Source organism: Nuphar pumila, chromosome 2, assembly GCF_984573655.1.
Source record: "Nuphar pumila chromosome 2, dmNupPumi1.hap1.1, whole genome shotgun sequence".
NCBI lineage: Eukaryota > Viridiplantae > Streptophyta > Magnoliopsida > Nymphaeales > Nymphaeaceae > Nuphar > Nuphar pumila.
In genome coordinates, this window is record NC_143250.1 from 10,217,684 (window position 1) to 10,506,041 (window position 288,358).

General features: G+C 36.9%; 5 protein-coding genes and 1 pseudogene across 11 annotated transcripts; 2 read left to right on the forward strand and 4 right to left on the reverse strand.

Annotated features, from left to right (window-relative positions):
• The first annotated feature begins 803 nt into the window (after nt 1-803).
• Nucleotides 804-24,594, forward strand: LOC149844722 (UDP-N-acetylglucosamine diphosphorylase 1-like). Its single transcript, XM_089995202.1, has 16 exons — nt 804-1,011; nt 1,267-1,321; nt 1,491-1,642; nt 6,410-6,449; nt 10,247-10,339; nt 10,409-10,521; nt 10,600-10,674; nt 14,238-14,277; nt 14,373-14,455; nt 14,552-14,629; nt 20,352-20,495; nt 21,436-21,503; nt 23,428-23,542; nt 23,657-23,813; nt 23,917-24,097; nt 24,222-24,594. Exons 1-15 carry the CDS (start codon nt 886-888, stop codon nt 24,012-24,014), a joined length of 1,437 nt encoding a protein of 478 aa, XP_089851328.1. The 5' UTR covers nt 804-885; the 3' UTR covers nt 24,015-24,097; nt 24,222-24,594.
• Nucleotides 24,595-27,436: 2,842 nt separating this feature from the next.
• URED (urease accessory protein D) lies at nt 27,437-33,920 on the reverse strand. Of its 3 annotated transcripts, none has more exons than XM_089997307.1 (8): nt 33,748-33,920; nt 33,595-33,660; nt 33,416-33,490; nt 32,077-32,121; nt 29,908-30,141; nt 28,499-28,581; nt 27,946-28,075; nt 27,437-27,816 (listed from the first exon to the last, which is right to left on the reverse strand). In XM_089997307.1, exons 1-8 carry the CDS (start codon nt 33,892-33,894, stop codon nt 27,703-27,705), a joined length of 894 nt encoding a protein of 297 aa, XP_089853433.1. In that variant the 5' UTR covers nt 33,895-33,920; the 3' UTR covers nt 27,437-27,702. The 3 variants fall into 3 exon arrangements, with proteins under 3 accessions (XP_089853433.1, XP_089853432.1, XP_089853434.1); XM_089997306.1 differs by having other exon boundaries at nt 27,901-28,075; XM_089997308.1 differs by lacking the exon at nt 29,908-30,141 and having other exon boundaries at nt 27,901-28,075.
• Nucleotides 33,921-48,612: 14,692 nt separating this feature from the next.
• On the reverse strand, nt 48,613-49,598 carry LOC149844724 (uncharacterized). The gene has a single exon (XM_089997309.1). It carries the CDS (start codon nt 49,501-49,503, stop codon nt 48,856-48,858), a length of 648 nt encoding a protein of 215 aa, XP_089853435.1. The 5' UTR covers nt 49,504-49,598; the 3' UTR covers nt 48,613-48,855.
• A 15,840-nt stretch (nt 49,599-65,438) lies between these two features.
• NUA (nuclear pore anchor) lies at nt 65,439-231,237 on the reverse strand. Of its 5 annotated transcripts, none has more exons than XM_089995210.1 (50): nt 230,693-231,237; nt 230,432-230,578; nt 226,549-226,647; nt 225,825-225,953; nt 225,611-225,703; nt 225,441-225,506; nt 225,217-225,306; nt 225,060-225,137; nt 224,781-224,893; nt 223,278-223,398; nt 222,689-222,781; nt 198,502-198,550; nt 182,378-182,481; nt 178,340-178,408; nt 178,000-178,137; nt 177,814-177,918; nt 177,466-177,579; nt 175,790-175,874; nt 175,610-175,653; nt 175,370-175,443; nt 150,390-150,492; nt 150,145-150,279; nt 149,936-150,034; nt 149,796-149,837; nt 149,616-149,669; nt 147,064-147,243; nt 146,924-146,971; nt 130,736-130,783; nt 129,578-129,661; nt 129,424-129,498; nt 129,129-129,313; nt 128,912-129,014; nt 122,757-122,873; nt 113,822-113,914; nt 109,939-110,097; nt 109,817-109,870; nt 97,422-97,535; nt 97,184-97,261; nt 96,868-97,017; nt 96,713-96,784; nt 96,158-96,313; nt 95,958-96,011; nt 95,693-95,780; nt 95,497-95,603; nt 95,292-95,420; nt 77,070-77,132; nt 76,333-76,519; nt 74,796-76,081; nt 74,612-74,696; nt 65,439-65,481 (listed from the first exon to the last, which is right to left on the reverse strand). In XM_089995210.1, exons 1-49 carry the CDS (start codon nt 230,996-230,998, stop codon nt 74,646-74,648), a joined length of 6,231 nt encoding a protein of 2,076 aa, XP_089851336.1. In that variant the 5' UTR covers nt 230,999-231,237; the 3' UTR covers nt 65,439-65,481; nt 74,612-74,645. The 5 variants fall into 5 exon arrangements, with proteins under 5 accessions (XP_089851336.1, XP_089851345.1, XP_089851332.1 ...); XM_089995206.1 differs by lacking the exon at nt 65,439-65,481 and adding an exon at nt 69,979-70,111; XM_089995213.1 differs by lacking the exon at nt 65,439-65,481 and having other exon boundaries at nt 74,352-74,693.
• A 6,362-nt stretch (nt 231,238-237,599) lies between these two features.
• Nucleotides 237,600-238,770, reverse strand: LOC149844726 (TOM1-like protein 1 pseudogene; annotated as a pseudogene).
• Nucleotides 238,771-280,145: 41,375 nt separating this feature from the next.
• On the forward strand, nt 280,146-283,715 carry LOC149844727 (galactan beta-1,4-galactosyltransferase GALS2-like). Its single transcript, XM_089995225.1, has 2 exons — nt 280,146-281,454; nt 282,943-283,715. Exons 1-2 carry the CDS (start codon nt 280,340-280,342, stop codon nt 283,286-283,288), a joined length of 1,461 nt encoding a protein of 486 aa, XP_089851351.1. The 5' UTR covers nt 280,146-280,339; the 3' UTR covers nt 283,289-283,715.
• Nucleotides 283,716-288,358: the final 4,643 nt, after the last annotated feature.

Genomic DNA, 288,358 nt, shown 5'->3' on the forward strand with positions numbered 1-288,358 from the left:
TTTGAGTAGTAAAATTTTAGTTCATTTTGAGACGTTGAATTTTGAAACCCTTAAAAAACCTACCTACATGTTACAATCAGGACTCAAATTTCTGATCATATAACATTGATCTAAAAAAATATGAAAACAGGATGACCTAGTTTCTCTTAGGTTAGGTGGGCTCTATAAGGGCTTGGGTGTTGGTGACCCCACTCAAGGTTTACCTCACAAAAAGCAAGCCCATTAAGTAATCTGATTCTCGGCGAGGATTTTTCATTATAAAAAAAAACGGCACCATCTATTTACCCTCGATAAAAATGAAAATATCAAGATATTTATCAATGGTTACCCAATTACGAGTAGGGCTGGTAAACAAGTTGAACGAAATGAACTTGAGTCCTGTTTACCAATGGATTGAGCTCGCGGCTCGGCTAGGCTCTAAGTAAGATGAGTCAAACACGAGCTGGCTCATGTAAAAACATTCTATGCTATTTATACATGGAATATATATTTTTTATATATTAATCTTAAATTATATAATTCTTTTATATATTACACATAATAGTTCATGTTTTATGATTATATTTTTCATTCATCCTTCTCTTTTTATATATTACACTTAAAATATATATTATATGTTTTTATCTATACGGGCTCTCTCGAGTTCAATGTCTGAAGTCATTACTGAAAAAGAACAGGGGTAAATTCGAGATTCCGAGGAAGGGGAAGAGAACGAGATGTCGGTTGCCAACAGACGATATTATTATCCGGTTTGAGTTGGCTTTGCTCACACTCCCTTGCCCCTCTGCTACTTCAGCTTCATTTCATCATCATCATCATCTTCTTCTTCTCCTTCTCCTTCCTCTCTGGTTTGCTTGTGCTTTGCTGAAGGGAATCCTAGAGGCGATGGTGGCGTCGTCTCCCCCACAGTCTCTGGTGGAGAGGCTGAAGGACTACGGCCAAGAAGACGTTTTTGCCCTCTGGGACGACCTCTCCCCTGACGAACGCGACATCCTCGTCAAGGACATCGAGGTTATTCCTCTTTTTTTTTTTAATTTGCATTCTCCACTTTTTTTTCCTGCATTGCACCGTCCTATTGATACTCTGGTTTGTTCTCCTGATCGCTGGATCGTTAAATTTTGGATGCCTTTGAAGGATTTTGTTTGCGTATTAGATGTAGATCTTCTGATTATTGTTACTGAAAAAGTTGGAAATATTAGTTTTTGTTAGATCTATTCGATTTTATCGCGACGAAAATCTGATTTTTTGGTGGTGGTGCTTGTTCAGAGCTTGGATCTTCCGAGGTTGGACCGGATCATTCGCTGCTCTCTCCGTTCTCATGGTAGGAAGGAATTCCCCTGATTCTGATCTTTGGAGATTTGTTTGCGATTTTGTAGAGTCAGATCGCGCATTAACGTTAGTTTTTTTTTTCGTTTTTCAAATTTAACGAGAATGTGAGGGACATCGAAGCAATGTTGATCGGATCGGAACGGTTCGGTGTGTTTTTTTAGGTAACCCTTCGCCGACGTATGAGCCCGTGCCGGAGTCGAGTGTTTCGACTCTGGAGGAAAGGACGATGGAGGAGAGGGAGAGGTGGTGGAAGATGGGCTTGAAGGCTATCTCTGAGGGGAAGTTAGCCGTTTTGCTTTTGTCTGGAGGCCAGGTATAGATGAAAACTTCCCTCTTTCTTTTTGTTTTTCCTACTTCTGTTGCTTCCTTCGTTTTCTTTGCAAAACTTTTTGTATGTATAAACATTTATACGAGTATGATCTAGGCTCTAGCAATGGTGATATATATATATATATATATATATATATATATATATATATATATATATATATATATATATATATATATATATATATATATATACGAGTATGATCTAGCAATTTTGGATCTTGAGACCCGGGATGGAACTTGAAAGGCTTGGATTTTGTCCCACTGAATAGACATGCAAATGAACTTGATGGATAGTATGCAATTTTGGATTTAACTCTCAACGATTGAGTCCGCTATGAAAGTTCGGCCATTTCTTAGTCTTGATTATCTTTGTAATATGGGTGGTTAACTTTTACTCTTTTGAGAAATGATCATTCAAACTATTGCCTATGATGAAGATAGCAAAATGGTAAATGGGCTATGCTGAAGATGTGTTAGGAATTAGATATAGTAATCAAGGATTGAAACTATCCAAACTTAGGGCTATCAATGGGTTGGGTTTGTCTCGGGTACCCGACCCAGCCAAACCCCATTATCTGGTATGAACATACAAATGCCGAACTGAATGTTTTTGGGTCAGCCTGAACTCAACTCTAGTATCATGTGGGTCAGGTTTAGGCTATGATCTTTGTCGGATATCCATCTTAACCTGACTGGCCTAAGTGTTTTCTTATATATTTTTATGTAAGCAATAATTCTAAACATACTTGAATTTATGTGGGTTGGGTTTGTCTCGGGTACCCGACCCAGCCAAACCCCAGTATCTGGTATGAGCATACAAATGCCGAACTGAATGTTTTCGGGTCAGCCTGAACTCAACTCTAGTATAATGTGGGTCAGGTTTAGGCTATGATCTTTGTCGGATATCCATCTTAACCTGACTGGCCTGAGTGTTTTCTTATATATTTTTATGTAAGCAATAATTCTAAACATACTTGAATTTATGTGGGTTGGGTTTGAGAATTGATTTTCTTAACCCGATATAACCTAAACCAGAGTGATTGTTGTTTGAGTGGATTAGGTGCATCATGATTGTCAAGCCTTGGAGTTCATGTCCAGCCTTGGAGATCTTGCCCAAAAAGAGCGTGGAAGAACAGACAGGATAGAAAAAAACAGTGGAACTAGAAGAGAAAGATAAGAAGAATTGCTCAAAAACAGCCACTAAGAGAATTAGGGCCGGTCGACTTCCATTAAGGTGTATATATATATATATATATATATATATATATATCAAACTGCCCTTTGATGCACCTACATAATACAAACTGCACCGACCTATCTTGAAAGAAAATAATGCCCTCAAGGATTCTGATCATACAAGCATATCAACAAGTACATAAAACAACAACAACAACAACTACGCCTTCATCCCAAAACAATTGGGGTCAGCGATATGAACCAACAAAGAAAATCATTCTGGGTCTTCCACATGAATCCTTCTCCTCCAATCATTTTTATCCAATGCCATGTCCTCGGTGAGGTTCAAAGCATTCATATCCTTTCCTATCATCTCCATCCAAGTCTTCCTAGGCCTACCCCGACCTCTTTTAATTAATATATTTCCCCATTTCTCCATCCTTCTAACTGGAGCATCATTAGGCCTTCGCCGAATATGTCCAAACCACCGTAAACGATTCTCTCTCATCTTATTTTCAATGGGTGCAATGCAGGGTTACCGGAAGCGCCTAGCTAAAAGGGGAAGCGCGCTTCCCCGAAGCGCGCTTCGGAAGCGCGGAACGTTGCGCTTCCGAAGCGTGGGGGGAAGCGTCTCCCTTTTTTGGGAAGCGCGCTTCCCTTTAATGGGGGACGCGTTTCCCTTTAATGGGGGACGCGCTTCCCTTTAATGGGAAGCGCGCTTCCCCCACGCTTCCCCTGTTTTTTTCAATTTTTTTGTATTTTTTATTTTTTGTTTTTGTTTTTTTCGCTTCTCCCTCGCTTCCGAGACGCTTCCTATGTCGCTTCCGAGACGCTTCCTAGGTCGCTTCCGAGACACTTCCCGAATCGCTCCTAAGTGGTCCCACGCTTCCCCGCTTCCTAAAATTTTGAAAGTGCCTCGCTTCCCGCTCCCGCTTCTCGTATCGCTTCCCGCTCCCGCTTCCTCAACTGACAACCATGGTGCAATGCCTACCTTCTTACGTATCTCCTCGTTCCGAATCTTATATTTTATTGTATTTCCACACATCCATCTAAGCATACGCATCTCAGCTACACTCATTTTTTGAATATGATGTCTCTTGGCAGCCCAACATTCCGTACCATATAGTAAAGCGGGCCTAATAGCCGTTCTATAAAACTTTCCCTTCAACCGCAATGGCATTCTACGATCACACAACACTCCAGTTGCACTTTTCCATTTCATCCACCTAACCTTTATCCTATGATTTACATCTCCATCAATTTCTCCATACTTTTGAATGATAGATCCCAAATATTTGAAACAATCATCCACCGGTATTTCTTGCTCACCAAGCTTCACTACACTCCCATCACTACTTCGTTGCTTACTAAACCGACATTCCATATATTTTGTCTTACTCTTACTCAACTTAAAACATCTTGCTTCCAATGTCTGTCTCCATAATTCTAACTTAACATTAACCCCAACTCTAGACTCATCAATCAAAACAATATCATCAGCAAACAACATACACCACAACACATTTTCTTGAATTGATCTCATAAGCTCATCCATCACTATAGCAAATAGGAAAGGGCTTAAAGCAGATCCTTGATGTAACCCAACCGTTATAGGAAAATTGGTTGTCACCCCTCCATAAGTGCATAAAGAATTAGTAAAATGCATGTGCATATATTCCAGGAGGACAAAGATCGCAAACGAGAGTATGGTTAAATAATATAAAATAAACCCAAAGAATAAAAGAAAATAGGAAAATAAGTAAAGTCACAATTTCAAGAAATGATTTCAGAAGATAACCCGGACAAATTCAGGATTTAGAAATAGCCTTACCGAGATCTGGATCGGGATCAAAAGAAGAACAAAAAGAAAGAAAAGTTTGGCAAAGACGACAAGAGGAAGAAGAAGTTGGGATGGGAAAAAATGAAAATGAATTACCTTAAGAAAAAAGCAAGAATCTCGATTTTGATGATCATAAAGAAGTCACGATATCAAAGACTGGATTTGCTGCTCTGATACTAACTTCTTACGAACGGGATGATCTACCTCTTTTAGGTTAAGAAATTAGAGTCGTTTAGCTTTTTGGACACGAGTTGACTAAGAAAACTTGAGGAAAGACCAGATTGGGAAGGAAACAAATCCATATTCCAAAGAGAGAGAAAATCGAAATTCAAGAATGAATAAAAACAAAGAAAAAGGGATTTAGAGCAGAATTTTAATTCCAAATAAAATCTACTAGAATTAGAACAAAATTTTAATCTCAAATAATGCTGCATCTCTTCCTTTTTTTTTAATCACTAACAATCTTTAAACCAGAGGCAGTAAACCAAACCTTGCTGTAAAAGTAGACCTGAATAATGTTTAACGAATATTGCGCACGCCACTTTAGATTAAGACGTTGCATCTATGAATCACGATGGGATGGAAGAGATCCAACAAAACGATCAACAAAGAAGAAACTGATCAAGAAGGAAGAAAAGAAAAACTATTCCAGGAGGACAAAGATCGCAAACGAGAGTATGGTTAAATAATATGAAATAAACCCAAAGAAATAACAAAAATAGGAAAAAATGTAAAGTCACGATTTCAAGGAACGATTTCAAGAAATTATTTCAGAAGATAACCTAGACAAATCCGTGATTTAGAAATAGCCTTACCGAGATCTGGATCGGGATCAAAAGAAGAATGAAAAGAAAGAGAAGTTTGGCAAAGACGACAAGAGGAAGAAGTTGGGATGGGAAAGAATGAAAATGAATTACCTTAAGAAAAAAGCAAGAATCTCGATTTTGATGATCATTAAGAAGTCACGATATCAAAGACTGGATCTGCTGCTCTGATACCATGTTAGAATTCAGAGAATCCGATATTCAATCACATGAAGAGAGAAGAGAACGAAAGGGAGAAAGTATGCTGCTATTGAAACCACGATTCCTCACACAGGAATTGGCACACCAATCTTCATATTATATTATGGTTTAATACAAAGATTAGGGTACTAAAATACCCTTTTACAACAGATCCAAATTACAATGTAGCCATTAATGAATATGCGTCAGTCCTGTGTATAATGAACATGGATTGGATCTGGATCTGGATCTGAACCAGATCCAGACCCAAAATATGAAAGACGACTTCTTTTCATACCAATGGCTTTTGTGTCATACCTAATGTCATTCCATTTGACGTGGGCAACCCTGTAAATTGGATTCATATTTGCATTCTCAGATATGTAAATGACTCGATTGTACATTTGGATTCATTTGCACACAAGAACATTGCAAGCAAACTTGCCCATAATACACCTCTATTACGGCAAAATCAAGATGTGGATGAGATATTATTGTAGATGGTAGCCATTCAAAAGTTGTTTCTTTGTATCATATTTATATTATGAATTGCAGTGAGGTAACAATGCTTAGCTGTTGCTGGTTTATCATGTGGATGTCTGATTGCATTTGGTAACATTGTCATTGTGCATCTATCTTTATATTCGAATGGAAGTTCGGATTACTTGAACTTGAGCAATTGGCTTACACTCATTGCCTCTCCAACTGTGTTTTTGAAATATAATTGCAGGGGACCAGACTTGGAAGTTCAGACCCTAAGGGATGTTTTAGTAAGTACTTTTGCATTGTGTGAATCTGTACAGGCTTTTATGTCATTGGAAAAAAGGCACTGCTTATCCATGTATATACTTGGATTATTGTATGCATATAATGAATATCCATACTTTTACTCACTGCATGCTTTTTATTGAAAATTCTGCCAAATTTGTTTTCTTGAATCTTCCAATAGTGACTTTCTTCTTTTTTCAAGAACAAAACAAATTGAAGACTACAACCAGATATTCTAAGGGGTTGGTGGTACAGGATTCACATTAGCTTCCTGGACTTGGGTAGATGAAAAAGTGGATGAAGATTCCCTAGGTCCTGTTGCCTCTGTTGGAGCAGACTGCCCATGCATTTCATGGAAAATACAGTCTGGTGCTGATCATACCTTCTGCTGGGACTTTGACTGAGGAGACTAACCTTGATCTGTAAAAGAATTTTTGCATTTAGTTGTTGTTTTGTATGTTGCAGGGGAATGCTGACCTCTTATTACCTATCCTTTACAGTCATATCCTGCTTCTCTTTCTCTACAAACAAAAAACATGCCTGATTTGGATCTGTACATGAATCAGGATTTATTATTTTTATGTTGGATTTGGATGCAGATCTGGTATGATTGGAACTGTATCCAGTCCATTTGCACAATACCTTTCTCTCTCTCTGTGTCTATATATATATATATATATATATATATATATATATATATATATATATTGGCTACTAATGAAGGTAAGGAGTTAATGATTTGAAATCACTGTTTTCATAATTTTTTTTTTTTTTTTGTAGATCAAGTGTTACTGTTGTGATCTACATGTTTTTTTTAGTAGAAAACTTGTTTTGAATCATGTGATTATGGCACATAATTAGGTTTTTAGAGGGGTCCAAAAATCAACAGCCTACAATGTGCCAAAATTTCTTAACTCAAAAGATCACATTTTTACTTCAGAAAAGCACGATCCAAGGCTTGATCCTTAGTAAACAAACCATGCTGAAAACATGTATGTGGTTATATTGAGTCGATACAACTTGCACCTATGATTTCTAGCTCATTAGTTCATTACCTTCATTAGTAGTAAATATTTTCTCATGTATATGTATATATATATATATATCTTTGTGTGTATGTATGTATGTAAAATTTGTTACAATCTTTTATCTTTTGTATGTTGAACTTAGTAAATCTCAACTTTTATCTTATTTTATTCTATTTTTGCAAATCCAAACCTGTAGACGTGATCTACATGGCCCATTTATTGGAGATCGGTGTTTGGGTCACCAGATTCCTATGCGATGTAAAAATCGACAGTTGTAAATGCACCAAAACTTGTCAACATGATAAATTTATTTTTTCTTTTAATCAAGAGAACACAATTCAAGTTTCATTCTCTATCAAATTGATCATGTTGAACTGACCTACTGGGTCAGATTGAGTCAAAACAACTTGAAACAGGAGATCCTAGATTTTGTGTTGTGTATGTATATACAGAGAGAGAGAGAGAGAGAGAGAGAGAGAGAGAGAGAGAGAGAGAGAGAGAGAGTCATACCAATTGTGTCTGTGCTTACTCTTGTATCTGTGTTCATGTCTATGTGTCATAGCTTTTAGCTGACTCCCATAGGGTGCTTTCAGTCTGTAAGCCCTTGTGTTGGCATCACTCCATATGCATCAAACACCATTGATCTGGTAACCCTAGGGGTTATATGCTTATTGATGCCACCCTAGGGGGTCAGAAGACCAAGGGGTTCCTTAAATGCTATGCCCTTTCCTCTCTTTTCATTCTTTCTATTAAGAAAAATAGCACCACAAATCATCATTGTTATCATTATTGGTTTTCTATTTTTGAGAAGGGATTTTTTTTCATTCCATTAGTAGAAAGAAACAGTACACTTCAACCAAATTATATAGTGTACCAGCAGATTAGGGGCAAAAAATAGGGCTTATTCATGACAAATCAGTACTAGGCCACTTCACTGTTGCACAAAGTAGGACATCAATCTTTGTAAGTCTGAAAAATTAACATGAGAGATGAAAACTTATCATTGGAAGTGCAGTTATTTTTCTCCTTCCATATCACTCACCATGTTGAGCACAACCAGCATTTTCAAATAAACTGTTTGTGCGCTTAAATTTACTAGGTCTAAAAAAGAGCTTCGTAATTCAAGATAGGTTACCGAGCCACACCTCCAAGTTAGGCCATGACATGGTTAGTTATGTTTTTGAAAAAACTATGTTCCAAAAGATGAGAGACAATTTATTCATTCTTACAGCATGGTGCATATCTACTGGGCCTATGAAAATGCTTCTTTCTTAGGTTGGTTTGGTATTTACTTTATCCAATGAAACTAACCATGGAAAGATTTTCACTCTAGGAGAGGGATCAGAATCCCAGATGGTTTTTTTTGGCCATAATTCCACCCCAGGGTCTAAGCTTGACCTGTAAAAAGAGGCTGCCATGAAGAACCTGAATCACCAAAGCACGATTGCACATTGTCCTACCTTTTACATCAAATTTACTTTGGAAAGAAGCTTCATTATATTTAGCCATTCCTCAAATTCACCAAATTTTAAGTTTCTTCTAAATATCACAATCCATCCAGCACCTTGCTGCCAGTGCCCACATTCATTTTCCCAACCACTTGCATTTTTTTTTTGCACCACCATCATCAGCGTTGCTTTTGTCATTGTTATGTTTTTTGTTTATGCTTATGTGGGTGCACTGCAAGTATTTAATCTAGGAAATTTAGGGTGGTGAAGTTGTAAAGAGAAAAGAGTCACAGTCCATGTTATTACCTTTCAGGAAGGCACTTGATAAGTCATGTATCTTGAATTGCAAAGGACACTATGGATAAATGTATTCTTCCACAATTACTCATGGTTTTCCTAATGCATGTAATTTTTTGAAAAAGTCATGATTCTTCCAAAAAAATATCGTATTCTTTCAGATTGACCACTTATTCTCTATAAACATGGTCTGTCATATGTTAAATAAGGATCTTAAATTTTCTTATGGTATTAATCAGAGTGATGAGCTAAAACCTTGACATAGTGGAATAAAGATGGAAGAAAATGCTTTTGGGCATAATATCAACACCTATTCAAAACCTGGCAGCTCTCGTAACATCAAAAGTAAAAGAAGAAGAAGCAAGAATGAAGACAATCAGCAATTAAGGCTGTTCCTTTCCCCTTGTGCATCTATTCTCATTACATCTGTCGCTGGCTGTGTGCAACATATAGGCTTTGTTCAAACCCCTCTATCAGCAGTGTACCTCAGTCATTCCTGTTATGCTACTTCATACCACATTTGTTTTCTCCTTAGGTTCTGGTGCAGCTTGCCCTGAAATTTGGTCTTATACTATCATTATTGTTTTTAATTTTTCTAGCTCTTCTTCCCTATATTGCTTTTGGTACTTTACATTCATGCAGTCATTTTCTCTATGCATTGAAGAAACTACCATTCACTTGCCGTCAAATCCTCATCTTAGTTGTGCCCGTTTAACATTGAATCTATCTTTTGAAGTGATTAGATTATCTTTTGTTGTCAATGCATGCTCACACATTTCACTTAAACTGATTATTTGTTAATTTAGCTAAAAATTCATTGGGTTTTATTTAGTATAAATTCTTTAAGTGGAGCTTTAAGGAATGGCTGTTGTATCTAGTTATATTTAACTTGTTTTAGATACAATTTTAGATATTTTAGCTGTTGAACAATGGTAATCATGTCTATTTACAACCCTGTATTTTCTTGACTTGTGGATTTCCATCTTAGGCCTTTTCTGATTGTGTTTTATGTTGATTCAATTTTAGATATTGGACTTCCCTCAGGCAAGTCACTCTTTCAACTTCAGGCAGAGAGAATATTATGTGTTCAGAGACTTGCAGCTCAATCTGTTACTGATGGTATGATTCCTTCCTCAATACTATTGTATCTACTTATCCTTCATCATATCTAATTGCGTCTGATTGTAGGCTCTGCTAGTTTTGTACCTATACATTGGTACATTATGACTAGCCCCTTTACAGATGATGCGACTCGCAATTTTTTTGAGAGTCATAGATACTTTGGCCTGGAGGTGGACCAAGTATGCATAATTTCCATATCCTTCATCTCAATTACCTAATTTTTCTCTGGTAGTCACGTGTGAATTTTCTGGATCCAGATTAGTTTCTTCCAACAAGGAACTCTTCCTTGTGTAACAAAAGAAGGCAAATTTATCATGGAGACTTCATATAAGGTTGGTTAGTATGTTACATTCTCCTCATTCTTTATCAACCCTATCAGACTGACACATAATTCATTAGACTAGTCAATGTTCATGGATTTTATAAATTCTTTTTATGGCATTATATTTTGTTTAGGATATATTTGAGTGTACAAAACTAGCAGAGCCTGAAAATCCGGTGCCAATCCTGAATCAAGGAGAGAGAGAGAGAGAGAGAGAGAGAGAGAGAGAGAGAGAGAGAGAGAGAGAGAGAGAGAAGCCAGTCCCACATAATCTCATCTGTGGGTTTTCTGTTCTCATTAACATGTATATTAAAATTACATTAGGGTTAGAAAAAAGAGGAGTCTACCCTGATAAATGATGCATAATGTCATTAAGAGAACATACAACAATGGAACATTATGTCCCTGGAGTACACGACTAATGAGAATCAGCATATTCTTTACAGAGCCTATAGCACCTGCCCGGGTCGCCAAAGTGCTAGCGGGCATGGGGAGAATCTGCCGACCCCTTCATCCCAGGTTTGACTCCCACTAGGCGTGCGGGTGCCTTTAGCTGGTGGGCTCTGTAAGGGCTTGGGTGTCGATGATGCCACCCAAGGTTTACATCGCAGGGGGCGGGCCCATTAAGTGACCCGGTTCTTGGTGAGGGTTCCTCATCATAAAAAGGGATATATTTGAGTACATGTTTGCGGAGATGCATGTATTAAGCTTGGATATATTAAGTGAGAAAGTGGGGTAACTAGAAATGGATATATTGGAAGATGTTAGTTGTCTTGCAGATAAAAGAAAGAAAGTTGAGGATCATTGTCTAAGATTTACTTCACTTGGAAGAAAATTTGGCACAATGCAAGTAGAAGGAATTAGGAAAAGAGAAATACCAATGAAGACGTGGAAAGGACCGAAGATGTATCTCTAGAATCTAGATAGGGAAGAACAGAGAAATGAGACTCATAAAGCTGACACCATGTAGTTGTGATAATGCTTGATGATGATAATGAAGATATTACTTTTTAGGATATTGGCATCATGTAGTTAGTTCATTAGCAGTTTCTAATTGGCTTAATTTGTTATAATATAATGCAATCGACCTTCACAAGGAATTCTTCTCTTAAAAATGCACTACTTTTGTTGGGCCAAAGCTTTTAAATTATAAATATGTTTTGTCATAGAAGTCCCATTAATTAACATCCTTGGTATTTACTTTTGATTCTCCATCTAGTTTCAATTTAACATTCTTTTCTTTTATTCCATGAACTTAAATGATCTGATTTGATATTTTGTTTCCTTGAAAGATATTGATTTGTCAAGTTCTGTCAGCTTCTATTGTATTGTTTGTCTGTTACATTTATTCTTTTTAATGCTTCTTATTTTCCTGAACCTGTTTATAGATTTAACCACAAATGCTGAAATTTAATACTTTTCTGTATTGGTCTCGATTTTCGACACTGCTATTGAACGATGTCTAAGATAGTCTTTGGCAATTTTCTATTCAATATTGAAAATTGTTCTATCATTTTTATTGTTCTTGATTGTCTGCTTCTAGTTGCCACTGTATCATGCCCCTTGGGAGATCATCAACATCCATTAAGGAACACTAAAGAAAGGAGCACAATAGACGAGAATAGAAGAAACTTCATTACTTAGCCAAATAGGAAAATAATACATCTTAATGGAGATGTCCCCCCTTACACAAGACAAAAATAGTTAACTATCTAACTTCTTGTTAATATACAAAAATGGCCTTCATAAATAATCCTATGTACAAGCATGAGTGAGGGTAGCACAAAAATACATATGATACATTCACATATTCCATAACTTACACTTCTCAACACTTCTGCTCAAACTTTGGATGATGCTAGAGGAATTATCCCAAGTTTGGAAAGGTACGATTGAATGCAAGGTTATAAGTATCATATCGTTACCCGTATCGGTCGGGCCCAAAGTAACACCATAGTGTATCGTAAAATATCGTAATTTTTTAATAAAATTTTTCCAAAAAATCAAGAAAAAATTAGCAAAAATTCTAAAAAAAATCATAACACATGAAACAAACCATGCAATTGATACAATGTAAATAAAAGGCAACTACATAATTTAAACACGATTAAAAACTTAACAATATTAAATTCACATCCAATTCATACTAAAATGTCATAAGTCATAATTAAGAGAGTTTGCATGTTCAATCTCCCATTCTTTCATGGCTTTCTTATAATTTAAGAGAGTTTTTTTTTCTCTTTTCCTGTAAGGACCTCTTCTTTAGTAGACCCATCCTTTTCGCTAAGAGTCTTTGTGAGAATAGGTTGTGGTTCTATTGAGGAACTATCAATATATTCCCACAAGTCTTTTCCGATTAGGATTCTTTTGATGGTGGTGGCCCATAGGTTGTAATTATTTCCATCAAACTTAATAGAGACCACCGTCACCACTTCCTTGTCAGCCATTTAAGAGAGAAGGGAAACAAAAAAACAAAGTATATAGAACCAAGAAGAGTAGAAGGTACTTGGTTTGGCAATGCTCCACAAATTTGATATGATGGACTCTTTTACTCTTTAAAAATCAGCCACACGAGCATCAATCTTCAAGTTAGGCTATGGGCATGTTTCTCGAGGCTCTATCTAATCTTCTCGATCTCTCACGAGTCTCTTGAGTACCTCAAAAACAATCAAAAGAGCACCAAGGCTCTGATACCATGTAATGAAATACAAAGATGTCTCTTATGCACACAAACAAACACAATGGCTACTAATGGGTCGATTACACAATCACTAATCCACACAAATCACCCACTTAAGGGCACCCAACAAACATAAAAATATGATTTATATTTACCAAAAGCTTTTAGCTAAATATGGGGTTTGAACCCCTTTATATATACACATGGAAACCAAGAAGAAGTCATTGGGGTCTCCCCAACGGCTAGAAATGTAGCTGTTGGGGAGATCCCAACGGCTCTATGGTCAAAAGACCATTAAGCCCAATCCTATTCTAGGATTTACAAAAATACAAAATAAAAGAGAGAATAAAAAATAAGAAAAAGAAAAAATATACAATATGTATAATGACTACAGTACCCTTATATGTACAAATGACTAAAATACCCCTATATACATTAACAATACCAACATAAGTATGAGATTGAATTATTTTTATAGAAATATCATAAAGTAGTTGACACATTTTTTTGCTTAATTATAAATGCCATTCTTGTCTACATGGTTGCATAAATTTTCTCATATAGTGTACTTGACTACTTGTTTATAAATTATGTTCTTGCATGTGTGCGTATCTAGCAGTGCACCTAATGCATTCCACGTCTCCCTAACAGTTACTTGAAAGCTTTGTTGATTCTAATTTTGAAACTAAGTTTGTAATTACTTTAATTATCAAGTTTTCTAAGATTCTGTCTGCAATGAAATGATATCTTAAGCATCTCGTGAGAATCAGACAGCTATCTGAAGGCATTATATTGATCTTGCTAACGGGCGCTAAGTTTCAGATTACTTCAATTTTCTAATACTGATGAATTTCTTTCTATTTTTTAATGCATGATCTTGTTTTCCATACCAGGTGGCAAAAGCACCAGATGGAAATGGAGGAGTTTATGCTGGTCTGACACTATCATTTAATTTTATGAAAGCTTTAATTGTTATCAGTTATGGCTGTTCTGTTTTCTGATGGAAAGTAATTGTTTGCATTTTAAAGCATTGAAGTCTTCAAGGTTGTTGGAGGACATGGCAATGCGAGGGATTAGATATTTGGATTGCTATGGAGTTGATAATGCACTGGTAAGAGGCCTTTCTTATTGAAGACATTGAGTCAGTTTTTTCTGTTTTTTGCTGTTTATATTCCAATGGGAATAGTAACTAACATTTCTAGTACAGGTCCGAGTTGCAGACCCGACGTTCTTGGGCTACTTCATTGATAAAGGTGTCTCTGCAGCTGCAAAAGTTGTTCGTAAGGTAACTGAACATATTATTTTTTCAGTTATTGTGTTATTTTATGATCGGACAGTTTATTGCTTCAAGATCCAGATATTCTTGGAACAGTTCTACCAAGGCAATCTATTATGAAACATTATCCTCATCAACTGTGGTCTAATGTTTATTTTTATGAAGTAAAATGTAAAAACAAGAAAAGAAATGAAAAGTTAACCAGTGGACCAAATCAAAAGCAAGAGTTCCTTTGTGTTTCTAATCTACAATGGTGGATGAAGAACCATGTTTCTTATAGGAATGAGGTGTCTGAAACTGCTATTTGTACATAAGTAGAAGCTCTAAAAGTTAAAGAAAATGATGATTAAAAACAACTTTGTGTGAACTCTTTTGCAAACAATTTTGCTAGTCAAAACTTTTTTGACATTTAAATATAGTTGTTAACTTAAAACAGAACTACAAAAATGTGTAAGACATGTATACAAAGAAGTTGGTCAAGTTCGTTAATATTTAAGATTGATATAAATTAACTTGTATTATTAGCAGTCTCTCTTTGGCTTTTGACGAGGTTTCTGAAACTACTATTTCTACATAAATAGAAGCTCTGAAAGTTATGGAAAATGATGATTAGAAACAACATTTGTGAACTCTTTTCAAACCATTTTGCTAGTCTGAAAACTTTTCCATGATTTAATATATCACTATTAACATAAAGAATAATTACAAAAATGCCTGAGACGGGTATACAAAGAAGCTGGGCAAGTTCTTTAACATTTAAGATTGGTATAAATTAACTTGTATTATTAATTATTAGCAGTCTCTTTTTGGCTTTGTGACCACTAACAACAGAGAACTAAGGACGAGTTTGTTTGTACTTTAGAATATGTAGTAAGCGAGAACTGAGATTGTAGTGGAGTATGAAGGCATTGAAGGGTTATGTTGAGCGCAAAAGGAAGAATATGAAGAGTTGATCATCTGAAGGTAAATACTATTTTAGAGTAGGACACCATAAAAAATGCCTCTCACCACTCACTAGGCATCCAAAACTGATTATTCTTACTTTGGGGTTCCGAGCTCGGTTTAGTGGTTGATTCAACAAATGACCAATATAAAGTTTGTCTCAGAAAAATGTGTGGACTTTCTCAATATATCAGACTTGGATAAGATGTGCTTAGGAGAAAATCAAGATGCATTAATGAGTCACTAGACTAGATGAGTGTAACGACCACAAACTGACCCTCTAAAAATGCAGAATTTTTTTAACGAATAAATGATTTTAAAATAATGCGAAAAGATATCCTAGAGATCCAAGGGCACATTACAGATTTCATATCCACAAACTGACATACATTCCGAACATAGAATTATTCAAACCATAAATTTAAATTAATTGAATAGTCCCCATTTAGGGTTTAACAAGCTCCTCAAAAATGTGTGGACTTTCTCAATATATCAGACTTGGATAAGATGTGCTTAGGAGAAAATCAAGATGCATTAATGAGTCACTAGACTAGATGAGTGTAACAACCACAAACTGACCCTCGAAAAATGCTGATTTTTTTTAACGAATAAATGATTTTAAAATAGTGCGAAAAGATATCCTAGAGATCCAGGGGCACATTACGGATTTCATATCCACAAACTGACATACATTCCAAACATAGAATTATTCAAACCATAAATTTAAATTAATTGAATAGTCCCCATTTAGGGTTTAATAAGCTCCTCAAAAACCATAACTACTAAAACAGTCAGAATCCAGTCCACCAAATCATAAACGGTTGCTCCCTCCAGCAGACCGGTCCCGCGTACCTAAAAAAGGTTTTTAAAAACGGGGTAAGAACCAAAGTTCTCGTAGGAGACCCTCTCAAAATTCAACACTAAGGAAAATAACATAAATTAAATCAAACATAAATTTAAGAGGGCTCTAGCAAACAATTCATATTCAAAACAAGTTTGTAATATAAACAGTTCAATCATAGTCTACCAACAACCACATGTCACAAACATTTAGGGATGCATAAACCAATGCAACTTGCATGAATGACTTTTAAATTTAATTATCAAGTATTGTTTTTGAATGCGTGTTCCTACTTAATGCAACACATTAAGTTTCATCTTGTATAAAACCTGTAGATACTTAAAACAGGCTAAATTTGGAGGTCCAAGGCAGTCCTCAGTAGTATCTTATCATACAATTGTATTTTATTAACTGGGTCCCACACAAGTCCCTCGACCGACGTCGAAAATCATCATCCTCATTAGGAATCATCACGTAATATTGGGACAACAAGAACATCATCACCTATTGACGCCACTTTCTTGGTATATCAATAACTGTAGTTGAGTCAAACAACACCACTCCTAGGCAAAGTGGTGAAAGTTTCCTACAACCGTAGCTAGGAACACAAACCACTCATTGGGTTCTTTGAGACAACAATGCACACGGCATTCAGTATCCGCACGGTCTTCCATAACCGCCATCCAAGGATCCCACAATTTCAAAGCGCTATCAAGGAAGAACAAATTATTACATTGGTCTCTTATACCATTCTTAATTAATTAAGAGTTCTTTACACAAGAACAATTATGTAAATCAAGATGCATTAACTAATTTGGGCATTTGCCTGTTCAATTTCAACAGTATAATGCTACAATTATCTCAGAAGCTTAATGAAACAATATTGCAATGCATTCAAAACTTGTCATTTTAAGAACAATACATGCATCTGACCTCCAATGGCCCATTAGTGGTTCATTCATAATTACTACACAATTTAACATATTTAAACGGCATTGCAAAAATTTAGTGAACAACCATTACACATAAATAGAGTTATACCAACTTGTATTCAGTGTACATTCACCTGATGCATAGCACCGATGCATATTCATGGCTAAAATTGCATGCACATTATAACAAAAATCAGATTTATAATGTCAGCCATAAATCCAATTAATAACTTGACTGAAAACCAATATTTTTATAACCGACTAAAGTTGACTTTGTTCTTCAATAAAAATCAGATTTAACCAAAACAAATCAGACTTAACGATTTCAAATGAAATTCAGATTTCAAATGAAATTCAGATTTCAAATCAATTTCCAAACCAGATTTTTAACACATAATTTGTAGCTTAATAGATTAAGTTCGAGCAAAACAGTTTTAGTTTCGTCATGAAAGTTTGAGTTTTATTTCTTCAAGAATTCCAGATTTCAATACACATTAATAGGTAGCTAAAACAAATCAAATTTATGAATGGATGTAACATGTGATTCTTACTAACAGATTTAGGTTCACATAAACTTGTTTAGATTTAACATAACCAGATTTATCAAAAAAATATCGGATTTGCTTGGTTGATTAAAAAGTATTAGACTCTAGTTCAAGGAATAGAAAATCCGTTTTTTGCTTATTAAATTCAGACTTAAATTATTAACCAAAAACTTAAATTTACTTTTAATAAAAAATCAGATTTATTAGACCCTGACAATCCTTCGTTAATTCAGTTTTAATATGGACCAAAGTTTAACCAACACAATGAAATTTAAAGCCAAGTTTAAAGTTTTAAACATGCTTTAAAACAAGGCATGAACAGGGATCTAAAGCTTGACAACTATGATGAGAGACCCATGTTCGGATGCTGATCCATCAACCCAACACAAGCCCATGCATGCATGAACAACAAAACAAGATCTATATAGACATCCTCAATAAGGAGTTATACATGTTAAAAGAAGAAATTTCCGAATCTAAAATTCCAAAAGAAGAGCAGATTAGGGTCCAGAATTTAAGTTAACCTAGACAGTAAAATTAACACTAAGGTCATGCATACACGTCAATCTAGTTATGCAGCAAAAATCTGTAACGTGTACAGTACCTGTACACTTTTACAAACAGCATATAGGAAATATTATGCAAGATAAACAGTCCATTGGGGTGCGTGAACCCCAAAAATCTCATCGATCTCGACTGCTTACTAACTCAGTTTTATGAATTCAAAACTTAAATATAAGCATGGATCAAACAAAATTTTAAATCCAGCTACCTCGACTTTGAACCCACTAAGAAACAAGTTATTGCTTAAATCTTTAAAATCCTCATGAAAAATATCTAAATCTCTAACCAAAAACCTGTTGAAACAATCAGACTGACTTGATTTGAACAAAACTCTGAATCAGGTATAAGCCCAATAATTCTAATCTAAATAGAAGTAAATCTTGATCAGAAATACATCTTGATCATAACAACAAAAATAAATCTTGATCATACAGTTAATCATAAGCAAAAATATATTTGTTTGATAATGAGGCCTGAAGTTACCTATAAGAGTTATATATTCAGGCTATCTCTAACAGCATAGGCGACAAAAGCTAACATCATACATATTAATCAAACAGAAACTTAGATTGCTGCATGAGCCCAAATGATTCGCTTAATACACAAATTTTAACAGACCATTAAGTCCAAAAAAAAAAGAGACGCATATATCTATGAATCAGATTTATAAAAAAAAAAACTTTTGAACAGGCTATCTCACAGATCCATTCATGTTATAACAAGAATAAATTAGAACAGTTGAGTAACCTAGCCTGCTATCCTAAAACATTCCTTCTTAAACAGATTTTTGGTTTTAAAAATCTCTTTTCTTAAACCCATGAGTGATTCGACCCATGCTAGATACTTCGCCTACCGGACCAAGGGAGAGAGAATCTCGTACCTTAGCGATTTGTGAAGGAGAAGAAGAAGAAAACACTGATGGTGAGCACACTGCAGCCTTCTTCTTCTCTCTCTCTCTCTCTCTCTCTCTCTCTCTCTCTCTCGATACAGCCCTCTCTCTCAATATCGTGATTGAGAGAGAGGGCTCACACCCCTTTTTATAAAACAAATAGGACTCCCCACTAAGGAGGGGACGTCCTTTTCAGAAATAGAAAGAGTTCTATTTATGTAAGGAAGCAGATGTCCTTTCCTTACAACCTCTAAAAAAATATATATAATATATATCTTATATTATTATTATTATAATTTATTTTTGTATCATTGTAATTACTTATTTCTCTTAACGCAGATGGATCATGGATCTCGGCCAATGAGTCGAAGATCCATATCAGGATCCAAAGTGCGTCAGCACCCTATTATGAAATATTATATATTATATTAATCTAAACAGTGAAAATATAATTATTTAATAAAAACTGTATTTATTAAATTTAAAATTAGACACAGATTTTGCGAGATATTACAATGAGAATTGATTTGGAGTTTTAGCTAGGAAGCGGCATGTCATTACTTATGCAACTAGTGCAACTCTTGACTAGGAGGACTTTCATGTATCTTGAAACGTTTTAATCAACATTCATAAAGCTATCTTGGAAGCATTGCCAAAGAAGATGGGTGCTACAAAAAGTATAAGATTATGGAGACAATTCTTGGAACTGACATGGTTGAATTCATTTTAGTGAGTGTATTAAATGGAAGAAGTTTGCCCTTCTTTCTTTTACACACATGAAATCATGTTTTTTTCTTCTGCTTTCTCTTCTTCTCACTGTAACACAAGTAGCGATCAATGTACAATTGCATACAAATATGTGGACACTATTTCTCAGGCATAATCTGATACATAATTATTAATACATATGAAAATATGATTATAAAAAATACATATGTATGTTCTATGTATGTAAATATATGTGGCCATCATTGTTTTGTTCATACATAATGTTTATTCATTTATTGTCTTGGTGCAGGCTTACCCACAAGAGAAGGTTGGCGTGTTTGTTCAGCGGGGTAAAGGTGGTCCTCTTTCTGTTATTGAATATAGTGAAATGGATCAATCAATGGCATGTGACATTAATCAGAGCACGGGGCGTCTTTGGTTTTGTTGGAGTAATGTATGTTCTTCAACTGGTTTTTTGTTGTTCCAATCATTGATCTTTTTCATGTGGTGTGTCTGAGTATTCAAGTTTCTTAGAATTCTATTTGCTAAGGAAACTGTCAGAACATGTTTTTGTGGTTTAGAATGCTTGAGAATATCTCAAAATTGGAAGCCATACCTGCAATGACCTTTGTGAGGGATTATTATTTGCAAGCTGGAATTGTGTTATAAGCTTTTAGGAGATCACTCACTATACCATGTTCTGCTGATATTAGCTACCGATTCTTGTAACAAACTACATCAATATCTATAATAAATTCGCAATGCCAACTTAGAGAAGGCTTAATTTTTCAATTACTTACCTGGTTATTCCTTCTTTATGAAGACAGGTAAGTTCAAATTTTCTAGCTCCTTAAACAACTGTATCAGACCAACATTTTGGAGAACTGAATTTAGCAACTACCAATGTCAAGTTATGTTTCCTTATGTAACATGAAGTATACTCCCAAGCTATGGTTTAAACGTTTAATACGTTACCTACCAAATTACTTATTATATTCGCAGTAACTGTTGGTTTATTTTTCATGGCAACTTATGTGGTGTGAGAACTTTTTTTCTACATATGATCACAGCCAACAATTTTTACTGAAATCTTATGTTAATGTTTCATTTCATAAAACATTTTTATTACTATCTTTTTGCTTTTAAATTTATTTCCTTGTCTTCGACTTATTCAAACAGAAAAATTAGTATGTTCCTATTGTCTCTGGTCTTCAGATTTTTATCTGGTGAATTTGTTGTGCTTATAATTTAGTTAATAGCGACTTCCTGTTTGTCAATAATTGTTGAACCGATAATGATTTAGTGATGCATTTCACTTAGACTATCTTTGTTCCTGATTTGGATATACATTTCACTTAGTTTATCTTCATTCCTCTCCTATTTGTGTTTATCAGGTGTGCTTACATATGTTCACTTTGGATTTCCTGAATCAAGTAGCAAATGGTCTTGAAAAAGACGGCATGTGAGTATCTTATTTTATCATATTTCCTCCTACAGTTCTTGCACTTCGGAGATATTTTTCAGTTAATAAGTAATTTTGAGGTTTACAAACTGATGATTCATGTGATCAAAATCACAATAGTTTGTGCTTGTAATGTCTGCTCTTTCTTGAATTACATCTGTCTCATGTTACTATGCAATTCATCAAACATTCATAGTGATGCTTACTGTTTATGTACTTTTGCAACTGCATTTGGATCTATGGTTTTTTTCCCTTCATATGTTCTTTGATAAATGCATGGCATATCTGATTCCTTAATGCCAGTTTTAAGTAATTAAGATACAATAACAGCTAGGTAAGGGAATGATTTTGTAACTTAGTTGCTCAGATTCCCTACTCAAAAAATGCTGGGTGCATTTATTTAAAGAAAATTGTTTGTTTTAGGAATCTCATAAATCATGAGAAATTTCATCCATTTTATCTTGAGATAAGACTTTGAGTTTGTCAACCATACGTGCCTAAAGCACATGCTAGTAGCCTAAAGTAGTAGTGGATAAAGTATTCTAACAAGAATGTAGAAAAAAACATGACAAATTTATTCCATAGTACAGGACAAAAATTAGCACCAAACTCAGATTAATGAATAATGATCTTTATCCACAGGGTCCCCCTAACCCATATCTCAAGAACATTCCATTTGACTAGTTGTCTTTTGTGTGATTCTGAAGATGAATCATCCCAACATTTGTTTTAGTCATGCACATTTTCTCGGAGATTAAAACATCCAGCTTCTCCAGAATGGAAGCCAAACCTGACAGCAATTACTTCGTGCATCTAGCTTTCTGGACTCTGCGTGAGGAAAAAAGAGGAGAGGTGGAGGCTGATATGGAGATGGTGGCTTACGCCCTCATGGCAGTTTACCTGATGGGAGAGGAATAGAATGCTATTTGAAGAATTGGTGAAAGATGCTATGTTGTCCATAGTTTAACATATATATCTTTGCTAGGGATAAGTGGTCATCTGGATAGGAACCATATTAAGAACATCTTTAGAATTACATTCGAACCCCTCTTATCAAGACAACCTTGGAATATAAGAAGAAAATTATGGGGGCTGATTGAAACATGTTTCTAGAATTAGGCCATGACACTTATTTTAACCTGGAGGATTAGCTTACAAAGATGTAATGTATTATCTTTACTAGGTCTGAGATTATGAACACAGCAAATGCACTCTAAGTCTTAAGGTGGAAGGAGAAACAAGGGTATGGTTGGGCTTAAATCTAGAGAACCTCATATGGCATCCTATTAATTAGATAGGCAGCGGTAAGAGGAGTATTAGACCAAAAAACTAGATAAACAGTAGTAAGAGGAGATTTTTACCCAGAAACTTTGGAGAATGTTTATGTCCAAACTCAGAGTTTGACTTCCATTAGATGACAAATTTTCCTCTTCGTAACTCCATTTTTTTGTGAGAAGTATTTGTGGATTTTTCTCCAAGCGATCGAAAATCATTGAACAGTTGTAAATAATTATGTTTTTAAGAAAAAAACAGGTTAGTGTTTTCATGTCTATCATAATATGTATTTTTCACCTTAATTCCACAGCAAACTGGTCGTAAAGAAGGTTGACTGAGCTTGCCAAACTAGATTGAATTCCAGGCATGTTATGAATGTTAACACCATCTATAGCTACAATTCTTTCATCAACTCTACATTATTCAAAATCAGCATCGAATCTACGGTTGAAATCTATCAAGCATTTTGTGCACAAGTTAGTAACTATCTGTTACTCAGTTTGCCTTTTAGATTTCCACTGTCTAAGGAATGTACTTGAATCTTGTAATGGATTCTTATTCTATCTTTAATACTTGAATCTTGTAATGGATCCTTATTCTATCTTTAAGCATACTATGCTTATACTTAACATGTCAATTGAAACCGCAGTTACCACCTGGCTGAGAAGAAAATTCCCTCAATACATGGGAATACTACTGGGTTGAAGTTAGAACAGTTCATATTTGATGCATTTCTATATGCCCCATCCACCACTCTCTTTGAGGTATGTTATTTACTCATTCCACAGAATTGGAAGATCAAACAGAAACATGTAGCATATTTAGATTTAATTAATTCTTATGCACATTTCAGTTCAAACTCTGTGTTTGTTATTCAGGCTCTGCGTGAAGAAGAATTTGCACCAGTGAAAAATGCTAACGGTTCAAGCTTTGACACCCCTGATAGTGCTCGACTACTTGTGCTTCGTCTCCACACCCGGTGGGTCATTGCAGCAGGTGGCTTTCTCACACACACAGTTCCACTTTATGCAACAGGTGAAGCGGCCATGCTTACTAATCCATACTAATATTTTGTTTGATCTCATCTTCCGAATGGTAACATTTGTTTCGGTTGGTGTTGAATACTTGTGGGAGGCAGGGGTGGAAGTCTCACCTCTTTTATCTTATACTGGAGAAAATCTAGAACCTGTATGTCGTGGAAGAACATTTCATGCACCATGCGAAATCACCATTTAGTTGGAAGTTGCAATTTTCTTGTCCTGCGAGACGTCTGATTCTGTATGTCTGTCTATGATCCGGCATAATGTTTCCCTATTCAGGTATGTCAGCGATTTCGATGAAGTTTTCATCCCTTATTCTAGATTTAGTCTTTACTTTCAGTTTTTCTGCTACATCACCCTCTTATTTTATCTTTTTTCTCTCTCCTTTCATCTTTATGTACAGATACAAATTCATGTGACATCAGGAACTCTGATGAGCAAATTGCTGATTTAATGGAGGATTTGCCAACCAAATCCCTTTTTCCATCCAACACTTCCAAATTGAAGTCTGGAAATTTAATGGTAATATGATATTACAGTTTCTGTTGCTGCCATGTTGCCAAATGGATCTTTCAACCGCTCATTGTGCAAGGGTTTCTTTCTTTCTTTCTTCTGGTATGTGTATTCTTGCTTGGCCTTCTTTATTTTGCCAGAGAATCTGTAAGACTGTAATGTGTGATCCAACAGTTTTCATTGTGTAGCTTTATGTACTATGGTTGAGAAAACAATATAATATGATCAGTGAATGAAAAGAAACTAGAGGTGTCTCGCTGGTTTTAACATGTATAACCGCGATCTTCAGTCTGGACGGTTCTTAAAGAGCAGTGCATATGGAAGGAATAGTGAAGATGGTATGCACAGCAATGAGGGTGCTCGATTGTGTGGTCCTTAAACTGTTTAATTAGTACTTTATCCTTCCCTAAGAGCATATACGGTGACAGCGTAAACGAACTGAACTGAACGAGCTTAGCTCAAGCTCATGACGAGCCTGAGCACGAGATAAACTTGTTTACATTAAAAGAAGAAGAAAAAAACACATTGTTTCAAAGCTAAAAGTAACAGGATTTGAACTCACTTATTGAGCTAAGCTTGAGCCTGGTTCGTTTGTTAAGAGCTAAGATATCCCTCATCAAGCTCTAAAATGGGGCTTCTTTTCATATGTTAACTTTGAGGCCTAAACTTCCATAGGCATGTAAACGGTTTGGATTTGGGTTGGATGTGGCTGATACCGTATTTGACTAATAGGATGTTGACTAAATGGTTTCAAACTTATTTTGTTAAAAGCTCACACCAGAACCGTTTCTTTACATGTAAACAGATTCAGACGTTTTTGGGATTCGGTAGCAAAAAAATAAAATCATATCTGCATCTGATCATAATCTGATATGGTTTTGGCTTACCAAATGCATCGGTAGCAAAAAATTAAAACCATATCTTCCTCCAATTATGATTGGATATGGTTTTGGCTTACCAAATGCATAAAACATAATCCAATTCAGTCAGATAGCTAATAAAATCTAATTAATTGACATCCCTGGGAACGTCAAGACTCCTTGATGTGATGCATTCTTGAACCTTAAGCGCTAGGTCATGTACAATCTCAAGTTTGTTTGTTTTTTTTGACAGGAAGAAACCTCCACTTTGATTTGGGCATCTTGTTATGGGCCAAGAGGTGGCATGTTGTCCAGAACTAGTTTTACACTTGTTTCGGCCTCTCGACAAGGGACACACAATTAGACTTTCAAGCTCACAACGTCCTTCAACTTGAATTTCTTAAGTTAAAGGAAGCCTTTCAATGCCTTGAAATCTTAAGTCTTGAGGTTGGGCACAGGATTTTGGAACCTCATATTTGAGTTCTTCAAGAGGTCCCAAATCCAAAACTTTTAGCTGAACAAGAGTTGTTCTGAAGTTAAATACAAGGCTTAGCTGTTCAGACGTTAAATACAAAGCTTTAAGCTCTGCTGGTCTGGGTTCCTGGATTCAAATCAGTGGTCTCAAAAGTAACAAAAAGAAAGTAACACACTCTTAATAGTTTCATTAGTTTCTGTCATCCTTGTCCTTTCGCGTTCACTTTTTTTTTTCTCTTCAAACTGGTGCCAGCATTCACATACCAGGTGCCACCAAAGCTCAGAAGCCCTGTTTTAATACTTATGTGTGTCAATACCATAGTTGCATTGGTACTCTATACACCCTAGCATATCAAGCATACCAATACCAGATACCTGTACAAAGCTCGTCTCTGAAACTATAAACAGATATCAAATGTTTAAGAATCTCGTTTCAATTACTTGAGAAACGTGTACATCTTACATAGAAGCACATTTTTATTACAGTTCATACAAACTTCATTTTAAAATTGACACTTTTTATCAAGAGTTTTAAATATTATAATTTGTAAAAATTTATCATACAGTAATGATTGATTTACATATCAAGTTTAACCATTTTAATTTATGTGTATCTGTATAAAAATATAAGCTTTGAATAAACTTTTGAGAAACTTGTACCAATTCTTTTAGAAACCATATCAATGTGTATTAGAAACTCGTATTGATATTTTTTATAACTGTTTTAATAAGCGTTCCAAATAAAAACACACCTGAAACTTTTTAAGCCCTCACATACTCATGCCAATACAACGTACCTATACTCATTTCTAGCAACTATGGTCAACACGGTATTTGAAGTAGCAGGAACAACGTCAAGTTCACAAGGGAGAAATTCAACTGAGCATTTTTGAACTTGTCTACATGTCCAGAGCCCCCCTTTGGTGGCATTTTTCAGAAAATTTATTTTATATTAGTCCATATCTTATAGTTGATTTATGATTTGAGAAATTGACGAATAGGTTTTGTACAAACTTATCATATATAAGATTTAAAGCAGAGTTTGTCACCAAAATTATATTATGGCTGAGCCTCTGAATCAGCCAGTATGACAATTCTGAATCAGCCAATCAGATCCAACAGCACCTGGTTTGGGCTCCTAAGCAAATCCAGTGTGACCACCGAGGTGGTATCCCATGTGGTAAGCGGGGTCCTGTGTCAAGCTGAAGGTCCAGGATCGAATCCTTCTGCCACACTGGGCGGCTGTTGTTCTGGTAGGGGCCTGCCTAACCCCAGCTTGCCCTTAAAAAAAAAAGCAAATCCAGTGTGGTGATAAACAGGAATCTTAAGCAGATCTCTGTCTCTCTGTCTCTCTCTCTCTCTCTCTCTCTCTCTCACACACACACACACACACACACACACACACACACACACACACACACACACACACACTAATAACCATAATCAATTCAAAGGTCACACTACCTTTGACCCTGGTTACTAGATCAAAATTTATAAGGTAATACTCCAATATCAGCTGTGACACCGCTACTCTTGAATTATACATTTCATATACCGGATTACTTACCATTATAGAGATGAAAAATCATTTTAAAGTATCAGGTTCATGCACGAATACACACACATAAATAAGAAAAATAAATTCCCAGAGGAAGCTCATATCCATGCACATGAACGCATTGGACTCATATGTGCACATAGTGCAGATGTGCAGGAAGAGACAAATATTGGCGAAATATCCTTTCCACAGGGCATGACAGGTCACGATCGATTGAAAATTAATGCTTCTTTATCAATATCATTAGAACAAAAACATAGAAGCAACAGATTCAGAAAATTCTCACAAGGAATTATTTCACGGAGTTCACTGTCATCCAAGAATGAAACATGAAAGGAGAATATCTGGATACCGGAGAAAGCAGCTAGTGCTGCAGTTGAGGCAGCATTTCCATGCCATCCCAATGGTGCAGCATTGCTCAAACAGCAATAAATGCATTTTACAGGCATAAAGTGAAATTATATGGAGAATAGCAAACTTCAGCAGTATGGGTTTGCTCCAAGAAGGGGTGCTATACATGCCAAATGTTGGTTGAGAAACTTGTAAACAGACTCTGTTGTCATTGCCATGACACGCACAATGAGACCAATGTCCTGAAAAACAACAAAATTACCAGACATTGTACATGAATGACCATATTAAATATCTTCACATGAAAAACAGCAAGGCAGTGAAACCTTATAACCGAAGACACTGCAAGAGGCAAGCAAGTCTGGTTTTACTATTGTGTGCTGTGATTTATGCTTCTTGTTGTCATAGCAACTTCTTGAATGGAAGGGAAGCTGAAATAGCTGCGACATCATTTCTTTTACATTATTTTTCACTTGCTCTTGTAGGTGCTTCAACTTTGGTCTACACCATAAACCAATAGTCAATTCATATCACCGATGTTCATATTTTTCACACGGCACTTAAGAGATTTTAGAAATTAGAAGATAAAAAAATCTAACACTTTTTTTTACTGCAATATTAAAGAAATGATGATTTTACCCATCAGTTGATGAAAGAATCAATGGCCAAAAAGTTCATGTTTGGTCCTTAAAACAGTTTGAATCATTTCAATAATAAAGAGTCTAAAAAAACCCTTCATTTAGAATCATTTCAATATTTTTTTAACATTCTAAAAATAATCATAATCTCTACATATCTATTGTTTTTCAAATATATTGAGAAAGTAATGGAAATATTTCTAACTATGATTTGATACTTGGTAGCTAAAACCAATGGCACAAAATTATGTTAGAAACAGAAGGCCAGAAATGTAACTAAACTTACCCAACAAGGATGAGCATTGCCGTGGCCTGATAATTGTGCATGCGGTCAGCAATACTGGATGCCATGCTTTCTTCTAGTACCACCTGCAAAACATAGGAAGCCGTTTTATTCAATGCATTTTTAAGTTAGAAAGCTAGAAAAAAATGGAAAGGAAAAACACATAACCATGATTTCCTGACAGCCCCTTAAATAATGAGACCAAGCAAAACATCCGACTACATACTCTGCCTTATAATTTAAACTAGACATTTTGCCCATGCAAATGGATGAGCTCTGATAGGTTTCTCTAGTTGCCAAGCAGAGTGATGGAGAGAAACAAAGTTAACATGGATTTGTTTAAGATTAACTTATTTTCAAGAAAGTTACAGTAATTTAGTTTTATTAAGACCAATAGAAGTTGACTTTATACATAGACAGAAGTTAACTTGATCACAATATCTTCAATCTAGTCAACATCAACCTATAATCTTCTTTCCTTTTCCTTTTTGGCATGTGCATGTGTGTTGTGCATGCATTTGAGTTTCCAGTCATATGTGGATGTTAACAGGTTCACTAACAAATTAATATCCTAAAAATTTTAAAATGATAAGGTGGTTTCATGCATTAATGGCAACCACCATGGGCATTTCAGTAATTTTATAAGAAAACACATTAAAAGGCATTATGATAAATGTGCCAATAGGTCATAAATGTATCATTTTACTCTTCATAAAATTACCACAATGTATTGTTTTCAAATTTGTTAAGGATATAACTTCTAGTGAACTTGTTATATGTACAGCCATGGAATTGTTAAGGTCTGCGTGCATGTGTGCGTGTCTATTTTTTACATGTGGAAAGAAATATAACAGGTTTCTACGTAGTCTCTTAATTTGATCAATAATAAGCTCATGTATAAGATTTTAAAAACATTATTCTTTTAAGTGCCATGATGCCAGCGATATATCAATTTTGTTCCAAAACCAAGAAATTTATTGAAACAAACAGAAAAAATAATGGATAAAATGCCAGAGAAGTAGTTCATCTATTGCATTCTTTGTTTTACTTGTAAAAATAAAGAGGAAGATCTTGCGCTGGAACAAAAAATCCCTGAAAATCTTGGAAGTCAGTCTGATAATCTCCATAATGAGAAAGGATCATAATACAGTAGTGAAATTCCCACACAAGAGAACATTTATCTGGGATGACCCATGAGTCTTAAAGGAAGGGCAAATGCAGTAACATAAAATGTTATGGTATTTTTGGGATTCAACTCTTATAAATAAAATTCATAACTGCCTCTTTTTGTATTTATGCACGGATTTGTATCTGCAGTAGAAGTTAGAGAAAGAAGGTAAAAGCCTCAGCTTATTGGACTCTACGATAGATTCATATCTAATCAAGGAAATGTAAAAGCAAAAGGGCATTACAGAATCAAGAAATAAAGGTTGATTTTGTCCCACGAAAATGTTGTTTGTACTCTTGTAAAGATCAAAATCCCACTTTTCCCCACGTTCATGTCTGCCACTGGTGAGCCAATCTACAATGATCAAATTTGAACTGGAGACAATTCTGAATATCTGTTTCTGGGAATATCTTGCACCAGCAAAACAAGTAACTGGATCTGGAAGGACAGCCAGAAGAGCATTGCTCCCAATTTGGGCCTACCGAAAGGCACATATAGTAGCCATACTCAGCATGATAGTCATAAAAGAACACTATTGCACAATCATCAACTATCTAGCAAAGCATAAAGGGAAAGCCACATGCATGTAATGTAACACTGTGTCCTTTATCACAAGTAATTTCACAATATTCAACAAGCATGAAAAGATTAAATCCAAAAACAATAAAAATTTTCACGTTAAGAACCACACAAAAAAGCAAGAATCAGAAATTTCAGTATCATCCAATTTCAAGACCCTATATTATTCCCTAGCTTTGTAATGCACGTGAAGGTTGGCCACTAGCAGAATGGCATAAGTGGCCTTCCAGATGGCACCAAGGAACTCCTTTTCGTCTATTACACAGAAATGCACCTGGAATCAGAGACCTGGCTGGATTGGTCTTAGCCTGTCATACTTACAGTCACATGCCAGTGGCGTAAAACTCTGTAGGCATCCACCTGACTCCCAGGGAGCCTTCTGCTTCTCCTTGCAGAAGTGGGCACCCAATGGCTATTAATTGGATATCACACTATGAATGTTCTTATCTAATCTTCTTTACCCTCTCCCTATCTTGCTTCCATCCAAAGCTTGCTAAGTCTCTAATTCCCGCACATCTCCTGGCCTCTAATATCTTGAGTCAGATGACAGGCATACCAAAAAGTTTATGTTGAAGCATCTATATTTGTCATGACAGCAAGTCTTTCTTCTTCCTGTTTGTCTGGTCCAGCATTGATAGTAGGCCCTACTGTCCAAACTATTCGAGTGAGGGCCTAAATGCTTTCTGATCCAAGATTCCTGTCAATCATGTTCCAAGCATCAAGTTGTTAAATTCTGAGTTATATCCACATGGACTTCATCAAGGTCTATTAATGCAAATCTCTTCCTCCTGCAACCCGTAAGGTCTGTGAAGCTTCACATGCAGAAGCATTAAAACAGAAGTTATCCATAGATCTTTGGGTTTAATTTCGGAAGTTTGGAAGTATAAATAGGTTTATCATATGATTAAAAAGGACAAATATACACACATGGCTTGTGATAAAGACGCATAACAAATTGAAAAGCCCAGCATACACAAATAGCTTGTCATAGAGATGGCTCACAAATTGATAAAGTAGTTGCTATTGAGAGAATTGATAACTCTACAGAACATTGAATAGCAGACGCTCCTTCTCTAGTGACAGGACAAAGAGCTAAGAGATTCATTTCCACAACTTCAAGGTTAAAATTGAAGATATGAACTTACAGGGCCTTGGTAGCTAGTAGAAAAGCAATTACTTTTGGGGAATACATTAAGAGAAGGGATATTCGATCAATCACAACAGAATAAACTGGAGTAGCATCTAGAGTTATGGAATCTCAAACCTAAGTCACATGGATGCTCCATTTTGGCCCCCATATCTTGTCCCCATATATACTAGTCATATTGAAAACTTCATAAAAGTAGCCTTATGCCCATGTCCACAGCCGTATTCATGTGACAGTTTCAAACACATTTGGAATCATCAAATTTTTAGTGCGGCTACAAGTTATGATTTAATAAGGTGATATATTCTCCCAAACTCATTACTTGGGTTTTGACCATTAAGCCCATTTTCAATACTCCAAACCTAAACTTTGCTTATTTATGTTCTTTAAATTCAGATGACTAGATCTACGACAACTCTTAGGTTCAGCTATTAAACCCTAGCACATACTTAGGGGCATCTTAGGATTTGTGATGCATCAAAACTGCATGAAACAGATGCCTCAAACTAGAATACATGGTGCAAAATAGCAAAAATGTCCATGAAAACTTTTCCATCACATACAAATAGAACTGTTGCAAGAATAATCAATGACTAGCCAAAATTTCATGCATATTCATTGATGATGCTCTTTGGCTTCAAAAGGAAGGAATGCAAGAATATGAATAAGGAAACGGAAAGCTACTACCTCCAGCCATTGCTCAGAACACTTTGTCCCAATGGCTTTGTATACCTGCAAAATGCTGAAAGCAAATATTACACACTTATGCAAATAAAAAATAGCTTATGCAGAAAAATTTAGTCATCACAAAATGTTGCTAGTGGCAATAAAGATTGTGGGAAGCCACTCTAATAGGTTTGACCATCTGAGGTCAAATCTGGATTTGTGTGTACTTCTTAGTCTAGTGTGTGTATTTGTGCATGTGTATGTGTATGTGTATTTGTGTGTGTGAATGAAGCTGCGATATTGTGGCTGCTACATGAGCTCTCACTGCTAATTGCAAACACTCCCAACATACATTACCTGAAAAGAAAAAGGGACCCCTACTCATGATAATCATTGTGGTATTGAAGCATATATTATTGCTAACTGGGCTAGTCAATTAGAGACAAGGAGATCAACTGCAAGGTTGTGCCTTAGTTGAAAGTGTCCTTGTGTGAAACATATCTGGTGATGAGTTGGAATAGTGAACTAGAGGATTTTTCATATCCATCAACACCAAATTGTGGACAAAGATGAGCTCCAAAATGAACATGTACCAAACAATAAGAAATGCTGGAGAGAAAATTCAAGGAAAAATATTTCAATATCATATGCAGTCCCAAAATCAACTAGTGGATACTTTCATCGAGTCGACAGACAAGTGAATACCTAAAGACACAACATCAAAGTTGGGAGTGAATGATATCTTTTCTCCAACCAGAAGGGAAGGATCAAGAGATTTGTTCCCCCTCCTTTTCGCATTGAAAATATATCATGTGAAATCGTTCCCGGGCGGGGTTCTTATCTATATCACAAATGCCGCCCATACTTCGAAAATATCGTGATTTTATAGTGATATGTACAAAAAAAAAACATGGCACTCTCCAAATATCGCTTATTTTGAAAATATCACGCTTTTGTCGCGATATTAACGTGATAAAAAACACTTTTCCATAGTTTTCTTTATGCTAGTTATATTTCCATTTACAATTTCACATATTTTACATATGTTTAATACTTTTGTATATATCGATATTTTCCTGAGAAAAACTAGATTTTTCCAAACTATTGCGAGGTTTTTCGTCGCCGGTATCTTCCCGAGAACAAAATTTGTGACATTGGTTCTTATTCTCACAGTATTTTAGAGTTTCTAACTTAATCCTACGGCATCCACAGACTCCAAAACACCCTCTTGTAGCATGTTTGCTGAAGGGAAATGAAGTAAAACCCCACAGAGGAAAATGGTTCCAAAGTAAGAAAAAGAAAGCGATAAGGGCGGCATCCAACCTTGGTAAAAAAGAAAGAGATAAGGGGGCCATCCAACCTTGGTGGAAGCCTGAGTCTTGATGACAGCAGTGCAATCATCTCCCACCCTCACATCAAAACTGATACGGTCTCCCTAAACATCACCAACATCAAAAAAGAGCAGAAGGGTACGTACATAAAGCAGCAAAGAAGAGAAAAGCAGGAAGATCAAAATGAGAGAGAGAGAGAGAGGCATACCGAGACGATGCCTCCGCCAAAAGAGACGGTGTAAACCCACACAGCATCAGAATTTGCATGACCAGCCTGACCAAATAGCAGAAAAATCAAACACCCCATTTTCACAGAGAGAGAGAGAGAGAGAGAGAGAGAGAGAGAGAGAGAGAGAGAGACCTTAGAGGGTATGATGAGTTTGAGAGGGTATTGGGCAAAGCAGCGGGTGGCCGTCGATTTTCCGGCGACTTTCTCCACCACCACCAAACCGTTCGCCGCCACCGCATCACCACCACCACCACCTCCGCCGTCCTCCTCCACCTCCATGGCTGTCGCCGAAGTTTGTCACACAAACTGCCGCCTTCGTTCCGTCAGTCAACCTGCCTTGCCAATTCCCAAAGGGCTCGGGTTTACCGAATCGGGTCTGGATCCAATCGGGTCAGATTTCAGTATCAAAATGAATCCGACCCTGAGAAAGGTGGTCTGGGCCCGAGCCTGGCCTGACCTACTTATTGGACCCTGTACATTTTGCACATAGGCCTAGCCCGAGTTTAATCAGATTCGGACTGCAAAATGCAGCCTGAGCCTGACCAGAAACGGGCCAAGTAACTGAAAGCCCGTCGAGCACCTGGCCGGATGGCCACCCCTACTTAGGTGCTTGGCTTACAACATATTTTTTTTAGGGTTTTCTCAAAATCATTCCTATCTTATAGGCTAATGAAAAGTGTGGTTGGGCTCGTGTTATGTTTTTCTTGTGTTAATGGGGTTGATTGCTCGCCTCTCTAACTTAGTGTACTCTCGGCATGACAGTGTACTCTCTAACTTAAAATTTTGCTCTTCATCTCTACACAGATTTTGATTTTCACTTTCATCTTCTATTCATTCTTCGTTTCATGTCCTCCCCCTCCCCAAATAAGATGAGTTAGGATGGATCCCCGTTTTCTCCTGTCCACTGCCATTCCTATGCCACTAGTTAGAAGGAGGGAAAAGACAGAGAGGAGAGAAAGGGATCGTGAAACTTAAAGTTAGGAAAAGAATATATATATATATATATATATATATATATATATATATATATATATATATATATATATATATATATATATATATATAAGTTTTAAATATTATTTTATAAAATATTAAGAGTATATTAGTGATTTTAATAACAAGGATAGAAGGTGGGGCAAGAGAAAGAGTAAAGAGAAAGAGTAAGTCCACCTCCGCCTTCATTCCCACATGGGTTTTGATTTTCACCTCCATCCCTGGTTCATTTCCCATTTTATGATCTTCATCCCCACCACAAATGGGTCGGGTTCGGGCGGATTCTTGTTTCCCCCGGTCCATTGCCATCCCTAGGGTATTCTCCATGTTTTTATTACATTTTTTAATAAAAATTTTCTTATATCGACCAAAAATATCAAAACAATTAGAGGCTTTTTTGAAAGTTTGAGCAAAAATCTCTTGATCTTGTAAATTTCAAGGTTTTTTTAATGAACCAAAGTTGCAGAAAAACTTGTGTGCAACATCTCTTTCCTTATGTTCAGTTGGTTGAGGTTGTATGTCAGCTGCTCTATGTCCCTACTCCTGCTCTTTTTTTCCTTTGTTTGGTAGAACCATTTTATAGAATCTCTTGAGGGCAATAAGGAATATAAGGTTCTCTTTGAAAACTAGACAGTTCCCAAAAGTGGCAGCTGACAATTCCTTGATTTGACTGTTGCCACCTTAACATGGTAGTTACCAAATCCAGAAATACAAAGAGAAGAAGGTTACTCTTTTCTTTAAATGCATAAACTACCTTCTCAACGTCATTATCAAACAACCACCATGAAAATAGCTTTACCAAGCGATCAGATCCCAAAGAAAGCCTTACATTCTGTACTGTGCCCACTAAGGGCATAGTGGTGCATACGTTCAGCAAAGCATTCATAATCATCACTTGGGCTGCCAACAACTGATCCCCAGTGGTGATGGCCCAGGCCAGCATCAAACCTGTCTACACAGACCACTATATCTCTTGATGTTGGGCTGCACCAATTGGATACTTTTAGAACCTTCATGTCTGGCAACACTCATACTGATTTGCCTTGGCTCATTAGTGGAGACTGGAATGCTAGTCTTTATGTCAGTAAAAGGAGTAGTGTGCATCATGATTCCCTAGTAATGCTTGAGTTTAAAGACTTCATGTCTGATTGCCAGTTAAGGGAGGTCCAAAATGATGTTACTCAGTTCATTTGGAACAATAATCAAAAGGGTCGTAATTCTAAAGCTTCTATGATTGACCATGCTTTTGTTAGTGAGCAATGGGCGTTAAAATTTTCAGATTGTTACTTGGATTTTATATCACGTTCGATTTCTCAGATCACTGGGGCTGTTTATTACTTCTTCTCATTGCAGATGCAAGATCCCATTCAATTTTTTTTTAAGATGTAGTCCTTGTTGTTAGGTGTAAGATGGAAGGGAGAGAAAATTCAAAGGAGAAACTGGGTTGTTTAGAGAATGTGGTCTTGATGAGGTGGAATAGTCCCACATTGCTTATGCTTGAGTTTTATGTGGGCTTTATAAGCCACTTGTAAATTCATACACTTGTTCCTGAGAACAAGAGAGTGGGATGACCACCACACACACGCACGCGCCCGCCCATCGTGCTGTGCCGGTTCGGTTCGTCGTGGCTATTGTATCCTGGGGGAAGGACGCCGGACTCTGATTTGCACTGTATTGTGGGGTCGAATCTTCTCTAAGGGGAGTATTTTCGTACGTCTTAGCCTGTTACATAATCTAAACATGGTTCTATTGTTTTCTTTATGTTCTCTGCTTCTGTTTGCTCTTATGCTGTCGTCTGGATTTTGGTCTGATGCGGAAAATGCCATGCTTGCTCCCTGTTTTTGTTTCGATTGTCTGTTGATCATGCTGTATACAATGTTGTATTTACTGTTTTCTATCGTGTATTATATCATGATGACGATTGTGAAACTGTGTGATATGAAAAAATGATCCAACACTTGTTGCCTGAATGGGATGATCTAATCAAGCAGGCTTGGAGTGTGCGCGTCTCAGGTGTGCCGATGTTCATGGTCGCACACAAAGGTGTGGAATGCAGACCATGTTGGCGATATTGAAGCATGCAAGAATCATCTAGAGGCTATGTTGGTTGATAATCAAAAGTTGGTAGATGTCGAGGATTTGTCTGCTATGGATAGGTGGATCTCTCTGAGAGATGAGTTCATCGGATGTTTACAGATGGAAGAATGCTTCTGGAGAGAGAAACCTCGAGCTTTTTGGTAACTGTATTTTCATGCCAAGTTCAAGATTAATAATCAGAAAAATTGCATCGAAAACATTGTTAGAGATGATGGGACTACTATTTTCTCACAAAAGGAGATGAATTGCGAAGCTAAAGATTGTTTCTCTTCCCTTCTCACAAAAACCTAGATCAGTACTGATAACTGTGGAGGATTGTCCAACCCACAAGTTTCTTCTCTTGAGAATAAAATGTTGGATTTTTTGGTCTCTTTTTTATTACCCAGAGAAACCGCCCCAGGAACATATACCTAGCTATGCTGGTTCAGCCTGCCATGCTTACTATCGTTGTTCTGTAAGCATAAAACTCCGAGGGCTTACCCCTCGACCTCAGGGAGTTGCCAAGTTTTGGCTTATGCAGGAGCTGACACCCATGGGATTTGAACCTAGACTGCCCGTCAAACGGCCTACGCTCTATCCCACTACGCCAAACCCCTTGGGTATGATTCTTCGGTCTCTTTTGATGAGATTAAACATGTAATGCCCTAAAATTTATCCAATTTTCAAGCAATTTTTCCCCTTTTAAAAGGAAATACACAGTGAAAATAGTTGAAAAAACTTTGGGCAATTAGAGATCAGTTTGCATTTGACAAAGGTCCTAAAACAAATACTAATCAATTGAAGTTTTAAAGAGTTATTACACCAAGTTAACTAAAACTAAATAAAAATGTTTAACAATTAAAAATCAAGCGTAGAACGGGAAGAAAAATGTGATCTTTCACAACTTCAATCGAAACATCTCGCAACAGTTCCTGCTCAATCATCTTGACTTATAAATTGTTAATATCGGGGTCAGAATTCATAAGTCTGAGTTGGAAATCTCTTCTCAAGACACACAAGTAAAATGCCAAACACACCAGAGCATATTGAAATTTGGCAAATAGATAACATACTTATAAATGACAAATGATATCTAGCACAAGCATAACAGAAATTATATTCAAGCATTTATGTATATCTATGTGCAGAAAGTAAAGATGTAGAGATAAAATTATGTTTCACTTATTTAACCTCATGTAGATACGTGCAGTTCAAATATGTCGAGACAGATGAGATCAATCGAGTCTATTATTCATGGATAATTTAATATTCCAATTGACTATCTGAATCAGATTCCCAAATAGACAGTATAATAACCGAGAGATAACACCTAAAGGTCAAGATAAACAGAATGAATTCAACTTATGTAGAATTTATTAGACCTACTCACCTAGGACAAAGTTTGGTAGTCTAGGTCCCCTAATTCTATGGGTAGAGGATTATCAAGTCATTACCGCTCGTATCATAGTATCAACATTATATATTTCAACAACAACAACACATCAAAGTTTATACCGTCTATCCTCTCTAAGCCAGTCCGACATCGGATGGGTATCCATTTATTTATTTATTTTAGTTTGATTCATTGAATTCATCTATACCTACCTTTTTTGGGCAAACCATGGTTTTAAGAACCCAAGTACCACTTTGGGTACATAGTATACCAGCCTGGCCAGAATGCAAACTACACGAAAAAGGTTGTCAAAAATATTTATATTTTTATTTGGTATGTTCGGATCACCCATCAAGTGAACTCGTGGTGAATTAAAACCAACAAATGTTGAAAGAAATCCTTAGTACATTTAAATCAGCAAGACATTTTATTAAAATTGTGTACATGCAACTTATCAATTTAGCTACCTTGGGTGTACACATGGTACCCAATAGGTAAGTTTAAACCACATGCTCAATCACGGGGCAACAGAGGTGTACAAAGTATACCACTAAACCATATACAAAATTTATAATATACACACAAAATATCGTAAGTGCTGGCACCACAAAAGGTTCTGCAGAACCTCATGTGTGCAATTCATTAAAATCATGTATTTAGTAGAATGTGGTCCATGAACGAGACTTGGTCATATCATTCTAATGTGAAGCACATTTCATTTGTAAGCGAAATAGATAATATAGTGACCATTTTATGTGTTTCGCAACACTTAGCAAAGGAATCAATTATTAATTTTGAATACCATATACAGTTGACTAAATGTATATATAGATTATCACGGTGGGGTTAGGCAGACCCCATACTAGTTATGGCAGGACCCTTTAGGTCCAGTGTGCAGCGTCCCCACTCAAGGTGACACACACACACGCTGCTCTAATGGTGAGACATGCCACAACTGGGGTTAACTAGGGGTGGCAATCGGGTCGGGTTGGAGGGTCGACCCGGCGGGTTGGCGGGTCAGCATACCTCAACCCGAACCCAACCCGTTTAATAAGCGGGTCGGCTGTGGCAAACACGAACCCGACCCGTTTATTAAACAGGTAACCCGACACGACCCACCACTCATTTAATAAATGGGTTGGGTCAGGTAAACAGGTTGGCAGGTTAGCGGGTCGGGTTGGGCAAACGGGTTGGCGGGTCGGGTTCGGGTAAACGAGTTGATCCGCCTGCCTAACCTGTTTATTAAACGGGTCAGCCAGGTTGGCGAGTTGGCATACCCCCTAACACGAATTTGACCCGTTTAATAAACGGGTTAGGCGGGTCGACCCATTTATTAAACGGGTTAGTTTAAGCCAAACCCGAACCCGCCTAAGAGGCGGGTCGGGTTGGCGGGTCATGTCAGGTTTTGCCACCCCTAGGGTTAACTAACTGACCCAACTGACCATGCCAGCAGAGTGTTGTGCGTGGTGGGCGACAACCACACACCCAATAGGTCCGGTCGGGTGTTACAGACCCCAGTCTGCAGTGCCCCATAGGTGTGGTGGGCTGCAACAACGCCGGCAGTGGTGCGATGCACCCTAAAGCACTAGTTGTGCCCAAACCTAGTTTGGTTGGTCTTGATTAGACCAACTCAGGCTGACCAGATGGTCAGGTCTGACCAGTTGTGCCTCAAGAACACCTGAAAATGAAATGAAATGGTCTCGGGTCGGACAGACCCCAACCCATTCTTATCCATACCCACATACGTATGTGTGTGCCCATTATGCATACAAGATGTGTCACACGAAATAGGCTTATCATGCACAAATACATATATCTATATTTGAATATCATCACCATCCCATCAAACATGCAATAATAACATATTCATAAAGTAATAAATCTTTGTTTTTCTCTCTCTTTTTCTTGAATCATACACGCATGTGAGAATGGTTTTGATTCACACATAGTATGATCTCGATCCCACCATCGAAGGTGGTTTGATTCACATCTTGTAGTGTGGTCCAACATGATCCTACATGTTGACCCATCACTCACACACCTTAGTTAAAGAACCCAACCTTGTATCGATCGATTGGCAATGGTGGAACAAGGTTTGATCAAACCTTAGACACTTGTACACTCTTTCAATCAACACAAGCTCTGCTAAAGGAATTCCTTCTTCAATAGTGTGAAAAAAGATGAGATGGAAGAGCAAAGAGAAGAGATAGAAAGAGGGAGAGAGATAAAGAGTTATGGAGAGAGAGAGGGTTGGCATGTGATGAGGCTTCTTATTTTAAGGGGCCTCATTTAATATGAAAAGGGTTCCAATCAAGTGAGCTTTATTTATTTTTTATTATTTTCTTAGAGAAGAGGGGGGGGGGGGGTCACCTTTACTCTCCCCTCATGATTACATAAAAATAAAAAATGGGTGGGTGACCCACACTTGCCGACTTATTTTTTATTATTATTTGGTTTAGTTTTTTCTTAATGAATTATATTAAATTTTAGGAAAAACATTAAGATGGTTTTCAGTTTTAAGTAATATATTAAGTAGATAAAATATTAAAATATTAATTAAAACCTTAATCTAAGTTTCCTATTTGATCCTAGATCCAATTTTATTTGGATCAAACCTAATCCATATCCAATTAATTCTAACATGAATTTTGGATCCTCCTGAGATTCAGATCCAAATACCAATTTAACCACTTTCACTAATGAATTTTGGATCTTTTCGAGATCCAGATCCAAATTATAAACCCAAATAGTTTTTTAATTGTGAAATTCAATTTCAAGTTTTAAATTTCTCGAAACTTTTAATTTCACTCAAATTGATAATTTGAACTCCCATTTGCTTATGATCAAATTAAATAGGAATTAAAATTCAAAAATTGAATTAAAATCCTTTTTTATTTATTTAAATATTTTACAAAATTCACAGTTTTTACAAAACATGTTTTTGAGATAAAACTGCATAGCATCCCAGGCCTAGATGGCTTTCCAGCTTTTATCTTCCAAAAGTATTAGAATATTGTTCAGGTTGACGTGTGTCGTGAAGTGAAAATTTTCTTTGATACAAGGTTGATTTTGCGTAGAATCAATGCAACTCATATTTTGCTCATTCCAAAGGTGATGAGAGCTTTGCACGCTTAAAAACTTTCTAAGGTCTTTGCAACTCATATTTTGCTGATATCCTATAAGTCTTTGCAATGTTATCTACAAAATGATTTCTAAGGTCATGATCAGTCGAACAAGAGGTATTTTGCAGAGAATAATCTCTGAGAATAAACGAGTTTTCCTACATAGTAGATCGATTCAAGAAAGTACTTTGATTGCACATGAGATGGTGCATTCATTAGAAGCTAGCCAAAACAAGTTTGTCCTCTTCAAATATGACTTAGCTAAAGCCTATGATAATGTTGATTGAGATTTCCTTCGTAGCTCCTTGGTATTTTTTGGCTTTAGTGAAAAAATGGATTGAAATTATTATGACTTGTGTAATGACTACCGCTTTTGCTGTGTGCTTTGTTTTGTTTTCTAACCTAAAAACATATGGAGGGGGATGATTATTTGTCCAAATGGTTCTTCGAACTTGTAACTATTTATTTGGAGCTAATATTAAGGGTTTTAGTTGGAGTTAATTCATTCTATGCTATGCTGATGATGCTTTGTTTTTTATTTGGGATGTTTGAAGGTCAATAAAAAACTTCAAATATATTTTGGATCATTTTGAGCATGTATCTGGCGTCATCATCAACATAGAAAAGTCATTTTTTATATCCTTCAATTTTGCCTTTTTTCTAGAGTCATTCATATCAGGACTTTTGGTTGGTAGATTGATCAGTTGCCTTTTAAATACCTTGGTGTTCCTCTCTTTGTGGGCAAACACACATTGGATCTTTGTGGGCCATTAGTTACTAAGATTTTTAACTCTTTGGAATCATGTTGTGGCCATTTACTCTCGCTGGCCAGGTAAGACTGGTTCTTATTAAATCCGTTTTATCCTTATGTCTAATCTATTGGATGATAAGCTTTAAGCTATCCAAGAAAACTGTATAGAGGATTGAACATAACATTTATAATTTTCAATGGGGTGGTGTACATCAGTGGAAACATCCCCATCTTTTAGCTTGTGTATGTTTGTCACCACTCCATAGTATAAAAACAGTCACCAAAACACACAGAATCGGACGTGCCAGCACGTCCTACGATTGGGCGTCCACTGTTACTCTCAATCATATATATATATATATATATATATATATATATATATATATATATATATATATATATATATATATATATATATATATGTGTGTGTGTGTGTGTGGGGGGGGGGGTAAATATTTGGTGCTCTATTGAGTATAAATTATATTTTTTATATATTTTTTGTAGATTGATGCTTACATATGTAATCTACAAGGTTTTCTTAGAAGAAAATAAGTTTTGAATCATGTAACTGTGACATGTAATCAAGTTTTCCTAGGAACTCAAAAAACAACAGCCACAATGCACTAAAATTTTATGAGCTGAAAATTTATAGTTTTAGATCGAAATGACATAACCCAAGGTTTGATCCTAAGTAAATAAATCAAGCTCAACATGTCTATGTGGTCAGATTGAGTTGATAAAGCTTGAACCTATGATTTTCAGCTCAATAGTTTCATGATGCCAATAGCATCAGATATTAACTCTTTCTCTCTCTCTCTCATATATATATATATCATGATACCATGTTTGTATAGATCTAGCCACCAAAGGTAAATTTAACATGGTTTATTTATTATATTAGAAGGTTTTATCATGTCTAATACACCTTAAGATTTTATTTTTAAAATGGTGAAAATCAATGGCGCACAATTCATGAAGATAAGAGTGGTTTAAAAATGATATAAAGCATCATTTTGAGTAAACTTTAACACATGAAAACAATAAAAACAATAATGGTTAAATTTTGCATTCGGTGCTTAGATCTGTGTAAATCAAGTGTGTACCACCATAAAAGTGCTTATATATACATGTATCTAGATAGATAGAGAGAGCTCAATAACTCCGTGATCAACATGGTGGTGGTCATTGCATCCAACATAATGGCATATTAAAGATAAACAAACTGGCATGCAAGACGCGAACCTTGCCTGATACAGTTCAAGGTTGTTTTCCATGCATTAGTGACCTTAGGGCTTTTATATGAGATGCTAACATTTGGCAATTGGGCAACTGTTTTTGTTATAAGTTTGAAGGACCTTGATTTTGGGAATCAACTTAATCGTTTGCATGTTGGTAGGATAGTTGATAATGACAGTCAAAACAAAATACAGAGAATGATGGTATTGTATGACAAAAATGATGTGTTTTCAAAATACTATATAATTTTCAAAATTTCTCCGTTGTCAGAATTTATAAATTTTTTTACTTTAAAAGGACCTTTTTATCATTCCCACAAGCGAATTTTCTTTAGATACGTGAACTTTCTCTCAAATATCTAAATATATGAATTTTCTTTCAAATATGCGAATTTTTTTTTAAATATGTGAATTTTCTCCCACACATTTGCGAATGTCCTTTTGTCTGTGACCCTTATGTGATTTCATTAAAAAGAGGCTCTTACATTTTAAGAACATTCACAATCATGAATTGCTAAGGATTCTAAAATGTGCGTACATTTTTTAACTAAATATTCTCATATTTGCAAATGTTTTGACCTTCGTATGTGAATGACCTCACATATTTGCGAGCATCCTCTTGCTTGTGACCCTTATGCGATTTTAGTAAAAGGAGTTCACACATTTTTGGGACCTTTCACTACAAGAAAAACATGAATTGGCGACAGACGATATCTGACGCTAATACATCGCTAAACATTTTAGCGATGGATTGATGACAGATTAGCATTGGATATCGTTCATCACAATTTTCTGGTCACTAATTAGCGACAAAATTTGTTTGTCTCTATTTTCATCGCTAATTAGCGACAGATTAACGAATGTCATATTCCGTTGCGAGTTCATCGCTAAATAAGCACTGATTTGGTTTTGTGATGGATTATATTTTGCCGCTAATTTCATCGCTATTTTAGCGATGAATTACATTTTGTCACAAAACATCAAAAATCCATCGTTGAATATTAGCGACGGATAATATCCATTGCAAAATAAATAAAAAATAAAAAAAATGAATTCAAACGGACCTGAAATGCTATCTGTCTACTAAGAAATAGCAGCTTTTGGAGAATCAATTATAGATGTAGTGGTGCTGGCACCAAAAAAAATGAACTCAGAGTGCTAATGGGCATGACTTCTATCCAAGATGACACTCATTACCAAAAAGTGAAACTCATACAAAAACTGCACCTGCGTTGTCTTATTATAGATGCTTATGCACATGCCTCACTGTTTTCCTCACATGAAAATATTTATTTAACACATCCGTTTGAAATTAAAGAATTTGACTATCTACTGTCGGTGGAAAAGTTAGGATAAGAAAATCAAAGACTATAAATGTCACATAATAGCTGGAAGTCTATGTCACACTGATAGATTTTTCGCCCCCCCCCCCCCCCCATCATGTCTCCTTAAATACCAGTCATATTGAAAACGTCACAAGAATGGATGTATCCCTATATCTGAAGCCTTATCCATGTGACAGCTGGTAGCATTTGCATTAGTGGCAAGACCACCTAAGTTGGCAATTCCAAGTCTATTACATATACGAAATGCAGAAAGCAAATATGACCCATGTCAAGAGGAGAATCAGGCTAACATGTACTCTTTTATGTGCCAATAGAGAACCATGTGCAACAAAACAAAGCAATAGAAGGGCTTTTAGAAGCATCCAATATTTATTTAACAGGAATCATTTTTGAACTGCCAGAAAATTCTCAGGAAAATGCTCATCCCTTGTCGACCCACCGAAAGAACTCAGTCGACAGGGGCTCAGCCCCTGCCGATCTTTCAGAGAGCGAGTGGCAGGGGCAAAGCCCTCTGCCAGAAGGGGGTGCATGGCAGGGGTCGATGGGTACCAAGGTCGTCGAGGGTGCATGGAGGTCGGCGGCGGCTTCGATTGCCGGCAACTACTCAGAAGAGGAAGAAGACGGGAGGCAAAGAGGAGATCGAAAGTGGCCGATTGTTACACAGAGGGGGAGCTCACCAAAGGTGGCCGAATGGGAGTCGGTCGCCCGACAAGGAGGCTCCGGTGAAGCTTCCTGAGCAGCGATAGCGGCGGTCGGGGCGACAAGAGGATGATAATTAGCGACAGAAAAAATTATGTCACGAAGTTGCGATGGAGTTTACGACGAAATATTTTCGTCGCTAATTAGCGATGGATTTTGAGACAGAAATTTTTCATCGCTAATTCCGCAACTAATTTCAATTTTAAGGACGACTAGTTTTCTCTAGATAATCCGTCGTAAATTTGCGACGAAAATAATTCATCGCAAATTGTCGTCGCTAATTAATATTTTTCTTATAGTGTTTGCAACTCATAGTTGTGAATGCCGTAATGTATTTGTGAATGTATGAACATGTTAGGCAAAGGGTGACAACCTGGTATTTGCAAAAGTAGTGTTAAAGGTAAAAAAAAAACTTTTAGTGATGCTTCAAAATTGCAAAGGGCCTCTTGCTTAGTATTTATAAAAGTGCCACTAAAAGTTATTAGCGACGCTTCAAAAAACCCATTAAAAGCACTTTGTCTTTTAGCATTTACGAGTCCACTAGCATCTCACCAGGTAAATGGTAGGCAACTACTACTCTCTCCCTCTACCTATATATATACACACAAAAAAAGATCATACTTTCTGGTTGCAAATGTCTTTTTACTAAATATTCTCGCATTTGTTAAAGTCCTCTCACACTTACGAATCTTTGAAAAAAAAAGTAGATGTAGAGGACATTCACAAATAGACAATCATTTGTTTAGGAAAAAAATCACATATTTAGGAGAAACTTCACATATTTAAGAGAAAATTTATATGCTTTAAAAAATAATTTGCATATTTTTGTATTTAAAAAAATGCATATTTTAGAAAGAAACTTGTATATTTATAAAAAAAATGCATATTTAAAAAGAAATTCACTTGGAAAGGAAGTTCACATATATGGTTGGAATTTTTCTAAGTGAAAAGTAAAATATCCTTTTATAGCAAAAATTTGCAAATTTAGACATTGTATGGATTTTGAAAATTGTAAGACATTTCAAAAAAAAACACATCATTATTTACTTATAGTACGGTCATTTCTGAACGAAATAACGCATCACAACCATAAAAGGAGGCTTGGCGTTTATCCCTAAAATTCTCATGTAGAAAAGGAAAGCAATGTTATGATGACCACGGGTAGAACCCAATTAAAGGTAAACTTTCGTCATGTGACGCCATACTTTTGACTGGAATTAAGACTTAATTCTAGACTTAATGCCACATGGCTTAGGAAAGAAATCTTAAAGAAAATAAGCTTTTTATCCTTCAAGTAACTTTTATCTTGAATGATAAACCTTTCACTTGACGCCATCCAATCAGTAAGGCTGCCTTTCTTCTTCTCGATGGGTAAGTCTTGCACTTACGTTTCATTTTGCATTTGCATTTAAGGGTTACTCTTCCTTCTACTCAAGGAAACCTTTTCATGCTTCCATTATCTATTGATAGGCTTACGGCTGTAGAAAAAAATTCTCTATGTTATTTTAGCCCATTAGGATATATATATATATATATATATATATATATATATATATATATATATATATATATATATATATATATATATTAGAGAGAGAGAGAGAGAGAGTTTTTGGTATTTTTTCTCACACACATCTAACACCATAGATGTGATCTATAGGTTTTGTTTAGTGGGAACCGGCTTTTGGATCACCGGAATCTGACCTGTATATAGGTTTTTTCAGTGATCCAAAATCAATGGCTACAAAGGCATCAAATTTTTCTGTAAACATAACTAACTGTTCAGATCTATCATAAAACACTTCAAACTATAGGGCCTAACGGGCAGAATAAGAAAAGAGGGCCTAAGAACATATTAGGCCCCATTTCTCGTTCTGCCCTGATGTAACCCATAGGTTTTAAGTGTCTTATAATAGATTTAAACCATTAAATGTGTTTAGCATGCTTGATTCAGTGAGAATCAACTCTTGAATCATGTTTTTTTTATGAAATACACCGAAAAAAAACTGATACCTTGGTAGCTATTGATTTTGGATCACTGGAAAAACTGTATAGAGGTCAAATTCTGGCGATCCAAAAGTCGGTTTTCACTAAACAAAACCTATGGATCACATCTACTGTGTTGGACTTGAGAAAAAATACTTAGAACTACGATTTTTAAAGAGGCCTAACAAGACATAACAAAAAGGGAGCTAAGGAACACACACACACACACACATATATATATATATATATGTTTGCCTGTTTCCATTTTTGCCTTTTGACAATCTTAATTGACAACATGCGGTCTAATAAATTCAGCATATTAATGGTTTTTCTTTTCATGGACCGGGAAACCACTCTTGGAATCAGAGACCTTGAACCTCACACACTTTAGCACAACAATCTGAATGTTGCTTGTTTATTCTTATACTGCCGAGGCCTGTAGAAGGTGAGTCATACGTTACGAATATGATATCTTTCTCATATGGTATATGCAATATATGACAAAGACAGAGTGCTGAAGTATTTTAATGGATTGGTTGTGTCATATGCCTCCAATTAGCACATCAAATTTCATCGATTTGAATCATCTAAAAGATTGTATATATAAAACCGGAGAATATGGGAAGGTAAGTAAACTACTCAATAATTTATTGAGTCCAGATAACATCGAGTATGTTTCCCAATCAGGTGTGTCAATCATTCTTATCTGTTCCCCTCAAACTTTTGCTTTTTCCATCGCCACCCATCCCCTGTTCCTTATTAATTATTATGAGGGCAGGTTTAGGTGAGGATACCCAGCATTTGTGGGTCTACGTCAACAATATATTCCATTGAACAAACTTTTATTCAATATGAACATCAAAAAAAAAAAAATCAAGGATCACATGCTTGATAGACCACCCTTCTAAAAACGAAAAAAAAAATCTTCTTGGGTTTACTTTCCTGTGGATAGGAAAATTATAAGGGTTTTACCAACCAAAGAGGTCTTTTTTTTGGATTTATAACCCGAAAAAACTGCACCAGCATGAAGACCTGATCGCGCTGGGTCAGCCTGCCATACCTACGGTCATTGTGTTGGCAGCGTAAAACTTCCAGACTAGGATCCCTGCCCCTGGGAACTATTCTATGTGTTGGCTTACGCAGAGGGGTGAAACCCATGAGAATCTAACCTTAATTACCCTTCTAGCAGCCAAGGCCCCGCCCCCATTAGGGCTACCAATCGGAGGTCTGTCAATGGCAATGACGATTAAGTTGTGGGGTGCATCGTTGGACTAGCAAAAAGGAAAAAACAAAAGTTGTAAAAAGTTCAGCAAAATAATACCAAACTAAAACCAAAGCTGCTGTAATTTTACATCTCCATGGCTACCCATAGATCTCAAATCCACAACCAAGACAATTCTCCAATAAAAAACAGGTACCATAGTGTGGAATAACAAGGAAACCTAGACATCAATCAGAGATGATGCGAAAGGAATAAAGGCAAAACAAACAGTATGCGATCAACTAAGCCGAAATGACTAGCACCTAAAAAAGCATGCCTCTACTACTTGCTTTGGATATATACAAAGTCAGTCAGTGTAATGGTAGGTCAAATTTTCCGGCTTGCCTTCCCAAAATCACGGTATGAAATCACCTCAGCCTACCATGGCTGGAAGTTGGAAGCACTCCGAGGCTGCATGTTTGAAGAGACACCATCAAACAAGAAGCCGTCCAAGTTAGGCCTGGGATTGGTAAAGGCCTGCTGAAAAACTTCACTGCTGCTGCTGTTGCGGTTGTTGTTGCCATTGCCGACAGCAGCAGCAGCAGCAGCAGCAGCATAAGCGTCCCCACTGTCTCTAGACAAAAACACCAACTCTTCATGCTGGTGTTGCATGTTTGATTGCATAGCTAATGGATTCATTTGGTGGTGTTTGGCACCGTACCCACCAAAACCGAGATCGGCCCTTCCTTGAAACCCAGTGAAGAAATGTGCAGAGGGTGCGCCGGTGAACTGCTGGACCATGTCTCTGAAATTGTGTGTGTCCGTGTTGAGAAGTGTGGTGGGGGCTCGCTTGGACACTCTGGTCCTCTTCCTCGTTGCTTTTCCTACGCGTCCTTCTGCACCAAGGTGGGAATTGGTGCCGGTGGTAGTGGTATCATACCCTTTCGGGGATACATGATTTGACATTGTGGTGGTCACCACGGTACTGGCCTCTGACACCGAAACGCGGCCAGTTGGTGGTGGTGGTGGTTGGTTAAGGCCGAGAGCTCGGTGGTAGAACTCTACCCAGTCTCTCCTGCTCCCCATAACTGAAACCCTGCAAGGAAGAAAAAGAGTGAGGCTTTTTTGTCTTCCCTCTGTGTTGTGTTTTCTTGCTCTCTCTTTTTTCCAAAGTGGAAGTTCTGTGCCGAATATATGGTGATGACTTGACTGAGTTTTTAGTGCACTCGTACACACACAAAAGGGCAAAAAACAAAAAAAAAAAGAAGTGGGGGAGCCTTGACCGTCCATCAAGGGTGAAGGCCCGGGTTATCTGTTTCTTACGTGTGTGAGGGGGAGTTTGGCAGCCGCAGGGGCTTCCGCGAAGCCACGGTGGGCCGATCGACGTTATCCGCTGACGTCAGCTCCACGTCATCCGGCGTGGAGGACGGGTCGAGCTCTCTGGCGTCTTTTGCTCAGATCGCCCTGAAACTAAGGGTGTCAACGGGTCGGGTTTATTCGGACTCGACCCGGACCAAACCTTATATGAATCGGGACCTGAATTTTGATTAAGACTTGCAATTTTCCAATGTAAAAATGATAAAAAAAATATTATTTTATCATTTTTAATCCAGGTTCATGTAGTTTTTGTCAGGTCTGGGTATGGTTTTTCTTATAGTGGATCTGATTAGACCCGGGTCTGAACCCGATACCATACCCAAAAATCAGGTCCAAGTCTGGTTCTACCTGGGTCTGAACCAAACCCCAATAGTTGACACCCTTACCTGAAAGCCTTAATCGGATATTTTTTAATAATTATAAAAAAAAATATCAAAAAGTGCTTTTTCAATATTATTTTAAATTTATTTTAATGGTTTTAACATGTGTCACTTTTTATTTTTTTGGGCTGATACAGAACGATTCAGTTGAGTATGGGTATCGCCCCGATACAGATGAATAGGTGGCCCAATGATTCAGGATCTAAGTAGAGATTTCAGGATCTTGGCTGCAATTCAGGTAGATCGATGTTGGCTACAGTAGGTTGGTCAAAAATGGTCGTTCCTGCTGAGGTGTGGGCGAACCAAGTCGTCGGTTCATGAGTGCCTGATGGGAAGAGAAGACACGGCCTGGTTGACTAGGCAGCCAGACTCGACTCGGTCCTGTTCGTCCGTGTTTTGTGGTCCTCGGTTCGTTCTTGAAGAACGCATTCGGGTGGTTCACCGTGCGTAAGAACGGATCCTGAAATCAGAATGATTTATTAATTAGGTCATTAGCATCACAACTTATCTATGTCACAAAGACACGTGGACATAAGGACGCATGACACGGACTCGATGCAAAGTTAGAATTTTTTTTTTTTTTTTTTTTGAAAAAAAATAGGACACAAGGACACAGATTTTTTTATTTTATTTCATGTTCTTGTCTCCTATATTCGGAAAAGAATTTCAAACTTGCGAGTCGAACCCACGTCACGTGTCCTTGTGTCCACCAATCTTCGTGACCAAACAGTGGAAGGGTTCATTTTCATTCTCAATTGCTTAAGAACTGACCGGCTGTCTTGAATTCAACCTAACTTTCTTGGGCAATCAGCAAAGTCAGATGCGTCCAATATTAGACGTTTTGGGTCATATTGATCCTTGAAAAATCAAAAGTGTTCACATTATATGCAGCAGCGCGGATACATGGTGGGCATGCAGCAACCTACCTGACAGCCATCTATCTTGGCATTTTTCGAGATGGGTGTGGTTTTCATCTCGAGAAAAATTGAGATGGATGGCCAGCAGTAATGGAGCTGCATGCTAAGCAACCAACCCCGGTGCATACAAATTAAATGACCTCAAAATTTCAAGCTGAGTTTGGTTGGGACTGGGCCTCTTTTTCCAACTTTGTCCTCCAATCACATGGGAAATCAATATACCTTAAATGAAAATCACATTTCTCATGCATTTTCTGTGTTTCTCTTAGATAATCCTCTTTATGCAAAAAAAAAAAAAAGTTGAGACGTTATTTAAAATTTCTCATTACTTGTTTTTAAAATATCTTATATTTTTACATTTTTTAACATTAAAAGGAATGCAATATGCCAGATGAAACAGGAAAATCTCACAATTTAGTGTGATCACACTATTTTTAACCTTGTTCTTCCATCAATCTATCATATCTAAACCCTAGAGCCTTATGTTATATTTAATTTTACTAGTGACATTTGATACTTTATTAGATGTAGCTAGATCTACACTCTTTTACGTGAAGTATAAATTTCTACGATCATTCTACAGTCGTAGCCAACTGTTTGGCGAGGACATATATATATATATATATATATATATATATATATATATATATATATATATATATATATATATATATATATATATAGAGAGAGAGAGAGAGAGAGAGAGAGAGAGAGAGATGTGTGTGTGTGTGCGCGCTAAATGAAACATGTTAAATGAGTTTGTGGGCTTTTCTGGTATTTTCTTCAAGTGATTCCAACCTCAGATTTGTTTAGCATTTCACATGAGACTAAGGGCACGTTCTTTTGGGTCATTCTGATTTACTTTCTCATTTGAATGAGAAAGTGAATCCGATTTGTATAAGCAGCCGAACATAAAAAGTTAAGCTGTGAGAAAGTGAATCTCATTTGCCTTTGCAAATGAGTCACTTTCTAATTTGCTTGAGATTCAAAACCACATGAAACCCCATAATGTGATTATGAATCTGAAGCAAATTAGAAAGTGATTCTGAATCATGTTTTTTGAAAAGAGAAGCCCAACTTAGCTTAAAAGAGTTTTGTTTCTGCTTCCATTTCGCTTTTTGGCAACCTTGAGCTAGGCATTATTACTTTTTTTTGTTTTTACCACACCGCGGCAGGAGCAGTTAGTGCACGTCACCTTGTGTTGGGACGGTGCAAGTTCGAACCCCAAATGGTACGGTTGTATAACTGGTAGGGGCCTGCCTAACCCCAGCTTTCTGTGTAAAAATAAAAGGTTTTCAAATTCTGCTAGTAATATAGCTACAAAGATCAATGTAGTCAATTATGTCTCATTTTGCTTGCTAAAGTGCTGTGGGTATGTGATGCAGCCAATCACATGACAGCATTCAATGTGGGGCCTAATTGAATGTTGTCATGTGATTGGCTGCTTCACATACCCGCGGCACTTAGCGCGCCCTGGATCCCCTCTCCAAGTAAGAATCTGTAGTTCCATCTATCTCATTGCCTCCTATGAAGCTGGTGCTGAAAAGTTCAAAGAAACAACATAAACCTGAGAAAAGAGAAGCAAAGATGTTAAATGCCAATTCTAAATAAGTTGCTTGGATGGGTCTTAGGTTAATGCGGCGATTGGCCGCCTCCTGATTGGCGTATTTTACTTCTGTTTTGAAGGAATTATCAGTGTAATTACTATGATTATTTATTTAAATTTTTATTTATCTAAAATTTTCTTTAATTAACAAAATGCAACAACTAATAGGAGGGTAATAAGAAGTGAACCAGAGGAAGGAAGGAACAAGTTGCTTAGATCATGGAATGACTACTTTTTCACCAACAAAGAACACACAAGTTGTCAAGAAGTAAGCAAGTGGAACATCACTTGGCTGTTTGCAGACCAAGGGGAACTACTGGCTCATTAATTAGTTGAACGTCCAGAAAAGGCACACCATGAGCTCACTTTGAGGGATGTGACATTGACCGAACCGAGTACCTTACAAAGTATACAGCCCAGTCACTGACAGCGACACCGGCCTCCCCCTCCTCTTTAAGGCCGGTGTTGCTGTCAGTGACCGGACTGTATACTTTTTTTGAAAGGCAAGTTGGGCTTAGGCAGACCCCTACCAGTTATACAACTATACCATTGGATTTTGAACCTTCAACATCCCAACACAAGGTGACATGCACTAGTTGCTCCTACCAGACAAGCGGAGCTGCCCCGCTTGGTAGGAAAAGCTTGACTTTTGCCTTGAAATAACTACTCTAAAAGATGTCTTTGTCTCATATGCCTATTTTTCATGAAAGGCCAAAAAAAAGGGAGGAGGGTAAAGCTGGGAAGGTGGACAAGCTGATCGTGGTTGGGCTTGTGTTTAACTCGTGGAGAACCTGTTTGAACTCATGAAATAGGCTCTACAAGCTGATATATGAATAACACATGTTTGGCTTGGATTGTATAAACTCTTTAACTTGTAATAGATATACTTTACATATATCTTATGTCATAAGGTATAAATGGTTGAAGTGTTTGACTTGCAAGAAATAAGTTTAGAGTTCACATCCTTTTGCTTACAACCTTGAAACAATGTATTTGTTTTCTAAATTAGTCAGTCTAAATACTATTAACTTTTATTTTAAAAAATGTATTTTGTTGTAAACAAGCTAGTTCAAACTCTGCTTGTTTAACTCGGACTTGCTATGAGCTCAAGCTCAGGTTGGCTCGCCACAAGAACAAGCCAAGCTTGAACATGCTTTGTCCAGTTATTTCATTTGGTTCACAATTTTACTGTTGTAACCTAGATGCTTTAGGTTGCTTCCTCTTGGTTTGTTATGGAATGCCATATTGGAACCCATGTTGAGGTTGGCCAGCCAAACTTGAGCTTGATTTGGCCTGATCATGAACTTGATATCAAACCCAAGCTTCATTTTTGAGCAGACCTATCAATTAGAACTCAATGAAGTAAATCTTGAACAACTTATATCACCTCCAACATAAATATACACTTAATAATCAATACTTGAAAAAACATAGCAGCATTATATGGGACTCAGACCAGAGGAACAGTCTTAAAATGGCCACTCAAAATCGCCCCCCCCCCCAAGACTTACCACTGAAAGAGGAGGTTGTCCTGTTGATTTTGGGGCTCTCTTTCCACGAAGAAAGAGATCGGTTAAATCATTTTAAGAAAATGATTTGACATCTTCACCATCCATTGCTTCATCCATGAGAACCCCACAGTCTTTATGCAATTTGTGGACGGTGAGGATGTAAAGTGATTTGGTCATCTGCTCTCGTTGGGGACTACACCTAACTTCAACCTTGCGGCAAGGAAAATCCTCTTCCTTTGGTAAAGGGGCTTCAGACTGCAGTTGGAATGTGATGGAACTCATGTATTTTATGGATCCTTGTTCTAGTGTTTCTGTTTTGCCTTTGGACAAAAAATTCTTACATTTAGTGTTTATCAAGTTATAATAGACTAAAGCAGAGCAGATCAGCTGATCTGCCAAATCACAAACATTTAGTGTTATGAGATGGCCATCATTCATCAAGAGATCAATGGCTGTTAGTGGAGCTGATGATGATGATGTCATGTAGGGCCATCAACGTGGGTCCCAATTGTTTGCACAACAAACGGCAGTGATGAAGAAAATGGACGGTGATGATCTTAGAACACCAACGATCTGTGATTTGGCAGATACATGATCCGCTGGTTTGCCGTGCCACATGTGACTCCAAATCAAATTTGATTTTTGAGACATATGAATCAGAATCGTAAGTGGACCCTTGTGATTCTGGTTTTCACTTAAATGAGAACTCTCATTTGCAAAGACAATGAGAATCCATTTCTCACCACTCATATTTCCGATGTTTGATTAGCCATGCCAATGAGATTCACTATCTTCTCACGCGATGTTTCCAAACATTCTATAGAACCTGGTCTCAGTAAACCATGGTTCCATCTAGGGGTGTCAATGGGTCGTGTTTGACCTGGACCTGACCCATACCAAACCGTACAGGTTCAGGGTTTGGTGATAGATAAGAAAGTTTGAATAGAATCCAGGTCAAACCAAAGGGTTTGATTAATATATGGAGCCGGGTATGGTTTGTGAACTTTCATACCAGACCTGCCCCCCACCCGAGTTTCAACTAAGTACCACAAATTTTCAATGTAAAAAGGATAAAAATATAAATTTACCGGGTATGGTTCGGGTCTGGTTCATGTAATCGATCCTTATAGGATCCGGGTATGGTTTCTCTTATGGTGGGGTCTGGTTGGACCAGGTACCAGCATCTCAAATCAGGTCTGGGTCTAGTTTCACCTAGGTCCGAACCAAACCCGACCTACCCCTAGTTCCATAGGCACCCTTGCTTTTTATTGGGTTCAATGGGAAAAGTCTCATCTTTCATTTTCACGACAAATCAGACTTTTTGGCCCTTCCTCTAACTAGCCTCTATCCATGACCAAGGTTAGGTAATTCAAACCTTCCAACTAACCAGCAAGACCACCATTATAACTTAAAGGCAATCTTGCCTTCCTTTGCCAAATCAGAATCTTTATTTTTTTTGGATTATATCTAAAGGTAAAGAAAATTAATTATTGGAGTAGCGAGTAAGTGCAATAATTCTCATTTACCGGATGCTGTCAATAGATCTCAAGTGCAATAATGACATTAATATGGGAAAAGGATTGCAGATAAACTTAAGAAGATAAAATTGTTAGAAGGAAAATTTGTAGAATTTACCAAAAAAAAAAAGAATCTTCTTTATGTAATAAAATGTCATGAATTTAAACAAGTTTCTTGAACAAACTAACAAGAGATCTGCAAAATCATTAATAAATTTGAAATATTGAAATTACAGACTTGTTTGTTTTTATGATAAAAAACAGGAGAAATTCAAAAATTCAAATGGTGGCTGCAATTGATTGATGCTTAATGAGGACAATGGCATGGTTATTACCTGATTTATGGCAACAAGGAAATTCCAAATGGATTTCTTTTTCCTTTTCTTTTTCTTTTTCTTTCTATTTTTAATAGGCAAGTTGGGTTTGGGGGATAAAACTAGGGGTGTCGACAGGTCAGTTACCCGACCCGAATCAAACCTTATAAGGTCCAGGTATGGTGATAAATAAGAAGACCCGATTAAGAACTGGGTCCAGACCCGAAGGTCTAATTAATACATGGGCCCAGGTATAGTTTGTACAATTTTATACCAGACCTGGACCCAACCCGAGTTCCAATTAAGACCCACAATTTTTCAATGTAAAACTGATAAAAATATGGTTTTACTGGGTATGGTCCGGGTCTGGTTCATGTAGTTCTTATTGGGTCTGGGTATGGTTTTTTTTATAGTGGATTTGATTAGACCTGGGTCCAAACCCGAAAATCAGGTTCAAATTCTGGTTCCACCTGGGTCCTAACCAAACTCAACGAGTTGACACCCCTAGATAAAACCCCTTGAGGTCCAAACACAAGAACCCTCGATTAATTATAGAGAAACCAAACCATCCAGCTATTTCATTCAACCCTGAATCGGAATCAATTCTCATATGTTCATTAGAACATTCTTCCTGCTCATAATGACAATGACAAAAAGGCACAAAAAAAGTTGTTCTGATCACATTTTTATTGGCAAAATATCAACAAACACAAATAAATTATAAATAAGAAAAAATAATGCAAAAGGAAAAAAAGAAAAATATATAAAATGAAACATACCTTTTTTTTCAAAATATACCCAATAAAAGCAATACTCTGACTGCTGGGTTAATTAAGCAGGTCATTTATCATCACAAAAATAAAGAATGGAGCACATCACATCTCCAACTTATTATAAATGGAATATGGTTTGTAAGTGATATCAATCCTTAGCAGGAAACGGATTACAGTAAGATGTTGGATCATGTAATATCTATCTCGATAAAAAATGATGTATGAGCAAAAATATTGTGTTTTTTTTTCACGATATTTTCAAACTATCAAAGATGAAGGTCATGACATATGGATGATGGTGTTTATGAACCGTTCTTATTATTAACACACAACGCAAGCCACAAATTCACATTTTTCAGGCCTTTTAACAGTGACCCATTTTATGTATAAAAGTCAAGGGGTAACTTCTCGCTTATACTCAAATCCATGTAATTTAAGGAGTTTGCTTTTAGTAAAAGTACATATAAAACACTCAGATCAAGCCAGGTCCGGTCTGATATCCGGCGAAAATCTTAACCTAAATTGGCCGGCATATATACTGCTCAGGTCAGATTTGAGTAAACTCAAATAATATTCAGGTCGCCACACAAATTGGGCTTCAGTCGAGTTGAGCATAGATTCTTTTATTCTGTTCATTAACATTTCAACCACCACGTATCCATTGCAAATCAGCTAGACCCATTGAACCAGTGTTATATCGCCAGAAAATCGATACAATACTGACCTGAATCGTTGATTTTTTAATTAATATAAAAACAACCTAAAATTAATTTTGTAATATTATTTTTAATGGCTTTTACATGTGTTACGTTCTGATTGACACATAATATTTTTTAATTACTTTTTGGCCGGTTCAGAATGATTCACTTGAAAATGGGTTTCGTCCGATTCGCCAGAATAGTTGGCCAAACGATACAGGTCCAATCCCGATACTGACAACATTGTATTGAACACTTCTTCAAACAAATCACCATCATTGTCTACGCAGCGTCACGGCTGACACACAGCCAAGAACAAAAGGCCAAAGCTCAAGTCAAACTCCTCTGTAAACGACAATAAAAAAAAGAAAGAAACAGGAGGGGAAGGACTGACCTTCATTTTTTTTTTAATCAAAAAATATCTTTTTTTTTCACAGAGAAAGCTAGGGTTAGGTCATCGGAACACAAGGTACTGCTCCTGCCAGACAAGGGAAGTCCCCGTTGGGTTACTTTTTCTCTTTATGTTATATATATATATATATATATATATATATATATATATATATATATATATATATATATATATATATATATATATATATATATATATATATATATATACTTGTCTACCAATGAAAATAACATATGTTGTTGCCATGCATCAAATATTAGAATAAAAAAATATTGGCTAGACTCGTGGGTGCCAAATCCCTGATTGGAACTCATAGGGTGCGGATGTTTTTGACCAAATCTAACATAATGGACAAGTTGAGCAGGGTCAAAATAGTAGAAATCCATGCTTCCATGGTATTTTTTCAATGTAAAAAATATGATTTTTTGAGGGTTGAAACTTTAGATTACTGTAAAACGTTGTTTTTTCAACTCAAAAAATCCGCCCTAAACCTTTTTTTTTTTACATTTAACCCTCTCTACCTGTTTGGTTTAGTAGAAAACCAAAGGTTTGAAACTTCCAAGTGTAGCCAATAATTATTTAGTAATTTGCAAGGTTAAATATTTGGTACTAACAATCTACAGAACTATTGGGTAGAAATCATCTTCATTTCATTTTTTTTTGGTTTTTTTTTTTCAGTAGATTGGACTCTACAGATGTGAACGAACTCTACAGATGTGAACTACATGATTTGTTTAGTAAGAAATACATATTGAATTATGTGATTGTAACATATATAAGATGGTACTTCATGGGACTTCAAAAATCAACGGCCCACATGTACCAAAAATGTACGACTTACGAAATGGTATTCTTACATCAAAAAGACAATCCAAAGTCCTATCTTAGCAACCAAACCCCGCTGAACCCATTTTTGTGGTGGAATGAATAGATACAGTTTGCACCATGGGCGTAGCTAGGATTTATGTGAGGGGGGGGGGCAAACAGTGGTGTAGAAAAAAAAATTATTTGTGTGATAGTCGGGGGTTCGGGGGCAGCGCCCCCGATTTTTTTTTTTGAGATAAAATAAAAAATGGCTACAATTATTAATAAAAATCTATTTCATATGGACAAATCAAACTATTTGCTGCAGTAAGGGCTGGGCTAAAAAATGGATAAAAATCTATTTCATATGGAATCAAGGCAGGGCTAGGACTGGGCTTTTAAAAAAAATATTTTTTTTTTTAACTGTTTGGGGAGGCAAGACTGGGCTACAGCCCAGTCCTGCCCCCCCCTTAGCTACGCCCCTGGTTTGCACCTATGATTTTCAACTCAATAGTTACGTACCTTCGTTTTCGTTAGTACCAAACATTATCCCGAAAAACATATAGGCACCTTACTTATGGTGAATTTATATTTAGCTTCCTTAGGTTTCAAATATTTAAGATAACCACCTAGCCTTTAAAAAAATTGACCAAATGGCTGTCTAGGTTACTTTTTTCACATATCTTAAAATTAACAGTTATATACAACAACAACAACTACAACTACGCCTTCATCCCAAAACAATTGGGATCGGCGATATGAACCAACAAAGAAAATCATTCTGGGTCTTCCACATGAATCCTTCTCCTCAAATCATTTCTATCCAATGCCATGTCCTCGGTGAGGTTCAAAGCATTCATATCCTTTCCTATCATCTCCATCCAAGTCTTCTTAGGCCTACCTCAACCTCTTTTAACTAATATATTTTTTCATTTCTCCATCCTTCTAATTGGAGCATCATTAGGCCTTCGCCGAATATGTCCAAACCACCGTAAACGATTTTCTCTCATCTTATTTTCAATGGGTGCAATGCCTACCTTCTTATGTGTATCCTCATTCCGAATCTTATCTTTTATTGTATTTTCACACATCCATCTAAGCATACGCATTTCAGCTACACTCATTTTTTGAATATGATGTCTCTTGGTTACTACTCCAAAATTAACAGTTATATATATATATATATATATATATATATATATATATATAGAGAGAGAGAGAGAGAGAGAGAGAGATTCAATTAAATAAAAATAAAATATTGCAAAGGGTAAACTTGTAATTTTATGTTAGAAATTAGACCAATGTTAACTCAGATAGCCATCCAATCAATTTCTTAAAAAGTTAAGAATTTATCTTAAATATTTGAAATACAAAGCTGTTAAACATGAATGCTTGTAGGCTAGGCATCTGTATGTAATTTACCTTAGAGCTTGCTTTCACTTTCCATAATCTTTACCATAGTTAGCAAAAGTGCCTATGGGGAATTGCACATCCTTAATTAAAATCATGCTTCGGAAGTGCTAAGTGCCATACTTCTCCTTGCCAGAGAAGTGTGGGGGAAGATTGCTTCTCATTTGGGGAAAGTGTGCTCCCCAATCGCTTTCTTATAGCATTCTTTTAGTTTCTCACTTATTTTTCTTTTGTTTCCCACTCACTTTTTCCTTGTTTTTTGTGTTTTTCATGTTATTGTTTATTTTTTGTTGCTTCACCCTCGCTTTCCACATGATTCCCCTTTACATCCCACTTGTTTTTCCTCGTTTCCTTCACATTTGTTTCACTTTTCATATGCTTTCACAATAGCTTTTAAAACGAGTCTTGCTTCATACTACTTTTTTAACACTGGTTATCGCTTCCCGTATCCGTTTCGAGCCAAGCTGAAGGCCTAGGTTCGAGTCCCTCTGCCACATGGGGCTTAAGAGATATCTGGTAAGGGTCTGCCTAACCCAATCTTGCCTTTCCAACAAAAAAAAAAACAGCTTTAGTTATTTCCATGAGGGTGCTTGGCCATGTTTTCCCACAAATTTAATGACAGCTTCTTGATTTGCTTAAGCCGAAAGAATTTAGCTAATAATTCTATTATGAGGAAAGGTTTGGTGGCCATGTGAAAAATTCGGGTTGAACCAACACAAGAGGAAAGGTTTGGTGGCCAAAGTAATTCCGTCGCTAATTCCCTATTTTCTTGTAGTGGAGATTACATCACACCGATGCTGCCGAGTTGCAGCCGCTTGCATGCGGGCATCCATGGGGCCCACAATGCCGAGCCCTGCACAGCTGTCAATGGTTGCTTGTGCTGCCCTCCACGGCTGGCTTGATTGGTGGCATGATAGCACATTCCCCTGGCTGGCCCCCAACGCCAATGGATGGAACAGCACTAGCAGCCAACACATGAGCTTATATGTATTAACTAATTAAGGGTAGGGGTGTCAACTTCTCGGGTTTAACCCGGACTCAACCCGAACCAAACCCTATAAGGACCGGGTATGATGATAAATAATAAGACCCAAGTCTGGACCCGAAGGTCCGATTAATACATGGACCTGGGTATAAATTATGAAATTGTATACCAGACCCGGATCCAACCCGAGTTTCGATTAAGGCCTGCAAATTTTCAATGTAAAAATGATAAAAAAATATGGTTTTACCAGGTTTCGTTCAGGTCTGGTTCATGTAGTTCTTATCAGGTCCAGGTATGGTTTTTCTTATAATAAACCCCATTAGACCCGGATCCAACCCGATATCATACCCAAAAATGGGTCCAAGTCTGAACCAAACCCGACGGTTGACACCCCTCACTCGGGGTTTACTATTTAGGGGGGGGGGGCTAAGTGACCTTTGTTCCTAGGCAGATTCCTCATCATAAAATAAAAAACAAAAAACATGATTAATCGTCTCCATCATCGATCAACGGTCAACAATAAAATACTAGTAATATAGTATATTTTCTAGTCAAAGGCTCACCTAGATTGCCTTGACACCGTTGGCCCCTCTCTTCATTGGTACAGTCTCCCTGCTAGTCCACCAGGTCACCATCAATTGCGTGTCTCCATTATCCCAGCATGCTTGATACTGTTGAAAATTTGCAGGTTTTAATCGAAATTAATTCGGGTCAGCCCCGGGTCTGGTATAGAATTTCACAAACTTTACCCGGATCCATGTATTAACTGAACCTTCGGGTCTGGGTCCAGGTCTGAATCGGATCTTCTTATTTATCACCATATCCAGGCCCTATGGGTTTGGTCTGGGTCAGATCTGGGTAAACCCGACCCGTTGACACCCCTAGTATCAAACACCTGAGATATTGTGTCGTGTTCCCTAGACACTGGACCCCAAATAGTGTGTCACTCTAATATAGAACTTAATTGATCCATCTTGATCTTCATGTTTTAGGATTTTTTAATTTGTCTGATTGCACCTCAAGAGTTCAATACTAGAGGTGCATGTCCCTTGCCGCAAGTTGTAGTAAGCTCTTTGATGGGTAGTGACAAACGTTTTTATCGGCAAAATCTCGTTTTTCAAAAACTCATGAGAAATTGGAATTTTTTTATAAAAATCTCATGTTTTTTTTTGCAAAAAACTTGGCAATAAATAAATAAATATAAAAAATATTTTTTATAAGAAAATGTTAATAAAATTTATTTAAAAATAAAAATACACTGTTTTTTCATGATAAATAGCGGTTTAAAACGTAAATATCGTGTTTAAATTGTAGTATTTATGTTCTTTTCATAAATCTCGTGATATTTTAAAAATCTCGCGAGAAATTATCGTTTTAAACTTTTAGACAAATTCTTGCGATATTATTGCGAGATTTTTCATAAATCTCATGATATTTGTCACTATGGTTGTATTGCCCGCTTTGATTTTAGGTTTCTGTGAGATATATACAGGAATTATTTCTGAATTTTAAATGCAACCCACCCTTTTTCTGCCCCCATCTCACATCTATAACTCGACCTCTTCTGCAACTTTAGACAAGTTTCCTTCCTTGGTAGTGGTATCACCCTGAATCAATATTCGAAATTATTCAGGGAATTGACTGATTCCGATCGTGTCAATCCGATACTGCGAATTGGCAATGATACTGACAACATTGGTTTTAATCAGTTAAGGGTGAACTGTGCAGCACAGTGTATATATCAACAAAACCCCACCTACAGAACCAGGGTTTTTCTTCATTAAAAAAGAAAAACAAAAGTGACCTAAGAGTGGTAGAATCATCATCAGGAGCAGCAGCAGCAGCAGCAGCAGCAGCACTGCCATCATCAATGTCATTATCATCAGCTGAACACCATTAACCTTGATCACATGCTATCGGACTTTGGATGCTTCTCATTTCTCCAACCACATGGATTGACCTGTGTGTGTTGGTAATAACTGCATAAAAATCATCCACGAATCTTTTTCACACACTGTGTTTGGCAGTAGTCATGTTAGATTTGACAGGTAAAGATCAGAAAAGGCGCCCCCTCTTTGGGAAAAAAGAAGGGCGCTCACGGAGTTTTACGCTTCCAGGACAGTGACCGGCAGGCTAAGACCTGCACCGGTCTTCGATCTTGGTTGTGGTTTTTCTGTGTAATAAACGAAGGATCAGGAAAGAGCCACGCTGTTGGATGGGAAAAACTCGGGGGTAGGGCTACGGGTGTAAACGGAATGGATACCATCTGAATCATGCCAGATCCAAATCTGAATTGCAAACAACAAATCCAAATTCAAGTCCGGACTTGAATCAGATCTGGCGATGTAATGCTGAATCGAAGAAAATCTCTACATGTCAAAAACGAAAATCAGATCAATTTCGATACGAATCAAATTAAATCCAACCGAAAATCCAATTAAAAAACCACTTTTTTTTTTACAGATTATCCAATTAAAAAATCCAATTATACCATTGTGTTTTGAACTTGCAACATCCCAACACAAAGTGACCCACACGAGCTGGTCCTACTGGACAAGGGGAGCGAGCCCCCGGTCATATTGATAAAAAACCCATTTAATAAATCCAAATCCGAAAATAACACGTAAGATTAGGATTGAATATCCGGTCATATATATAACGTCTCTGTTTGCATTTAGGGCAGGAACAATGTGGATCCGACCTAGTTGGGTCTATTTTGGATCAGTAGTTGAGGGGTGTTGGAACATAAAGTCAAGGCATGTTAGTTGTTTCAAGCAGATCTAGAAACTCAACTAGCATGTGATTTTGTCTTGATTAACAAAACATACCAAGGAAACAGGGATGTTAAGTCATTTTATTGGGATTAAAGCCTTTATAAGATTGAATTCACATCAGATCTGATCGATTCCAGATAATATCCAGTTTATGTTTAGAAGAAAAACAGACCTGGATCCAACCAGGATCTAGTGCAGCAGGTTTTCTGCACTGTACAATGGGTCCATAAAGAAACACACATCCATCTGCCTTCCAATAATTTGGATGCAAATTACATTCGAAGAATTAAGGGGGAAATGAGGACTGGCTGACGAGAATTCTGGTCATATATTTTTTGTTTATGCGTGTGCACACACACACAAGCATGCACACCACGCATGTGAGCTGATACACAGATTGGTAGGTATTAACCAGTTTTATCTCCTAAACAATTTCAAAAACTATAGTTGTAGGTGTTTGCTTAATCTGAACTTACGGATGTAATCTCTTATTTTATGAAGATCTTGCTTTTCTATTAGGACCCTGTCTTCTTCTCTCTTCAAAGCAGACACTGCTAGAGTTTTTGAAGAAGCATGACTTCAAATTAGGCCATGTTTGGAAACTAGCAGATGGAATGGGAAGTTGCATTTGAGGAAATGGCAGCTGCCAAATCCTGGATTTGGCAGTAGCTGTCAATTCTATTCTTTGGTGTAAATACAATGTCACTTTCCATCCCAAATGCATTAACTCTCATCCCAGCTACCAGTTTTCAAATAGCCACCAGGTGGTAGTTTGATCAACTTTTTGCCAAATGATTAACTCTTATCCCAGATCTTAGATTCCAAATAAGCCCTTAAGGCACTATTGAAAGCTAGAAAAATATAGGAAAAGTGACGCACAATAGAAAATTTGTATGAATTTTTCTACCCTTCCAAACTAAAAAAACTTTGTCTGAAAGAGTTTTTTTAAAAAGTACACTTTTTTGGTAAGAAACTATCTTAAGGGGAAGAGGAATGTTTTCTACCAAGAGAAAAGGGTGATTTATATTCCCCACAATCCATCTCACCACACCAACACCCACCTCTCGTAAAACCGTTCTCCCTACAATGATTTTTTACTATCCATCATCACCATCTATTTCACCACTACCACTACCACCCATCGACGATCCAGCGATCCAAATCATTGGTCTTCAACAACAATGTCAACAAGATGGTAAACACATGCCATGACCACCTCTGGCAGCAATGTCAACAACATGGTGTGTAACTACCCCAACTCATACCCAAGAAAAAGTACAGAATTTTTTTTTTAAATCTATTATGAAAATCTTTCCAAAGACCAAAGCCTTTACAGTTCCACCACAACTAGAAAACTCGACATACTACAAGGGATCTTACACCCCATCTTTCAATCCAAACCCAAACTGAATTAACTTTATTAATTAAGAAATGATAGAGTCATGAAACAAATAAATAAGAACATCAGAATACAAAAAGGAAAAAAAAAGTCTCGTTGTCCATAGAAGTTTGTCAAACAGTCATGTGATCCCTCCGTAGCTCCTCTTATGAGCAAGTCGTCTCACTGGGCATATGGGCATATGAGACTGCAAAAAACACCAAAAGGTGTCAAAATCAAAGAAATTCTACGTACGAATCTCTTTAATAAAATAAATAAGCATAAAAAATAAAGATAAGATTCATGCAATAATTAAGAGGGATGCTACTAGAACACTTTTCATAATTGTATAAGCACTAAAGACATTCATCATGTCACAGGATGTAATACAATAGAATTTAACAATGCATAATAAGTAAGGAACACAAATAAATATGCATGATCTCAATGCACATGCATGAGTAATTTATTATTTTTAATCAAATTCTCTTTCATATGCATGTCTCTATTAGAATGCATACACATTTAAGTTTCACTTTTTATTATTATCATTGCCCGTGAATACACCAAACGAGTAAGAATTTTCACGGTCAAGTAGGGTTTTCAGGATAACTTAGCATACAAGTTATATTTTATTACTGGGTTTCAGACTTAGCCCTTAACCGAAACAGCCTTCAGAACATTAGACCACCCATTTAATGTCGGGACACCAGGGACCACCCATCCACAAGTTCTACTTTTTTTGGTATACCAAAATAATAGATATGTCTACACACCACCCCTAGGCAAAGTGGCGGAAACTCCCTAAAACGTGGCCAGAAGAAAGAACCTCAATATCGGGTTCAGGAGCAATAACAATGCACATTGAGTTTTTTTATCTTTTTGGTTTCTCTGAGACCGTAACTTCAAGAGTCCCATACTCCCGATGAGACATCTTAGAAAGTACATTACATAGTTTTTTTTCTTTATGTTATTATAAATAGTTATTTCATTAATTTGCAATTCAGCATACCAAATTAATATCATAATTTTGCATTTCCAAATGTGAGGCTCATCACGAGGCTCCAGCCCATGAAAAAATGCAGAACAGTACAATATAGAGAAAAATGTCAAATGTGATTTTTGTGATCTATAAAAACAAATAAATGAGCAACCCAAGCTTAATCCATGCAAAAGTCATAACAAGATACAATATATGCAATGATGTCAACATACTTCTAAATGCATATTCATATATGCCAATTTAATCCATGTGCATGAAATAATAATGTTCATATGCATGCGCATTAGTCCACATTAGTAATGTCGTAGGTATGCCTTCATTTAATTCACATGTTTATATCAACATGTTTTCAATCATAATTCACTTCACAAAACACATGTGAATACTTAAGCAAGCAGGTTCACGCAATGTCACATCCACTTCATGTATGCCCATGCCCATGAAAGCAAACATGCAATAGTAATAAAATTTAGCATGCTATACCAAGTGTCAACATATGAAATGTCATTCTTTTGCATACATAAACCAAGTTCAGTGCAAATAACGAATCTGGACATTTAATTACATAGCTACACACATTCATTTTATATATGCACATGCACTAAAAACAGACTTGAAATTACATCCTGCGTATGCATATTATAATCAGCCAAATCATGTAAAAAGTTCCATTTTTAGCATGTATTGAAACCAAATCACATACGTTGAACCAAATCTGAAAGTTTGCATACATGACTGAATATTATATTCATTTTTTTTAACATGGCCCAATCGACCTAGCTGGGTTTGTGTCCTACTGATCAGAAACCAGTCCAGCCAAACCCAGTTGGCTAGGACTGAACTATCTCAGTTCAATCCAGCCAACTGAGTTGGCAAAAAACTCTAACAACAAAAAAAATCTTCTTTTTTTTTGTTTTCAACACCTCACGAACCCAATCAGCTGGGGCTCATCTTCTGCCCAGTCGGTTGAGTCAGATGGGCCTAGCAGTCACAACACAGACCCAGACCAGGCTGTGGGTTTTCTGGCAGGTCCTCGCAGCCAGTCGAGTGCCACACAGCTTGGCTGCCAGTCAGCTCAACAACCACAATTAAAAAAAAAGTGGTTTGGCCGTACCAGCACGCAAACCAGCAAAAAAGACAATATATATACACTTCTTGGTATGTATGTGTGTGTCACTCTATCTCACAGGTATTGCAGGTATATGCATGTTGTGCAATCCCCAATCAAAATCCAGATTCACTAACAAGTGAGAACCCTTATGCAAAATCATACTTCATATATGCTTATATAGAAAGGTTTATTTGCAGTCTATAAGTGCACATACTAAGTTTTACACTCAGTTTTCACATAAATTCTGAAGATAATTAATCATCGTATAGCATACCATTAAACCAACTATTTTAACATGAAGCCATAAAAAAAACACATCAACGCACGTATGCATAAATATGCATACTCTTATTCAGTTATGCATGTACAGTTTTACAATCCACATATAGTGTCATATGCCTGTTCACATTCAATTATACATGGTTTCAAAATCAAGTATACTTGCATGATAAACCTATGGATTAACATACTTGAGCTGAGATTATTCTCAAGTATGCATGATGCTGAATTTCTTTCACATGCTACATGTCTCCAACGACCCATAGTTTAGACTATTCGTGGGAAACGATTGTTATAATAAAGCATGCATCTAATAAGCAGCCTTTATCATAAATAACTGTCTGTTTTATTATGAAAGTAGACATATATAGAATTTCTTTTTTTTTTTCTGAAAGACCACTTGCTCAGCTAATCGGCTGGGCTTGGCATGGTCTGTCAGCACCCATTGAGTGCTGTCAGACCTGCCGCTTGCTCTGCCAACTGGCTGGGTCTGGTCGAGCTGGGTTTTTCCCAACCGAACCCCACTCGGTTGGGCTGCCAGCCAGTCCAGCACAACAAAAGAATACGACCTATATTTCCTACATCCCGGGTTATAAGTGGGTGCAAATGAATCGTGCACAGACCTAGCGAAACCTTGAGCAACATTCACCTGCTCCTGAACGAATTTAGGATATAGCGGTGTTGTCAGACACTCAAAAACACAGTGTATAGGGCTAGCGCATAACTCGCACACTCTTCCTACTGGACTTCGCGAAGAATTGGCTAGGAATTGATCTAATTTCCTAGTCAATAGGTCAACTTTGGTTTGCAAATCTCGCTCGAACCCTACTTCAGAAATTCTTATTTTTCTAGGACCACTAAGCACAGATGTTATCTAGCCGTGAAGACAAGGCATGATACATCGTGTTCTCACTCAAGGTCTCAAATAACGACAAAGCTTCATCCTCACTCTTGAGCATGAAAGTGCCCCCACACAACGAATCAACCATTTAACGGTTCTTCTCAGTAGGACCATTATAGAAATATTGCACAAGTTGCCAGTGAGGCACCTGGTGGTGGGGACACTTGCGGAGAAGATCCTTCATCCTCTCCCAAGTCTCGAGAAACATTTCTCCCTCTATTTGTGAAAAGCTGGTGATGGCCCTTCGATATTGATTTGTCTTATTAATTGGGAAATATTTCTTTAAAAACTCCATTTGCATATGTTCCCAAGTGATAATTTGAACAATATCTAACACCTTCAGCCAATGCTTGGTTTTATCCTTCAGAGAGAAGGAAAACAAGGTTAACCTCATAGCATCGTCTCCAAAATTATTGATTCGCACTATCAGGCAAATCTCAAGCAATTCGTCGAGATGACGATATGGGTCTTCATTACTAAGGTCATAAAATGAAGGTAGCATCTGGATCACACTGCCCTTAATCTCAAAGCGGTTCGCTCCTACATCAGGTCTCGTGATGCAGGAGGCGGGAGTATAGGTATTGGGCATGAAGTACTCCCTAAGATTACGAATCATCCGTTGCTCCTCAGCCATGGTTGCAGATCTCTGGGCTCTCCTAATAAGGGACTTTGGGTCCTCAATCGGCTCTACCAGCTCGAGGTCAAGCGAGCATCGCCCTTGCATACACCTCAAAGTAGACTAGTGTAGCACACGTTCTAATTTGAGGTTTTCTACCTAACTAATACGCTAGCGGCCAAACCACGCAAACCACAAAGCGAGTAAGCAAAAACAAATACAAAAAGCAAGAAACAAACAAACACCACACTTGCACTCAACAGAGGATTTGCGAAAAGCAAACTATGACCACAGTACTAATCGTGCACAGTCACCTCTAAGGGTATCCTATGGATAGGTTGTGCAAGAAATATAAATTGGTCTCTACGTTGTGCAAACACGTGGTTCTAATCCTAAATGCAAAAAATAAGCTAAACAGTCCTAGATATTCAACAGAAAAGTAAACTAAACAATCCTAAGTAATAACTGGAAAGTAAACTAAATAATCCTAAAAATACGTGAACAAACAAATAGGCAATAAAGTGAATACTTGTATTTCACTGTTCCTCGACAACGACACCAAAAGTTTGATGTTCTTTTGAAGAAATTATAGTTTTGAAAAGATTTTTAAATGAAAAGCATGTGAAAACCAAATATCAAATAATAAAAACCGGTTCTCACTAGTAGTAGAGACCGGGTCGAACTCAGGGAACGAAAATACTTTGCATTTCAAATAAGCAACTAAACTATTCTTTATTGCCAAAATGAAAAGTATGAGGAAATTTAAGCTACCTAGCCATTACAATAAATGAATACTCTACGCAGAGGGCTTAAAAAGACTTTATTACAAACCCAGAATTAAATTCCTAAATTCTAAAAGAAAAGCAAAAATTCTTCTATGCTTGTGCTTCCGTGTCACTCGATCACTTCCGCTCCACTCCGTGTGATCCTGCACAGTTCAAAAAAACACAAGCAACACAAGAGAGAGAAATAAAAACTATATTAAACAAAGTATACTAATTAAATGTTAAACAATGAAAGGCAATGTGAAAGAAATCTAAATGACAAGTAAAACTATATTAAATGCTAATTATTTCGAATCAATTAAGTAATCTAATTACAAATCATTAAGTAAATCTAATTACACATTAACTAAGTAAATGAAAGTACAAATCACTAACAATTACAACTCACTTTACTCGCAGTTTATCAAATTATGTAACTAAACAGCAAGAAATTACAATTAAAAATGATAGGAAATAGTAAACTGAAGTAATGGAATAGAAAAAAAATTCAATTACAAGTAAACAGGAAATGCGTGGTTATGAAAGAATATGAAATCAAAACAGGAAATTCAATAAATATGAAATGCAAAATAGGAAATTAAAGAATGGATATGAAATCTGAGAATGAATATGCAGGAAAAACAAAGAATGAACAAAACAGGAAATTGCGAGAATGAAAAACAAAAAAACAAAGAATGAACAAAACAGGAAATACAAGAAATCAAAAAATGAAAAACAGGAAAATACAACACATGTAAAACAAGAAATTCATGTAATGAAACATAGGAAATTCAACATAAGAAAACAAGAAATTCAATTAGCTAACATCTAGTTGGAAAACTCAGAAGATAACACCAAATTATCAGAATTCGGATAATGCTCAAAACACCGATAGTACTCAAACTGGATCCAGAATTTAGACATCAAACCAATCCAGGCATCTACCCCAGAAATCCTGAGATCATTTGAGCAATGGTCACCAGAAATCCTGGCAGCAACGATGATCATTGAACAGTGACAACGATCAGTAGCATCACGACAATCAGTAACCGAAAAGCTTAGTAAATAGATGATCCATCAAATGTTTTCTGGCTTAGTTAATAAAAAATCAGATCTTTAATCAAATCAAAACATTACATGACTCCGATAGACCGAAATCGGTTCAAACATCTGATCAAACCAGAAATCAAATTCGATTAACTTTGGACACAATACTCGCCGGATATCTCAGTCACGGTGATCAATAGAATTCTGATAGAATAAAATCAATCCAAAACTCCGATCAATGCTGGAACTCAGTAGATCAGGTGATCACGCTGATTTTTCTGACAAACCAACAATAATCCGATGATCAGATTATCGCCTTATTCAATTCAAATGATCCAAATCATCGCCGGAACCAAATCCAGATTATCGCTTAACCTTCACACAAATCGCTATCGATTGCTGAAAAAAATTCAGTAAATCACAATTCGATCAATCGATCAGATTTTACAATTTCATCTTCTGATAATGCTGATACTAACATGCAATGAATTTAAAATGCAGACATTCACAATGCAAAATTTAACGGAAATCAAACATTCTATATCCAGATTAAAGGAATTAAGTATTGATGTTGATGTTGCTACAAAAACAGAGTTGAAGCTGATGAATTCGTGAAAGCAAATGCCGATGATAATCTTGTTACAGAAATCAAAAGTACATATGCTAACTCAGATAACCAGAGAAAAGATTAAAGAAGAACAGAAGACGAAGAAGGAAGAAGAGTACCTGTGCCTTGGTTGAGAAAAGAGATTGACCTCCACGCTTGCTGCTGTCGGGCTGAGTGTCTCCACCGGAAAGAAGGAAGGGGAAAGATGAGAGAAAGAGGGAGAAGGAGAAGAAGAGGTGGAGAGGAAGGGGAAGAAGAGAAGGCAAACATGCAATTCATGAAAAGGCCCCTTTCTCACATCCTACGTATGGGATTTAAAGAAAAAATTGTTTCCTGAGAGTCCTATTCTTTTCTGAAAATTCCATTTAAAACCTCTCCTACAAAAAGTTATTTACAAAACACCTCATTTTGACTATGTTTTAAAAAAAATCTAAACTAACTCTATTTTAACACTATTTTTTATTATTTTTAAAAACTAACACTACTACATTAATGACAATCACTAAAATATACACTAAATTGCAAAATAAAACTAATTTTTAAGCATTTTTTTAATCATTTCAGTACATTTACTCGAAACTAGCATAAAATTGGGTTTTTAATACGTTTTTTCATAAAATCATGCATATTTTAATATGAAATAAACCTCAAAATATATGCATGATCACACGTCACCTTGAGTTGGGATGTTGCAAGTTGGAATCCCAATGGTATATGGTTGTATAACTGGTAGGGGTCTGCCTAACCCCAGCTTTCTCTGTCAAGAAAAAAAAAAGAGATTGAAGTGGCTAGGATGCAAACTTTTTTGGAACAAGGCATCTTGTTGAGGCCTTAATTAATGCATTTTCTAGTTCAGGACAAGTTGTCCTAGACAGTGTGGCCCACAGATCAAACGAGGCCTTAGGGTCTAAGGAACCACCTAGAAAATGGATTTTTCTACTTATGGCATCCTTTATGCTTGTACACGCTGAAAGCTTTATTTACTCTTAATTGATGGAAATGTGGGCTCCTATCCTAGTACATGGAACGTGTACCATTAATCTCTAATCTTGAGGAACCTCTTACGCTAAGTCCATGAGGACTCAAGTTGTGCTTTTTGTTATTTCTGGGATGTTGATTGAAACATATGCGTTTGTGATGACTATTATATTCTTACACACAGTACAATGAGTACTGTTAGTACAACTAGCGAAATCTAAGCAACTGGTTGTATTTAGTTCTTTTTTCAATAACCAAGGAAAACTGAGCTCAAAGAGGTTTGGCGTAGTGGGAGGCAACCTTGGCCACTAGACGGGGTGGTCAGTGTCCCATTCTTATGGGTGTCAGCCCCTTGCATATAAGAAGTGCCAAGGGTATTTTTAATTTTATAGTTTATTTGTGGTTTCTTTGATTTTATGATTTATTTTCCTATAGTTTAGGGTTTTTTTATTTATTTATGATTTATTTTCTTGTTTTTTAGGTTTTTATGATTCATTTAAAGTATATTTGTGATTTATTTATTGTCTTTCATTTTCATTGATTAAGGGTTTTTTCTTTGACTTTCATTGTTTAAATTTTTTATTTTTTCATTGATTAGGGCTTTGAATCAAATTTCTTTAATTAAGATTTTAAATATTTAATTCGATTAATTTTTTTTCCTTTGATTTAGGTTTTGAATCAAATTTCTATATTTAATTTTATTAGGGTTTGAATTAAGATTTTTTATATTTAATTTTAAAGTTTATTTATGGGTTTTTGTTTATTTATGGGTTTTTGTTTATTTATGGGTTTTTATTTATTTATGATTTATTGCTTACATTTTAAAATTTTATGATTTTATTTATGCTTTTTAAATTTGTATATAAAAAAATTGAATTCTCATTTTTTCTCAAATTATAAACAATTTAAACATTTTTTCGTACTTGAAATCAATTTGAGATCCATATTTAGCGCTAAATCCAAAAAAAAATGATAAACTTTCATAATTAGATCCAATATGACACCAATTAAAGCATTTATATATCAAAACAATATAAATTTTTATTTCTCTGAAATTACCCAAATTTTAAATATTTTTAGATTTTAAATCCAATCTGAGATCTATATCCAAAGTTAAAATCAATAATAAATAAACTGCTTGAGCAAATTGAGTCTTGCAATCCAAAACAAAGTTATCCAACCCATTATCCATGTATCCAAGTTATCTGGACAATGTAAAACAATTATTGGACATAAGAAACACAACTTTCGTAAACAAGCCACTAAACATTGGACTAAGTAAATTTGTTACAAAACAGACAATGTATGTTATGACGGACCGTCCAATCTTGAGCAAGCCAGGAAACAAGCCCTTAAAGAAGAGGTGGATGTGTTGCATTATTCTTTTTGTAAAGGCAGCACGAGCCTCACAAAGAAGGCATCTAATCTTGGACTTGGATTAGGGGCAAGTGATCAATGAGGTCTTTGCCTTGGTCTTTTTGGTTCCTCAAAATGAAATAAAAATAAACAAAAGAAAGAACACTATTGGCAAGAGGTAAATAGTGTTTATATCCTTGTGACGGTGAAGGTGAAGCAATACTAGAAGTTTATACATTACGTTTCTTGTCTCTTAAGATGTTATCAAGACAAACAAAAGCGGATACATGCACGTTCTGCACAGGCTTTTCCAAATTCATAGATCGTGGAATTGAGAATCAAAAGTGGGGTAGAGTAAGCGTTTGGAAGGCAGCTAATGGAACGTAAGAGAGAAAGGAGTCTATCCGTGGGCCGACTAGATCAGAAGCATTCCCGCTTTTATGCATACAAGAAAATCCAACCAGAATTTGCTTAACTTACATTTTTCACAAGAGAATCCCTCTGTTTTAAGACGATAATGGTCATGCCTCAAGGCCAAGAACAGAATGTGGATCAGCCTATTGGAAATGAGCTTAATGTTCATATGTAGAAAACAACCATTCCCAACGGCAAAACAGGAAGAAAACAGGCATCGGCGGTAACAAGCTGCATCCAACAAACTGGTATGGCTATCAACCTGTAAGAACTATCCACACGTGAAATTAAAACGATTAACGATTTGGGGAACGGCCACGGCCACCACGTCCGCTACCAGTATCCTTCTACAGCAGCAAAATTACCACAAGTAGAGATGTCAGAAGCCTGATTTATAGATAAGGAATGATAAGCAGAAACTTGAGAGAGAGAGAGGAGAAAATAACCTTTTGACTGCCTCTTAAACCTCTACCACGACCTCTAGCAGGAGAGGGACTGGATGCAATTCCTGAACTCCTTGCAAGTGACCTTGCCTTAGCTCTCTCTGCAATATTTATTATGTTTGTACCTGTTGAGGATTCTTTTTCCTTCCTTGTTTCTGATGTATCACCAGGACTAGCTTGTATTTGCATAACAGGATCTCCTGCAGTACTTTCTGGTGCAGGCTTGGTCAGATCGGATGCACTACTTGGAACTGGGTCTTGTATTGCCGCTGGAGGATCAATGTTGGACACATCTGAGGCATTAGGAGGACTAGAAGCATCCACCTCTTTTGAATCCTGAGTAGCCACAGGTGATGTAACCTCTGAATTTCTTATACCAACAGTAGCTTCCCCTTCTTCTTCGACATCAGAACCAGCAGCACAAGACTCAGATGGTGTCTGAGACTGCTCAAGCTGGGCAAGAGTCTCATCAATCTCCTGCATTGACTCGGACACAAATTCCCCTTCTTCCCTCTCTTCATCAATTTCCATAGAAGTATCTTTAACCATCACTGCAACATTACCACCGTCAAATGAATCATTTTCATCTCCAGGTCTATCCAAAGTCTCCACAGCATCACCTGGCTCAATGTTTGTGGTCTCCAAGTCGCTGACAAGCAATGGTTCAATAGAAGACATGGCTGGCGCATTCTCAATCTCCATGTTTCCATCCTTTGGAGGATCAAAGATCTCCAGCTCACTTGAATCAGGAGGAACGTCATCTGAGACAGATAGTGGCAGCTCAGGATTTTCAGACAAAACTTGGCTAGCATTATCATCTGCATCCTCTTGACAGGAATCAGCATATTTAGACTTTTTGGCATGCTGCTGTGTAAGTCCTTCTTGCAAATCAGATGAAGAGGAATCCACCACACGTTTCCTAGCTGACATTGTTGTCACTTCATTAAGTTCAGCATCAACAGATACAGATCTACTTTCCTCCAAATTGTTGTCCCCCTCTATTTCAGGCACCTCCGTGTCAGCAACGGGTTCAGATTGCTCTAGATGGGACAATATCTCAGAGGTGGGTTCAGACCGCTCACGATGGAGCTCTCTGACAGAGGGATGCACAGATTGATCTACTCCCAACTGAGGCCTGATTAATTTTCTCCCCGCTCTACGTGTTTCTACACCAGGCTTTGGAACACTAGATCTATCACTCTTTTCATCAGCATCTTTTAATGGTGTAGCATGGCTTGAAGTAGGAGGTACTGGTTGGCTAGTTGAGGCTAGAGAGCCAACAAGCCGACCTGCCAAGAAAATTCATGTGCCAAATTAAATGAAATGAAAAAAAAAGAAAGGTTATCCAAATGCAACAGTAAAAATTCCTTCTTGTCAAGTTTCCGTTTCATTAAAATAAATAAACAAATGCAGGAAAAAGCAGAATGTAAATGCAAAAAACATCGGAATATAAAAAGAAATTCAACAGCAGCAGCGAAAGAAGTCATTTACATCAAGAAGTTTTAATTGCAACAAAATTCCAGGGTCGAAGCAAACAAACCAGTTCTACCATCATTGTTGGTGGCTAAGTCCACATGTACAGATGAGGTACTTGAAACACGAGCAGTAGCACCATCACTAAAAACTAAATTTGCAGCCTCCTCAACTTGATCCACAGAGTGCAAGTAGCTAGCCATCTTCTCATCTAACTCTGCGTCTGAGGTTAGCTGCACCGTTGAAACTCCACTCTGTAGAAGATCCAAATTAGAAAAAGAAATATACGCTTGTATAAAAAGCCATAAGACTAAAAGGTCCCAATATCACATCTTTCGCTACACATGCTACAGGCATGGCCCAAGCTTTCATCAGCCAAACCTTGTTACCTAAAAAAATAAATGAGTGTGACACAAACCCCTGTGCCTTATCCTTTTAGTAAAAGACTACAAATAGCGTTGAAACATGCCAAAGGATGTGCATATATACCATGTCAGTCACCGAAAATAAGCTTGCAGTGAGCCAATCCAGATCTCAAGCTGACTAATCTTTTTTCACAGCTCAGGACTACGACCAAGCCAGCCTTGCTGGCCCACTTCCAAAATGTCATTACAAGCTCCTAGTCTTTAATCAGATAAAAACTGTTCTACCATACATCAAGATGGAAATAATGTGCATATAAAGCTAGAAACATTAACCAAGGCTCTTTATGACCACCTCATACAATTTAGTACATGGATTTACCGTTTCCATTGAATTTAACAATTTGATCAACATAATGCAAAAAGTGACATATATGCATACCTCAATAAGACTCTCTCTTCGGTGCTTATGCTTATCAAGTTCCTCTACCAGTTCCTTTTTAGCCTGCAGTTGATTGATGAAAGAAAACAACCTAAAGCCGCAGGAACAAACATTGAAACTATCCACCCCACATAAAAGTATTAACTCAGGAGAGAATAGTTCGGGAAACAATTTAACCCTCAGTTAAAGTAACATGAAAGAGAATGACAATATGTCACATAGAAACTCATAACAGCAGGTTGTATTAGGATCTGATACTTGGCGACTCAACGTCGACATCAATACTTCTAGAAAGTTCAGCTTTTAGTTTGAGTGGTCACCAAGTTCTTCATGATGAACCTTTAAGTTTTTCCTTTTGTGGATACAAATATACTTCTTACAATTAATTTTGTCTAAAGATTACAAGCATTTCAATAATGCACAAACCATATTTTATGCCTCTTTGAGCCATCAAAGAAAATTATGGAACAAGATATATGCATTATTAATTTGAAAAAGTCTCTATGCAGATGAAATTCAAAATATCTTACATTTTTCATGTGTGTCAACATATAAAATACATAATTAACTTTTTACACCGTGATGTTGGTGACATTACTTACCTGTGTCCAACACTGGACATATCCTTGTTTGGGTAACATAGGCAATTGTGACCATATTGATAGTTAAGACTGAAGTTACACACATAAAATCCATTCTTTACAACATTGAACGATTGGCACATATCCAGCTTCGTCTATCATAATCAATATCAGGAAAATAAGGCAACATATAAAGCATCAAATCCTTGTCGAATTAGGAAGAAACACCCTGCTATCTGAGACAGATGGATTAGATGGCAACTGTGGCCATATCAACATTGAAAGCTAAAATCCAACACGAGGTTATGGTTAGACCGACACAGAACTTCCATAAAGCATGGCATGTTCATTAGCAAGTTAAAGGAAACCAACTGGCAGATAGATATTATAACAATAAATATCACTGAAAATAAAAGCAAATCTCTATTCGCTTGGGTATAACAGGACAAATATCTTCAATACATTGATAACAATACACAACAATGTCATAGAGTTTGATAGAATAATATCAGACCTATTACAGGGCGAATTTCCAAAACAACAGCGGATTTTGGTAAGAGTGCTATAGTCGTGGAAGTTTGCCAACTTAAAAGAATTCTTGTACTTAGTACATTGTGTTTTCAAAGTCTTGAATAGTTTTTCACTTCCCTAAATTCTTAAAAGGTCCTTTGTAAACATATACCCCAGCAAAGCAACTATTTTTACATTCACCCAAGAATATCTCCAAATCAAGAAATTGTCCATATTGATGTTGGTGACCATGGTGCAAAAAACACACAAAACTGACTGGAAAAAAAAAGCAGCAACATACTGTTAAGTGTTTATCAAGAACAGAATTATTAATAATACTTTACGAATTGACTGTTACACCATCCGCCACTTGTTAATACAAGTGGCCTAACAACAAAAAATTCAGTGACATCGATCTGATTCCAACATTATGTTGATGAAGAAAACCAGCAGGATGGTCCAAAATTTTTACTATCACTTCCATATTGTTGACTGATCCACTATTCATTTCCGCATGACACAGAGTACATACAAATATATGCACTTTTTTTCTTAATTACCCACACATACATTCACTTACCCATGTATGTACATGCATACATTGCATAATAAGGTCAGCAAGCATTTTTCTTGGAAAATTTTGTAAGTGGCATTTCATGCTAAATTCATGGAACATTTAAAATATATAAAATAAAAATTTAGAAGAGAAAGATTTTTGAGGAATGTATTCAAGAAATGACAGTAATAACATCTCGACATTTTCATTTAAAATATTTTTATCTTCCAAGATATCTTTGGAGTTAATTCCATTTTTTTATTCTAGAAAGATGTGTGTGTGTGCGTGTGTATATATATATATATATATATATATATATATATATATATATATATATATATGTCACAGATATCGGCGATATTTTCAAACTATCACAATATTATCGTTGTATTTTCAGCAAACGCTATTATAGGTTTTTATCACTACATTTTGAAAATATCTCCAATTTGATTATATCGAAATAATATCACAAGAATATCATGATATTCTCATTATAATATAACGATATTATTGATTATTGTTACTGTTTTTATTTATTTTCTACATCTTAAATGTGTTTTTCTTCTTTATTTTGCATTTCTATGTTTTTTTAGTATATATGTATTTCATTATCAAAACATGATGTTTTCTTATTTTTTTATTTCTATATAATTTTTATTATTTTATGCCCCAAGATTTATCACCAAACCTATAATATTGTGAGAAGTAGCCTCACCGAGATATAGCCGATACCGATATTTGTGACTAGGATATATATATAAACTCAGCCTAACTCCTAGTTTGCTGGTTCTTGAGTCTCTTCATTTGGTTAATCCAAGAAATAGACGAGCAGGGCTGAGTTGTGTTAAAAATATATATACATACGTATATATATATATATATATATATATATATATATATATATACATGTCTATATATAAAAATATGTAATTCTTTTGCAATACCTGATAAGGGTATTTTTGTCTTTTTACATAGTTGTTTTATATAAACAACTATTTATTAATTAGGTTATTTTATCTTTTTTATTTTTTGTAATTTTCCTTTCTAATACCCTTTTTGAACACGCATTGGGGGTCCCACGTAGAGTCGTTGGGACCAGTCACAAATGAGACCGTTGGGGGCTCCCAACGTCTCTATGGGGAGCCCCCAATGGCTCTATCTTTTGCTCTTTTGTTGTACAAATAGGGGTCATTCCCCCTTTGTATTAGTATGCCTTTCAAGGCCCATTCCAATAAATATTCCATTATTTTTTCATAATTATGTAGCCTTTTTAGGCTTTCATATTGTTCCTTTGTGGACTTCTTGTTTGAATGTCGTAGTGTTTGTCAATTATTGGACTTTGTGAATGCTTGAGCATTCTTGGGTTACACTTCCGCCTATTTCCTTACATGGTATCAAAGCTAAGTCTCTAGAAGAATAGTTCGTGTGTTGTGTCATCACGGTGGTCACCTCGAAAAGTGTGTCAAAGTTTGGATTCAAAGAAAGAATTTACCCAGTATGTATCACATACTTTTTAAAAGGTGTCTCTTGTATAATTTATCTCATGCATTATGCATGAGAAAAAACTTATTTTCTTGATCATTATATATATATATATATAAGGATACTTTTGTAATTTTTTTTTGGATTCTCTACTTTAAATATTTACGGCATGCATTTACAAATGTAATTAAAATATAGTAGCAGCTTGCTAAACATGTTAAAAATGAATAGTTTTTTAAAGAAATTATTAAATCTTGTGTGTAAGCATATTTCCATAAAACATTTGTTTAATTATGCATATTGTCATAAAAATTACATTTTACAAGAATATATGATTTTCCTTTAAAATATTAAATATTATGCTTTTCATATTGCTAATTCCCTTGTTGTATGCATTTGGTTTTATCATAATAATTATTGGTAATCATTATGAATTTTATGAGTTACTTAAAATTTTAGAAACTTGTATGAAGTACACCTTATGTCATCATGTTTTCTTTAACTCTTTGGTAATATCATGAATATTTTGCATATTGACATGTTCATGTCTCATATTTTATGTGATTTCAATGGTTGACTTTAAGATGTTTCTCTCATTATGCGAAAATAATTCTTTGAAAAACATTCTCGATTGATTACGCTTGAGAATGATCTTAGATATTTGTATTCATCTTTATTTGACTTTTATATAGAAAGTAAATCTTGTATTAGATGCTTTGAATGCATTTTATATTGTTAATTCATTTTCTCTAATAATGTGTTATAGTCACACAAAAATAGATTGAATTATGAATTATGTTTGGCAGAATTTCATAGCTTCTATATAACCTATGTGTGTAAAACACGAAAAAAAAATAACTTGGATTCGGGTCGGATCCGTACCCAATGGAAGGCACCGCCTCTCGTGCCCTTTAAGGACAGCGAGGCAAGGGGGGAGGTTTCTCGAAACCTCCTTCCCCTCGTCTCTCCTGCCCTCTCGTTCTCTCTGCACTCTCCCCCTCTTGTCTCTCTCTCGGTTCCGATCCTCTCCGGCGCCAGCCCGGAGACCCCTGTCAACCCGCCGCCGCCTGCGACCCTCCGTCTGACCGCTGACAACCCCGAAGCTCCTCCGGCGACCGCCCAGATACACCTCTTCTCCTCTCCTTCCCCTTTTCTTTTCTTTTCTTCTCCCCCCTTTTTCTTTCCTTTTTCCTCCCTCTCGCTGCCTCGGTCCCGCAACAGTCCGATAGAAAGGGGTCAGGAAGCCCCCCCCCCCCCACACCTTTTCGTTCTCATAAGATTTTTCGGCAGGGGCCTTTGGCCCCTGCCTCCTTTTTCCTCTCAAAAACGTCCCCTGTCTCGTTTCCCTGTTAAGCAGGCCCAACAGGGGCCATTGGCCCCTGCCTCCTCTCCCAAAAGCTGCAGGGGGGACCGTCGCCCCCCCCCCCCCCTCTACTCATTTTCCCAGAAGGGAGTGGCCGATGGCCCTTGCCCTTTTTACTTTTCCAGCAAGGGCCATCGGCCCCTGCCCTTCATCTCATTCCAGCAGGGGCCCATGGCCCCCTGCACCTGTTATTTTGGAGGCAAGGGTCGATGGGCCCTGCCCCGTCCTTTTTTTTTTCAGGTTGGCTGAGAAGGTTGGCCCCAGCCCTGTGTATCGAAGAAGTCGAGTCTTCTCCTTACCTTTGCTTTTCGTCTTGGTTGAATGTTAATATCGTATATTTGTAGTTGCAACGGATCCCGCTCCGCGACCCGAGCCGTCAATTGCTTACACCTGCAAACGCAAGCAAGCTTGCAACTCTCCAAGGTAGGAGAAGATTACACAGAAGACTTGGACAATTGAATTGAGTTCAATTAACTAAAAAGGACAATTAAATAAATATATATGCATATATATTTATACGAGTACGCATTTAACTCAAGGACGCGGTTTCGCGATCCTTGTCCTTTACTTTCTGTCATGTCTTTCATTTGCCACCGCGCTTTGCACCTATGTTTCGCTCACGCAATCTTGCTTTCAGTCTTTACTTTGTCGTAGCTCGTTGTGCCCAGGCTTTGCATTTGCACTCCTACTTACAGTCTTTACTTTGACGTCGTGCTTTGCGCCCAGGATCCTGCTTTTGCAAATGTTTCGTTAATGTCTTGCCATTGCAGATGACACTCAGGTTTTCCCTCATTGCATGTACTATAAATGTATCATCGTGGAAGATGCAAGAGACATTTACCGCTCTCCCTCTTGCAACAAGAGTTGAGTCGGGAGCTTAGTGATACATCCTCGTCTAAGGAGAGGGATCATGATTTTCGAGCGAGCAGTCCTGCAAAGTTGACTTGAGCGAACTTCTTAGCGGGGGTTCCGTTAAGAAACCCATATCCCATCTATCGAGGCTGGTATCGAGTCATGCGAGACATGTAAATACCACAATAGCGGATGAGATTCTAGAAAATCGCATGCCAAATGTGGTACAAACTGTTGGCTGTTTCAAAAGATAAATAATGTCAAAAGTAAAGTTTGAGAAACATTACATCTTTGTGAAACACTTCTGTTGAGGCTCCTATTGAGGAGTTATACCCCTTTCATCCTAGAGTACTTGTAGTCGTGCACTACACGCTAGTACTGTGATGATCGGATGAGACGGTCGTGCGACCTCGAACTATGCTAAATACACATTGCAGTAATCACATAAAATGGTGACTGATTGCCTTCACAGGCTAGATGCTCGAGTGGTTGAAAGACCACAGCATAGGATGGGTCGTTAGTTAAGAAACACCTAACACACCCATTCGCTTCTTGTTATCTGACAAGGGAGAGGATGGATCGGTACAAAACTCAAATGGACAGGTTGTTAACAACCACCCCACGGGCAAAGATCCGACCCCCCTTGGAGTTACGGTAAGAGACTACCAGACATTATCCTAGGTAGTAGATCCCATGGACTTCTGCAGAAGTTGGATGTATCCGTTGTCAAGTACCTGCCTTTGGGGAATCCTCTCTCGGCTAAAGTCGTCCCCTTAGGAGCGGACTCAACTAGCTATTCGGGTTATTGAAAATACATAGAATAACAGACGCCCGAACTAGTCTCAGTTGTTTTTATGTTTTGTCTGCGCGTACTCGCAGGTCAGTAATATCGAAACATAAAGTCTGTTCACACTGGTTGATGGGTCATGAGACTTGCTTATTGTGTAGTAGTTCACAACTTACAATCAAATGAATCGTCATGCTGCGTTTGACAGTTGCACTGCTTACTTGCTTTGAACTGCCTACCTGCTTTGAGCTGCTTACCTGCTTTGAACTGCCTACCTGTTTTGAACGGCTTACCTATTTAACTACATATCTGCTTTAAACTGCTTAACATACTGAATTAAATGTACTTAATTCAATTTCCTGTAGCCTCTCTTGTGCACCTACTATTTTCGCAAAACTAACTCATTCTATGGGTACAAGTGATGATTAGATACACCACGAACGATGGCACGATGGCTTCAAGATTTCCTCTTCATGCTCTTAGCTCGCGTCCTAGACGTTTTTGGGGTTTTGTAACAGATTTTTCTTGGGATATCCGAATTTTATACTATTTGGGAACTTCTTTTAATGGAAGTGGTTTTTCCAAGTGTTTTGCAAGTAGCATGGATTGTGAGTTTTGATTTTTTTAGCTAACGTGCCCAAAGTTGTCAGCTTGCCTTTCTGAATTTAACAAAAGAATATTCTTTCGCTGATTTCATAAACAAACTCTGAAGGAAAGAGATTTTTTCTAGTCTCTAGCTTGTTTTCTGAAAGGTTCGCAAGTTTCAAAGTTTGGGGCGTCACAATGTGGCTATGAGTTATTAGATCATCTTATTACTTCAAGTATTCATGATTGATAGTAATTATGTTTACCTTTGAGATTTTAAAAGGTTCTTCTAAGAACTTTATATGTATTATTTCCTTAATATTACATGTTTTGTTTGTCTCATAGTAGACTTTTGGTGTTAAAATTATTAGATCTTTTTTATGTAATGTGCCCAAGTACATCTATTCCTTATCGGTGAAATTTTTTTGAGGAATTGATTATGTTAAGCAAGATTTTTTTTTATTGAAAAGGTTGTCATAAGACATATTGTTATGCATATAATTGCACTTTTTCTAACATTGGTCATCTACCATTATTGGTTTTTTCGAAGTCAAACTGTTTTTTCATATCAGTTCCTTTTATGAGCTCACCTATTTGGAAAATTATTTCCGTGAGTATTTATTGCCTTCTTATGGCATTTGTGTTGTCCTTTTTATGCCTCTTATCTAAGTGTTATCATATGTAGACAAGAGATGTTTGTTCACACCATCGTATGTATTTTTAGCCCATTGTTGGCTTTATATTCTTATTATAGTCACTAATACACTTGTTTTTAAGTATCATTATATGTAGACAAGAGAAGTTTATTCACACCTTCATGTATGATTTTTAACCCATTGTTGGCTTTGTACTCTTGTTCTAGTCGTTGATACACTTGTTTCTAAGTGTCATTATCTTCATGTGAGATTTCTAACCCATTGTTGGCTTTATACTCTTGTTCTAGTAGCTGATACACTTGATCCTTAGTGTTATTCTATGTAGACAAGAGTTGTTTATTCATACCTTCATGCACGATTTTTAGCCCTTTGTTGGCATTATGCTCCTATTCTAGTCGTTGATACACTAGTTTTAAGTGTCATTATATGTAGACAAAAGGTGTTTATACACACCTTCATATGTGTTTTTGGCCCTTTAGTGGCATTGTATTTATGCTCTTTTTCTAGTCGTTGTTAAAATGTAAACTGTAATATATATATATTATATTTTCTTTTATTATTTTCTTTTTCTATTTTTCTTTATTTTCTTTTTTAGCATCTAGTTCAATAAAAACTAGACATTTGATCCAGTCAAGTTCCTGTTGGAACTTGACTGCGCAAATAGTTGTTGGACTGTAGTCCAACAGTTATAATAAATGTAGTTGGACTATAGTCCAACAGCTATAATAATAAATGTTGTTGGACTGTAGTCCAACAACTATATTAAGAGACGTTGGAATCCAACGTCTCTTTTGGAGAGCTCAAAATGAGCTCTCCTCTCTCTCCCACTTTTTTGTATATATAGGGGTGAACCCCTTCAATGTAAATGACCATGCTTCTTAAGCATTTTGTTCATGAATAAAGTATTATTTATTTTTCAAGTGTTCTTCCTTTTATACCTTTTCAAGGGTCATGCTTGTAGTGTCTCCAATAGACACTTGTTTGTGAGTTATTTGTGCATTTGTTGAAAACCACCATTTCATTACATGGTATCAGAGCTACGAAATCCTTAGATCTTGAAGTGCTCCCGCCTCGATTTCCGTGCCACATTTACAAAAAGTGTTTCATCACCTTGTTCTTGGCTCAAGAAGATTTGTTTGAAGAAAGGCGAACTCGTGCTACAAAAAATTTTGGTTTTGTATCCTCTCTTATTCCTTTGTCTACTCTTTTTTTTTCTTTTTTTTTTCTCTCTCCTCCTATTTATTCCTCTCTTACCCTTGTAAAAGATGGATGACAATGATAAGATCACCATCATTCCTATGAAGCTAAATGATACTAACTATGTAATGTGGGTTTCGATTATGAAGCACCACATTTGGGGAAAAGGTTTATGGGGTATAGTGGATGGTTCCGATTTGGAACCTAAACTATCTCTTACCAAGAAAGAGGGTAATAAAGAGGTTCCTCTAACGGAAGAAGAGAAGAGTAAGGCGTTAGCCACATATGAAAAGAAATGGAAAGAATGGAGGATAGGGCATGCAAAAATTATGTCATGGCTCATCAATAGCATAGACATTAAAAAATGCTCTAGTCTAGCTAAGTTTGAGCATGCCGATAAGCCTTGGGAATACCTCAAAAACATCTATTCCCTTAAAGATATTGCACATGTATGCAATTTACAAGATAAAGTTCGGACAATGACTCAAAAAGATAAAACTATTCGAGAATATTATAATGAGTTGTCCGAGCTTTGGGAAGAGTTGGCTCTTCTTGAGCCCAAATGGCATTGTGCCGAAGACATCGAGCTTCGCCAAAAGCAACTCGATATGGAACATTTCTATCAATCTGTGAATGGTCTAAGGCCGGAGTTTGAATCCACCAAATCGGCTCTTTTACATCGTGGAAAAATTCCTTCTATTGTTGATACTATAGAAGAGCTCACTATGGAGGAAAATAGACTTAGAAAAAATACTCCAAAAGTTGATGATGACTCCGTTTTAGCTGTATCTAGACCGGGGAATCATACTCGTACTTACAAGCCGCCTCATTTTGGAAGGCAAAACGGCGACTTTGATAAAAGAAAAGTTATTTGTCATCATTGTCATGAACCGGGGCACTATAGGCCTCAATGTCCACAGTTAAAAAGAAGAGAAGAGAAAAGAGTTGCATCTGTTGAATCTGAGTCAAAAGATCAAGATGCACCTGTGTCTATGGCTCAACTGATGAAAATCCTTCAACCTCTTCTCAAAGGGGTATCCTCCTCAACTGAAGCCTCAACTGGAGCGGCAGTTGCATCTTTCTCCGGTCCAGGTAATTTCCTTGGCTTTTAGATTCTGGTGCTTCTTTTCATATGACCCCAAATGTTAATAGTCTATCCGAATGTCTTAAAAATAACTCAAGTGTGTCAAAGGTTTTTACAGTCGATGGCACATCTCTCGAAGTAAAAGGAATAGGATGTTTTGAAAATCTTCAAAAATCCAAAAGACTTTTTATCCCAGAAGTTAGATATATCCCTAAACTTAATTTGAATCTCTTATCTGTCTTGCAAATATCTGATTATGGATGTAATATCTCCTTCTCTTCATATGGTTGTTGGGTACAGGATCGCCAGTCAGGGAAGCTGATTGGGGAAGGCCATAGAAAAGGAGGACTTTATTACATGGACTTTTTGGAATTACCCAAGAATGCATTTTGTTATAATATTCAAAAATTAGAATTGGATTTATGGCACAAAAGGCTTGGCCATCCTCATATGTCTAAAATTCAATATTTTCTAAGTTTGGAAAAATTTTGTAGTTATGAAAATTTTTCTTGTAAAGACTGCATTCTTGGCAAAATGAAAAGGTTACCATTTCTTAGTAGAACTTTTGTTTCCTCACGACCACTTGAGCTAATACATTCGGATGTTTGGGGCCCCGCACCAGTAATTTCCAAAGGTGGTTATACATATTATGTCATTTTTGTTGATGACTTTTCTAGACATACTTGGATTTATTTTCTTAAACATAAATCTGATGTCTTTGCTAACTTCCTAATATTTCATAAAATGGTTAAAAATAAGTTTTAAAATGATATTTCTGTTTTTCGCACTGATTCAGGGGGAAAATTTATGTCCAACGAATTCAAAGACTATCTCAATTAAATGGTATTACACATCAAAGATCATGTCCACACACTCCACAACAGAATGGCTTAGCCGAACGCAAACATCGGCACATTATGGAAACTACTAGGACATTGCTAATTGCAAATCAAGTTCCAAAAAGTTTTTGGGCTGAAGCGGTCCTAACGGCCACCTACCTCATTAATAGGATGCCATCTTCCTCATTAAAGAATACAACTCCAATAGAAAAGCTTGTTAATTTAACTCCAGATTATTCTAGATTAAGAGTCTTTGGATGCAAATGTTTTGTTTTCGCCAACAGAAATGACAAACTCTCTCCTCGTGCAATCCCATGTGCCTTTTTAGGATATGCTGATAATAAAAAAAGCTACAGGTGTTTCGATTTTCAAAATGACAAATTATATGTGTCAAGAAATGTAGCTTTTTGGAAAAAGAAAGCTTCTTTGAATTTGAAAAATCCAAGGATGTCACTGAATACTCGTTTTTAATTGATCCAACTTCAAAATCCAATGAATGTGATGTTGGATGTGACCTTGACAATGATCAAAGTCCTATTGTTGTTGAAAATGATGATAATGAAGAGCAAATCCATAGGGATGTTAGTCTACAATATTCAAGACGTAGAGAGCAAAATCTTCCATGTGCATTACAAAAATACTCTGAAGTCTCACCTAGAAGAACGTCTAGAATCTCTAAACCTCCAGAAAAAATTGTGTCTTATGAATCTTTTTCACCCACGTATAGGGCCGCCATTACATTAATACAATCATATGTTGAACCATCATCTTATTCTCAAGCAAAAAATTATATAGAATGGATAGAAACCATGAAAAAAGAATTGGATGCACTAGAAAAGGCCAATACTTGGACGATACAAGATATTCCTCCGGGTAAGAAACCTATAGGTTGTAGGTGGGTATACAAAGTCAAAACCAAAAGTGATGGGACCCTGGAAAGATATAAGGCCCGTTTAGTAGAAAAAGGATATGCCCAAGAGTATGGTATCGATTATGAAGAAACATTTGCTCATGTGGCCCGTATGACCACTGTTAGAACTTTAATAGCCTTGGCCTCCATTAGAACATGGTCAATCTTTCAATTAGATGTCAAAAATGCTTTCCTGAATGGGAATCTCGTTGAAGAAGTATACATGGAAGCCCCACCTGGTATTAGTATCCCTGAGGGTAAAGCTCTTCGTCTAGAAAAAGCTCTTTATGGTCTTAAACAGGCTCCAAAAGCCTGATATGACCGGATTTAGTCATGTTATGCTTGATATTGGTTTTCAACCTTGTTTAACTGACACTGCTTTGTTTGTTAAGAAATCTGATGCAGGCATCATTATTCTTCTTCTCTGTGTGGACGATATGATCATCACCGGAGGCGACAAACAGGGAGTTGCAAATATCAAATCTCTTCTTAAAACTCACTTTGAAATGACTGACTTAGGTTTATTAAGATATTTTTTAGGCATTGAAGTTGCTTATTCCCCTCGGGGGTATTTGATATCTCAATCTAAATTTGCTCTTGATATCGTTTTTAGGTCTGGAATTACAGATGATAAGAAAGTAGACACTCCAGAAGTTGTCAATGTTAAAATGAAAATTGATGATGGAGAACTTCTTGATGATCCTACTCCTTATAGACAGCTTGTTGGAGCTCTTTCTTATCTTTCCATTACTAGGCCAGATATAACTCATGCGGTTCATACAGTCAGTCAGTTTCAGCATGCTCCCACCTCCGTGCACATGGGAGCGATTTTGCGTATTATTAGATACTTAAAATCCTCTCTTTCACGAGGACTCTTCTTGTCTGCTTCATCTTCCTTAAATTTAATTGCATATACTGATGCTGACTGGGGAGGTGATCCCAATAATAGACACTCAACTACAGGTTTTTGTGTGTTCCTAGGTGAAACCTTAATTTCGTGGAAGTGCAAGAAGCAGCAGAAAGTCTCACTTTCCTCCACCGAAGCTGAATACAGAGTCATGGCAACCACCACTATGGAGGTTGTTTGGCTCAGACGATTGCTAGCGAATATGGGAGCTAAAGCAACGCAAGCTTCAAAGATGTGCTGTGACAACAAAAGTGCGATCTACATTGCAAGCAACTGGACATTCCATGAGCGCACTAAACACATTGAGATGGACTGTCACTATGTCAGAGAGGAATACTTACATGGAACCATTGATATGCCATATGTTACATCAGAATATCAATTAGCAGAATTCTTCACCAAGCCTCTCGCTGCTCCCAGATTTCACTTCCTCTTAGACAAACTTTCGCTCATTGTACCGTAAGTTTGAGGGGGAGTGTTAAAATGTAAACTGTATATATATATATATATATATATATATATATATATATATTATTTAATATTATTATATTTTCTTTTATTATTTTCTTTTTCTATTTTTCTTTATTTTCTTTTTTAGCATATGGTTTATAGGCTTGGTATATAAGGAGGTTTATGACAAGTTGGATACCAAAGAAGGCGAGAAGGATATTTATAGGCTTGCAAAGATGAGAGATAGGAAATCGAAGGAGTTGGGTATGGTTAGATGTATCAAAGATGAAACGCAAAGGGTTTTAGTCAAAGATGAGGAGATTAAGGAGAGATGGAAAGATTATTTTGATAAGCTATTTAATGATAGTCATGCTCAAGATCTTGGAGACTTCTCCATTCCTTTTCATGAGATAAATCGTGACTTCAGGCGCAAGATTCAAAAGAAAGAAATTGCAGAGGCATTGAAGAAAATGAAATCAAGAAGGGCAGTTGGCCCAGATGGTATACCTATCGAAGCTTGGAAATGCTTGGGAGAGAAAGGTTTAGAATGGTTGACAAATCTTTTTAACTTGATTTGGCGAACAAATAAGATGCCTAATGAGTGGAGGAAGAGTACTTTGGTGCCTTTATATAAGAATAAGGGTGATATACAAGATTGCATAAACTATCGTGGTATAAAACTCATGAGTCATACTATGAAACTTTGGGAGAGGGTGATTGAGTCTAGGTTGAGGAAGGTTGTCATGATATCGGAGAATCAATTTGGTTTTATGCCTGGAAGATCAACTATGGAAGCTATACATCTTCTTAGACAACTTATTGAAAGATATAGAGAGAGGAACAAAGATTTGCATATGGTTTTTATTGATTTAGAGAAGGCATACGATAGAGTACCTAGGGACGTTCTCTGGTGGACAATGATGAAGAAAGGTGTTTCTCTCAAGTACATTAGTATAATTAAAGATATGTATGAAGGAGTAGTAACCAATGTCCGCACTTGTGGAGGGGTGACAACCAATTTTCCGATAATGGTTGGGTTACATCAAGGATCTGCTTTAAGCCCTTTCCTATTTGCGATAGTGATGGATGAGCTTACGAGATCAATTCAAGAAAATGTACCGTGGTGTATGTTGTTTGCTGATGATATTGTTTTGATTGATGAGTCTAGAGCTGGGGTTAATGCTAAGTTAGAATTATGGAGACAGACATTGGAAGCTAGAGGTTTTAAGTTGAGTAAGAGTAAGACTGAATATATGGAATGTCGGTTTAGTAAGCAACGAAGTAGGGATGGGAGTGTAGTGAAGCTTGGTGAGCAAGATATACCGGTGAATGATTATTTCAAATATTTGGGATCCATCATTCAAAAGTATGGAGAAATTGATGGAGATGTAAATCATAGGATAAAGGTTGGGTGGATGAAATGGAAAAGTGCTACTGGAGTGCTGTGCGATCGTAGAATGCCATTGCGGTTGAAGGGAAAGTTTTATAGGACGACTATTAGACCCGCTTTACTATATGGTACGGAATGTTGGGCTGCCAAGAGACATCATATTCAAAAAATGAGTGTAGCTGAGATGCGGATGCTTAGATGGATGTGTGGAAATACAATAAAAGATAAGATTCGGAACGAAGAGATACGTAAGAAGGTACGTGTTGCACCCATTGAAAATAAGATGCGAGAGAATCGTTTACGGTGGTTTGGACATATTCGGCGAAGGCCTAATGATGCTCCAGTTAGAAGGTTGGAGAAATGGGAAAATATATTAGTTAAAAGAGGTCGGGGTAGGCCTAGGAAGACTTGGATGGAGATGATAGGAAAGGATATGAATGCTTTGAACCTCACCGAGGACATGGTGTTGGATAGAAATGATTGGAGGAAAAGGATTCATGTGGAAGACCCAAAATGAATTTCTTTTTTGGTTCATATCGCTGACCCCAATTGTTTTGGGATGAAGGCGTAGTTGTTGTTGTTGTTGTTGTTGTGTTCTTTTTTAGCATCTAGTTCAATAGAAACTAGACATTTGATCCAGTCAAGTTCCTGTTGGAACTTGACTGTGCAAATAGCTGTTGGACTGTAGTCCAACAGCTATAATAATAAATGTTGTTGGACTGTAGTCCAACAACTATATTAAGAGACGTTGGAATCCAACGTCTCTTTTGGAGAGCTCAAAATGAGCTCTCCTCTCTCTCCCACTTTTTTGTATATATAGGGGTGAACCCCTTCAATGTAAATGACCATGCTTCTTAAGCATTTTGTTCATGAATAAAGTATTATTTATTTTTCAAGTGTTCTTCCTTTTATACCCTTTCAAGGGTCATGCTTGTAGTGTCTCCAATAGACACTTGTTTGTGAGTTATTTGTGCATTTGTTGAAGACCACCATTTCATTACAGTCGCTTATACACTTGATTTGTGGGTTTTGGAAGTCTAATGAGGTGATTGCTTGTGGCGGATGAACTATTGTTAAGATTTGCAAAATTTCATATTTATGAAAAATTTTAAATTTTTTATCTTTCGCAAATTGGTTTTGATTTGCATTCCCTTTATCATGTGGGATTTTTTAATTCTATAATGAATTGTTTAAATCTTTACTACTTGTTTTTTCCTTGTATGCAAATATATTTATCAATAAAAGTTCATCTATTTCATTGATTATATATATATATATATATATATATATTTGGACCTCTATAATTAAACTCACTCTAAGATATGTGAGTTATGTTTCTAATTGAATATCGTGCCCACATTGTGGTACGCATAAATTAATTAACTCGTCTTTTATTGATAAAATTACTTGTCTCTTCATTATTGTTTCATGTGTTCTGAACATGATTTAGCTATATGATGCATATATATGTGTATTAGCATGAAGTTAATTAGCTCTTCATAATCAGTTTAGTAAAGGTTCTCTTACTCATTCAATAAACTTGTTCTTTATTTTTCATACCTTTGTGCATGTGCACTCCTTTGAGAGTGTTCATCTTGCCTTTGTGCGCATTTTGGTCTATTGAGAATCTAGTGCCTTTGAGCACATAGCTTTAGTCTTGAAGACATTTTCACATGGTGCATGATTGAAATGCTTCTTAAGCATTTTTTGAGGATAAATAAAGATTCATTATTTTATCGTGTTCTTTCATTCATATCCTTTTATGGGATTTGTTTGAAGTGTCTCTAATAGACACTCTTTTGAGAAATTCATATTCTTTTTGGAAGACCACCATTTCACTTTTATGCATAATTGTTTATCTCTTCTTAATGAATCATATGCCCCATAAATAATCAAATCTTCTTATGATCAATGTTATGGTGACTTGAAAAATAAGTTGATAATGATCTTTAAGGGATGCTCTTCTTGTCCTTAAAATCTAATGGTTCGAAAAGTTGTTACTATTTTGTTCAAACCATTTTATTCTTGCTTTACAATATATTGTTTTGCAACTCTTAGGCTAGAATATTTTTCTTGTGTACTTGGAGTCTTCTTTTGGTTTGTTCTTTATTTTCAGGAGCTTTAAATGTGATACCTTTGATACATCATGGAGATAACCAATGAAGGTGCTTGGGGATGATCACCAATAAAGGCATTTTGAAGACTTATATTTGCAAGAATTTTCTAAGATGCCATAAAGATAGAGATTTCCCATGAAGACTTGGACTTCTTCCCAAGATTTGTTTTGTATTTTCAAACTTTCGGGATAACTTAACCAGTCAAGTTTGATGGGGAGTGTTAATATATATATATATATATATATATATATATATATATATATATGTAATTCTTTTGAAATATCTGATAGGGGTATTTTTGAATTTTTACATAGTTGTTTTCTAAAAACAACTATTTATTAATTAGGTTATTTTATCTTTTTTATTTTTTGTAATTTTTCTTTTTAATACCCTTTTTGAACACCCATTTGGGATCCCACATAGAGTCGTTGGGGGCTCCCAACGTCTCTATGGAGAGCCCGAAACCCCCAATGGCTCTCTTTAGTTCTTTTGTTGTATAAATAGGGGTCATTCCCCCTTTATTAGTATGCCTTTCAAGTCCCATTCCAATAAATATTTCAATGTTTTTTCATGCTTGTGTAGCCTTTTTAGGCTTTCGTATTGTCCCCTTGTGGACTTCTTGTTTGAATGTCGTAGTCTATGTCACAGGGATTCGGCTAGCAGGGTGCCGCACCCGCATCGACGCGACGCGGGTTCGGGTGTGGCACCAGGTATGGTCAACCCGACCCTGGGTACGGTCAACTTGACCCTGGGTGCGGTCAACCCGACCCTGGGTGCGGTCAACCCGACCCTGGGTGCGGTCAACGCACCTAGGGTCATTTGGGTCCAATTTTTCAGTCTTAAAAAAAATTGCCAAGAAATTTTTTTTTGCCCTATATGTCACAGAGATTCTCCAACTAGGTGCCGCACCCGCACCCGATGTGGTCAACCTGACCCTGGGTGCAGTCAACGCACCCAAGGTCATTTATGTCCAACTTTTGGACTATATATATATATATTTTTTTTTTGCCGCACCCTCGCACCTAGGTTTTTTGGAAGTGCCGCTTCCCCGCACCCCCACCCATGTGACATAGGCCGTAGTGCTTGTCCATTATTGGACTTTGTGAATGCTTGAGCATTCTTGGGTTACACTTCCGCCTATTTCCTTAAGTTGGACGAGTCAACAAGTTGACTCGCAAAGATTTAAAAACTGGACAGCACATAGTTCATGTGGCCGACATGAATAAATTTTTTACAGACAACTGACTAAGGCATGATGACTACATAAATACATCAAATTAAACTGGAGAGTGGCAACTATTGGCATTCAACTCAAGATCACGTGGCTAAGATAATGTCACGCTATAGTTCCAATAAACACCGAGAGTCCTAGACACATGAGTGTGAATGCATGCACAGGGACACATACAATACATGCACGCAGTTCACTAAAAAGAGTTGTAGAAACAAGAGCATGACAACAGTTGGAGAAGCACATGAATAATAGAAGTAAAATAAAATGGAAAAAAACATACAGTTATATTTGATCGTTCTTCTTATCTATTACATCATGAAATGTATATTATCATTAATTCATTTTCAACAAAAAAAAATTGTTCGGTCTTGCCCCTTTTCATTGTTTCTTTTATAAGCAGCCAAGAAAAGACTACAGAAAAATCTCAAACAGCAAAAGCAACAGTCTTTGGTATGAAATTTTCAGAAAATTCATGAAAATGGAATGTGCACATGAGGACCTTGAAATTCGAAGTTTCACCTGCTTACAGGTTAGTGACATCAATACTTTCATATCTCAAAACCATTTGCAACTGCCATAAGCTATCTCACAGTCTAGAAGCTAGGTCGCCATAGAATACTTTACTTTTAACTATTTACTTAAAGCAACAATCCTTAAAAGCACCACTTAGTTGCATTTAACTGATAAAAGCATGATATAATTCATGTCAAATATGCAGATACCTGAACATATTTCTGAGCAAGTTCAATAAAAGCCTTCTGATCCTTTTGCCGTCCAACTTTCTCTTTCCGAAGCTCTTCCCTCTCCTTCTGCAAATCCTCCCTTGCTCTCTCGAGTATTTTTTCAAGAATCTGAATTTAAAATATTAGTGATTAAAGAAGAAGAAGAAGAAAAGTAATAAAGATGGAAACAGGTTAGAACGACAACCTGAATCCTGGTGTCCTTTTCTTTTAGGGCTTGCTCATGATGAGCTACTAGTTCTTGGCGAGCAGCTGTTTCATGTTTTGAAGCTTCCCCGATGGACCTCTTGCCAACTAAAGATGTCTCAAATAAGCACACATCAATGGAAATACAGGACTGTTTAAGCTTGAGCAAATAAAAAACTCAGTAACAAAAGAAATACCCGCTCTAGATTCCTCAAGCTGCTTAGAAATAGCTTGTTTCTCTTTGAACAATTCATCCTTCTCTCTTGTCAAATCCTCAGCCCTCCTCTGTACATATGTACCAATATGGAAATGAAACAATGAACACATGCACAGATTTGGAAATGAATTGACATATATTTACACACAAGCATACACATGCACACACATGTAGATTTGGAAATCAATCAACAAATATGTGCACAAACACACAGACATGCATGCACACAGACAGTTAATGATAACCTTCCAGTGCAGAATAGTATTCTTTTGCTTTTGTTCCTTCAATTTAAGAGCATCCTGAATGATGAAAACCACAAAATATATAGCTTGAGTCATTTCTTGATGGCCAATTATGCTAAATTTGGAATATCGAGAAGGGATATAAAGCAAGAGACTCAATCTGATAAATGGCATCATCAGCACCAAGTTGGAATTTGATATACCACATTTTGAGAAATATCCTGGATCTGCTTCTGCATCTCAATTATTTTAAGTTCTTTGCTAGCGATTTCTTGCTCTAAGACTGACATGTTCTCTTGCTTTTTAACCACAAGAATCTGAGATTCCTCCAACTCAATTTCCATTCTTGTAAGTTTCCCCTGCATATCAACATTTGTAATATGAAAAGATGAAAAAGAAAATTTAATAGATAACAAGAATCATGCGAAGAGTTAACAGATTATGTAGCAACATGCACTGGGGCCTAGTGTAAAAGAAACTAATAGAAATTTATGATGACATTACTCAGGACTTAAAGTAGATATTTAGGATACTCATGACCGGCTGGAAATAATATATTCCAGCATGCCATATGACAGATAATTAGAGAATATTGGTGTTAGAATGTTTGAATGACCTCTTGGAACCAAATCCACTCTTGGCCACAGATTAACAGGTTTCACTTTCCTAAACAAGACTAACATCAACAACTGTACCAAAAAATGGGCAATCATGAAAAAAAGCACAAGCAACCTAAGCATACACAAATTCCAACAGACCTGTATCTCTTTGAAATTCTCCTTCATTTGATCATAACCTTCCAGGTCAACATTTTTGTATCTCTCGACTATCTGGATGGCATATTACCCAACAATTCTCAGCCTTTTTTTTTAATCATAGGCAACAATTCAGTCTTGCAGTAACACAAACATACCTCAGAAGTCCTGCTCTCCCAGAGTCCTATCTCTGTCTTTCGCATGTCAATTTCCTTCCTACAGGCTGCTAGCTCCATCTCATTCTCCTTTAAGAGAGTAGCTAAGTGTTCACTGTGTGCCTTGGCTTTTTGTGCTGCTTCATTGAGTTTCTAGAAATTGTAACCATACAACATTTCAATTCAACAAAAAAATTGGCTTCAACAGTGATGCCACTTTATGAATAATCAAATCTTCAACTTCATATGATATTATCGGGCAAAATTTTGATCTTAAACACAAGTAACCAAATAACTATGCAAAGCTGTTGAGCCAGACCTGACACTCATCAAAGTTGTGCTTGTTCTCCTCCCTGAGTTGCACATTACTTTCCCGTAGCAAATTAATCTCCCTTACCTGAAAAAAAGGGAGCGGGAAGGGGAAAGCCATGTATCCAATAAGTGGAAACAAAGTAGCATCAACTAAACCATGAAGAAAACAACTTAGTATTTTCAGACTGAATGGATTTTCACACATCCAAAACGTTTGCTGGGAATGAATATCACTGAAATCATACCTGAAGCTGAAGAGAGCGGAATTCCTCATCACTATATACCAAATTTCTTGTATTTGCACGTTCAGCAAGCAGCATACTCTGAGTTGTCTCAGAAGCCTTTAGTGCACTTTCAAGCTAAAATAATGAAAGTAAACAATTAAACTAAGCTAAGCCCCTTAACTTACACGGGTAGAATTTTTGCTGCTTATTTCTAACTCAACTTATTCATGCACAGACAAATAAATTTCTTAGGTAAGAGGACAAGCAAAAATAAAAAATAATCAAATAAAAAGTCATGCATGTACGGAACATTTCATACATTATGAGAACCAAGCCAAGACTCCAAATAAGCTAAAAATTAAAAGCCACGCACAAAAAGTACACAAACACTAAGCGGTTGCAACAGAGTCACTTTTGGTGCACGATACATGACAAAATAAATGATGATGCCCTAAAGAAAAGAAAAAGAAAATGATAAAGAGCGAATACTCCTATACAAGGTTTCACTATTTAGAACTAAACATTACTGCACTAAAAAACATAAACAAGAAAACCTATTATTCAGAAGCTCATCCTAAGTGGTCTATTTGAAATATCAAACTTCTCATCACTACCAACAACATATTATGGATTCATTTTGTATCTGAGTTACATTACAACAGCAATAACAACAACAACAACAACAATGCCTTCATCCCAAAACAATTGGGGTCGGCGATATGAACCAAAAAAGAAAATCATTCTGGGTCTTCCACATGAATCCTTCTCCTCCAATAATTTCTATCCAATGTCATGTCCTCGGTGAGGTTCAAAGCATTCATATCCTTTCCTATCATCTCCATCCAAGTTTTCCTAGGCCTACCCTGACCTCTTTTAACTAATATATTCCCCCATTTCTCTAATCTTCTAAGTGGAGCATCATTAGGCCTTCGCCGAATATGTCCAAACCACCGTAAACGATTCTCTCTCATCATATTTTCAATGGGTGCAACGCCTACCTTCTTACGTATCTCCTCGTTCCGAATCTTATCTTTTATTGTATTTCCACACATCCATCTAAGCATACGCATCTCAGCAACACTCATTTTTTGAATATGATGTCTCTTGGCAGCCCAACATTCTGTACCATATAGTAAAGTGGGCCTAATTGTCGTCCTATAAAACTTTCTCTTCAACCGCAATGGCATTCTACGATCGCACAACACTCCAGTTGCACTTTTCCATTTCATGCACCCAATCTTTATCCTATGATTTACATCTCCATCAATTTCTCCATACTTTTGAATGATAGATCCCAAATATTTTAAACAATCATCCACTGGTATTTTTTGCTCACCAAGCTTCACTACACTCCCATCACTACTTCGCTGCTTACTAAACCGACATTTCATATATTCTGTCTTACTCTTACTCAACTTAAAACCTCTTGCCTCCCATGTCTGTCTCCATAATTCTAACTTAGCATTAACCCCAGCTCTAGACTCATCAATCAAAACAATATCATCAGCAAACAACATACACCACGGCACATTTTCTTGAATTGATCTCGTAAGCTCATCCATCACTATAGCAAATAGGAAACGGCTTAAAGCAGATCCTTGATGTAACCCAACCGTTATAGGAAAATTGGTTGTCACCCCTACACAAGTGCGGACATTGGTTACTACTCCTTCATACATATCTTTAATTATACTAATGTACTTGAGAGAAACACCTTTATTCATCATTGTCCACCAGAGAACATCCCTAGGTACTCTATCGTATGCCTTCTCCAAATCAATAAAAACCATATGCAAATCTTTGTTCATCTCTCTATATCTCTCAATAAGTTGTCTAAGAAGATGTATAGCTTCCATAGTTGATCTTCCAGGCATAAAACCAAATTGATTCTCTGATATCATGACAACCTTCCTCAACCTAAACTCAATCACCCTCTCCCAAAGTTTCATAGTATGACTCATGAGTTTTATACCACGATAGTTTGTGTAATCTTGTATATCACCCTTATTCTTATATAGAGGCACCAAAGTACTCTTCCTCCACTCATTAGGCATCTTATTTGTCCGCCAAATCTTGTTAAAAAGATTTATCAACCATTCTAAACCTTTCTCTCCCAAGCACCTCCAAGCCTCGATAGGTATACCATCTGGGCCAACTGCCCTTCTTGATTTCATTTTCTTCAATGCCTCTGCAATTTCTTTTTTTTTTAAATCTTGCGCATGAAATCACGATTCATCTCATGAAAATGAATGGAGAAGTCTCCAAGATCTTGAGCATGACTTTCATTAAATAGCTTATCAAAATAATCTTTTCATCTCTCCTTAATCTCCTCATCTTTGACTAAAACCCTTTGTGTTTCATCTTTGATACATCTAACCATACCCAGATCCCTCGATTTCCTATCTCTCATCTTTGCAAGCCTATAAATATCCTTCTCGCCCTCTTTGATATCCAACTTGTCATAAACCTCCTTATATACCTTATCTCTCGCATTCCGAACTACTTTTTTAGCTTCCTTTTTTACTATCATATACTTCAACAAATTCTCATTATTACGACTCTTATTTAGATTTCTATAACACTCTCTTTTAACCTTAATAGCTAATTTGACATCCTCGTTCCACCATGATGTATCCTTACCTAGTGGTGCACCGCCTTTAGACTCACCCAATACCTCCTTAGCCACCTTTCTCATGCCACCCGCTATCTTATTCCACATTGATTCCGAATCCTCCTCGAGACACCAATCAGCTTCCTTAACTACCTGCTCTACAAACATTCCTTGTTTATGTCCTTTCAGTGCCCACCACTTAATTCTAGGATCTATCCTATCTCTATCTCTTTTGCGGCATTGTCTAATTCTAAGATCTAAAATTAAGACTCTATGTTTTGTAGCTACACTTTCTCCCGATATTACCTTACAATCGATGCAACAACCCCAATCTCTCTTTCTAAGTAGGAAAAAATCTATTTGACTCGTATTAACCCCACTTTTAAATGTTACTAGGTGAGACTCCCTCTTCCTAAACCAAGTCTTTGCTAAGATCGTATCATAGGACAAACCAAAATCTAAAATCCTTTCTCCACTTTCGTTTCTTTCTCCTATATCATAGCCTCCATGGATACTCTCAAATCCATCCCTACTAATGCCTACATGCCCATTAAGGTCACCGCCGATGAAAAGTCTTTCTCCATAAGATATCCCTTGTACTACTACATCTAAATCTTCCCAAAATTGACGCTTAATGGAATCATCTAAACCTACTTGAGGTGCATAAACACTAATAATATTAATAATATCCGTACCTAATACTAACTTAATAAGTAAAATCCTATCACCCTTCCTATCTTTTTGTTCTGGGTTGCGGTCTGGTCAGTAGACCTGGCAACGCCATGACAAGCCTGTCGTGCACGCAGGGGCTCAGCCAAGACTCGGTTGGGCAAGTGCCTCACCAAAAAAAACACATTCAGTTTTGGCATGAATAATTCCAGAATTTTTCTATTGGAATTAGACTTGGTTACATGACTAATAGTTTGCACAAGTTTAGACTAGTTATGTTATGCTTAATCAAAGTATTATTGCATAGTTGTCACATGTACATGTGCCTACTTATGTTTAGACTAGTTATGTTATGCTTAATCAAAGTATTATTGCATAGTTGTCTCATGTACATGTGTCTACAACAACAACAACTACGCCTTCATCCCAAAACAATTGGGGTCGGCGATATGAACCAACAAAGAAAATCATTATGGGTCTTCCACATGAATCTTTCTCCTCCATTCATTTATATCCAATGCCATGTCCTCGGTGAGGTTCAAAGCATTCATATCCTTTCTTATCACCTCCATCCATGTCTTCCTAGGCCTACCCCAACCTCTTTTAACTAATATATTTTCCCATTTCTCCATCCTTCTAACCGGAGCATCATTAGGCCTTCGTCGAATATGTCCAAACCACCGTAAACGACTCTCTCTCATCTTATTTTCAATGGGTGCAACGCCTACCTTCTTACGTATCTCCTCGTTCTGAATCTTATCTTTTATTGTATTTCCACACATCCATCTCAGCATACGCATCTCAGCTACACTCATTTTTTGAATATGATGTCTCTTGGCAGCCCAAGATTCCGTACTATATAGTAAAGCGGGCCTAATGGTCGTCCTATAAAACATTCCCTTCAATCGCAATGACATTCTACGATCACACAACACTCTAGTTGCACTCTTCCATTTCATCCACCCAACCTTTATCCTATGATTTACATCTCCATCAATTTCTCCATACTTTTGAATGATAGATCTCAAATATTTGAAACAATCATCCACCGGTATTTCGTGCTCTCCAAGCTTCACTACACTCCCATCACTACTTCGTTGCTTACTAAATCGACATTCCATGTATTCTGTCTTACTCTTACTCAACTTAAAACCTCTTGCTTCCAATGTTTATCTCCATAATTCTAACTTAACATTAACCTCAGCTCTAGACTCATCAATCAAAACAAACAACATACACCATGGCACATTTCTTGAATTGATCTCGTAAGTTCATCCATCACTATAGCAAATAGGAAAGGGCTTAAAGCATATCCTTGATGTAACCCAACCGTTATAGGAAAATTGGTCGTCACCCCTCCACAAGTGCGGACATTGGTTACTACTTCTTCATACATATCTTTAATTATATTAATGTACTTGAGAGAAACGCATGTCTTCATCATTGTCCACCAGAGAACGTCCCTAGGTACTCTATCGTAAGCCTTCTCCAAATCAATAAAAACCATATGCAAATCGTTGTTCCTCTCTCTATTTCTCTCAATAAGTTGTCTAAGAAGATGTATAGCTTCCATAGTTGATCTTCTAGGCATAAAACCAAATTGATTCTCCGATATCATTACAATCTTCCTCAACCTAGACTCAATCACCCTCTCCCAAAGTTTCATAGTATGACTCATGAGTTTTATACCACGATAGTTTGTGCAATCTTGTATATCACCCTTATTCTTATATAGAGGCACCAAAGTACTCTTCCTCCACTCATTAGGCATCTTATTTGTCCGTCAAATCTTGTTAAAAAGATTTGTCAACCATTCTAAACCTTTCTCTCCCAAGCATTTCCAAGCCTCGATAGGTATACCATCTGGGCCAACTGCCTTTCTTGATTTCATTTTCTTCAAAGCCTCAGCAATTTCTTTCTTTTGAATCTTGCGCATGAAGTCTCATGTACATGTGTCTACTTGAATTAATATGTTTTTGCAGGTATGTAGTTGCATGAATGTTCACATGTTATAATTGGGATGATACGTAAATGAAAGCATGTATTTGGCATGAATACGTGAACTCATGCATAAGAACATAGTTGTGTCATGCTTGTCTTAATTCTTATTGTGATCGACCATCATATACATACATAATCTGTAATGTCGTGTGTTTACAATATGTATCTGTGTGTCCTCATGCTTGCTTGATAAATGAAAGCATGTAAATGGCATGGTAGAGAAAACACATGCATATGAATATCTTGAATCATGCATGTCTCTAAGCTTGGATATATGAATGTGCATTGGGAAAGCATGTGAAATCATTGCATGGATGGCATATTATGATTTTTGCATAAGAATGCATCGATGATCAAAGTGGATCATCGTAGGCCGTGTGAGCCTTGAGCATACATTGCTCTTCGTTTTAGTTATTTTATGTATTGCAAAAATCAAATGTGATATTGTTTTAATTGCACTATTCTATGTTGCCATGGATTGTGGTCCCATAAAGAGCTTCGCATGTTGAATTGCAGATTAAGAAAGATGAATTAATAACAAGATAAAAGAAATTAAAAGAACAGTGTAATCTACGTCTCTTTGATGTCCCTTCTATAGTATGAGAATCTTGGACATTGCAGTTTTAGGGAACCGTGAGAATACTAAAACTCCATGTCCGTTGTTGTGCCCCTTAACCAGATATTGAGATTCTTCTCCTTATCACGGTTTTAGAAAGAATTTGGCACTTTACCTGGAGGTGGTGTGTAGATACAGTTGTTGTTTTGGTATACCAAGAAAGTGGCACTTGTGGATTTGGATGTCCCTAGTATCCCGACATTAGATTTGGATGTTTCAGTTGAGGGCTAAGTTTGAAACCTAATAATAAAATATAACTTGTGTGTTAAGTTACCCTAGGGACCTAACGTGACCTCGATAAATTTTACCCGTTTGGAGTATCTACGGGCAACAATAATAAAAAGAGAAAATTAAATTGTGTGCATTTAATACAAACATGCATATAAAAAGAAAATTCTAATAAAATATAATAATTTATTCATGTATATGTACTTAAATCATGCATATTCCTGTTATGCATTAGACCAAGCATATTTACTAGTTCCCTTAGTGGTTATATATTGGTAAATGCATAATGTTTGTTCTCTAATGCATGTTAAATGTTTTTATTGCTTAAGTTGTGGTCTTTATTTTTAATAAATTGTTCTCTCATGCTTAATAATTATTCTCTATTGCATGAATAGTCAATTGAGTTATGATCTTATTATAATTACATCTCTCTAAAATATTGTATGAATCTTATTTATGTTATTTTTACTTATTTGTTTAATTAAAGAGATTCGTATACAGAATTTTTTGGATTCTAAAACCCCTACTTTTGTATTTTTCGCAGTCTCATAGGCGTAGTGAGGCGACTTGCCTTCGAGAGGGTTACGAGGGGACCACCTGACTTCTTGGCGGACTTTTCTTGGGATAGTGTGTCTCCTCTTTTTTGCTTTCTTTATATTAACTTGCACATGTCTTTTGGATTTCATGAATTTAAAAAATAAAGTTTGTGTTTGGTTTGGGTGATGGGTATAAGATCCCTTGTGGTGATGGTTATGTTTAAACTGTAAATGCCCCGGGTTTCTAGGAATGTTTCTGTAATTGTTTAAAAAAATTTGTCACTTTTTCACGGGTATGAGTTGGGGTCGTTACACTTTGTTATAAAAAAGGGGATAACAATGAAGACATGCTCACAGTGATGGCTTTCTCAGAAACACATTGGGTTGGAGATCCAGATGAACAGACGCCAGTCTCAAGGTATTGTGTTTTTATTGGAACAAATCTTGTTTAATGGAGTAGCAAAAAACAAAAAACACTCGCTCGTTCTATCACTGAGGCAAAATATCAATCCATGGTTGCAGTTTCATCAGAGGTAATATGGAATAGATATTTGTTGACCGGTCTAAATCAGCAGACTACGAGTTCCATTTTATTCTGTGATAACCAAAGTACGATTAAGATTACACTTAATCCAATACAACATGGAAGCACAAAACACATTGAGATAGATCGAAATTATAGCTCAATTTATTGGGACTCAAGATTAAGTGGCAAACTTGTTTACAAAGTGCCTAAGCCAACAATGCTTTTGGTATTTAAAGAGCAATTTGTGTAAGATCACGTGTTTTTGGATCTTAGTCCATTCATGAAAATTCTGAAATTTGGCTAAGTCTGGTAAAAAAATCGTTTGAGGCTCGATTCCGAGACCGATGTCTTAGAGTTTGGGTTTGACCCAGGTTTCATCGACAAGGTCGAGGCGAGCCAATCGGAACTTGGTGAAGAGTTTTAATTTCGACTTTTAAATTCAAGCGAAATTCAGGTTATTTTCGGGCGACATTCGGAATTTGATATTCATGTAATATATCATTGGATGCGCCTCAAAATTCTGAGCGCAATGGTATTTTACTTTTCCAAATTCGAGTTCCGGTTGGCCCGTAAATCGCGTTTTTCTAAAATTTTAGCATTTTGTTGAAACGGATCCGAAATTGGATCGGATTTCATCCAAGGCCTAGGATCCAAATTTTTATGGATTTGGGTCCTAGTTAGGTCCTATAAAATCTGGACTTGATCCAAGTCTTAATCCAAATTTGTGTATGAGTATGGGTTTGGATCTTGGATCCAAATCCAGATCCAAATCCAAGCCCAACATTTTTATGACTTTAAATTCAGCTAGGAGCTTTAAATTGAGGTTAACATCATATAAAAAGTCTCCATGGTCAACATGACAAATTTTGGAAGCTTTTGAATATTTAAGAATAGGTAAATTCAAAAAAATAAATTTATTAGTTTATTAATTTTTATTAATTTCGGGATTTAGGTTAAGAGGGTTTAGGGTTAACCCTCTTCCCGAATTAATAGGGGTCTAGTGGTTTCCATATCTTTTAGAAAAAGAGAGTCAAAAGTCAAAAACAAAAAAAGACAAGTAAAGGAGTCCAAAAACATCTGAAAACTCCCTAAAGAGAGAGACCTAATTCTGGATGGAAACTCTCTAAAGAGTTTCCAGCTATATTAAAAGAGAAAGGAGGGGGGGTGCAGCTCTTCTCCCTCATTTTCACCTTAGAAAAAAAAAAGAGAGAGAGAGAAATATGAAAGGAGATAAGAGAGAAAGGAGAGAAAGAAAGGGAGAGTGAAGGAGGTAGAAGAAGAGTGGAGGCAACGTAGCTCAGCCCTAGCACCTTCTGCAGCCTCTATTCATATTCTCCTATAAAGGCACGGGTACCCCTTCTTGAAACAAATGAGAAATCAGGTGGAGATTGGATTGTCATGCATCTTTTGATGAAAATCCATGGGGGAGCACCCATTTACATATTTTGTATTTTCATTGTTTTCCAACAAAACAATATATATATATATATATGTATTCACCAAGTGTCTGCGTTGACACTGGTGGTGTAGTTTCTGACAGCATACGCATGCCCAAACTGGGCCTGTGTATACGTTGTTGGACCCAGCCGACCCGCTGGACTTACTCTTTTCAAAAAAAAAAAGAAACTGTCTGATAATATACTGTTTCGATGTGTTGTGCTCTTTTGGGTCGGGCCACGGCAGGCCCAGCTGACCCAGTCAGCTGGGTGCTGGCCTGTGATTTTCTGCCATCGAAAAAAAAAAGAATTTAAAATAAAATATCAATATGATTTTATTTCTGTCTGAGTATGATGTGGTTCCCTGACAGCATACACAGGCCCAATTAATTGGGCCTGTGTATATGCTGTCAGACCCAACCGACAGGGTCGGTTGGGCTGGGTGTTTTAGATAAGAGAAAAAAAATAATATATATATATATAGATATTTATAATATAAAATCAAATATTTAACTATAGGTTTGTTGGGTTGTTTAACAAAGAAAAAGGAAAAGAAATTATAGTGCATCATGTTTTATATATATATATATATATATATATATATATATATATATATATATATATATATATATATATATATATATAAATGGGTGTTGGTCTCCTTGAAATTTCAAGTATACAGCGATGGCATGGAGGCTGTCTAGCCTTGACAGCACGCACAGGCCTGGGCTGGGCCAGTGCTGGTGCTGTCAGGCCCCAGCCGACTAGGTTGGCTCAGTCATTGAGCCTGGAGGTTTAGCCCAGGGTTGACATACCTGATCCAGCTGACTGGAGTCAGCTGAATCTGTTTGGGACCCCAGCCTACGGGGTGGAAGTCTCATGCTGAAGCGAGACCCTGGTTCTTCAATGACATATAAACACGTGTTAAGAGTGGGTATTTCATCAGTTGCATGTGCTAGACCAGATTGTGCGAAAGGTAGGCTTGCACTTAATAAAAAATTTCATTTTTGCCAATCAAGTGGAGTGTGATAGGAATTTTGTGTTGGTATGTATGTGACATGTTAAAACAGAAGTAATGCAGTGATAATTGCACATACTTGAGAATAAACACACATTGATGTTTCCTTTAAGAAAACGTGTATCTACAAGCAGGTATGCACATGACGGAAATAGGTAGTGGTTTACTTCACATATAACATGTCATGGTTTATGCATATGGTGCATCGATGATCGAAATGAATCGTCGAGGGCTTGATAAGCCCGAGCTATGGGATTGTTTTTCCTTATTCATTTCAATGCATTGCAAAGATCAGGTTTTTCTATGTTTCGTTTTATTGCATTGTTCTACATGTTTCCACGAACCAGAGTCCTGTGATGGCTCTCGAGAGATAGATGCGAACTCATATCTTTATTTTTGCATATAGTGTTGCAAAACTTAAGAAATTGATTTTTAATAAAATGTAATAATAAAACACAGTATAATATACATTCTGGGATCACCCATCTGGAGAATGAGGATCTTAGAGATCCGGTCTTGGGGACACTGTGAAGATACAAAACTCTGTGTGCTTAATTTGGTCCACTGAACCCGATATTTAGGTTTCTTCTCCTTGCCACGGTTTTAGGGAGAGTCCGTCACTTTACCTGGGGATGGTGTGTTTTGACACAGTTGTTGTTTTTGGTACCAAGAAAGTGGAACTTGTGGGCATGGGGTGTCCCTTGTGTCCCCGACATTAGATGTTGATGTCTAATATTCCGAAGGTGATTCGGTCAAGGGATAAGTTGGAATCTAGTAATAAAATACAAATTGTGTGTTAAGCTACCCTGGGAACCTACTTGACCTCGAGGATTGTACATATTTGGTGTATCCGCGGGCAACGGTAATTAAAAAGAGAAACTTAAAGTTGTATGCATTTAATAAGGCATGCATATGAAAATAAAAGACTTAAATGAAAGATAATAAAAGGATTCATGTACTGCACAAAAATCATGCATTTTTCCTGTTATGCATTAGATCATGCATACTTTAATGGTTCCCTTAATCCATACATGATGGTGAGCGTGAAATGTTTATTTCTTATTGGATGCTGAAGTTTTATTACTAGCTATTGCTTTACTGTCTTCGCATGCTTAGCATTTATGATTGTTGCATGAATAAATTCCTAAATGCTATAAACTGTCTTGTATGTATTTCCCTCAATTGTTGCATGATATCTTATCTTAACCATTTATCTCACTTGTTTTTCGCAGGAGCTGGTGATCAGTGAAGTCGACAGCTACTGGAATGACGCTTGAGTCAAAATGAGTTTTTGACAGCTTCGTTCGTGGACAGAATGGCTCTTTCTTTTTGGTCCTTCAGTCTAGTGTTCTTTTCATTTACTTATTTCTGTCAGTGGTTACGTTATTTTCTATTGGGTAGAACACTGTCTTTGAGATTAATTCTTAACTCCTGAATAAAGAGATTGGTTTGGTTTCTATAGATGATGATTGCAATTTCGTTTGTGGTGCTTAGCTATTCAGTTGGAGTTGGAACTGTGAGGACCCCCGATCTCTGGGAAGTTTTCCGTACTGTTTAAAAAAAAATCGTATTTTTCAAAGGTATGAGTTGGGGTCGTTACAATTTGTCCATGATTCTCACCATGTACAACTTGAGGGAGGTTGTTGAGACATGACATTTGGATCTAGATCTAAATCCACATTTGGATCCAAATTGACATTTTTCATTGTAACATATTATTTAATGTACATTTTATTTCCTATTTAGCCCCTTAGTTTAATATTATCGTGTACGTTGATACAATGGTTAGTTTTGTAATTGTACACAAAAGGGATCAGTTATAATTTATTAAAAGAGAACCCTACACGCAATGTGTTAAGTTGCTGCAGCCCCTCTTTCACGTTTCTCGTCTCTTCCTCTCCTTCGCTTCTTCTCTGGTGATGCAGATTTGATTTCATAGGTTCTTCTCGAGAAAATCTTGGGAGTTTAAAAAAAATAGAAAATATATATAACAAAAAAAAGATAAAAAAATAGCAGCCTTAGATTATTTCTCTAGCAAAAAATATCAAGAAACAATTTTTAGAAGTTTTAAAATATAAAAAAGGAAAAAAAGTAAGCTTAACATATTAAAAAATGAATTTTCAAAAAAATATCATGATGTTATTGATATTTTGAAATAATATTACGATATATTGCCGATATTATCACGATATTTTCAAAATATCAATAATATGATGACCCTGATATATACATATATATAGGGCCACTAGAATATGTGAACCAAAAATTTGCATGGGTGTCTTTGTTTTCTTTTTTCTTAATTTCACCATACGGATGTGATCTGCATACTTGGTTTTTCAGGGACCTGATCTTGGAATCCGATTATGATGCATAAGCAACATCTTTTAATGCCTGAAAATCAACAAGTCATAATTTTTATAAATATTCAAGCATCCAAAAATTGTGTTTTCATCAAAAAAACATGATATAATTGTCAATTCATAGCAAATTGATCATGCCAAAGACATCTGTAGGGTTGGATTTATGGAAAAAAATGTTGGACATGCCTAGTTGACAATCTAGTTAACATATTCTAATATATATATATATATATATATATATATATATATATATATATATATATATATATGTCTAATTTTTCAAAGCTCAGCTCTGACACTTTACACCAGTGACCAGTTCTAGGAGTGCGTAATCCTTAAGCTAAAAACTGGAAACACCAAGGTTGCATAACATGGCAAACCAATGACCTGATTAAAAAGATAATAGGTTGTATACCTGAGATTGTAACCGCAATCGCTCTTGTTTCAATAAAGAGATCTCAGTCTCAGCCTGCAAAGACAAATAAACGTTATATACCTGCATTTGTATATCCACAGAAACAAAGCGCAAATACTCACAATCTCTTTTGATCGACGAAGATATTTAATCACTGTATGTAGGTCCCCTTCTCCCTTCAATCCAGAGATGGAGCCTTCAGCAGATAGACCCGAGAGAGTGTGTTCCTTTTCAGCAATTTGGATATTTACTGCTCCTAAGCGATTAAGCAATATGTTGTTCTGATTGGACAGGAAGATGCAACACGTGTAAAAAAAAAGGAAATAGAAACTGATATTCGTAATGTATAGGGAGAACACAAAGAAGTAGATGCATGTTAAGAAAGGATAGAAAGAAGATAATAAGCAAAGAGACAATTTCTCCAGGGAAACAATACACAGTACCAGAGCAGCCTTTAATGTTGGGTTACACCTTCAAGAAAGCTACAAAAAGGACTCTACATTTGGATCCCACATGGATGCATTACAAATAAATGTGAACCAAAGATGGAAACTAGAGCATTTTACTGCCCATAGCTTATATTTTTCCAATGGCTGTCTTGAAAAATACAAAATTACCCTGACATCAATCACAGAGACATATAAAGAAAGTTAAGAGATCAAGAGCACCAATCTTCTTGGAACTATATTCTTGCATCCAGACATGGAAAAATAAATTATCTAAAAGAACCACATGTAGAAACTGACCTTGAACATTCAGCTGAATATATATTCTTGGATGTGAAACAGAAACACATTAACTTACATTATATGTGGCACACAATTATAAATGAAAGATAAATTTCACCAACAATAAAACAGAATAAGCATGCTATATGGGGCAGCTTTGAGAGACAATCCTTGTATATGACTTCACTAAGGTTGAGCATATTCCGGATTATAATAAAACTGATGGAAGGATAGCCAGAAACTTCAGATGCTCTTTGTCCCACCAGCAGCTGCTGGAAACGGACCGACTACCAAAGCTATTCATGTAATAAGTTAAACAACTTTACTCTGAAAGTCGTGAAGTCAACCACAGTGATATTACTTTTGTCCCATTAAACCATTGTTGAGAAAGAAACTAAAGACATGGCAGCGAGCTGCAAGACTGGACATCATCATGAAAGGAACTTCTGCTTAACCAGTAGAGCTCATTTAAGATATTACATGCAAATAAATCATGCCCCGTCGATCTGTTAATTAGCTAGCTGAAATCACAAGGTTCCTTCAAAGAATATTTGCAGGGGACAAGGGGCTTTCATGCAAGAATGAAAAGGGCTAATCCTGCTATTGGTTTGTCTAAGTAATGGAAAAAAAAACAAACAGAAATGGCACCCATTTTGAGTTCAACATCTTAAAGTACAGCAAGCACACTGTTTTTCTCCTAGGCACTTGCAAAGTAATTGATAGCATGATGGTAGACATGTTCATCACACAGAAGTCTAGAAAGAGTTGCTGAAGAGCCCCCTCCTTGCCATGCCTATCTTTACAATCACATCACACTCCTTCGATACAATTTTCATGAATAATTTTCTGTAACAGCTTCTCATAGAGATTTCCAACACGCATAAAGCCTATTCAATAAGGCATTGCATGGATTTAGTTAAAACCATAAAAATGACAAGGTGTTATCCTAACCATTCTTGAAATTTTGGGATGTTTGCTTCTGGTTTCTACTTTCTTATCAGCTCTAGACAGGTATTTCAAACATCCCTTGGCATCAACAGGCTTGACCACAAGTTCCATAAAACTTGTCCACATACAACTGCTTCCACAATTAATCTACCACGGAGCCGATTTATATTACCAATAAATGAGCTGCATTTCCACATCCATTCTGTCCTTAGCGAGAACCATCCAACCTTAAGATATTGCATCCCGCCAATCAATTTTCCCTTTGAATCTAAAGTCCATTTCACCATCTACTACTTACACAAACATTCAAATTGCAGTTTTACTACCATTCTGATCATACATGGCTAAGACTAGTATGAGAGAAAGAGACACCACATTCCCCACAATGAAAACCTAATTCTAAGAAAGCTACCGTGAAGTTCATGGCAGTCCTAGATGTACTTTTAGCACAACAAAATATGCATCAGAGGTTAAGGGTACAATATAAGTACAAACAACATGATATAAATAGAAGACAGTTTTGGGATGTCGAACTACTCACTGAAAATGTCCCATTAGCTGAAGTTCCATATTTGTAAGTTTGACCTCCTAAATTGCAATTTCTCAACAAGTGTGTGTCATTCTAACAGTCAACAGAAACGAGGGGTTGAACTCGATAAAAAAGTTGACAGTATAGTGTTGGAGTCACTTTCCACTTCTTGACATCGAGGAACCAAGAGCCAAAACATACTCATTTCACAAAAGTTGCGCCCTGAAGAGTAATGCTCATTGATAGCACTAGGTATTAGAAAAAGGAAAAGAGTACAAATATGTGTTTATTTGAAAGGCTCGCAAGAGAGTTTATATACCACATCCTTACCAGATGATAAATATTAAAAACTACTTTCATTAGCCAATGCCAAAGAAAAAGCCTTGCAGCCATACACAGATACCAATGCTGAGGCATTTGAAGGAAACTATCCCTGGATCTTCATGTCAGTCATAGACATTCGGAAAGGGGAGTACATAAGGAAGTTAATGGACTGAATAAACAGGTGAGAAGATTTCAAGTAAGGCACTCCAGTGGGAGGAAATTTTGTTTCATGGAAGAGGTAAACAACAAGGGGTTGTATAGCAAGATCAAATGTGCAAGTTCTGTTGGTCAAGATAGACATGTTTAGGTTTAAATTTAAACTAAAATGATGCAGATATTTTACAACTTAAGATGTTGCAATCAATCCGATTTTCATGGCCACAAGAGGGGGTGGCGTAGTCAGGTGGGGCCTTGGCTGCCAGACGGGCAATCAAGGTTTGATTCTCATGGGTGTCACCCCTCTGCACAAGCCAATGTGTAACATAGGCCCCGACGGCAGGGTCCTAGCCTCAGAGTTTTACGCTGCCAGCACGACAACCGTAGGCATGGCAGGCTGACCCAGCGCAACCAGGTCTTCGTGCCGAGTGCAGTTTCTTCGGGTTATAAATCCAAAAAAAAAATCCCATTTTCATGTCAGAATAAAGCATTTGTAGTGGAGAAATCCATAAAGATAGGATGAATTCTGATGTACATATGTGGTGAAAAGGATACCCTAACCAAAAAAACCCAAACAAGCTTCAATGGATCAGATCCACATGCACGATCAAATATTTGCACCAATTTTATCAAAGCCTAGCAGGCTTATAGATCCTGCAGCATTCTCACAAAATACATTTTTTCTTGCATGTTAGTGTAAAACACTGAAACACATCTTTATGCATTGAGAACAAGATGTAAGGGATACTTGAGATCACTTCATGCTTACTCACCTAATCAATAAAAATGGATAGGTCAAAACATACAATGAAGCTAGGAATACTTCTATCAGTAACTACACCAAATGCTAGGATCCCCGTGACATTCCCACGCCACCATATTTCTGGAACCTACCAGTTACTACTCCAACTTTGCCATTCAGGGTGTCTGCTGTACCTGGGGATATTGAAGTGCCTAGTTCGATGCAGAAAACATGTTTTTGAAAGGTTTTCAAAGTCAATACTTTCTTGACTACAAGGCAATAACTAGAATACACATAGTTTCATCTACCAGAAAAGAATTAAACCTAGTTCTCCACCTTATGTTCACATGAAAATGCTTTGCGAAGATCCTCAATGACTTCCCAAAAGACTAGTTCATAATATAGCCGAATTTTAGATTTATAAAATCAACATTTACACAAGGCAACCATTATCCAAGCTTACAGACAAATTACATCTTGCAAATAACAAATCAAAACAACAAAAATATGCAAAAAAATTGAAAAAACAATAAGAAAATGGCATCCCTCCGTTAGATTTAAAACATAAGAAACTGGACCTGTTCGTTGATCTCATTATACTTCATTTCAGCTTCATCCTTTAATTGTTGCAGTTGTGTTTTCTCCTTTTCCCAAGTTGTCCTCAAAATATCCTAGAAGAGTGCATTGATTAAAAAAGACAACAAGATACAGAATACAGTTTGCAAGGTTTATATAATACTTTAAAAGTACACATCGAACACAAAAATTAACAATCATCATATACATTCCATCCAACCAAATAACTCTAGTACAAGTGACAAAACTTTCAAATGAGTATAAACATCTCGAGGTGAATGAGATAGCCGGATAATAAAGTTGCACTCTTGTACTAGGCATAAATTTGGCCACCAAAACACTTGTCAGACATAAAAGTAATTCAAATAAAAGAAGGCCACAGAGAGAGAGAGAGAGGATTCCCGGATAAATTCCCAGTAACCTCAATCAATAATGTCTTCAAAAGACTCCGGAAATCAGATTATTTATGCCTCTAAAGGGTTCTTGCTCAAAGTAACAAATTTCTCCTAATTCTCAAAACCCTAGGGCCTAGACACACTCACAATGAATTTTCCTGCCAAGAAAGTCAATCATGAGAAAATAGACTAACAGTTCAAAGATGACAATTCACCATAATCACCAAAATGGACAAAATTTAATATTACAAAATTATACATTAATATTACAAAGGAATACATAAACTTCTCACATCGTAGATCAAATAAAACTAAGAAGAAGGTGGAAAAAAAATTCAGCACCATCAATCTTTTGTTTCGTAAGTATCACACAAGCAATTATGTCAAAAAAAAAAAATGTCTGACTAGTGATGAAGAAATAGATACATCTTGTCAGAAGTGATGTCATTTAAAACCACCACTAGAGAATTTGCCAAGAAATATTTAGAGGCATGAAAGACAGCTTATAAGACATTAAAGATTGAACCTTTCATATTGTTTCACATTCCAGAAATATCATACAGGTACTCAAAACTGAGAGGGAATAGAGTACGTATGTCTGACATATGGTCAAGAACAAATGAAACATTTCTACTTGGAGGCATTTACCTTAGAAGTTAACAAGTTCAACTCTAAACAAAGGTGTTAACTATAAATAAAAGTTTGAAATGTTGCAGCAGTGTCAAGAATAATAAAACAAAAATAGAAAAAACAAACAGCAGAAATTTTCAACAAATAATGAGATTATTGCAACATTAACACAATATTTTCAATTTGGTTTCTATTATAATATATGAAAACATCTCCATTTTTACCATTCTTTATAAAAGAAACATATAAAATATGATAAATTCAATTTGCAGACTATGGCTCATACCCTTACTAGTTTCATCCAAAGATTCTTTGATCTGACCTTTTTCTCATTTACTTCATCACCTTTGACAGCATTACTTCATATATTAATGTTGTAAAAGCACTACATTATGCATGTCAAACAAAATAAATGAGACCAAAAAGTTTTGTTTGATTAGTGCTACTCCTAGTCACCATTTTATAGTCTGTATTCATACCTTAACTAATTCTGCCAAGAATGCAACTGTTTATAGCATGTTAATGTTCCATGGAAACGGTGGGAGGGTTTTTGAAGCACCGGAGGAACCAGATCCAACCGTGACGAGTCACAAAGATCCAAAGAAGAAGAACAACAAAGAGCGGCATTAGAATTTAGGGTTCAGGATCCAAAGTGGATCCGTATTTAGCATTTTTATTTTGGATTCAGTTTTTATTCGGATCTTATCTCAAGATCCATCGTAGGGATTAGGGTTTGTTTATATACATAGTTGCTATGGGGTTTTGGGAGATAGCTTTCATGATTGAGACCTTGCTTATTTTTTTTCTTTAATCATATGAGCTGATTCCTATGTTTAATTGTTTTCTTTGATTTTCGTGCATAGAAGTAGGGTAACATAGATTTTTTTTGCATCCACGAGATCGAGGGTGCATCAATTCCTCCCCTCGAAAGGATTCATCTATGACGAATCGCAAGAAGCAGTATCAAAGCCACCAAGCGTGAATCTGCACAAGTCATCTCCATCAAAGTAGACTGCCTCCACTTCTTGCCCTTCATCCTCGCACGTCTCTGCATTTTCTTCATCATGCTACTCATGTTTCACTAGTTGGACCAGTTTACGGATAGTTGCACATTGGGTTGCAAGATGCCAGACGTTGTCACAATGAAAATGCCTTTGACCATTTTCAGTTGTCCGCGAGTTGGTACGAAATTTGGTATTGTATGCGGGTCCCATATCTTCAGCTCGAGGTGGTTGCTTGGTGACCTTTTGGTTGGTGGCCTTCGCATTATCATGGTCCCAACCCGCTCCAACGCCTTTGACCTGCATACAATACCAGATTTTGTACCAACTCGCAGACAACTGAAAATGGTCAAAGGTGTTTTCGTTGTGATGGAGTCAGGCATCTTGCAGCCCAAAGTCCGACTATCTGCAAACAAGTCCAACTAGTGGAACATGATGAAGCAAATGTAGAGAAGGGTGAGGATGCAGAGCAAGAAGAGACAATCTACTTCCACGGAGATGACATGTTATGTGGATTCACGCTTGGTGGCTTTGATACTGCTTCTTACAAGAGGAATCTATGCACCCACGATCTCGAGGACGCAGAAAAAATCTATGTTACCCAACTCCTATGCATGAAAATCAAAGAAAACAAAAGGCAGAGAAGACAATGGAAAATAGGAATCAACTCGTAAGATTAAAAAAAATAAGCAAGGTCTCAATCAATCAAGCTACACAAAACCCCATAGCAACTATATATATTAACAAAAATGCTAAATGAGGATCCACTTTGGATCTGGGATCCCAAATTCAAATGTCGTCCTTTCTACTTCTTTTTCTTCTTTGGATCTTTGTGTCTCCTCACGGTTGGATTTGGTTCATCTGGTGCATCAGTTTTCCTTGATATTCATACAACTAAAATAGGTGTTGCCTAGGTGAATCAAACATGTCATGCTACACCACATATCCTAGGATAACAACAACAACAAACAACAACAACTACACCTTCATCCCAAAACAATTGGGGTCGGCGATATGAACCAAAAAAGAAAATCATTCTGGGTCTTCCACATGAATCCTTCTCCTCCAATCATTTCTATCCAATGCCATGTCCTCGGTGAGGTTCAAAGTATTCATATCCTTTCCTATCACCTCCATCCATGTCTTCCTAAGCCTACTCCGACCTCTTTTAACTAATATATTTTCCCATTTCTCCATCCTTCTAACTGGAGCATCATTAAGCCTTCGTCGAATATGTCCAAACCACCGTAAACGATTCTCTCTCATCTTATTTTCAATAGGTGCAGCGCCTACCTTCTTACGTATCTCCTCGTTTCGAATCTTATCTTTTATTGTATTTCCACACATCCATCTCAGCATACGCATCTCAGCTACACTCATTTTTTTAATATGCTGTCTCTTAGCAGCCCAACAATCTGTACCATATAGTAAAGCGGGCCTAATAGTCGTCCTATAAAACTTTCGCTTCAACCGCAATGGCATTCTACGATCGCACAACACTCCAATTGCACTCTTCCATTTCATCCACCCAACCTTTATCCTATGATTTACATCTCCATACTTTTGAATGATAGATCCCAAATATTTGAAACAATCATCCACCGGTATTTCTTGCTCACCAAGCTTCACTACACTCTCATCACTACTTTGTTGCTTACTAAACCGACATTCCATGTATTCTGTCTTACTCTTACTCAACTTAAAACCTCTTGCTTCCAATGTCTGTCACAATAATTCTAACTTAGCATTAACCCCAGCTCTAGACTCATCAATCAAAACAATATCATCAGCAAACAACATACACCACGACACATTTTCTTGAATTGATCTCGTAAGCTCATCCATCAAATAGGAAAGGGCTTAAAGCAGATCCTTGATGTAACCCAACCGTTATAGGAAAATTGGTCGTCACCCCTCCACAAGTGCGGACATTGGTTACTACTCCTTCATACATATCTTTAATTATACTAATGTACTTGAGAGAAACACCTTTATTCATCATTGTCCACCAGAGAACGTCCCTAGGTACTCTATCGTATGCCTTCTCCAAATCAATAAAAACCATATGCAAATCTTTGTTCATCTCTCTATATCTCTCAATAAGTTGTCTAAGAAGATGTATAGCTTCCATAGTTGATCTTCCAGGCATAAAACCAAATTGATTCTCCGATATCATGACAACCTTCCTCAACCTAAACTCAATCACCCTCTCCCAAAGTTTCATAGTATGACTCATGAGTTTTATACCACGATAGTTTGTGCAATCTTGTATATCACCCTTATTCTTATATAGAGGCACCAAAGTACTCTTCCTTCACTCATTAGGCATCTTATTTGTCCGCAAAATCTTCTTAAAAAGATTTGTCAACCATTCTAAACCTTTCTCTCTCAAGCATTTCCAAGCCTCGATAGGTATACCATCTGGGCCAACTGCCTTTCTTGATTTCATTTTCTTCAAAGCCTCTACATATCCTAGGATGTAAGTTGAAAAAATTTTCGCCGTATTGAACACTCCTGCAAGGAAATTCACGACTTGTAATATGTAAGTTCGTACTTTTCCCAGACATTTTACTGGTAATAGAGACATTTTGATCCAATTATTCCACCAAAAGGATTGTTCTTCCACTAAAGATATAAGGTTGGATGTTTGGGTTTCAAAATTGAGTCCAATCTCTATGTTGCTAGCCTCACCAACGTAAAGAGTGGGTGAACCTAGAAATCGGTTACTTATCCAATCTGAGTACCTTTAAAGGATAGACCTCAACAGAAACTGAAAAACAATGGCAAGTGATTGGTTTGGTGACTTCCCAAATAAAGTCATTGACTCGAGAAATATGGTAATATAGAAAGACAAATTTTTTGCAGCATAGTGACCCAAAAGCATGTGTTGTATCAAAAGAGGAACTTTTTCACCCACCCCTTGTTAATCTTGCACAAGGCAATCTTAGTAACCATTGGTTGCGCAAAGGTTGTAAAAAGTGTATCGTAACCCGTATTGGCCGGGCCCAAAATAAGATAAACATCATATCGTACCGTAAAAATTAGTATTTTTAATTAAAATTCAGGAAATTTTCTTAAAAGATCGTAACACAAGAAACAATGATAAATAAAACCATAACATCACATATCAAACAATTATGAACTACATGAGACATCAAACATTCAAGAATCAAGATAATATGCTATGAATGGAATGCATATCACAAAAGAAAGAAATAATAAGCATATTAAACAACAAAACTAAACTACAAGTCACAAGATTCCTGATAGTGCATGTTTACATAAACAAAAACAAAATCACAAAGTGTTTTTCAATTCCTAAACAATTTACATAACCAGTTTTTTTTCAAAATTCAAACAAAAATGTACATAATGTCAATCACGATTATGATTATCATCACCTTCTTCTTCTAGCAAGAAATAAACCCAAAATCAATCTCAATGCCTTTAGGAATGAACATGAACTTCCCCTAAGAGACATTATATGTTAAAAAAACAGAAAAGTCAAAATAAGTGCAACTTAAACTATACTGATTGTGTCTCGTAAGATGCACCATGTATCAGGTGTATTGTACGCAGGAGTATCATATCGATTTCCACCAAGGTAATGATACGTATCGTACCATATTGTACGATAAAACACTAGTTGGAGCAAGAGACATCTTTGAACTTAATCCATCACTCAACATTAAAGGTAGATTTATTAGGCTTCTTATCCATATAATATCATTCTTAGCAAGGATGTAAATGCATCAAATTCAGTTGGTTATAGGCAACACTAAATCTGAGATAACGAAATCTTCCTCTATGTAGTTAAAAGCGCTAGGCAATGCCTAGTCGTTAGACCACTAAAAAGACTAGCCGAGGACTAGGCGGTACCGCAATTAAAAAATAAAAATGTATATAAAATATACATTAAAAAGTATACAAAATATACAGCTATATATAGTCAATTATTCATAACATATTCAGTATAACCAACAAAATATGCCTTCAGCATTTCACAGAAAAATTGATTTTAACACCAACATACATATATATTATATTCATAGCATAATCAGTATATGTATATATACATATATGTATGTGTTATTTATTTATATATAAAAAAAGTATACTTTCAGCCTCAGAAAAAATTACAGAAGCACACACACACACACACACACACACACACACACACACACACACACACAACAATTTACATAATCAGTATTACTAAACATGCTTTCAGACTTTTATAGAAAAATTCACAGAAACTCACACATATATATCTCACATTCAGCCTTTAACAGAAAAAATCATCAGAAAGAAACAAACATTTATAAAAAATATAATCAATTAAAATTAACTGTGCATGCTTTCAATGTTTCACAGAAAAAATCCCAAAAAGCAAAATAAAACACACACACACACACACACATATATATATATATTAACTATGCATGTTTTCATCATTTCACAAAACAAATCACAAAAACACAAGCACATATATATAATTATATATACAAAAAAAGTGACATAATACATATAATAATAAAAAAACGAGTTTAGTTGCTGGCTAGCTTGGTACCTTTTAAGGTACCCACAGAGAAATTGCAAACCCTAGACGTTTTACTTATACTTAGGCCAACTAGGTGGACTAGTCAGTGCCTAGTCAGTGCTTTTGACTACATAGATCTTCCTACTTGATTTCAATGAGAAAACCCTTTACCAAATTTGGATCCTTCCAGCTACTTACCCCAACTTGATGCGGTTATATATGTAAACAGAACATAGATCAAATGGATTAAAATTCACATTTGGATCTCTCAAACCAAATTCAAATCTAATTGTTGTGCCGGATTTGTCAAAGCAACTGTGGTCAGTCAGAAATCCAACCTCAATCCAATCTCTTTGACATTCCCAATTTGTGTCAACCATGTCATTTTCAGATCTAACAATCTGATATGAAACTCAAGCAAAAGAGGTGTGTTAGGATCAAAACATTAGCGATAAGGCATTCGCAGGTGGCAGGTGCTCTACACTAAAAGACATCTTCTTGAAGCATTGAACTGGCAATACAAATAAAAGCATATATCATGAGATATTCAAAGTTCAAGATAATGATTTTGTGAAGCATGTTGACCTACAAGACGTAAACATTAACCCAAGTTGATCAAGCAAGAATTGGAAATACGTAGTTGAAGGCAAAGGATTAAGGAATAGCCACTAAAAAAGGTGATAGCAAGTATGACAAAAAGGAAGAGGAAGCTCAAATTAAAGCAAAGAAGTCATTTCTCCTCACAGAAGAAGCCATATGGGAACAGCTTGATACTTTTCACATATTAACAACAATAAGACAAGAGCTCAAACTATATATAAAAAATTCACAAAAAGCTACCATATGTATAGCAGATTCTAAACACATGCAGAATTCAAAGCATGCCTGAATTCACAAGGTTCACCAATATCAATATCAATATCAATATATACATATGTATTATGTATATATAAAAATGATAGTTAATCATATATAAAACATGGTAAAAAAACAACAGAGAGGCAAAGCTTTTCTTAATTGTTCTGGTCAGAGACAACAGACCAAGCTCATATAAAAGTCATGGTCTTTTGTGTGTGAATTTACAAATTCAGAGGGCCATGGCTTGGAGACGTCCACGTACCCTGTCAAATCATACGAATTCAAGATCAAGAGGAATTGAGACTCCCACAAAAAACTACTTTTGGAGGTAAGCTTAGTAGTCAGAAAATGTTGTAAAGAATTCAGAGACTGAAACATATTCAAAATAGTCGAAAAACATGGACCTAAAACCGATGAAGAGACTGATGATGGCATTGCCATTGGTGCTGTTAAGCAACCTCTGATACTATATCAGAGTTTGTGCATGCAAATGAAACACGGGATTTAACATGGTTCAGCCTGTAAAGACCTATGTCTATGAATACCCACTTCTCTCTCAATGTCATTAAAAGATGAGAGGAGGTTCCTGGATCTCCAGTATTTATGAAATACAAGGCTTGTGTGGAAGGTAACAATCCTTAGATTTACAATGCATAAATGGACTCTCTCTTAATAGAGAAGTTTACAATTATTGAAACTAGAGAGTTCCTTGTTTTAGAAGATATCTTGCGAACTTCTTCTTTTACCAAATTAACAAGGTCCCTTGGACGTCTTCTTGGCCTCACAGGATTCTGGAAGCTTCCCAAAGCTGGTCGACCTAGGCTGGGTCTCCTCATGACCCGTCTCTCAAACAGATCACATGTAAAGTGTCAGATCTAAAAAATATATAAAATAAAAAAAAATAGGTTTACCAACTATAAGGTTACATTAACCACTGGGTTAGCAAGCTATTTTCCATATATATAAAAGGTACAGAGTTATTGAGTAGAAATCACCATCCTTTCCATTGAAATCTTTTTGTAAATTGGATATCGCAAGCTGCATTTTGAATCAAGTGATTCAGACATATAAACAAGTTTTTAAGAGCTTCAAAAATCAATATGCCATAACATATTAAAAAAAAAGTTTAAGGAAACAACGTATTAAAATTTTATGACTCAAAAAATCATATTTCTACATAAAAATGGTGATCCATGATTTGATCTTTAGCAAAGAAAGCATGTTGAACATATATCTATGTGGTGAGCTTGACTCGATATAGCTTGAACCATGGGATTTTAGACCTTATGAAGTCGCAGATAGAGGAAGTTCCACTTATATAATACTTATATTGGTTTTATTTTACCAAAATCTTTCTTGTGGAATGAAGGCTTACTAGTAATTGTGCCATAAGAACAAACTCATCATTCAAAGAGGGGCAAATGCCAACAATGACAAGTAATACAAATTTACCATATATCGATAGAACAAGACATAATAGAATGATCAAATAAAATTTTTGAAAGAATCTTACATTTTCATTTTTGAGTGAATCTGCCAGCTTGTGCAACTCTGTTGCTTCAGCTTGCAGCACAGCAAGTGCATCAGAGGTTTTTTTCAACTCCTGAATTGCCTCTGACTGAAGGACCACCTGCACATAGAAATATATATTCTACATCATCTTTTGTTCAATTTTAATGCATAAAATAAATACAGAGCATAAGGAAAGAGTATACAATATTCAGAAGAGTTAAGAGTCAGAATCAAAATATAACAGTAAGTTCTGGGATATAATAGTAGATGCTTCAACTAGTCTATGAATCAGGACATCTTGAGGATACTAATCACATTACTGAGGGAAAAACAGAATGACAAAGGAAAAAAAATAGAGACAACAAGGTGTTAAATGTGTCATATATATGGTGTATGTATATATAATATATATTTATATATGTGTATTTACATATGTACATATGAATGTATGTAAATGTGTTATAACATATGAATGTATGTAAATGTGTTATATACATATATACATATATGTATATATATATATATATATATATATATTAATATATATTAATATATGTATTTTTTTATTTATCTAGATCATTTTGAATATGGATATATTAATATATATTTAAATATGTGCATTAGAATGCATGGGGAAAGGGATTGTGGAGACTAGTAGATGGTTCCGATCTGAAACCCAAACTAGTCCTCACAAAGGCACTGAATGAAAAAGAATTGTATCTTACAGATGGTGAGGAGGATACAGCATTAGCCACTTATGAGAAAAAGTGGAAAGAGTAGAGAATGGGGCATGCCAAGATCATGTCTTGGCTGATCAATAATGAGGATATTAAGAAATGTTCTAACCTTGCAAAAATTGAGCATGCAAATAAGGCTTGGGAATACCTTAAGAATATGTATTCTCTTAAGTGTATTGCATATGTGTGTAATTTGCAAAAAAAATGGATTATAACTCAAAAAAACAAAAGTACTAGAGAATATTATAATGAGTCATCTGAACTTTATGAAGAGTTGTCTCTTCTTGAGCCTAAATGGCATTGTGCTGAAGATATAGAGCTCTGTCAAAAACAACCTGATGTGAAGTACTTTTATCAATTCATAAATGGATTGAGGCCGAAGTTTGAAAGTACAAAATCGATTCTCCTCCATAGAGGTAAAATTCCCTCTATTATTGACACAGTTAAAGAGTTAAGTATGGAAGAGAATAGGCTAAAAGGGCACACTAAGAAGAATGAAAATAACTTTGTCCTAGCCGTCTCTGGACCAGAAAACTACATGAGCCCTTACAAACCAGCAAATTTAAAAAAAGCCAATGAATATTAAAACAAGCCTCATTGTAAACAAGGCAATGAGTATGACAAGAAAAAAGTTATTTGCTATAATTGTCATGAACCAGGACACATTAAACCTTAATGTCCAAAGATTAGAAAAAGGGAGGAAAAGAAGGTAGCTTCAGTTGGCTCTTCACAAGAGTCAAATGACGTAAAACCTCATGATGCACCTGTATCCATGTCTCAACTAATGGAAACCCCCAAACCTTTTCTTAGAGGGGCATCTTCTTGAAATAGAGCATCAACTAGAGCTGTAGTTTATCATTCCTCGATTTCGGTAAAACTCATTGGCTTCTTGATTCTGTTGTTTCTTTTTATATGACCCCAAGAGTAAATTTTTTTCTGAATGTCACACCAACTTAAGTGTGTCAAATGTTTTTACAGCCGATTGTACATATCTTAAAATAAAAGTAGGGAATTTCAAAAAAATTCAAAACTCTAAAAAGTTTATTATTCCAAAAGTTAGATATATTCCTAAGTTAAGCTTAAATCTCTTGTTTATTTTACAAATATATGATCATTGATGTAATGTCTCCTTCTCTTCTCATGATTGTTGAGTGTACGATCGCCAGTTAGGAAAGTTGATTGGAGAAGGCCATAGAAAAGGAGGTTTTTTGGAAAACCCAATAATAGTTTTTGTTGTAATGTTCTGAAATTGGATTTGGATTTGTGGCACAAACGACTTGGTAATACTAGTGTATCCAAAATCCAACACCTTCAAAGTTTAAAAAAATGTATAATTCCGAAAATTTTACGCGTAAAGACTATATTCTTGGTAAAATTAAGAGATTACTATTCTTTGAAAGAACTGTTGTTTCTTCCAGACCACTTCAGTTAATACAGTTAGATGTATGGGGTCAGTGCCAGTTACATCAAAAGGTGAATATGCGGACTACGTGGTTTTTGCTGATGATTTTTCTAGGGATACTTGGATCTACCTCCTTAAGCATAAATCTGAAGTCTTCTCACATTTTCAAATATTTTATAATTTAGTCAAGAATAAGGTTGAAAGGGATATTTCTATTTTTCGTACTAATTCAAGGGGAGAATTTTTATCAAAAGAACTTAAAGATTATTTAAACTTGCATGGTATCACACATCAAAGATCTTGTCGTCACACACCACAACAAAATGGTTTTTGGCCAAACGAAAACACAGGCACATTATGAAAAAAACTAGAACTTTACTAATAGCAAATCAAGTACAAAAAGAATTTTGGGCTGAAGCAGCCTTATCTACTATATATCTCATTAACAGAATGTTATCCTCATCTTTACAAAATATAACACCAATTGAAAAACTCTTTAAATTAATTTCAGACTATTCTAGAGTAAGAGGTTTTAGGTGCAAATGTTTTGTTTTTATTAATAGAAATGATAAACTTTCTCCTCGTGTCATTCCTTATGCATTTTTAGGTTATACACATAACCAAAAAGGCTACATATGCTTTGATCTTAAAAATAAAAAATTATATGTTTCAAAGAATGTTTTCTTAGAAAAGGAAAGTTCCTTTGTCTTTTCTAAATGTTTTCTTAGAAAAGGAAAATCCCAATCACTCATGTGCACTAGAAAAGTATTCTGAACCAATTGAAGCACAAACTAGAAGGTCATTTAGGATTTCTAAACCACCTACAAAATTTGTATCCTATGAATCTTTCTCCAAAATATAAAGCATTTATTGCTTTAATCCATTCATATGTAGAACCTTCAACCTATGCTCAAGCTAAAGAACATCCTAAGTGGGTAGAAGCCATGAGGGTAGAGTTAAAATATTTAGAAAAGGCTAGTACTTGATTGATTCGCGATGTTCCACAAGGAAAGAAACTCATATGTTGTATATGGCTATATAAGGTTGAAACCATGGTTGCCAGTCGAGGAAGCGAGAAGCGATGCGGGAAGCGGAAGAGGGAAGCGAGGCACTTTCAAAATTTTAGGAAGCGGGAAGTGTGGGACGACTTAGAAGCGAATCAGGAATCATCTCGGAAGCAACCTAGGAAGCGAACCGGAAGCAGCCTAGGAAGTGAGGGGGAAGCGAGAAAAGGGAGAAAAAATAAAAATACAAAAAACAAAAAAAAATGAACCATAAATGGGGAAAGCGAGGGGGAAGCAAGCCAAGTGACAAAAACTAGCAAATAAAAGTAAACACAATATATATGATACATACATCTCTCTTCCAACTCTGACTCAACCCGCCAGTGATTAAATGTTCACTTTCCCAGTAATAGCAGCCTCAGATACCAGAATAGCAGAGTGGCTCTATTTTTATAGCACCAATTGACCTAAGATACAAGTTCAAGAGAAGATGAAGTGGGGTCATGTTATTTCTGAATGCTCGATATGCAGAATACATCAAGCCTTGTAGCAATTCCCTAGTCAGTGAAGAGTATGCCTTAAGCTAGGATCCTCAGTCTACAACTAAAGAATACATGAATGGATCACCACTTACTCCAGCTATAAGGATTGTTTCAACTAATAGAGAAGGATTTTGATTAGATTTTTAACTTGAATCAAGTAATCAATGCTTAGAAATGATCATAATCATATATCAGCTCAACCTGCTCTTGACTTTATGCATCTACTTCCTAGTAGTTTGCTATCATCTAAACTCTCATCCATATGAATGCAATACCAATCTTGCGCCTACTCATTGCTAAAAAGAGATGTAAAAGTACAATTAAAGAATAATTTTCACAAATACTAGAAGAAAGAGGAGGAAGCACAGAGGAAGCGAGGGGGAAGCGTGATTCCCAAAAAACAATGGTGCTTCCCCGAGCGTTTCGAAAGCACGATGTTTCGCGCTTCCGAAACACGCTTCGAGGAAGTGCGCTTCCCCACTTCCCTAGGTGTTTCCGGTAACTCTGGTTGAAACCAAGAGTGATAGAACTCTTAAAAGGTATAAAGTTAGGTTAGTTGTCAAAGGATATTCCCAAGAATATAGCATAGATTACGAAGAAATGGTTGCTCCAATTGCTAGAAAGACCATTGTTAGGATCCTAGTAGCCTTAGCCTCAATCAGAAGATGACCTATATTCCAAATAGATATAAAAATGCCTTCCTTAATAGAACCTTGGTTGAAGAGGCTTACATGGAAGCACCACCTGTTATTAATATCCCTAAGTGTAAAGTTCTTCGTTTAGGCAAAGCACTCTATATTCTTAAACAAGCACCAAAGGCTTGGTATGACAGGTTTAGTCAAGTTATACTTGATATTGACTTTCGAACTTGTTCAATTGAATCTGCCATGTTTGTTAAACCTTCTAGTGTTGGTATTATTATTATTCTTCTCTATGTGGACGATATGATCATCATTGAAGGAGATAAATAGGGAGCTGAAATATTAAAAAACTTCTCAAGAAAAATTTTGAAATGACTGATTTGGGTTTATTAAAGTGTTTTTTAGGAATTAAAGTTGCTTACTGCCCTAGAGGGTACTTGTTATCTTGGTCTAAATTTGGCTTTGACATTGTCTCCAGGTCTGAAATCACAAATAATGAGAGTTGATACCCCAGAGATTGTCAACACCAAGATGCGACTTGATGACGGAGAACCTCTTGAGGATCCTACTCCTTAAAGAACTTATTGGAGCACTCTCTTACTTTCAATTACTAAACCTGATATAACATATGTTGTACACACAACTAGTCAATTTCAGCACGCTCCTACTTCTGTTCACATGGGAGCAGTCATGTGTATTCTTAGATATCTTAAAAACTCTCTTTCTCGGGGCCTTGTTTTTGTATGTGACATCTTCATTAGATTTAATTGTTTAAATTGATACTAACTGGGGAAGTGATCCTAACAACAAACACTCAACCACGAGTTTTTTTGTTTTTTTAGGTGACTGATCTCATGGCAATGCAAGAAGCAACAAAAGGACTCACTTTCATCAACGGAGGCTGAATATCGGGCTATGACAACAACAATGATGAAGGTAGTCTGGCTCAGAAGATTGTTGGTAGATATGATAATTCAAGTGACTAGTGTCTCGCACTTGTGTTGTGACAACAAGAGTGTGATCTACATTGTCAGCAATCAAACTTTTCATGAACATATTAAACATATTGAAATGAATTGTCACTACGTTCGAGAAGAGTATATTCATGGGACTATTGATCTGCCTTATGTTACATCAAAATATCAGTTAGCAGATTTCTTCACCAAACCTCTCGTTGCTCCCAGATATCATTTTCTTTTAAACAAACTTTTGATTATTGTATCGTAAGTTTGAAATGAAGTATTAAATTGTACATATATATTTATATATATGGTGCATGTATATATATATAATATATATTTATATATATGTATTTACATATGTACATATGAATATATGTAAATGTGTTATATACATATATATCTATATAGATAGATAGATATGTTTTTACTTTTTTTCATTTTTTATTTTTTTATTTATTTATCTAGTTCATTTTAAACTAGAGGTCCAACTAGTCAACATTTTAGTTAACTAGTCTTGGAGCTGTTGGAGCTAGTCCAACGGCTACAAATAGAGTCGTTGGACTAGCTCCAACGACTCTATTGAGTCTCCCTTTCCACCCATCTCTTGTGCATAAATAGGGGTTATCCCCTCTCTCAATGTACTTACACTTGCATGTTTTGTGATAAATAAAGAGATTATTTATTTTTAGCTCTCTTGTGGATACCCTATGTGTGGGCTTTGGTTGTGTCATTATTGGACATTTGTTGTGCTTGTTCGCTTGATTTTCTGGTGGACAAATTGTGGTTGCTTGAAAAGCACTTGTTTCCTTACACATGGTACGGAAAGTATAACATACTTGTTTACACATGTACGGAAAGTATAACATACTTGTCTTTCATAGTTGTCCTGTGTTGACCGCCACCGCTGGTGCTCCTTCTCCAAATCATTCTTTAAAGAAGAAACACGAATTTTTAAGTCTTCATTTTCAGATCTACAGTAAATGTCTTAGAAAAATTAGTGTCATACTAGAAAGTAAAATAATAACCCAAGAACTATATGGCTAGTTTACATTGAAAAAAGAATAAATTAACTCTGTAATTCTTACTTTATCATAGAGTTTTGTTCTTTCAAAGAAGAAATTTCACACAAAGTCGATGAGAGTGCTGCTTCTTTCTCGGAAATGGCAGAGGCAAATTCCATTCCCTTTGTCACCAAATTGCTCTCCAGTTCAGAAATGTGCTCCCTCAGTAAATTAATTTCAGATTCCATGGACATTTTCATCTTATCCGCCTGCACAATATAAACAACCAATAACCAAGTTTCACTAAGTTTCCTTTAACCTATAGAAGCACTGTGATAGATACTCAGTAAGGAGCAAGGAACATAGGACAGCACATCACCTCAGCCTTGAAAGAGTTATGAGCACATTCAATTTGCTTCAATGCTTCTTCATTGACTTCACCAATTTTCTTGAACTGTACATATTATGAGATTATTAAGCAAAAGCAGTAAAAATAAGAAAAAGATAAAATATCCACTAGGTGGTCTCAAAACCTGCAGCATGTGCTCTCTAGAGGATTGAGCTTCTTCTCTTAAAGATTTCATTTCATCCTTAAACCTCTCAAGATCCAAGGTACCCTGAAACACATTGATGAAGAAATCAATGTTCATTCAAACTATAGAAACTTATTTGGAAAGCAGATTCAATTAAATAAATTAAGCAACAACATTGTGAAGCTTTTTTTTATGCACGCTATCAAGCTATATCACCATAAATGTGGAATATTAATAGATCATATCATGGACATGATGCAAGAAACGAAGATGATAACTAATCATCCAAACAAAAAAAGGCATAAGGAACCATTTGGTCCAACTTTTCATGATGTTGGACATTCATTGTCGAGGGCATGGGAAGGAAGCATTTAACTTGACAATATTGTAGGCGAACTTATTCTCAAGAAGTCCATTCTGGTTAGTTATAAAGTTAAACATGCAATCAACGATCCATTTGAGAATTTCATAATGATACCAACACATGCTTTTTGTAAGGTTAAAAGCATCATAGGTCCTTAAAATTCTGTATATATGATATCCTAGACAGGGGTCTCATGCTATTCCATATTTACATGGGACAGATGGGGTCAGCTGACATTACTAAAAAATAATATTTTGCTCATGTTTCTGTGGCAGTCTTCATATCAGCAGGATGCCGTATGAAGAAATGAGATCAGATGGCAGCATGCAATATAATCAAAGAGCAATCAAATAATTATGGGTTATAGCTAGCATATGGAACCTAGAAATGAACTATCACAAGGCAATCAACTAACCTACAGCTGCAGCAAGTTAATTATTAAAGCATAAAGTATGATGCACATATCAAAAATATAACAATGTGTTTATAATAGAAGCACTTGAAGGAAGAAGAAGATTGGTTACACAAAGGAAACTGACATGCAAAGCTTGTAGGAACTATTAATAGTTAAAGGCTGGCCATTTTTATTTTCATTTGCATAAAACACATAAAAAAAGCAACCAAAGTGTGCCATTGGCAGCAACATAACACACAAGCACATAAGTAACCTCAGCAATTAGCACATTCAGAATTGGCAATAACCTCCCAGAAAGAGCCATGCATTTCTTACAGATCAACATCAAAGTATTCATTATATTTACAAAAACAAAAAGGCAGAGGTTATGAACACAGACATCCACAGCAGAAGAAATTGAATGTGCCGGACCAGCATCCACATTCACCTGCACCAAAATGACAAGTTCAAATGTGTTACACACAAATAGCTAGGAAAAACAAATCCAACGAAATAGGTGAGCAACCTTCAGCATGCAGAAAACAGCAGTAACACTTATCAGAGAAAGTTACAAAACTGCAACATTTCCAAAAAAGTACACCAATACTCATATTTCCTTCATTCTCAAACTTTTTGTTTTCCTTTTTTTTGTTTTGGACAGGTAAGTTGGGGGGTGAGATAATTCCTGTGTAATAAGAACCCCAGACCCTTCGGTTATGACAACCTAACCATCCCGGTAGTTTCATCTGATCCCTCTAATTTTTGCTCCTATGCTTTATTGCATTGACCACCTCATTCAATGAAAACCTTCATGGGAAACTCAACGAAATAAAAAAACTATAAATTCTTCGGGAAAACAATAAACCTCAGCGACCATCCATTGCAGCTAACATGTCATGGAACAGAACTGAACATACAAGGAAGGTTCTTGCACGCATATGCAGAAGACCAATTTATGATAAATAGACTAAGAATGTCACAGACCGAACTTTCGGAATAGGGCAAGTTGCAGTGTGGAGCTCTATCAAGTGGAAAATGCATCGTGTAGGAATGTGCAGTATGTGTTGGCTTGATCGATGACGTGAGATGGTAGCATAGCACGCGATAGGAACGGCATCGTTGTTAGTGCACCATTGTATGGCGGCACAGACGTGTGGAGCGATGTTTGGTTAAGCAGTGCCAACGGATCAGAGGATGTTGCATTTGGAGATTTGGTTAAGGATCCCTCGGCTTGCAAGAATGGGAATCACGCATAGCAGTTGGATGCACGGGGGTGCGCGTGGGTTAGAGCTAATTCTCCAGGAATCACCTTGAAAAGATGTCACGACTGGGCCTCGATCTCAGGATCCAGACCCAATCTGTTTTACTTTTATTTAAACACATGCTCATTAATGGCATGTTGTAATTTCCACACTTTATGTAATACCCTAATTACATTGTACGTGTATATAGTGAATGAAAAGAAACCACGGACCCTCATTTTGGGGTTTTCTACGGCCACTAACACCTCTCTCCCTATCTATTCCTCTTCCTCCTGTGATTTATGGTAGAGTATCAGTTTCTAGCATGGTATCAGAGCTTCATATCCTTCCTTGAAGATTGTTTCATCCCCTTCATCCTCTTCTAAGGTATTTTTCTCTTCCTTGAAGACCGTTTCTTTCTTACCTTCACAACCCATAACATTTGATTTCTTCTTCTCCGTTTTATTTCTCTTCTCGTTGTTCTTTCTTTCTTTCATACTATTGCATCTGTTTTCTTCTTCTCCTGTTTATTTACGCACGTAATATCAAAACTCATGTTTGCGTGATTTCAAAGATTGAAATCACGTCAAACCGTTCTTTTCTTTCTTCCATATTGACGTCAGAACTGAATCTGACCTGAACACGATCTGTATTCTGCCTTGATTGGTTAACAGCACTTTATCTTCCTCTCTACCTTGAATTTTCTCCCATTTAGAAAGAAACCACGTTGAAGAAAACATGTTGTTTTCATATTAACGTATTTTCTTGCCGACTGAATACCTATTTTCCTTTAGAGCAATTCTTCTTTACTGCATATTCTGTTTTTTTTGCCTCAGGTCTGCAGGCTATTATTATTATTAAAAAAAAAAGAGGCAACCGAGTTCTCTGAAATTCAGTTATTTGTTCTAAATTTTAAATTCTAAATTATTAATTCTTATTTTGTTTGCTCTAAAGTGACTTCTCTTTCCGGACTCTTAATCCACTTCGTTTTCGCTTCCCATTGACTATGGATTCATTCTCTTATTCACAATCTTGCCTTTCTTCCAACTTTCTCAGTTAGCTTGTGTCTGAGAAACTGAACAATTCAAATTTTTTAACCTGGAAGAGACAAATCATCCCACTCATAAGAAGTCAGGATCTTTTTCAACATCTAGATGGCTCTATTTCTGTTCCTCCAGAGTCCATATCACAAGAAGGCAAGAGTGGGGAGGGTGACACTACAATTACTTTTGTTAGAAATCCAAAGTATGTATCCTGGATGAAGTGAGACCAGGCTTTGGTTGCCTACATCACTTCCACTCTATCACTGGAGGTGCTTGTGGCAATCTCAGACGACTGCTCAGTTATACAGTTATGGCATCGTCTTGTTCAGACATATTCACAAGTTTCTCAGGGTAGAATATTATTTTTAAAGAAAGAGTTTCAAATGCAGAGGAAGGACTCCATGACTGTCATAGAGTACTTAACCAAAATGAAGACTATCACGGATCAGTTAGCCATCGTGAGTTACGCGATCAGTGACAAAGATATGGTGCAGCAGACTTTGAGTGGGCTGGGACCCGATTATCACATGATGGTTACTTCTTTGTTGTGTTTACCAGACTTACCTGTTAAATTATGTTGTTTTGATATGCATATATATATATATATATATATATATATATATATGTATATATATATATATATATGTATATATGTATATATATATATATACATATGCTGTAAACCGAAATACCCATCAAGGGTATTTTGGTACTTTCACTGTAATAGGTGTCAGCCCAATAGGGGCTGACAACCCTTTTTTATCCCATTTTTATTTTCTTTCATTCTTTTGTGTATTTTTTAAAGTTACTTTTTGGGTCATTGGGAGCAGCTCCAATATGATTGTTTGAGCTGCTCCCAACAGTCAGAATTCTGATTGGGAGCAGCCCAACAGTCACATTGGGCTGCCCCAACAGCCCCCTCTTGTTCTATAAATTGGCCATGAAGGCCTTGTACTTTTGTATCACTCTCTTTAGAGATTATATGCAATATTAATTTTGCTAGACCCTTGTGTGGGTGGTTCGGTGATTCAATCAAGCATTCCACTTGATTGAAAGTGTGTTCTTACATGTCCATGCATGTGTATCGGATTCAATTAACTTCATTACATGGTATCAAAGCTTTGGTGTTCCAAAAGACGCTTATTAGAAAGAAGGTCGTGATCAAAAGGAAGATCTTGGACTTGAAAAAATTTCAAGAGTCGCATCGAGAAGTGGACTATCTCGAAAAAGGCCTTTACACTTTTTTCTTCTCTCTTCCACTCTTCCCCATCTTCTCTTGTTTTTTTATTCCCGCTTGTTGTATATGGAGAATGAAAGGGAAGTGAGTGTCTCCATTCACATACGCCTAAATGACACCAACTATATGATGTGGGTATTCATAGCTAAACATAAGATATGGGAAAAAGGGCTTTGGGGGTTAGTTGACGGCACCGACAAGGAGCCTAAACTCATACTTACAAAGTTGGAGAATGAAAAAGAAATTGCGCTTCAAGAAGAGGAAATGGCTAAAGTCGTTTCCGAATATGAGAAAAAATTAAAAGAATAGAGGAAGGGTCACTCCAAAATTATTGGATGGCTCATCAATAGTGTGGACATTCACAAATGTTCTAGTATGGCGAAGTTTGACTTCGCTAGTGATCCTTGAAAATACCTTAAAGACATGTATAGTCTTAAAGATATTGCACATATATATGTAATGTCCAAAATAAAGTAAGAACCATGATTGAAGGAGAGATGAGCATAAAAGAGTACTACAATGCTCTCTCTCTCTCTCTCTCTCTCTCTCTCTCTCTCTCTCTCTCTCTCTCTCTCTCTCTCTGTCCTTTGAGATGAATTAGCTCTTCTTGAACCAAAGTGGCATTGCCCACAAGATGTCGAGCTCCGTGAAAATCAAATCAAAGTGGAGCATTTTTATCAATTCATAAATGGGCTTAGGCCCGAATGTGAAGGAACTAAGTCCGCTCTTCTTCATAGAGGAGGGGTCCCTTCCATAGTTGAGACACTTGAAGAATTAACTATAGAAGAGAATAGGTTGAAAAGGTCATCCACTTTTAAGGATAAAGAATTTGTGCTTGCTATATCAACGCCCGGAAACCATACGAAGAGTTATAAACCACCTCATTTTGTAAGAAATGAGAATGAAAGGAATCACAACTATGAAAAGAAGGGTGATCATGAGTCAAAGAAAGGTGAAAAAATTATTTGGTACCATTGCTATGAACCAGGACACATCAAACATTTTTTGTCCCAAAAGAAAGAAGGAGGATTATAAAGAAGACAAAAGAGTGACTTCGGTGGAAATGAGTGAAGTAGACGACTCCAAATGCATTGGTTCGCTATCCTTGGCTCAATTGATGGAAGCATTGCAACCTATGTTTAAAGCTCAATCTCCCTCTTATTTGGGAGCGGCCGTATCGATAAGTGACAACCATGGTAAGACCTCTTAGATCTTAGATTCCGATGCTTCATTTCATATGACTCCTAATGAGTCTATATTGTCCGAATGCAAGTTTAATTCAAATGATTCTTGTGTTTCTACTGCCGATGACACCTCTTTAAAAATCAAAAGTTTTGACATTTATCGAAAAACACCTATATTTCACATATCAAATATTAGAGTAGTACCAAAATTAAATTTAAACCTCTTATCAGATTCTCAAATTGTGGACTATGGTTGCAAATTTTTTTTCTCATCTAATGATTGCCTAATACAGGATCTTCAGTCCGAGAAGCCGATTGGGCAAGGCCATAGAAGAGGAGATCTCTATGTTACGGACAATCTTGAATTGCCAAAACAATCTTTTTTGTAATTTTGTGGAAAAGAAAGATGTAGAAATTTGGCACAAAAGACTAGGACATCATAGTGTGACCAAATTACAATCATTTTCACTTCTTTCGAATTGTAAAAGGAAAAATTTTGTATGTGAAGATTGCATTCTTGGCAAAATGAAGTTGTTACCTTTTGGAACAAGACATCTTATAACTAAGAATTCATTTGAACTTGTGCATTCGGATATATGGGGACTTGCACCAATCATATCCAAAGGAGGCGTTTCTTACTATGTTGTGTTTGTGGACGATTTTAACAGACACTCTTGAATATTCTCTTTAAAAGACAAATCAAAAGTATTTGATTGTTTAAAAAAAATCATAGTTATATACAAAATCAATTTAAAACCAATATCCAAATTTTTAGAACTGATTCTGGGGGAGAATTTGTGTCAAGAGAATTTAAAAATTATCTTGACACAAATGGGATTGTTCATCAAAAATCATGTCTCTATACCCCTCAACAAAATGGACTTGCCGAAAGAAAGCATAGACACATTATTGAAACCACTAGAACTCTTCTAGTATCTAGAAATGTTCCAAAAAAATTTTGGGCTGAAGTTGCCCTTACGGCAGTCTACTTGATAAATAGAATGCCTTCAAAAAAAATTGAAAACATTTTTCCTATTGAAAAACATTGTAAAATGTCTCCCGATTATAAAAGATTGAGTGTTTTCGGGAGACATTTTACAATGCCGAAAACCAAAAGCCATTCTTTGTGTGTTTTTGGGCTATGCCGAAAACCAAAAATGATAAAGGTGTTATGACATTGAAAGAAACAAGTTATATGTTTCTAGAAATGTTACATTTCTTGAAAATGAAAGCGGGTTTACCAAAGATAATATCCAAGAGAGTTGTGATTATTCGTTCCTATTTAACCTAGTGAATTACAAAAGTGAATGTATTCATGAGAGTCAAAACATTTATGAGGCAAATGAGAATATGAGTAGGAGTCTTGACAATGTGGACCCACCTCACAATAATTTACAAACTTATGCTCGTCGTACTGAAGATCACCCACAAAGTGCTTCAGAAAGATACTCCCAATGCCAAGAAGAATATTCTTCCAACCTTAGAAAATCCATAAGAATTTTGAAAGCTCCTAATAGATTTGTATCATATGATTCCTTTAAACATAAGTTTAGATCCTGACTAATGGTCATTCACTCGTATTCTGAACCTCAATCATATTATGAGGCTAAACACCGGCATGAATGGATTAAGGCCATGAATGATGAGTTGGAAGCATTAGAAAACGCAAAAACGTGGGAGATCCAAACATTACCCAAAAGAAGAAAAACTATAGGATGTTGATGGGTTTATAAGGTAAAAACCAAGTACAACAGAACATTAGAAAGATATAAGGCTAGGTTAGTAGCCAAGGGATACAGTCAAGAATATGGGATTGACTATGATGAGACATTTGCCCCAGTTGCTCGCATGACTACTGTTAGAACACTCATTGCTATAGCATCAATTAGGAAATGGCCCATATTTCAAATGGACGTTAAGAATGCTTTTTTAAATGGCAACCTAGATGAAGAAGTATACATGAATCCTCCTCTTGGTTTGTCTTTAGCACATGAAAAAACTCTCCGATTACGTAAGGCCTTGTATGGCCTAAAGCAAGCTCTAAAGGCTTGGTATGATAGATTCAGTGATGTGATGACACAACTTCATTTAAAATATGATTGTTTGAGCTGCTCCCAACAGTCAGAATTCTGACTGTTGGGAGCAGCCCAACAGTCACATTGGGCTGCCCCCAACAGCCCCCTCTTGTTCTATAAATTGGCCTTGAAGGCCTTGTACTTTTGTATCACTCTCTTGAGAGATTATATACAACATTAATTTTGCTAGACCCTTGTGTGGGTGGTTCGGTGATTCAATCAAGCATTCCACTTGATTGAAAGTGTGTTCTTACATGTTCTTGCATGTGTATCGGATTCAATCCACTTCATTACATTACCTACATTTGAAGACCTTCGTGCTAAGCTCTTACAGTATGAGATGACCTTGAAGGGATTCTCCAAAGGTATTCACAACCCCATTAGAGCACAAGATGTTCTTGCCACATGAGTTACTTATGGTCGAGGACGTGGCAGGTATCAATCTCGGGAAAGGGGAGGTCAAGAGAAGAATGGACAAGGAGCCCGTGGAATATTACATACTCCCAGTATGCCTCCTAATCTGCAAAGGCAAAGAACAATACCTACTTGCTTTCTCTGCAACAAAAGAGGGCACATCAAAGCAAATTGTTGTCATAACCTGCAAAATAGAGGAAAACAATTGGAGACAAGAAAAGGCACAGATACATTAAAGAATACTAGAGAAGTCAGAGTTGTTATTATCTGTCTTGGTTGAATTGAACATCAAACATAAATAATCAAGGTACTTGGTATATTGATTCTGGTGCAGCCACTCATGTCACTGGTGATGTTGGTAAGCTCCTAAACCTTGTTCCTTATGTTGGTAGAAATAGTATTGTCACTGGAGATGGGTCTCATCACCATACTTCGCACATTGGAAATTCTGTAATTCCTATGTTCAATTCTTCCCTTGCTCTTTCAAATGGTATTCATGCTCCTAATATTAAAAAAAATATTGTTTCAGTCTCTAAGCTTGTCGATGACATTAATGCTTCAGTTGAGTTTACTCCTTTTTCTGTTCATATTAAGGACCTTCTCACGAGGAAAAAGTTCGCTGAAGGAAAACGACAAGGGAATATGTATGTGTTCCAAGAGGATCCTTCCTCTCGTGTTCAACCTGTTGATTCCATCTTGAAGCTCACAGCATCATCTCCAGTTCCTCCTGAGAGTGTTCTTAATATTTCAGAATGTATTGAGCCGAATCTTTGGCATGGTCGTCTGGGTCATTGTAGTAGTCGTTTTATTGATAAGCTTGTATCAAACAGTCTTATTCCCAAGTCAAGTCTGAATTTAAGTGTCGATAATAAAAAATGTTCTAGTTGTCTTCAGTGTAAGAGTCATGTTCTTCCATTTCATTCCATTAATAAAAGAGCTTCAAGACCATTTGAAATTATATGTTCTGATGTTTGGGGTCCGGCTCCAGTTCCTTCCGTGTCTGGCACTAGATATCATCGCATTTTTGTTGATAGCTATTCTCGATATACATGGATCTTCTTTATGAAAAGTAAATGTGAAACCTTCAAATTGTTTCAGAATTTTCATTCATTTGTTCAAAATAAATTCTCAGAAAATATTACTTGTTTCCAATGTGATGGAGGGGGTGAGTTCTCTTCAAATGACTTTATTAATTTCTTTCAGACAAATGGAATAAGTAGGCCGGTGTCTTGTCCCCATACACCTCAACAGAATGGAGTTGCTGAACTGAAACATCGCCATATTGTCGAAAGTGCAATGAGCATATCTTTCAGTTACCTTTTGGGCAGAGGCATTTCATACAGCAATCTATGTCATAAATTGATTGCCCATGAATATCTTGGAAAACAAATCACCTCATTTCTCTTTGTATGGTGTGCATCCAAATTATCATAATTTGCGTTTATTTGGGTGTGTATGTTATGTTCATGTTGACAGTTCAATGTGACATAAGTTTCAGGATAAGGCCTTACAATGCAGATTTGTGGGATATGTTGATGATTACAAAAGATACACATGCTATGATCCCGTGAGCAGGCGCATCAAGATATCCAGAAATGTTATGTTTGATGAATCAAATTTTGGTCATAATGTTGACACTCCTCCTGAAATTGAAATTTATCACCCTTGGTTGGACTCAGATCTCTTTTCTAGTATTGACGATGTTTGTTCTTCATACTGTAATCAAAGAGATGAGGGAAACATGACTACTGTTGTGCAAAGAACTCAAAAAAGTGTGATCTCTGAACCATCATTGGCTCCCGAAAGGTATAAAGGCATTGTTTACTCGCGACGTGAGAAGGAGATATTCCCCAGCTGAATTCTCCTTCTGTTTCCATTCAATCATCTGTTCACAGAAGGTCTACCCAGCCTCGACATCCTATTGATAGGTGGGTTAGTTATGAGAACTTCACAATGGATTTTCAACGAAGAAATGGAGGCTCTTCATGAATGTGGCACTTGGAATATTGCTTTCAGACCACACAATCGAAATGTGGTTGGTTCAAAGTGGGTGTATAAGATAAAGTATAAGTCGGATGGTACTATCGAACGATAGAAGGCTAGATTGGTTGCCAAAGGCTTCACATAGGAGTAAGGACAAAACTATGATGAAACCGTCAATCCAGTTGTGAAAATTGGCACTATCTGCATCATATTATCATTGGTTGTTGAGCACCAGTGGACTCTCAGTCAACTGGTTGTAAAAAATGTATTTCTCCATGGAACTCTGAAAGGAGGAAGTATACATGGAGCAACCCACTGGGTATGCCGAAAGGAATTTCAAAGAATACGTGTGCAGATTAAAGAGAGCTATATATGGTCTAAAGCAAGCACCTCGATCTTGGTTTGATAGTTTCTCCCTTGAAGTAGAATAATATGGCTTTAATTGGTCTATTCTTGACCATTCTCTTTTCATATTCAAATGCAAAGATCTGTTATTGATATATGTTGATGACATTATCATTACAGGCTAAGTCACATGGGTGCTGGTGCGGGAGCGGGTGCGGGTGCGGGGATTCGGCACTTCCAAAAAACCCGGGTGCGGCGGTGCGACAAAAAAAAAATTTAATATATATATATATATATATATATATATATATATATATATATATATATATATATATATATATATATATATATATATATATATATATATAAAAGGGGTTCGGGTTCCCCCAACACGGGTCCTGGGCAAGGCATATTTAAAAGTCGTTCCGCGTAATTACTCGGGCTTTAAAATCAATAGTCAATATTTTATTAGTTTTGACCTCTGTTTCCGTGACCGTACCGCCTCCAGCCATCTTTTCTACCTTTACATTTTTAGATTTCTTTATGACATATAATAAGATATTTGGAGATTTTGTGTTTTGCGCTTTTTCCTTCTGGAAGTGGAGGTGAGACTAGTTGGGGGCAATTAGTTAGTGCATCACGTGAAGGAACTTTGGTTAGAGTCCCCAACCCTGGTTGGGTGCAACACTCGAGACATGTAAAGGGTTAGTGTGATGTGATTTGAAGTAATAAGGGGCAGCAGCGTTAGCTTTACTACTTTGTCCCAAAGGCCGAATGTTGGAAGCAGCAAAGGATGAAAGGGGGAGATTGGTTGCGCATCAGAGACCGGGGCAGTAGTAGTGCAGGCACAGCAGGGAGCTTTGCAGGCGCAGCAGCAGCCTTGGCCGTGAATGATTCCGGTGAAGAGAGGGAAGGTATTAGTCCGGCGCCTCAAAAGCTGTCTCGCACCGATGCGTTCCCCTTTAGGATGCCTCCCTTCTCCCGTTGTAACAACAGCCCCACCTTTTATAACAGTGAGGGCAGGTCGAGCGATTTATACGATGTCCCCTGTGGTGCAGTTGGGGCAGGAGCTACTGCAACAAGGACTCTGCAACCTTCTCCTATTGCCTTCAAATCCCCAGGTATCAACTCTAAAACAACACCCCCTTCCAAAACACCCTTTGCATTTTTCCGGCACCTCTGATTTGTCCAAAGAATCACCCTTGTATCATTTCATAGGGCAAAATTTAAAAAAAAATCAAAAAGATGTATCAAAATGACCCTGGGTGCGTTGACCGCACCCAGGGTCGTGTTGACCGCACGCGCACCCGCGTCGCGTCGACGCGGGTGCGGCATCTGTTTTGCCGAGTCCCTGTGACATAGATTACAGGTAACTCTAATGAACATATTGAATAGGTCAAAGAACTTTTGAACCATAGATTTAAGATGAAGGATCTTGGTAAACTGTAATACTTTCTTGGAGTAGAAGTTGATAGGACTCCTAAAGGCATGACACTCACTCAACATAAGTATATTATTGATGTTCTTAGCAAGGCAGGTATGACAGTTTGCAAGCCTCTAAGCACACCCAATGTACTTCATCAGAAACTCAGTTCCCAAGATGGAGATTTGTATAAGGACCCTACAGGATATCGTCGGGTAATAGGAATGCTTCAGTATCTTACCTTCACTCGGTCGGACATTGTCTATTCGGTCAATCAGGTGTCTCAATTCATGCAATATTAGACATATCGAAGTTGTTAAACGCATTTTTCGATATTTGAAGGGAACTATTGGAGATGGACTTCTATACAGAAAGAGTATGCATGGCCATCACATGCAGATTGGGCAAGAGATCCAGATGAGTGTAAATTAGTCTCAGGATACTGTGTTTTCATTGGCCTAAATCTTGTATCCTGGAGCAGTAGAAAACAAAAGGTCATAGCTAAGTCGAGCACAGAAGTTGAATATAGATCAATGGCAGCTACTACAACCGAAGTAACATGGATCAAACACCTCTTGACAGAAGTAGGAGAATCGATTTCTAAAAGCATTCTCCTGTGTGATAATCAAAATGCTATCAACATGTCATTCAATCCTATCTACCACAGTCGTGCCAAGTATATTGAACTTGATCAACATTTTGTAAGACAGAAGGTCGAACAGAAGGAAATTGAACCAGAATACGTTCGGACTGATGATCAAGTTGCTGACTTGTTTACAGAGGGACTTATCAAGGACAAATTTTGGATGTTAAAAGGCAAGTTGTTCATGGTTCAAAACCATATACAACTTGAGGGAGGATGAAAAGATGTCACGACTGGGCCAGGCTCTCGGGATCCAGACCCAATCTACTTTAGTTTTATGTAAACACATGCTCATTAATGGCATGTTGTAATTTTCACACTTTATGTAATACCCTAATTACCCTGTATGTGTATATAGTGAATGAAAAGAAATCGCATACCCTAATTTTTGGGTTTTCTGTAGCCACTAACGCTTTTCTCCCTCTCTATTCCTCTTCCTCTTGTAATTTACGGTGGACTACCAGTTTCTAACACACCTTAGGTGATTCCAACCAAGTATGGTGACTCTACTAGGCGAGAGAATGCCTAGGCGCCGGCGAATGAGTTTGGGTAGTGCTCTTCACTATGGTGTCCAATCATCAACTGGTATTTGAATTGGAGGCCGCAAGGTCTTGTTCCTTCAGTGGCGAGGTTTTGTTGTGGCGTGCGCATGGAGTCGCAATATGCTCCATGGCACGCAAGGCTAAGGAATTGTTTGTGCCCTTTTCGGAAGTGATAAGGGGTATGGGACGACTATGCACCAAGTGGCATGAACTATATAGAATACGCATTTGAAGATGCGCTTGATCAGCTTCCGCTAGGCAGCTGCGCATAGGGTGGTGCGCAGGGCCAATAAAATAATTCAACACATGGAAAAGTGTTGATGTGCAGCCTTTGGCCGTAAGGCTATTCAGATGGGGCAGTTTAGCGTATTGCGGGTTTGTGAGGCATTCTATGCTCGTGACAAATTAGTTGCAAGTGAGTGATTGGAAGGCTTGTGGCAGTAAGAAAGGACTGTCGCGCCACACTAGTTTATTGCAGAAATAGGCCCGTGACAAAGAGAGTAGATAAACCAAATTAGTTTAAATGGTTCAAATTAGCCTATTATTTAGATGGAATCAGTAGTTCAATGAGCCAACTGTTTGATGGTTATAGAAACATGAAAGTTACGAGAAACGAATATTTATCGCATATAAGACATTTGTAACCTGAAAAGCTAGCAATTAACTCAAAATATATCTATTCTTAATGTTTGAAAACGTTGGGATGTTACATCCAATATTCTAAATTGTGGATGCATCGGAAACAAGCACCAATAACAGAGTAAATAAAAACACATTTGGGAATTGGGAGCTTTCTTTCCTTGTCATAAAGAATCAGCTATTGTCACACAAATACAAAATCCCTTTTCAAACATGTATTTAAGCATTAAGTACTTGAGTGAAATGTCACTCATACCATGCCAAGATGAAAAAAGGGTAACTTTACATCAAACAAGGTTAGGAGCACTTCAACTATGAAACAAGAAATGAAGTTCATTAAACGATACACTTGCATGCTTAGCTCTCAGTAGAGGAACTCGAAACTTATACGGTGGGCCCTAATTTGATAAGCATTAGCAAGACCATTCACCCACACGCCATGTAGAATTTGAAGAAAGCCATGCAAACTTCAGGCAACTCAATTATCAGACATTATATCTTTCTCTGTAAAAGACCATGATAAGTCGGGGTTCTCGCGAATTTGGTTTGGTTTGGTCAACCAATGAACAAACTACGGATTATAAGCAAACTTGCTAAGCCCTGAACACACCATCACATAATGGTCTCGTCTGGCTTATGTCATCATGTCCAAATGTGAAGAAAGTATGTAATCAACATCTGATCCCAAATCCATGTAAAATGTGATAAGGAATAAACTAATATGAACTTGGAGCTGGTAAGGGTTCCCCGCAACTTGTCTAAATTCCAATCTGAAATGGAATCTAGTAAGGCTACATCCAAACATGTAAGAATCATAACACTCATATCCAAACACAATTGAACCAGTTCAGATTCCTATATGCGAAGAAGGGAGTTTGGAGTAAAGATCAAGTAGAAAGCTCAGATCCAGATAACTGAAAAGCTAATCAAAATTATCTTTGCTTGTAATTTCATGTTATAAACCAAATCACATCCAATTAATTATTTCTACATAAATGTAGTGCATAAAACCTTGGCATATCCATGACGTTTTAGTAGACATGGAAAAGGAAAGCAGTAAAAGATATTCAACATTCCAAAAATGAAACCATAAAATATGTCTACTGTTCCTACCTTTAGTGATGACGGCTGGGATATAGAACAACTTTGTAAGATACACTAAAAAGCCAGGGACATTAATAGCATGTATACATGTACATATGTGCATACAGGTACATATCTAACACTTGCTAAAGTTGAAGAGGGGTAATCAGTGCAGATTCAATATAAGAACTTTTAGAAATGACATAAAGGCTGTTTGCTTATGATGTCCTTTAATATTGTCCATTGATTAGGAGTTTATTTTGTTGTTCAGGAACCTAAGACACAATAAACAAAAAAGAGAAAGTTCATCCATGTAAGCTGAAAAGAAAAGTCTTCCTTGTATTAGGTTAATTTCAATTCCCTTGGGTTTATTTTGAATGGTGACTTTCCCTCCAGTGCCTCGATAAACTTTATTCATAAATTCTGGAAAACCTCCTTATCTTTGTTCTTTAATTTGGATCTCAACTTTGAAATGGGCAGGTTGGCTTGCATGTGCATGCACAGGCATCTGAAAAAGTCATGACCCAACTCCCAATTCGAAAAAATTCCAATGTCATGCCAAGCATGTTTACATCATGTCCAGTACTCAAAAGCGCCTTTTTGACACTAACACAAAATGATTTGACAAAGTAAAGCAGATCCTGCTACTGTCTGTAGGTGGAAGAACATTGAACCATGTTTCACAATTTAGAGCAGGCAGGTGAGAAGCAGCACAGCATAGCTGACAAATATTTTCAGAAACAAACACTATAGAATGGCGACCACTTTAAGATGGCATCTTTACATGGCAAAGACCTTAAGATGCAACCAAGGCTTTGAACCGAGTAAGCAATATATTTTCTATCACGAGCACACTCATACCAAATCAATCATCCATACATTGCCTTTTTTTAACTTGGAAACATTTACCCACGGGACATTCCTTCCCATGATATAATCTCAATAAAATTGCTGCACTTCCTGAGTTGGGACAATTTTCACCCAGTAACATAGCGAAGACCCCATGCCTTTTGGAAATATTTGCCAAGGTCGTAAATGCATGAAGGAAAGTGTGATAACCTCTGACAAAGAATGTGTTGCAAGATCTTTCTCATTTTCTGTTAAATATCATTATGTTAAAATATATATATATATATGTTATTGTATATATACATATATATTACATATATATGTATAGTTTTGTAATCAGGGGTATTTCTGCCTCCACTAGTGGCTTTGTATTTGTGTAGTTGTACACTCTTCATCCACCTTTGTGGCATTTCTCTTGTGCACTTAAGATTTCATTCACATTATGCCCAGTGGAGGCGCATAGTTTCATTACATTTACACCACAAATTAATTGCATACACAGCGAAGATCCCATGGAATAATGTATTTCCCACATGATCCTATCACAACAAATAGTGAAGACTTCCCTTCTGTGGGATGTGCATCCCTCATTTTCGTCAATGAGTATTGTAGTAAAAGTGGATCAGCTATGTCACATGGGTGCGGGTGCGGGGTGAGGCACTTTCAAAAACCTTGGGTGCGGGGATGCGGGAAAATATATATATATATAGAAGGGTGGTCCAAAATTGAAACTTCTAAATAAAATCATTTAAAACTTTAAAATATGGGTTTAATTTACACGTTGGACTTTAGGAGACCTTTCCTATTCTCTATGAAAGCTTTTAATTTCCAAGAATCTAAATAAAATCATTTAAAACTTCAAAATATGGATTTAATTTACACGTTGGACTTTAGGAGACCTTTCCTATTCTCAAATGAAAGCTTTTAATTTCCAAGATAGATTTTACGAAACCGTTTTCTATTATCAACACTTTCCAAAGCTGCCTTGTTGAGAAACTCGTTTTATGTTTTTGGTGGATGAGAGGAAGTTTTATTACTATTAAATGAGAGAGAGAGAGAGTTTAATGAGAATTTATTCACTTGAAAATAATGTTGTTCAATGCATTTTAAATGAATTTAAAGCAAGGGGCTCTTTTTTTTATTTTCCAAAGCAGATTTTTTTAATCCAAAAAATGGACCAAAATGACCCTGGGTGCGTTGACTGCACCCAGGGTCGGGTTGATTGCACCGGGTGCCGCACCCGCGTTGCGTCGCGTTGACGCGGGTGCGGCACCTGTCTTGGCGAATCCCTGTGACATAGTGGATCAGGTATCGGTCCACCAAGACAACCAATTAAACTGAAATACATGTATACAATTTGGCTTGAATTAAGCAGAAGAGATGTAGATTTGGGGAAGACAACATATAAATACACACACACAAACAATGACACAATGGTCTATTAGTAGTTAGCATGAGCAAACCAAAGCATGCTAGAGGGAATGGTGCTTATTAGTCATCAGGATCAACAGGGTCTTTTCTCCATGCAGGTTAACAAGCAGTTGAAGCTGCAATTGACCCAGCATCCCTACCAATTCTATTTATGGCTCTTGGTGTATGAGCGTCATGTGTAGTCTACTTAAAGAGACTACAGGAGATAGAACAAGAACACAGGTGGCTCAGGAACAGAAGCTATATATATATATTTATATTTATTTATTTATTTATTTTAATAAGTAATTTGAACTTTGAAAAATCTAGGCCTTATGTCACAACTCAAACTAATTTTATATGTCGTAAAAGAGAGCAGAAAAGTAAAAATAGCTTGCTATAATAAATAAATGAAAAGCATCAAGATGCAAAACAGCGACATGCAGATAGAGCTAAACAAAAATGAGGAAAGCGTACCCCAGTTTCAAAACGTTTAAGCTTTGTCTCCAAATCTGTGGATCGAGACTGCAAAGAACAATTCCTCAGAAGAATATGAATTAAAAATTAAAAGATAAGAGACGGGATTAAAAATTAAGGATTTGATGATGAAAGAAAACCTCAGAAACAGAAACCCTCGCCTCTGCACTAGCCACAGCCCGCAGAGCATCTGCCAACTCTTTCCTCATATCCTCTAATTGCTGCATGGCATTTCTTAATGTCTGTTCTCGGTCAAGTGTAAGGTTCTGCACATGCTTTCTTTCATCTTGAAGCTCCTGCTTAGCTTCAGCCCATTCCTTCTGCTTGCAATCAAGATCAACATCCAGTTATGAGACATACTTTCACCCACGATGAATGCAATAAAACAATAATCCAACAACATCCAGTTATGAGACATACTTTCACCCACGATGAATGCAATAAAACAATAATCCATCTATAAAATACCTATCAATTCTTTCTAATGCACCTAAACTAGTTTCAATATTGGTGCACAACCACATCATACGCCAGAATAGACAACCATCTAGACACTTGATTCATACAAATAAGCCAACAGAGTTGCTGAAAACTAAATAACCAGACAGGATTCATCAAAGATACCAAGTGTACAAAATTTTTCTTCATCTTATCTGATATCTGGAATCAAGGAATTTTAGATAATTGACTTCAAATGATTCGTTAAAGAATGTTACAAGCCAAAATAGATACAGATATTAGCGAGTAGCTACTGACCTCCACTCTTAGCCACAAGGCCCACAACCCTTTATGTCAATTGACAGAAGATATAAGATACTTATTACCTATACATCCTTTAATCTGCTGAAATTGATTTTTGCAATTGTCATAGCAGGCACGAGTACCAGTGGTTGTACTATACATTTTAAAATCGCCTACAATAATATGTCATTTTATTTAAACTATGCTGAGTATTTTAGAACCATCCCACATAGTTGCCTTTTTTTGCTCAGGATCATAGCCATCTTGATGTATTTAATCTGTTGACTCAGAGCAATATGCATTTAAGAAGAAAAAGACAAACAGAAGGGCAATAGATTGACAATGAAAGGAAGCCACAGTTTGATTTGGAAAGATGAAGGACTAGAGTTGCATGCATAACTTAATCAGCACTCATCAGGTTTTATTTGAATTTCTGTTTCAGCATTAAACTTGTCAAAGAAAATTTGAAAAATGTAATTGCAAGCACAAGATTCACTGTGTGCAGTTAAAACCTGCGAAAGATCAATGGTAGAAAGATTTTCTGGAAACTCATATTTCAGCTCTTCTGGCACCTATAGGACAAGCCATGCTTTAGAAGCTGCACTGTTCTCCAGAGATGTTGAAGGCTTTAGTCCTCAAAGAATCTCTAAAAGGTTATATCAGTTCTATGTCTAAATCAATTTTGGTTTCAGAGATCCAATGAACTATGGCATCATCAGCGTGAATCAGTGGATGTGAAACATGCGCAAGGTCTGCCTTCTCTAAGTCCTAAGTCAAGATTGAGTACAGATGCAGTGAAAGCAGTCATGTTAAAAGTCATGTCGTTAGACTTACTAGCATTAGAGAAAAAACTTGTCCCCTGATGCCTTGGAACCTTCCTTTGTCATTTGATTATACTTTACCACTTCTGGATCATCTTTTGATGTATATTTTTGCATTAAAAACTATTTAAAAAGGTAGGATATAGACATCTACTGCACATAAATACTTCTTCAGATAGCCAAATTAACCATGAGAATTTCTACAAACACAATCTACATATGCGTGAAATGACCTTTGGATGAGGTCATTCCTTTAACATTATTTATTACTAAATAAATTCCTACAAAAGATCCTCAACAAAAGCTCTTCATATAGAACGCTGTCTAGAAAGAATCCTAACTGTTCAGTCTGGAGGGTTACTGGATTTGTAAGTTATTTGGGTAAGTCTTCTGATAACATGGTGGTATGATCATGTATCAGCAGCAAAAACCACCACCCACAAAAAAAGGCAGAGGTTGAAATATCTTAATCCAGTGGATCAGGCTTAATTCCAATGTGGGTAGTGTCCTGCCATGGATTAGAAAGGAGAAAGGAATTGTTGGACGCCATATTGCCGATAACTCAAGCTGTTGAATCCCTCATTTAACACTAGAGGTCCTTATATGCAAACTTCTTCATGTCAGTCTTCACAGAGTGAACACGTTTTGCTATCAAGTTGGTCCAACACCAAGCATAACTCACACTCGAGATGACTGCTCTGACTGCACCATTTTCACAACTTGATTAAATTTATACTAGTATAAACAGTAGAGTGTGCTCTTGGTGGATGATTGCACTAACACTCACTATAATTACAGTATAAATAATTAGCAGTCCATTAAATGAGGTGTTCCAGTTTTACTTCAGCTTTGGACACTTGCATAAGAAGATACAATGCATATTCAATTAAAGAAAACAATGTTCTTACAATCGAGGAATCTCAAAAGTGAATCCTCAATGAGTAGCACAATAAGGTTTGCACAACTAAATCAGTCCATAGAATTAAGAACACACCTGAGAAAAAGTACACAACTATAATGAAAAAAGTTATGTTATAGAGAAAGTCAAACTAATGAGAAGCAATTGGGGAAAAAACATACTCAAACATGACTACAAAACGAAGTGAATAGAGTGAACAACAATGCTTTACCTGCATCCTTTGCAAATCACCCTCTAGTTTTCTCCTTTCAGCTGATCTGGCATTCTATAATTCCCACAGAACAATGACGAGGGAGTGAAAATGAAAAGGCATGAAAATTAGGAGGCACAAGAGCATGATGGAAGCATCAATGAACAAATATGAACCATCATGCAATAAAGAGGAACATACCTCTCGAACCTCCTCAATACTATGGAACGTGTCTAAGCTAGCCTGCAAGAGAAAATATTCAGCAAGTTCAGTTCCACTGAAGAAGAAGAAATAGACAACATTGACTCAGGAAGAAATGCCAACATCACTCAAACAGAAACCTGCAGCCGATGAGCCCTTTCTGTTAAAACACGAACTTCATCAAGGGCCCTCTTCTCAGAATTTAGCAAGAGATCTTTCTCATGTTGCAAAGCTGACACCTGCCAAAAATGGAACAGTTCATCTAAACATGTCAGTTTCACGTACACCAAGATCATAAATTCAAGATACACAGGAAGAAAGACAAATAGAGAAGTTAGGTACCACATACCTGCATGGACAGCTTTCGAGATAGTTCCTCTGACGACTGTACAGATTGAGAACTTTCACGAACCCTTCTCTGATAGTCAATTAGCAACTGAGATAACTCAATGTTTCTGGATTGCACAGCCGTAACTTCTTTTCTCTGCCAGATGATTTATTAACCATTTGATTAAGTTTAAATATCAACAAAAGCTTCAGTTGTGCACATGCCAGAATGCAATCTAAAAAAGGGAACGGAAAAAGGTAACAAACCTGATCATCAAATTCCTTGAGAAACCTCTCAAGTCGTTCATGTGCAAATTTTGCCTGCATTACTAATTTATCACGCTCCAATTGTAATGATGCAACTTCTTTCCTGATTCAGAAAAATGAATACCGTTATATGGATAAACACCTCCATTGCCATAAAACAGTAGAACATCATCCATTCATCTGAAAAATGCATAGCTAATTACTCTACGTTATAACAATAGGAACTCCATAGACTGATAGAAGGAAGCACATGACAAAAAATTCTTTAAACCAAAATCCACTAACACCCCACACTTGACTATACCATACTCCAATATAAGCCACCTGATTGCCATTTTCACTTAATATTAATTTTGTGGATCAAGACCTATAGGTATGACAGACGTGGTTTATTTTGTAAAAAACATGATTTGGATCGTATGATGTCCAAGCAGGTTATTTCACACAAGAGAACAAGAAGAGATTGAGCTCCCTCTCTTCTCTTTTGATAGCTTGTCATACTCATTTCTCTTCTAAGTTTTTCTTCTCTCTTCCCTCCCCCCTTGTGTTTTCAGCTTCATCAAAGGTAAAACGTTGACCCTAATAGGTCAATATGGTACCATGGCAGGATTTATCCATGGAGGTTGCTAAGTGACATTAGCCACATAGGCAGCAACAAGGTGAACGTAGTTAGATCTCAGTGTGGGTTGCTATGAATCATGAAAGGAATGTTTTAAATGAATTTTAAGCCATAAACCAAAAAAAATGGTAAAGATACAAGGTACTTCCGATTTGCCTTTTAATTTCTTGTCATCAGCAAGTCACCAATTTTCTGGAAGTTGAGATATCGTGAGGAGTCTTGGGGGGTATTTGTGTTTGGGAAAAGGATAAATGACTTGACAATTTTTTGAACCCATTGAGAAGAGCTCCCCTCAACTATCCTGAAGATATCAGGAGCTTTGAGGAGTTTGCTTCCAGCACCAGCCTAGTATGAAGGGAACTGTTAGGAAGGGGTGACTGTATCTGCCCCAAGGTCAAAAATCAAGTGCCTAGGCTTAAAAGAAAGGCTAAGAAAAGAGTAAGATGGGTGACGCTAGTAAATATCCATCATCATTGAAGTAAAGGAAGGCAATTTTACGAGAAGCACATCCAATACAATGGTTTGATGTTAAAAGAGGATTGTGTACACTTATGATGGGGAATATGAGAAAAGGCCCAAGAGTGATGAGAAAAAAGTGTCCTATATGGGAATTAACAAATCCCAGAAAAACAGATGGGTTTCAAATCTTTGGTTTAAGGTTTTCTGTTAGAAATTATGTAGAGTGGGATTGCTCTATAGAAAATGTGTTTGTAACCTTGTTGGTTACTCAAATTTGATGTTGCCGAGTATATCATAGATCTTTATGTACTTCAAATGGCACAAGAGGACTACTCAAAGAGATTGTTGTCAAGAAACATGAAAACCTTTAAAAGGAAAATGGTCGATGAAGAGGTGTTGGGAAATATAAGTTGGAGTACAATGTTGTGGTAAGACCCAGCACAATTGGATCTTATTGGAAGACCTAAGTTTCAAAAAAGAAAAACCGTCTACTCTTCAAGTTTGTAGACTTCTCAAGAAAAAGGTATTGAGAGCGAAATTGAAGACCTAGCAAGCTTGAGAAAAAAGGTAAAAGTTTTTGTGATGAAGGTTGGAAAGACATCAAAGACTACATTCTCCTTGGTAACCACAGCCCATTCCTCTAATATCACATTGGGTAATCATGCCCCTCTTCACTCACTTTCTAGGAAACTGATCATTGATTCTAGAGGTATAGATCATATGGCAAGAATAATATTATCATTCAAAAGGTGAATATATATGAAAGAAGATTCAAGATACCATGAAAAGAAAAAGAAGGGAGAAGTTCATGATAATTCTAAAAAAAAAAAAAGAAAATTCATAAAATATACTTTGTCAATATCATATGTTTATTCCCTTTTTAAATATTTTGTTTCTTCATCTTTCTCTTCCCATATTGTCTGAATGTCATTCTAGATAGTACATTTGATTAGCCTCAATGGAACTTATACCTAAATATTATCCCATTGTTTGTCTTATGTTTTTGTGGTTGTAATTGGATGTTAGAGGAACGAAAGAAATTTTGTAAGCTATAAGTTCCAATTGATTAGCCTCAATGGAACTTATACCTAAATATTGTCCCATTGTTTGTCTTATGTTTTTGTGGTTGTAATGAGATGTTAGAGGGACAAAAGAAAATTCGCAAGCTATGCTTTTGTTTTTTGTTTGTTGTAGTTTAAGGTTGGACAGCGTTCATCCATTTCAACTACTAATTTGGTATTAATCCAATTAGTTCATTGTCTACCCACTAAGACACTATGCTTGTTTGAGATTGCAGGAAATATTTTTAAGATCCATCTAAATGATGCATAAAAGCTGATGAAAAGTGAATTAGACAAGTGTATAATTAAGATAGCCATGACGACGTTTCGTGCAAGACTCAAAAACAAGCTTGTGCTATTTCAAACTGTTGCTTGTTTCTTTCTACTCTCCAAACCTTTCAACCACGTAAACTCTCAGAAATTACCACTTTTTTAAAGTAATGCTTCAGAATCATTGTTTTTACATCTTCTAACTTCAGCATCCATAGAAGGGCTGGTTGGACAGCCAACGCAAAAATCACTAAAAAAAATGCAAAAAACGCACGTTTTTCGTGTTTCATAGGTTTTAGCGGCAGTCAAAAAACTGTCACTAAAGGTCCCAGTTTCCAATGAAGCCGCTAGTGACAGTTTTTTACTGCTGATAAAGGACTCATTTTCCACTGGGACCTTTAGCGGCAGTCCAAAACCGCGCTAAAGGGACAAAAAATGCAAATAGTGCATCTTTGCCCCTTTTTCGCATTTTTTTTGTGCTTGTCCATCAAGTCCTATGATGGATGGCCAGCGCAATAGCACATAAGCTGCGCACCTAAGGGTTGTGCAGCTACCACTCGCTACATATATATATATACACACACACCAAGTACAATATCTCAACACCTCCCCCCCCCCTCAAACTCATGGTGCTACACCCAATAGTTTGCCAAGGAGGAATTGAAATCTCTGTGAAGGAAGCGCTTTGGTGAAGAAATCCGTCAGTTGATACTCATATGGTACATATGGCAATGTAATGGTATTCTTCAAGAATTCTTCTCTGACATAATGACAATCAATTTTGATGTGCTTGGTTCACTCATGAAATGTGTGATTGCCCGTGATGTAAAATTTTGTTTTTGTTGTTACAACATAATGTTGAGGGTTCTGTTACGTGAACTCCTAAGACTTCTAACAATTGTCTCAACCACACCAGCTCAAAAGTAATAGTTGTTATATCCCGCTATTATGCTTTTGTGGAATATAGGGACACCTTCTGTTGTTTGTTGCATTTTCACGAAATCAAGGAATCACCTACAAAGACACAAAAACTTGTAATTGAGCATTGATCATTCACATCTCCACCCTTATCAGAGTTAGAATATGCAATGACTTCTATTGAGGAAGAAGATAACAAAAATAAACCATAATTAATAGTATTTCTAATATATCTAATAATCCTCATTACAACACTCATATGCATTATAGTAGGAGCATACTGGAATTGACTAGCAAAGTGAATCAAATGAGCAATCGCAGACCGAGTAATAGAAAAGTAAGTTAGACCTCCAATCATTTGTTTGTATGGAATTGGGTCCTTCAGAGGTTCTCCATCATTATTCTTCATCTTGGCACTGATGACCTCTAGAGTATCAACTCGCTTTCCATCAGAAAGCCCTGATCATTCTATTATCTCGGTTGCGTACTTAGTTTGTGATAAAAAAAAACCATGAGGTAAATATGCTTCAATACCAAGAAAAATAACGTAGAAAACCAAGATATGTCATATCAAAGTTAGCGCTGAGAACATCTTTGATATAACTACCTGTAATGTCCAAGAAATTTTCTATGAATTTTCCATGATTATTCATAAATAAAAGTGAAATTTTGCCAAAATATGACTTACAATTTTTAATTAATATTGAAATTGCATTTAAATTTCTTTTTTCCATTTAATTGTTGAATTTAATAAAATTGGCAATTATTTGCTAATTTTAACTGAATTAACATTTAGGTGGAGTTATATCTAAAATTGGCAAATAATTTCGAAGTTATAAGACATTAAAATAATTATCTGCATTTAAACTTCTTTCTAAATTAATTAGTGTTTTAAAACTATTAAAATTTAATTTGGGCCCACATAGTAGTATTGGACCTAGGAAGGTCGACACATGAGTTTGGTTTGGATCCACTTGGGAAGAGATCCAAGTGGAGTGAGGCACACATGCCTAGTGGGCCAAGTTGGCCAAGTGGGCAACCTAGTTGGCCAAGTGGGCAACTAAGTGGGCAACCAAATGGCCCAAGTGGAAAGTCGGTGGGCCAGCAAGTGAAAAGGATAACCAATGAGGTTATCCCATGTGGAAAGGAGAGAAGCTTCTTCTCCTCTCTCTCTCCCCTATTTCAACCTTAGTCATCCCTCTCTCAACTCAAGGCATACTCATTTTCCCTCTTCCCAATTCACGTTTTGGAGTCTCCTCTCTCATCTCATCTCTCCTATCGAATTCAAGAGTTCGCAATTTTGGGACTTCCCATTCTTAGAGTTTACGAATTTGGGGAGTTCTTGGAGCTCACAAAATTTGGAGTTCACGTTGGAACTCTCCCTCTAGTCCGAGTTCTAGAAGACACTCCCTTGCACGAATTTTAGAGGAGCTTTTGCACAAATTTTTGGAGGAGCTCCCTTTCTCACTCGATTTTTTTGGAAGAACCCTTGCCGATTTTGGGGAGGATCCCTCCCTCTCACATTCACAATTTTAGAGTCTCTTTCTCTCCCACACATCCACAATTTTGGAGGTTCTCTCTATACAGGATTTTTTCGAGAATTCTCCCTTGGGATTTTTTTAAAATTCACTTCTAGATCTACTCTAACCCTATATGATTGTAGAGTTCTAATGCATGCATGTTAGAGCTATGTTTAGGCTAATTTGAATTTTATATACATGATAGATTGTTGTATTATGTTCATATGAATTCTAATTGAATAGTAAAATGATAAGCCATGCAATTTATAGTTAATTCACGCGATAGAATTGGAGATTTTCCTTAATTTGAATTTTATATGCATGATAGATTTTGTATTATATTCGTATGAATTTTAATTGTATATTAGAATGGTAATCCATGCAATTTATAGTTAATTCATGTATAGGTAAGGGTCTTCCCTAATTCGAATTTTGTGTATGATAAATTCTTGTATTATATTCATATGAATTTTAAATGCACGTTAGAATGTTAATTCATGTGATTTATAGTTAATTCATGCGTAGGAATTAGGGGTTTTCCCTAATTCGAATTCTATGTGCATGATAAATTTATTATATTATGTTCATATGAATTTTAATTGCATATTAGAATGTTAATCCATGCAATTTATAGTTAATTCATGCGTAGGAATTGGGGATTTTCCTCAAGTCAAATTCTATGTGCATGGTTGATTGTTGTATTATATTCATATGAATTTTAATTGCATATTAGAATGGTAATCCATGCAATTTATAGTTAATTCATGTCATAGAATTGAGGGTTTTCCCTAATTTGAATTCTATATACATTTACAATGGTGTAGTCAAATGAATTTTAAATAAATGTAAGAATGATATTTTACATGTTCTAGAATTCCTACGTGTTTGATTTGGAGGTTTTCCCAAATCTAAACTATGTATGCATGTTTAGATATGTTTACATGCAAAATCTGAATTCTTGTGTGAAGGAATGGCATTCTACATGAGTTGGAATGTGTTCATGTGTTCATGTGCTCATGTGATAGATTTGAGGGTTTTCCCTAATCTAAATGTAGGCATGTTTAAAGTTGATAATTGGCAAATCTGAATTTTTATAAGCATGAGAATAAACCTTATGCAAATATGAATTTAAAAAGTGTGTAGACGCACCTCAAAAACTAATTTTATGAAGGTGCTTAGGGTTACACAAAAATCGGTGTGGTAAAGGATTAATATGCGCCACAAAACTAAATTCAGTTATGAACCCTTATGATGTGCCATGCTTACGGGCACTAAAAATCAGTTTTAAGGCACATAGTTGTGCCATGATTATGAACATCAAAATTCAGTTTCATATGATTATCAACATCAAAATTCAGTTTCATGTGTCACGCCTATGGACACTAAAAATCAGATTTAAGGACACTAAAAATCAGATTTAAGGCACATGTTTGTGCCATGGTTATGAACACCAAAATTCAGTTTAAGAATGGACAAGGTGTGCCATGCATATGGACACCAAAAATAAGAAATTAAGCACACAAGTGTGCTATGATTATGAATATCTAATTTCAGTTATGCATGTCTAGAGTGTCATGCTCATGGGCACCAAAAATCAGATTGAAACATGTTTGTGCTATGTTTATAAAGCATTTAAATTCAGATTTGAATGTGAATTAATTGACATGCTTATGGGCACCAAAAATCAGAATGAAAGTACATGTGTGTGCTATGTTTATAAAGCATTTAAATTAAGATTTGAATGTGAATTAAGTGACATGCTTATGGGGACCAAAAATCAGTTTCAAAGCACGTGTGTGTTATGTTTATGAAGCATTTAAATTCAGTTATGAGAACATGAGTTGAGTGTCACTTATGGGCACCAAAAATCAGTTTCAAAGCACATGTATGTGCCATGCTTACGAAGCATTTAAATTCAGTGGTGAATGTGAATTGAGTGCCATGCTTATGGGCACCAAAAATCAGATTCAACACCTATGTGTATGATATGTAAATGTGCATAGAATTTCAGATTTGAAGCATGTCATATATATGTTGTCATGATATTACATGAGATGATACGCTATTATTTGGCTGTAATGTGTTCCTGATATTAAGCATGATGCATATGCTGAAATGATGGTGAATGCTCTCATAATGTGAAGCATGATGTGATATGCTATTGTAATGTGACCATGATGTTAAGCAAGATATGTGGTCATGAGATTGATTGTTTCCATGACATGAAGCATGATATGACATGTTTAAGTGGTGCTATAAGGCATGAAATGAACACATGTACTCACTAATGCTCATAAAAAGGAGTGTGTGGTTCAAAGAACCTATATGGTACCATAGTGCGTATAAGTATGTGTGGCATGTGTTTTATGTTGTACTGTAAGACATAGGAATGCATGCATGTACATGTATCGCTCTTGAGGAGCAAGGGGTGATGAAAACTCATCGAGTGCCTCATGTGCACCAAGTTATGAACCAAAACATGCATGCATAATTTTGTTGATTATCGCCTTCACCGGCAAGATGCTCGATCGGTTTAAAAACTCGAGCATAATGAATGGGCTATGAAATGAGCAAATAAAACATGTAATTATCCTGAAGGGGTAGTGTGATGCTCATGCCAGGAATGGCAATGTTGAACGTACACTTAAAAAGTACTTGGGCTATTGAGCCCTGGGATGTCGATTTATAGAAAGCATCAGTGATGAAATGAACAAGACCTTTAATTAAAGGAACCCAATAACCCATTCAGCAAACAGCTTACCTTGGAGAAAGTAGGTGGTACAAAACTTTGTTAGACCATATTTGTTATTTGAGAGCGAGGCGTTCCCCAATCATCGGAGTTAGAGGTCGGACTACCCAATAGTTGTTGCCTTAGTAGGGTTTCTCTCCTAGTCACGGACCACCCACTTTGGGATCCGATTCAGTTAGTCACTCGGTAAAATACAATCCATAGAATAATATAAACCTAGATGTGGTCTTGGTTGTTTGCGATGAAGTGTTCCACAAATACCCGATGGGATTTGTAATCAATAGAAACAATGACCATATACTCACAATTTATATTTTGAAAATATGCATTAATTGTGAAACAATCCAACAAGGACATGAGCATGTTTTGATGAATGTTGCATGAAATGAATAGCAATATGAGTCGTAGTGAAATCTAATTATCGGTTATGTTCACATTGTTGTAGTATGCCTATATTGTGAACTTGTATTATTGAGAGCATGATATTGTGGATCATGCATCATAATTTTGGAATGCCTTGCAAATAAATACACCATGCTTATATGATGCTATGTCTAGAACGCATATAGGTTTTATGTATGTTTTAGTTCTCTGCAATGCATATTGGGTAATTGTACCCCTACCAGACTCTATGAAGTCTGACCCAATATTTAAACCATCCAGGTGATGAATAGTTGTGATGGAGGGATTTGACGGCGGCACCAACGAACTAAGCTTTTATCATTCCTTGTTCAGCCTTAGAAATTAATTTCAAAAATTTCAGAATATTTGATTCCCTAAACTTGTTTAAGTTTAACTAATGCCAAACCTTTATTTTAAACTGTATGGTGGATTATGTTAAATGGTTTGATTATGGTTTGGAATAGTCCATAAAAAAAAACGTAATTTGAGACTGGATGTCGACTCGAATCTGAGAGATTTGGATCAAATCCCCTATTGTGTTCACTAATCTGTAATCCGCCCAAGATTTGTAACTTGTGGCCCATTTAAAATCTTCTGTTGTAATTGACATTGTCTCTGGTAGCCTCTATCTAAATTTAGGTTCTATGGAGCTGCTAAACGCTAACGCTTGTGCACAAGCTGACTCCCTATAACCTAATTTTGTAGAGCAATACCACACAAACTTGTCATTGGTCGACTTCTCTTTGAACATGTTGTAAGGGGCTATTAAAGGATAACGCTTGCACACAAGTTGACTCCTTAGAGCAAACTTCGGTTTAGGCAATGTCATAGATAAGACCTCGAATTAAATTGCACATTAAAAAAGGCCAAATTTTTTTGTTAAAATTGTGAGGTGTTACACTAACTCTATACTTATCACCTCTTGTGATAATCAAATCATCCACATAGAGAAGTAAGATTATTATACCTACATTAGAAGACTTAACAAACAATACAGCGTCAGTATAACAAGATTTAAAACATAGTTGAATCATCACACACTGAATCAATCATATCAAGGCTTAGGGGCTTGTTTTAGGTCATACAAGGCCTTCCACAAGCGAAGGACTATTTCATGTGCCAACCCTAATCCTGGGAAAGTTCTATATAAACTTTCTCGTTATGATTATCATTCAAAAAATTATTGTTAATGTCCATCTGAAAGATAATGCATTTTCTAATCGATGTTATAGTAATCATTCAAGCAACTATAGCAAATGTTTCTTCATAGTCTATTTTGTACTATTAACTATGCCCTTTAGCTACAATATTAGTTTTATATCTCTCTCTGATGTCCCATCACTTTTGGTTTTAATTTTGTAAGCCCATCTATACCCTATGATTTTCTTTCTTTCAGGTAATGTTTGAATTTTTCATGTTTTTTGTCTTTTCTAGAGCTTTTAATTCATTATTCATGGCTCTAATTTATTCTTGATTATTCTTAACATCATTATAAGATGATGGTTCTACTGAAGGCCATAAGACAAGCACTAACAAGGGTTCAAAGGAGTCACAGGACACAAACCTACTAGGGGCTTTGGAAATCCTCATGGATCTTTTAACAATACATGGATCTATGTCTTCGGCACATGGAGGATAGCCTTCAGTACAACAAGTCTAAGTTTGCACTTCATTATGTGAGTCAACTATCATTAAGAGTTCCACTTACATTCTCATGTGCATCATGAGTGTCCTTATTGTCACCCTTATGCGCATCATGAATGTCAACATCATTGTCCTCATGAATACTATCATTGTTAATAACTTTACCATCCTCGTTAGCAAGATCAAAAAGAAAGGAATACTCGTAATGTTTCTTGGATTCATCCTTATCAAATCAATTTTGGTTTCAAGGATAGTAACATTTCTTGACACATAAAGTTTGTCCTTTTTAATTTCATTTATACCCTTTTTTATTTTCGACAAATCACAAAATACACAAGGAATAGCTTTCATAGAAAGTTTGTCATTTTTTTAGTAAAGACAAAACATTTACAACAAAAAACTCGTAATATTTTATAGTCAAGAGGAGTTTCAAATAATTCTTCAATAGAAGAAATATTTTCAAGAGCACTGTTGTGAAAAGCGTTGAGGCGTAGCGAGGTGCGCCACCAAAAACTGAGGCGAGGCGTAGGCCTTGAAGCATAAAGCGTAAGGCTCAAAAAAAATCTGAAAACTTAAAAAAAAATATATAAAAAATATCTAAAAATACAAATAAATAATGAAATGCTTTATTGATGAAATAACAACCAATAACAAATAGAAAATCTCAAAGAAGTATTAAAAAATATGAGATTAACATATAAAAGTAACTAAAAACTGATTACATAACTGAAAATATATGAGATTAACCAAAAAAAGTTAAAATATACTAAGAAACTGATTACATAACTGAAATAACTAGAAAATATATGAGATTAACCTACAAAAGTTAAAATATATGAGATTATTCTAAAAAATATGAGATTACCATATAAAAGTAACTAAAAATTATTATATAACTGGAAAATATATGAGATTAACCAACAAAAGATAAAATATACTAAAAATCGATTATATAACTAGAAAATATATGAGATTAACCAACAAAAGTTAAAATATATGAGATTATTCTAAAAAATATGAGATTAACATATAAAAGTAACTAGAAAACTGATTACATAACTGGAAAATATATGAGATTAACCAACAAAAGTTAAAACATACTAAGAAACTGATTACATAACTGAAATAACTGAAAAATATATGAGATTAACCTACGAAAGTTAAAATATATGAGATTATTCTAAAAAATATTAACATATAAACGTAACTAAAAACTTATTACATAACTGAAAAATATATGAGATTAACCAACAAAAGTTAAAATATACTAAGAAATTGATTACATAAATGAAATAACTGGAAAATATATGAGATTAACCTATAAAAGTTAAAATATAAGAGATTATTCTAAAAAATATGAGATTAACATATAAAAATAACTAAAAAACTTATTATATAACAGGAAAATATATGAGATTAACCAGAAAAGTTAAAATATACTAAGAAACAGATTACATAACTGAAAAAATATATGAGATTAACCTACAAAAGTTAAAATATATGAGATTATTCAAAAAAAATATGAGATTAACATATAAAAGTAACTAAAAAACTGATTATATAACTGAAAATATATGAGATTAACCAAAAAAAGTTAAAATATACTAAGAAACTGATTACATAACTAAAATAACTGAAAAATATACGAGATTAACCAACAAAAGTTAAAATATAGTAATATACTAAGAAACTAATTACAGAACTGAAATAACTGGAAAATATAAGAGATGAACCTACAAAAATCTTGTTGATTATGTCTCAGAAATGTTGTAAAAAAAAATGTGTGCGCCTCAAGGTGCATTTTTTATAACATTGTTCAAGAGTGTTTAATCAAATAGACTATCGTAACAACAGCTTCAGCCATTTAAGAATATTTTCGGATATAAGAAGAGTTTTAGTTGTCTCAACAATATGTTTATGTTTCCTTTCGGCTAAGACATTTTGTTGAGGAGTATAAAGACAAGATTTTTTATGAATAATTTCATGAAGGTCAAGATAATTTTTGAAATCATTTTACAAAAATTCTCCTCCATAATCATATATAAAAATCTTAACGTTTGCTTTAAATTGATTTCTATCATAGTAATGAAATTTTTTAAAACAATCAAATACTTCGGATTTATATTTAAGTATATCCATCTATGTCTACTATAATCACCCATAAAAATAACATAGTAGACACAAATGGAGTCGGTCCCCATACATCCAAATGTACTAATTCAAATGGTTCTTTAGATATAAAATGACTAGATCCAAAAGGTAAGGATTTCATTTTTACAAGAATACAATATTTACAAGTCAAATATTTTTTCATTACAATTTGCAAGGAATGAAAACAAATGTATTTTTGACATACTAGGATGTTCTAATCTCTTATGTCAATTTTTGGCCTCTTTTTCACAAATTACAAAAATCATGTTATTGTTTTTCAAAGAACTTTCATCGGCGGTTGAAACATAAGAATCATTTGGGTTACTATAGCATTCAGATAGTATATACTCATTTGGAGTCATATGAAATGATACACCGGAATCAAGAATCCAAAAAATCTTATAGGCACCAATGCAAATGGACATGACTGCACCAGAGAGGGAAGAGGCTTAATTTTTTAGTAGTGGTTGTAGTGTCTCCATGAGTTGGGTTAGTGACATTGAGCCAACACTTTTGGAGCTTTCATCTACACCACTTCTTTCAAATGATGGCCCTACAGAGCCCACTTTCTTTTCATTTGTTCTATCTTCTCTTCTCTTTGGGCAAAAGGACTTGATGTGACCCGGCTTATTGAAAAAATGACATTATTTGTTAAAATGTATACTCAAAAACATTATTGTAAGTATAAATATATATACTTATATACATAGAGATACATATACATATATTATATGTATATGTATCTCTATATATAAGTATATATATTTATATATTTTTCCCTTTTTCTCTTTTACCCAAAAAGGGTATTCCTGTTATTTCACATTTTGCGCATATTCCATTTGGAATACGCTATATTTCTTTTTTATTTTTTTGAAATTATTTCTTTAATTTTTATTTTTTTATTTTTATTTTATAAAAGGTGCATTGGGGGTCCCCCCAAATAGAGTCGTTGGGGGCTCCCCAACGACTCCTTTTGGGTGCACCCCTTTGCTCTTGTATAAATAGGTGTGTTACCCCTTATTGTAAAACAAGCTTGAGAGTCTCAAGCATTTGCTATCTTATGAAATACATGCCTTAGTGCATGTTTGCTACATTTATCCTCTTTTGCGTATTGTGTTCAAGTGTTGTGAGAGTGCCTTCGTGCAAAGTATTTGTACTTGTATGTGTATTGTCTCTTTGTAGACATTTGCACATGGTATCAGAGCTCGGTTGGTGATTGAGGATCGTGGGATTCTCCTTTTTTCGAGTGCCTCGAAAACCATGCCTTCGGATCTTTAGAGGGTGAAGTGGTGGATCTTGCTTCTCAAATATTTTAAAAGGAGCTTGTGCAAGCTAGAAGTTGAAACATTGTGTTGGTACGCCCTTTTTCTCCTTTTCTTTACTCCTTAATGGGTAAGCAAGAGTCTCACTTTGCTCTTGGCTTCAAGTTAAATGGGTTCAACTATCATATTTGGGTCGGGAACATGGAGGCTCACATAAAGGGAAAACGATTATGGGGTTATGCGCAAAGCACAATTCCGGAACCGGAACCCAAAATAACCGTGATAGACAGAAGTGAAATCAAGATTCTTGAGGGAGAGGAAAGGATCAAAGCTCAAGAATACTCCAAGAAGCACGATGAATGGGAAATGAAGAACTTCAAGATTCTTTCTTGGTTCTCCGCATCCGTTGAAACAAAGATTAATGCCAACATTGTCAAGTTCAAAAGAGCATCGGAAGCTTGGCATTATCTCGAGAAAATATATACATCAAAGATCTATCCCATAAGTATTACCTTCAAAAGAAGGCCCTCTCCCTTACTCAAGGTGAAATGTCTATTAGGGAATATTTTGCCGACCTTTCCTCCATTTGGGATGAGCTTTCCATGCTTGAACCAAAATGGAGTGGAGAAGCAATTGAACTCCGCCACAAGCAACTTGAAGAAGATCGGTTCTTCAATTTTTTGAATGGGTTAAGACCGGAATTTGAGCAAATAAGGTCATCACTTCTATCCTCGTTTACTCCTCCCTCTCTTGAAGATGTTCTCACCAAATTAAGTGGTGAGGAGACTCGTATGAGTTTATGTAAACAAGGATCAAATGTTCTTGCGGTTCCTTGTAATTATGAAGAAAACAATGAGGTCAATGTTGTATCAAGACCCGGAAATAATGTAAAGACCTATCGTCCTCCTTATTTAAAATCACAAAATCAAGGTGGTGATGGTGGACAAAGAGGAAAGAGGGACTATAGCAAGATTATTTGTCATTTTTGTAAAGAACCGAGGCATATCAAGCCCATATGTCCCAAATGGAAGAAGCTTCTCGCCATGGCTACCACCTGTGTACCACAAAAGGAAGAGGCATCATCAAGTGGGTCACTCTCTTTAAATAATATAGTGGAAGCCCTTCAACCTCTCCTCAAGGGAGCTACCTCCGATGCCGCCGTGTCTACTTCTTCTTTTCCAGGTAAAGTCTCTTGACTTTTGGACTCAGGTGCATCTTTTCATATGTCCCCAAACATGTTTTCACTTTTCGATTATTCAAAAAATGTTTCTCCATCCTTTGTTTCCACTGCGGATGGAACCTCTCTTGAAATTAAAGGAATAGGTAATTTTGAAACTCAAGAGTTTTTCATTCCAAAAATTAGATTTATACATAAACGAAACTTAAACCTTCTCTTTGTTTCTCAACTCTCGGACCATGGTTGCGATATTAAATTTTTGTGTGATAAATGTTTAATACAGGATCGCTGGTCCGAGAAATTGATTGAGGAAAGCTTTAGAAAAGGAGACTTATACTATATGGAATCTCTTCAAGTTCCAAAATCTTTTTATAATATTGCCCAAAACAAAGATATAAATATCTGGCACAAAAGACTTGGCCATCCTAATATCACCAAGTTATCTTATTTACATCTTGCGAAGGACCTATGTAAAAGTTCATTTTCTTGTAATGATTGTATTCTCGGAAAAATGCAAAGTTTACCTTTTGAGCAAAGAACTATGTTCTCATCTAAAACCTTCAAAATTGTTCATTCCGATGTTTGGGGACCTGCACCTGTTGTTTCAAAAGGAGGCTTTTCTTATTATGTCATTTTTGTGGATGATTTCTACAGATATTCACGGATCTATTTTCTTAAGTTCAAACATGAAGTTTTTACGTGTTTTAAAACCTTTCATTCAATGATCAAGAATCAATTCAACAGTAATATAAAGATTTTTAGAAGTGATTCTTGAGGAGAATATCTATCCAACCAATTTAAAGTATATCTTGAGGATCACGGAATTATTCACCAAAGGTCTTGTCCTAAAACCCCTCAACAGAATGGGTTGGCCGAAAGAAAATATAGGCACATCATTGAGACCACTAGGACCCTTCTTATTTCTCAAAACATTCCTAAAAAATTTTGGGCTGAAGCAGCTCTTGCTTTTGTTTATCTGATAAATCGCTTACCATCTAGGATATTAGGGAAAATATCCATTTTTGAGATTTTATATAAACTTGAACCTGATTATAATAGGTTATGAGTTTTTGGGTATAAATGTTTTATACTTACGGATAAAAATGACAAGCTCTCTCTCAAAGCTATCCTCTGCGCCTTTCTTGGATATTCCGAAACTCAAAAAGGGTTTCGTTGTTATGATCTTCGAGATGATAAGTTATATGTCTCTAGAAATGTAACTTTTTTAGAAAATGAAAGTGGATTTGAAAAAAATGTTTCTCAACAAGAAAATTTTGATTACTCCTTCCTTTTTGACTTATTGTCTAGTAATGATGATATATCTAGTGATGATGATGTATCATCAAACCATGATGAGAAAATTGATGGTGATGTTGAAGAACATAACTCACTCAATGAACAAGAAAACAGGATTTCAAGTGATCCAATAACCTACTCACGTAGAAATCAAGACACCCTTAGAAGTGCGATTGACCAATATAGTGAGCTTGTTCCTGCTCTCGATCACCGAAGATCTGAGAGGAATAGGAGACCTCTAACTCGTTTTGTCTCTTTTGATTCCTTTTCACCCAGATATAGGGCTTGTCTTAGTGTCATTCACTCTTATTTTGAACCAAGAAATTTTGAAGCAGCTAAAAAATGTATAGAATGGCAAGAAGCTATGCGAAATGAACTTAATGCCCTAAAAAAACCGAAACTTGGGATTTCCAAACTCTACCTATAGGAAAGAAAACTATAGGTTGTCGATGGGTTTGTAAGGTTAAGACTAAGAGCGACGGATCTCTGGAAAGGTATAAAGCTCGCTTAGTCGCAAAAGGGTATGTGCAAGAATATGGAATTGATTATGAAGAAACCTTTGCTCCTGTAGCTCGAATGGTTACAGTTAGATGTCTTATTATTATTGCATCTATTAAAAATTGAAACATTTTTCAAATGGATATGAAAATGCTTTTTTAAATGGTGATCTTAACGAAAAAGTGTACATGGATGCCCCACCAGGCATGAAGATTCCTAAAGACAAAGTTCTTCGCCTTCGCAAGGCCCTCTATGGCTTGAAACAGGCCCCCAAAGCTTGGTATGACAGGTTTACAAGTGTAATGATGGAAAATGGTTTTTCCTCATGTTATACTGATATTGCTCTATTTACTAGAAAATCTAATGCAGGAACTGTGATTCTATTACTCTATGTTGATGACATGCTAATTACAGGTGATGATGTTCAAGAAGTCAAGGGTATTAAGTCCGTCTTGACTTCAAAATTTGAGATGTCAGACTTGGGTTTTCTGACATATTTTCTTGGAATTGAGGTTGCCTATTCGCAACATGGTTATTTTCTATCTCAGTCTAAACTTGCTTGTGAGATTATTGACAGATCAGGAATTTCTGATGACAAAGTATGCGAGAATCCTGAAGTCGTGGGATCAAAAATGAAGATTGACGACGGAGTTCCTCTAACTGATCCTACTCCTTACAGGCAGTTGGTAGGTTCTTTAATGTACCTTAGCATTACTCGACCTGATTTGTCTCATGCTATACACATCGCCAGCCAGTTTCAGCACGCTCCTACAACCGTTCATATGAGTGTTGTCCTTCGCATCATCAGATATCTGAAGGGAACAATGAACAAGGGAGTATTTCTATCATCTTCCTCTGAATTAAAATTACTTGCTTATACTGACTCAAATTGGGGAGGTGACCCTAGTAACCGTCTGTAAAAACCGAAAAATGTTGCTACTAAATTTTTGTTTATCTTACAAAATATTTCAAAAAAAATGCAAATTGGGCCTAGATCCACATTTCGGATCTAGGACCCATAAAGAGGCAATCAGGAATAAATAGAATCAACCACAAGGAAATAAAAAAATAAATAAAATAAAATAAAAATTTTATTATAAGGTTAATCTGGGGATCCACAGTTGGATCCAATTGGATCCAACTTGTGGATCCATATCATTGGGGTCGGCTTACGGGTCTCGGGTCCGGACCCGAGCCGAGCCCTGTGTAACAGGGCTTATAAGAGTAAGGGGCAACCCGATAAGGGTTGTCCGATAAATCTGAAACGAAAAAAAAAAAAAGGGGGGTTAGGGTTCTGAGAGAGAACCCTAACCGAAATCGCATGAAGGAATGGGAGGAGGCTGGAAGCGCAACCGCTGGAAGAAAGGGGGCTCCGATTTTGCCGGGCCTTCCTCTTCAAAAGGGAGGTCCCAAATGGGTCTCTTCTCCCGATTCGTACATCTCTCTCTCTCTCTCTCTCTCTCTCTCTCTCTCTCTCTCTCTCTCTCTCTCTCTCTCTCTCTCTCTCTCTCTCTCTCTCTGTGTGTGTGCGCACGTCGGAGGAAGGAGCCCCATCACCGGCGAATCTCCGGCCATCCGCAGGTGTCAAAAGCCCCTCGAGTATCTCCTTTCACGGCAGTTGGGAGGAGCGTCACCAGTCCGCACCCCTCTGCGACGTTCATCTCCGGCCAACGAAAAACCACCGTAAGAGGTACGGGTCCCCTCTCGTGGAAATGAATGAGCAACCGAACCCCGGTTCGATTTTGTGCTCTTTTTCTTTGGATGGAAACAGAAGAAGGGATTTGGTGGTTTATTAAACCCCAGGGAGTAGGGTCGATGGTGTTGTTGAGTGGACTAAGTCTGTGCAAAACCTTGGTTCGGTGGGGTTACTGGTTATCGTAAAGAGGGCTTTTCTTTTACATGTATTGAATTTTTTAATCCCAATTCCTTTATCCTCTGCCCCACCCCATTGGTGCGTGTTGGACAGTGTGTGATTGATGATTCGGCGTATGATTGCTGAAATCTAAGGTCGCCAAAATCCTTGTTGGTTCGGCTACATTCAGCTTTCTTTTAATAGACCAGTTCATTTGGTATAAGATTGTGATTCGTAGTTCTGTACTGCCAATTCAAAAAAGGGGTGTGTTATTTTATCATCCTGCGTAGTTATATATATACTGTAATGATCTAAGTTGGCTGACTTGTATGCATAATATGGATTACTTGATCTGTGTGTTGCTCTTGCATATTCTGTTGTTTCAAGAAGGCTGTAGTTTTATGCTTTGTTTCAACGGCTGTCTGTGAAGAGATGGATAATAATGACTAATGATTTTTATGCGTGCAAACTGAAAACCGGATTTGGTATGAAATTTGCTCACTCTTATTTTGCTCGCTGGGTCTGGAAGATTAAATTGATCTATATCTTTTTTTATCTGCTAGATTTGGACCATGTAACATGTATATTTTTCATTCCACCAAGCTAGTTAAAATACTACATGTTATGTTAATCCCTGTAAGTAGGAACACTGAACGCTTCTGTTTTACTTGTAAAAGGGCATGTGAGAGGTCCATTATGTGGAAGCAAGATTTACCTGTCTAATGTTCAGGGTCGGGATAAAATCAGACCCTAAGAAAATACCTACCTGGGTTTGACTGCTCCCTGTAGAAGAGTTGTGAGACATTAAAGAAATGACATTCATTGAAAATGGGTTGTGGCATGTAGTCAAATCGATTGTTGAATGTCCTACGGCTGATAAAGAGCCTGGTAGCCATAAGGGTGTAGGAAGCAGAGTATCATTGAATGCAGTTTTTCTCAGTGAGTGTGTTGTGTGTGCTGGCATAAGATAGGGGTTGTCGGATGCCATAGAAAAATTATATATATATATATAATAAATAAAATAAATACAGAATTTCCTAAAGGGGGTTTTTCTCTATGCTGTTTAGGTCTTGACAGCATACACAGGCCCAGACCGGGCCTGTGCATATGCTGTCAGACCCAGCCGACAAGGTCGACTGGGCTGGATGTGTTTATAAAAGAAAATATATATATATATATATATATATATATATATATATATATATTATATATTAATTCCTGCCCCCTCCTTCAGTGATATATTGTTCGGTTTGACAGGTGGAGTGTGAGTTTTAACAGATGCACATTTTGATGGAAATGAGCAAAGTTATGAGTGTACATGTAAACTGTACAGCCATGCTTCTACTATACTATTGATGTCTCATTTAACGTAAGTATGCGAAATTGCGGGGTTTATTCGCATGCACATACTCGCAGGAGATATGTATTGGTGGACACCTATATGTGATGGAGGTAGTACACGTAGTGAGAATGTAAAAATGATATGCTTATGGTTGCATGCTTTTGACACTTTGGACTAGTTTTATAGATAAAACACTACTTTTGCTTTTGTTGTGATGCATTGATGGCCTAATGGATCATCACGGCCTGTATAGCCGGGGACTTGGTTGTTGTTTTTTTCTTTCTTATATGTTTAATAGCATCACTCAAACCACACAAGTTGGTAGGACACACTACTACACTGTTCCGGTTGTCCTCACGGGCTGGAGTCCCGTAAGGATTCCCGCAGAGGAAGATGTGGGTTTTCACTTTACCTTTGCATATGGTGTTGCACATTTAAATAATTGACTTTAATAAAAACAGTGTAACTTATGTTTTGGGATCTTCCATCTGGAGAATGGAGATCTTAGAAGTCCAGCCTTGGAGAGATTGTGAGGATACAAAAACTCTGTGTGCTTAAATTTGGTCCCCTGAACCCGATATTGAGGTTCCTTCTCCTGGCCACGGTTTTAGGGAGAATCCGCCACTTTACCCGGGAGTGGTGTGTTAGTCACAGCTGTGACGTTATGGTACCAAGGAAGTGGCACTTGTGGGCGTGGGGTGTCCCTTGTATCCCCGACATTAGATGTGGAGGTCTAATGTTCCGAAGGTGATTCGGTCGAGGGCTAAGTTGGAACCCAGTAATAAAATACAAATTGTGTGTTAAGCTACCCTGGGAACCTAACTTGACCTCGGGGATTTTACCCGTTTGGTGTATCCGCGGGCGATGGAATTAAAAAGAGGAACTTAAAATTGTATGCATTTAATAGGGCATGCATATAGAAACATGAACTTAAGAAATAAGGTGTTCATACATTACACATATATCATGCATAATTTTTGCCATGCATTAGATCAGGCATGGTCTGTTTCTCTTCCCTAATATATGTGGTTGGATGGATGATGGTTACTCTTTAATGTATGTAGAATGCCCTGCTTACTCAAAGTGAATACATGTTATTGATTAAAGTTTTTGCATACTTAAAAGATGTTGCATGAATGCTTAAGTTGGATTGAGTAGATGTAATAATTGCTTTTCCTAAAGGAGAATTGCATAAAATTGTACTTGTGTTCTTTATGCTCAATTATTTTCATTAGAGGGATCTGTACGCAGAATCCTTTGGATTTCTAACCCCTCCTTTTTATGGTTTTTCATAGGAGCAGAAACTCAGTGAAGCGACTGGTGTCTGGGCAAGTCACGGGTGTTACGCACTTGCTGGATAAATCTTAGAGGGACATCATGGCTTTACTTTTGTTTTCTTTTTTGGTTCATTTAATGGACGTTGCACTTTCAATAATTCATTATGCAAGTGTCTCTAGACATGTTTATCAGTTTTTCAATAAATGAATAATGGTTTGATGTTGGTTTGGAAGATAAGTGTAAGCTCTATCGTGGTGTGTGGTTATCCAGCGGGGAGTGGAACTGTAAAGGCCCCAGGTCTCTGGGAATAGTTTCATATTTAGAAAAAAAAATAATAATTTCCGCATTTTCGAGGGGATGAGTTGGGGTCGTTACACCGTCACTCCACCACTGGCTTTTGTGTTTTTTTAGGTGAGTCCTTGATCTCATGGCGATGTAAAAAGCAACAGAAGGTCTCTCTGTCATCCACTGAAGCCGAATACAGAGTCATGGCATCCACTACCATGGAAATTGTATGGATTCGACGCCTTTTGGAAGATATGGGAGTGCTTATCAGAGAGCCAACAAAGCTATGCTATGACAATAAAAGTGCAATCTATATTGCCAAAAATCACACCTTTCACGAGCGAACAAAGCATATAGACATGAACTGTCATTATGTCAGGGAAGAACACTTGAAGAAGGTCATTGATTTACCATACGTGACGTCTGAGTATCAATTTGCGGACTTCTTCACAAAAGCTCTTTGTTCGCCCAGATTTCATTTCCTTCTTGACAAACTTGCGGTTATCGCACCGTAAGTTTGAGGGGGGGTGTTAAAATGTATACTCAAAAACATTATTGTAAGTATAAATATATATACTTATATACATAGAGATACGTATACATATATTATATGTATACGTATCTCTATATATAAGTATATATATTTATATATTTTTCCCTTTTTCTCTTTTACTCAAAAAGGGTATTCCTGTCATTTCACATTTTGCGCATATTCCACTTGGAATACGCTGTATTTCTTTTTTTATTTTTTTGAAATTCTTTCTTTTTTTTTTCTTTTTTTTTATAAAATGTGCATTGGGGGTCCCCCCAATAGAGTCTCAAGCATTTGCTATTTTATAAAATACATGCCTTAGTGCATGTTTGCTACATTTATCCTTTTTTGCGTATTTTGTTCAAGTGTTGTGAGAGTGCCTTCGTGCAAAGTATTTGTGCTTGTATGCGTATTGTCTCTTTGTAGACATTTTCACATTATCTTCTTCTTGTATTTATAGTCATTTGAGCTTCTTCCAATGTGAGGAAGCGTGTAAATTCTTGTGTGTTTTACGGGTCTGGACATAGCAAGAACCAAGTCTTTAGCTTTGAAGGAGGTGGGTTTCTGCAACCTATTTTCTTCCATAGTTAATTCTTTTAATCATGACTGTAAGTAGTGTATAGTAACCAGTATCGGTCGGGCCCAAAGTAAGATATGTAATGTAACATATCATAGAGTAGCGTAAAAAATCGTAAATTTCACTAAAGAAATCTTTAAAAGTCTAAAAAATATGAAAAACAAAAAAAATCATAGAATACAATAACCAACTAATGCAATATGCTTTTTCATGCGGTGCAAGTCCCCTTAAAGCAATATTTGACAAAACCTACATTTTCAAGTCACATAACCTCTATAATGTCATGAATCTCACAGTATCGCCACATTGATTGATCAGCACGTAGGAGACGTCAAACGATTAATAAATCTAATCACCACAAATATAAACAGTTAAGACAAAATAATGATATATTTAAAAGAAAAAAGGTTTTCATAACTCATTATAAAAGTTAAAGTTACATTTTTTTAGTTACAGAATGTCATGGTAAGGGGAAAGGCATACAAGCTAGAGTTTAAAAACATATGTCTATATATAAAAGTCATCTTCAGTATCAAACTTCAACTTAATGATTTTCTTCGTTTATTGCATCATTCAGTGGCTTGAGATGATGATGGGGCATCTTCATCTTCTGAATCAAGGACCACCTCTAACAATTTTTATCCCACAAATGTTGCATGCAATTGTACTTTTCATTTATTATCTTCTATAAGACTAATAAGAAGCTAGACCCGAATATAAGAAGGAATGTGATGTGTACATAATTTTACGGTGGATATATATATATATATATATATATATATATATATATCCCTTTTCTCCATGAAATATTTATGCAAAAATCGAATACACTTAGTTTTTCCCGTTCAAACCTAGAGAGGAACCCATACCTTCAATCGAAAACGGAAAAAGACCGAAAAATATTCGTCAAACGATCGAAACCGAAGATGATCCTCCTTTCCTTCTCCTTCTCCTTCTCCTTCTTCTTCTTCTTTCCTTTTCCTTTCTTTCTTTCTTTTTTTCCCCTCTCTCCCACGAGTTTCCCTCTCTCCTCTCTCTCTCTAGAATACTGCTTCTAGAGGGAGAGAGAAACTCAACCCTTATAAAAGCTTCTCTAGATTTTTTTTCTACTTTATCTCTTTTTTTGTAGTATTTTATTTACGGGATCCTCTAGAGGGTGACGCCCCTCTAGAGTCTTAATATTGTGTGAACTTTCTCTCTTCTAACTAACTTTTCCTTATCTCTATTTTTTTTATCTCTAACAACCTTGAGATCTTTCTAAAGGGTGACGCTCCCTCTAGAATCCCCTCATAATAGGTAGAGTTTCACATATGTAGAACTCCACCATATCCAAAATAAAAATTTTGAACATTATTAATTATTATATTTTTATTAATTATTTATTATTAAATTATTAAATAATAAATTTTACGAATGTTCTAGAGGGTGTCCCCCCTTTGGGAGTCTTCTTAACATGGAATTTTACTCAAATTTAACCTTTGAATTGAATTTAAGGTTTTAAATTGGTTGGACTTGAAATTTGGATCTAAGATCCAAATCCATATCCAAAATCCATATGGAACCCAACCTGGACCAAATCCTAGTTAATATGGGTCTTGGATTGGGTCTAGATCCATATCAACTTGAACCAAATGGATCGGACGGATCCAATCCAGAAAATGATCAAATAGAGAAAGGTCATTTTAAAAAAAATGTGATTTTCGGGTCAACCATAGCCCGATTTCAGAAAAATGAAATATCAATGTTCTCAAAATTACAAGACGCATCTAATGATATACAACTTGATTTTCGCTTCCGAATTTCACCTGAATTTTGCTTGATTTAAAGGTCAAAAATAGAAAGTTTTACAAATCTTATTTGCCTTGTTTTGCTCCTGGCAATGGGTCCTGGGCCATGCCCAAGCCCAGCTTACGTCACCAAAAAATTGAAGATATTATCAACTTTACAAAATACTTAACCAAAATTATAGAATCTACACTGAAGGAGAAATACACGATATTACACACGAGCTTAAGTTCACGTTCACACGAGCAACTTGTCTTCAAGAGTCAATTCACCACAGCTCTAATACCATGTAATTAAATGAGAACAATCTCACAAACCGCCCAATAGGGTTTATGCACAAGAGGCAAGAAGATAACCCAATATGGGTTCAAACACCAAATGCCAATAATATTATTGCATGTGTTATGCACACAAAATGCATAACATGAAAAGGGGAAAAGACCCCATATTTATACAAGTAAATGGGAGTGAGAGACTCCTTTCTAGTCGTTGGGGAGCTCCCAGCAGCTAGAAATCTAGCCGTTGGGAGGCCCCAACGACTCTATTAGTCAAGGACTAAAAAGCCCTTGAGTATTACACTTATTACAAAACTAGATAAATAAAAAATAAAAGAAGTTCTGCCCCTAATGGGCAGATTCTATTACAAGGTCAAAAAGACTAAAATGCCTGTAGACCTATAACAATTACAAATAAGTATATATATAATGTACATATACATTATATATATTATATACATAGATATATATGATATAAACATATACACCAAGTACAATATCTTAACACGGAAAAGCATGTGAAATGAATGGCACAAAGCCACAAAGAGTAGGAAGTTCAAAGTATTCAATTCACAGAGCAACCTGAGTGAATATTCCCATGTACAAACAGAAATTCTAGATCAATCACCTTCAAAGACACAGGAATAACATCTCAAAACTATCCAGATGCCAAATTGATTTCTGAAGAGCATTAGCAGCTAAATCAAAACCATTAGAGCAAAGAACAACCCAACAAAACACATTACATCATAATAGGTCCCACCAGCACTCTCAGTTAAAAGTTAAAACCTACATGGACAGTCATGACAAGATTTTAAACAAGAATATCAAAACAAGCCTCCGTAAAGTGTCAAAGGTAAAAAAAACTAAATATAATTTTCAACTAAACAATGAAAGAAACATTCTTGGAAAATAAAATAGCTAAGTCATTCAATATTGAATAAATTTGGCAATTTGCTATAATGGATCGAAAAAATCATTTGCTGCAGATAAAATTAAGCAGAATCACAGAAAAAGATCAGTGCAACCTTGTGTTAAGCAAATCCTCCTCAATGTCTTTAATTCTTGCAACTTCTTCATCATCAGCCATTTTACTAGCATCCTGTTAAAAGAGAAGGAAAAGGCATCATAAGGAATACATGTGACTATGGTGACCCAAAACGTTGGAGTGTCACAAAGAAAAAAAGTGTGACGAGGGCAATCAATCTATAACCAGAGAAATTCAATCACCATGTCATCTAGTTTCCTCATTGAAGTAACTTTTTTACCTGAGATCTTTCAGAAACCAAAAGATTGTCCCTTCCTCTATCTTCTGCAAGTTTCGTATAGCAATATAATATCGTTAATAATAAGTCAGGAGAAATCATGAATGTGAATTCTGGTTTCTAGTAAAATAAGGAGAACATGGAGGTCTAATAGCACATGTTCAAAAAGCAAGAGATTGCAACCTGGAAAGTATTCTATTGTATGAATACTGGGAGTTGCATTACGCCTTTTGAGCTCCTCTTCATATAATCTCTTGTACATTCCAACCTACATAAGCACATTAGTGAAGTCATTATCAAAGCCACGTATAAAATTCCATCCTATAAATAGAAATTAACGCCACCCCCTGAACTCCAGCATGCTACCATTGAGATGAAAGTGGGATCTGGCCACCTTATTAAAAGTATAGTGCAAAACAGTATGATTGTAATGTCACAAGTTTCATACTTTCCATAACATTTATTATAGTTAATCGAATAGTTTATGCAAACTAAATTAATAGGAACATCATAAGTGTAGTACTTTACATAACCTGTCTTACAGTTAATCATGCATTTAGTGCAAACTGTGTTAATCATCATCATCCTCATAAGGGCTGCATATATAAAATTGTGTAAACCGCTAACCAGATGAATCAGGAAGGAACCACTAACACAACTCCAAACTGCTGACAAATGAATCCAAAATCTGTGGCCCCATACCCTCCCCAAAATCTTGGAGAATCCTCCATTCTATGCATAAAATCTTGCCCCCTCCCCAAGTTCTCAGTTCATCTAGTTTACATGAAAGTTTAAACTAAAATATCAAGTTCTTTAGCCTAGCTTATTTCTACTACAGACCTTGTTTCTATGTCACATGGGTGCGGGGGCGGCACTTTCAAAAACCTTGGGTGGGGGGGTGCGACAAATAAATATATATATATATATATATATATTATTTTTTAAAATTCCGCAGCCCATTTCATAGGGCAAATTTTAAAAAAAAAATCCAAAAATGGACTAAAATGATCCTGGGTGCGTTGACCGCACCCAGGGTCGGGTTGACCGCACCGGGTGCTGCACCCGCGTCGCGTCGACGTGGGTGCGGCACCTGTCTGGCCAAAACCCTGTGTCATAGCCTTGTTTGTATATCTGACATTTCAAGTACAATAACACAAACAGCCTGTATGCATTTGTAAGTAAAAGGGAGAGATTACAATGATCTGGAACTTGGGGCCAAGCTCTTTGCTGATGATGCCTACAGAGTTTGGAACCTACAAAAGGCTCAAGCCTTGACCATTATCCAGTCATATTCCAAACAAATTATGGTCTCAAAGAAAATCAAGAATTAGGTGGACGGAAATGGAGAAAACACACAGGGACTGAACCTGTGACAGCTTATGCAGAGGAAAATTTAATTGACAACCAAAAAATCTTTTAGTGTTAAATATTGCATGGATATGTATACATCTTAACTCCTTCGATAAGCTTAATTAAGTTGAACTGAGCTCACATGAGAAATCAGGCCTAGCCCTTTTACTAATATAAGCTTACCCAGGCTTCCCAACTTGTTCAGCAAAAGATAAGCAATCAACCCTAAGCTTATTGCACAGCTCATCATGCACCTTAGTGATGCCACAACATTGGAAATGATGGTGATGAATTTGTGAGAGATAACTATGAAAAAAAAAACAAAGCTTATGATAGGGGCCCTACTGGAAGGTTCCAGAAGAGATCCATTCTAGACTTAACCCTCACTCAAAATCAAGCATTCATGCTTTCCATCACTTAACATCTTCAAAGATTCTAGGCAGCTATTTTTCAAAAGTTGGGTAGCCAAAGAAAAAACAAAGCACCATGTTGTCAAGGTAATTACTTACAGAGGTGTGTAGTGATTCTATCATGCAGCCCTGTTCTTCAGTCCGACTTAACACTATAGCAACTTTGGAAGCTGCCTCATCCACATGATTCTTCATCTCCATCTCAAGCACCTCCTACAAACCAACATGAACAAACAAGTAACGCTATGCTGCAATCACTTGTATAAAGTAAGAACGTAAAAACATAAAATTGTCATAAACTAACATCATGCAGCATAACACCTAATGATAAGATCCCTAGTTTATGATGTATACATGACTGATCATAATCTAATCATCAGAATACCACATTCACATGTATTAGATTGCTACAGTTTGAACTGACATTTTTTTTAAATAAAGCTTAACCTTAAACTCTGCTTCCCTTTGATCTTTTTGGTGCTCCAGAGAGTGAACCAAGCTACGAAGACGAACATTCTGCTCTACTAATTCATTTATATCCTTAAACGTTAGCTGCAGCAAGAACAGCTCATATTTCATAAATTGGTGAAATGAAAATTATAAGCTCGATCCAAAGCATCAAGGACTACTCACAAGATGCACTGAACTATCAGTCTCAATCTCAATCCCTGATGAATCATCCCGAGGTCCAAACCTGTTGTTTGGGGAGACACTGTTGGCCACACCACAGCGAAATTGTATGTCTTGGCATTCTTTAAGAAGAACAGTGACCTAAAGAGAGACCAAAAGGAATAACATTGCATCTGATTGTTGTAGATACACAGAAGAATGACAGACTTGCCAAAGCAAGTACCAAGCATAACTTTTTGAATAAAAATTTGATTAAGAGCCATAAGAACAAAATTATTGAAAACAAATTTCACACATATAGGCCTACAAAAAAATCATAGAAATACAATACAACTACCCTTACCTGGTTTTCAAGCTCCCTTATCTCTGTGTCAGCAATCCCTAGATCTCTCTCACGCCGCCTCAGTTCAACCTGAAAATATTTTATATCAACAACAAAGATAAACCACAATACTACTACCTACATATATAGAAGAAAACTGCTCCACAAACAAAAATAAAAGGATAAATCTTTTGCTGGTAGACACCATCTACAAGTGCTTGACAGTATAATCAGACAGAAATTCCAACAACCAGAGAAAGACTGTTGACTGCACACCTGATCCAATAACCATCTTGATGGCCATTGGTATCAGCACCATCAAACAGGACATCGTGCTACAAGTTTTCCATCACAGAAATTCTAAATATTGGGAGAATGGAGACATGCTTCCAGATGGTACTTATGTCCCCGCAGCCTGCTGCCACATCATAGCCTAAAAGTGGAAGACTAATATACCACAGAAATGTCCTACATTTGTACATGAATAAATACATACATAGATACATTTATGAAACTCAAAACATGTTTCAAATTTATATGTCATCATGAGTTCCATATTTGGGCCCATGAAGGCCTTCTACTGCTAGGTTAGAACCATTAAGTTATCAACTACAGACAGAAAATCATGGGGTCAAGCAAGAAGTAGTTGTATAGTCATGAACAGAACCAAACAATAATCTGACCAGGCACATTTACATCACTAAATTGCTCGATCACATGCAGATATATATATATATATAATAGTCAACTATATCGTTCAAGGCAATTTCTCTCTGAGGATTTTTCTCAGAGATTTATTTCAATAAATGATTTGTTGTGGGAAAATTTCAGAAGTTCAAAAACATAAAAAAAATATAAATCATAATAGAAAAGAAAAGCAAATAATAAGTCTTGCATTAATTTCTTAAAAAAATTCTACAAGGTTTTAAAATATAAAAGAAAAAAATAGAAAAATAGGCTTAAAATATTAAAAAAAAACAAAAATATCACTTAAATATTGTGATATTATCACGAGACTTGGGATTCTGGTGATGTTTTGAAATAGCACCATATATTGATGAAAATTTAAGCTTACCCTACATTACTGACATCATCACTATATTTTCAAAATATTGGCTATATCAGAGGCAATGATACATATGAAACACTTTATGATCGTCTGCAACATGTGTGCACAAGCACACATGCATGTGTATACAAAATACACAACGTACACGTGCATATCCAACCACATGCACAAACAATCCATGCAAACTCCACACATGCATAAATAAATGCATGTGCGCACAAAATACACAAAGTACACGTGCATATCCAACCGCATGCACAAACAATCCATGCAAACTCCACACATGCATGCACACAAAATGATCACAGATATGTGCATATAAAAACTCATGCATGCACACAGAATTCACAACGCATGAAAGCATGCACAGGAACACCAACACATTTACAAAACCAAAAGGATGAATAACTAACATTTGTTATTTTTTACAAGTTGAGACTAGAAAGGCTCATAAGATAAGATTTCTCTGGTTCATCGGTTTTAAAATTGACTTGTTTAATGTTAACTGACAGTGACAACCATGTTTTTCTGTATATGTGCAAAAGCTATGTCACACACATGGGTGTGGGGGTGTGGTGGATGTGATCAGACAATTTCAAAAAACATGGGTGTGTGGAGGTGTGGCCATATATATATGAGAAAATATATGGCAGTTGTGTACCATGATACCTTACGGTGGTACACACTTGTTTGCACAGATCTAGCCACCAAATGGTAAATCCTATGTTACCTAGGTACAGATACGAGTACGAGTACGGATAAAGAGGGTATGACACGGAAATTCCAAAAAAATGTAAGTACAAGGTCACTGCCATATATATATATCACATAAATACAAAATAAACTGAATATAATCTACATATATATGCTATATCTAAAATATATATTATATACTGAAAATATATTTATAAATTATAAATTGAATACAATCTTGTATGTACGGACGGTAAAATGGTGTGTCCAGGTGTCGAAGCGTGTCAACACCGGTACGGAGGGGCAAAATGCATTGTCCATGTGACATAGGGTAAATCTAACCATACGATGTGTTTAGCATGATTTATTTAGTATATTAGAAGGTTTTATCATGTTAAATAGATCATAGGATTCAATTTTTGAGATGGTAAAAAATCAACAGCTCACAATTCATGAAAATAAGAGTCATTTAAAAATGATATAAAACATCATATTTGAGTCAACCTCCACATGAAAATAATAAATAGTATACGATAAGCATGGTCCAATGACTAGATTTTGCTTTTGGAGCTTACATCTATGTAAATCAAGCATGTACCACCGTAAGCTATGGTGGTACAGTACCGCCATAGAAGCACCACATATATATACAGCCACCAAAATAAGAGAACTAGAGTGTGAACCAAGATTCTCATGGCTTTTTTGTTTCTTTTCTTAAATCTGACCATACAGATGGAATCTACATGCTTGGTTTTAAAGGGACCAGCTCCTGAATCATCCTATTATGATGCATAAGCAGAATTTTTAAGGCATGAAAATCGACGTCTCAGAATTTTCACAAATATTCAAGCATCCAAAAATCATGAATTTTCTGTTGAAAAAGCTTGATCCAACAGTCGATTCATACAAATAGACCATGCAAAATGCATCTAAAGCATCAGAATTGCAAAAAAAAGTATTGGAAATGTCTAGTTCACACTCTAGCTCTCATATTTCCAGTTCTCATACTCTAGCAACCCTATACATACATACATATATATAGTCATCAGAATCTTTCTCGACAAGGTTTTTCTCAGAAGCCTTTTTTTAAAGTAGTTTTTCTCAGAAAAACCTCGGGAAAATATCAAAAAAATTAAATTTTAAATAAATATAATGAATAATAAAAAAGATAATAAATAATAGGTTTTATAGTATTTTTCTAGCAACAACAACGACTACGCCTTCATCCCAAAACAATTGGGGTCGGCGATATGAACCAAAAAAGAAAATCATTTTGGGTCTTCCACATGAATTTTTCTAGCAAAATATAAAGAAATAAAAAAAGATAGTTAAAACATATAAAAAAATGTCTTTTAAAAATCTCAGCAATATCTTGGGAAAATATCGAGATAATATCATGATATTTGTTTACTCTGGCGATATTTCGAAAATCTCAAAAAATATTGGTTGACCTTGAAATACCAATAATATTGTAATGATATTTTCAAAATATCGGCAATATCCGTGACTATGATACACACACACACACACACACACACACACATATATATATATATATATGTGTGTGTGTGTGTGTGTGCGTGTGGAAGAGGGGTCATCCAACCAAAGGAAGGTGCAAACCGGCCAAACCACTTTCGAAAATAGATTTTAAGTGTTTTTTGGCAAATATGATTGTATGGATGCGATCTCCATGGTCAAAACCTAAGAACCGGCTCTTGTAGCAAAATTTTTTGATGTGTACATAGGATTTTATAAAGTGTTAAAAATCAAAGGTTTAAATTTTTTTTAAGTTTTCTAGATCATAAAAATCCAATCTATGCATCAAAAAAGTTCGTAATAAGAGTCAGTTCTTAGGTTTTTTATCATGAAGATCACATCCGTGTGGTCGGATTTAACAAACAATGTTGTTAAATATTATTTTAAAAGTGGTTTGGACGGTTTGTACCTTCCTTTGGTTGAACAGCCCCCTTTCCTTATACATATGCATATAATGTAGATGAAACTGAACTTAGTTACGCCTACTTTCCAACATAAATGAACCTGGATGTGTTAGACACACCGACCACTACGGAGTTTGTGTCCAAGTGTCACACCCCCACCGACAGGGATGCAACACGGGTGCATTACCCTTTTAGAAGTCTCCATGTTATATAGCGCGAAAGATACTAGGAAAACAGTTTAGCAAGATCCTACCAAATGGTGTACATGGACCCTGATGCAATATGTTTCCAACACAAGGTATTGATGGGCACTAAGCATGCACGCAACAAAACTATGATAGAACAATAATGGTATACCTTTAGCTCTCTAACACTATTCTCAAGAATAGCCTTCTCAGAGAGTGACGTTTGCAATTTTTGTTCGAACAGATTATATGCATCCACCATTTTTTCATGCTCCGCTGAGAAAACAAAACAAAATCGAGCAATATTTTTAAAATTATGAGAAGGGGCACACAACTCCAATTACTACACGAAAATTCCAAAGATACAATATTTTGCATCTGTACACAAACAATCAAAAGATGCAAAATATAAGGGTGTGTTTGATGCTCGGGGGAAGTTCCCCTGGGGAAAAAGTCATGATGGGGACCTCATCTCATTTTTTGGGTGAAACTCACAATTTTTCCCCCATATTTTTGGGGTGAAACTCCCCCCACACCAAAACGGCAGAAAAGAAGGGGGAGCTTCCTCCGTGTTTGAAGGGGGAGTGTGGGCCCCACTGAAAGGGGGGGAAGTTCGCCCAGCGTAACCCACCCCCCCCCCCTTGGTGATTTTCAAACATGCCATAAGTATCAACACAAGAGAAGAAACTGACTATGATAACAAATAGTCATGTAAAACTCATAAAATGCTCCAAAAACATGTATTAGACGTGATCAAAATGGGACAGCATAAGTATAAATGTCAAATACAAATAATAGAGATTAAAACCCTTAGCAACATCCACATTTAGTTTTCCATCATGACAGAATACAAATACAATACAGCAAGATGAACACAACAAAAGACATGTTTTCTATTCCACCAGCTGTATTTTCCAAGCAATATAAAGTCAATGTAGCAAGCCAGATGAAAACAATTGAAAGATGAGACATCCTATTCCACCAGCTATACATACATATATGCATATGCTCTTGCTGTCCAATGCATAAAGTTCCAAACAAGACTATTCCCATCTAAAGCAAGAAAGAAAAGGACAACCGCAGCTCCTGTGCAGACTTAACCAGATCCACAAACTTCATTACAATCATTGGTGCATAGCTACAAGAAGATTCTAGGCTCTCTTTACATAAAACATTTTATTGAATCAATTATTGGAGTCCACCAAATTGTCATCTTTCATTGATCCCTAAATCCTCCAATAGGTCCAAGCCTACAGATTATGCAGCTAATAATATAATTGAGCTGCTTATAACACGATTTTCCTGCAACGGCATGTTGACCATTTTCCTACGCTTACTTTGATACAACAAGCATCACATTAGCTCCTTTCCCAAACTGTGTTAAATATTGAAAGACCTCTCCAACCAAGAAGGAACAGAGACAGTGAAAAACATTCTATCTGTAAAGCCGGCACCCAACCTCCACCACCAGTCCAACAAAAACAAATAAATAACCTGGTTTGTTAAACCAGGTAGTTTCAACCCAAAATTTCACCTAGCTAGTAGAAAAGAACTGCAACAGCAAAGTGATTCAACCATAGGATAAAGGTTCCTGACCCCATGAAACATCTCTGGTTTTCTTCCTTTTCAAAATAAGTGTGGTGTCAACATGCCCCGCGGTTCACCTATGAACACCTACAGCAGAAACTGTCAAAATCGCCTGGATCGTACCTATACGAGAGAGAAAAAGAGAGCACTTAAAAGTTTCACTACACATAGAAATCCATCATGAGATGGTTTCTGCAGACCTCAAGTTTACCACACACAAAGCAATACTTTGTTAATATGCTAGAAACATTTTCTCCAAAAAAATAGTGCCAAGAATTCCTAAATTTTACGCAAAAGAGACCACTCTGATAGTTTAACTTTAACCTGTGGTGCCACTATAATGAACTTCCACGGTCTATCAGCACCAAGAACAGCACATAGTACAAGAAAACCGTGCAATATTTGTGAAAGTATCTCCAACAAGATACTACGAACAATATTACAATACTCTTGGAAATAAATGCGTATACAAACGCCCAACAAGAACACTTGACACTTGTGCACACAATGCACAACACAAACTCACAAATGCACAAATACGAACCCAATAGTCATAAGTTCCACTAACACAAGCTTGGGCTATAATCCCAAGTGAATTTAAAAACAAATTATTTTTGTTGTAGATGGTATGGCAGGCTGCACTGTTACGAAGAAAATTTTCAGACTGTGTATGCTCGGTTTGTACTCAAACAAGGGTCAAACAATACATCAAGATTTTCTAATATGTATAGTCCTTGCGTTCGATTGAATCAGAAACAAAAGATCCACTTAGCATGCAAATTGCAGAATTTGTTTCCTTGTATTAAACTAGCCATCTGCATGCTAAAGAATGAATTCTTTTCATATGCCTTTACTTGACATAATATGCTGAATTAAAGTAATATCGCAAGGCTGCATCTTATGCATGTGTGTACATTAAATTGATGGGTTTGGCAAGTGCACCATTGCATGATTGTTCACTTGTTTTGAGAAGATTCATGAATAGAGGCATATAATTGGCATGATTATGTGATCACATGCATATGAAGTTTGTCGCATACATAACTCAAAAGTTTGCATACATGAATGTGCATCGAGAAGCATGTGAAGTGAATGCGTAATGGCATGTTAATTCTGGTTTTTGCATATGGATGCATTAATGATCAAATTGGATCATCCTGGGTTGTGTGAGCCTTGAGCAGGTGTTACTCTTTGTTTTAATTGTTCTATGCATTGCAAAAAAAATTAAATGTGATATTATGGTTTTACTGCACTGTTCTCTGTTGTCACGGGTTGTGGTCCCGTGAAGAGCTTGACATGCTTATTTGCAAGCTTATGTTATTAATTTCTTTGCATGTTGATTTGTAAATGTAAAAGAGATAAATTAATAACAAGATAAAAAGAAATAAAGAATAGTGTAATTTATGTTCTCCTTGATGTCTCTTCTTTATTGTGGGAATCTTGGAAATTGTGGTTTGGGGAAAACTGTGAAGATACAAAAACGTTGTGTGCGTTGTTGTTGCCCCTAAACCCGATATTGAGGTTTTTCTCTTTGTCACGGTTTTAGGGAGAGTCCGCGACTTTGCCTGGGAGTGGTGTGTTTGATACAGCTGTTGTTGTTTTGGTATACCAAGAAAGTGACGTCAGTGGATGTTGTTTTCCCTGGTGTCCCCGACATTGGATGTTGTTTTCCAATGTTCCGATGGATGGTGTTGTTTCCTGATATCGGTTGAGGGTTAAGTTTGGAACCCGGTAATAAAATACAAATTGTGTGCTAAGTTACCCAGAGAACTCTACTTGACCTGGGAGACTGTACTCGTATGGTGTATCCGCAGGCAATGGTAATTAAAAAAGATGAACTTTAAGTTGTGTGCATTTAACAGGACATGCATATGGAAAGAGGGAAGCTTAAATGAAAGATAATAAAGGGTTCATGCATTGCACATAAATCATGCATATTACTGCTATACATTAGATCATGCATGTTTACTTGTTCCCTTGGTTGTTATATGTTGATCAATGTATGATGTTGTTCTCTCTTGCATTTAAATGCTCTTATTGATTAAATTATGATTCATGTTACTTACTTTGTGTTCCCTTATGCTCAATGTTTATTTTATTTTTGCATGAATAGTTAATTGTCTTATAAATTGGTTATAATTGTATCCCTTTAAAATATTACATGGATCTTATTTATGTTCTTTATTCTTATTTGATTCACTAGAGGGACCTGTACGCAAAATTCTTTGGATTCTGACACCCTACTTTATTGGTTTTTCGCAGGGCCGGGTGATCAATAAAGTAGACTCACTTCTGAGAGGATACGAGAGCCACATTTGTTTCAGACTGCTTCATATACGAACAGAGTGACTCTACTTTTGTTTCTTTTAGTTCTTATTTCGTGCAGATGTTATTTCACTTTTGACTTGAGTATGAGACTCTTATTGATTCATTAATAAAAGAGTTTAGTTGGTTGGTTATAGAGGATAAATGTAAGTTTGTTTGTGGTGTGTGGTTATCCAACTGAAATTGGAACTGTAAGGACCCCGAGTCTCTAGGAAGTTTTCCGCAACTCTTAGAAAAAAAATCTGCATTTTTCAAAGGGTATGAGTTGGGGTCGTTACAATCACAAAAGCACCTCACATTTTTTGCTCTACCTACCATCAAGTCTCTCTCAGCTTCTACTCCATATGATTATGCAACATGACTAAAATTGAACCGCAATGTAGAGGAAAGTAGAATCAAGAAGCGGTGTAAGAAACAAGGAGTTTATAGGTACACAAAAGTGGGAATCAAGGAGTGACTCGGAAGCATCTGGAAGTGAATTATAACATTTTTTTCAGATACATAAACGACAAGAGTCCAAGCTGTTATACTATATGATACTACCATTTTTTTAAGATTTACTAACTAATTTTTTCTTGATTTTAAAAACAAACATATGTTCATAAAATATTTTGTGTTTAAAATAAATTTCTTATTTTTTTACTTTAAAATTATAAAATTAGTTCATGATACATAATATCAAATACAAAAAAGGAACTGGTTTGAACATATCTAAGCAGGAAATCATTTTTTATTAGTCGCGTAATAGCTATTAAGCAGCGAATAGTAGACGAAGATTCGCATGACTAATGAATTCTATAAAAGAGTACAAGACGATATAAATGTTTTTATAATGAGGAAAGTTTTGAACAGACTGCCTTGACTTTTTCTAAATTGATTGCCTAAAATACCTTTGTTTAATAAAAATGGAAAATTTTGCAATTTAATGGAATTGTAAAGGAGTTATCACCATTTAAGACTTATTCTTCAATCTGATAAATATAGGTCAACTGTGGTGTGGTTCTTATAGGAATCAAATTTCATCAACTACGTACATGTGTTGTTCTTTAGTGAAAGTTCAATTCTCACACTGAAAATCTAGTGTCCATGGAAGACTGCTTCTGAGTTCATGAGAACCCTTAGCTTTGAGCTTATGTAGTGGTGTTTGAGGAAACAAGCTTCCTAAGGTATGTAAAAGTTTCTAGTAACCATGATACAAACTCATTCTAGGACATGCATTAACCAACTTAAACAGCATTCGCTTTATCCACAAAGGTAACTCATTAGTTTTGTTGAATGTTTAAAACGGGTATGCTACTTTTTATAATAAATCTCATTTTTTTATAACTGCCATTACATGTACCAAAGTGTATGTGAACTTGTCTGAATTGACATCAAATTCAGTCAACATTGCATCGGTCTGAATGCCGCTGGCTCTCTATCAGCCTTATCCTTCTAAAAGTTCCTTCACAAATCAAAAACACCACGGTATATGTATCTTCTCATACCGTGTCAATACCACCTCAATGACATTTACTTTATCCATACAGGAAAACTTAATCTTTATTTAATATATCAAATCTAAGCTTACTTTCATAGTAAGACTAAGCAAGTTCTTTTCCACATGCATATTAAATAATATGCACTACATCTAACTTCTATTTCATCTGTGTAGGTTGTTTCCCAAAGCATTATTTGTATGTATTTTCTGATTTCTCTAGTAGAGAATGCATTTGTATATGTTATTAAATACACCAAAAAAGTGCGCAATTATTTACAGTTCCATGCACGCCCCAAGTTTTTGTACAATTACTATGTATTTGCTAGAATATTCTTTATTTTAATGACTTCCAGGTGTTAACAGTAAGCATACTTTTTTTTGTGATGTTTTTAGCACACATACAATAATATTAAGATAAGAACACCGCACACAGAAACTCACCACCTTACACCCAAACCATCTGAAATAATCCAATTAAAGGAACTCTCAGACCTAGAGCACAATTCAGAAACCGATGACAGTCTGAACCAAAGTTGAATAAGTTTGGTTCTTCATTGGTCACACATCCTATCAATTAGAAGTCTAATAGCACAATTTATAATATAAAATATCGATATTTTGAAAATATCTTGATATTTTACATTTAATATCGCTTTTCCATTTTACAGCGATAATATCACGATATTTTTAAAATATCGGTGGTATCTGTGACTATGGTCAATACATATCTGTATATGTCTATGTGTATATATATCTATACACACCTATATATATATGCACGAGAAAGTGGCAGCTGTTAACGACTTTTCTAGCTAACACCCCAGCTAACCGGGTTTTGAAGGGCTTTGCCATGTTTTCTTTAAATCTACCTACACGGATGTGTTTGACATGGTCAATTTGCTAGGAAACCTTGGATCATGATTTTTTTGATATAAAACAAGATTTTTTAGATTACAAGTGATGCAAATGACAAGCTGATTTGTTATGTACTACATATCAACTTTTTGAATGGCTGCGTTGGTATCCATGCCAAATCCCAGTTTTCATCATCAGGAAGAAAAAGGGCTTAAAAGACATGATAGAAAGAAAGCCACAAAATAAACAAAATAAATGAATATTCATATTGTTTTATACTCTTCAGCACTGTACAGATTGGACTTCCTTCATCCACCATAAGCATATATGTGCAACCCTTGCAAAACTAACAAATTCCTGATGGATGGAAATGCAAATGCATAGACCCTAGATGTCAATAATGGGCTTTTGAAGGTTAAGGCATCATTATCACTTTAAGAGAGAATGATAAGCCCATCCCAATGAAATGGTTCCCACCCTTAAAATTTATATCTTTATCCTTATCACATGACGCTACCTGCAGCTCCTCACTATTGAAAAGGATCATGATCCATGAATTTGAGAGGCCAACAAAACACACAGTAGGGGAAATGAGCCAGCCTGCACTACCGGTAAAGGAAATGTTGGAAATTAGATCACCAGACTTTTTCTTAAAAATAAGAAACAGGTGCATCTTCTCGAGAACCCTAAGGCTTTCTCGCTTACACAACAAATGTCCTATGCAACAATTATGACCTAGCTTCGTTTTTCTGTGGCCCCATTAAACATCTATACACCAAGCAAATTAATACACGAACAAGCTAAAGGGAAGCTGTCATCTTTACAACAACAAACAACAACTACGCCCTCATCGCAAAACAATTGGGGTCGGCGATATGAACCAAAAAAGAAAATCATTCTGGGTCTTCCACATGAATCCTTCTCCTCCGATCATTTTTATCCAATGTCATGTCCTCGGTGAGGTTCAAAGCATTCATATCCTTTCCTATCATCTCCATCCAAGTCTTCTTAGGCCTACCCCGACCTTTTTAACTAATATATTTTCTCATTTCTCCATCCTTCAAACTGGAGCATCATTAGGCCTTCGCCGAATATGTCCAATACACCGTAAATGATTCTCTCTCATCTTATTTTCAATGGATGCAACGCCTACCTTCTTACATATATCCTCCTTTCGAATCTTATCTTTTATTGTATTTCCACACATCCATCTAAGCATATGCATCCCAGCTACACTCATTTTGTGAATATGATGTCTCTTGGCAGCCCAACATTCCATACCATATAGTAAAGCGGGCCCAATTGCCATCCTATAAAACTTTCCCTTCAACCGCAGTGGCATTCTACGATCGCACAACACTCCAGTTGCACTTTTTCATTTCATTCACCCAACCTTTATCCTATGATTTACATCTCCATCAATATCTCCATACTTTTGAATGATAGATCTCAAATATTTGAAACAGTCATCCACCGGGATTTCTTGCTCACCAAGCTTCACTACACTCTCATCACTACTTCGTTGCTTACTAAACCGACATTCCATATATTCTGTCTTACTCTTACTCAACTTAAAACCTCTTGCTTCCAATGTTTGTCTCCATAATTCTAACTTAGCATTAACCCCAGCTCTAGAATCATCAATCAAAACAATATCATCAGCAAACAACATACAGCACGACACATTTTCTTGAATTGGTCTCGTAAGTCCATCCATCACTATAGCAAATAGGAAAGGGCTTAATCCAGATCCTTGATGTAACCCAACCGTTATAGGAAAATTGGTTGTCACCCCTACACAAGTGCGGACATTGGTTACTACTCCTTCATACATATCTTTAATTATACTAATGTACTTGAGAGAAACACCTTTATTCATCATTGTCCACCAGAGAACATCCCTAGGTACTCTATCGTATGCCTTCTCCAAATCAATAAAAACCATATGCAAATCTTTGTTCATCTCTCTATATCTCTCAATAAGTTGTCTAAGAAGATGTATAGCTTCCATAGTTGATCTTCCAGGCATAAAACCAAATTGATTCTCTGATATCATGACAACCTTCCTCAACCTAAACTCAATCACCCTCTCCCAAAGTTTCATAGTATGACTCATGAGTTTTATACCACGATAGTTTGTGTAATCTTGTATATCACCCTTATTCTTATATAGAGGCACCAAAGTACTCTTCCTCCACTCATTAGGCATCTTATTTGTCCGCCAAATCTTGTTAAAAAGATTTATCAACCATTCTAAACCTTTCTCTCCCAAGTACCTCCAAGCCTCGATAGGTATACCATCTGGGCCAACTGCCCTTCTTGATTTCATTTTCTTCAATGCCTCTGCAATTTCTTTTTTTTTTAAATCTTGCGCATGAAATCACGATTCATCTCATGAAAATGAATGGAGAAGTCTCCAAGATCTTAAGCATGACTTTCATTAAATAGCTTATCAAAATAATCTTTTCATCTCTCCTTAATCTCCTCATCTTTGACTAAAACCCTTTGTGTTTCATCTTTGATACATCTAACCATACCCAGATCCCTCGATTTCCTATCTCTCATCTTTGCAATCCTATAAATATCCTTCTCGCCCTCTTTGATATCCAACTTGTCATAAACCTCCTTATATACCTTATCTCTCGCATTCCGAACTACTTTTTTAGCTTCCTTTTTTACTATCATATACTTCAACAAATTCTCATTATTACGACTCTTATTTAGATTTCTATAACACTCTCTTTTAACCTTAATAGCTAATTTGACATCCTCGTTCCACCATGATGTATCCTTACCTAGTGGTGCACCGCCTTTAGACTCACCCAATACCTCCTTAGCCACCTTTCTCATGCCACCCGCTATCTTATTCCACATTGATTCCGAATCCTCCTCGAGACACCAATCAGCTTCCTTAACTACCTGCTCTACAAACATTCCTTGTTTATGTCCTTTCAGTGCCCACCACTTAATTCTAGGATCTATCCTATGTCTATCTCTTTTGCGGCATTGTCTAATTCTAAGATCTAAAATTAAGACTCTATGTTTTGTAGCTACACTTTCTCCCGATATTACCTTACAATCGATGCAACAACCCCAATCTCTCTTTCTAAGTAGGAAAAAATCTATTTGACTCGTATTAACCCCACTTTTAAATGTTACTAGGTGAGACTCCCTCTTCCTAAACCAAGTCTTTGCTAAGATCGTATCATAGGACAAACCAAAATCTAAAATCCTTTCTCCACTTTCGTTTCTTTCTCCTATATCATAGCCTCCATGGATACTCTCAAATCCATCCCTACTAATGCCTACATGCCCATTAAGGTCACCGCCGATGAAAAGTCTTTCTCCATAAGATATCCCTTGTACTACTACATCTAAATCTTCCCAAAATTGACGCTTAATGGAATCATCTAAACCTACTTGAGGTGCATAAACACTAATAATATTAATAATATCCGTACCTAATACTAACTTAATAAGTAAAATCATATCACCCTTCCTATCTTTTTGTTCTGGGTTGCGGTCTGGTCAGTAGACCTGGCAACGCCATGACAAGCCTGTCGTGCACGCAGGGGCTCAGCCAAGACTCGGTTGGGCAAGTGCCTCACCAAAAAAAACACATTCAGTTTTGGCATGAATAATTCCAGAATTTTTCTATTGGAATTAGACTTGGTTACATGACTAATAGTTTGCACAAGTTTAGACTAGTTATGTTATGCTTAATCAAAGTATTATTGCATAGTTGTCACATGTACATGTGCCTACTTATGTTTAGACTAGTTATGTTATGCTTAATCAAAGTATTATTGCATAGTTGTCTCATGTACATGTGTCTACAACAACAACAACTACGCCTTCATCCCAAAACAATTGGGGTCGGCGATATGAACCAACAAAGAAAATCATTATGGGTCTTCCACATGAATCTTTCTCCTCCATTCATTTCTATCCAATGCCATGTCCTCGGTGAGGTTCAAAGCATTCATATCCTTTCTTATCACCTCCATCCATGTCTTCCTAGGCCTACCCCAACCTCTTTTAACTAATATATTTTCCCATTTCTCCATCCTTCTAACCGGAGCATCATTAGGCCTTCGTCGAATATGTCCAAACCACCGTAAACGACTCTCTCTCATCTTATTTTCAATGGGTGCAACGCCTACCTTCTTACGTATCTCCTCGTTCTGAATCTTATCTTTTATTGTATTTCCACACATCCATCTCAGCATACGCATCTCAGCTACACTCATTTTTTGAATATGATGTCTCTTGGCAGCCCAAGATTCTGTACTATATAGTAAAGCGGGCCTAATGGTCGTCCTATAAAACATTCCCTTCAATCGCAATGACATTCTACGATCACACAACACTCTAGTTGCACTCTTCCATTTCATCCACCCAACCTTTATCCTATGATTTACATCTCCATCAATTTCTCCATACTTTTGAATGATAGATCTCAAATATTTGAAACAATCATCCACCGGTATTTCGTGCTCTCCAAGCTTCACTACACTCCCATCACTACTTCGTTGCTTACTAAATCGACATTCCATGTATTCTGTCTTACTCTTACTCAACTTAAAACCTCTTGCTTCCAATGTTTATCTCCATAATTCTAACTTAACATTAACCTCAGCTCTAGACTCATCAATCAAAACAAACAACATACACCATGGCACATTTCTTGAATTGATCTCGTAAGTTCATCCATCACTATAGCAAATAGGAAAGGGCTTAAAGCATATCCTTGATGTAACCCAACCGTTATAGGAAAATTGGTCGTCACCCCTCCACAAGTGCGGACATTGGTTACTACTTCTTCATACATATCTTTAATTATATTAATGTACTTGAGAGAAACGCATGTCTTCATCATTGTCCACCAGAGAACGTCCCTAGGTACTCTATCGTAAGCCTTCTCCAAATCAATAAAAACCATATGCAAATCGTTGTTCCTCTCTCTATTTCTCTCAATAAGTTGTCTAAGAAGATGTATAGCTTCCATAGTTGATCTTCTAGGCATAAAACCAAATTGATTCTCCGATATCATTACAATCTTCCTCAACCTAGACTCAATCACCCTCTCCCAAAGTTTCATAGTATGACTCATGAGTTTTATACCACGATAGTTTGTGCAATCTTGTATATCACCCTTATTCTTATATAGAGGCACCAAAGTACTCTTCCTCCACTCATTAGGCATCTTATTTGTCCGTCAAATCTTGTTAAAAAGATTTGTCAATCATTCTAAACCTTTCTCTCCCAAGCATTTCCAAGCCTCGATAGGTATACCATCTGGGCCAACTGCCTTTCTTGATTTCATTTTCTTCAAAGCCTCAGCAATTTCTTTCTTTTGAATCTTGCGCATGAAGTCTCATGTACATGTGTCTACTTGAATTAATATGTTTTTGCAGGTATGTAGTTGCATGAATGTTCACATGTTATAATTGGGATGATACGTAAATGAAAGCATGTATTTGGCATGAATACGTGAACTCATGCATAAGAACATAGTTGTGTCATGCTTGTCTTAATTCTTATTGTGATCGACCATCATATACATACATAATCTGTAATGTCGTGTGTTTACAATATGTATCTGTGTGTCCTCATGCTTGCTTGATAAATGAAAGCATGTAAATGGCATGGTAGAGAAAACACATGCATATGAATATCTTGAATCATGCATGTCTCTAAGCTTGGATATATGAATGTGCATTGGGAAAGCATGTGAAATCATTGCATGGATGGCATATTATGATTTTTGCATAAGAATGCATCGATGATCAAAGTGGATCATCGTAGGCCGTGTGAGCCTTGAGCATACATTGCTCTTCGTTTTAGTTATTTTATGTATTGCAAAAATCAAATGTGATATTGTTTTAATTGCACTATTCTATGTTGCCATGGATTGTGGTCCCATAAAGAGCTTCGCATGTTGAATTGCAGATTAAGAAAGATGAATTAATAACAAGATAAAAGAAATTAAAAGAACAGTGTAATCTACGTCTCTTTGATGTCCCTTCTATAGTATGAGAATCTTGGACATTGCAGTTTTAGGGAACCGTGAGAATACTAAAACTCCATGTCCGTTGTTGTGCCCCTTAACCAGATATTGAGATTCTTCTCCTTATCACGGTTTTAGAAAGAATTTGGCACTTTTCCATTTCATTCACCCAATCTTTATCCTATGATTTACATCTCCATCAATTTCTCCATACTTTTGAATGATAGATCCCAAATATTTTAAACAATCATCCACTGGTATTTTTTGCTCACCAAGCTTCACTACACTCCCATCACTACTTCGCTGCTTACTAAACCGACATTTCATATATTCTGTCTTACTCTTACTCAACTTAAAACCTCTTGCCTCCCATGTCTGTCTCCATAATTCTAACTTAGCATTAACCCCAGCTCTAGACTCATCAATCAAAACAATATCATCAGCAAACAACATACACCACGGCACATTTTCTTGAATTGATCTCGTAAGCTCATCCATCACTATAGCAAATAGGAAACGGCTTAAAGCAGATCCTTGATGTAACCCAACCGTTATAGGAAAATTGGTTGTCACCCCTACACAAGTGCGGACATTGGTTACTACTCCTTCATACATATCTTTAATTATACTAATGTACTTGAGAGAAACACCTTTATTCATCATTGTCCACCAGAGAACATCCCTAGGTACTCTATCGTATGCCTTCTCCAAATCAATAAAAACCATATGCAAATCTTTGTTCATCTCTCTATATCTCTCAATAAGTTGTCTAAGAAGATGTATAGCTTCCATAGTTGATCTTCCAGGCATAAAACCAAATTGATTCTCTGATATCATGACAACCTTCCTCAACCTAAACTCAATCACCCTCTCCCAAAGTTTCATAGTATGACTCATGAGTTTTATACCACGATAGTTTGTGTAATCTTGTATATCACCCTTATTCTTATATAGAGGCACCAAAGTACTCTTCCTCCACTCATTAGGCATCTTATTTGTCCGCCAAATCTTGTTAAAAAGATTTATCAACCATTCTAAACCTTTCTCTCCCAAGCACCTCCAAGCCTCGATAGGTATACCATCTGGGCCAACTGCCCTTCTTGATTTCATTTTCTTCAATGCCTCTGCAATTTCTTTTTTTTTTAAATCTTGCGCATGAAATCACGATTCATCTCATGAAAATGAATGGAGAAGTCTCCAAGATCTTGAGCATGACTTTCATTAAATAGCTTATCAAAATAATCTTTTCATCTCTCCTTAATCTCCTCATCTTTGACTAAAACCCTTTGTGTTTCATCTTTGATACATCTAACCATACCCAGATCCCTCGATTTCCTATCTCTCATCTTTGCAAGCCTATAAATATCCTTCTCGCCCTCTTTGATATCCAACTTGTCATAAACCTCCTTATATACCTTATCTCTCGCATTCCGAACTACTTTTTTAGCTTCCTTTTTTACTATCATATACTTCAACAAATTCTCATTATTACGACTCTTATTTAGATTTCTATAACACTCTCTTTTAACCTTAATAGCTAATTTGACATCCTCGTTCCACCATGATGTATCCTTACCTAGTGGTGCACCGCCTTTAGACTCACCCAATACCTCCTTAGCCACCTTTCTCATGTCACCCGCTATCTTATTCCACATTGATTCTGAATCCTCCTCGAGACACCAATCAACTTCCTTAACTACCTGCTCTACAAACATTCCTTGTTTATCTCCTTTCAGTGCCCACCACTTAATTCTAGGATCTATCCTATGTCTATCCCTTTTGCGGCATTGTCTAATTCTAAGATCTAAAATTAAGACTCTATGTTTTGTAGCTACACTTTCTCCCGATATAACCTTACAATCGATGCAACAACCTCTATCTCTCTTTCTAAGTAGGAAAAAATCTATCTGACACGTATTAACCCCACTTTTAAATGTTACTAGGTGAGACTCCCTCTTCCTAAACCAAGTGTTTGCTAAGATCATATCATAGGACAAACCAAAATCTAAAATCCTTTCTCAACTTTCGTTTCTTTCTCCTATACAAAAAGCCTCCATGGATACTCTCAAATCCATCCCTACTAATGCCTACATGCCCATTAAGGTCACCACCGATGAAAAGCTTTTTTCCATAAGATATCCCTTGTACTACTCCATCTAAATCTTCCCAAAAATTGATGCTTAATGGAATCATCTAAACTCACTTGAGGTGCATAAACACTAATAATATTAATAATATTCGTACCTAATACTAATTTAATAAGTAAAATCCTATTACCCTTCTTACGGACCTCAACTACATTATCTATAAACTCACGACTAATAACAATCCCTACTCCATTCTTATTCTTATTTATTCTTGTATACCAAATCTTATATCCCCACGGTTCTATCACTTTTGCTTTCTCACCTACCCATTTGGTCTCTTGTAGACATAAAATATTCATCTTTCTCCTACACATAACATATACTAACTCTACCAACTTACCAGTTAAAGACCCTATGTTCCAAGTGGCTAACCTAATTTTATGGTCTTGAACTATCTTCTTTACCCCTACCCGTCCAACAAAGTGAGGGAACCCTTGCCTATTTGACACCACACCCGGGCGCCGGTGTGACGCGTCACTTCTGGGCGACGACCTAGCAACCCTTGCCCATTTATCACTGCCTCCGGGCCTATAGAGTACAGAGCGTCGCTAAGTGGGGAAGTTGTCATCTTTACTCTCCGAAAAAAAAATCTACTCTAAATCTATTGAAGTAAAAGATTTTTTATTAACATGTAAAAAGATCATCTATTAACAAGAAAAATGTCAGCTTATTCATCGCTACCAACAAAATCAATAAAGAAATATATTTTGACACCTAGTGTTAAATGTCGAACTCCACGAGATGCCCTTTATTAGACCTTATGCAACGCTTACCAAAGTTTGCAACATCCTTTCAGAATTTATTGGCATTTTCCCACAAAAGAGCCAAGGACAAACTCCAAATTCGATTTTTTTTTCCTTTAAGCAATAAAAGATTTGATTAAATACTTAATAAGAAAAAGAGAACACAAGGGGCGAGTCACATTACATGCAGCAAGTCAAAAGCAGAAACAAAATCAGCCAAAGGAACATCGGTATGACTCGCTGAACCAATCCATGTCAGTTCCTTATTAGGCCATTTGCTCAAGGCACAAGCAAGAATCTCTTTCTATATGGTGGACAGAATGGAAGGACATCTAGAGTATAGCCCCTTAAATATTCTATCATTCCTTTTGAGCCAAACGAACCACATGAAGACAGAATCCACCATTTTCACACCATCCTCTATTTTGTGCTCCCTGCAGAGTTGAGATGGTCCAAAGAAAATACCTTTAATAAAAGCCCACAGCTCCACCGTTATCATAACATAGGTCATCTCAATGTAAGATGGTTTGGAAAAAGGGGCAAAACACAATCATATGATCCGTGGTTTACTCCTCCCTGTGGCATCGCTAAAACAAACTTGCAAGATGGTAGCCTTTCTTTTTTAGGTTTCCCTGGGTATTAACTTTATCTAAAAAGAACAAGCATCTAAACATCTTATCTCTTGGAGAAGGCCCAAAACCCCACATTGTGCTTTTGGGATGCCATTCCACCCCTTGCTGATCAAGAGAGTAGCATGAGGAGGTGGAGGAAAATATGGACCTGTTACATCTCCAATACCAAAAAAAAGAAAAAACCTCCTTGTCAACTATCACACAAGGGATAACATCTTTAACAGTCTAAACCACATATCACATCCTTAATGGCCTTCAGCAATATGACATTTCCATTGAAGGAGGAGATTAATCACTCCACCAAACTACAGTAGACTGTAGACAAGTTCTAGCACAAACATTAGTCATTTAAATGCCTTTTCAAAGAGATAATGTTACAACAACAAGCTAAAAAACAAAACATATTAACAAAAGAAAAGCGCAAAAAAAGTGAGAAAGAAATAGAAATTCCAGCGTTGAAAAAATTAAAATTAATCACGTCAAAACATATTGGAAAAACAAGTTAAGGAAGACGCACCCCTTTCCTCCAAAACCAGTTCAGCTTTCTCTTCAATTTCACTCAAAACCTACAAAAATGTGATTACTAGTTTCATCTAACAGCAGTGACCATATATCAGCGGGTAAAAATCAAGAGAAACGTTTTCAAATAATAAAGAGGAAATTCACCCATTCAAAACAATGAAAGCAGCATCAGAAATAAAAAAGGCAGTCCAGACAAATATCAGCCAATTCAATGTAAATTAGACGGCAATAGAAGTATAATCAGTTGCAGAATAAAGTAGAAAGAACAAGAAGCATGGTGCAATAAAATCTTTTTATGGTTCATTTTATCAAGGCTGTGACACACACACACACACACACACACACACACACGAACGAACAGGTTCAGTTCACAAGGACACCTAATCAATCCAAATCAAGAATTAAAATTTTAAAACATATATGAAGATGACAATTTTCTTGATATATGTGCATACATAACTGCATGCATAATTAAAACATACATGATAATGACACTTTTTTATGCAAAAAAAAGGTTAACTATCAGTATGTAAAAGAAAACAGAAGACGTCCAACACAGGTTTCACCCTACCCTTAAGTTTTGTGGTTTGCCCAATGTCCATGGAATTTTGTGCCAACTTGACACAGGGAACGTATGGCATGCCAGTCTATAACACCATATTGCAGAAATAAAGCACATTTCCAGCTTATTCTTAACTATCTTAAGTTGATAACTATTACGTATTATGTTAAGTCTACATAAACAAGATAATTTTTTTATGCTTTTTTTAGTGGCCTATATCTGCATGTATCATAATAGCATCTCAATGTGATATAATTTCAATTGATGTCAGCAGCTGAAATTCACAATCGTCATAGGCTGTTCTTGATATTCAATAACAAATCTATATGTCAATATTCCGATCTCAATGTTGAATCAGATTCATGGACATTCTCATTCTAGGTTTTGCCAGTAGGTTTATGGATCCATTGACTCATAGCAATCAAAGGTCAGGTCCTACTACTCTAATCAATAAGTAATGGTTACATATTTTAGTCCATGTCCATATTTAAGCAACTTATCCTAATTCTTTCAATATTCAATCGGTTTTACAACATATATATGTCACTGTCTATGTCACAGGGACTCGGCAAAACAAATGCCACACTCGCGTCGACGCGACGCGGGTGCGCATGCGGGTGCGGCACCGGGTGCGGTCAACACGACTCTGGATGCGGTCAACGCACCCAGGGTCATTTTTGTTTATAATTTGGGCGTAAAAAAAAATCCCCGATGAAAAGGAGGATTAAGGCCAAAAAAAAATTTTGCCCAAATCTCTCCTCTCTCTCCCCCTGAGCTCGAGCTCTCCCATTGCCGCCCAGGCTCATCCTCTCGGCTCCTCCTCTCCTTTCGCAGGTATGTCTCTCACTCTCTTCTTGGGTCGGCTGGGGAGGGGTCGAGAACCCCCCCCCCCCCTCTCTCTCGGTCTCTTGTTGGGTCGGCAAGGGAGGGACTGAGCCCCCCCTGCTCCCTCGTTTTTCGGCACAGGAGGGGCCGAGCCCCTCCCCCATCTGTTTTTTTTGGGGGGGGGGGTTGACAGGGGAGAGGTCGAGCCCCTCCCCCATCTGTTTTTTTCTTTGGGTCGAAAAGAAAGGGGCCATCTGTTTTTTTTCTTTGGGTCGACAGGGGAGGGGCCGATCCCCTCCCGCATCTGTTTGATTTTTTCTTTGGGTCGACAGGGGAGGGGCCAAGCCCCTCCCCCATCTGTTTTTTTTTGGGTCGACAGGGGAGGGGCCGAGCCCCTCCCCCATCTGTTTTTTTTTTCTTTTGGTCGACAGGGGAGGGGCCGAGCCCCTCCCCCATCTGTTTTTTTTCTTTGGGTCGACAGTCTGTTTTTTTTTGGGGGGGGGGGGGGGGGGAGGGGGGGGGGGGGGTCGACAAGGGAGGGGTCGACAGGAGCCCCTCCCCCATCTGGCTCTTTTTTTGGGTCGACAGGAGCCCCTCCCCCATCTGGATTTTTTTGGGGGTCAACAGTGGAGGGGTCGAGCCCCTCCCCCATCTGGCTCTCTCTGTTTTCAGCAGGGAAGGGCCTGAGCCCCCCTCACTCTCGCTCTCTTGTTGGGTTGGCAGGGAAGGGGCTGAGCCCCCCCTTCTCCCTGTGTTTTCAAATTGATTTGAAAATTTTAATGTATTTTTTTTTGTGTTTTCAGGATCAAAAGGAAAGGACTTGCGTCATCCTCATCCCAACATGTGAGTTTTGCTGCTAGTTTTGCTGCTAGTTTTGCTGATAGATGCAGTGGGATTGATGATGTGGGGCCACTATGGGTACATGTAGATAAACTTGCAAAAACTGAAGAACGAGGTGGTGGAAACAAGAGATTTTGATGCAAGCTCTGCGAAAGAGATTTTGTTGGGTCTTACACAAGAGTGAAGGCTCATTTGTTGAAGATACCATGACATGCATTTCAGCTTGCAGGAAAGTTGATGAGGCAATGTGAAGACAATACAAGAAAATACAAGAAGAATATGAGAAGAGAAAGGCAATGGCTGATTCTTCTGCAGTCAGTGTGCCATTTGCAAGCCACCAAGAAGATGCTGGAAAAAAAAAGAAAAGTCAATGTAGGAGGTAGAGGAACGATACAAGCAGCATTCAATACATATGGAAGAGAAAAATTGGATAGAAAAGTTGGGAGGTATTTTTATTCTGCTTCACTCCCATTTAATGCGACTAGAAATCTTTATTGGAAGGATTTAGTAACATCCTTGGCAAATTGCAATTTGAGTGGTTATGTGCCTCCAAGTTCAGAAAAAATACGAACCACACTTCTTGCAGAAGAGAGGGCAAATGTGGAGAGGTTGCTAGAGATTAAAAAATATTCATGGGAGCAAAATGGAGTTTCTATTCTGTCTGATGGATGGACAGATATTCAAAGGCGTCCATTAATCAATTTCATTGCTTGTTCGCTTAGTGTCCCAATATTCTTAAAAGCAGTTGATGCATCTGGGGAATATAAAAATGCAGAGTATTTGAAGAGATTGTTTATAGAAGTGATAAAAGAAGTGGGTGATCAAAAAGTGGTACAAATCAATACAGACAACGCTCCAGTTTGTAAAAGTGCAGCGTTGAGTTTGGAGAGTGAGTACCATCATATTTTTTGGACTCTCTGTGTAACACACAGCTTAAATCTAGCCCTAAAGAGCATCTGCAACCCCAAAGAAGAAGAAAATTCACAAACATATGATTTATGTTCATGGATTGAAGATTTAGAAAGAAATGTCAAAAGCATTAGGAATTTTGTTGTTAACCACCATCGTGCTAATGCTATATTTAATAGGCATTCTGATTTGAAATTGTTGAAGGTCGTTGAAACACGTTTTGCGTCCATCATTGTGATGATAAAGATGATTAAAAGAGTGAAGAATGCTTTGATTAACATAGTGACTGATGAAAATTGGACATTCTATCGTGTTGATGATGATATCAAGGCTCAAGAAATTAAGAAATTCATTCTTGATGATGAGTTTTGGGACAGATTGGTATACTTCCTTCAATTTACGCAACCTATTTGGGAAATGTTAAGAGAAGTTAATAAGGATGAGCCCATACTTCACAGAGTTTATGAAATGTGGGATAATATGATTGAAAAATACAAGCTATAGTTTTCATGCATGAAGAAAAAAATCCTACATTGAATGATTCAGATTTTTTTAATCATATTCATTCAATTTTAGTCAAAAGATGGGATAAGAGCAACACTCATTTGCATTGCATGGCACATTCTCTTAATCCAAAATATTAAGCAAATAAGTGGCGGGCTGGTGGTATTGGTCGTGTCCCTCCAAATTTAGACCCAGAGTTATCAAGACATAGAAATATGTGTATGACAAGACTTTTTCCAGAAGCATATCTTATACATCAAGTCACACAAGAGTTTAGAAAATTTTCATCTTCGAGATTATATGCACCGGCATTATTCGCGAGAGAAGAAGATAATATAGATCATATCACATGGCGGTCAACATTTGGATCAGAAACACCTCTTCTGCAACGTCTTGCATTAAGATTGCTATCGCAGCCTGCTAGTTCATCTTGTTGTGAAAGAAATTGGAGCACATATTCTCAAATCCACAACACGAAGAGAAACAAACTCACCAGCAAGCGTGCAGAGGATTTAGTATATGTTCATTCAAATCTTCAATTACTTTCGCGAAGCAATGATGAATACAGGTACTAATTTGCTCTCTTAATTATTTGATTATTTCTTAGTTTTCATTTAAATATACTTGTATTGTATTTATCATTTTCAAATTGGGTTTATAACGCAGACAAGGAACATCCAAATTTTGGGATGTAAACCCAGAAGAGTGTGACTTCGAGGTAGAACATGAATTCAACGTAACAAACATGGATTTAGCTGAGCCCAGTATTCCTTCTAATGATGCATTTGATGATGAAGAAGAAAATTACTAACATTCTTTACTTCATCAGGATATACTTTGGTATGTAATTTAGTTCTTTTATACAATACTTATTTGATTGATATTTAGGTCTATTTATGTAATTGCTTTACTTATTTGATTGATAATTTGATATTTAGGTTGATATACTGCATGCATGATGAATCATATTATGAGTTTATGACAATGTTTACTGTTAAATGTTAAATTGTTAAAACTTCAAAATTTTATATATATATATATATAAATAATTTTTTTTTATATTTTTGCCCCTGCCACACCCCCGCACCCGGGTTTTTTGGAAGTGTTGCATCCCCGCACCCGCACCCATGTGACATAGGTCACTGTTGTCATTGAAGCATGAATTATCATACTCATCGGATTACTAAATCATATTTTGTTATATTTCATTCTGATTATACAAGATTTTCCTTTTTTAAGTTTCTGATATCAAATACAATTTCCTGGTCCTGTTAAACAAAATAGTCCAATATAAATTACTGATTTGTTGATTGTAAGAGTATAACTAATGATTGCAAGCTCCCATTTAATTGGAGCATGTCAAAGAGTGAATCAGCATAAATTAAAAACCAGATACCTTACAATAATGAAAAAGCCCATCTCTTTAATAAATGATTAACAGATCACCTAGATACATGCTTAAATGTTCAACTCGATCCCTTCCAAAAGACAATATTTATCAACCTTCAATGGAACATTGAAGATTTGAAGTGAATGAAATACTTATTAGTGAAACATACAACGATAACAACCCTTTCACTTGGATGCTCTTTTCATTTCATTATTGCTTTTCTCATCATCTTGTTTGATAAGAGACCAAAAAGCTAGCCAAACCTCGATAAACCAGAAAACACTATTTCTTGGAAACACAAATGCCAAGACAATAATAAGTCTGCAGCATCCATAAGAATCTAATAAATATCCATCCACCAACATGAGGACAACAATCACCAGAACAAAATAACTGCATCTTGACAAAATACGTGTATATATTAGTCTTACTGCGTTCAGATAGTCTTTGCTTCTAGTGGAACCAACAAGTTAACCATTTGGCCATCAACTTCACAACCAAATTTTCAAATACAACGATGGTACATTACATCAATTGCCACCTATGTCACAGGGACTCGGCAAACCGGATGCCGCACCCACGTCGATGCGACGCGGGTGCGGGTGCGAAATCCGGTGTGGTCAACCCGACCCTGGGTGCGGTCAACGCACCTAGGGTCATTTGTGTCCAATTTTTAGTTTTAAAAAAAATCTGCCCGATGAAATATGCTGCGGAGGGGAGGATTAGGGCAAATTTTTTTGCCATAATCCTCCCTTCCTCTCCCCCTGAAGTCGATGTCGATCGACCTCCGCCGGACCCCGACGCCGCCGCTGACCGTCCCGTCGGACCTCTCCTCCTCAGGTACACTTCTCTGACTCTCTCTGCTCTCCTCCTCTCCTCTTCGACCCCCCCTGCACAAAGAGGGAGGACAAGGAGGGGGCTCGGCTCCTCCCCTGCCAACAGGGAGCGCAGAGAGGGGGCTCGACCCCTCCCCTGCACAAAGAGGGCGTAGAGAGGGGGCTCGACCCCTCCCCTGCATAAATTTCTATATGACACGAAAAGGAAAGTATAAGTTACAAAACTTTGACTTTTAAAGTATTATTTATAATGCTTTCACTTTTACAAATTTAAACAAATGTAGCAGATAAGTTTCAATTTTAGAAAAGCTATTAACACTTCAAACCTGTGTCCACATCCCTGTTGACACGAGTTCGGCACTCTCTAACATTATGACACGATGCTGCCAAGTACGAACATTGATCTAATATTATTTTAATATAATTTAATAAATTTTCAATTAAAAATATATGTTTATACATTAAGATATTGAAAAAACAGTTTTTTACTGATTAAATAAATTAAAATCCTTGTCCCTGTGTCCTATTTTTCGGAAAAAGTTCAACTCCTTGTGTCATGAGTCAAGTCGCACATGTAGACTTATGAAATAGCTTTTAAACATTAATATCATTCTTATCCTTGCCTAAAGTCCACTTTGACCTACCATCAAAGAGGACCTAGAGAAGTATCAAATGAAAGATTCACCTGCCACCCTTGCCTAAAAGAGTACCTAGGTTCATGAGTTCTTAAGTTAGGATAGCAATGCCTTTTTATTTACCAAGATTTTGCTCACTGCTAAATTGGGAACTAGGATCCCACACTTTACGGTGTTGGGGTTATTGTTCTCTCAAAGAGGATCTTTTCTGCATCTCACACTCTTAGTTTGATAACATATGCATCCCAAGAGAGCTCATGTTAACAAGACCTACCCAGTGAAACACACCAAAAAGAGGGAAGAAGAAGAAAAGCATATTAGAAGAGGCCACATGGGTCATTTCCCATATAAGTGCAGACCCATAGTTGAAAAGTGAATAAATAAATGACCATATTTAACATGCAAAAATAAATGGTAGTTATTGTTAGTAAATTTCTTATAGCACCACCAGCTATCTATTTTTCCAACCAACGCGGTGGTGGTGCCACAGAGGAAGCTTGAAACCAAAGCAAGGGTCCACCCTCGGATCCACTATTGTTGGTTGCACGATTGATTGTCGAAAAACAAATCAAAAGTTTCATTTTTTTTTCTTCCAATTCTTTGATAGAATCGATAGGCTTTGCCAACCCAGGTATGGACTTCGGAGCTGCTCTTGTTTGTAGGGCAAATTGTGCAATCAGGGTTGTCCTATTCTCGAGTTTTTGCTAATGGAGTTGGATTGTGGAACGATGATCTTTAATGAGTTTTGTTTGATTTTGATGCATTTTTTGTTGTGTTTTTGTAGATTTTTCTGTTGGCATCTCTGATCCAGGTAATCCCCTATGGCTCCTTGACCCCCTATGGCTCCTTGACTTTGGTGCTTCCTTTCACATGACACCAAATCTAAAGTTACTATCACACTGTTATAACTCAAGTGGATCGAATGTTTTGACTGCGGATGGAACAGCTCTTGAAATAAAAGGAATAGGAAATTTCGAAAATAGTTCTCCAAACTCAAAAGGATTTTGTGTTCCAAAAATTAGATATATCCCTAAACTTAATCTAAACCGACTTTTTGGAATTACCCAAGAAAACATTATGCTGCAATGTTCAAAAATTGGGCTTGGATCTTTTACACCAAAGATTTGGTCATCCTTGTATATCCAAACTCCAGTATTTTACAAACATGAAAAAATTTTGTAATTTTGAAACTTTCACGTGTAAAAAATGTATTCTTGGAAAAATGAAACGGCTACAATTTTAAGAAAGAACCTTTGTCTCCACTCGACCACTTGAATTAGTATATTCTGATGTTTGGGGTCCCACACCGATTATGTCAAAAGGTGGTTTTCTATATTATGTAATTTTTGTAGATGACTTTACACGATATACCTAGATATACTTTCTCAAACACAAATCTGAAGTGTTTTGATTTTTTAAAATATTTCACAATATGGTCAAAACTCAATTTAAAAATGATATTACAATATTCCGCATTGATTCAGGGGGAGAATTTTTATCAACTGAATTTAAAGAATATTTGACCTCACATGAAATTTCACATCAAAAATCTTGTCCCTATACCCCTCAACAAAATGGTTTAGCTGAGAGAAAACACAGACACATTATAGAAACAACTAGAACACTACTTATCACACATCAAGTTCCTAAGGTTTTTCGGACCGAAGCAATTTTGACTGTTGTCTATCTTATTAACAGAATGCCCTCATCCTCAATAAACAATATATCTCTCACTGAAAAGTTTTTCAAACAAACTCCTGATTATTCTAGATTGAGGGTATTTGGGTGCAAATGCATTGTTTTTACAGATAGGGATGATAAATTCTCTCCCCGAGTTGTCCCTTGTGCCTTCTTAGGATATGCAAGTCATCAAAAAGGGTACAGGTGTTTTGATCCTAAAAATAACAAGTTATATATCTCAAGGAATGTATCCTTTCTAGAAAATGAAAGTTTTTTTGAAAACAAAGACCCGACTGAAATAGATGAGCATTCCTTCTTGTTAGATCTAGTTCCAAGGGATAGTGAAAGAGAAATTGATCTGGATGATCAGACGGATGTGACTGATTTTGATAATGCTAGCAACAATCAAGATTGTATTCAATACTCTAGACGAAGAAACTTAGAAAGACCGAGTGCTCTGGATAAATACACAAGGGAACAAGAATCTGTGTCTTCGTCTAGAAAATCCACTAGGAACTCGAGGGTTCCTGAAAAGTTTGTCTTACGAGTCTTTTTCACCAAAACATCAAGCCTTTATTGCCTTAATTCATTCCTACGAAGAACCTCCTAGTTATGATATAGCCAAGGATCAACCGGAATGAGTCAAGGCTATGAAAGTCAAATTAGAAGCTTTAGAAAAAGCAAATACTTGGTTCATTCAAGACCAGCATCCAAACAACAAGAAACTTATTGGGTGTCGCTGGGTGTACAAGGTGAAAACTAAGAGTGATGGTACTCTTGAAATATTCAAGGCCCGAATGGTGGCAAAAGGCTATTCCCAAGAGTATGGAATGGACTATGAAGAGACATTTGCTCCAGTCGCTAGAATGACCACCATTAGAATCCTAATAGCGCATGCATCATTAAAAAATGGCATATTTTTCAAATGGATGTCAAAAATGCATTTCTAAATGACAATTTAGCTGAAGAAGTATACATGGACTCACCACCAGGAATGAATGTCCCTAAAGGGAAAATTATTCGTCTAAACAAGGCGTTGTATGGTCTCAAACAAGCTCCAAAAGCTTGGTATGACAGGTTTAGTAAGTTTATGCTTGATTTTGGTTTTCGTTTTTATCTTACAGACACAGCTTTGTTTGTTAAGAATTCTAATGCAGGTATTATCATCCTTCTACTCTATGTTGACGACATGATCATCACCAGAAGTGATAAATAGCGAGTTTATGACATTAAAAAAATTCTCAAAACACACTTTGAAATGAGTGATTTGGGTTTCCTGAAATACTTTCTTGGTATAGAAGTTGCATACTCACCTGGAGGATACTTGCTAACTCAATCTAAATTTGCATTGGATATTGCTATCAGATCAGGTATTTCAGATGAAAGACATGTTGATACCCCTGAAATTGTAAATCCCAAAATGAAGATTGATGATAGGGAACCACTCGAGAACCCAACTCCATATAGACAACTTGTCGAGGCTCTATCGTATCTATCCATCACAAGACCTTGTTAAAATGTACCCATCAATTGTTGTAATTAGACATATTTTATATATATAAAAGATGATACATATACATATATGGTATATATGTATATGTATCCTCCTATTTATATATATAAAATATATATTTTCCTTTTGTTTAGCCGTAGGGGTATTTTAGTCTTTTCCTCTGTTTTACGCACATTCACTTTATGAATGTGATTGTAATTTATTTTATTTTTATTTTTCTTTTATTTTTTATTTCTTTTTCCTCAAGTACCAAAAGGTACCTTGGGGGGCCCACTCAAATAGACGTTGGGCCCCTTCCAACGGTCACATTTGTGACCGTTGGAGGGGATCCAACGTCTATGAGTGGAGCCCCTCCAAGGCTCCTTTTTGTTGTTATAAATAGGGGCTCTCCCCTTTGTATTTCTTAATTCTTGAGGGAGCTTATGCTCCATTGTAATGGGGTTTTTACCCCTTCTCCATTATTCTTCAATGATATGCAACTTATGACTTTATGTCATATTTTTCCCTTTTTATGGGTTTTGTGTTAGCACATTATGTGCTTATGTTGTTTCCCTTTAATGGGTATATTTGAACTCCGCGTGCATAAGTATGGGTTCAAGTCACTTTCTAACATGGTATCAGAGCGAGGTCACGATGGGGTTGTCCTTTGGTGCAACGGAAAGCGTGTCGTTCAAGAAATGGTGAAGTATTCATTGCTCTTCCTTTTTTGCTTTGAAGTTATTCGGTATGTATCCTTTTTCTTAAAATATTATGCATTTGAAAATATGTTTCTTGCATATAGTTTGTTCGTTTAATGGTTATGATAGTTGAATTATGTCTTTTCACATTTCGTGTGCTCGTATATTTTAAAATTATCTCTCTCAAATTTGGTGAACTCATTTGTTGTTCAAATATATAATTTGTGTTTATCGAACTACTCATCGCATATAATAGCAATTTATGTTTTTAAAATTACCATCAATTATGTGAGATTTATAATTCTTACATAACTATCTCATGATTGACCTATAAGTTAATTTTTTAAAATTATATATATGATTTCTTGCTAAAGTAATGATCTTTGCTTAAAATTTCCTAACTCTCATATGAACCCTAATTTGATTTGAGTTCCTCTTTTGATTATGAATTTTAGTGCATTTTTTGAAAAATTTGATATAATCCTTATATGAAAATCTCTCACATCTAAAAATCTTTGTTGAATCCTAAAGTAGTTCTTGTTAATGATAACTTATAAGAACTCCTAAAAGTTTTTCAATGTTTCTTTTTTGAAAAATTGTTTATAATAAACCATTAGGAAAGATTGTTTTAAAAGGAATTTCTCACACTACATAGAGTGCATAGTTCATCTTTTGCATCCTTTTGGTATAAATGCTTTCATTTTTCATCTTTATAAACTTGTTGGTTTGTATTTTTCATAAGGTTTCGAAACCTCTTAATAATATCTTTTAAAAATGCCTACATTGACCATAATATGGTTTTCTTTCTCCTCAATTGCAATTGTTAAAGTTTAAGAATTTCAAGCATTGCTCTTTTTATAAAGTGCATACTTGCTCACTTTTGTGTATTTTTGTGTTTTGTGCACATTTGTTTCTCAAATATTTGCGCTTGTATGCATTCCCTCTTTTTTATGAAATACATGCCTTAGTGCATGTTTGTTTACACCTTGGTGTGTATTTGTTCAAGTATTGTATGAGTGCCTTCGTGCACATCTTTTATAAAGCCTTTTGTGCTCACATGTGTATTGTCTCTTCGTAGACATTTTTGCATTATGGAGCCTTTATGCACATTTATTTTTGTGAAAAATATAATGAATTTAGATATTGAGTCCTTTTTAAATCATTGTAAGTGCTTTTAGCACTTTGAATGTTTCCGCATATCTCATCACAATCAAAGGTTTTTTTAAAATTGTTGAATGGGATTTAATCCCAAATTTATAAATTTTCAAGTGTTTTAAATATTCATTCCTTGAGTATTGTGTTAAAGCCTTCTTTGTGAACCATTACGGTTCTTATGATTTCTTTGATTAAAAGCTTGATTGTCTTGATGAATTCTTTATGTTGTGTTTATTGCTTAATAAGTCCTTTTTGGTATAAATGACTTGTTTGAAGATTAAGCATAATTTGTGTTTATGCAAAATTGTTGTTATAAAGCACATTTTTGATTATTGGACCTTTCGATTCAATTTTTTAATCGGTCCTCTTTTCTTTGAAAAATGATTCCTTAAGTGTTTATTGCGATTTTGTGGCATTTATATTTGTCCGTCACATGTTATTTAATGCATCTTTTATTTGGCCTTACTATTGTTATATTAGAGATGTTTGTTGAGGTGAGTTATGGGCACCTTGGGACTCTAAAATGATTTGTTGTATGATCTCTAATTATGAGTGTGTCACTCATTTTTTCTCTTGTGGCCATTGATATTATGGATACTTCTATGTAAATGTGATGGACATATGGTGTTTTAAAACCTTAAATGTTTTAAGGTATATTTAAAATCAAGGGTTTTGGGATTATTGCCCAACCTTTTCTTGTTTATGAATCTTATGAGTGCATTTGCACATTTGTGATTCTGTATGTTGTGCTCATTGTGCACATGTGTTCTTGTGATTTTGCACATGTGTTCTTGTGATTTTGGTGTGTGTATGTTCACACATTTGTTCTCAAGAATTTTATTTTATCGATTATAGTATCTTGTTGAAGATATTTTTTACATGCATATTATTATGAGAATTCATTTTAAAAGGAGTATTGTTTATTCGAGGTTTATTTTCATTACAATTTTATTGCCTCAAAAGTCTTTTCCTTTTATGCCCATTATCTAAGTGTCATCATATGTAGACAAGAATTTTATTACACATTCGTGTGTTTTTAGCCCTTTGTTGGCTTTTGCTCTCTTGGTCTAGTAGCTGAACACACTTGTCTTGAGTGATCTTATATGTAGACAAGACACGTTGATTCACACCATCGTGTGTGATCTTAGTCCATGTTGGCGTTTGTGTTCTTGTTCTAGTCGCTTAGATGTATGCCCATGGTTGGTTTATTTCACTCATTTCAAGTGCCATCTTATGTAGACAAGAGATGTATTATGTTTTAGCCCATGGTTGGCTTATTACTCTTGTTCTAGTAGCTGAACATACTTGGTTTTAAGTGTATTTTTACGTAAACAAGAGATACTTTTTAGTACATGTTGGCATGTATTCTCTTGCTCTTGTCGTAGATGCACTTATTTCAAGTATTATTATATGTAGACAAGAGGTTCGTTTACACACCTTTGTGTGTGTCTTTTGCCTTTAATGGTTTTATATTCTTGATCTAGTAGCTTATACACTTGATTTATGGGTTTGGGAGGACTAATGAGGAAGTTGTTTGTAATGAATAAACTATTATTGAAATTTGCAAAATTCCATTCATGACTTGTGTTTTTCAAGTAAATCATCTTTTTGATATGCATATCAAGTTGATTTCTTAGCATTTAATCTATATATTAAGTGCTTATGGTTTTTGCCACCCTTATATGTAAAATGTTTTTTTTATTAAGTGTGACTTTCATAAATGTTTTTAAAAACCTTGTGAACTCTTGGGTTTATTTTGCCTAAAATATGCTTGGAGACTTCGTTTCTCTTTTTTGGAACTTCACTACATGTTTGAAGCATGTTTTAGTTCTTTGAGTATCAATTCATATTATGATTCGTATATGCATATGCTCTTTATGGCCTTTTTTGGGCTCTCATTCAATAAAGCATATGTATGTTATGCTTCTTCGTAGGCTTCTTGTGGTATCCCTTAGTGGATCATTTTGTTATTCCCCATTATGAGGTTATATTTGTCCAATGGTGGACCTTATGAATGCATTATGCATTCTTGCAATTTTTGCATAATTTGCCTCCGCTCATTTTGTTTTAACATAATGTATGATTTAGAAACTTTGGTTTTCTAAATTTTTCGTTTCATACTAAAGTAACTATCATATTATGCATAAATTTTGCACCTTGTTAGGAATGTTCCTTTTTGAGTAAAGTGCAAAGATATTGTTTACTTGTTCTTTGTTGTTTTCTTTTCTCAGGATCTTGGAGATAGGACAAAGGGGAGTACCCTGGATGGTTCGGGAAATGGGTTCATCATTTGAAGACAATTGGAGGAAGGCTATTTCAAGTTTCATTGCATCATTGCCGAAGCCTCTTGGAGTCACCGAAGCCTCGTGGAGTTTTGCCCTTTTTTCAATCTTTTCGTTTCCCTGCAAAGCTTGAGGGGGGGTGTTAAAATATACCCATCAATTGTTGTAATTAGACATATTTTATATATATAAAAGATGATACATATACATATATGGTATATATGTATATGTATCATCCTATTTATATATATAAAATATATATTTTCCTTTTGTTTAGCCGTAGGGGTATTTTAGTCTTTTCCTCTGTTTTACGCACATTCACTTTATGAATGTGATTGTAATTTATTTTATTTTTCTTTTTCTTTTATTTTTATTTCTTTTTTCTCAAGTACCAAAAGGCACCTTGGGGGGCCCACTCAAATAGACGTTGGGCCCCTTCCAACGGTCACATTTGTGACCGTTGGAGGGGCTCCAACGTCTATGAGTGGAGCCCCTCCAAGGCTCCTTTTTGTTGTTATAAATAGGGGTTCTCCCCTTTGTATTTCTTAATTCTTGAGGGAGCTTATGCTCCATTGTAATGGGGTTTTTACCCCTTCTCCATTATTCTTCAATGATATGCAACTTATGACTTTATGTCATATTTTTCCCTTTTTATGGGTTTTGTGTTAGCACATTATGTGCTCATGTTGTTTCCCTTTAATGGGTATATTTGAACTCCACGTGCATAAGTATGGGTTCATTATTGAACCCAATGTATTCCAAGTCACTTTCTAACAGACCTGACATTGCACATGTTGTTCATACGACCAGTCAATTTCAGCATGTTCCAACTTTTGTTCATATAGGCATAGTTTTGAGCATTATTTGATACATTAAAAATTCTATTTCTCGAGGTTTATTTTTATCTGCTTCTTCTAATTTAGAATTGCTTGCTTATACTGATGCAGATTGGGCTGGTGATCCAAATGATCGTCACTCAACTATAGGTTTTTGTGTTTTCTTGGGAGAATCCTTGGTGTCATGGCGATGCAAGAAGCAACAAAAGATCTCTCTCTCATAACCAAAAGTTGAATATAAGGCAATGGCTACAACCACTATAGAATTAGTCTGGCTTCGACGTTTCATTTCCAATATGGGGGTTGAAAGTTCAAAAGCATCAAATCTGTGTTGTGACAACAAGAGCCCTATCTATATTGCAAGCAATCGGACATTCCACGAACGCACCAAGCATATAGAAATAGACTGTCATTATGTTCGAGAGGAATTCTTGCACGGCACCATTAATCTTCCCTATGTTGCTTCAGAATATCAGTTGCCCAATTTCTTCACCAAGCCTCTCGTTGCTCCTAGATTTCACTTTCTCTTAGGCAAATTTTCGGTTATCCAACCGTAAGTTTGAGGAGGAGTGTTAAAATATGTAATCTTATATGTAATCTCATAGGCATCTCATAAGCATGTATTCTCATGTAATTTTCTTTTTTCTTTACTTAGTATTTGGTTTATTTATTTCTAGTTAAAACCTAACTAGAACTAGCTAAATCAGTCTATTTTAGGACTCTTATAACCTTCACCCTATGTCACATAGGTGCGGGTGCGGTGCAATTTTAAAAATTTTGGACACGGGGACTCGGCTATATATATATATATATATATTGTGTGTATATATGTGGATATTGTTCTCTAAAGTTTGGCACCAGCATGAGTGTTTTTATAAACTTTGCAAATTGTACTTTTGCCCTTGCAGAAAGGGGGGTCCAAGGGCTCCCCCCAGCGCGGGTCCCATTGCACGGTCAGCAGGCGGGGGTCCAGGGGGCCGCCCCTGGCGGGGGCCGTGGGGGGGCAGCGCCCCCCGGAATTTTTTTTTCTGGGGCTTATGTTTGAGGCTTCGTTGCAAAAAATGTACATACTGCCAAGAAAAGGAAAAGATAGAAATGTCAAAATTTCTCAAAAAAATTGTCTGCACATAATTATGATGGTTATTTGTAGTGAACCATCCTTGACATGCATGGGCAAGGATCTCGCACCCAATTTGACAAGACAAGGAATCACATAATGAAGACTTTCAATTCCAGAAATCCCACCATAACAAAATCTTAACACAAAGTCCTTAATTTAACAGAACTACTAAAAGGACCAACAGAGACTCCAGTTATTCTAGCAACATTTAACACAAAATGAGAGTAGCTTAAGAAAACCCAGTTCAACCAGAATAAGCGATGACTCAGAAGCCCCAGAAATGATTTTTTTTTACCTTAAAATGGACAATTTTTGGACTCGGTCAACGTTGATCGAGTCCAAAAAAGAACGGACTCGGCCTCGACTCGTTGGCCGAGTCTGACTCGGCGTTGACAGAGTCCGAAGCCGCACCCGTGTCGGGCGTGTCGACTCGGGTGCGGCGCCTCCCTAGCCGAGTTCGTGTGACATAGCCTTCACCTTTTGACTAGTCAATAAGTACAGCCACAAGGGAGCCGTTAGACTCTCAACGGCTGTAATAGAGCCGTTGGGAGTCCAAAGACTCCCTTGAGGCTCCTCGCCTCTTCCCTATAAATATAAGGACTAATCCCCTTTGTAAAACATTCCTTTTGTATGGGATTTTATCCCAATTTATTAAATTTATTTATTTCATGTTTGCATACCCATTTTCGGGTAGTTCATGTTCTTGAGTTCTCTTAATGAACCTTTGTGGTTCTTGTGGTGCATTTGTGAGAACTTTTTGTAGAATATTTTCACTTTCTTACACCTTCCAGGGAGTCCCACTAGCCTTATAAAAAGACATATCAGTCGCTCTCTCAATGCTAATTTTAAGAGAGAGGGAGAAGGCTGAACATAGAAAAAAGAGAGGAGGCTGAACCGTGGGAGAGAGAGAGAGAGAGAGAGAAAGGACATAGAGAGGTAAAAGGCTGCAGCTTCAACGTGCTCTACTTTTTCTTCCAGCAAAGTACGGGTGCTTCTCTTCTTCCTTTAGGTAGGATGCTAACATGGGTCAAATCACATGGGATTAAGGAAGCTTATGCTGAAAAGCAAACCCACCAAAATGGGGTTTTTTTATTTCTGCTGACCTGGGAAGAAGTTGCAGACCATTATGGGTTGGTTTTGCATGGGTTTTGATCAAGGTTGATCCCTGATCTAAGTTTATGATGCGTATATGTAAGTGGACTGTGTGTTTCTTGGATATATATATATATATACATACACCTTGATCTGCGTTTTGTTTTAGAATCTGATATACATGTCTCTTGGCTTGAGTTGACGCTGATGGGAGTTTGAAATCTGTACTAAATCACCGTGATAGTCTGTTCAGAAATTTTCTTTTATAAAATTTGTGTTTCTTTTTGTAAAACCAGTTTTAGAACCTGCGATTTTTTTAGGCAAGTGTAGGCATGTATTATGCTGAATACATGTACCTACTATTTTTCCTGAATCTGTACCAGGACATATTTTGCACGTGTTTCCTAAACAAGAACACACATGTATTTCACTGTGCATATGCAGCAGAGATTTTTCTGGACAAGTGTACGCATGTATTAAGCTGAATACATGTACCTGCAATTTTTCCTGAATCAGTACCAGCATCTATTTTGCATCTGCATTTCCTAAACAGAAACACATGTATTTCACTGTGTATATGCAGCAGCGACTTTTCTGGACAAGTGTAGGCATGTATTATGCTGAATATATATATGCTGACTGATATATATACACATATATATCCTGATCAACATATATATGCTCACTGATATATATATATATCCTGATCAATATGTATGCTGACTGATACACACACACACACACACACACACACACACACACACACACATATATATATATATATATATATATATATATATATATATATATATTTGTTGGAACAGATTCAGGAAAAATTGCAAGTACATGTATTCAAAATAATACATGTATACACTTGTCCAGAAAAGTCGCTGCTGCATATACACAATGAAATATAATGTGTTCCTGTTTAGGAAAAGCAGATGCAAAATACATGTCGGTACAGATTCTGGAAAAATCGCAGGTACATGTATTTACAACCCATGCAATTCGAAAAAAATAACCCGGGTCGGATCCGGATCCAACCCGGACCCACCGACCCGGTAGGGTTATAACTTGCAGGGGACGACGTTTAAACCCACTCCCCCCCCCCCTCCCTCTTCCATTTTACGAAAGAGGAAACCCCTCTGAGGTTTCCCTATTCGACGCCCCCGAGCTCTCTTTAAATCAGCGCAGAAGGGAGGAGGGCTTCCATCGTCTCCTTCTTCTTCTCGACTCCTCTTCTCTCGCGTACCCCTCTCTGCTGCATTTCCGACAAGCCCCCGGAGGCACCAGCTCCCTGTGTGCGACGCAACCCCAGCGCCGCCTCCTCTCTTTCGTTCTGATCAACGCCGGCGGCGGCGGCGATCTCGAAGGTACACAACCCTCCCTCTCTTCTTCTTCCTCTGTTCTTCTTCACTCATCGGGAGGCTGGCAGGAGGCCGGCGGCCCCCTCGCACGCCCTCCCTCTCTCCCGTTTTGGTTCGTCGGGAGGCTGGCAGGAGGTCGACAGCTCCCTATCGCGCTTTCCCCTCTCTCTCGATCTGTTGGGAGGCCAGCAAAAGGCCGATGTCCTCCCCCTCTTCCTCTTTAGATGCCAAAGAGCAGGCGGCCCCTTACCGCGCCCTCTCCCCTCTCTTTCTGTGTTCGTTGGAAGGTCGGCAGGAGGCTGACGGCGATCCCAAGTGTACGCTTGTGTTTCATCGCTGCGTTGCTAGATGCAACTAATTATACCCCGAGTTGGTTACTCAAAAGGAATGATTGAAGCAATAAGCACTCTCTTAAAATAAATAATGATAATGATGTTCGCCTCCATAGGCCAAATGCTAAAAGAGCTATGCATGTCAATATTAAACCAAAAGAATTACAACATATTGAATGTTTTCCTTTCGTCGTAGTCATACTTTCAGAAAAGTGTGGCCGTACTTTTAGACAAGTACATCACACTGGTGTTATGATGTTTGAGATGATGAGGTTGTGGCAACCTCGATGCGTGCAAATAACAAAATGTTGAGATCACATAAATGGTGATGATTCGCCTTCACAGGAAAGATACTCGAGTTGATTGAAAGACCAGAGCATGCAGGATGGGTCTTCAGTTAACTAACACCTGACGTAATCATTCAAACTAGTGACTCCCGTGAAAAGAGAGGATGGAAAGGTACAAAAACTCTGATGGACAGGCCATTAATGACAGTTACGGGCAAAAGACTCGGCTTCCCCAGTCATCATAGTTATGAAAAATTGGCTACAAAAGATAGCTTTCAGGCACTTCTGCAGAAGTTGGATGCATCCATTGGAACAAGTGGCCTTTAGGGAATTCTCTATCGGTCACCGACCGTCTCCTTAAGAGCGGACTCAACTAGCTATTCGAGGCATTGAAAATATATAGCATAATAGACCCCCGAACTAGTCTCAGTTGTTTCTACGATTCGTGTCTTATACGTACCCGCAAGGTCAGCTAATATCGAAACATAAATTAACATGTTCCCATTGCTAGTTGAATTGTTCATGCATGTTGTGGCATTACACTCGTTAGTTAAACTACTTATGTAGTTCTTTACTTGTATTAATTAGTTAATTGTGGTAGTTACCTCCACATAATGTTGCTTACATCTTATGTTGTCTCTTTCCTTCAGTTTATATGTTCTTTGCATATGTTGCTCAGATTTAATTTCTTGCAATTACAAATGCTAGTAGATAAGGTTGGTTTATAAGCTAACGTACTCAGAATTGTCAACTTGTTTTTCTTTTTAAAAAGAAATTGCTTTCGTTGAAGTCTTTAAAACCAAACCCTGAAATTTGAGAGGTTTTCTCTAAATGATTTCAAAATTTACAAGTTGAAATTTTGGTGTGTTACATGTATTCAGCATAATACGTGCCTACACTTGTCCAGAAAAATCGACCTTGCATATACACAGTGAAATACGTGTGTTCATGTTTAGGAAACACATATGCAAAATACATGCTGGTACAGATTCAGGAAAAATTGTAGATACATGTATTCAGCATAATACATGCCTACACTTGCCCAGAAAAAAATTTGCAGGTTCTAAAACTGGTTTTACAAAAAGAAACACAGATTTTATAAAAGAAAATTTCTGAACAGACTATCACGGTGATTCAGTACAGATTTAGATCTCCCATCAGCGTCAACTCAAGCCAAGAGACACGTAGATCAGATTCTAGTGAAGCTTTTCATAAAAAAAATTCACCTCTTGTCAGGCTCCAAGCAAACTACTTGAGGGCTAAATTGAATAAAAAAACTATAATTTGGGTTTCTAAAGGGTATATCCAGGGTTATTTGTTGGCAAACTGTGTATTCCAAATGATCCAGCTACTTGTTAGTGACCTACAGAATGTTTGCCACTTATAGCTATTTTGTCTCCTCTATCTAAGCATGCAAGGGAGGATGTTTAAATTGTTTAATTTTCTTGAATTATATGCAATATCCATTGTTGATTTTTAGATTGCTTTTATGTTTTTTTGTGGTTTGAAGGAATAAATATAACAGACATTGAGATCTGCTCAATACTAGCTACTACAGGCATATCAGTGCAATTAATTGATTGTGAGTTAGTTTGTCCATATGAAGATTGCATGTGATTATGTATGTACATGTAATTGACTGTGTATGTGTTAGTTTTTGTAAAGATTGTATATATCAAATTGTGAATGTTAGTTTGTGTCGTTATTTAAAAATAATTTTTTGATAGGTAGACGCACATGTAATTGACTGTTTATGTGTAGGACTGTAGATTTTATACAGAGATAGTTTGTGTAAGTTTGTAGATTTACATATAAAAATTACATATGTTTTTTGTTCTTCATTTGCACTTGTGAATGTTGTAACACTCAGTTTAGAGTCTTGGACAAATACATTAATTTTTGGTTGTTAATGCTACTATGCATTATATGATGATGACATGATGTTAAGGAATTGTTAGTGATTTTGTTACTTCATTTTTCATTGAATGCTCATATTTTATTTGCTAGACACTTAGATAGATCAAGTTGTTGCGCTAATGTTACTCTTACTGTTTGACATGTTATTTTCATATTTTTCGGTATTTAGTTGTATTTCCTATTTTCTATGTCACGTGGGTATAAGTACAGGTACAGGTGTGGGTGCGGAGGGTAAGAAACAGACACGGATATATGGTCATTGAGACCATGGAGTCCTTGGAAGCTCCCAACGGTCATAAATATGACCGTTGGGAGCTCCCACTTCATGTATGTTGCCTATAAATATGGGACTTCAAGTCCCCATTTGTTAATGTTTTTATTAAGCATTTATGAGCAAAAAAGGATATCTTTTTTATGTTGTGTTGATCATTTTTACTCTTTGAAGTCTTGTATGCACTTTGTGGTTTGTGTACACTTTGCATTTGTATTTTCACATATTTCATTACAAAAAGTGTCACTTGTGAAAGTGTTGAGGAGAGTGGATAAGGATGAGAACCCAGCTATGCCCTACTTGTATGCAAGGCAAAAAAACTGATTAGAATTTTTTCAAGGGCAACAAAAGTATTATATGTCAGTTTGGAAGGTGGTTGATAGGAGATGGATTGGCCAGCTCCACCAAGACATTCATGTTGTTGCCTCTTACTTCAATCCGGCCATCAAATTCTCCACCATATTCATATATGATGGAGAAGTGCAAAAGGGCATCCTGAATTCCATTGAGAAACTAAATGTAGACTGCATAGACAAATTCATTTAGAGTTAATTAAGTATGTACAAAACAATGGGGACTTTGGAAGAAGGAACACAAACCAATTGCGTAGCTCATTGCGGCTAGGTATGCATTCAACAACAACAACAACAACTACGCCTTCATCCCAAAACAATTGGGGTCAGCGATATGAACCAAAAAAGAAATTCATTTTGGGTCTTCCACATGAATCCTTTTCCTCCAATCATTTCTATCCAACGTCATGTCCTCAGTGAGGTTCAAAGCATTCATATCCTTTCCTATCATCTCCATCCAAGTCTTCCTAGGCCTACCCCGACCTCTTTTAACTAATATATTTTCCCATTTCTCCAACCTTCTAACTGTAGCATCATTAGGCCTTCGCCGAATATGTCCAAACCACCGTAAACGATTCTCTCGCATCTTATTTTCAATGGGTGCAACACCTACCTTCTTACGTATCTCTTCGTTCCGAATCTTATCTTTTATTGTATTTCCACACATCCATCTAAGCATCCGCATCTCAGCTACACTCATTTTTTTAATATGATGTCTCTTGGCAGCCCAACATTCCGTACCATATAGTAAAGCGGGTCTAATAGTCGTCCTATAAAACTTTCCCTTCAACCGCAATGGCATTCTACGATCGCACAGCACTCCAGTAGCACTTTTCCATTTCATCCACCCAACCTTTATCCTATGATTTACATCTCCATCAATTTCTCCATACTTTTGAATGATGGATCCCAAATATTTGAAATAATCATTCACCGGTATATCTTGCTCACCAAGCTTCACTACACTCCCATCACTACTTCGTTGCTTACTAAACCGACATTCCATATATTCAGTCTTACTCTTACTCAACTTAAAACCTCTAGCTTCCAATGTCTGTCTCCATAATTCTAACTTAGCATTAACCCCAGCTCTAGACTCATCAATCAAAACAATATCATCAGCAAACAACATACACCACGGTACATTTTCTTGAATTGATCGGCTAGGTATGCATTCAATGTTATTATATTTAATTATGAATTTTTATGTTGCAAGAATTTTCTCTCATGATATATTTTTCTTTTGTTGGTTTAAATCAATAGTAGAATAGGTTTGGTGGAGATGCTCATGCATTAACTAGGTTTGCACAGCACATATTGAATCAGGATGTGACGCAAGTAGATGCAAGAGAAATTCGAGTTGTTTTTAGCGCATCTACACAGAAAAGGAATAGATTGGAGCAGTCACGATTGCATGATCTTGTATTTGTCACCTACAACATGAGATTGAACCAAAGGTAACATTAAAATATATGTTAGTGGGTTTACTTCATACAACTTGTATTAATAATTAATATCTGAATGTTGCGGACAAATACAAAGAGAATCAAGAAAACGCTAGAGACGCAGCTATGACCCTATCAGTAGTGACAACCTTTGACATAATGGAAGAGTGGGTAGAAGAAGAGCATGGTATCTTGGATGGTGATGAGGATTGGAGGCAACTGGAGGCTGAGATGGAGGGTCAGGTGGATGATGAAAATAATGATTATGATGGCCCAGAGCTGAATGAGGATGGAGGAGAAGAAGATAACTCAAGAAAAAGATCAATCAATTGAAGACCATTTTCGTTGTGATTGACAAAAATAGATAGATTAGGATGCTTATTCTTTTGTTTTGTTGTGTAATATATATCTTTAATATCAAACAATCACGTTTGTGAGTTGTGACTTGTTAGATGTTTGTTAGTACTATTATCAGTTTCATTTCAAATGTTTTACTAGTGCATGTTTATGTTTAATTACTTATAATGCATATATTTCATGTTCTTTTTTTTATTGCATTCTATGATTTTTTCTAATTTTTTTCAATGTCTGGAGATTTTTCTGTATTTTGTATTTTCAGAATTTATTGTGATTTTTAATTCTAGTTTTTTCCATATCTTACGATACGATACACCCATATCTCAGGCCCATCCCATACGGATTCCGATACAATAATTACATTGGTTTCTTCCCCTCTCCAATCGTTACGGAAATCCTTTTGTTTTTTCTATTTCTCTGATAGAATCTTTCCTCTTCTCCAAGAATTAGTCTCTCCAGATGAATGTATTAGAGTCAAGCTCAAGCTCGAGGCTAAGTTAAGCAAACCGATCCAAGTTGAACTTCAGCATGCAGGCTTTCAACAAACTAGAGCTTGAACAATATTCTTTAAGGCTTTGAGCTCAAGGCTCAAGCACAGAAACCGAGCTCAACATCCTCGGTTTGAAGTCAAGTAGTCAGCTACATGAAAGGCATGGCAACTAATTTGCAAAACATGGAAAAGCTATGACTTTATATAGGTGAGCATACATAATATATGAACTCACAAGTCAACCATGAGAAGTCATACAGTGGTGCTACTTAATAACTTATTGTACCAGAGAGAGCAACCATCAATAACATATGCAACAATCCCCACATATGTGATATGGCATTCCAAATATAACTTTAAATGGTCAAGCATGACAATTATCACAAACATCAAGAATGCGCCTAATCTAGTTAGCACATATATAAATTCATTCACATAACATAGTCCAAAATAGTGTGATATATGAACATTTCTCTGAAAGGTGTAGAAACAGAATTCAAATATTACCCTCTCAAGAATTGCTTGTGATTGCTTCCGCCCCAACGTCTCATGCCGCAATGCATCAACAGTTTCTTGATATTTTGCATACATTTTGGACAGCTACATATGTTAAGAAAACAATAAAACAACTGCACGAGTAACATATATTGATATATATAGGGTTAATATTTGGTGCCTTTGAAGACACCAAATTATATGGAACTATTGAGCTAAAAAATATAGGTTCAAGCTTTATCAACTCAATCTGACCACATAGATGCGTTCAGGAAGGTTTATTTGCTAAGGATCAAGCTTTGGATCGTGTTATTTCAATCCAAAAATATGGGTTTTTTAGTCACAAAATTTTAGTGCATTGTAGACCGTTCATTTTTGAAGCGCTTGGAAAACCAGCTTATGTGTCACAATCATATGATTCAAAACTCGTTTCCCACTAAACAAACACTGTATATCACATCCAAAAGATTTAATTTACAAAAAAAAACTAAAATGTATGATTTTCAGCTCAATAGTTCCATATGATTTGGTGCCTTCAAAGGCAACAAATATTAACCCATATATAGAGAGAGAGAGAGAAACTAGGGAAACATTGCCTTACACTCCAACCATCACGAAGAAGAGAAGCTGCTAAAGCCGTGCCTGATACACCACCTGGTATTCTTGGAACCAGCATTTTCTCACTGCCAGCATATAAGTCTGCATCCTTATCACCTATAGATCTGCAAAAGAAGAAAAAAAAATCAAGAAGACAACAAAGCATTTTATGGAAACCACATATGAGCACTGCCCACAGAATCAATACTCTCACAATAGTGATAATACCCATACAAGCAAATAAATTGCTCTGTCTAAGCAAACAGAATCCAAGTTAGATTCCTTCAATCAAGACTTGCATGAGTTGCCAAGAAGCACTTCTATCACACTTGACATAGTGTGAAACTTGTTCAACCACGCAAAAGAGACTTCTAATAGCTGCATGTCACTTTCAACCTCTTTTGAAATACTTGGTAGATGTAAAAAGAACAGGATTTCAACTGCGAGCATGGCTAATTAACCATACAAGCTGGTCAATTTTTTCCTTATATTATACTTTACCAGGCATGAATTTCCGTTATTCCAGGTGCATCCTATTCCGTCACATGCACTATGAATACGATAATCCTATTTGGGCATTCTGTTGGATTCAGCAGAAGTGATGGCAATTCAAATTTTCACTATTTTCTGATAATGAAGACTTCTTTGGGTTGATAATGTAGTACCATACCGTGATTGAACGGGGCCATAATGGATAGAATTGCAACCTAAACATACAAAGTGAAATTGTCCAACATCTCTTGTTCTCTAATTTAGTCACAGGAGTTGCACTTTCTCATTCATACATGGACTTCAAGTAGAACACTACCAACTCCTATTACATAAAGCTTTGCTAGTTGGTGCTTTGCTAGTTGGTTTTGGCACTTCAAAGTTCCAAGCATTTCTGTGCTAAGTGAAACTTACCACCCAATGTCATATAGTATGGGTGATGGTACACAGTATAACATGGGTATACAGTTCTCCAAAATAAGGGAGTGAGAGTTCAGCTCGCTGTGTGTGTGTGTATATATATATATATATATATATATATATATATATATATATATATATATTCATTCGTTCATTTATTTATTTATTTGCATGTATGTATGTATGCTGCAAATAAAAGTTCACGTACATATAAAGAAGTAATTATAGAAAGTAAAAGAACATTCAAAAAAACTAGAATATATCATACCTACTATACAATGTCTACAAGTGGTGTAGATAGAAGCAAAACATTGACGTGAAGGAAAAAAAATGACCATACAGTAACACCTCAACCCCATACAAACATAGATGCACCAAGTTCTTCAAAATGCATATGCTACATTTTTCATACTGAAACAAAATATGGAATCAAAGGTGTGATGGAACATGTACAAAGGTGAGAACATGTTCTCATGCCCAGATCTTTTCACTTCAACATCGCAAAGAAGTCAAAGCAGAAACCCATAAAAGTTAAAACCAAGAGCCAACAGAGATTACAACTACAGCAACTGCATTTAAAAAAATCTTAGAGACGTACATATCATATCCAGTTGATATACTCAACATCTGAAGGTCCAACTCATTTGCTTTTCGCGCATTCTCAAGCTCATGCTCACACTTGCTTAGTTTCTCTTTCAACTCAGATGCCTCCTAGAGTCAACAAAAAGGGGTGACAGAATAAGTGTCAGATTGTGATTATCAGATCTCAAACTGGATGTGGAAGAACTCAACGGAAATTATTAGGTAACAGGGCTTTCGATTTCATTAAAGACATTGAAAATTAGCTTATCTACTTTCAAAGATCCACTGATCCAACCTTTTCAAGACCATTCTTTTCAGACAATTGTTGATCAAGTTTTTCTTTGTATTCATCTTCAATTTGAGACAAATGAGTCTGCACATGCAAACATCAAGCAAAGATGCGTAAGCCAGTAAAGAATATACCATGTTGCAAAAGGATTTAGGTAGTTTACTTCTAATGCTTTGATCACTCCTTCAAGTTCAGCTGCCTTTTTGGACCATTCTCCAGTGCTCTCTTTATACAACTCAACAAGCTTTGTGGCCTGGCAAACAAAATTTGGCAATGCATTAGATGATACAAAAAGTCATTCAACTGATATTTCACTTATCTCCAAGTTGTATGAAATGAACATGAAAACTAATTTAAATAACAATTTTAGAAATTCACAAAACTTACCATTGTTAATTCAGCTGAGAATTGTTTCTCATTAGCAGCAGCAACACTTTTGCAAGAACATAACTCCTTCAGCAATGCAGGAAATCATGTATATCAAGTTTACTTTTAAGATGCTTATAGGGGAGGGGAACCAATAAATACAACATGGTTTAGATGAATTCACTAGCTACCTCTTGGGTACTTGTCAAATTCTCTTCAAGCTCTTTTACTCTTTTTCTACTTGAGTTCAAGAAGCCTGAAGTTTCCTCCAATCGTTTCTCAACCTGATAATTGTTCCCAAAATGGTCAATCTTTTTTCTTAATGGGACAAATTTCTTTGATAGGACCAAAATGGACAATCGTACCTACAAGAAGAACCAAAGAAGGCTTTGACCAGTCACTTACCTCAGCAAGTTTAGAGGACAAATCTGCTGCATTTTCTGTGGAAGTCTTTCTGAGTTCAAGAAGACTATTAACTTTGGAAGTAAGCTCCTCATTCAGCCACCTGTTATGCCTCTCAAGGAGTTCCTTTTCCTATTTATATAACATTTGTCAACAAATATTTTATGCAAAATCATTAAGATAAGAATCTACCACTCAAATCTGTGGTTTTTTAAAAAAGATCACATATGACAGAAAATTTTGTCCATTACATCAACGATTAATTCAGTGTTTCACATAATGTTATCAAATCAATAAAGCTAATACTATTTACTTAAATTTTAAATTGCAGAAAGTGCAAGTTTACATGCTAATAAAGAAAATAACTTGCTTTAATGCAAATAAATATAGGAACCATAAAATCTGTTCTATTGGCATTCCAAAAGGACATTTATATTCCCGAGAATAATTACCTATAAATTTGCATATCATAGGCAACTTAAATTTGCTTACTTTATCACATTAAACTGGCAATCAAATAGAACTTACCATTTTTATGACAAAAATTAACTTAAGGGACTTGCAAACAAAATAAATGCTGCAAGCAAGATACCAAGTCCAGGCCCAGTACTTATTTTCAATTACTAATTTAGAACATATGTGAATCTAACCATCATTTAGAAAAAAGAGGTTGATAACATTAACATGTTAATTTTCATTATACAATCGATTAAAATGAGTTGCTAACCTGCAAAAGACGAGTATGGGCAGCTTGACATCGTGCCAACTCTGCTTCACAATCATATAACTTGGCATCTTTCAGATTACCATCATCTGTAAGGTTGACCTTCAAGGAATTGGAAAAATACACAATATTACACATCAAGTGGAAATAGTATATGCTACAAAATTAAGCTCACTATGCTAATCAAAGAGTTCAAGCACATCAATTGAGGATTTGAATTCAAATAGAGTTAATGTCTCCCCCCCCCTCCCCTCACCCCCACCCCACTGATTGTAAAATAAGCCAAAAATAATGTCCATTTCCAAATGAACAACTATATAAGATAATAAGCATCCTAACATATATGAAATTATATCAAACCTAGCACAAGGAACTGTGCCTGGGGTTGACATTGAAGCATATGGGTCATAAGTCTTGGATCAGGTATAGTGAGGTCCAAGTGCATGTGGTAGTTAGTCCCGTCTTCAAAAATTAGCATTTTTGTAGGATATTAATCATGATTGAGAATTGTTAATGAGGGCTGGTCCCCCTCAAAAGGTTATTTGAAGTTAACCTCTCTGTCCATCTGTCTGTTATAAACTCGAGTCTCATGTTTTGGGGTTTCAATTAGTCAAACGCCCAATGTCTGCAAAGAGCATTTGTAGCATCAAGACATTGGTAAACATTTGAGCACAACAAGGAGGAGAAGTAGTGAGCACCAGAAAAGGGGATAAAAAGACACCTGCACCAGTCAAAAAAAAAATGGGAATGTCACTGATAGAGGACTTCTGCACTATTGGCTTTTCATGTTGCGACCAAATAGAAGAGATAAGGGACCATATAAACAAGAAACTAGATAAATTTGGTAAGGTTGAGGAAAAGGAAAAAAGTGTGCAGGAAACTAAAAGTTGATGAGCTGCAGTAGATTGATATGCTAACCCCATCCCCAAGGAGGAAGGGAAATCTCAGTTTGATGCCATGAAATTAGTGTTTGGAATGTGAGAGACATCAAAAGGAACGACATAAGACTTCATGTTGGGAACTTCATCAAACAACAAAGGTTCAACATTGTGGCCCTGGCAAAGGCGAAGATCAGAAAAGTGGATCTGCAATTTATTGCAAAATTATCAAGGGTTGTTATTACCCTTACAAGGAAGCCAAAGGTAGATTGGGTGGCATCATTACCACGTTGAACTGTAGCCTTAAAGAAACCACCTTTGTATGGGGTATTCCCCTTAAAGATGAAATTTAGGAGAGGAAGACACGATAGACCGCTTTGATGTACTTTTGTATATTAACTACGTATATCTTCCAAAAACAAGGATTTTTGGATGCAACTAGATGGAACCAGAAGTCAATCTCATCTCCCTTAATAAATAGGCAAAGGTTTTGATGCAATCCTTCAATCCACCAAACTTCCACATGGTCAATTTTAGAACATCTTTCGAACCTGTGGGAAATGGTGGAGATCCCATTAAGTGGAAACCAATTTGCTTGGTTGAATAACTGGAACAAGGGCCAAGTTTGAAGAAATTGCGTCACTTCTTGGCTTCTAGCGACCTCATCAGTAGTGACATGAGATAAAAGGTGTCGCCCTCCCCAAAACACAATCACGAACCAATTCAGATTACTAGGGGGAGTCTCTAGGAAGAGGCATTTTTGTTTCAAGCTGCAATAGCTCAGAACCCCAAGTTTCTAAACAATTAATTAAAGCAAGTGGAAAACTAAACACCTAAGGAAATGGACAGCAATCAAGTTGATGCACAAAATGGATTGTATCATGAAGAACATTCAAACTTGGAGAGAGTTGGATGGTTTGGATCAGTTCCAAGAGATCAAATGTGGGAAGATGAGCTACAGAACTTGCAAAGCATAGCCTCAAATATGAATGACAGTGATAGGGACTCCAGTGTCCAGCCTAAATAGCATGCAAGCTTTAAACAATATGATCAGAGAATGGTTGCTCCAAGAAGAGATTCACTGCAAGCAACAATTGTGATTTGCATGTTCGATGGCTGATGAAAGGAGATCTGAATACAAGATTCTTCCACCATGTGGAGACTTCAAGAGCATGTTTCAACAACATTTTTATTTTGTGATGAGTCGGACTTGGTGCATGCAATGACTGAGTATTTTCAAAGATATTTTTACCATGTCCTTGCATGAGTCTTTTTTAGTTTAACAATCCTTTAGCAAGCTTAGCAGCTCGGATAAAGATGGTCTCAGTTCCATTCCAAGTAGAAGAAGTGACATAAATCATTTGGATCATGCTACAATGCAAAGTGGCAGGTCCGGGAGCATATCCAATGGAATTTTTCACAACCTGATGATTAATTTAAGGATGATCTCGTGGAATATTTCTAGAAACTCCATGTACACAAAAAAGTGTTAAAGATGGTGAAACCATGCATGATTCTTATTCCCAGCGTGAGGAGGCAGACATCATAAATAAGCTCAGGACTATCTCCCTTCTAGATGTTAGCAAATCTTACTGAACGATAGGCCAAAACATATCCTACCCCTTCTAGTTTTGCCTAACCAACACATATTCACATGAGGCATGTTTACCCACAAATGTGGAATTCTCACAAATGAAGCAATGCACTCAATTCGTGATAGTGGTCTTAAACCTTTTGTTCTAAAATTTGACCTTCATAAAACCTTTGGCTTAATATCCTGGAGCTATCTTCTCAAATATATGGTGGAAATGGAGACAGGTAATTCTTAGTGTAACCCAATTCAAAATATCCCTTCAGTGGCCTCTATTAACAACCGAGTGAGCAGCTACTTCCCTTTGGGAAAAGGCCAGTGACAAGGTCACCCAATATCACTCATGCTCTTTTGACATTGCATGAGAAGCACATCGAAAGTGAGCTTTATCAAAGGAGACAAGCTTCCCATCGTCCCTACTCCTACACATTTTATTTTTGCAGATGGCCTGCTAATCTTGGGGTAGTTAGTAGAGAATGAATAGTTTTGGCACTAGCATTGAAGTGTTTTGCTTTTGTCTTTGCCTTACCTTTATTAGTAGCAAATATTTTTCCTTATTACTGTGCCGACTTTGATCTAAAGATAAGCCATATTTTAAACTCCCAATAAGAAAGGTGCAAATTTTCTTAAGTGCTTTCTTATCTCTGCTTTTATCCTCTGCATATATAGGAAAAAAGCATTATAAAACTATTGCAGCCTTACTAAACTACCGAAGGTGAGTAGCCCAGCCCACCCATCCTAACAAAAGGTGGACAAGTCCTCCTGTTGCCTTGTCAGGGACCTACGGGAAAGAAATATTGGCTGTCACCACCCCACTAGCAAGTTCATACTGCAACAAAGCTGACAATAATTTCTCTCTTTTTTGGCAATTAAAAATGGACGCATCAAAAGTATATGCAAGTAGGGAAAGCCTAAAAGGCTCAAATTCCGCCAGCAGATATCATATTTTTCTTTCGCTCATCACTTAATAGGAGCTAATTCAGTTCACCTTCTCTTTACCAAAACCTATGATGAGATCTGGAAACAAAAGTCCGCTTTCATCCTATACTGTCCAATAAATATAATGTTGTATCATGCAGTAATCTCTTCTGAATCATAGAAGCTTCCATTTCCAATATCAATACTACCATCTTCTTACGAACTTCCAGTTACAAGCTTGGATCTGGTGATGATGATGTAGCAGTAACCTCCAGTAAGTTTTGACCCAAATGGATGCAACAATCGCATTAAAACACAAATGTATGAATGTACGTGAACAACTACGTACAATATGCATTTGTGTACGATTGTATCTCTGTGTAACTTGTATGTATACAGGCACACTATCATGAACACACATTTTTGTGTGGTTGTACGTGTGCAATTGTCCGCAAAAGAATCAATACGAAAGCGAGGTCTGAAGTTAAATCAAACTCACAAACTTTTCCAAGTAACCCTTGGCCAATGCACTCTGATCATTGATCTCTATGTCCTTCTGTTCCAGCACTTCTAGCAATTGCCGCTTCGACTTGTGCAGCTCAGATACTTGGAGAGACAATTTCTCGATTTCGCCGTCTTTGCTAATCTGCATCCACAATTTTTCGCATAAAATGTCCGTAAAAACCCCATAAAATGCCCAGTTGAGAAAGTGGGGGGAGATGAAAAACAAAGAAAGAAAAAAGGAGGAGGAAGAGCTTACATCCTTAAGATTCAGCTGATGCTTCTCGGACTGAAGCTGCGCGACCTCCGCGACGCGCTGATCAAGGGCGGCGACGAGCTGCGCGTTCCGTACCTCGAGCTGGGAGAAATCCGACGACAGGGAGACGTATTTCTGCTCGACGAGGGCGCAGCTCTGCTCGTATGTGATCGCAGCGGCGTCGGCCTGGGACTTGAAGGCCTCAAGCTGCCGCTGCAGCTCCCGGACGTAGGCGTCTGCCTTCTCGACGACGAGGGCGGCGTCGTCGCCGCAGGCGCGGAGCTCTTCGTCGGTCAGGAAAAGCGGCATCGTTCTTGGGTTCGCCTCAACCTTCCGATTGCCTCCCTGCGGTTTCGCTCTGGAGTTGGAACCCCTAGGGTGTCATAGGCGTCGGATGATCAGGTTTAGGGTTGGATCGAGGGGAGAAGGGAAGGAAGAGTTCGGTGGGGGAATGAAATGAAACGGGGAGAGAAAGGAAGGAAAACCGGCGGGAATGCGTAGGGCACGAAAGAGGGAAGAGACCACGCTGTATCGCCTTGGAGGTGCAACTCGCTATCGGGGCTTTTATTGGCAACGGAACAACTCGCGATAAATAAAAAAATGCATTTTTATTGGAAAATATCGGTATGTCTAATTTCTAAAAACATATAAATATATAATATTAGGAGGAAGGGAAACTGCAATACTTAAACTAGTATGAACCGAGAGTTTTATAAGTTTTTTTTCAAATCCAACCCTACATATGCATTGGGCGTGGTTCATTTGCGCGGAATCAACTGTTGGATCATCATAATTGGATCAAGAAATGTGATTTTGTATATTTGAATATTTAGAAAAATTCTCAACCGTTGATTGAATATTTAGAAAAATTCGCATACTTACATTCTTACGGTGAAATTTTAGAAAAAAAATTATGAAAATCTTGGGGTGCATATCATTTACATATTGCAGTTACCAATATTAAGAATATTATAAATTTTGAAATTATTAAATATAACGTTGATAACGTGATAGATCTTAAAAAGTCCTACGATAAAAATGGCAAATTTACAAAAAAAAACGGCTGAAATTTGTTACCCTGGAGAGGCTGGGAAAAGAGACAAGCTGCTTGTGTCGTGGCTCATGAATAGGCTCGGCAAGCCTAACACGAATGAGTGTTTGGTTCCGTTTTGTATAAACTCGTTAACTAATAATAAATATATTTTAAGTATTGTATATAACATAGAGTATAAATGATTGAAGTGTTTGGCTTGCAAACAATAAGTTTAGACTTTGCTTGGATTTTTTTTTATTGCTTACAAAAACAAATTAAAGCATAAAGAAGATACTTGTCCTTATTTTTAACTAAGTTAATGTTTGGATAACCATCTATTTAAATTTTAATTAACTAGAAAATAAATTATTGAATAGTGGTGACGTGGTAGGGTTGATAGCATATGGTGATGGTGGTGGTGGTGGTGATAGTAACAGTAGTAACAATGGCGTAGCTAGGGTTCATGTGAGGGGGGGGGGGGCGGGGCGGGGGGGGGGGGGCAAAAAAAAAAAACATTTGTGTGATAGTCGGGGGTTCGGGGGCAGCGCCCCTAAAATTTTTTTTTTTTTAGATAAAATAAAAAATGGCTACAATTATTAATAAAAAAACTATTTCATATGGACGAATCAAACTATTTGTTGCAGTCAGGGCTGGGCTACGAAAATGGATAAAAATCTATTTCATATGGAATCAGGGTTGGGATAGGACTGGGCTTTTAAAAATTGTTTCGGGAGGCAGGACTGAGCTACAACCCAGTCCTGCCCCCCCCCCCCCCCCCCCCCCGCTACGGCTTTGGTGACGGCAATGTGTGTTAGTGGTGATGGCAATGGCAGCTGTGGTGGTTGATGGCAGTGGCAATAGTAATGGCAGCGGTGGTGGAGAAATAAAGGTAGTAGCGATATGGTGAAGTGAGAAAAAATAATTGTATTGTCCTTGCAAGAATGGCGCACTTTCTTAAATGCCTCATAATTTGATAAAATCCATTGCATATCCAAAATCTTCAATTTATGTTTTTTTAGGATATTTTTGCCCTTCACATATACAAACATGTTCACTAGGTATATAGGTACAATGTGGGAAGTTTGCACCCTTCAATAAAAATAAAATCGCTCGCAGAGCTTTGCATATATAGTATTACCTTCACAAATATAGTATGACTTTTGACAAGATACCCTGTGAACCTCCTTTAAGTGAATACTATTTGAAGAGATCCGTAAATCTATGTTGACATTCGCTGTCACATGTTGTGAATGTCCCTCGCATTCGCACTCGAATTCGACCTACAATATTTACCCTGCGAACCTCCTTGGTTTGTGTTGTTTATCCACATTATTTACACTGGTCACTTTATTTTGTTTCTTATGTGAATCATGACTTTGTTCCTATGTAATTCTGTGACATTCTGTATGCAAAATTAGCAACTCATATTATGTGGGGCCTATTGATTCATGTTCTTAAGCACCAACCCCTCAAAGAATTGCTGCAACTTGAAAATGTTCAGATGACTTATATAGACAATGGTGTTACCGTGGAATTAGATTTTCATACAATTTTCACGATGGATACCTTTCTTTGTTGATCTTCATTGTGATATATAAACATGTGTTTAGTAGAACTCACATCCATGTTTTACTCTAGTAGAGTACTTCATGCAAGCTATCGTGGAGTTTTATTGATATATAGATATGCCTGATTGATATATGTATGCTAAGTTTTAGCGTTATAACAATAGTATCTAGGTAATCTCAAAACTTTGTGGAGCGTTTGAGACGTAGTTGCTTAAATATTTATTTCACTTGAGTTGGGTGATTTATGTATTTGTTGGCATTTTAGATGGTTTATGTTTATTTTCTTGTCTTTTGTTTATTATTTGGTGGTTTTGTCTTGCAATAATGAACTTAGTGTTGATTATGCACAAATATTCAATTAGTGTAATGAGGTTGGGGTTGACTATACACAAGCATTCAATAAGGGTTAAGATTTTTATAGGTAGTTGGTTTTGAGAGTGGTTATTGTATATAGTTTTATTAATTGATTGTATGGAGGATATTTGGAAGGCCGTTGTTACTTTATTTTTTTGTCAGATTAATGATGTGTAGTATGATTGCTATATGTAGTTGATTGTGACTTTTGAAAGGGTTAAATTATATAATTATAGCATTGATCACCCTAATTGAAGATCTATACACTACAAGAAACCTGTGGATTAGCGATGACCTAAATCCGACGCTAATCCATCGCTAAATAGCTTAGCGACGGATTAACGTCGGATTAGAAACGGATAACTTCCATTGCAAATTTTTTGATGCTAATTAGCGACGGAATATATCTGTCGCTCATTCCGTCGCTAAGTAGCGACGAAATATATTCGTCGCTAAATTGCGATAGAATAACGAATGCCAACATCCGTCGCAAGGTCGTCGTTACTATACGGCGATTTTGGTATTGCGACGGATTTATAATTGTCGCTAATCTGTCACTACATTCAACGCTAATAGTAATTAGCGACGGATATATCTGTCGCTAAGTCATCACAAATAAGAAAAAAATATTTGAAAGTTAAATATCGAGAAAAAATTTCTCGTGATACAATTTATATTTCCTCTACAATTTATATTTCCTATGAATAAAAATAAAGTACACATCAAAATACATATAACAGGAAACTAAAGCAATTAATCGATCCAGTGTAAAATTTGTAAGTTCTAATTATTTACAAATCAACATTTACATTTTTAAAACAAAAAGAAGGTAGAACAAATTCAACACATGAATCTAATCATCGCCAAGATTTTGTGCGTCATCTTGTTCATTGTCTTGATCTGTCCCTTCAGCTCCACTATGTTGATTATCGCCAGCAACCTACACAAGAAAAGAAATGAAAGTATTGATAAACAAAATATACTGAAATAAATTATACTTTATATGTGATTCTATCATGCTCATATGTGTTCTAAGACAGTAAAAAAATTGTATATATGATTCTATCATACTCATATATGTTATAAGGCAGTAAAAAAATTGTATATGTGATTCTATCATACTCATATGTGTTCTTAAGGCAGTAAAAAAAACTTATATGTGATTCAATCATGCTAACATGTGCTTTAAAGCAGTTAAAAAAATGTTTATGTGATTCTACCATGCTCATATGTGTTATAAGGCAGTGAAAAAACTTTATATATGATTCAATCATGCTCATATATGTTCTAAAGACAGTAAAAAGACTATTTTTGTGATTTTATCATACTCATAAATATGTGCTCTAAGGCAATAAAAAAATTGTATATGTGATTCTATCATGCTCATATGTGTTATAAGGCAGTAAAAAACTGTATATGTGATTCTATCATGCTCATATATGTTCTTAAGGCAGTAAAAAAAACTTATATGTGATTTAATCATGCTCACATGTACTCTAAGGCAGTCAAAAAAATGTATATGTGATTCTATCATGCTTATATGTGTTCTAAGGCAGTAAAAAAACTTTATATATGATTCAATCATGCTCATATGTGTTCTAAAGACCGTAAAAAACTGATTTTGTGATTCTATCATACTCATATATATGTGCTCTAAGGCAGTAAAAAAATTATATATGTGATTCCATTATGCTCATATGTGTTCTAAGGCAGGCAAAAAACTTTATATGTGATTATATCATGCTCATATGTGTTCTAAGGCAGTTAAAAAACTTTATATGTGATTCAATCATGCTCATATATGTTCTAAAGGCAGTAAAAAAACTTTATATGTGATTCTACCATGCTCATATGTGCTCTAAGGTAGTAAAAACCCTCTATATGTGATTCTACCATGCTCATATGTGTTCTAAGGCAGTAAAAAATCTTTATATGTGATTCTATCATGCTCATGTGTGTTCTAAGGCAGGCAAAAAACTGTATATGTGATTCTATCATGCTCATATGTGTTCTAAGGCAATCAAAAAAAGTTTATATGTTATTCTATCATGCTCATATGTGCTCTAAGACAATAAAAAAACTTTATATGTGATTCTATCATGCTCATATGTGTTCTAAGGCAGGCAAAAAATTGTATATGTATTACAAGGCAGTCAAAAAAACTGCATATGTGATTCTATCATGCTCATATGTGTTCTAAGGCAGTCAAAAAACTGTATATGTGATTCTATCATGCTCTTATGTGTTCTAAGGTAGGCAAAAAGCTGTATATGTGATTATATCATGGTCACATGTGTTTTAAGGCAGTCAAAAAAATTGTATATGTGATTCTATCATACTCATATGTGCTCTAAGGCAGTCGAAAAACTGTATATGTGATTTTATCATGCTTATATGTGTTCAAAGGCAGACAAAACACTGTATATGTGATTATATCATGCTCATATGTGTTCTAAGGCAGTCAAAAAGTTGTATATGTGATTCTACCATGCTTATATGAATCTCATCACTGTTCGCCTTTTTCATTATTGCATGTGCCAATGAATTTTTCACCAAAGAAAATCTTCAAGAGGGTATAGTAATCCTAACTTAATTTTTTAAGATGATACCAAAAGGGCATTAAGATACCTTATGATCCAAAAGAAGACGCCATTGAGAACCTATAAAGTTCTAACCAATAGCGAGAGCAAGGAGTTGAGAACATTTGAAGCTCTTCAAGTGATATTATACTAGGTTTGATAATAAATTATCACGAGATCACATTATAATTTCCATAAAAGTGACCAAATATGTAAAGAGAAATAATTCATCTTGAAGTTAGATTAACTCTTGTATGTCAATAAAAAAGTCTAGACATTCACTCGGAGATACATGCACCAGAATCATAAAAGCTTTAAAGGTAATCAAAGTTGTTTGTGTAAGAAATTTCTAGAAATCAACACTTAAAAGTTTAGAAATATTTTTTTCCAAGGAAAAATATGGTTGCAATTTCAAATATGATTTTCTAAAATCTGGTCTAATACTCTTTACTACTCAATCACTGAAAAATCTTTATAAGAATTATGACAAAAGAAAAACTAGATTTTCCAGATTACCTAATGATGTCAAAAAAAAGTTTGTTAAGCTTGTGTCCATGTCTAGTGTAGAAGTATTTCAATAAGCTCCCATGGCAGAACTTGCAAGATTGACACAAAACATAAAAGTTGATGCAACATGTTATATAAGGCATGTAGAAAGAGAAGATAAGGATTGTTATAAGAAAATGAAGGACCAATTGGAAGACTAGATCAACTTTCAATAAAAGAGTGAGATGAGGTAAGTAAAGTATCATTTCGTAATTTGTCTCTCAAAGAATGTTGTAAAAAGTTAAAAACCTCATGTACACCACAACAACTTACCATGATATGAGATAAGGAGAATCATCAATGGGTAGTAACAATCAAATGAATCGTATAAGGTATTTATATTCCAAATTAGCAATTAGTTGGATCAAAACAATTATGCAGGGCTTTAGAAGGTACTGGAGAGATAAATAAGTGGTTTATATAAGCAAGATTTGTGAGAGGACATAAGATATCTATTCCGTTGATGTTTTCTACACGAGAAAATAAGTCTGATAGAGTGAATTCACTTCTTTCAATAAATACACATACAATATATATGCTAGAAAAGGGAAGAGTCCTTAGAACATAACATCATAAATACATGGTCCTCTGCTAACGCATCCTATATGAGGACCACTTTTTATTATTACCAACTTTTATTTCATTTAAAACAACACAAAATCATTATATTTGCAACCCAAAACTAAGTATTTAATGCAACATCAAGCAGAACCAGTCATATAAAAAATTGAAGTCCCAAAATTCGAGATCCAAAGTGGCCATGTAATCATTTTACGACCAGCAAACCAGTAGAAAGTTGCATATTCTGCTACTGACATTATCCTACTTAATTATAGCATAGATGTCAAATTTGAGGAACATATTAAAATCACCTTTAGAACATCCAACTGTGGTGATGAAGATAAAACAGTAGAAAGAAGCTCAATGTTGTTACGAGCAACATCAAATGCTTCCTTTGTTTGTTCTGGAAAAAAGCTCTGAATAGGATGATTGTCATAAAACTGTGGTTGTGGATAACTTGATAGGTGGTGCCCAAGAGAATATACATTTGGATCTTGAGTAGCAACCGAATGTGGTGAGGTAAAGATTGGTGCCAGTCTCTCATCATCTTGTCCAAGGAAACAAATGCCTCTGGATTTTAAGCTTTGTATAAACACAAAATTTGAGCAACAAAAGTGGATCAATCTATTGTTTCTGCAATAAGAAAAAAACCATATATTGTGCAGCCTATGGAAAATCATGTACTAGCATGTACAAGCACGTAATAGAAGGTAACACAAGAAACTGCAGGCTCAATCTCAAATCCCATCACCACTGAGAACAGAACACAGCAAACCACAATCATGTTATCAGAACTATTAGCAGTGATATTCTGATTAACATCTAATAGTGTCATTTCAAATTATAATGAATTCCAGAGCTAGAAAAATAAAAAACAAAAGCATTAACTATACAAGGACTCAACGTTCAGTGGTTACCTACCTTGTAAGCCTCCTCAAACACAGGCAAGTAACGCAGTTCATCAGAGGATTCATCCCATTGTTCGATCAAAATCAATGCTTTGTTTCGATTGTTCACGATTGTCTGGGGGTCATCAATCAGCTTAACCATCTCATCAAGAATTCTCTCAGATGAAACCTCGGAGAATGCCTTCTCACAGTTCTTAACGCATGTCTCAAGCAAAACGAGAGCCAAATACTGGACTCTAGGATTCTTCAACATGATCCTCTTCTTGATCGCTCGGATAACTTCTTGGTTGTTAATCTTTTCAATGTTCGCCATATCACAGATTTCCAAATTAGATGCCCAATCCGGCTGCTCCATAGTCTCCATGGTAGCTTCCTCAACAATTTTATCAGCTTGGATTTGCCCCTCAAAAAGCTCCTTCACCTATAAGCTCATCAAGCTCATCCTTGCCAACATTTTCCTCCCAACCTCGACACCACTGATCTTCAACCGATCACCAAAGGTACTAGCTTTATCCAACAGGTTATCACTCATATTTCATAACCCTAGTTTTCGCATGAAAAAATCAATGGCTCCTAAATCTATCAAACCATAAAAAAAATCAAAAGCAACTTCAATCCAAATAAATTTTCAATTCAGGAAAGATGTGATATCAAATGAAAAATGAATCTAGCATGGCCTCAAGAAAAACAAAAACACAACATATCTAAAACCCTAGAACTGACCCTTCTGTGCAACAAGCATACAAGAGCCCTAGTATTTCTTAAAAATCTGCTAATCAAGCAACAAACTCCACAAAATAATGCATACCCACATAAATTTATACCACAAAAACCATGGAATCATGCTAAAACCAAGTGACATTCCGTTCCTAAAACCCCAATACCCAAGAAACCCACCCCCCTCCTGCAAAATCTGAGTTTCTCAAAACCCGCAAAGCCCATCAGAAACATCCCAAAACAATGATTACCCACATAATACTTCACCGAGAAGCCCCAAAATCGAGCATCAAAACAATGATTCACGCAGGTAGGAACGACACCCACGAGCTCGGTAGATCAAAATTGCCTGAATTTCCAAACTAATCACGAAAATCGATTCCCAAGTTCTCTAAAAATCAGGGAAAAAATGAGAAACTTACCTCGATTTCTGAAATGGGGATCAGATGGAAGACCGGAAAACAAAAAAAAAATAAAACAAAAACTAAATAAAAAATAAAAAATAAAAAATAAATCATAGATTCCTTGGGGCGGCGATGGGCGGCGGAACGGGGGGCGATGGGATGGGGGAGGGACGGGGGGCGATGGATCGGGAGAGGGACGGGCAACGACGGGCAGCGGAACGGGGGACGATGGGTCGGAGGAGGGACGGGTGGCGGACTGGGGAGCGACGAGCATTGGGCGGTGGGCCGGGGAGTGTGTCGGGCGGGAGAGGGCGGCAGTCGGAGAAGTGCGTCGGGCGGGAAAGATGAAACAAGAAAGAGAAAGAAGAGTTCTGATTAGGGATTTACGAGAAACTTAGCGACGGATTTGGCAATGGCCTACTTCTGTCGCAACTCCACTGCAAATTTACATGACCAATTAGCAACAGAATATTTTTGTCGCTAACGTCGTCACTACGTAGCGACAAAAAAAACTCCATCGCCAAATATGTCGCTAAATGTTGCGGGTATTGCGATAAAAACCTGACATCGCTAAGCCGTCGCTAATTAGCGACGGATTTGGTGACAGAAGTTTTTTCTGTCGTTATTTTCGTAAATATTACAGATTTTAGTGATAGATTTGTTTCTCTCGTTAAACTGTCACAAACTTCCGTCGCTAATGGCCATTTTTTTTGTAGTTATAATGGCATAAAAATAGCAACTTTAAGGAATGTATAGCTTTGATGTTTTGTAAAACCAGATATGCAGAAAAGTTAAGCATCCGATATAATTATTTTTCAAACGCAGATAACTAATAAATAGGAATAGATGTTTTGGATGATGATGATGTATAAGTGATGTTATTTAGTAGTGTTGTTTATTTAAATGCTTACAAAGTTAAATAAATAACACTTGCTTTGGTATCATCTATTGAGTACAGTCATTTAGCGAATATCCAATTATCCTAAACAATGGGCAATGTCGATGTTCTTAACATGCATGGGGAGGGCATGCATTTGCCAAAACTAATTAGGGATATAGATGTTTGACATGTAGGTAATGAAGAGCTTTCACGAATAATAGTTATTCTATATGATCAGAGTATCACTGCAGATGATGCTTAACTACGTCGGTAAACTAGTGTTATTGTTATTCATCATAGTAATTTATATAACATATAGTCTTTTAGGGTAGATAACATAACTAGGTACATGTTGTTGGACTTCTCTGTCTTTTATGTTAGAGATGTATGTGTGATTTTTATGGTTAGTCATGAAATTTGAAAACGCATGAATGTTGCATGCATATAATTAAGTAAAGTGATAAATATGCTAATTTTTATTTAGTTTATGCATCTTAACAGTCAATTAATTATAGAAGTGATGATGTTGACAATGGCGAATCAAATTATGTCAATAACTAGCCATGTCGAATAAGGATGACTATGAAATGACAGAAAATGACCAAAACATTGATGACATGAGACAATTAATGGTATATTCAAATGATACACAAATGACAATTGAAAAGTTGAATATTTGGTATGTTATACAAGCTATATAAACATTTACTGGGCAATATAATTATTTTATGTTTTTATACTACTGAGACATTATTGAATATGTTCTTGTTTTGATTCTTTTTAAGCAACTGACCCGTTTTAACTTTTTATGGATAGGATTTTGTTAAAATTATTGTAGCATGTGTATATTTTAAACTTTGATGTTGAAAGCATTCAATTGATAATCATTTGTATATTTTGAACTTGAATGTTAAAAGCATGCAATTGATAATCATGTTTATATTTTGAACTTGAAACTTGGTTATAGGAGACTATTAAACGATAGCATTTGCACACAAGCTGACTGGCTAAAATTTAGTTCAGTTCGACATTGTCATAGATAAAGCTGACATTTATTGCTTTCTAAAGAAAAAAATTAAAAAATAGTGAAAGTTTTGAGTAAAAATTTTGAGGCATTACAAATATATTAGAAATTTTGAAAAAAGAAAACAGAAAATCCAATGAGACCTGAAACACTATCTTCCTTGTCTAAAAAAACTGTAGTAAATAGTTCGTTATCTTTGATAGGAGCAATAATAGAAAGGTTATCAACATCAAGCACACGGGGACCAACCACCCTCCTCAAAATCGTCCAATTGAATATTGAGAAAAGGTCTAAAAAGAATGATCAAGCCTCTTGTTTAATCTCTTCTTGAAAAGTGACTAGAATACCATCAAAAGACTCTATACCTTTAATAAAATTCTTGTGCACATTTTGCTTAAATTTGTCATGAAAAATTTGTTTTTTTATTACATTTGGAGAGTCATTGCATGTGAGACTTTTGTCTCCAAAAGGATTATTATAACATCAAACATTATGCATCTTATCTCGAATATCCAATAATTTTTTTGGCGCCCCTCCATCTCCTTTCTTTTGTCTAGCTTGAGAATCATTCAACTCGCCATAAGGCTTTTTTTCACTCAACCTAGTTGCTCAAACTACTAAAGTTCCAAACTTTGAGTCAGCGCTTAATTTCATCCAATTTCTACACCACTTTAAACATTGAAACTCTTGTAACAATCTTCAACACTATGAATGCACTCATGGTGATGAAATATTGTTGTATCTTATCTCAAATATCCAATAATTTATAAGCAGCACTCACATCTTCTTCATTTAGTCTGGCTTGAGATTTATGTAACTCACCACAAAGACTCTTTTTCATTCAACCATTCATCCAGATTCCCCAAACTACTAGAGTTTCAAATTTTGAGTTGGCACTTAATTTATTCCAATTTATGCACTACTTTAGCATTAGAACTCCCTTAACACTCTTCAACAGTATGAATGCCTGAATCAGGGGAACTAAAGCAACCATTCTGCATTTTCAAGAGCACGATCGATTTTGCTGGCTTTGAATAATTTGCATTGTTGATTATTGCTCCAGGTGAAATACAAGAAATCAGGGCTTTACTGGTAAGGTGGCAGTCATTGATAAAGAATTTGAATTCCTAGGAAGCAATGGCATATTAATGGGAACCCATGTTGGTGTTCTAAAAATCAAGATGTTAAAATCAATGACACATACCGGTAGACGCCATGGATGAAAAGAGCGTTGACGCGAGTACTTGGCGTTCTCTTCAGCCTGTCGATGCCTACGATGAGCCCTGACCATCAACTCAACAGGACCCTGAATCTAAATGAGAGAAAGAAGACACCTTGGTTGCCCACATCAAGCAACCATGCCTCAATTTATAGTGGGAGGAGAGTGGGGGTTACATACATGGTATTCATGTACATGAACTCTTCACATTCATGAACCCCCCTCCCCACCAACTCTCTGCCAATGCCTTCATTAGTGCCTTGTGTCGAACCGAATCAGTCGTGGTTGGACCCGGTACAAAATGTTCAACAACCCCATCTTTTGTTACTTCTAATCTCCAATGAGTGCCCATGGAGCAAAAAATTATTGGCTCAAGAGGTGGTTCCAGAGAATACCCCTTCTTCTACTGTAGTTATGAGCGTAAATTCTAGTAAGAAAACAAGTTTCTCTATTCTTAACTTTCACTGTGATGCATTTGTTTGTGGCGTTAATCAGATCGACATCAAGAGATGTATCCTCCCACAAACACATAACACTACATGTTTTATTTTGATTAAAATTTCCAATGAAGTGAAAGTTTTTAAAATCACCATTGATACTATCCATGCTCTGGTTTGCGATCTTGCTCTTGAATAAGAAAATTATGTCAGCCTTCAATTTACATAGCTGACTAATCAACTAGTCCCAAGCACGCGACCTCTCTAATCCTCTGATATTGCAATCCACAACTTTCAGATTAAATGTTGGTTGTATAAGACCAAGCTCCATCCTCGTGGATGGGGAAGCCTAGATGGCACTTAGGGAAGAGGTTTATGAAAGCAGGTCGGATCTAGGTCCACGACCATTTAGAGTAGGTTGGTGTGCTTGGCAATCAAAAGAAAAATCCAAGTAGTGTATGTAAGTCAATATGAACCAAAAGTCTTCAACAACCAGTAGAAAAGAAAGGTAACCTTAGGATTTGTAAATCTTGGGTAAAGTATGGTTGGACAACAGGCTATGCCCTCCGTAGTTTCATGCATCAGTGGAGCTGCCCTTCCCTAGTTTCATGGATCGGTGGAGCTGCCCTTTAACCCACATGTGCATAATTCAAATATGCAGCTTACATAAATGGTATCATTGTGTTAAGATTTCGAGGTTCGTTCCCTGAATTGGGGTAGGTCAACTTCGATATCAATGTGAATAGATAACACACAAATATAATATAACCAACAAAAAAGTAAACCATGCACAAGAAGAAGGATTTCATGTGGTTCAACAAAACCATATACATTCACAGAGAGATAGTATCAAGAGCTTTATCATTAATAAGCAAGTTACATGCAAATATAAGAGAGATCCAAAATAAACAAGAGAGCACCAAATTAACTAACTACACTCTAAACCTCGATCATCTTTAATCATCAAAGACACACCAATGTGTGTAGTCCAACTATCAATTCATCAAAAATTGTTCACCATGTCAGATCTAACTTCAACCTCTTTAAAACCGAGAGAGACCACCTTCTCTCAAACTCAAGAGAGACCACTTTCTCTCATACCCAATAGAGACTTTTTTCCCCTTTTAAAATCTCTCTATGGATACCAAAAGTTTACTTTAAAAAGGAGTTTTCATAAGTGACAATTGGGTATCACACAATAACTTGTTCAAGCCACACAACTCAACATTATGCACTTTGGCTTAAACCCTCTTTCCTTGTGCCCTAAGCAATTTATCTTATAAAACAAATCAAGTTAAGTCAATACCTAAACTTTACTCCTTTCATCATTTTTTTCTTTTTACGCATAGTTGGTTCACTTAACCTATCGAACAATGCCTTGTACACACCCTATTGAATTAATAGATCCTTAACTCTTCTTTGCCATAGTGTAAAGTTTCATTTATCGTAAAAGTTTTTTGTCTCAAACTTAATATTCATCATCCTTGAGGCCATATTTGATCTTTCCTACAACCAAAGCTCTGATACTATTTATTATAATTTTTGAGCCTATGCCCAGGATCTCGCAAGGTCAGATATGAGTTTGATACGACTAGGAAATGCATATAAATAAAATAAACCAGCAAAAAAGTAAATCATGCACAAAAAAAAAGATTTCATGGGGTTCAATATAGCCACCTACATCCACACGATTCAATCACCAAAAGTTGTATCAATGCATGTAGTCCAACTATCGGTTTGTCAAATATATTCACCATGCTTAATCTATATTCACCCTCATTAAAATTAAAAGAGACCACCTTCTCTCAAACCCAAGAAAAAACCTCTCTCAACACCAAGAAAGACCAACCACAAGGGGAGCTATTCCCCCCCCCCCCCCCCCTCAAACCCCTAAGAGAAACATACATATTATCTTCTTCAAAGGGAACCTTCCTCTATCTCTTCATTTAATGTACACTCCTTTCCAAAGGAGACTCGCTTTCTTTCTTTCTAATTTTCCTTACCACCCAATGAACTTACTTATTTCTCCTTTCCGACCCATGGTTAACCAAAAGTTTACTTAAAAGGAAGTCTTCATATGTGGCTATCATATCTCACTCAATAGCACGTTCAAACCACACAACTAACACATTGTCCCCTCCACCATGTCCTAATAGAATTAGAGAACTTCTTAATTTTATCCATAAATCCAAACAAGAAATGGAGATGCCTTAAGACAAAGTGGTCATTATCTAACCAAGTTACTGGATCTTGACTTGAATTGAACTCATGAAAAGCTTGTTGGAACTCAAGTTGTTCATATATCATGAAGCATAAAGACTTGACTTGATCTCTTAGAACAATTTTTTCATTGCTCATCTCATGGTACCAACATAATCTACTGAACTATAAATCCGGAAAGTCAATAATAATAAAGAAGATAAGTTTAAAATTAAGTTGTAACTCGATATAAAGGTCATGAGCAAACTCAAATCAAGCTAATTCTAAGTAGGCTAAGCTTGAGGAGAGCTGAACTTGATATTTTCTTGTTCTTTTTTTGGATATAATCCAAGCCCCCCCCCCCCCTTCACTGACTGCACATTGGCTGGTCGCCAGTTGGTAAAACCCATGAAGTCCCCACTGCCCACCAGGTAGTACAGCTAGCTTCGACCCTGTGGAAAGGAATGCCATCTATGAGTTTTGAACTTGTGACGTCCAGTGAACCTGGTGACATTCACAAGTTGCCCCTACCAGATGGGTAGAGACCTTGTGGGTTGAACTTGACATTTCCTGACAAACCAAACCTGAACAACTTAAACATTTAATTTTGTTTGGCATGTCTAGACCTTATTAAATCTCAGTCTTCCCATTTTGTTAAATTGAAATGGCCACAAGGTTGGCTTCACATTTGGAAATTTTGAGCGATATCTTTAAACCATAGTGACAAACGTTTCTTTGGGCAAAATCTTGTTTGTCAAAAACTCGCTAGAAATTGAAATTTTTTCATAAATCTTTCATTTTTTTGGTAAAATATTGGCAATAAAAAATATAAAAAACAAATATAAAAAATATTTTTATAAGAAAATATTAATAAAATTAAAAAAAATAAAATTAGACATTTTTTTATGATAAATAACCATTTAAAATGTAAATATCAAGTTTAAATCAAGGTATTTAATTATATTTTTTTTTCATAAATCTCATGATATTTTAAAATTCTCGCAAGAAATTGTCGTTTTAAACTTTCAGGCAATTTATCACGATATTATCACGAGATTGTCATAAATCTTGCGATATTTGTTACAGAGCTTTAAACTACAAAAGAAACTATTATGATTCCCGCATGTTGAACAATGTGGTGTATGCTACCTTGCAACTAAAAGTAGCACTTTAACTCCTCCACTAAAGGTAGAGTTTATGCACTAATCAGCCCATGATTTTGAGATACAAGGGTTTAAATAAGATTCCAAAGGGAACACCACCTTAAGGCATTGCCATCTGGCACCGCCTCGGAAAATGGCTTAATCTCTAAACATTCCTAAGGTTTCTTAAACATTTCTTGGATCAAACCTTCTAAATGTGATTTATAAGCTTGGTTGAGTAGAAACTGACTTTTGGATCATGATTTTTCAGCATGTATATATGTTTCATAAGTATTGAAAAATCAATGGCCTATAATGTATCAAAACTTCATCACTCAAAGGATTATGTTTTGACATTGGCTTAAGCTAACTGACCACGTTGAATGCATTTATATGGTCATATTTGTTCAAAATAACATGTTATCATGAGTTTTAACTAAAGGGTTTGGAGCCAGTGAGCGTGACCAATATTTTACACACATATAAATAAATTATATATAGTAGGTGGTGCTGCCTACCACTTTTCTAGCATACCACTAGCTTAACAAGATTTTGAAAGTTTTTTTCTATGTTTTTCTTAACTCTGACCATATAGATGTGATAGACATGTTTGATTTTTATGCGACTCTTAGATATGATTTCGACATGCAAGTAAGTTTTTATAAGTTTTAAAAATTGTTGGTCTAAACTTTTCATAAATATTGAAGGCTTAAAAACTCATTATATATATATATATATATATATATAACATGATTCAAGTGTTGTTTTCTAGCAAATAGACCATGTTGAATACATTTGCAGAGTCAGATTTGTGAAAAACAACCTAAAAACACTCGTTCACGGTACACCAACAAAGTGGTAGGCCAACAAAGCTATAACTTTTCCTATATATATATATATATATATATATATATATATATATAGAGAGAGAGAGAGAGAGAGAGAGATGTCCATGTCTTGCTATAAATGTTTTATAATATAATATTATGTAATGTTTTACATAATATATAAAATATTGTTAATTTTTACGTATTATGTTTTTTTTGAAAAGCAAGTTGGGGTTAGGCAGGCCCCTACCCGTTATACAACTATACCATTGGGTTTTGAACCTGCAACATCCCAACACAAGGTGACATGCACTAGCTGCTCCAACTAGACAAGCAGAGCCCCCATTCACTACAAGAAAAACTTTAACTAGCGATGAAAATTTATGACAAATTTTTTTCATCACAAATTTGTGACAAATTAGCTAGAGAAAACTATCTGTCGCTAACATTCAAATTATTTGCTGAATTAGCGCCGAAAAAAATTATGTCGGGAATCCATCGCGAATTAGTGATGGATGCATGACAGAACAATTCCATCTTAAACTCCGTCGCAACTTCATGACGGCTCAACAATAGAATTTTTCTGTCGCTACTCCATCACACATTTGCGACAGAATTTTATCATCGCGAATTCGTCACTAAATTTTTTGTAAATTCCTAATGCGAGCCCCTTTTTCCTTTCTGTTTCATCAGTCGTCCACCCACCGCCCATCGACCTTCTGTCGCCTGTCTGCCGCCCGACGACCTCCCGTCGCCCACCTGACTGGCGACCTCTCGTCGACCTCACGTCGCTCGCCTGTCGCCCATCGACCTCCCGACGACCTCCTCTCTCTTTCCCATCCCGTTCTCTTTATCGTTTCCCCCCTCTGGGTTTTTTGGCGAGCCCCGTCCGATGAGTCCCGCCCGCAGATAACTCTCCCCATTTCCCCTATGTTGTAGCTGCCTCCTATCTTTTATGGTTGTCGAAGAGTCAGCACAGGCCTGACAGCCTCTATCGGGCCCTCCCCACCCCTCTATAGTCGACTGAGGCTGGCGGAGGCCCCGATCGCCTCTGTCAGGCCCTCCTCTGGCAGGACAGGGGGCTTTGTTTCCGTCCTTTCGAATGCCGATAGAAGGCCCCTTGTCCTCTTGACTTTGCCGATATGGGACCCTCGTTTGCTGTTGGAGAATGATCGGCAGAAGGAAAAGCCCTCTGTTTTTTTGCCCGGCAGAAGGCAGATCCTCCTGCCGAAAAATTATTTCCTGCAGGGGGTGAATCCCTCTGCCAAGAAATTTTGCCTCGGCAAGGGGCGAGACCCTTTTGCCTCATGATTGATAAAGAAGGGGGCGAGACCTCCGTGCCCTGACCTTACTGTCGGCAAAGGCGACGACCCTATCTGTCTCGCTTTTTAATATTGTGTAATTCGCTCAAAAAATCCTTCTTAAGGACACACTACAACAAAGCAGTAGATTAGCGACGACCACATTCCGTCGATAACATGGTTAGCGACGAATTAGCGACAACGAGGCGACAATATGCTTACGTCGCGAATATTTCGACGCTAACTGGCGACGGAATTATTCCGTCGCCAGGTCCGTCGCTAATTGCGACGGAATAACGAGCGCTATATTCCGTCGCCAATCCGCCGGTACTAAACGGCAACCACGGCTTGGCGACGGATTTACTTCCATCGCTATGCCGTCGCTAGATTAATATGAATAGCGACAGATCGTTCCGTCGCTAATTCGTCGCAAACACAAAAAAAAATTAAAAAAAAATTATTTTAAAATTAAATACCGAGAACTGTAAAATTTCTATTTCCTGTACAATTTATATTTACTGTAAATAAAAAACAAACCACAAAAAAAATTCATATAACAAGAATCTACAACAATTAATCGTTCCACCTTAAAATTAAGAAGTTTAATTATTTACAATTCAACAATTACAATTAGGAAAAATAAAAAAAATAGAACTTCTTCAACACAGTCCTCTAATCATCGCCAAGATTTTGTGCGTCTTCTTGTTCATTGTCTTTATCTGTCCCTTCAGCTCCACTACCTTGATTATCGCTAGCAGCCTACACAAGAAAAGAACAGTCAGTATTGATAAACAAAATATAATAAAATAAATTACACACTATATGTGATTCTATCATGTGCTCATGTGTGATATAAGGCAATAAAAAAACTCTATATGTGATTCTATCATGCTCATATGTGCTCTAAGGCAGACAAAAAGTTATATATATATATATATATATGATTCTATCATGCTCATATGTGTGCTAAGGCAGTCAAAAAATTGAATATGTGATTATAGCATGTTCATATGTGTTCTAAGGCATCTAAAAAAACTCTATATGTGATTCTACCATGCTCAGATGTGCTTTAAGGTAGACAAAAAACTATATATGTGATTCGATCATGCTCGTATGTGTGCTAAGGCAGTAAAAAAATTGAATATGTGAATATAGCATGCTCATATGTGCTCTAAGGCAGGCAAAGCCAAAAATTTTATATGTGATTCTATCATAAATGATATATAACATGTTCATATGTGTTCTAAGGCAGTAAAAAAACTCTATATGTTATTATAGCATGCTCATATATGTGCTAAGGCAGTCAAAAAACTGAATATGTGATTATAATATGCTCATATGTGTTCTTAGGCAGTCAAAAAACTGAATATGTGATTATGGCATGCTCATATGTGTTCTAATGCAGTCAAAAAAACTTTATATGTGATTCTATCATGCTCATATGTGCTCTAAGGCAGACAAAAATATATATATATATATATATACATATATATATATACATATATATATATATATATATATATATATGTGATTCTATCATGCTCATATGTGTACTAAGGCAGTCAAAAAATTGAATATGTGATTATAGCATGTTCATATGTGTTCTAAGGCATCTAGAAAAACTCTATATGTGATTCTACCATGCTCAGATGTGCTTTAAGGCAGGCAAAAAACTATATATGTGATTCGATCATGCTCGTATGTGTGCTAAGGCAGTCAAAAAATTGAATATGTGAATATAGCATGCTCATATGTGCTCTAAGGCAGGCAAAGCAAAAAAATTTATATGTGATTCTATCATAAATGATATATAGCATGTTCATATGTGTTCTAAGGCAGTAAAAAAAATCTATATGTTATTATAGCATGCTCATATGTGTGCTAAGGCAGTCAAAAAACTGAATATGTGATTATAATATGCTCATATGTGTTCTTAGGCAGTCAAAAAACTGAATATGTGATTATAGCATGCTCATATGTGTTCTAATGCAGTCAAAAAAACTTTATATGTGATTCCATCATGCTCATATGTGCTCTAATGCAGTCAAAAAAACTTTATATGTGATTCTATCATGCTCATATGTGCTCTAAGGCAGATAAAAAAACTTTATATGTGATTATAGCATGCTCATATGTGCTCTAATGCAATAAAAAAACTCTATATGTTATTATAGCATGCTCATATGTACTCTAAGGTAGTCAAAAAACTGAATATGTGATTATACTTGCGAGGGACCTGGAATCGAAGATCCCCTATCCTGAACAGCGGCCTTGATCTCATTTCGGAGAAAGGGGGCGACGGTGTATTGAAAGTAGTTATTCAGTGATTCATTAATGATCTGGCGTACATCATCACCGGAAAGAAAAGTCGGCTGCTTGGAGCTTATGTCGGCGCAAAAAGTCGGTGAGTCGTAACTGGAAGAACCAATAACTGGTGAAGTGTTCATATTACTCCCAAACCCGAACACGCGACCTTTTTTGGGTTCACCTGCTGCAGTCACCCATGCTGTAGGATCAAATGATGGATGTTGAGTAGCGTCATCGCCATATCGCTCTATCATCTGTTGCTCATATGCCTCCTACAAAATAATGTTTAAAGTATTCATTAATAATTAATGATAACATTATGATAACTTGCATATATATTGCAATGATTATTAATAGAATTAATACATACCGTTGTCGTTCTCGCATTCTCTGATACGAAGACTCCCGTGGTCTTCCGTTTATGTGTTTCTACAAACACATCCTTATATGGTACACTGCCTCCTTTTTCTGCTTCCTGCGAAGTTAAATGACAAAAGATTTAGTACACAAGTTTGCAACAATACTTATAAAATTAATATTATATATTGATGAGTTACCATTTTCTTTAGGTGGCTCCCAAATGTCTTAGATCCACCTGTGTGTAGATGGACTTCGGGCATCTTCGATCGATTTTGTGAAGCCTTCGCAGGGTGATTTTTAAATGCATCTCCCGCCCACTTATCGCACATTTCATCCCAGTAATCTCTCCTGATAGTAATAGGACCATGGCCCTTCTACAATAATGGATCATCTACTACGCCAGCTGCTTTCTTTTGCTGTAGTCTTCATAGTGTGCAGCATGTCTGCAAATCGATTGGCAGCCACCTTCTGCCACACCTTCCTTGCATCATTTTCTTTCACCGTAGTTGCGAAGCCTTTAAATATTTTCAGAAAGTTAGTAGACATTGCTTAAATAAATTAAATATGAAACACATTAACTATGAGGAACAACTGTATACCATGAATGAGGACCACAATTTGTCTAACACCTCCTTTGGGTACTCTTTCCATTGAGCAACTGGTCCTGGTAGATGTTGAAGAAGTGAATTCCTAATCTCTCGTACTACTTCTTGTGGCTCAAACCTCGTGCTGCACATGAATTGTTACACAGTAAATATCAATATAAAATATTTAAAAGATATGCAATAATTGAAAACAAAATACTTACGGTCGATTATCGATATACACTATTCGAATAAGTCTTCTTGTTACACAGTAAATATCAATATAAAATATTGACTTGTGTGATCAACTAGTGTAGGTGGGTCGTGTACAGGCGCAACATCATCTGTAAAAAAATACATTAGAAATTCTCAGAATGTGTATTTGAACTAATCAAGCATCTAATTAGTTATATGATATACCTATCACAGGAGCCCGTGAAGATGAAGGCTGAGCCTGACTACTACTGGATGAGCGACCACTATAACCTCCATAAACCATATTCTAACAAATAACATATGTCATACAATACATTCAAATAATTCACATCAAGTATTACAATGCATTCAAGTCATTCACATCAAGCATTGCAATGCATTCAAATAATTCAAATCATTGACATTAAGTATTGCACTAATTCAAATCATTCGTTAATTGCATAAATTATAATACATTCAGTTAATTGAAATCATTCACATCAAGTATTACAATGCATTCGAATCATTCGTATCAAGTATTACAATACATTCAAATAAAATTTTTAATCATTCACAGCAAGTATTGCAATACAACTCCCATCAAGTATTACAATGCATTTAAATAGAGGTTTGTAGTATAAGATTTTGCTCACTAGCTTGAGAATTCTTCCTCGTCACTAGTTTGACTTTCTTCTTCTTCTTCTTCTTCTTCATTGTTTGCCCATCCACTTGGTACATCATTTGGATCACATTCCTCTATGAATGTTTCATCGGCCAATGGAGATATGACATGCATATCATGCGCAACTTCGTGACCATAAGCGAAGTCATAGACATCATCTGATTGATAGTAATCACTGTCTTCAGCTAACCCATCTTCCTGTAACTGATCATACTCGGGGTATAGTTTGGATTTCACCTTGCAAACTGCCCACCATTCATTTCTATCTGACTTTTTTATACTCGGATATGAAGTATAATAAGCTTGTTGAGCTTGCGAGGCTAATATGAATGGTTCATATGTTCCAAACCTGGATTTATGATTCACCTCCACAATGCCTGAAGCTTTGTCGAGTCTTGTTGCAGTTGGATCAAACCAATGACACTTGAATATCGTAACCCTATTATTCATGCCTAAGTAAGTCAACTCCATTATTTTCTCTATAACACTGTAGTAATCATGTTGATTTTCACCGTAGCTGCTACCCTTGACACACACGCCACTATTTATCGTTGATTTGTTTATACCGTAGTCTTTTGTATGGAATCAATAACCATTTACGATATACCCGTTGTAGCATTGCACAACTTTGGTCGGACCATTTTCTAAATCACATATTCCTTGATCTTTAACATCACCATGGTGAACCTACGCACAGACATAAACAATTATTGTGATCACGATCAATTAAGTAACTTAGTGTTGTTTATAAGTACAAAATTTATGTTAGCTTCTTTACCAACTGTTTCAACCACTCCACAAACTTAGTTTCACGTTGTTTTTGTACTTCTGCATCAGTGAGATGTGAAACTTCGCTTTGCAACTCCAGATCAAATCATCTGTAAACCACAAATACTTATATTACCGAGCCATGTATCCACATATAGAACATAAAAGGATTTATAATTGAGTTGCATATACATATACTTACTTGATGTATGGGTCGATCGCTGAGCAATTAAAAAGAATATAGATGTGTGCTGCATCTTGCTCTCGATCTGTCAATAGCCTTGATCGGCAACTACCAAATGCATGCCCAAGTGGTTGAAATATCGACAGCTTGTCAGCTACAGTTACTTGTTCTCCGTCATCGTTACGGGGCGGGCATGTGTAACGTGTTGGAATATGAGGTTCAAAGTACATAGATGAGAAATTTGAAATCTCTTCTAAAGTGTACGCCTCACAAATAGAGCCTTCTACTCTTGCTTTATTACGAACCTTTTTTTTTAGGTCGAACATGCATCTGACAAGAATATATATTTCAAATTTTAAATATCTGTCATTAAAGAGACAAATATAAAAAAACATATACCTTTCAAATGGGTACATCCATCGATATTGCACAGGGCCACCAACCCTTAGTTCATATGGCAGAAGTATGATCAAATGTTCCATAACATCGAAAAATGCTGGCGGAAATATCTTTTTTAACAGGCAAACAGTGGTGATGACAGAGTCCTCGAGATTCTTTACATCTGATACAACGACCTCCGATGCGCACAATGTTCTGAAAAATCCGCTCAACACAAACAATACCCCCCATATAGGTTTGTCTAACATATCATGGAATGCTAGGGGTATCAATCGTTGCATAAAGATATGACAATCATGGCTCTTCAACCCATATAACTGTCCATCGTCAATCTTCACAGCCCGAGCAATGTTAGAGACATATCCATCTAGAAATCTCAGTTGTCTCAACCATTGACATACATGTTTTATTTGATCAGGTCCGAGCATGTACTTCGCCTTTGGTTTCAGTATTTTGCCATTATACTCTTTGAGTTCCAATTCTGGTCTTTTACATATTAATTTTAAATCCATACGGGCCTTCGGATTATCCTTTGTTTTTCCTTTAATATTCATTACTGTATTGAACACATTATCAAACACATTTTTCTCTACATGCATCACATCCAAATTATGTCGTATCAATAGGGTCGGCCAATACGGTAGTTCCCAAAAAATAGATTTTTTCGTTCAATTGTGATCCTTCCCAAATCCACGGAAGGGTGTAGTACTACGGGCATCTGTTAATACATCTGGAAAGTATCGCAATCTTCTTAGAATCTCTATGCCGGACAATCTTGAGGATGGACCTTCCGTTTCAGTTGTGCCTGCTTTAAATGCATTTTTTTGACGTCGGAACGGATGATCGCTGGGTAGAAATCGACGATGACAATCAAACCAGCAAGGCTTCCTTCCATGCCTCAATCTAAAAGCTTTGGAATCCTCCATGCAATACGGACAAGCCAACCTCCCATGTGTGCTCCAACCAGATAACATACCATATGCAGGGAAGTCACTGATTGTCCATAGAACAATGGCCTTCATGTTGAAATTTTGTTTTTTGTGGGCATCATACGTTGTAACACCGTCATCCCACAGTACTTTTAATTCATCAATCAATGGCCTTAGATATACATCAAGATTTTGGCCAGGTGAGGTCGGACCAGGGATCAACAGAGACAAGAAAAGATTTGGACGTTTCATACACAAGCTTGGTGGAAGGTTGTATGGAGTTACAAATACTGGCCAGCATGAGTATGGAGTTGATCTACCCCCAAATGGATTAAATCCATCTGTACATAGACCGAGTCTAACATTTCGCACTTCCATTGCGAAGTTCTGATGAGTACGATCAAAGTGCTTCCAAGCTTCAGCGTCAACAGGATGCGTGATCTTGTTTTCATCGTGTCGAACTTTATTTGCATGCCATCTCATGTGTTTAGCTGTCCTTGAAGACATATACAATCGCTGCAATCTAGGAGTGATAGGAAAGTAGCGGAACGACTTGTATGAAACTTTCTTTGATCTCGTGCTACCATTGCCTCTTGTCTTTGGCTTGAACCAAGGATGCCCACATGACGGGCATGATATGTCGTTTTCCTGCTCCTTGAAATACAACATGCAGTGATTTGGACAAACATCAATCTTTTTGTAACCCATACCTAGAGCGTTGACCATAACTTTTGCACGATAAAAATTTTGTGGCAATTTCTCATCTTTAGGCAACATACTCTTCACAATCATGCACAAACGGTCAAAACATGATTGACTCAAATTATACTCGGACTTCAAATTCATTAGTTTAAGAACTGCAGACAAGATAGTGTGACTCACACAATCGTTCCAAAGTGGCTCATCAGCATCTCTAAGTAAATCATAAAATCTACTAGCTGCATCGTTTGGTGATTCTTCATCTACGGCAGTTCTTACATCACTAGAACTCATAGCAGAACCCAGTTCTGTTCCTGCGGCATCAAATATCAAATTTGTATATGGATTATCGTGCACCACATTCACCCGTGCATCAAAATCGTTTCTAAATTCTTCTCCATGAAACGTCCAGTTCTGATAATCACTCACAAAACCCTTCCTGTATAGGTGATGTCTAACGTCATGTGGTTCTACAAATCGATTATTCTTACAAATCTTGCAGGGACACCTAATCCGACCTGTGGGATCTACCGTACTGACACTTGCCGTTGCAAATTCAATAAAACTGTCAACACCATCCATATATTCATGCGATAACTCATTGTCCACTATCCTACGGTACATCCATTCACGGTTTGCAGTCATTCTGTCGTATGATGTTACGAATAGTATCCTAACCAGTTAAAAGAGAACCATCAGAATGCTATGATGAAGAAAATATCAAATTTATCATGCAATATATGATGTCATACAATCACAAGAATTATGATGCATGCATTGATAACTTAATATTTTCATGTGCAAACTATTCATGACACGATACATTCATTTGAAGCATGCTTTCAGTATACAATTTCACATGGAGGACATAATCAAATTGAAAGTAACTACATGTAAGCATGGATACAATCACATCAAACATTGCAATACATCGAATTAATTCATATCAAACAAATGTCAAACATGTACCTGCAGCAAACACACTTCAATATCCCACTAACTACTACCATGCATAGCATGGACTCCGTACTCCAAAAATAAGAACACTTCCATATTCATACATTAAAATCATGCAAAGCATGATCTCCGAACTCCAACAAAGCAGTCCTAGATATCAACAACTAAGTGAGTGTGTGAACAATAAAGTGTTACATTCAATAAATTAAATAACATGTGATGCGCTTGCATCACTTACTCACCACGGGTATTTACCCGATTTGCATTGTTTTTGTCACTTACTTACCACGGGTGGCGGGGCACAAGCGAGTTCCGTTGAGAAATCTGCAAAAAACACTGTGTTAAAATGAATATTGAAGCTAATTAGGGAAACACAAACACTTATGCAATGCAAAAAACAACTAAACTGATAATGATATATCTAATGATGAAATGCGATGAAATAAAGTGTGCAAGTAATGTACTGCAATGAATATTGAAGCTAATTAGGGAAACACAAACACTTATGCAAAGGAAGCAAAAAGACTAAACAGAACTTTTACAAGAATAAAAAACTAAAAGATTAACAAAAATTAGCAGAATAATCAATCACCCATACAGGAGAAAATAAGCAAAACCATAGATGAAAATAAGCAAAACCATCGATGCTTGCAGCCAAGTCTTCCTCTCTCAATGACCATGGTGAACAACCCATGACTATATATGAGCTTTAATTACTTGTAATTATGGAAACAATAAATGACATATTTATTAGTCATACTGCAAAAATATTTATTTAAAAAAAAAATTTCTAAGATATTTGTAGGTTTATATTTAAAAAATAAATTGCTAAGTTATTTGTAGGTTTATTAGACACATAAATTTGAGATTAACATGTTAATAATAAGTGCATATATGTTTTGTGAAAATGCATGAGCAGTCAATCATTATTAAGCAGCATCAAGTCATATGAGAAATTTTAGTGTATTTTAGAATATTGACTTTTGCAGCTGTTGGAAAACATAATTACAGTTTGCAATCACATGATTAAATTTTTTTTGCTTACTATCCATATAAAAGACGATCCATAAAGCAAAATATTTGTTTTTTGCCATCGGAATATACTGCTGACCAGTGACCACCTTCTTCGTCTTACATTTTTGCAGCAGAGTTTGATATTGTTGTTTTGACTATTTCCAAGTCGCCCAATTTGGTAGAGGTGGTTTGGAAACTATGGTGGAAGTTGGTGCATGCAAAAGACGTGCCTAATTTTGTTGGCGAGAAAGATGCAATTGAGCAGCTAAGAAAGGCTGTACAAGACAGCACACCAAACCAGAAACGCGTTCTGGTAGTTCTTGATGATGTTTGGTCCGAATCCGATCTCGCCAATCTCGTCATCGAAAGAGGGGGCTTAATTAAAACCCTGGTCTCCTCTAGAAAAAAGTTCTGTAAGTTCCAATGGATTTATCAAGTGCAAGAACTGAAGATGGAGGACGCCAAGCTGCTCTTGCTTGGCCATGCCCTTTCCCAACATGAAGACCCTGAAGACTTGAATGACGAGCTTCTGTCAAAAGCAAAAGTTCTAGGCTTGGATGATGAGCTGGTGGAGAAGGTACGTATCCCATCTAGTTTAGCAATTAGCATTAGAGAAAAGCCCACAAGGGCTCGGCTCATCTGGTGGAAATGAAGGTGCACCAGGTCTGAATAGACCAAGCAAAAAGGGCAGAGGAACAGAGGCTATATCAAGACAGCAAAAGCCTCACTTCTCTCTGAACAACTTTGCTCATGATGAAGTAGATCGTTCTGCTGGTGTTGGACCTCAGCTCAAAGGCAAATCACAAGAGGAATCGGAAGAAGAAGAAGAAGAAGAAGAAGAAGAAGAAGAAGAAGAAGAAGAATGAAGATTACCTGCACGTCGCCGGGCGGTGGCGGGAGGCTGATGGGGAGCGGCAGCTGGCGAGCGGTGGACGGCTGGCGAGCGGCGGCTGGCGAGCGGTGCATGGGGAGCGGCGGGTGGCGAGCGGCGGCGGCCGGGCGGTGGCGAGAGCCGACGGGCGGCGGGAGGGAGAGGGCGGCGGGCGGGAGCAAGACAGCGAAACAGGAAAATAAGAAAGAGGGATGGGATTAGGGATTTACGCGACATTTAGCGACGGCTTAGCGACGGAATTATTCCGTCGCTTAGCCGTCGTAAATCAAAATACCAAAAAAGCGACGGAATATATTCTGTCGATACGCCGTCGCGAATTAGCGACGGATTAGCGACGACAGAGTTCCCTCTCTAAATCCATCGCTAAAATGGTGTTCTTGTAATAAGAATTAGCGACAAAAAATTGCAGTCGCTAATCCGTCGCTAAGTATCGACAGATTATCGATAAAAGTTGTTTCCTCGCTAATCCGTCGCGAATTAGCGACAGATTGTATCTCTAGCTAATCTGTCGCTAATTAGCGACGGAAAAAATCCGTCGCAAATTTCCGTCGCTAATTAACAATTTTCTTGTAGTGACATTAGTGTTAGGTGTAAGAAGGGAAGGGAGAGAGAATTCAAATATGAAACGTGGGCTATTTGGAAAAAATGGTTTTGATGACGTGGAATAGTCCCATATTGATTGTGTTTGAGTTTGTTGTGGGGTTTATAACCCACATATAAACTCTTACACTTGTTCCTGAGAATAAGAGGTTGGGATGACTACCACACACACGCATGCGCGCGCCCGCCCGCCCGCCGTGCCATGTCGGGCTCGGGTAATTGGCCCTTTAGGGCCATATCCAATCAAGACCAAAGTACCTTTTTGCCCAAAGTTTCTGTGAATATTTGGATTTTTCAACGGGTTATGAGGAATGATAACAAGTCACGACTCCTCGTAGTTCATGCCCGTTATGGCTCTTCAAATTTTGTAACGGATCTTAGCTCTTCGAAGTTCGTTAATGGGTCACGTCTCCTCGGATTCTGTAATGGGTTTCTTCCACGCTTAGTAATCGTTTGTGGGTTATAAAAGCGTGGTTAGGGCTGAGGTTAAAAAGATCTGAGATCTGAGACACTCTACTTTCTAAAGAATAGTCTGCGGTTTTTCATTTCCTTGTTGCTCTCCCTCTCCTGAGTTATCCCAAAAGGGGTTTTTTCTACAACTTCGGTTTGTGGAGGTTGTTTTCGAAGGACGGTCTGTCAGAGTGCACCGGTCTGATCGTCGAGGCTATTGTATTCTGAGGGAAGGACGCCAGACTCTGTTTTGCACTGTATGTGGGGGCGAATCTTCTCTAAGGAGAGTATTTTTGTACGCCTTAACCGTTTATATAGTATTAACATGCTTGCGTTGTTTATATTATGTTCTATGCATATGTTTGTTCATTTGCATATGTCTGGATTTTGGTATATGGTGGAACCCGACATGCATACTCCTTGTTTATGTTTCGATCTTCTGAAAATCATGATTTGTATTATGCTGCATATTATGATTTATATCATGTTTTATATCATGCTTATGATTGTGAAATTGTGTGATCCGAAAAATCATTCTAACACTCTTAGAGAAGATTCTAAGCTTGTCGACTTCTTCTGCTTTTATACCAAAAGTGGACATGTCTGGTATGCCGAAAAAGTTTGTTGGTCAAAATTTCAAGCATTGGCAGCAACGTATGAAAATCTGGTTCACTACGATAGGGCTATTGTCTGTTCTGGAAATCGATTTTCATTCGGTTTCTGATTCTGACCCTGACCCTGCTGCAGTCACTGCAGCTGTAGAGTGAAAAGAAAATGACAGTATATGTCGTGGTTGCATACTGTTGGCTCTGTCCAACACGTTGTTCGATGTGTATTGTTCCTCGTCTACCACTGCTAAGGGCGTGTGAGATCAACTTGACAAAAAGTACAATACCGAAGACCAAGGTCTTGAAAAGTACTCGGTTGCCAAGTTTCTGAAATATTAGATGGTTGAAGGCAAGTCGGTCACTGAGCAGGCACACGAGTTTTTGTTGTTGCTTCATAGTTTGGCTGAGGCTGAAATGAAACTTCCAGAGAAGTTTCAAGTTATGACCATCGTGGAGAAATTTTCTAAGTCTTGGGTAGACTTTGGTATGTCTCTCAAGCACCGTAGAGGGAAGATTTTCCTGGATGATCTTATGGTAGCCATTGCCATTGAAGAAGAGCATAAAAGTCAGAAACAGGTCGTGATGCCAACTGAACAACCTAAGGCGAACATGCTGACCATATCTTTTAAAGGCAAGGGACAAAAACCGAGATCTGCAATGAAAAAACAGTTTAAACCTAAGGCCAAAATCCAGAAAAAGGCAAAGAACAAACCTTGTTGGAACTGTGGGCAGGTTGAACACTGGACTAAGGAATGTCCTTCCAAGAAGGCCAAAGCTCATGGGACCACAGATGGAACGCCTCAAGTCAACATGGTGAATGAGGTCGTTGGGACCAGAACTGGGTATGTTTATGTTAACCCACAAATCTATCACATTTATGAGTCAACTGAGTGGCTGGTTGACACTGAGGCTAATGTGCACCTTTGTGCTGATAAGTCTGTCTTTGTTTCATACCAGGCTGCTGCAGGCAGATCTGTGACTATGGGCAATTCAACGGCTATAAAGGTATTAGGGATTGGACGCGTGGATCTGAAGTTTCCTTTAGGATGACTTCTGTCTTTACACAGAGTGCACCATGTGCCTGTAGTTAGAAGGAACATTCTAAGTAGTTCATGTCTCGTTTGAGAGGGTTATGAATTTAACTTTAAATGTAATAAATTTATTATTTTACATTCTGGAACATTTATTGGCAAGGGGTATTTAGATGGTGGTTTGTTTAAACTTCACGTTGAACATGTTTGCAGTGATAAATTAGAAAATGATGTTTCATTTGTTTCATTGTCTAATATTGCATATAATATAAAATCATCTGATTTGTGGCATAATAGATTAGGTCATATGAATTTCAATTCTGTGAAACTCATGATGAACTTGAAAATGATTCCTGAGCATTCCATTGATAAAACAAAAAAATGTGAAATTTGTGTGCAAGCAAAATAATGTAGGAAACCATTCCATATGATTGCTAGAGATTCTGAAATTTTGGATCTGGTGCACACAGATATCTGTGAGTTTAATGGAGTGTTAACCAGAAATCATAAAAAGTATTTTATCACTTTTATAGATGATGAGACTAAATACTGTTATGTGTATCTGCTTAAATCAAAAGATGAAGCTCTGGATAAGTTTCTTATTTCTAAAAATGAAGCAGAAACACGAACTGATAGAAAACTTAAAAGATTGAGGTCTGACAGAGGGGGAGAATATACCTCTAATAAACTCGATGAATATTGCAAGTCTGTTGGCATAGTTCATGAGTTTACAACTCCATATTCTTCTCAATCTAATGAGATTGTAGAAAGGAAGAATAGAACTCTAATTGACATGATAAATACTCTACTTGGGAGTTCTCGATTACCTACCTATATGTGGGGGGATGCTATGAATACGGCTTGCCAAATTCTGAATAGAGTTTCTCAGAAGCATAAGGATAGTATCCCTTTTAAACTCTGGAGAAATAAAAAATCTAGCTTGAAATACCTTAAAGTGTGGGGGTGCCTTGCAAAGGTACTTGTCCCAGAGCACAATAGGAAGAAGTTGGGTCCTAAAACAGTAGATGGTGTCTTTTTCGGTTATGTATAGAACAACTATGTCTACAAGTTCTTAATAATTAAGTCTGAGATATCTGACATAGATGTAAACTCTATTGTTGAGCTTCAAGAAACTACATTCTTTGAGGATGTATTTCCCATGAAAGTTGGTGTACCTCAGAATCTTTCTTCTTTAGATATACCTTCAACTTCTGGTTCCATTCCCGAATATGTAGAAAAAATGACAGATGTGGGGGTAGAACCATCTTGTTCCCATTCTAGACCCATTGAGTCTAAGGAAGTGGCTGAATGTAGAAGGAGCAAGAGACCACGGATTACCAAGGATTTGGGAAGTAACTTTATCACTTACCTTATCGAGGATAATCCTCTCACTTTCCGAGATGCAATGGCTTCACCTGAAGCAATGCATTGAAAAAAAGCCATAAAGAGTAAAATGGACTTCATTGTCTCTAATGGCACTTGGGAACTGGTTGACCTCCCTCGTGTTAGTTCCACTATTGGTGAAAATGGATGTTTAAGAAAAAGTTGAAGCCAGATGGATCCATTGACAAGTACAAGACGAGACTGGTTGCCAAGGAGTTCAAACAAAAGGAGGGAATAGATTACTTTGACACCTATTCTCCGGTTACTCGGATGACCATAATTAGGGTGCTTATTGCACTGGCTTCCATTTATGATCTCTCGGTCCATCAAATGGACGTGAAAACTGCTTTCTTGCATGGCGATCTTGAAGAAGAAATCTATATGAATCAACCTGAGGGTTATGTGGCTCCTGGTAATGAAAATAAAGTTTATAGATTTGTTAAGTCATTATATGGACTAAAACAAGCCCCTAAACAATGACATGAGAAGTTTGAGAATGTTATTTTATCATTTGGCTTTATTGTCAATGAATCCGATAAGTGTGTTTATTGCAAAGTTAAAAGTGATGGTTTTATTATTTTATGCATGTATGTAGATGATATTCTATTGTTTGGTTCCAATATGGGGATTGTGAATGATACAAAGTCGTTTCTTAGTAGTAAGTTTAATATGAAGGATATGGGTGTTGCAAATGTGATCTTAGGCTTAAAGCTGACTCGTTCAGCTGAAGAGATAGTTATTTCTCAATCTCACTTTGTTGAGAAAGTACTTGAAAAATTTGGCTATAACCAAGGGAGATATGTAGCAACTCTATATGACCTTTCTATCCCTCTTCATAAGAACACAACTAGTGTTCATGTGTCTTAATTAAGGTATTCCTAGATTATTGGAAGTTTGATGTATCTTGCAAATTGCACGAGACCGGATATTTCGTTCTCTGTGACAAAATTAAGTAGATACACAAGTTATCCAAATCACACTCATTGGAAGGCATTGGACAAGGTACTTAGATACCTGAAAGGAACTATTTTCTTGAGTTTGCATTACAAGAGATTCCCTGCAATCCTTGAGGGATATAGTGATGCAAGCTGGATAGCCATGAACTCAAGTAATTATGGCGTGACAGGGTATGTATTTACCTTGGGTGGCATCGCAGTCGCCTGGAGATCAGTAAAGCAGACCATCTTGTCTCAGTCTACTTTTGAGGCTAAACTCTATGTTTTAGATGTCACAAGATTGGAAGCTGAATGGTTAAAGAGACTTCTTAAGGAACTTCCTTTAATGTGCAAACAAATTCCTACGATATCTGTGCATTGTGACAATATGGTCATAATAGCAAAGATTAAAAGCACAAAATATAACTAAAAGCAGAGAAGACAAATCCATGTCAGAATAAAGTCTGTAAGAGAACCGGTGTCTCAGTTAGTGGTTGATGTGGACTATGTTGGATCCAAAGAGAACACAACTGATCCATTAACGAAAGGACTAGATAAATCATTAGTCCTGAAATTCAGAGAGGGGATGAGACTGAAACCCATCAGTAGTTCATCTGCAGTAGCAACCCAACCTATCTGAGTGGAGATCCCACAAAGTAGGTTCAATGTGGTAATAACAAGCTGTAGGGTGAACTGGATAGCACCTTAATTATGAGATACTTTGTATCTGTGTCTATTTCCCTGATTACTCTGGAAAGGTGTTGTAGCTACTAGTTAAGGAATAGTTAAAACTCTGAATAGGTTCAAAGCCTTCTAGGCGAGATGTTAGCAGTGCATCTCTGGAGAAGCCCACCTATGTGAGTGTGACTGTGTGACTGCAGTTTGAGGAACTGGGTTATTCCTAAAGTCACTCATGAAACAGGATTCGGGTGCATGGCCTTTAACGCGCCACCCCTAAAGATTACAACCAGAACCTTTATCGTGTTGTTGCTAATGGACACTCCTACACCTAAGGTTCAAGTTCAAGACTTTAGTTCACTTCGTTCCTGTGGGGGTAAAGTTAGTCAACTAAGGTAGTGGTTCAAACCGGAAGGTACCATTACTGAAAGCATGATATGTCCTGTTGCAGATTGTCTCATCTTGCATCCTGGTTTCCTCCCGTTTCATTCTTTGAATTTGTGGGGGAATGTTAGGTGTAAGAAGGGAAGGGAGAGAGAATTCAAATATGAAACGTGGGTTGTTTGGAAAAGTGGTTTTGATGACGTGGAATAGTCCCATAATGATTGTTTTTGAGTTTGTTGTGGGGTTTAGAACCCATATGTAAACTCTTACACTTGTTCCTGAGAATAAGAGGTTGGGATGACTACCACACACACGCGTGCGCGCGCGCGCCCGCCCGCCGTGCCGTGCCGGGCTCGGGTTGGGGTAATTTGCCCTTTAGGGCGATATCCAATCAAGACCAAAGTACCTTTTTGCCCAAAGTTTCTGTGGATATTTGGATTTTTCAACGGGTTATGAGGAATGATAATGGGCCATGACTCCTCGTAGTTCGTGCCCGTTATGGCTCTTCAGATTTTGTAACGGATCTCGACTCTTCGAAGTCCGTTAACGGGTCACGTCTCCTCGGATTCCGTAATGGGTCTGTTCCACGCTTAGTAACCGTTCGTGGGTTATAAAAGCGTGGTTAGGGTTGGGGTTAAAAAGATTTGAGATCTGAGACACTCTAATTTCTGAACAAGAGTCTGCGGTTTTCCATTTTTCTGTTGCTCTCCCTCTCTTGAGTTATCCCGAAAGGGTTTTTTTCTGCAACTTCGGTTCATGGAGGTTGTTTTCGAAGGACGGTCCATTGGAGTGCACCGGTCTGATCGTCGAGGCTATTGTATCCTGAGGAAAGGACGTCGGACCCTGTTTTGCACTGTATGTGGGGGCGAATTTTCTCTAAGGGGAGTACTTTTGTATGCCTTAGCCATTTATATAGTATTAACATGCTTTTGTTGTTTATATTATGTTCTATGCATATGTTTGTTCATTTGCATATGTCTGGATTTTGGTATATGGTGGAACCCAACATGCATACTCCCTGTTTATGTTTCGATCTGCTGAAAATCATGATTTGTATTATGCTGCATATTATGATTTATATCATGTTTTATATCATGATTATGATTGTGAAACTGTGTGATCTGAAAAATAGATCCAACAATTAGTGCATGGGCCATAAACCATGGTGAGGAGGAAATCCATGTCCGCATTCATGAACGAGAAGAATACCGATATAGAGAACCTTCCGATATGAGCAACAATGCCTTGCAATCCATCCTTCCAAGCCATTAGAATAACCCCGGACCAGGCCAATTGATGGGCGAAAGACAAAAGTGCAGCCCCTCCACAAGCCTTCCATGAATGAGCGATCAATTTTCACCATTTTTGTCTCTTTGTTGCAAATGATATTTGAACACTGTTAGCACACACATTGGATCTTGTAACTAAATCCAAAGAGGCTAGTGAGCACAATCAAGATTCAGACCCGACACAGCCAAATTGCATGAAGGATCGAGATGATAATCACGTTGGACTCCAAAATAAGAAGAATGGTCATCGAAATCAAATGTGACCAAAGTCAGCTTTGCTTGCCTATTCCCTGCCTATTTTCTTGCATATAATTCTTAAGCTTTATCTAAAGCATGGATATCGTGTAGCTTGCTGAGAAGTTGGATCTAGCTGCCAGTTGATGGGCCCAGACCCTGCCATGGCTGGGCCATGAATTGACCTGGCTGGCTCCAAAATCAGTGCAGACAAGGCCAGAGTCAAGCGCTTGGCCAGCGGCCTGCCAGTCAGGCCCATAGGGCTAATTAAATATTGGGCTAGGTCAGATTGTCTTCTGGGTGTGGGTGCTCTTTTTTTATTTGCATCTCACCAATGCTCAACTAAGTGTGATACATAACCATTTCTACCATGGGTTCCGAAGGGACAAGTGAAAAACACTTTTTTTTCTTAGATCAAACCTTCTAAATGTGATATATATGCTTGGTTGAGTAGAAACTGACTTTTGGATCATGATTTTTCAGCATGTATATATGTTTCATAAGTATTGAAAAATCAATGGCCTATAATGTATCAAAACTTCATCACTCGAAGGATTATGTTTTGACATTCGTTCATGCTAACTAACCATGTTGAATGCATTTATATGGTCATATTTGTTCAAAATAACATGTTATCATGAGTTTCAACTAAAGGGTTTGGAGCCAGTGAGCGTGACCAATATTTTACACAAAATATAAATAAATTATATATAGTAGGTGGTGCTGCCTACCACTTTTCTAGCATACTGCTAGCTTACCTAGATTTTGAAGGGTTTTTTCTATGTTTTTCTTAACTCTGACCATATAGATGTGATCTACATGTTTGATTTTATGTGAATAGACTCTTAGATCTGATTCCGGCATGCAGGTAGGTTTTTACAAGTCTTAAAAATTGTTGGTCTAAACTTTTCATAAATATTGAAGGCTTAAAAACTCATTATATATATAAACATGATTCAGATGTTTTTCTAGCAAATAGACCATGCTGAATACATTTGCAGAGTCAGATTTGCGAAAAACAACCTAAAAACACTCATTCACGGTAGGCCAACAAAGTGGTAGGCCAACAAAGCTGTAACTTTTCATATATATATATATATATATATATATATATATATAGAGAGAGAGAGAGAGAGAGAGAGAGAGATGTCCATGTCTTGCTATAAATGTTTTATAATATAATATTATAATATTATGTAATGTTTTACATAATATGTAAAATATTGTTAATTTTTACCTATTCTTTTTTTTTGAAAGGCAATCTGGGGTTAGGCAGACCCTTACCAGTAATACAACTATACCATTGGGTCTTGAACCTGCAACATCGCACGACGTGCACTAGCTGTTCCTACCAGACAAGTGGAGCCCCCATTGGTGATTTTTACATATTATGTATACGAACAGGACGACCCATTTATGGGCGGGCCAATCTTTAAAAAAGTTGGCATAGGGCTGACCCAATCAGGTACGGCAGCCGGGGGACTGCCTGCGGCCCCTCCAAGCAATGCCCAACCCTAATGAAAAGCTTATCAAGCATTTTACCCAGAAGCATGCACTCAAATAATTCATGGTCTTTCTAGTCTTCGAAAATCTTCTAGAAAAAATATTTTGTATATATAATCAAAGGTAATTAATGAATATGCATATTTGAGAGAAATGAGTATAAATTTTGATTAATCGCCTCTTTTAAATGAAGTATATTGAATGATGCCATATTTTATGGGTGTAATAGAGTAAAAATCACCTCCTTTTCATATTCTATTGATTGATTGATTTATTTTTGTAAATGGAACCCTGCAGATGTAATCTGTATGTTTTTTTTTAATATTCAAAATGAGTGTTGAATTGTGTGATTGGGACATACAAGCAGGTTTTTTAAGGGCTTCAAAAATAAAGGTCCCAGTGAAAATCAATGTTGTCAGTATTGTATGACACATGTTAAAATCGTTAAAATAATTTAAAAACAATATTAAAAAAAATGGTATTTTTTTACATTTATTAAAAAATACCCAAATCGGCAATGCAGCATATTGAAATTCTGCCGATACGATACAGGCCGATACACACTGATACTGAAAACATTGGTGAAAACTTCAAAACTCAAAAATCATGTGCTTACCATGGAAGGACATAATCCAAGGTCCAATCCGTAGGAAATAAGAAACGTTGATCACATCTATATATATGTCGTAAATTGAGTCATTACAACTTGCAACTGTATATGATTTTTAGCTTAATAGTTTCATACCTTGCAAATATTTAACCTTTTATATAGTCATTGTTTTTTTCTGACAGAGAAAGCTGGGGTTAGGTTGAGCCCTACCAGTTGTATCCATTTGGGTAGGGATGGCAGTGGACCGGGGGAAAGCGGGGCCCCGCCCCGCCTCGCCCCGTTTGGACCGGGGATGAAGGGTATGAAACGGGGATGGAGGCGGGGATGAAGGTTAAAATCCATCCCCGTCCGGGGGTGGAGGCGGGGATGGACTGGCACGTTCCCCCGCCCCGCCCCGGCCCCGCCCCGGCCCGCCCCCGGCCCATCCCCGTCCCGGCCCCGCCCCATCCCCGCCCCCAACTCAGATGAACTGTTTACTAACCCTAACTCCCTTCCCTAATTTCCTAACCCTGGAGCCGGGCGACGTTACTGTGCACGTAGGACGCGGGGTTCTCGATAGCGTACCGGACTCCGGCCTGGGCGGCGAGGTGCATCACGTGGGTGAAGGCGACGAGGTCGAAGAGCTTGGCCAGGAGCCGGGCGTCGTTGATGTCGCCGGCGATGACGAAGACGCCGTGGTCGCCGAGGATTCGACGGCGGGCCTTCTTGAGCGAGGGGTCGTAGTAGTCGTTGAAGTTGTCGAGGCCGACGACACCGTCACCGCGCTTCCGGAGGGCGAGCGAGACGTGGGTGCCGACAAAGCCAGCGGCGCCGGTGACGAGCACGCTCATCCCGCGGGGTCGGGGACGGGGGCGGGGTCGGGACGGGGACGGGGCGGGGGCGGGGCGGGGACGGGGACGGGGCGGGGACGGGGACGGGGCGGGGGTGGAGGACATGAAACGGGGATGAAGGCGGGGGTGGAGGATAAAATCCATCCCCGCCGCGGAGGCGGGGCGGGGGTGGAGGATAAAATTTTGAGGCGGGGCGGGGGTGGAAACCTTGTCCCCCGCCCCGCCCCGCCCCACTGCCATCCCTACATTTGGGGTTAGAACCTGCAACGTCCCAACACAAGCTGACGAGCACTAACTGCTCCTGCCACACAAGACAAGCCCTGATTTACGGTTTGCTTTAGTTGAAGGCTTACATGGAAATCAAGAATGGTTAATAACCAATGGGCCGGTAATAAAACCAAAGGCCAAATTTCCATCATTTTTTTTAAGCCAAGCTGGGGTTAGTCAGAACCCTACCAGTAATACAACTATACCACTGGGTTTTGAACATGAAACGTCCCAACACAAGGTGACGTGCACTAGCTGCTCCTACCAGACAAGCAGAACCCCATCATATGTTACCCTGCTAGTTATAGAAAATCAGGTGTATATTATGCATAATTATAAATACGGATGATATTTTAGAAATATCATAATGATATCATAACAATGTCTTTGAAAGTCCATGGCAGGGTCGCCCGTGTGGCCAGCAGGATGGTTGTGAGGGTGTTGAGATGAAGGCGCCGGATCAAACTCCGTTGGAGCATGGGTGTGTCTATAGCTTTCAGAGGTGTGCCATGTACAGCAGGGCGGTCTAGGGGCCCTACGATTTTTCGCGCTTTGGCGAGGGTTCCTAATCATAAAAAAAAAAAGATGTCTTTGAAAGATGGTATTATAGGTAAAAATTCACGACAAATACTCAAATTAGCTTATTTGCAAAAATCAAATTTAATATTATCAGTGTCATTCTCATCCATTTTATATCATTTACGTGTATTTCAAATGTGATTTTTCTTGTTTCTACTTTTTTCTCAGAGTTTTGTAACTGTTTTACTTTAGGACGATTTTCATTTAGAGACCAATCTTTTGCCTGATATTCCGAAAAGTGTTTCATGTCTTATAAAAAGACATTTCAAGACCAATGTTTTCACTCAAATAGAGACCTAAACCCCATTCCATGGTTTAAATCCATGTAAAATATCACTTTTAAGCTTTGGCTTGAAAATGTGCGTTTTGTTTATCCTGTTATGAAAAAGTGGCAGTTTAGCAATTTTATTATACATAACTCATGGTTGGGAAACTTGAATACATAAACTAGGAAAATATGTAAACAGGTATGAACCTAGATTTTCATAAGTTTTTTTGCAAATCTAACCCTGTATATGCATTGGGTGTGGTCCATTTGCTTGGAATCTACTATTGGGTCACCTTAATAGGATAAAAAAATATAATTTTTTATGCTTTCATATTTACAAAAATTTATAGCCATGGATTTTCAAGCCTTAAAAGCTCCTTCTTATACATCATAGTCGGATGATCCAAGAGTCCACTTCTATAAAATCATGCATCTAGATCGGATCCATATGGTGAAATTAAAAATAAAAATAAAAAAACCTATGAACATATTTTAGTTACTCAATCATGGTTAACTAAGTTACTTCAAGTGCTATCTCTATTTCAATAACTCAAGTAAAATTTGGGTCTTAAAATGTTTTCAGAAATCATGAAACTCTCTTTGAAATATCAGACAAAAATGGAAAATTTTCCTGTGAAACATTGATAAAGTTTATCTTTCCCCATTTTTTGTAATTATTTAATTTGGTTTTTCTAATTTTCTTTTATAATGAAGAGAAACCACCTTATGGTTTGGATATCCATCATGGGCCAAGAGGCACGATGGTGACTGTGGCCTTATTTTTGGTGTATGTAGTGCAAAACTCCAAGAGTGCTCTCCCCCTTCATATTGGGAATAATTTTTCATTGGCTTCCACCAATGTTGTCGGTATCGGCGCCCATACTTATCATATGGGCAGAAAATTGATACGATATTAACTTGAATTGGCTATTTTTTAGCAAATGTAAAAAATACTTCAAATTAATTTTTAATCTTATTGGAACACAATATTTTTTTAATTATTTTTTAGTCGATTAAGAACGGTTTACTTGAGAATTGGTAACGATTTAGGGCTGATACCGATAATGACAACATTGGCTTGGACCATGTGGCAAGGGACACATACCCCGCGTATTAAACTTGCAAAATCCTTTAACTTGAATGTCTTAAGTTGACCCACCTGACCAGGTGTGCTTGGCCCTTGTAGCCTCTGGACTCTTTTTTTGGCTCTCACTTAATTTAATTACTTCTCAAACAAAGTATATTTGGGGCACTATTGCATTTGGGTTCCACTCTCCCATCTTCATACCCCTCTTAAATCTTAAGATGCCAATTGTTTTGATCAAATCTGACCTTATGATGGATTCAGCATAGTCGATATCGACCATTGGATCCTATTTTCTTTACAAAAAAACATGTTTTTTTTTTAAATTACAAAATTTTATGTTTTGTCAACCGTTGATTTTCGAATCGCTAAAAAATCCTGCACGCAAGTCGGGTTTCAGTGATTTAAACATTGATCTTCGCTAAATGAACGATGAGGATCACATCTATGGAGCCCGATTTGATAAAAACTACTTTGCATCAATGAAATCCAAAGAGGGATATGAAGATAGAGGTGACATAGGGCATGAGTGGAACCAATTTCACAAAACTAATGCACCATTATTGTTCTTGTCTTGCTTTCAGTTGAGTGGTGAGAGATCAAGGTAGTGTGACTGACCCACCATGGGGACTATCAATCATGATTCCATGTATGTGAAACTGTGAGATTTACGAAAGCGATAATACAATTGGAGCATGGTCACATGCATATAAGATACTTTGGCAGTATCTTAGGAGGGCTATGCATGCAGTACGTAAAAAATTAAAATAACTATTAAAAATATTAAAATATTCGCATATGAACAACACCCAAAAGATGTAAAAAAAAGGATGGCCCCCACTTAGATGGGTCCCACAGAAATTTTGGATGCCATACACTTTCTAGGTTAATGACATCGATGGTCGAAAAAATGGACGGCTGAGATTTGTCCAAACAAGAAGCTTTTGATAGTTTTTGAGTGCCATTCATTTTGATGATAAAAAACTTTGAGGGTAAACTGACAGTTTGCTCTCTTTTGCTTCTGCATTATCTTTTGTACCTGCAACGACTTAGATGACACTGATTTTTAACAGAATACCATAGCTGACCCCGAGCTAGAAAATATAACAAACATAGCCATTTTAACTGCTTTCTTGACAGTTTTGCACTTTTGTTTGGTAGAAATCACGGCACTTGATTTTTCTAGTGACAACTTACATGGCGCCTGATTTTTTTAGGAGCATAAAACCATCAAGAAAAATGCAATTGACCAATTTTAAGTCATATTCTAAGTCATGAATTGAGCATGTTTATCATATTTTTTTTGGTCTTGGTCAAAACACAAAATGGTGCTAAAAGTGAGTGATATCTACCATAGTGACAAAAGTTAAAAATGGCAAAATATCGGCAGTCAAAAAACTTCTCGAAAATGTGAACTTTTTTTTTGAAAATCTTGCATTTTTGGTAATTTCTCGACAATTAAAAATAGATTGAAAATATATAGAAAATATTTTTTATAAGAAAATATAAATAAAATATATTTTAAAATAAAAACCACACAATTTTTTTCATGATAAATAGTAGTTAAAAACATAAATATCATGTTTAAATCTCGATATTTTTGAATATATCGTGAGAAATTAAACATTCAAGTAATTTCATCTAATATTATGGCGAGATTTGCATAAATCTCGATATATTTTGTCACTATGTTATCTACATCTTTGTCTGTATTTTTGTATAATACTATATAAAACATTGCAAAACCATTTGTTTTCTTATTTCACATTTATTTTCCATGTTAGATGTTGCTTGCAAGAAACTACATGTGGGGCCTATAAAACACACGGTCCCCAAAAGTTTTTGAAGTCAAGTTTGATTGCTAGGCATTACCACCATTTCAAGAATTCTTCATGTGGTAAGCGTGGTCCTGTGTCAAGCTGAAGGCTCAGGATTGAATCCATCCGGCAAGTGGTGCGGCTGTTGTTCGGGTAGGGGTCCCCCTAACCCCAGCTTGGCTTCAAAAAAAAAAAAATTCTTCCTCATTCATGTTTTTTTTTTTTTTCAGTAGTCAAGCTGGGGTTAGGCAGACCTCTACCGATGTATTGATGTATAATTCAAACCCGAAGAATCAAAATGTATAGATGTCACCAAGTTGACAAGACATCATGAGTTCAAAATCCACAATTGGCCGCCATTGTTGTAAGGTCAAAGCTGAGTGCACTTCCCGGTGGGCACCTAAAGGTTGCATCAACTGGTGATGTAGTGGTGAGGGAAATCTTTGGCCTAGACAGAAGTTTTTTTTTTAATAGTCAAGCTTGGGTTAAGCAGACCCCTACGAGTTCATTGAAAGATGAAAGTTATCCGTGGTGGTGGTGGTGGTGGTGGTGGTGGTGGTGGTGGTGGTGGTGGTGGTGTTGGTAATCTTTCCATGATTCTTTCTTCTTCCCTAGCTAATTTAACTAAATTTCTACCCAAAAAATCAGATTTAATTACAATATTTGAAACTAACTTAGAAACTCTCAGAGCTGTACAAGGTGTCAGTTATAGTTGGTTGGGGATCACCATTTTAGGTCCGAAAACCGCACTAAGCCACCAACCAAATCAGCCGGGGCGCCGGTCTCAAGGATCACCTTCTCGATCTGTTACATTCAAGTCCTTGATGATATCAAGCCATGTTCACCATTCTTTATCTCCCAAACTCCCTTCTTTTGTGAATCAGCCCGCTCTCATGATACTGCGGCCGCTTTCGCAGTGTGCCATCCCCTCCTGTATAGGCTATATCCAAAATATTTTTTTTTTTGAAAGACAAGCTGGGGTTAGGCAGAGCCATACCAGTTATACAACTATACCATTGGGTTTTAACCTGCAACGTCCTAACACAAGGTGAGGCGCACTAGTTATCGCCAAAAGATTTGCTAAATAGGAAAGCCATCTTTTATGCTACTGAACATGATAGTGGCTTTCTTTTAAAATTTGTTGAATTGTCAGACAACTTTTTCTAAAAACGTTAAACAAAAAAAGTGATATCTAAAAATAAAAAAATTCTGGTTTGTTTAATCTTTTATTCGAACAGTATGTCGAATGAGACAGCTGAATGGTTAGGTCAGACTGTTAGGGGTCCCAAGTTCAAAACTTCAAATCCCACATGGGTTATATATCCCTTAACTTGCTTATATAAAAAAAAATTATGGTGTGTGTTTTGCATATCGTAATATGCAATAGGGGTAGTTTAATAATTTCATTTGTGCCTAACTTACGGTTAACATAGACCCACGGGGTTTGGCTTAGTGGGCCTAGACTGTTAGACAGGCAGTCTAGGTCTAGGTTCAAATCCCATGGACGTTATCCTCCTGCTTACGCTGAAGCTTGGCCACTCCTTGGGATTAGCCTAATTTGGAGTTTACGCCGACATGGACAGAGACAGTAGTACAGCAGGCTGAGGGCTAGGTTTCTGAATCTGGGGCAGTTTCGTAGAGTAAAAACTCAAAAGAAAAAAACTGACGGTTAACATAAGATCTCCAACCTAGGCTGATAGATTCAGTGATCATTTAGAAAACATGATGCTTTATCAAAATATCAGACAAATGTTGAGATCGCCAATGGAAATTCCCTTTTTTTTTTATATTAATTTTATGACGAGAAACCCTCACGTACAGAACCAAGTCACTTAACGGGCCTGTCCCCTCTGCGAAGCAAACACCGGGTGGGGGTCACCGACACCCAAGCTCTTACAGAGACCATCAGTTAAAGACAGCCACACCCCTCCTGAGACAAGGGGTCATCACCCTTTCATTGTTCCTTCACCTTAGGATGATGACCCTTTTTACATTCTTTTGGCTCATTTAATTTCCTCTTTTAAATAAATCCAATTTGCCCCAAGGGGGGTTGAGGTAGTGGGGTGGGGGCCTTGGCTGCTAAATGGGCAGTCAGGGTTCAATTCCCATGGGCATCGCTAGGGATGGCAGTGGACCGGGGCAGAGGTGGGGGGCAAGGTCTCCATCCCTGTCCTGTCTCAAAATTTTGCCCTGCATCCTTGCATGTGTTTTGATTTTAACCTCCATCCCTATTTCATGTCCTCCATCCTTGGTCCAAACGGGGCAAGGCAGGGCGAAGCCCCGTTTCTTCTCGGTCCACTGCCATCCATAAAGGTATTTTAGTTATTTTACTAACGGAGATTGGGGGATGGGGGTGGGGTGGGGCGTGGCGGGAGAAAGCATAAGTTCATCCCCGTTTCACGTCTTTCATCCCGATTCAAAATGATGCAAGGCAGGGCGGAACCCCATTTTCCCCCGGTCCACTTCCATTCCTAGGCATCGCTCCTTTGTGCAAGCCAATGCGTAAGCCCTGGGCCAGGGGTCCTAACCTCGGAGTTTTATGCTGCCGGCATGACGACCATAGGTATGGCAACCTGAGCCAATGCAACCAAGTCTTTGGTGCGGTTTCTTCGGGTTATAAATTCAAAAAAATAAATCCTATTTACCTTACAAAATTGCAGGGTTATTCTTCATATTTTCACTTGAAACTTGACTGGTAATAGAGAAACTGAGGAAGGTAGTGACTGACCCACCATGCAGACAAAAAATCGTTGATTGCATCATGTTAATCTGCCTCACGTACGGAACCAGAGGTACGTTGGTTAAGCAATGCAATACTTGTAAATATTCATTGACATCATTATTGCAGTATCGTATTAAGCCAGTACAATAGGTAAAACAACCAGATGGGATCAAATCAGAGTGTGCTACCGTCATAGCACCTTTGTATGCCGTTGATCTTAAGATGAACGGCATTCAAACCTGTACGAATGAGATGCCCATCACTTGAATGGGCTCCAACTTTTTTCCCAATGTCGTTCCTGTTCCGAATGGATGTCATCTGAACGGTTTAAAATGAATGGCTCACAATTAAGGGTGTCAATGGGTCGGGTTTGACCCGTACCAAACCCTATAGGGTTTTGTAATAAATGAAAGGTCAGATTAGAATGTCGGACTCGAAGGGTCCCATGGAGCCGGGTATGGTTTGTGAAATTTCATACCAGACACAAGTTTCAACTAAGATCCACAATTGTTCAATGTGAAAAGGAAAATAAATATTACTTTACCCGGTATGGTTCATGTAATCCTTATAAGATCTGGGTATGGTTTCTCTTATGGTAGGTCTGATTGAACCTGAGTCTAAAGCAGGTACCATCATCTCAAATCAGGCCTGCGTCTGATTCCACCTGGGTTCGAACCAAACTGACCTTCGACACCCCTACTCACAATGAGCCTTGTTCCCTGTTTGATGGTCACCATTCATTTTTAAGATGAACGGAGTCCAAGTCCCCTGTGCCTCTGACCTGAGGTACCCCTACTACAAAATTTAACATAGTGTTACATCATGTCATTTTTCGTCTGCATAATTCTTTCACGTTAAGTTAGAAAAGACTGCATAGGCCAATTTTTCTTTTATGAATGCTACCCACAACTCGAACGTCATGAGTTCGAAACCCATAGGTGCATGTGCTTCTGTTGTGAGGCAGAAGCTGGGTATATTCTCTGGTGGGAGAGAGGGACTTGAGGTTTTACATCAACAGTTTTTTCTCGGTTATTAAAAAAAAAGGTTGCTTCCAAAAACTACACCACCGTGGGGTTGCTCCCGTGGCCAGCAGTGTTATTGTGAAGGTGTTGACCTGAAGACTCCGGATCAAACCCTGCTGACGCGCAGGTGTGTCCGTAGCTTTTAAAGGCGAGCCACTTTAAGGCAGGTGGTCGTGGGTTCCCACCCCGGTTTTTTCCATCATAAAAATAACTACTAGTGGAGTCTAAAAAATATGAATGGATTCTGAAGTCACGTTTGATTGCTGGGTATTACCACCATTTCAGCAATTCTTCGTCGTTCACTTGTTTCCCAAATGATGCGTGCGTGCTATTGTTCTGCACGGTGTTGTGAGTTTCCTCGTGAAGGCGGGGATGGAGGTTCTGATTTTGAAACGGGGCAGGGGTGGAGACCTTGTCCCCCGCCCCGGTCCACTGCCAGCCCTAGCTGTGAAGCTCAGTGGCCCAAATTTTTGAAATATGTGAAGCATTAAAAAATTGAGAAAATTGCTTAAGCATGATACTGTTGATATCGATATAGGTGTATCCGTGTATGTAAACTTTAGTTAATTTTTTTTATAGGTAAGCTAGGGTTACCCTATAAGGATGTCAACCGGTCTGATGTTACCCTACAGCTTTTTTGCTCATGCTGACATCGTGGCCATCCTATTTGCATTTTCAACAAAACCACGTGGCATTCATCCAAAATACAAACAGACGGCCACGATGTCCGCATGAGAAAAAAAACGCTCATGTTCAGCATGACCTGATCTGCTTCCCCAAATTCGGATCCTAATAAAAACCGGATTCAGTATTAACTTTAACCCCGAATCCGTTTAAGTGATCAATCACGCAACCTCTACTGCATGGAAGCATCCTTACGGCACTATTCACTGCCACCGGTGTGAACGGCATCAAAGAGAACATGTGGAGCCCATCTATAAGAGGGGCGTTCTTGGACAGTTCATTCAACCTTATCAGTTCTCCAAAGAAGGTTGGTGGGATAAGATCAGATCCAGTGATCGGGTCCAAGTACTTAGCAAAATGATCGAGCCCTCAAAATGCGACACCTGCCCTCTCACGGTGACTCTTGTTTTTTTACCAATTGCTGAACATACTAGTGATTTTCAAAATTATTGACATGTTTAAAGAAATTGGGGATAAAATGTCCGTTATATTTAGCAATATCAGTTTGGGTCAGAACAAAAAATTGTTTGACCTGAACCCAACCTGTAGCAAACCCTATAGTGTCAGGGTTTGGTGATAAATAATGAGGTTCGATTAGAATCTGGGTCGGATTGTGCCGTCCATCTGTCATCGAAGGGTCTTAAGTAGCTGTCCTGGCTGTAACGTGGGACGATCAAACCAGTCTTGTGTCTCATTGGGGCAAGCGCGTGCACCGTCTGGTCCGAGGAACAATCACCGACGCGTGACTTGCGCAGATGCGCCACTCGACAACTCCATCTCGTGTCTCCCTTCCCTGTTCCAGAAGCGATTAGGTGCTCGAGTCTATCACCTCGACGAGATACCCTCGAGCACCTCATCTCCTTGAGATTTAAAACTAAGGTTCGAGGAAGCATTTCGGATCTTTTTAACTGATCAGACTTTCACCCATCTGGATCCAAAATTGGCATTTTCACTGGTACAATGTACAACCCTTGTTTGCAACTATCTTTAACTGATGAGAGTTTACACCGTAAAAGTCCTATGAGTATTCAAGCTCCCATATTTTTACCCTAAGGAGGGTTGGCGTAGTGGGGTGGGGCCTTGTCTGCTAGACAGGCAGTCAAGGTTCAATTTTCATGAGCGTTTTCTCCCTGTGCAAGCTAATGCGTAGCATATGCCTTGGGGACAGAAGTCTTAATCTCAAAGTTTTCCGCTGCCGGCACGATAACCTTAGGTATGGCAGGTTGAGCCAGCGCGACCAGGTCTTTGTGCTGGGTGCGGTTTCTTTGGGTTGTAAATGCAAAAAAAGCTTTAGTATTTTCAGTGCAAATCCTTTTCTAGATTCAGATCCATTGTTGTTTAACATAAAATTCATTCCTACAGTCACACTAAGAAGCGCCAGCCAACCAACGAGGTGGTATCCCATGTGGTAAGCGGGGTCATATGCCAGGCTGAAAGCCCAGGTTCGAATCCCTCTGCCAGATGGAGCTTAAGAGATATCTTGTAAGCGGGGTCCTGTGCCAGGCTGAAAGCCTAAAAATCAGGTACGAATTTTTTTTTTTAGTTATGTATTGGGTATGATTTAGAAGTACCAAAAACAAAGCATGTTGTCATAAATAATCCATAAATTTTTTTTTTTGCATAAACCGTCAAAGGGAATTAACAAAAACGTGAGACGACGTTAAGAAAGAACACCATTATTACCTTGAAAGTTTCAACATGGATTTGTTTTCTTTTATGTCTTAAGCATATTCGTTTTTGTTTTGTCTTCTAACTACAAAGAAGTTGGTTTCCTCTAAACGCGTCGGCAGATGCAAGCAATGTGGAAAACAGTAAGCAATCAATGTGCAAGTAGCCTCAAAGGGGGGTTGGCATAGTGGGTTAGGTAGGGGCCTACTACTAGATGGGCAGTCAAGGTTCGATACTCATCAGCGTCACCACTCTCCTGCCCAACCCAATGCGCATCACTATTCTGCGCTTATTGGGGCAGGAGTTACAGTAAGTTTTACGCTGCTTGCATGACCACCGCAAGTATGGCAAGGTGAGCCAGTGCTGGGTGAGATTTCTTGAGGTTATAAACATAGTGACAAACGTTAAGAAAATGGCAAAATCTAATTTTTAAAAAACTCACAAGAATTTAAAAAAAAAATCACATATCTCACCTTTTTTTGGCAAAATCTTGGTAATAAAAAAGGAAAAAATATTAATAAAAATGATTTAAAAATAAAAATACACATATTTTTTATGATAAATAGCCATTTAAAACATAAATATCATGTTTAAATAATGTTATTTATGTTTTTCATAAATCTTGCTTTTTTTTGGCAAAATCTTGGAAATAAAAAAGAAATTAAAAAAATAAAATATTAATAAAAATATTTAAAAATAAAAATACATGGATTTTTTACGATAAATAGCTGTTTAAAACATAAATATCACATTTAAATCGTGTTATTTATGTTTTTCATAAATCTCGTGATATTTTGAAAATCTCACAAGAAATTACCATTTTAAACTTTCAGGCAATTTCTCGCGATATTAACGCAAAATTTTCATAAATCTTGCGATATTTGTCACTAACTTATAAATTCAAAAAAAAAAAAAAATCGATCTGTAACTACGAGGAAGAACAAGAGTGACTCAGCTGAAAAATTCCAAGCTCCCTAAGCATTTTTTAAATCAAAGAAGATTAAAAAACAAAACAAAACAGGGAGAGTCGAATCTTCCAGGCTCGTACCCACGTGGACCGATTCTTAGCTTAATGCTGAAAGCCATTAAACGAAACTCCCGTCACTATTTAATTTTCACTTTCTTTTTCAATCGCTTTTCCGTTCAAGACTAGAGGAGGAGAAGAAGAGGAAGGGAAAGGGAAAGGGAAAGAGAAAGAGCTGGAGGAGGGGGATCGTCTCTCTCTCTCTCTTCTTCCTAGAACGTGAATTTGGTATCATCTGAAACACCAAAAAAAGGAGAAGAACAAGAATAAAAGGAAAAGAAGAAGAAAAAAACGAGGAGGTGAAAGAAAGGATGAAGATGAAGAAGGAGAAGAGATTAGATCTGGGGACGATCGATTGGAGCTGCAGGGAGATGAAGATCTCTCTAGTGGCCCTCCTCATCTTGGGCTCCGTGATAACCCTCGCGGCCCAGTTCCTCCCTCCCCGCTCCTTCTTCTCCGCTTCTCAGCTCCGCTCCTGCCTCTCAGAGTTCTTCCCTGAATCCAACTCCTCCACCGCCGGCACCTCCCACCTCTCCCTCCCGTTGGAGGAGCACCAGGACGGCCGGATCCTTCGCCGGGTTTTCAATTCCTACGGCTCGGCCGCCTACGTCTTCATCCAGATGGGCGCGTACAGAGGCGGGCTCGACACCTTCGCTGTCGTCGGCCTCGCCTCCAAGCCCCTCCAGGTCTTCGCCAAGCCGCGGATTGAGTGCGAATGGGTTCCAGGCAATGCCTCCAGGGCGCGCATCAGGGTGAACGGCACCAAGATGCTCCCTGATTGGGGATACGGCAGGGTTTATACGGTGGTAGTTGTTAACTGCACGTTTCCGCAGAGCGTCGGCACCGACGGCTCCGGCGGACGGCTCGTGCTCCACGCCCATCACGGCGAGGGCGACGGCCTCCCCCCTCCGGATAAGATCTTCGCCTTGACGGAGACCCCCGGCAGCCTCAATATCTCCAAATACACATCGCCTCCGGAATACGATTACCTCTACTGTGGCTCTTCCCTCTACGGGGACCTGAGTCCGCAGAGGATCAGGGAATGGCTGGCTTATCACGTGAAGCTCTTCGGCCCTAAGTCCCATTTCGTGATACACGACGCCGGCGGGGTTCACCCGGAGGTGCTGCGCGTCTTCGAGCCGTGGGTGGAGGCCGGCTACGTGACGATTCAGGACATCAGGGCGCAGGAGAAGTTCGATGGGTACTACCACAACCAGTTCCTGGTGGTGAACGACTGCTTGCACCGGTACAGGTTTGCAGCGAAATGGATATTCTACTTCGATGTGGACGAGTACATCTTCGTCCAGAGGAAGAGCACCCTCAATTCCGTGATGAACAGCCTTCTCAACTACACCCAGTTCACCATTGAGCAGATGCCCATGTCCAGCAAGCTCTGCCTCCTCGAGGACTACCGGAGGGTCAGAAGGTATGTGCCTTATACTTTGTCTCTCTCTCTCTCTCTGTGCGTTTTAATTATGTTTATTTTCATGTTTAGGAGTTCCAATTTGGTTTTTGAAGCTTAAATGGTTTTTTTTATCGTTTAATGGAGTAGATTCAAGTGAGAGGACGTCGTAGAGGAGGGTTAATGAAACAGAGACAAATCTCTGATGTATTTGGGGTTCCCGAGTGGGAAGAATCTAGAGAACCCCGGAATTTCTGCAGTGTGTCTGAAGAAACCTCCTCTTTTTTAGTTTGGTATGGTGGGTGTTTTGGAAATTTACCAACGACCCTTTGTGGTTGGAAGACGCGAGAGCCCTATTGAATTTCTTAATCGGTTGACCACACGCCGGCTCGTGATTCTTTCTTGAATTGTGTCACACCTTGGTTTGCTGCAGATTTTTATGTTCTATTCTCAAACCTTTTTTTGTTGTTGGTCTCACATTTTCAAGCTCGCGGCCTCTCTGATCAAACTCTTGGGGCACTACTGAGACAGAAGGAGACTCTAAGATGGTTAATGCATCTTTGGTTTTAGAGAGCTTGCCTGAAGGGAGTGTGTGTTTGCCTTCGCTAGGTTACTTAAGGGGAGGAAAAAAGGCTGATGGGATGATGATGATGATGATGATGATGATGATGACGACGATGATAGTGACCCAAGCTACTGTACTGAGTTGTCTCACTCTCTAGGAGACACTGCCACACTGCTGTTTGCAGCACACTGTCACACGGTACTCAGATACAGCACATAGTTCCATACGTCCGATCGACTCATTCGATCAGAGTATCTGCGACTTATTATTCCTTGGCAATCCCACCCTACCTTTTTTCTCCCTTACTGTAACCTTATATTCAAGGTCCATCAATGTAGGACCTCCCCCACATCCCGCCTGCCTCACTCATCCCCTCACATGCATCTTGTCCCTTTGCCCCTCACTCCACCACGAAAACATAAAAAGCATGACACTGTAGAGAGAGAGAGAGAGGTGTGTAGTTATGGTTTGTACGTACAGTTTAGTAAAAGATCATTTTTTTATTTTTTATTTCAAATCTCTTGTGATTTTTTTTTGGGAAACGTATGCTGGGTTTAGGTTATTAATCAAAATTTACATCAGAAAAGGGAGGATACCAGTCGGGATCAGGTTTATCCTTCCACTGAAAATAAATCTTTTGTGGATACATACCTTGTTTAGTAGAAAATAGATTTTAAAATATGGTCTTGCAACATGAGAGTATGCTTTTTAAGAGCTTTAAAACTCAACACAATTTTGCAAAGTTTCATAAATCAAAAGATCATATTTTTACAGTGAAAAATATATGATTGAAATTGCGATTTCTAGCAAACAAACCATACTGATTTGCCAGCTAGATTGTAGCATATATATATATATATATCCTTTAGTTAATGAACGTGTTTTTGTTGATAATTACAAACAAATGCTGAGAGCAGTTGTTGGATAATCTTAATTGGTTGTTGCAGGCAGTGGGGGTTTGAGAAATTGGTGTACAAGGACGTGAAGAGGGGGATCAGGAGGGACCGGAAGTACGCGATCCAGGGTAGGAACGCGTTCGCGACGGGGGTTCACATGTCGGAGAACATGGTCGGTCAGTCGACCCACAAGACGGAGGGCAGGATCATGTACTACCATTACCACAACACCATCTCCAGCCGGAGGGAGCCCTGCCGGAAGTTCATCAACGCCACGGAGCTGACCTTCGAGGGCACCCCCTTCGCCTTCGACGACACGATGCGGTCCCTCGCCCCCGCCATCAAGCGGTTCGAGCTCAAGACCATCGGCGATCGCCTCGTCAGAACCCCACAGTAGCACCAATCAACCAATTCAGACCCGTCTCGAAAATTTGTTTGAAGATTTGATGTTGTTGTTGATGATAATGATGACGGCCAACGGACGACCTTCCCCCACGGTGAAAAAGAAACGAATGGTTGTGCTACCTTTTCTATCTTTGTTCAATTAATTATTTGGTTGTGAGACCTCCAATAATTGTATAGCGACCTCTGTGTTCTGGGGCACAGAGATGAGTTGAGCTTTCCAGCCGAGACTGCTGTCGGTGGTGGCGGTACGCCCTCCAAATTGGCTGATGCCACCCTGTTTCCTGTGTGGGGCCCGCACTCCTGCAATTCTTTGATTTTTTTTTTTCTTTTTGTTTCATCTTACTATGCATACAGGCTGTAAATAATAGACGGTCATGTATTGTAACCGTTCTTTTTCTTTATGGTGTGATGTTTGTGAAGTAATGAGCAGCATGAGTTGGGCGTTGAACGTTGATGTAATGTAATGAGTTGCCTAAGAACCCACCATAGCGACAAACGTTTTTTCCACAAAATCGCTTTTTTCAAAAAGCTCGCGAGAAATTGATTTTTTTTCATAAATCTCGCATTTTCTGCAAAATCTTGGCAATAAAAAATATTTTTTATAAGAAAATATTAATAAAATTTATTTTAAAATAAAAATACACAGTTTTTTCATGATAAACAGCAGTTTAAAACGTAAATATCGTGTTTACATTGCAGAATTTATGTTTTTTCAAAAATCTTGTGATATTTTGAAAATCTGGCGAGAAATTGCCGTTTTAAACTTTGAGGCAATTAATTTTCTCGCCATATTATTGCGAGATTTTCATAAATCTCGGGATATTTGTCACCATGGAACCCACTCAAGTGATTGTGTTGCTGCAATCTCGGCTTGAATTTTGCATGGTAAGGGTCGTCACGGGTGGGCCTATGTTATTGAATTGTGATTTGTCGTTTGTTGGATGCCCCATATAGGAGGTAATGGGCTTCTCGGTTTCGTACTTTTTGTTGTTTTCTGACAAGGATCATGAAATCACCAAAAACATATATATTTTTTTTAAATTTTTGAATGACTAAAAACATACTTTAAATAGGCTTTAATGAGATTTTTCTTGTTTACTAAAATGTCAACCATAGATTAATTGCCCGGTGTCCACCGACCGACAGACCATTGATTATTCTCTCTTTCTCAGATTAATGCATTTTTTCTTTTTTTTTTATTATTTATTAAGAAACATGTTCCTGTGCCCACAAGGGCTCAGCTCATCTGTTAGGTACGACTTGTGAATGTCACCAACTTTTTTTACTTATTTTATTAAAAAACATGTTCTTGTGGGGGAGGGGGGGACGGTTTCCTTGGATTATAAAAAAAAGCTTTGTATCAAATTGATTTTAGCAAAAAAAAAGTATATCTTTTATCAACAAGCTTGAGTGCAATATGCTTAGTTGGTTTTATGATTTTCAAAAATCAAGAGACAAAAAATATTTAATCTAATCTAGATAGGATAGCTAGATGCAACTGACCCACGCATAAAATTTTTTCTTGCTTTTTCGGTTCACAATCTTTATTTCATCCGCTTATTTATTTATCACCTGGAGAGACTTCTTAACTAGAGCACCAACCAATGTTGTCAGTATGGGAGCGAATTGGCAGATTCGTTATCGTATAGGCAGAAATCGAAATGAGACTAACCTGAATTGGCTATTTTTAATAAATATTTCATTATTATTTTAATAGTTTTTAACACGTGTCACGTTCTGATTGACACATAATATTTTTTAATTAATTTTTAGCGGATTCAGAACAATTCACTTGAGAATCGGTGTCGGGGCCGATTCACCTGAAATCGTTGGCCAAACGATTTGATAACCGATATGATTTTGACAACATTGGCACCAACCAATCTGTAGTTCAAGTTGAGATTGAGAGTGTTGAAACTTAGTTGACGTCTAGGTGTCCAGGGAATTCATTTGCCATTAAGAGATCCATAATCTATTAAACATGGATGCCAACAAGTTAATTATTCTCGTTATTGCTGATATATTTTGAAATGTAATTGTCGTACAAAATATTAATTCTTGCAATTAAGACTAAGAAATCTTGTTGAAAGCAAAACTTGCTTTGCGACTATAGCAACTTTTTTTATTTATCTATTTCACAAAATTTACTGTCGTCGAAAATTCATTGTCAACTTGGTAATATTTATTTAAGAGTGGTTGGAAGCAAGCACAGGTCACGCTAGCCACACGTAAAACTTTTTTTTATTAAAGCATCTATAATATTCTTTTCTTGCTGAAAAGTGTGAAGGCATAATTCATTATAAGGAATGCTAAAACATTTTTTTTTAATAATCAGAGAAAATCACCTTATTAACTCACGAGTAGGGCTGGTAAACGAGCCAAACAGAAGGTGTTTGAGCTTGGTTCGTAAAAATCTTTGAATAGCTCGAACTTGACTCGTGTTCGTCACGAGCCCAACTCGGGTGGTCCCTGCCACGAACAACAATTGGTTCGTACTCGTCTCATGAACAGTTCGAACAACAAAACTAGATGAGTTCCTGCTCGGCTCGAGGTCAAACTCACAAGATCACGAGGCTTGTTCAGCTGGTCAGATCGTATAAGCTTAGCTTGAGCTCACAAGATCACGAGTGACTTGACTACTCTGATAGTTCTGTTTGTCTCATCTAAAAGAAATTGAGTAAATTAAAAAAAAAAAGAAGACAACGATAAAGAGAGAGAGAGAGAGAGAGAACACGTGTATGTGTAACCTATAAGCGGTTAGCAGACACATCTGAAAAATGAGAGGGAAATTTGAGAACTGTTATCAACGTCTGTATATCATGAGAAAGAAGAGCAGAACATACTGTGTAAGTCTTGTCTTCCTCTTCTGTATTTTCTCATGTTGTGTAATGAAGCCTTTCTTTATGCTCTTCCCGTGGACGTAGGAGTCTGTCTCTGAACCAGGTAAATATTGAGTTCTTTATGGTTTATTGTTTCTGTTTATTTGATTCGAGGGTGAGTGTTGTTGGGTCATGACAGTGAGTAAAACTTTTGTTGTTTGTCATTTCTGTGTGTGTGACAACATTGTTTTTCTCAACATCTGGTATCAGGTCTAAGCTCTATCAGCTTCAGTTGTCAATATGGCAACAAGATTTAAAATAGATAAGTACAATGAAAAGATCTACTTTGGTCTATGGAAAAAGTGAATCAAAACAGTTTTGGTGCAGAACAACCTCCACATGGCTCTCCTTGGCAAGGGGTAATCAAACGTGAAGGAAGAAGATTGGGCAGAGATAGACCTCAAAGAAATCAAGACTATTCAATTATGTCTCGTATATGAGGTCATGTATAGTGTAGTTTACACAGAGACTACATTAGACTTATAGAAGAAACTTGAGCAACTTTATATATCAAATACCTTCACAAATAAGCTCTATGTCAAGAACCAACTCTACAATCGGCGTATGTCTGAAGGGGGTGATCTGTTAAAACACATGAGTGCATTCAACAAGCTGATCTCCCAACTCCGTAGTATGGGCATTAAGGTCAAGGAAGTTGATCAAGTTCTTCTCTTTTTGTCTTCTTTACCCAAGTCATGTGATAATCTTATGACTACCATCCTTTATGAGAAATATACTTTTCTAATGGAAGTGGTTAAGACTACTTTGCCGTCAAATGAAACCAACAGTAATTACAACAACATTGAAGGAATGACAGTAAAGGATGGTAGTGAGGAAAGAGGACATCAAAAAGAAAGGGGCAACAAAAAAAATGTTAAATTTTGGTCAAAGTCTAGAGGCCGAAATAATCGATGCCATTACTATAAAGACAATGATCATTGGAAGGGAGATTGGCCAAAGAAACTAAAGCAAAAGTCCAAGCAAAAACCTAAAGAACATGATGAGGCCAACATTGCTCTCAAGTCAGAAAAAGATGTGTTGACTGTTTCTTCAAATAAGGAATTTTCAAACATTTGAATTCTTGATTCTAGGTGTTTTAATCATGTGCCCTCATAGAGAGTGCTTTCAGTCCTACAAATCCATTGATGGGGGTCGGGTTCTTATGGAAAACAATATCGAGTGTAGATCCATCGAAATAAGAACCATTAAAATAAGAATGATGGAGTTGTGAGGATCTTGACAATCTTTAAACACATACCAGATTTAAGGAAGAGTCTTGTTTTTCTTGGGACTCTTGATGCAAGTGGATACATGTTTATTGGTTCTAACGGTAAGCTGGAGGTGAAAAGGGTCCTGTGGAGGTTATGCAAGTGGATACATGTTTATTGGTTTTTTATAAAGATTGATTGAAAAGACTATTACAGGTGATGTCGCAATCTAGTCTTCTTCAAATGAAGATACCACTATGATGTGGCATGCTACGTTCGGCTACATGAGCGAGAGAGCGTTGTTGCAGTTGCATAATAAGAAACTACTCAAGGAAATCAAGTTTTGCAATTTGGATTTCTATGAGTTGTGTATCCTTGGCAAGCAGTGCAGGGTAAAGTTTACTACCTACCAAGAAGAGCAAGAAAATCCTTGAGTATGTGTACTCAAACATGTGGAGCTAAGTATTTTGCGACTTTTATAGATGATTTTTGTCAAAAAAAGTATGGGTTTATTTTTTGAATCACAAGTCAGAAGCGTTAGAGAAGTTTTTATGTTTGGAAAGTTAAACTTGGAAAGCAACAAGGAAAGCAGACTAAGTTTCTTTGAACAAACAATGGTAGAGAGTATATCTCAAAAGAGTATGAGGTCTTATGTTCTAAAGATGGGATTTCTCGGCATTATACTATTCCACAAAAGCCTCAGTAGAATAGAGTAGGTGAACATATTCATAGAACACTATTGGAGAGAGCACGATGCATGAGGTTGTTTGCAGGCTTATTGAAGTAGTTCTATGTTGAAGCAATAAATACAACTTGCTATATTGTAAATCGTTCACCTTCCACAACACTAGAACTTAAGAGACCATAGAAGTGCTGGACAGGTAAACCAGTTGATTACTCTGACATTTATGTGTTTGGTTGTCTTGACTATACATTGTTGCAAGATCAGGAAAAGACTAAGCTTGAAGCTAGGTC

Coding starts and splice junctions, on each gene's coding strand:
- LOC149844722 (XM_089995202.1), top strand. CDS start 886: ATGGTGGCGTCGTCTCCCCCACAGTCTCTGGTGGAGAGGCTGAAGGAC. Junction 14,456..14,551: donor ATGGAGTTGATAATGCACTG/GTAAGAGGCCTT, acceptor TTTCTAGTACAG/GTCCGAGTTGCAGACCCGAC. Junction 14,630..20,351: donor CTGCAAAAGTTGTTCGTAAG/GTAACTGAACAT, acceptor GTCTTGGTGCAG/GCTTACCCACAAGAGAAGGT.
- URED (XM_089997306.1), bottom strand. CDS start 33,894: ATGGAGGTGGAGGAGGACGGCGGAGGTGGTGGTGGTGGTGATGCGGTG. Junction 32,122..33,415: donor AGACTCAGGCTTCCACCAAG/GTTGGATGGCCC, acceptor AGCATTTTGCAG/GTATACAAAGCCATTGGGAC. Junction 28,076..28,498: donor GCAATGCTCATCCTTGTTGG/GTAAGTTTAGTT, acceptor TTTATGGTGTAG/ACCAAAGTTGAAGCACCTAC.
- LOC149844724 (XM_089997309.1), bottom strand. CDS start 49,503: ATGGGGAGCAGGAGAGACTGGGTAGAGTTCTACCACCGAGCTCTCGGC.
- NUA (XM_089995210.1), bottom strand. CDS start 230,998: ATGCCGCTTTTCCTGACCGACGAAGAGCTCCGCGCCTGCGGCGACGAC. Junction 198,551..222,688: donor CACAAGCAATTCTTGAGAGG/GTAATATTTGAA, acceptor ACATTTTTGTAG/GTTTTGAGTGAAATTGAAGA. Junction 97,536..109,816: donor GATTGCGGTTACAATCTCAG/GTATACAACCTA, acceptor TCATTATTTTAG/CTTGAAAGTGCACTAAAGGC.
- LOC149844727 (XM_089995225.1), top strand. CDS start 280,340: ATGAAGATGAAGAAGGAGAAGAGATTAGATCTGGGGACGATCGATTGG. Junction 281,455..282,942: donor GACTACCGGAGGGTCAGAAG/GTATGTGCCTTA, acceptor TGGTTGTTGCAG/GCAGTGGGGGTTTGAGAAAT.